This window comes from Medicago sativa, chromosome 3 (assembly GCF_051527215.1).
Source record: "Medicago sativa cultivar Bolivia chromosome 3, Bolivia_mono, whole genome shotgun sequence".
Lineage (NCBI taxonomy): Eukaryota > Viridiplantae > Streptophyta > Magnoliopsida > Fabales > Fabaceae > Medicago > Medicago sativa.
The window spans coordinates 63522458-63798216 of NC_140751.1; the positions used below are offsets into that span (position 1 = coordinate 63522458).

At 34.5% G+C, this 275759-nt stretch overlaps 11 protein-coding genes, 5 long non-coding RNA genes, 1 other non-coding gene and 2 pseudogenes across 37 annotated transcripts; 12 read left to right on the forward strand and 7 right to left on the reverse strand.

Annotated features, from left to right (window-relative positions):
• Positions 1 to 2187: 2187 nt before the first annotated feature.
• On the reverse strand, positions 2188 to 3456 carry LOC146939063 (uncharacterized). The gene is made up of 2 exons (XR_015033427.1): positions 3223 to 3456; positions 2188 to 3132 (listed from the first exon to the last, which is right to left on the reverse strand). It is a non-coding gene; the product is annotated as an uncharacterized LOC146939063 (long non-coding RNA).
• Positions 3457 to 3676: 220 nt separating this feature from the next.
• Positions 3677 to 6494, forward strand: LOC146939064 (uncharacterized). The gene is made up of 3 exons (XR_015033428.1): positions 3677 to 3846; positions 4131 to 4226; positions 6229 to 6494. It is a non-coding gene; the product is annotated as an uncharacterized LOC146939064 (long non-coding RNA).
• Positions 6495 to 7580: 1086 nt separating this feature from the next.
• LOC146939065 (uncharacterized) lies at positions 7581 to 8248 on the forward strand. Its single transcript, XR_015033429.1, has 2 exons — positions 7581 to 7690; positions 7909 to 8248. It is a non-coding gene; the product is annotated as an uncharacterized LOC146939065 (long non-coding RNA).
• A 16972-nt stretch (positions 8249 to 25220) lies between these two features.
• On the forward strand, positions 25221 to 27386 carry LOC146939066 (putative protein phosphatase 2C 25). The gene is made up of 4 exons (XM_085752865.1): positions 25221 to 25576; positions 25952 to 26290; positions 26535 to 26714; positions 26817 to 27386. The coding sequence occupies exons 1-4, from the start codon at positions 25301 to 25303 to the stop codon at positions 26976 to 26978; spliced, it is 957 nt and encodes a 318-aa protein (XP_085608991.1). The 5' UTR covers positions 25221 to 25300; the 3' UTR covers positions 26979 to 27386.
• Positions 27387 to 31805: 4419 nt separating this feature from the next.
• LOC146939067 (putative protein phosphatase 2C 25) lies at positions 31806 to 36421 on the forward strand. Of its 4 annotated transcripts, XR_015031538.1 has the most exons (6): positions 31808 to 32288; positions 32469 to 32807; positions 33037 to 33288; positions 33379 to 35262; positions 35547 to 35726; positions 35835 to 36421. XR_015031538.1 is itself a non-coding variant. In XM_085752864.1 (4 exons), the coding sequence occupies exons 1-4, from the start codon at positions 31935 to 31937 to the stop codon at positions 33538 to 33540; spliced, it is 1035 nt and encodes a 344-aa protein (XP_085608990.1). In that variant the 5' UTR covers positions 31806 to 31934; the 3' UTR covers positions 33541 to 34461. The 4 variants fall into 4 exon arrangements, 3 of the variants coding, with proteins under 3 accessions (XP_085608990.1, XP_085608989.1, XP_085608988.1); XM_085752864.1 differs by lacking the exons at positions 35547 to 35726; positions 35835 to 36421 and having other exon boundaries at positions 31806 to 32288; positions 33037 to 33216; positions 33379 to 34461; XM_085752863.1 differs by lacking the exons at positions 33379 to 35262; positions 35547 to 35726 and having other exon boundaries at positions 31807 to 32288; positions 33037 to 33216.
• Positions 36422 to 41672: 5251 nt separating this feature from the next.
• Positions 41673 to 43705, forward strand: LOC146939068 (putative protein phosphatase 2C 25). The gene is made up of 4 exons (XM_085752866.1): positions 41673 to 42076; positions 42225 to 42563; positions 42859 to 43038; positions 43122 to 43705. The coding sequence occupies exons 1-4, from the start codon at positions 41717 to 41719 to the stop codon at positions 43281 to 43283; spliced, it is 1041 nt and encodes a 346-aa protein (XP_085608992.1). The 5' UTR covers positions 41673 to 41716; the 3' UTR covers positions 43284 to 43705.
• A 3835-nt stretch (positions 43706 to 47540) lies between these two features.
• LOC146939069 (clathrin heavy chain 1) lies at positions 47541 to 58859 on the forward strand. The gene is made up of 30 exons (XM_085752867.1): positions 47541 to 47756; positions 47893 to 48097; positions 48762 to 48850; positions 48929 to 49007; positions 49153 to 49280; positions 50095 to 50193; positions 50281 to 50389; positions 50709 to 50788; positions 50869 to 51096; positions 51185 to 51250; positions 51681 to 51797; positions 51951 to 52148; positions 52366 to 52482; positions 52631 to 52690; positions 52980 to 53066; positions 53469 to 53552; positions 53647 to 53781; positions 53868 to 53930; positions 54005 to 54109; positions 54205 to 54317; positions 54432 to 54684; positions 54792 to 54928; positions 55005 to 55283; positions 55373 to 56375; positions 56614 to 57099; positions 57215 to 57385; positions 57506 to 57691; positions 57862 to 57984; positions 58077 to 58187; positions 58273 to 58859. The coding sequence occupies exons 1-30, from the start codon at positions 47715 to 47717 to the stop codon at positions 58432 to 58434; spliced, it is 5115 nt and encodes a 1704-aa protein (XP_085608993.1). The 5' UTR covers positions 47541 to 47714; the 3' UTR covers positions 58435 to 58859.
• Positions 58860 to 65140: 6281 nt separating this feature from the next.
• Positions 65141 to 72922, forward strand: LOC146939070 (GDSL esterase/lipase At2g42990-like). Its single transcript, XM_085752868.1, has 3 exons — positions 65141 to 65616; positions 66870 to 67362; positions 72465 to 72922. The coding sequence occupies exons 1-3, from the start codon at positions 65248 to 65250 to the stop codon at positions 72656 to 72658; spliced, it is 1056 nt and encodes a 351-aa protein (XP_085608994.1). The 5' UTR covers positions 65141 to 65247; the 3' UTR covers positions 72659 to 72922.
• On the forward strand, positions 69399 to 71631 carry LOC146939071 (uncharacterized). Of its 2 annotated transcripts, XR_015031539.1 has the most exons (4): positions 69399 to 70181; positions 70358 to 70410; positions 71249 to 71314; positions 71437 to 71631. It is a non-coding gene; the product is annotated as an uncharacterized LOC146939071 (long non-coding RNA). The 2 variants fall into 2 exon arrangements; XR_015031540.1 differs by lacking the exon at positions 71437 to 71631 and having other exon boundaries at positions 71229 to 71380.
• Positions 72923 to 76398: 3476 nt separating the features above from the next.
• LOC146939072 (uncharacterized) lies at positions 76399 to 78163 on the forward strand. Its single transcript, XM_085752869.1, has 2 exons — positions 76399 to 76500; positions 77791 to 78163. Exon 2 carries the CDS (start codon positions 77831 to 77833, stop codon positions 78161 to 78163), a length of 333 nt encoding a protein of 110 aa, XP_085608995.1. The 5' UTR covers positions 76399 to 76500; positions 77791 to 77830.
• A 5189-nt stretch (positions 78164 to 83352) lies between these two features.
• LOC146939073 (6-phosphofructo-2-kinase/fructose-2,6-bisphosphatase-like) lies at positions 83353 to 93555 on the forward strand. 5 transcript variants are annotated; one of them, XM_085752870.1, is made up of 23 exons: positions 83353 to 83595; positions 83681 to 83744; positions 84660 to 84955; positions 85507 to 85653; positions 85923 to 86132; positions 86475 to 86570; positions 86824 to 86922; positions 87036 to 87065; positions 88297 to 88350; positions 88711 to 88764; positions 88846 to 88923; positions 89013 to 89104; positions 89183 to 89240; positions 89323 to 89397; positions 90104 to 90151; positions 90671 to 90768; positions 91211 to 91286; positions 91973 to 92035; positions 92165 to 92271; positions 92408 to 92476; positions 92562 to 92625; positions 92722 to 92787; positions 93275 to 93555. In XM_085752870.1, the coding sequence occupies exons 1-23, from the start codon at positions 83401 to 83403 to the stop codon at positions 93350 to 93352; spliced, it is 2217 nt and encodes a 738-aa protein (XP_085608996.1). In that variant the 5' UTR covers positions 83353 to 83400; the 3' UTR covers positions 93353 to 93555. The 5 variants fall into 5 exon arrangements, 4 of the variants coding, with proteins under 4 accessions (XP_085608996.1, XP_085608997.1, XP_085608998.1 ...); XM_085752871.1 differs by having other exon boundaries at positions 92165 to 92256; XM_085752872.1 differs by lacking the exon at positions 91973 to 92035.
• Positions 93556 to 104910: 11355 nt separating this feature from the next.
• LOC146939074 (U6 spliceosomal RNA) lies at positions 104911 to 105013 on the forward strand. The gene has a single exon (XR_015033892.1). It is a non-coding gene; the product is annotated as a U6 spliceosomal RNA (small nuclear RNA).
• A 2402-nt stretch (positions 105014 to 107415) lies between these two features.
• Positions 107416 to 108435, forward strand: LOC146939075 (RING-H2 finger protein ATL2-like). Its single transcript, XM_085757901.1, has one exon. The coding sequence runs from the start codon at positions 107606 to 107608 to the stop codon at positions 108374 to 108376; it is 771 nt and encodes a 256-aa protein (XP_085614027.1). The 5' UTR covers positions 107416 to 107605; the 3' UTR covers positions 108377 to 108435.
• A 9508-nt stretch (positions 108436 to 117943) lies between these two features.
• LOC146939076 (CO(2)-response secreted protease-like) lies at positions 117944 to 123224 on the reverse strand. The gene is made up of 9 exons (XM_085752875.1): positions 123011 to 123224; positions 122653 to 122903; positions 122462 to 122573; positions 121378 to 121897; positions 120214 to 120314; positions 119869 to 120111; positions 119045 to 119159; positions 118784 to 118958; positions 117944 to 118592 (listed from the first exon to the last, which is right to left on the reverse strand). The coding sequence occupies exons 1-9, from the start codon at positions 123211 to 123213 to the stop codon at positions 118033 to 118035; spliced, it is 2280 nt and encodes a 759-aa protein (XP_085609001.1). The 5' UTR covers positions 123214 to 123224; the 3' UTR covers positions 117944 to 118032.
• Positions 123225 to 128131: 4907 nt separating this feature from the next.
• On the reverse strand, positions 128132 to 130135 carry LOC146939077 (uncharacterized; annotated as a pseudogene).
• A 5004-nt stretch (positions 130136 to 135139) lies between these two features.
• Positions 135140 to 183426, reverse strand: LOC146939078 (uncharacterized). Of its 12 annotated transcripts, XM_085752877.1 has the most exons (22): positions 183185 to 183426; positions 183031 to 183105; positions 179922 to 179970; positions 178790 to 178862; positions 175593 to 175667; positions 168261 to 171279; positions 167427 to 167777; positions 166227 to 167019; positions 165596 to 165684; positions 165217 to 165318; positions 164702 to 164779; positions 164479 to 164610; positions 162077 to 162178; positions 161877 to 161984; positions 161457 to 161523; positions 160844 to 160996; positions 158683 to 158801; positions 137115 to 137216; positions 136894 to 137022; positions 136415 to 136481; positions 136163 to 136315; positions 135140 to 136082 (listed from the first exon to the last, which is right to left on the reverse strand). In XM_085752877.1, exons 6-22 carry the CDS (start codon positions 170925 to 170927, stop codon positions 135532 to 135534), a joined length of 5763 nt encoding a protein of 1920 aa, XP_085609003.1. In that variant the 5' UTR covers positions 170928 to 171279; positions 175593 to 175667; positions 178790 to 178862; positions 179922 to 179970; positions 183031 to 183105; positions 183185 to 183426; the 3' UTR covers positions 135140 to 135531. The 12 variants fall into 12 exon arrangements, with proteins under 12 accessions (XP_085609003.1, XP_085609002.1, XP_085609007.1 ...); XM_085752876.1 differs by lacking the exon at positions 179922 to 179970; XM_085752881.1 differs by lacking the exon at positions 175593 to 175667.
• Positions 183427 to 185699: 2273 nt separating this feature from the next.
• LOC146939079 (uncharacterized) lies at positions 185700 to 193444 on the reverse strand (annotated as a pseudogene). Its single transcript, XR_015030005.1, has 9 exons — positions 192708 to 193444; positions 191983 to 192619; positions 190725 to 190807; positions 190410 to 190472; positions 189880 to 189984; positions 189655 to 189825; positions 189222 to 189288; positions 188973 to 189121; positions 185700 to 186388 (listed from the first exon to the last, which is right to left on the reverse strand). The product of XR_015030005.1 is annotated as an uncharacterized LOC146939079 (transcript).
• Positions 193125 to 216979, reverse strand: LOC146939080 (disease resistance protein At4g27190-like). The gene is made up of 8 exons (XM_085749725.1): positions 213929 to 216979; positions 211931 to 212320; positions 210855 to 211464; positions 210238 to 210320; positions 209311 to 209377; positions 209061 to 209210; positions 193227 to 193444; positions 193125 to 193133 (listed from the first exon to the last, which is right to left on the reverse strand). The coding sequence occupies exons 1-8, from the start codon at positions 216917 to 216919 to the stop codon at positions 193125 to 193127; spliced, it is 4518 nt and encodes a 1505-aa protein (XP_085605851.1). The 5' UTR covers positions 216920 to 216979.
• Positions 216980 to 237524: 20545 nt separating this feature from the next.
• LOC146939081 (uncharacterized) lies at positions 237525 to 245732 on the reverse strand. Its single transcript, XR_015031545.1, has 3 exons — positions 245529 to 245732; positions 245349 to 245458; positions 237525 to 243658 (listed from the first exon to the last, which is right to left on the reverse strand). It is a non-coding gene; the product is annotated as an uncharacterized LOC146939081 (long non-coding RNA).
• Between the last annotated feature and the right edge of the window lie 30027 nt (positions 245733 to 275759).

The following is a 275759-nucleotide window of genomic DNA, read 5'->3' on the forward strand; positions in this document are numbered from 1 at the left end:
GAATCACTCGCCACTGCGAGTTAGGCTGTCAGTTGCCCAAAATTGTCCCGATGCGATCCTTTCGCACGTATGGTCTTGAGCTCACCTTAGAAGTAAGAATGAGGAAGGTTTAGGATGTTTCCAGATGTTGCAGAAGTCTGTTTATATGACTGAAATGATTAGTAATGTTGCATGAATGATGTTATGATGTTTTATGATATTTATGTTGATGTAATCCATTCCTTAAATGATGTTGAGATATTCCAACACTGTTATAAGTTGTAAATCTGTTGTTGTTCATTGCTGCTGACCTTTAAAGTCTTGAAATTGCATGAGTCGGTCTATGTTGCAAGAGTTTAAGAAGTTGTCCATGATTATGAGTCGTATGAGTTGTTTATGTTGTTGTCTAAGTTGTTGGAAGTTGATGTTCATTGCATGCTCATTAAAGTTGGGGGCTTTAGGCCCGGCAGCCTTTGTGCTCATTAAAGTTGGGGGCTTTAGGCCCGGCAGCCTTTGTGCTCACACGTTGAGGAGCCTATTATGCTCATTTTGTTATTGATTGGTATCACATGCATTTGCATATCAAGAAGTTTCATGATGTTTAAGTTGTCAAGTTGTTGTTGAGTTGATAGAGTTGCATGGTCTAAGATGAGTTGTGTTGTCAAGTTGTTGTTGAGTTGATAGAGTTGCATGGTCAAAGATGAGTTGTGTCGTCAAGTTGAGTGTTAAATTGATTATGATTTGTGATGAAAATTAGTAATGATATTTGATGATTGTATTGTTATGAAATGAAAAATATGCTAATTGTTAATTGTTGATATGTTATTAATGTTTAAGTTGTTAAATGCATTTTATTGGATTATGTGCTTAATGTATTGATTATGAAATCTCACCCATTCTGCGTATATGTTGCCTCGACCGTGGGTAATGTGCATGTAATAAAGATTAGAGGCGTTCATGAGTGGACTCTCAGTTGGTGTCTAGGTGCTCTGATACGTAACGGGATGGGGGCTTGCTTTTACTTCTATTCCTTACGTGTCTCTTTTATGAACTAATTTATGAGATTTTTCAATAAGGCCTGCGTGCCAAGACTTTTAAATGTTGAACTATTTTCCGCTGCAACAGTTTAAGATTTTTCATGATGTTGAATTTGAAGGATAATTATTATTATCTGTTTGAGATGTTAAAGTAGTGTGTGGCATTCCGTTATGAATTAAATACTCTGATTTTAAATGAAATTTTTATGTTGGGAAAACGGGGTGTTACAGTTAGGACTACATTTTATGACTTTTTTTTGGATATATTTGTAATATTTTCTCGACTTTTTGGTTTTTACATTTAGGTCTAGCAGCTGGTTGTATGATATTTACATTTGCGCGGTTGCGCCTCTTTATGACATTTGCGTTAATTATCGTTAAAATTGCATTTCTAAATTATTGTTGAATGAATGCATGTTTTCTAAATTAAGAGTTTTGGTTGAATAAATGAATACATGTACTGTAAACAGGGAATGAAGGAACAAAACAGTAGCTAGTGCCACTGCCATTGCTGTTCTGGTGCCACTGCCAGTCTGTTCTGCTGCGAGCAGCAGCAGCAGCGCAAGTTAAGTCACGCTAGTTTTAGTACTAGCGTGAGTTAAGTTGCGTGACTAGGCATGGGCTTGCGTCAGTTGAGTTGCATGATTTGCAGTACACCAGCAGCAGTGTGAGTTAAGTCACATAACATATCCAAGGCATGGGCTTGCTCTGAACCATATGATTGCACTAGCGTGACTAAAGTCACGTAGCGTAACTTAACTCACGTGAAACTTTGTACTAGCGTAACTTAAGTTACGTTCGTTTTGTACTTGCGCATGTTAAGATGCGTAGGGTCATATAGGTAATTTACTTTGGGACTGAGCAATACTGTTTGGGTAAAGAGCAGGATTCTTGTGAAACTTGAGGTCAAAGCTACATTTAAGTGTCATAACAACTATTCCTTTTAAACATTGGTAATTGCTCCTTTTTTTCTTTTTAGAACATGTTTTAAAAAAAAAAAATTCCTTTTTTTTTCTTTATGTAAAATGTTTTCCGAATATTGTTGGTTTAAATGCATTATTTACCCCCTATTCAATAAATAGATACAGTTTTGATCCTTCTATTTTTCGACAAAAATTAAACGAATTTAATCATTCAAATTGATAGAGTGCATCAAATGCAAACACGTCCATTAAAAAAAATGCAAGCACATATTCTACATTGCTAAAAATATAAAGGATGAATCCGTGACCAATCTTCAACGTCCAAGTTAACAACATACAATGACAAAATGCATATGAATAATATGATAAAATCAAAGTGACTGGGAATATCCATGTCTTTGGATCTACGACATTGACACCCAAATTTTTGATTGCATTTGTAATTGACTATCACCAATCATTCATTAAGAACCAAAGGAACAACACAACAAGAAAGGAAATGAAATAATATAGCACAAGACGACCAACAATCCAACGCCACACACACATATATGAAGAAATCACGAAAAAAAAATCTAGATCTATGTGAAAATAACATATTTGAAAAGAAGTGATTTCAAGTAATTTTTTTACCCAAAATCACCCCTTCAATGAAGAAAATGAAAGAGCAAACCTAGAAAGAGAAAACTAGGTGGCTTGTTGGAATGGGAGAGCCTCGAGAGAGGACCTTTTTTGCATTGATTTGGTCCTTCTATTTTAAAAACCATTTTTTGGGTCCTTCATTTATTTTATTTTCTTGCACATCATTAGCAACAACATTTTCTTCTTCTAGTTCTTCAGGCTGAATATCAATTCAGTCTTTTGGTCTCCTGAAAACACCACATAGCCTCTTGAGTTATGACAAAACAATCCACACCTGGCACATTGAGTGTCATTGCAAGTCTTCTTCGTGTTACTCCCACAAACAGGATCCTCATTTCCATCCTTTCTCCGTTCTTCTTGCAGCTCTTCTCACCTTTGGTGGCACAGGTTTGTCGTAAGGAGTTGGTTCCCAATATATTTGGGAATTGATTGGATGAATGAAGTAGTTGTAAGTTACCATATATGATCCAAGTATCAACCAAACATGACAATGTTCTTTTGGCTTTAAGTCTCTCATTGAAGTGTTGCACAAGCATGCATACATGATATTCCTGTTCATTCAAATAAGTGTACATGTAATGTAAAAACATGTTCAAAGTATATCTAAACCAACAAAATAAGTCTAAAAAAACCACATTTACTTGTTAACTTCCACAATGTGCAGGTGCAAGTATGCTTAAACATATCAACACCCACGTTGATTCTGCAGTTGTTTTCATAGTGATACCTATGCATTGGAGTATCACCACTCCATAGTGGTGTCCTATTGTGACTGACAATCTTTTCTTTCTCTAACCTGCTTTGTTGCAAAGGACACAATGGTCCAATTAACCCATCAAATTTCATCTTGTTATGACTCATTTTTCTCATAGCATAACATCTAACTCTTTAAACATTGTTATGTTTGGGGACAAAAAAATATACTTTTAAAATGGAGACCGAAACTTTTTTTTAATAGAAAGGACACCAAAACTTTTTTTTAATTGAAAAGACAAAAATGCATTTAATATTATTTTTTTCAAAATATTAAAATCTTTCTTTTCTTTTTAAACATTTGTTAACCATGCACATTGTCAAGGTGTCACTGTGTAAAGTATTATCCAGAAAATTTCATTATAAATATAAATCTACAGTGAAGTACTGAAGTAGCAGTATCTCATATATCACATAAAAATTAGAGATGGCTTCAGCAAATATTTTATACATTTGTTTCTTGTTTGCCATTTTGACGACTTGCTTTGCTCGTGATGGTCCCATTCCCATAGGTAACATATATACATCCTCTTATCACTATTATAAGCAAAACTTTGCATTTTAGATTCATTCAATTAATGATATATATATTCAATTAATGATATATATGGTCTTTATTATATACCACATACATAATTTAATGAATGTATTTAAATTGTTGATTTTTGCTTATAATAGTGACCAGAAAGTGTATTGTCTTGTTGACATTTTTATTATTCATTTTTGTCTCTAGATTTATATGAATATACTATTGACATTTTTATTTATAAACGAAAATCTAATATTTAATTCTCAGATGTAAAACCATCGTTGGTCTCTGAAGATCCACTCAATTATCCATTTCCTCCAAATCATGATGATATTTCTCAATCAATTTCCTACCCAGCAACAGGTATAATACTTTTATTACTCGGTCAATAATTTGTGATTGTGAATTCCTTTTATTAGTTTTGTAAACACGCCTATTTTTTTATATTTTTTTTTGTCAAGTAATTTATTGGGTAGATTTACATGTATTATGTGTGGAGAAGTGAAGAATTCGAGGTTTAAATCCCGATCCCTACACATAATATCACTGATAATTACCAATTAAGCTATACTTCTTCAGTCCTCGATTCCTCTTCTTATCAGCCCTCTTGAAAAAAAAATATACGTGCAATGCATGAAGGATTCGATTTAGGTGCTAATACAATGCTTTAATAAATATGTCAAAATGGGTTATCCGATCCATTTAGGTGTTACTACAATATTACATTCCCTTTTGTAGTTTAGTACAAATTATATTTGCGGTCTTGTAAGTTTAACATTTACAATATATTGATCATTTACGTTTTTTTTTTAATACCACGTTAATTATTTATGTCGTACAACATTTACAAGGTTATTATTTTCCGTCTAATTATGTTTATTTTAAGAAGATTTTTTGTCTAATTATGTTATTGAGTACTTACATAATCGTTTACCATTGATGTGGCAATTCTAAATCATAAAATTCTATTTTTAAATTAATTTTTATAAAAATCTTAATGTTCAACTTCATCCATCTTTCATCATCCTCATCTTCATCAAATTAAAAACTAAAATCATGAGGATGAAAGTAGGGGCGAAGAAATAATAATTGAGTTCTCTAAAAAAATTTGAGTTTTGTGTTTCTTCCTTTCTCTTATTTATGTAAAAACTGAATACAAAAAAATCAGCTTGAGTGAATTGTGTCAAATCTTTTTCTGGGTTTTGAAAGAAGTGATTTTGATGAGAATTTTTTTGTTCAAAAATTGAGAATTTTTCTTTCAATTTTTGACCATGATAACGATGGTTGGAATGAGGAAGTTAGATTTTTTTTTGTGGGTTTTAAAAGATAATGAATTTCTTCAACAATTTATTTAAATATTTTTTATAAAATTTAATTAAAAATAAAATAATAATTGTTGACATGGGTTGCACAACTTAGCAATCACCGGCCGCATCAACACTATTTAACAATGTTGGTTGAGAAAGGCCAAAGCTGCAAACATTAAACTTAAAAACGCCTGATATAATTTAGCCAAAAGTTAAACAAACACTTTAAAAGTTGTAACTTTTTCTAGAATGATAATTTCATCCTTTAATTTAGAATTCTCTCAAATATAAACCCCATCTAATTCATCTTCTAGTGTTTAGGTCTTTCTCAACCATAGATATTTCTCTACAAACTCATGCTTGGTGGAATCATGTCCCTAATCAAATTGGAGCAGATTTTGCATGTCCAATTATAGATTTTGTTAGTGTTTTGTATGTTTTGAGGGTTTTGGTTCTTGTCCCCCTTTACTTTTTGATTTAATATATTTCTATGGGGCTTGCTTTTCTAGCAAGTTTCTTTTTCTTACAAAAAAAAAAAAAAAATCCATCTTTTACACTTTACGATTGTTAGTTGATTATAAGAAAAACTTTAAACATGGTTTTGACATCTAATTAAAACAAAGTGTAAACTAAGCTAGGACCTATACACATATGTATTATACACATTAATAAATTTATTTTAAAAAAGACAAATTAATTCAATCCGATTTTAATTTTTAAAGAAAATGATTAAGCGTGATTTTTTTGGTGAGAATATATTTTTTTAGAAAGAAAAAAAATACAGAAGAAAAAAATAGGAATAATTTACCTTAAAAAAGTAGGAATAATTATCGAAAAACTGTGGCTTTGATTGATTTTTTAAAATTAATGGAATTAGAAAATATAATATTAAACTCTTTTAATTTTGTTATCGTGAGCTTAACTCAATTAGTAGAAGAAATGCATAATATATGCAAGGTCCGGGGTTTACACCCCGGCCAAAACAAAAAAAAAACTCTTTTAATTTTATTAATTGAAGAAAAACACATTTTCATGTAATTAATTTACTTGTCTTGCAGAGGCTTCAGACGGGATACTGGCGGAAATAGACTATAGAGACCCACATACTCACCCTAGTCCCCCACCCCATTGGAAGGTGTAACAACTCTAAGATATATTTATATTTTATATTATGAGCTACCAATCAATTAGTATTGATACTCCCTTAAAAAAATAATAGTATTGATACAATAAGGGGCTGTAATATTTGTAGGATGCCATAGAGTTTATGATGGAACTTAAATTGTTGAAATGCAATCCATTATCAAGTTGGAATGATAAAATATATCTGACTTTCAGGTGGATTAAATTTTTAAATCACAAGATATCATCGTTTATAGCAAATATTAGTACTAATTAATTGGTATGTTAGTTTTTTTCTTCTTGGTGTAGGTTTTAATTCAGGATCTCCAACTTCTTTTTTCTTATCTTAAACCAATTGAGTTATCAACAAAAATTAAAATATCATTTTTTATTTATTTTTTCGACAGCATTTGGCATGTGATTTGCGGTTGGTTAAGGATTTCTTCGAAATTTTATCGAAATTTAATTGAGCATCTAAATCAGTTTTGCGGCTTGGGAGGTTTCTCTAAAAACATGTGCTTAGTGTTCAAGATGTTATGGTTAGTAGTTATTTTCATTATTTGCATAGAGAGAAATAGGCGAATTTCCAACATAAGGAGGAGCATATTATTTCCATGGGCATGTTTAAATCGAAATTTGTTTTATTCAATTTTGACTACAATTTTTGAAGGCAAAATCCCATGTTTTGCCTCACTTATGTAACTTAGCTCCTTTTTACTCCTTGTTTTGTTTCTCTTTTTCGGGTTTGTAATTTAGATCTTTTAAGTCTTCCTTAGCACTCTTTATGCTGGATGATTTTTTGTGGTGATAATATTATATCATTTTAGCCTCTTAAAAAAAACTTATATCAATTAACTAAATAAATAAATAATTATCAAAATAGAAATTTCTCATAATTAATTGATAAGTATCTGATATAATAAAAATTTCCAAGATTTAAAACAATAATAATTCCTTCAAAAAAAACAATAATAATTATTCCTTTTAATCTCTAGAACGTGTTGTCCAAATATTCATTTTTTCTCTTTCTTTTTCTTTTTTCTTTTTAATAAGGTTTAAGCATAGAAAAACACCAAGGGGGCTGAATCCCATTACACATATTCCTCTTTTTTCACATATTCATTTCTAAATATTCAATTTTTTCCTTTCTAAACATTTTTTTTGACCAACCCTTTCTAAACATCTTTTGACCGATTTATATCTAAACATTTTTTAATCATTCACATTGTCAAGGTGTCATTTGTGTGAAATTTTATCCAGAAAATTTCATTATAAATACAAATGAAGTAATTGTATATATTATCACTTAAAAATTAGAGATGGCGTCAAGAACTTTTTTATATATTTGTTTCTTGTTTGCCTTTGCAACGACTTGTTTTGCTCGTGATGTTCCCATAGGTAAGATATATATGGTCCTATTGACATTTTATTTTTAATTTTTGTCTCTCTAGATTTTTAAGAATATACTATTGCCATTTTACCTATAAAACCAAGATAATGCTTGAACATTCATGAAAAATACTGATAAAATTGAGGAGAAAAGATGTTAACTCTTTTTAATTTGGATTATTTGGAAAGAGAAATATTTTTTCATGTAATTTTTACTTGTTTTGCAGTGAATTCAAACATGATGCTTGAAGAAATGGACTATAAAGAACCTCGTCCTAACCCAGTCCTCCCACCACCCAGATTTTTTATAGACTATGAAGACCCACATACTCACCCAAGTCCACCACCCAATTCGAAGGTGTAACAATTCTAGACATTTTCGTATAAGCCACCAAATAGATATTGATATGATATGGGGCTGTAATAAAGTTGTCTAAATGATCCATTATATAGTTGGAATGAAAATTTAAATTTGAGTTTATCGCATGCTGTAATAAATTTGTCATTTGATCCATGTAACCGACCCCACTTAGTGGGATAAGACTTGATTGTTTTTGTTGTTGTTGTTGTTGTTGAGTTTATTGCATGCATCTCAGACTATTCAAAATACCTCTAACGACAATTAACTAATGTTCATGGTAGAACAGTAGTTATAAACTATTTGTAGGAATGGTGGTTAGATATGAGTTACATTGAAAACACTATACATGAGTGCAGAAACTCAAACTCAGATAGATGTGTTAATTTTTAACACTACATATAGAAACAGTTTTCCATACAATAAAATTAACATTCATTAATATATTCATTCCAACATTCATTCATAAAATTAACATTCATTCATTCATAAAATTAGACCCAAAAAATCATTCATGCATACATACCATAAAATTAACATTTCAAATTGGTCAAATTTCTAAGTCAGTCATTCATTCAAAAGTGAAAAACAATTGTCTAGGTATTACAATACCAACATTCATCATTTACATGAAACAAAAAAATCGAAATGCAAAAATAATCATTTAAAAGTTCTGAAGTCGCAATACTTTAAAATTGATGATGTACCGGTATCCGATAGTATCATGCACTGATACGTCTCAATATGTATCAGGAGAGTATCCGATGATTAAATTTATTTTAAAAAAAATAAATGTCTGATACGTTTTAGATACTTCCGCGATACGCGAGGGATGCGGCAGTGGAAAATGATACACGCGAGATAGATAAATTTTCTGTTATTTTGTTTTTAGTTATTTCTTTTTTAAAAAAAGGAAACATGATTTTTCTAATTTTTTTCTTTAAAAAAATAAGAAAAATGAAAAATATTATAATATATACATTAGGTAATGGTTTTGTTTTTAGGATATAGTTTAACAATAATGATGTTCTCTTTTTGGGATATAATATGTAATTGACTAAGTAATAATGTTCTCTTTTTCAGATATAAGTAATTGATTAATTGTCACTTTCTTTATCATCAAAATTACTTATATTTATATATTGTGCATTTAGATATTTAATTTTTTTATTAAAGAATCTCGACCGTATCGTGTAACACCCTAAACCCTTAAGGCGATAAAACACGCAAATGATACAATCATATAAAGAATTTAGATGTTACTTCTTATATAAGTCCAAAACATGCATGATTAAATTTTCAAAAACATCGCAACGAAATAATATCATAACATCTCATCAACAGATAAATAAAATCTCCAAAGTAGCCATGTCATATATCTCATAATACATCACCAAAATAAATCTCCAATATCAACATACTGAGTGATAAAATATCATAAAGTCATAAACATAAACAACAGACATATATCATGATCAGAGCCCGACACTACGACTTTAAGGTAAAGAAACGAGGTAGCTCCAAAGCTAGCATCTGGCATACTCACAAGCAACATCAAAGCAACTAATCCTGCACGCCATCTACCTATCCGTCCGAATAAGGTAGGTGGTCAACCAAACGACCACTAGGGGTTAGATAACATTCAACAATTAAACCATAATCAAATGAAAGTAAAACGACATAATTAGTTTCAAATGATTAAATAACACATTATTAAATTGATCACAACAACCCAACATCATTATTAATCATCAAGCATACAACTATAATAATACAACAAGTACCCTTTCACATCTTCACATATTCACCGAATTTCACCAAGTATATAAATAACAAAGTTTCACCAATGCACATAATCACCGAACACACCTTTGGTGTCTTTGTGCCTCTAATCTTAACCCTGGCATAATTGCTGTTGATGACCAACAAATTTCAATTCAAGTTGTGTTAGATGATAAGTCTTTTGGTGTCTCTGGAGTGTATGATTCTACTTGTTACATTAGAAGAAGAACACTTTGGTCTGCTCTTTTTAATATCCAAAATCAATACAAACTACCCTGGAGTTGTGTGGGTGATTTCAATGCAATTTTGGGATCACATGAACATAAAGGTAACCATGAACCTGCTAGATTACCAATGTTAGAATTCCAACAGTGGAGTGACCTTAATAACCTTGTCCATCTTCCCACTAAAGGTGCCTCTTTTACTTGGACTAATGGTAGAAGAGGCAGAAACAATACACAAAAAAGATTAGATAGAGTCTTTGTTAATCATGATTGGGTAGATGCTTGTGAATCCATCAGTGTGTGTACCTTAACTAAACTCAGATCAGACCATTACCCTCTCCTTTTTGATTTTCAAACCCAATGTAACCAGTTCTCATCCTCTTTCAAATTCATGAAAATGTGGATTTCCCATCCAGACTGTATCAATATTGTCAAGCAATGCTGGAATTCTCAAATTATAGGATGTCCATTGTATGTGCTATCTCAGAAGTTGAAGGCTTTGAAAGATGCCCTGAAACTGTGGAACAAAAATACATTTGGCAATGTGCATTCTCAAATGGCACTGCTTATAAATATCTAGATGATATTCAATTGAAGATAGATACTATTGGTAGCACTGATTTACTTCTGGACTAAGAAAAGAATGCTCAACTGAAGTTGGAAAATGCTTTAGATCTGGAAGAACAATTTTGGCATGAAAAATCAAAAGTAAAGTGGCATTGTGAAGGTGACAGAAATACAACCTATTTCCATAGAGTCTCCAAAATCAGAAATGTCTCTAGCCTTATTACAACTATGAGAAATGGTGACATCACTCTTAATGAACCAGATCTAGTTGCAGCACATGTTGTTAACCATTTCACTAATATTTTTACCAATAATACAGATACTGTACAAAGCAATTTGATAGAAGAAGTTGTGCCTGAGTTGATCACATATAGAGTTAACAAATGCAATTTTTGATTTAAATAAAAACAGTGCTCCAGGGCTTGATGGTTTTAGAGCAATCTTTTTTCAAACTTACTGGGAAATAATCAAACATGATGTGTTTAGAGCTGTTTTGCAGTTCTTTACTTCTGGTTGGTTATTACCTAATTTCAATGCTAATATTATTGCTCTTATTCCTAAAACTAACAATGCAGATTCAGTGGAGCAGTTTAGACCAATTGCAATTGCTAATTTCAAATTTAAAGTGATTTCCAAGATTTTGGCAGATAGGCTCTCATCAATCATGCCAGCAATCACATCAGTCCAACAAAGAGGTTTCATTAAATGAAGGAGCATTAAAGACTGCATCTGTCTTACTTCTGAAATTGTTAATGTTCTTCACAAGAGATCCTTTGGAGGTAATCTTGCAATGAAAGTAGACACGGCCAAAGCATTTGACACTCTCAACTGGAATTTTTTGTTAAAGGTTTTAAAGGCTTTTGGTTTTAGTGAAGTATTTTGCAATTGGATCAAATCAATTTTAGAATCAGCTAGAATGTCAATAGCAATCAATGGAAAGCTTCATGGTTATTTTTCATGCTCAAGGGGGGGTCAGGCAAGGGGATCCTCTATCCCCACTGCTATTTTGCATTGCAGAAGAAGTTTTAAGCAGAAGTTTAACAAAGCTTGTCAGAGATGGAAAACTAAAGCTCATTCATGGCTCAAGAAGTAATTCAACACCCTCCCACATCTTATATGCTGATGATATAATGTTATTCTGTAAAGGTACCTCATCCAACATTCAAAACCTGACTGATTTATTTACTAAATATGCTCAGATTTCAGGCCAGTTTGTAAATCCTCAAAAGTCTTCAATTTATTCTGGTTCCAGATCACCTCAAAGACTTTCTCAAATCTCCCTTTTGACTGGTTTTAGTATTGGAACCTTACCATTTACATATCTTGGAGTTCCAATTTTTAAAGGCAAAGCTAAAACTGCTTATTTTCAACCAATTGCTGATAAAGTCAAGCTCAAGCTTTCAGCATGGAAAGCATCTTTATTATCTCTTGCTGGTAGAGTGCAACTAGTGAAAAGTGTCATTCATAGCATGCTTATTCATTGCATTACAATCTATTCTTGGCCTGTTCAGTTAATTAAAGATTTGGAAAGATGGATGAGAAATTTTATTTGGAGTGGAGATGTAAACAAAAGGAAGCTAGTCACAGTAGCTTGGCATAAGGTTTGTTTCCCCATCAATGAAGGTGGCCATGGCATTAGATCTCTATCAAAAATCAATGACGGTGCCAATCTTAAACTCTGTTGGGAAATGATGCAATCTAATCTGCACTGGGCTCAATTTCTAAGAAATAGAGTTCTGTAGAATAGAATAGTGTTCCTATTGCTTATCATATCTCATCTTCAATTTGGACTAGTATTAAGCACAAGTACCGGGAAGTTATTTTTAACTCATCTTGGTTACTGGGCAATGGTCAAGATATTAATTTTTGGAAGGATCTCTGGTGTGGTAACTCAATTGTTTCATCTCTTGACATTCCAATTGCCTATCATCCTTTCTTAAAAGCCACTGTCAGTCAATTCATCATTAACCATTCCTGGAGCATACCTCAAAACCTTTTACAAATGTTTCCAAATCTTCATGGCTTGATTAAGGATGTTTCTATTCCTGTAATTGAGAAAGAAGATAAAATCATCTGGAAACACTCTCATGATGGGGAGCTTACTTTCAAAGAGGCTTATCAGTTTCACTGCAATGGTGGAAAAAATTTATCTTGGGCCAAGAATATTTTGAACAATGCAATCCCTCCCTCTAAGTCCACTATGATATGGAGAACCTTGCATAACAAGTTACCAACTGATGACAATCTTTCTTTAAGAGGCTGCAATATTCCATCAAAGTGTAGTTTATGTGACAAAGCACAAGAAACCACTACTCACTTATTTTTAGAATGCTCCTTTGCTACATCCATTTGGCAGTGGCTCAGTTCCATCATCAATTTACAGTGCACTTTTACTTCAATTCAGGAAGCTATTCAACTTAGTCAAAGAAATTGGTCCCCTCTCTGCAAAATTGTGATTTTAGCAGCAGTTACAAACATCATCAACATTATTTGGTTCTGCAGGAATCAATTGAGGTTCAATAACAAGAAAATCAATTTCAGATCAGCTATCAACCTCATCATAGTAGGCACAACAATGTCAGATAACAGCTCAAAATGTGTTGCAAACACTTCCATTTCTGACTTTGTTCTTCTCAGAGCCTTCTCAGTCAAATTGAACTATGGTAGGGCCCCTAGTGATAGATATTTTAGCAAGTGTACTAAAAATATATCGAAGTAATAAAATTTATAAGTTCGTATCCACAGGGACTGTTTCAATTTCTACTCGGCAAAAGCGTTAAAATAAAGGATGTATTAAATTCAATGGTGCCTTAGGCAGTTGATTTGATTGCAATAAAAGTAAATAACAGAAAATAAAGATAGTTTTGGAAAAGACAAAGAGAAATGAGATCAAGTCTTTCGAATCCTCTGAGTTCCCCTAATTGGTTTACAACACCTATTTCTTACGAATGATTCTCTAGTTTCACGATGGTTAACAAAATAGTCCTAATCAATCCTTGAGTTAGGACCCTCTTCTCAAACTACAGACCCTAATTCCTTAGGTGGTCTAATAATCTTTGAAGGTTTTAAATACTTTAACCTATTATCAATAAACGATTATCCATTCCTAGACTAACCCTGTTTATTAGAACAATTCAATTAGGTCTAAGTAGAAAGCTAGGGTCAGTGGTCATTCATTCTCACTAAATCATATTTATATTTGATCAGGATATAAAAAGCATTAAGAACAATTGAATTGAATAAAAACTAGATTGTCATTCATAATAGATAGAGTTTGACAACAACATGGTTCAATTAGGGTTACATCAAAGTCATCTCAGACCTAATCTCTGGAAATTAGCTAGACATGATAATAGAAATAAACAACATAGTAAAGAAAATAAACCGATAGAGTTCCGTCGTTGCCGGCTTGCTCTCAATTACTTCTCAATCACTATTGTTGATGTTCTTTTCCCATATCCACGTGCTTCCTTCCTCTCTCGTACGTGAATGGGCGGCTGCTTTCTTTTCCAAATCGTGAATTGTTTTCTGCCAAAACGTTATATCTTTTTATATGCTGTACAGCTAGCTTTTTATATCTCCATAATGAGAAACCTAAGTCTCATATGTCATGGGTCTCGGTTATAGCCCATCGATCCATTCTTTTTTTATTTGCCCATTCAAGTCAATTCATTCTTCTCCAATTCTTACTCACGTGGCTTGATGATCATTCTTTTTATCTGCTAGCATGTCATATGTTCCTTTGGCCCACTTCATTTTCCCTCTTTAAAATTCATACACTAATTGACCAATAAAAGTCTGATAATAATATAACAATATAGCACTTGACTCAATAAATAAAAAACGACAATTTATTTAAAATGACTCTAAATTAAGTACTAAACTAATAAGAATAGAATAAAAACTTAACTAAAAAGACTCTAAAAATAGTGAATGACTGACTGTCATCACCTAGAATTAAAGAGATTTTGTGGCAGCCACCAATGTTTGATTGGATAAAGTGCAACATAGATGGTGCTTCTGTGGGAAATCCTGGCCCTTCTTCTTGTGGAGGTATCTATAGAAATAGCAATGCTGAATTTATGGGTGCTTTTGCTTACAATTTGGGTAATGCAAACTCTTTAATAGCAGAACTAAATGGAGCAATGTTTGCGATAGAATTAGCTCACCAAAAGGGTTGGAGACAGGTTTGGCTTGAAACTGATTCCATGTTGGTTACATTGGCTTTTAAATCAAAATCAATTCTTCCGTGGCATTTAAGAAACAGATGGGAGAACTGTATTCACTTAACTTCTTCTATGTCTTTTTTTTGTAACTCATATGTATAGGGAGGGCAATCATTGTGCAGATCAACTGGCTAATATAGGTCTTAGTTTGAACACTTCTTTTTGGTGGGATCATTTGCCTCAACAGATTAGTGAAGTCTTCACTAGAAATAGATTAGGCTTGCCTTACTTTAGGTTTTGTTTATTTGTGGAGGGTTTTTGGTTATATGTCCCCCCTCTTTCTTGTATCTTTTTGATTATCTATAATATTTCTAGGGGCTTGCTTCTTTGGCAAGTCTCCTTTATTTAAAAAAAAAAGAACACATAAGCAAGTATACCACTTATCAAATGTATGCAGTGCGTTCTAGATGATAGAATTTTAGCAAGTGTACTAAAAACTATTGAAGTAATATAATAAAGTTTGTTTCCATTAGGACCGTGTTAATCTCAAGTAAACAACAGCGTTATGAAATAGGATGTGTAAAGTTTATTTTAGTTTGCCCTAGGCAGTAGATTTCATTTGATTGCATAAAATCTAATGACAGAAAATAAAGATTTGCTTAGAAAATATAGAGAGATATGAGACTTGGTTTTTCGAATCCTCTGAGTTGCCCTAATTGGTACACTGCACCCATTTCTTATGAATATTTCTCTAGTTTCACGATGGTTAACCAAAATAGCCCTAATCAATCCCTTGACTTAGGACCCTCTTCTTAGATTACAGTCTCTAATTCCTTAGGTGATCTAATATTCTTTTAAGGTTTTAAGAACGTTAACTTAATATCTCAAACAAACGATTATCTATTCCTAGACTAACCCTGTTTATTTGAACAATTCAATTAGGTCTAAGTTGAAAGCTATGGTCAGTAGTCATTCATTCTCACGAATTCATGTTTATATTTGACCAGGATATAAAAAGCATTAGGAACTATTGAATTGAATAAAACTACAGTGATATCCACAATAAATAGAGTTTCACAACAACATGTTTAAATTAGGGTTACATCATAATCATCTCAGACCTAATCTCTAAGAGATTTAGCTACTCATAATCGAATTTACAAATAGCATAATCCATGAAAGAATTAAAACATACATGAGCTGATTAAAGGATGATGAAATCGCCCTCCTAGCAGTCTTCAGGTCTCAAAATCGCACTTTTTTCTCTCCAAATCGTAATCCCTGTTTTCAGAACAAGCTTCAGCTTAAATAGGCACAAAATTCGCCTAATCGTGTCACGATTTAAGCAAATCGTGTGCCGATTTTCTCTTATAAAGCCCATGGATCACAAATGTATGGCCCAAATCGTGACACAAAATTGCTATCGTGTCCCGATTTGGCAATGTCGAATGTAGGTTTTTCTGAGCTCCAAATCGTGACACATTTTTCAACAACCGTGTCACGATTTCACTTTCTTCAGTTTTTCTTGCTTTTCTTGCTGTTTAAACTTGCTTGTGAACTCAAAATATCATGAATAAACACTAAAAATTACATGATGACAAGATGTCATCACTAGACACGACTTTATATGCATGTGGTACCAATCACCTTTACTTGATACAACTGTATCATAATCACCGTTGTTGAATACATGGTATTCTAATCACCGTCGTTGGATACAAAGTATCCTAATCAGCGTCGTTGGATATAAATATCCTACTTATGAATGCATGAACATATGACTCAATAAACGCATACGTACATACACCAAATTACCAACATAAACACCATCATTTTTCATACATGCAGTCACCATCAATTAACCGTCATTTTGGCATGTAAGAATTCACCATCATAAGTAAATCATCATCATTAGAATCATCATCATAATCATCATCAACAACAATCACCTCAAAGAATCAACAAAGTTTCAAAATCACATTTTGAATAAAAACGGACAACTATCCATATCATGACATTCATCATATTAAACACCCAATCATCAATGATTTATTCTTATTATATCATATCATCATAAGCATAAAGCCAATTGCAAGTTATTCGAACATAAAGCCTCACTTTAACAAAGTTCGTCTATTTTCATAACTTTCATCATTTTCTAAGTAATTAATCAAAGACAAGGCATACATGTTCAAACACATCAACAAAGTATATCCACATACCACATATAATCACAGTAGCATATACATGTCCACTTTACAAGACAATTCCGATTAATTCCAAAATTTACCTAAGTTCGTCTCATTTTACCATTTTCCAAAAGAATTCCATTTCCAAGGCAAAACCAAGTTTAAAGCTCACACACACCTTTCAAAATCATTTAATAGTCATTGTTACAGAAAACAAATCATACCCCTGCCATTTTCCTTAAGAAAAATGACTTTCGGAAAATTTCATGTTCTTGAACATTTTTCAAATAGTTTTCAATTCGATTCACAAAACCAAAATCAATTCAATTCATTTGATGATTCCAAAGATTTAGAAAGCATAACAACAGTTAAATACATCAAAAGATTTATTTCGGAATGTTTGGATCGACCCCCAAGTGTCCGGAACGTCCAAAATATGGGTGACTGCCCTGAGCAACTCGCCATGGCTAGGTCCAGCTCGCCAGGAGAGCTGCACCAGAGAGGTCAGGCCAATTTTTGGGTTTTCCTCTCTGGTCCCAAATTCGTCCCCCAAACTTGTTTATTAGTTATCATACATCCAAAGGCAATCAAAACAACAATAAACATGGAATCATAACCTCAATTCACATCAAAATCATCACCTAGTTCATTTTTCTCCAAAAGTTCATAGTTTTTCAATTTTCATTCAAACTTCACAAACAACCACACTAATTCAAACCCCATGAACATACAAACATAAATAATCATTCATGAAGTGAATTTAAACATGTTCCATCATTAATCACTCACCAATTCGTGGTTTTACACTTAATTAAGCAAAAATCACCAAAACAACTGATCACCGACTATGAGTTTAAGCAGATAAACATACCAGTTTCATGAAAGTTAACATGCCCATAATTATACATGAATTAAGAGCACGAAATTCATTATAAAAAATCACAAAAAGTCATAATTCACAATAATCACTTATGACCCATACTTGAAAAGATGGAATTAGAGCTTAATTGATGAAAAGAATCTATCCGCCTTACCTTTAGGTCTTGAAACCACTAGCCTAAGCTTCAATATCCCCTCTAGCTCTCAAACCCCAAGCTTTCTCTAGCTTTCTCTTCTTGTCTCTTCTCCAAGTCTTGTGGTCTACTTTCTCTCTCTACCTCTTTAAGTTTGTGAAATGAAATGAGTGAATAGTTTAACCTAGTTTTCTCATAAGAGTTATGAATATATAATCCTCTTAATTGGGCTCAATTACTACTCACCATAATGGACTTATAACTCTTATTAATAGTTTCTCAAAAGTTTCTACTCATTAATCTGCTAAAACATCGAATAATTACCACCTCTAAATAATTACCCCAACACACTAGTAACTTAGTAAAAATAACCATTCTTACCAAAATACCAAAATAACATTCTTAAATAAAATTACTAATTTACCCATAATCGCCAAAAGGCCAAAATACCCCTTAGTCTAAAAATGACTAAAATACCCTTCTAGGCTCAAAAATCCTCTAATCCCGAATTAAATACACACAAAGAAAATTAAGCACATACAAACACACAATAAATAATTAAAATAATTATAGTTAAAAACGGGTTGTTACATATCGTATCTTGAATTTTAAAAAAAATTGTATCGTTGTATCAGTGTCGTATTGTATATGTATCGTATCAAGTATCTGAGCTTCATAGTTGGAAAACGTTACTCATGTGTGGAACTTGATATTTAGTGGTTGACAATGCTTCATCCGCAATCCACTAAATACAAGCATATAGGTTATTGTGTGAGGTACAATTTTACATACCATCCACCACAACGGTCCTAACAGTCCTAATCAATTGCAATGTACCCAGAGTATCCTTAGTGTGCTCCTCCTCATTTTGAATCTCCGCATTTGTCGGTCTAGGTGGTTCTCCCTTGACTGGGGGCACTACCTTTGGATGAGATACCCGATAGAACCCAGAAATGTAACCCGATACGGATTTCCAGGGTGTCTCCACCAATAGACCCAATAGACCCCACTCTGCCTCAAGTATAATGTGCAGGAAAAAAATCCTATAAACTCTAGTCTACATGAAAGACATTAATATCCTCCATAGAGGAAGGATGTCTCATAATGGTTTGAACATGGCCATATTGCCTCATCATTTTCCCTAGAAAGTTGCAATAAATCTTCCCTCGACGACAATTTATTCATCCTAGCAACATTTTCCAAATTTATTGCTTTGGTGTGATGTTCCTCGAATATTTCTTTAGCTATCCAAATGAAATGTGAGCACCCTTCATTTTATTGCACTCAGGAGCAGCAAAAGCATGGCCCACACAAAGAAAATTAGACACAAGAGCAGCACCTTTCTCTTGGGAGATTTTAGCCAGATGGTCGACCAACTTACCATGAATAAGTATGTGAAAAAGATATGACACATCATCCAGCGTGATGGTAATCTCACCAACTGAAAAGTGAAAGTTATTGGTTTTCGGATGTCACTGCCCAGTCAAATTCATACACAGGCTTGAATTAACATTACTGAATAGTGTAGCAAGAAGAGGGCGAACACCAAAAATATCCACGACATTTCAAAACCAATCCAGATGATGTGATGGGCGTGGCAATTCAATTATGTTCTTGCCTCGGATGATGCATCAAAGGGATTACTCGCGTCCCTGAAAAACAAAAAACAGTTAAATAAATATAACTCATAAAAAAATTTACTTAAAAAAAAAAAAAAAAAAAAAGACCAAGATATTGAAAGTAATTGTATTTACTTCTCCCATCCTAATCCTAGCGGCAATATGTGAAGGGAAATCGTATAGTAAATCATAATATATGTAGTTGACAAAACAAAAATAATTTCATTTTTAATGGATTTTTATGAATGAACACGGTTAGGGAACAAAGTATTACCTCTTGTACTGGTTCCTTTGATGTCAAATTCAATGACGATCACAAGCACCACTCGATTCGCAGTACCTCTACTCAGTCCACACGAACACATTCCTTCTATCACAATGTTAGCTACTTAAGAATAAAGGCTTAGAGAGGGGGTGTTTTATTTTATGGAAAGAACAATTGTTGTATTATAATTGGGTGTAATCAAATATTTTTGGGGTGTGACTAGAAAAAGTCTTGTTCTTATTTTATGGTTGTTTTTTACCTCCTTTTTTTTTGTATTCAAACAATTAATTATAAATAAATATTTTATATAAAAATAAAATTAAGGGATAAATTTTATTAATACATGGTTATTAATGATCATTTTATAACATTGTCATTTGCTTCTTGCGATAATCCGGCTATACTCATACAAAGAGGGAAAAATAACGACCATATTACTTACGAATAAAAAAAGGTTAAAATGCACTTTTGACCTCCAAACCTTTAAAGTCTAGTGATTTTGGCCTCGTTATTTTAAAAACTTCACTTTTAACCCCATAACTTTAGTACTTTTTGCATAATTGTTCCCCCTCCCCCTTTTATGTTGACTCAGTCAGTCGACTCTGATGTAGACAAACATTCTTAAGTATCAAATGCCACCAATGTTTTTTAATATTATAGGGTGTCCTGTGAATACTACTATCACTCACAAATTGTATTCAAATAAAAATAGGTGAAAAACAAGAAAGAGAACAGGGACTAAGTTAAAACTTCCTCAAGAGTACGAGAACCAAAAATTAGGCATTCCTAATTTGTTCTTTACAAAACTCTCCAGAATAGACAATTGGAGCTCATACCAAACAACTAAATGATCTAGATTAAGCTGTATATTATCTACCATGTCTGCATATTGGTTTCCTTTCCTATGCACATGGGAGACAAAAAAAATCATATTAGCAGTTAGCATCCTACAGTTAATTCAATGGTTTCTAAGGTGTAAAGGAATTATAGTAGCATTCTTAAAAGCATGCACCACCAAAGTTGAATCATTTTTTATCCACAAATCATATCAATTATTGTTATATGCTATTTCAACTGCTCTTAAAGTCCCTTAGATCTCTTCATGAAAAACATTTCCCTTGTTAGTAATCTCATCAAAGCAGCAAATGAAGTCTGCATCTTGATTTCTAAAAATGCCTCCACATGAGAAGTTATTGGAAGTAGATGATTCATTTGTATTACATTTCAACCAGCCATTTCAACCAGCCAGTGATAGGAGGAAGCCAAGGAACCTCTTTGATTATTTAAGGATTAGGAGGGTGAATATTCACATTAAACTTTTTCAAAATGATATTGACAATGAAGGAGATGATATTGCATTATAATGATTACCTAAAAAAGATACATTTGCAAAATTGCAACAATGGAAGAAATTAGGGCTTTCCAATGAATTTTCTTGTCTTGCTCTAGTTTTCGGCAAACAAAACAACATTCAAAATATTTACCATTTCATCATTATTTTTTATTTCATCACTTTCCATATGTTTCTCTTCTCCTTTTTTCTACCATTTATTTCCATGGGTGTCAGTTGCTCTCTTCTTCCTGTTTCTCTGTTTATCTTTTTTCTACGCGGACGTTTGGGTTAAAGTGTGTTGTCTGACTCAAGAGATAGTATTGAGGAAACAATTAATATGAAGAACTTGAATGTACTCCCAAATACTTTGATCATGACATGTTGTATTATTTTTAATTCTTTTTACAAGATCAATATTTTTAATTAAATGCATTTGATATTGGAAGGGTTAATATTTTAAGAAAAATGCTAACTAGTGCCCCAGAGGCACTAGTTAAGAAAATAAATATAGTATGAATATCTTAGAACTTATGCAGTAAAAAAAAATTAAAATGTAAAACATGATATTTTCAATGTAAATATTTTTTTTTCAAGTAGTGTTACGGGGTACTAGTTAACATGCCACATATTTTAAATGAACAATGTAGTTGGAATTAAAGAACCCTACTAGATATAGGAAGCTTTCAAAGAATCTTAGCACAGTCGTCAAAGGAAAAAAAAAAATAGTAGTACTACTTATTAAGCTAAAGGCTGAACTCCAGGTTGTTTGATTTTCTCTTTTTGAAAATAAATGATTTGACCTTCTCTTAACTAAGCGCCTGCGTATGATTTATTCTTTAAACATACCTTTCAAGCAAGGTTTTTTGTTTTGTTTTGTTTTGATATAATATAAGCATATACCTTTCAAGGTTTAATAAAAGTACTATTTGTAAAAAAAAATGTTTAATGAAAGTACTAGTATATTTATTTATTTATTTGACAGAAGCACTAGTATATTTATATTTTTATAATAATAATAATAATAATAATAATAATAATAATAATAATAATAATAATAATAATAATAATAATAATAATAATAATAATAATAATAATAAATAAAATAATCCTCTAACCCCTAAAAAAAATCCTCTCACGAATATGTTCTGTGATTTAATTTATCACATTATGTTTTGTAATAATCTTCATTTAATTTATCATATTATGTTTTGTAATAATTTTTTAAGAAGCCAAATTAGTCTACCATCATTAGTATTAGAGTGAATCGAATATGATATTTTAAAAGGAGTACATTCAAAAAAATTTCCAACTATACGCTAATGGTTATTAATATTAACATCTGAATCTTTTGATTGACATGTTACAATTTTAAAGAAAAAATTACTCTTATCACATCATGTTTTACCAATATATTATCAAAATATCATTTCTCTAAATCATTGATTTATTCTGAAGTACTATATGATAAGTTTATAGCTGAGTCAAGGAGGATGTGGTAATGAATAAAATTGAAAGGTGGTTGATAGTAGATCGAAGTGATGATCGAGTTTGCTAGATGATTCTAAATTAAGAATATGTCATTGCAAAAAACCTGAATTAAGAATAATACTCCATCCGTTTCAAAATATAAGCAAAATTTACTTTTTATGGACCACATATATCATTAAATGAATGAACCTAAAAAGTGAATTTTGCTTATATTTTGAAACGGAGGGAGTATATAGTTAACGTAAGAAAATGTTTACATCAGTAGGCAGCAAATATATTTTGAGATGAAATTGAATTGACTTTGGCAACGGCCACCAACTTCAAATAACGGTTGCCAAAAAGGAGGGATAGTGGTTAAGTCAAATCTCCAATTGAAAAATTCTCCTTTGAGCATTCCGTCCAAATAAAAGAAAAAACTTCTTTGAGTACAAATTCAACATAATTTATTTTGATTTACATATTTTCATTCATATAATTTTTTTAATGAAATTATTTTATGAATAATTAATTAACACTTGTTTCAGTCAATGTTCATGTTCCCTGATTTAATGCCGGTTTAACACTCGTGCAAATCATCTTCTCGAAATTTTAGGTTAAGTATATGTAGGTCATGTTTAACAATTCAGAGAGAAAGGTTATTAATTTTCTCAAACTTTTTGACACATTCGTGCTTACTAGTAATTTTACCATTCCTCCTTGTAATAATCAAAGGTCTAATACTAACATTTATTACTCCCAAGAAAAATATTGATATTTTTATTTTTCATGTTTTGACTGTTGGTATCTGTATTTTAAAAATGACTACATGAAGTTTAATTCAAACAAAGCAAAAATAATTTTATATAATCTATGACTTTTAATTTTTACTCCCTCCGTTTCAAAATACAAGCAAAATTCATTTTTTAGGTTCATTCATTTAATGATGTATGTGGTCCATATTATGTACCACATACATCATTAAATGAATGAACCTAAAAAGTAAATTTTGTTTATATTTTGAAACGGAGGGAGTATGAACTTTATAAATTGAGTTAGTAATAAGAGGTGAAATAAAAATATTTCAGTCTTTGTATAAACAATATTTCCATCAATCTAATTTATAATGTAGTAAAAAATCTGACAATTTTAATTTTTATGAATTTCATAAAGTGAGTTACTAATAAGAGGTTAAAAAAAAAAGATTTCAGTTTATATATAGCAATATTTCCATCAACTAATTTCATAATGTTGTAAAGAAAATTGACCAAATAATTTATAATATACCAAATTTAAATATAGCTACATCCAAAACTTCAAAAAAAAAAGGTAGTTATATATCTATAAGTTATTTGATCAAAAAAATAACATCTACAAGTCATTATAAGTTGAACATTATTATAAGTACCATTAAACGTTCGATCAAAATGAAGAAAGTAGGCTCTCACAATATGAAAATCAACGTTCCAACTTAAAAATGTACTCATATTTGCTTCTAATTAATTGATGGAACCTAAGAAAAACTATCAAATTACCACCAAATTGAATTATAAGGGAAGCAATTATAAGTTATATGTTTAGGGTATGCAATTGTTGCAAGCTCTTAGTTTTTTTTTTTGAAGCATGCAAGCTCTTAGTAAGAAGTAAGAACCAACATTGGTGTTGGAGATTCTAGGGTTAGTGATTATATCTCACATCTTAATAATTATTCATCATCTTATTTTCAATTCCGTGAAATGAAAAAAAATAGCGTAAACGGTAAAAGTCCAACTTTTGAAAACGACACATTGAACCCTTTGACAAAAATAGCAAATCCTATGCAGCTAGTTTTTCACAAAACAAAGAATAAGTCCAGTCCAGCATGGCTGTGTTGTCCTATTTCCAAACCAAAAGTCTAGAAACCGGCCAAACAATTGTGAACCGACGTACACATATCATACGTGGTTAATTTATCGTAACTTAGATCCGAAATAACATCCCTAGACCCAAAAAAATAATCCGATCTAAGTGTCTGATAAACTTTTTTTCTTTCAAAAAGTTAAAATGAAATATATTACTAAATTAAAGAGTCTAACACAAGAAGTACCGCGGCAAAACTACAAAGTCAAAACAGTATTACAAGAAAGAACATGTACAAAAATAAAAACTAGAAAAGAAACAACTATTAACCTATGCACAGCATGGTGAAAAAACTAAACCACCAATCATAGTAATTAAAGGAAAGAGTAGTGAACTTCGCCTTTAACCACCTAAAAGCGAGAGACTTAACCTTATCAGCCTCTTGAAAGTGTCGGATAAACCGAAGAATGTTGAAGGAGATTTAAGAAAGAGATATTAAATTTGATCAACTAGAATATGTTATATATTCTCCTCTCTAACAATTTATCCACAACTGACATTTGTATTTATATAAAAAATAAAAAAAATAAAACTAAATCAAACTTATAAAAGATCAATTAAAATTTATAAAAGGATGGTCCCCACCTAATTTTGACCCACCGTCACAGAAGCACACATTCTCTCCTTTAAATACTTCTCTTTCTCTCTCCCTTTCTCATCATTTCCCATTCAAACCAAAACCAAAACCAAAAACAACAACATAGTTTCATATTCTAAACAACTAAAGAAGAAAAATAACCATGTCTTGCTCCGTTGCTGTGTCAAATTCAACTGTTTATTCTCTCTCCTCTTCTTGCCATTTCTCTCTCTCCAAGAGAAAGAGACCGGCTAAGCTTGATATACCTATTGCTTCTCTCAGTATTGAGCTCCAGCCAGCTGCACCGTCTCCGACGATGGCGAAGGATGTTGTTGAGGTGGAGGGAGCTGGATTTTCTGTGTACTGTAAGAAAGGAGGTAGAAAACATATGGAGGATCGTTATTCTGCTTCTGTTGATCTTCATGGTGAAATAAAACAGGTAACTTAAAAAATAATGAAATTCTGTATTGAATTTAGCAGAGACTAAAACTACATGCAGAAAAATATACATGGACCAACGTGCCATTATTTTTTAGGACGACGAAAAATAAAATTTAGTAATTGTTTAGGGACGAATAACTTATTTAACTTTTTGTTTTACCTTAAGTTCAATGTTTTTAAGTAATCATTATTTGAAGCTAAAATTTCAATGTGTGATTCTTACTTGGGTTGCACGGTATGGTTCATCACTTAGGATACTATATAGATTATATTGATTAAACAAATAAATTTGGAAAGGTCTTATTAATTGAATTTAAGGACCAATGAATGAGATAAAGTCTAACATGGTTTTTTGTGTGTGTAATTGGCACAGGCTTTTTTTGGTATATTTGATGGACATGGAGGTACAAAAGCTTCGGAATTCGCTGCGCGTAACTTGGAAAAGAATGTATTGGAAGAAGTGATAAGAAGAGATGAGAGTGATATTGAGGAAGCAGTGAAACATGGTTACCTCAAAACAGATTCAGATTTCTTAAAAGAGGATCTTAATGGTGGTTCTTGTTGTGTAACAGCATTGATTAGAAATGGTAACCTTGTTATGTCCAATGCTGGTGATTGTCGTGCTGTCATTAGCCGAGGAGGTGCTGCTGAGGCCTTAACATCTGATCACAAACCTTCGAGGAAAGACGAAAAAGAACGGATTGAGACTGAGGTAATTAATCTTGTGATGATGATAGCAATTTTCCCTTGTCTTTGATATGTAGGGCTGACTTATTTAACTTTTTTTTTCAGTTTTCTGTTGATTTCAGAATAGCTTATGAAAACCGCTCATAGCTTATATACAAACAATTTAACTTTATTTTATCTTTGATTATAAAAAAACTTATACATAAGTATTTATCATATAATTGTTTAATTAAGTTGTTTAACCAATTGATTTGAAATTTGTATTGCAGGGAGGCTATGTTGATATGTGCCGCGGTGTTTGGAGAATCCAAGGATCTCTTGCTGTTTCAAGGAGCATTGGTGATAGACACATGAAACAATATGTTATAGCAGAACCTGAGACCAAAGTTCTCAAAATTGAACCTCATCATGACTTTTTAATCTTAGCTTCAGATGGATTATGGGAAAAGGTATAGGACTGAATTCATTATTTGAAATGTTAATTAATTTTTTTCATGACATCACAGCTCAACAAAGTAACTAATTAAGTTTATCTTTTCAATCTTGTTCAGGTTAGTAATCAGGAAGCAGTAGATATTGCTGGTCCTTTTTGTGTAGGGAGCAATAGACAAGGATCCTTTCAAGCTTGTAAGAAACTTGTAGATTTATCAGTATCGCGAGGCTCTATCGATGATATAAGTGTTATGATCATCAAACTACAAAACTACGTTTGATGTTTCATTGATACAAGTACTGACAACTAACACGACACCAATAATAATTTGGTAACATTAAAATGTAGGAATGTAAATTACATGTTCAGTGCCCGACATCAATATATGTTGGACACCGAAGACGTCTTCAATCTGAGGTGTAGATGCTACGTAAATTAGGATGATAGAATGCCTTTATTTCATTCATAACATTCTGCAGTACAATTAGTCTATTGATAGGGAATGTGATAATAGTTAACAGAAAGAAAGACGGTGCCCTAAAATTAAGAGTACCTAGATATTAATTTGTATAAATATCAGAAATTTGGTGAAATTTTGTAACCTGTAGCTGAGGGGAGAATAGGATGTATAAAGTAATTCTTTTGTAAAATGATCTTGATTTAATGATAAGCATTTTTTTAGTACAAACTTATTTTGTATGTTCTTCTTTTGCGAACTGTTCAAGAAAGTGAAATGGTGGGAATATAAAATTTATATATTTGCATATAGTTTGCCAGCTTCTGAGTGTGAGTGATACTTTTTCGTCTATCACATTTTGACTCGGCAAAGCCCTTTGAATTATATATTGTTTCCATTTAGTCAACTTTGCCTACAAATGAAAAGATGGGAATATTATAGGAGTTAATGTTTGGTTTGGTAAATGAGACTGAAATAAGGTCTATCATGCAAAAGGTTGAGAATAGAACAGTTGAAAAAATTTATAAAACTATTTTTTAGGCAAAGAATTATAGAGAAAAATATCACAAGATTATTAAGACAAGGGTTAAATAAGTGTTTAGTTCATATAAATATATCGAATTTTATTTTTAATCATTATAAAAAAGTGACATGTTTTAGTTTCTATACAAAATTTCAATATGTTTAACCGTTCTAGTTAAATTTAACCTGTATTATTATCTTAATCTTTTAAATTTTTGAATGAGTTTTTGTAGATATGTTTATAACTTTATATAAAGTTCTTTGACAAAATAAACTAAGGGTTAAATATGTTTTTGGTCTCTATAAATTAAGAGTTTAACATGAAATAAATTAAATTTGAATTTTTTAAACTTCCAAAAGTTCAAGATAAAATTAAGGTTTAAATATGTTTTTGGTCTTTATAAATATACCAATTTTTTGTTTTAGTCCCCCTAAAAAATTTCCTTGACTTTTAGTCCCCCAAAAGTTTTCAATCACCACTTTTGATCTCTACTTTTAAATCAACTCATGTGTAGCCTTCATGTTTTTGAATGAAAATTTTCAGGAATGTTTAGTACTCTCTCCGTTTCAAAATACAAGTCCAATTTTTGCAATGTACACTATTCACTTGACTTACTTTGACCATACTTTTTAACTAATATATAAATACAAATATTAGCATGTAAGATGTTGTTTGATTTGTCTCGACAAATATTTTCAAAATATTAAATTTTTATAATTTTTTACTTTAGATAATTAAAGATATTAACGGTCAAAATTGTACATTGGCATATGTGAAGTGGTTGACTTGAACATGTATTTTGAAACGGAGGGAGTATATTATAATAATCTCTCCCACAAAAATTAGATTTTTTTACAAAACATGAAGTAAGTGAATTTTTAAGTGCCAAAAACATAAAACAATTTCGTCTCTAATTATGGTAAATTCATAATTTCGACCACAAAATTGTACCATATCAATCAAAAAGTTTATATATATGTTAAGTTCAACCGGTAGAGTCTAATATTAACATGTTAAATGAATATGTAAAATCGACGTAGACTCCACATAACAATTAGGTAAAAGTATAATTTGTTGGGTGAAAGATGAGGAGTTACTTTCCCGAAAAATTTAAGAAAAATCCAATATTAGAAAGCCAAATTATGTGGAGTCGTAACATTTTGAATCTTAGGTATTAGAGTGATGTGGAGTCTACGTCAAGTGTCACATCTTCATTTAACATATCACATCATGTTCTCAAAACGATTGATCTTATTAATGGAAAGATCTTTAGAGACAAAATTGATACTTGAAATCTAGGTAGTCAATCACGGATAACGACGCCACAAAGCGGTCGACCCCAAAAGTGGAATAGTGGATAACGGGATTGTTTGAATTGATTATTTTTTGAAAAAATTACATGAATAATACTCCCTCCGGTCTTATATATAAGAAAAGATTCTTTTTTTAGATACATTTAATAATTAATGTATCTAGTCTTCATTGTAAACAAGATACATTAATTATTCAATGTATCTAAAAAAAGAATCTTTTCTTATATATAGGACCGGAGGGAGTATAAAGTATTAACAGCCATATATATTTAATATAAAATTAAATAAATAACTCAAAACTCGTAAAACATTCATAAATCAAAATACAAGTTTTAATCAAAATACTCAAAATTCACAAGTCTTGGTAAAAACATTACATCCAATTTTAAATACCAACAAAAGTCAAGGATTGGCTGGAATTGCACATGGATCTTCACCGTCATGCTTTTCCTTTGGGCAGCTCTGCTCCTCTTATCATGTTGGGCGATATATTTGTTATATGAGCATAATTGAATCATTGATTAATTCTAAAATGAGAGGTGTTAATTATCAACACACTCTTTAACACGTATTAATTTTTCAACATATTTTTATTGGTTAAATTCACATGAGTTTTACCAAATTATGTGTTTCTTTTGTAAATTTGACATAACTATTGTAAATTTTAACTGATAAAAGAGAGTATGTTATCAATGTTATTCTTAAAATATATATAATAGCTTATAGTTGAGTCAAATAGGATACACCGAAAAGAATACAAATGAAAGGTGATAGTAGAAATGATGATGGAGTTATCTAACTATTATGACATCGGAAAATCAATAAATAAATGAAGAATATATTGTTCATATTGCAAAAGTCTTGATTATTTGAACAACTATTTTTGAGATAACTTATAATGCTACTAAAAATATATACAAAAGTATAGATATTGATGCGAAAACTAAAACAACACAATGAAAAATAAGAACACAATAAAAGAATGAAAAACAAAGACATGTTTTAAAAATTATCACAAAATTGTTATAAACTATCATTTTTCTTAAATAGGAATGTTAGTTAACGTTAGGAAAAATGTCTACATCAACATTCAACAACATGCAGAAGATGAGATGGATCTAAATTGACCTGGCAAACGGCCACCGGCTTCAAATAACGGCTGCTACGTACCGCCCAAAACCAAAACAGTTTCTTTATCAGTAGTATTTGCCAACAAGAAGGGATAGTGATCAAGTCAAAACTAAAAATTGAAAAATTCTCCTTGAATACACATTCATTCAACATGATTTTTTTAGATTTCTAGATTTAAATTAATTCATCTATACTTCATTTACAGTTAATTAATAACGACCACTTGTTTCAGTCAATGTTAAGCTCCATGTTTAAATGCCGGTTTAACACTTGCAGTGTAACTATATTATATTCATGCAAATCTGCTTCTCGAAATATTTGGTCGCAAAATAGAGGTTAATGAGTTGGTCATGTACTCATGTTTGGTACAATTCAGACTAGAATCTAGATAGAGAGAATGTTTTTGAAGAATAATTTTATATATTTGAGTATTTATTAAGATACAATCAATTAATTTTCTCAAACTTTTTGACACATTCTTGCTTGCTTAATTTTACCATTCCTTCTCCCTCAATATTTTTTTTACCATTCCTTCTTGTAATGATCAGTTGGTCTCACAGTATCTACTACATCATTCGCAAGAAAAATAATGATATTTTGATTTTTCTAATAAAGGGAACTTCTATGTTACATTGAGAAATTGACGTGTTTTGATATAATTTCTTTGCAAATCAATAAATTAATGATCATTTTTATGAATCAAAGAGTTATTTGTCGAATTTTGTATTTAAAAAAGATCATTTTATAAGAAAAAATATTATTTCATGTTTATATGCACTAAAAATATATTATTTCATGTTTATGTAAAAATATTCAATATTCACCATTTTATGTTTATATTTTCTAAGTAATAAAAATTTAAATTTTATTTCATTGACACTTTCAATAAATAATATGTACTATAATTTTTCAAATGATAGTGAATAATTTTTTTAAAGAATTAACTAATTTCTCTATTAATTTAAAGACCACATGTATCGGTACATGGCTAACTATGAAACTTAGATACGTAGGCTAGGGGGGATGCGGGTACGACAAGATACATATACGTGAAAATTTTAAAATTTAGAATACGATATGGCTATGATATGTTAATAAAATTTCGAAAATGCTATAAGTATTTGATAAGATATTTTCTTAAAAGCAATTTTGATATTCATGGATACATATCTAACTATTATGTGATTAAGATATACATCTCCATATGTGGATTTCCTTGTGTAACAACAGGACGCAATAACAATTTTTTGCCCGGCCGATCTTAAATGGATGGTCGAGATTGTTCATAGTTAATTTTTTAACCGTGTAATATAAATTGTCTGATATCACATTAACGGTCCAGATTGTCTACTACATGAACCATTTACAACAATCAATCTTAGTCCAACATATCCAATCCATATTTTAAGTATTCGAACTTCATAGATGCCAATTATCTAATGCCCTAAAAAAAATCTTCAATGATTATAATATTCTTTCTTGTCTTAAATATAAGAGAAGTTTTGTTCCACAAAACAAAGAATGAGTTCAGCATGGCTGTGGCCTGTGGGGTTATGCTAATTCCAATCCAAAATTCTAGAAAACCGGCCAAACCATCGTAATTACGTAGCAAATTTATCTTAACCTATCCGAAATAACAGCCCCACAAATATTCGGTCAAACTACTTAAACAACGTTTTAATAGTCAAACCCTGTCTTCTTTGAAAAATAAAAAAAGTCAAACCCTGTCTTCTCTGTAACACTACTTATACTAAATCAAAAAAAGAACATACAACATTCGAAACAACAAAAAAAAGAACAAACAAAACAAACATGTCTTGTTCCGTTGCACTTCCAAATTCTCCTATATTCTCTCTCTCTTCCTCTTCCCATTACTTCACCAAAAAATGCTCTATCATTTCTTCTTCCTCAGATTCTCTTCCAACCTCTTCTTGTTCTCCTTCACATTCCTCACCGGTTTTGAAGAAAAAGAGACCTGCTAAACTTGATATACCTGTTGCTTCTCTCATTGTTGATCTCCCTCCGGTAGTACCATCTCCGTCGGCGGCAAAGAAGGTGGTTGAGGTAGAGGGAGTTGGGTTTTCCGTGTATTGTAAGAGAGGAAGCAGGAAGCATATGGAGGATCGTTACTCTGCTTCTGTTCATCTTCATGGACAATCTAAACAGGTAACTTCAAAAATTTCAATGTTTGATTCTTAATTTGTTCATCATTTTTTATATACTATATAGATTTATCAAACAAATTTGGAAAGGTCTTATTGAATTTATGGTTAATGGGATTTACAAAATGGATGCAAGTGCAAGGACCAATATATAGTCTAAGATTTTTGTTTGTGATTGGTACAGGCTTTTTTTGGCATATTTGATGGACATGGAGGTACAAAAGCTTCGGAATTCGCGGCACATAACTTGGAAAAGAATGTATTGGAAGAAGTGATAAGAAGAGATGAGAGTGATATTGAGGAAGCAGTGAAACATGGCTACCTCAAAACAGATTCAGATTTCTTAAAAGAGGATCTTAATGGTGGTTCTTGCTGTGTAACAGCATTGATTAGAAATGGCAGTCTTGTTATGTCCAATGCCGGTGATTGTCGTGCTGTCATCAGCCGAGGAGGTGCTGCTGAGGCCTTAACATCTGATCACAAACCATCAAGGAAAGACGAAAAAGAACGCATCGAGACTGAGGTAATTAATCTTGTGATGATGATAGCAATTTTCCCTTGTCTTTGATAAGTAGGGCTTGGCTTATTTAAGTCTTTCTTCAGTTTTCTTTTGCTTTCAGAATAGCTTATGAAAACCGCTCTTAACTTTATTTTATCTTTGATTATAAAAATAGCTTATACAAGTTTTTATGCTATAACTATAAGTGTTCAATTAAGTTGTTTAACCAATTGATTTGAAATTTGTATTGTAGGGAGGCTATGTTGATATGTGCCGCGGTGTTTGGAGAATCCAAGGATCTCTTGCTGTTTCTAGGAGCATTGGTGATAGACACATGAAACAATATGTGATAGCAGAACCTGAGACCAAAGTTCTCAAAATTGAACCTCATCATGACTTTTTAATCTTAGCTTCTGATGGATTATGGGAAAAGGTATAGTACTGAATTAATGTTGAACCTCATCATGACTTTTTAATCTTAGCTTCTGATGGATTATGGGAAAAGGTATAGTACTGAATTAATGTAAATCACAATGTTAATTAAATTCTTTTTAATTATGTAACTGATTAAGTTTCTCTTTTCAATCTTGTTCAGGTTAGTAATCAGGAAGCAGTAGATATTGCTCGTCCTTTTTGTGTCGAGAGCAACAGACAAGGACCCTTTCAGGGTTGTAAGAAACTTGTAGATTTATCTGTATCGCGAGGCTCTATCGATGATATAAGTGTTATGATCATCAAACTACAAAACTACATTTGAAGTTTCATTAATACTAACATAGACAACTAACACGACACCCGTTATAATTTAGTAAAATGAAAGTGGTTGAATGTAACTACATGTTTAGTGCCCGATATCAATATATGTTGGACACCAGGGACGTCTTCAATCTGAAGTGTAGATGCTATGTAAATTAGGATGATAGGATGCATTAATTTCATTCTTAACATTCTGCAGTACAATTAGTCTGTAGATAGGGAATGTGACAATAGTTAATAGAATGAAAGACAGTGCCCTAAAATTAAGAGTACCTAGTCTGTAGTACAAAGTATTTTTTTTTATTTTTTATTTTAATTGATCTTGAGTTAATGAGAAGCATTTTTTTAGTACAAAGATATTACAGAAGTTTCAACCTAACATATTTTTATGTAAACCACCTTACCATTTTATGTTACTCTTTATGCTTCATAAGTACTATATATATGTGTATTATACTTTTTCGATTGATTCATATCCTCAATGAAGTTATAAAAAGTCTCAATAGTGTTTGTAGATAAAGTGTGATGAGTCGTTACTACACGTGCATATAAGTTATAATCTTCTAAAGATAAATAGTACCACCACTTTGGTAAAAAATGAACAAACTAGCTAGAAGAATGTCAAACATTTTTTTGGTCAAACATTTTTTTGGTTAAAAATATAACATCGTTTAAGAGGTCTTGTATGTTCTTGCCTGAATGTGTGCATAGGACTTCTTTTGTTTACGAACTGTTCATGAAAGTGAAATGGTGGGAATATAAAATTTATATATTTGCATATACTTTGCCAGCTTCTGAGTGTGAGTGATTACTTTTTCCTCTATCACATTTTGACTCGGTAAAGCCCCTTGAATGTTAGATTTTTTCCATTTAGTCAACTTATAATTAAGCTTCCAAATGAAACGATGGGAATATTATAGGAGTTCCTGTTTGGTTTGGTAAATGAGATTGAAATAAGATCCATCATGCAAAAGGTTGAGAATAGAACCGTTGAAATTTTTTATAAAACTATTTTTGTAGGCAAAGAATTAGAGAGAAAATTATCACATGATTGTCAAAATATGGGTTAAATAAGTTTTTAATCCATATACATATACCGAATTTTATTTTTAATCATCTTAAAAAAAGTGACATTTTTTGGTCACTATAAATTTTTTTAGCATGTTTTATAGTCCTTGATAATTTTTTTAATTATCCGTAATCTATTAAAATTTTAATGAGTTTTTTTTGGGTATGTTTATACCCTTGTTAAAAGTTTTCTAAACAAATTGAAATTTTAACATGAAATGAATTAAATTTGAATTTTTAAACTTCTGAAAGTTCAATATAAAATTAATAAAAATATAGACCAAGAAATCATATTTTGAGTTTATTTTCTATACAAGAACTTTTTATAATGTTCTAAATATGTCTAAAAAAATCATCCAAAAATTTAAATCTTTAAGGATAATTAAACAAAATTGTATTTAGCATGGACTAAAACTATATGTTGAAATTTGTTTTAGGGGCTAAAACAAGCCACTTTTTTTATGGGGATTAAAAACTAAATTTGATATATTTATGGAAATTAAAAACTTATGTAGCCCCTAAGACATTTCAGTTATGTTGACACCTCAAAATAGTGTAAAATAGTGTAAGATTTTAAGGGAGAGACATTTCAGTTATGTTGACATCTGATCACAAACCTTCTAGGAAAGACGAAAAAGAACGGATTGAGACTGAGGTAATTAATCTTGTGATGATGATAGCAATTTTCCCTTGTCTTTGATAAGTAGGGCTTGATTTATTTGAGTTTATCTACTTGGTAATCACTTTTGATGTCGTCCATAAGTTTTTTTCACATTTTTTTTCTTTTGTTTCCAGAATAGCTTATGAAAACCGCTCATAGCTTATATGCAAACAATTTGACTTTATATTTTGATTATAAAAATAGCTTATACATAAGTATTTATGGTAAAAGTGTTTAATTAAGTTGTTTAACCAATTGATTTGAAATTTGTATTGTAGGGAGGCTATGTCGATATGTGCCGCGGTGTTTGGAGAATCCAAGGATCTCTTGCTGTTTCAAGGAGCATTGGTGATAGACATATGAAACAATATGTGATAGCAGAACCTGAGACCAAAGTCCTCAAAATTGAACCTCATCATGACTTTTTAATTTTAGCTTCAGATGGACTATGGGAAAAGGTATAGGACTTAACCAATTAATTTCAATTCTTTCATGACATCATTGCTCAACTATAGTTTAGTTTTCACCGAGTAACTGATTAAGTTTCTCTTTTCAATCTTGTTAAGGTTAGTAATCAGGAAGCAGTAGATATAGCACATCCTTTTTGTGTAGGGAGCAACAGACAAGGATCCTTTCAGGCTTGTAAGAAACTTGTAGATTTATCTGTATCGCGAGGCTCTATCGATGATATAAGTGTTATGATCATCAAACTACAGAACTACGTTTGAAGTTTCATCAATACAAACACATACAACTAACATGACACAAGTTATAATTTGGTAAAACGAACGCGGTTGAATATAATTACATGTTCAGTACCCAATATCAATATATGTTGGACACCAAAGACGTCTTCAACCTGAAGTGTAGGTGCTGCGTAAATTCGGATGACAGAATGTCTTTATTTCGTTCATAACATTCTTGATTACAATTAGTCCGTAGATAGGGAATGTGATAATAGTTAACCGAAAGAAAGACGGTGCCCTAAAATTAAGAGTACCTAGATATTAATTTGTATAAATATCAGAAATTTGGTGAAATTTTGTAACTTGTAGCTGAGGGGAGAATAGGATGTATAAAGTAATTTTTTTGTAAAATGATGTTGATGTAATGATAAGCATTTTTTTAGTACAAAGATATTGTAGAGGTTTTGTATGTTCTTGCTTGATGTGTGCATAGGACTTCTTTTACTAATTACGAACTGTTCAAGAAAGTGAAATGGTGGGAATATAAAATTTATATATTTGCATATAGTTTGCCAGCTTCTTGAGTGAGTGATTATTTCCTCTATACCACATGTTGACTTGGTAAAGCCCTTGAATGTTAATTTTTTTTTCCATTTAGTCAACTAATAAGCCTACAAATGAAATGATGGGAATATTATAGGAGTTCATGTTTGGTTTGGTAAATGAAACTGAAATAAGGTCCATTTGCAAAAGGTTGAGAATAGAACAATTGAAATATTTTATAAAACTATTTGTAGGCAAAGAATTAGAGAGAAAAATATCACATGATTATTAAGATATGGGTTAAATAAGTTTTTAATCCATATAAATATACCAAATTTTATTTTTAATCATCTTAAAAAAAGTGACATCTTTTGGTTCCTATAGAAAAAATTTAGCATGTATTATAGTACTTGATAATTTTCTTTAATTATCCTTAATCTTTTAAAATTTTTAATGAGCTTTTTTAGATATGTTTATAACCTTGTTAAAAGTACTCTAATAAAATTGAATTTTTAAATTTGAATTTTTTAAACTTCTTAAAGTTCAAGATAAAATTAATAAAAATCTAGACCAATATATGTGACCATGAAACTTAAAGTTTTTCCAAGGAGAAGCTTCTTGATTTTGGAAAGGAATAATTCCAACGTTCAAGTGTCGAGCACATTCGCTTTGATTACTTTCGTCATATTGATCACGCTCCTCGCGGAGAATATTACCATCAAGTCATTTTTGTCATAGCAGCCTCATGGAGTGTGAATTATTATGGCGAGGTTTTGCTCATCCGTCATATAATGAATGCGAATTCTTATCCCTATCTCGATGAGAAGATCGATGATACATGATGGTTGGCTTCCTCTTGCCACATGTCAGGGCTACTTTTAGCACTTTATGGTTTAAATTTTGGGTGTAGTGTTAGTTTTCGAGGAGGATTAGTGACTACTCTCTCCGTCCCTTAATGTAACTATCCATTTGATTTTATTTTTGTCCCTAAATATAACCTCCTTTTCAAATTACTAGATGCATTTATTACTTTTTTTCTAAACATACCCCTAATTAATACTACTAATTTGTCTTGAAATATGAATAGTCAAATTTAATACACATACAAACAAAGGACAATTTGGTAATATTAATACACAAAACAGACACATTAATTACACTGACAACTTTTCTTAAGAAATGTGAAAAATGCAAAGGGGGGTTACATTAAGGGACGGAGGGAGTATTAGATTGATCATAATGCTTCTAGTTGAGTGAAAGAGGATATATCGAAAGGAATACAAATGAAAGGTGATATGGTAGAAATGATGTTGGAGTTAGCTAGATATTATGACATTGGAAAATTAATAAATAAATAAAGAACATAATATCTCAATTTAAAAGCCTTAATTAATTAAGATATATTTTATTTGAACGGACAATTTTAGGATAACTTATAGAAAAATCAAATATATATAAGTAGATATTGACACAAAAATCAAATAAACAATAAGAATAAAAATGTCTTGTCAACAAAAAAAATGATGAAAAACGTAAGAATAATTTGAGAAATATATATATATATATATATATATATATATATATATATATATATATATATATATATATATATATATATATATATATATATATATATATATATATATATATAGGGTTATGTTACAAGACACCCTTTGGTGGTGTCTTTTATCAAGCAACACCTTAAGGTGTGATTTTCACTTTTTAGTTATAACTTTGCTAAAAGACACCTTCATAAAAGTAAGTTGGTGTCTTTTCGCAAAAGCTCATAGAGTAACTTGATAAAAGACACCTTCACAAAAGGTGTCTTCTATCATAACCCATATATATATATATATATATATATATATATATATATATATATATATATATATATATATATATATATATATATAGGGTTATGTTACAAGACACCCTTTGGTGGTGTCTTTTATCAAGCAACACCTTAATGTGTGATTTTCACTTTTTAGTTATAACTTTGCTAAAAGAAACCTTCATAAAAGTAAGTTGGTGTCTTTTCGCAAAAGCTCATAGAGTAACTTGATAAAAGACACCTTCACAAAAGGTAATATATATATATATATATATATATATATATATATATATATATATATATATATATAGAGTCAGGATCCGTTGACACCTGGTGTCAACGAATTCGTTGACACCAAATCTCAACCGTTGATTCTTTTTAATCAAAGGGTGTGCATTTACTTGGTAAATTAATAGCGTGATCTTTTTTCTCTTGATTCACAGGATTGCATACTCGTTTTTTCCCATCTGCCGTTGCCTACAACAGGGTTCGAATGACCAACGATTCATGTTTCTTCTTGCTCTAACTGATCTCAAATTCTCAATTATTGTGCTCATCTGCTTATTTATACCCAAAGGTGTGATCTTTTCTCAATTTAATTTAAAGGGATTCCAAAGTGATCCATTCAAACCATTTTCTCACAAATTCACTGTAGTTGAAATCATGTTTATTCTAACCAATCTCAATTAAAAGAAAAACTCAATTTAGATATATGGTTTGCATCGGTTTCTATCCATAAGTGAAATGGTGGAGAACAAGTTTTCAAGAAGAGCAATGAATGAATATCATTACGGTGGCGGTGCAATCAAATTGAGTTTTTTTTTTTTTTTTGTTATGAAACAAATTGAGTTTTCTTTTTTCTCATAACACCGAATCAAAAGTAAGGATACTGCAAGTCCATTTAAAAATTTATTATTAGCCTTTGATTAAAAAGAATCAACGGTTGAGATTTGGTGTCAACGAATCCGTTGACACCTGGTGTCAACGGATCCTGACATATATATATATATATATATATATATATATATATATATATAGGGTTATGTTACAAGCCACCCTTTGGTGGTGTCTTTTATCAAGTCACACCTTAAGGTGTGATTTTCACTTTTTAGTTATAAATTTGATAAAAGACACCTTCCTAAAAGTAAGTTGGTGTCTTTTCGCAAATGCTCATAGAGTAACTTGATAAAAGACACCTTCATAAAAGGTGTCTTCTATCATAACTCATATATATATATATATATATATATATATATATATATATATATATATATATATATATATATATAAGAAATTGTCATAAAATGGTGTAAACTTTCTTAATTAGGAATGTTAGTTAACGTTAGGAAAAATGTCTACATCAACATTCAACAACAGGCAGCATATGAGATAGATCTAGGGGTGGCAAAAAAATCCATGCCCGCGGGTACCCGTGGATAAAATCCGTCATGGGCACGGGGCGGGTAGCTAAATGGGTACCCGCGGGTATAATAAACGGGTATTTAACTACCCGTTACTTTATGGACACGGACATGGATTCGATGATACCCGTACCCGCGGGTATCCGTACCCGTTAATAAATCAATTAAATTACTAAATTATCCATGTGTATATATAAAATAGCTTGGAATGCATATGAATTTTTGGATGTTTATTTTGATTTTAGTCTTTTCTGTCTTTTATTTGGAGGTTTTTATGCTTTTTGGAAGTTGGATGTTTTTATCCTTTTATTTTACTTCAATAATTTGTATGGATTATATAAGAATCATATGCATTATGGTATAATGAATTTGCTTAGGATTATGTAATAATCATGATTTTTGTTGAATTATGATATGAATCATGAAATTTGAATTGAATATGTTAGGTATGGATCTTTAAAAGTTAAAGTTTGTAGGTAATTAAAAAAGTATTTTTTTTTGTACAAAAAAATTAATCAAATATCCATGGGTACCCGCGAATATCCGTGGGTATCTAAATACCCGTGGATTACCCGTATAGAGATACCTGCACGGGTATGGGGACGGGCACGGGTACCATAATTATCTAACGGGGCGGGGACGGATATCATACTACCCGTACCCATGGATACCCATTGACATCCCTAGATAGATCTGAATTGACCTGGCAAACGGCCACCAGCTTCAAATAACGGCTGCTACTTTCCGCCCAAAACCAAACAGTTTCTTAATCAGTAGTATTTGCCAACAAGAAGGGATAGTGATCAAGTCAAAACTAAAAATTGAAAAATTCTCCTTGAATACACATTCAACATGATTTATTTAGATTTCTAGATATAAATTAATTCCTCTATACTTTTTATTTTATAATTAATTAACGGACACTTGTTTCAGTCAATGCATGTTAAGCTCCATGTTTAAATGCCGGTTTAACACTTGCAGTGTAACTAGTATAACATATTCATTCAAATCATCTTCTGGAAAAAATTGGTCGCAAAAAAGAGGTTAACGATGAGTTGGTCATGTACTCATGTTTAGTACAATTCAGACTAGATAGAGAGAATGTTTTTGAAGAACAATTTTCTATATTTGAATATTTTATTAAGATACTATTAATTAATTTTCTCAAACTTTTTGACACATTCTTGCTTGCTTAATTTTACCATTCCTTCTCCCTCATTTTTTTTTTTACCATTCCTTCTTGTAATGATCAGTTGGTCTTATAGTATCTAGTACGTCATTCGCAAGAAAAATAATGATATTTTGATTTTTCTAATAAAAGGGAACTTCACCGTTTCATTGAGAAAGACATGTTTTGACTATATTTTTTTTGTAAATCAATAAATTAACGATCGTTTTTATGAATTAAAAAGTTATTTGTTGAATTTTGTATTAAAAAAGATCCTTTCATAAGAAAAAAAATTATTTCATGTTTATATGCATTAAGATGGTTTTTTAAATTTTATTTCATTGACACTTTCAATAAATAATAGTTATTATAAATTTTTAAATGATAGTAAACATTTTTTAAAAAAAAATTAACTAATTTCTCTATTTGGAAATGTCCCATGCAACTTGTTTTCCAAAAAAACAAAGAATGAGTCCAGCATGGCTGTGACGTTATGCTAATTCCAATCCAAAATTCTAGAAAACCGGCCAAACCAAACCATTGTGAACCAACGTAGGTACGTAGGTAATTTTCCTTTATCTTAACCTATCCGAAATAACAGCCCCACAAATATTCGGTCAAAGTACTTAAACAACGTTTTAATAGTCAAACCCCGTCTTAAAAAAAAAGTCAAACCCTGTCTTCTTTCAACAAAAAAAAAAAAAAAAAGTCAAAGCCTGTCTTCTCTACTTATACTAAATCAAAAAAAGAACATACAACATTCGAAACAACAAAGAATAACAAACAAAACAAAACAAACATGTCTTGTTCCGTTGCACTTCCAAATTCTCCTATATTCTCTCTCTCTTCCTCTTCCCATTACTTCACCAAAAAATGCTCTATCATTTCTTCTTCCTTAGAACCTCTCCCAACCTCTTCTTCTTCTTCTTCTTCACACTCCTCGCCTGTTTTGAAGAAAAAGAGACCTGCCAAACTTGATATACCTGTTGCTTCTCTCATTGTTGAGCTCCTTCCGGCAGTACCGTCTCCGTCGGCAGCGAAGGATGTTGTTGAGGTAGAGGGAGATGGGTTTTCTGTGTACTGTAAGAGAGGATCATGTAGGAAACATATGGAGGATCGTTATTCTGCTTCTCTTGATCTTCATGGACAATCAAAACAGGTAACTTCAAAAATTTCATTGTTTCATTCTTAATTGGGTTGCACGAATTTGTTCATCTTTTTTTTTATACTATATAGATTTATTAAACAAATATGGAAAGTGCAAGGACCAATATATAGTCTAAGATTTTTGTTTGTGATTGGTACAGGCTTTTTTTGGCATATTTGATGGACATGGAGGTACAAAAGCTTCAGAATTTGCAGCACATAACTTGGAAAAGAATGTGTTAGAAGAAGTAAACAGAAGAGATGAGAGTGATATTGAGGAAGCAGTGAAACATGGTTACCTCAAAACAGATTCAGAATTCTTAAAAGAGGATCTTAATGGTGGTTCTTGCTGTGTAACAGCATTGATTAGGAATGGTGACGTTATTGTGTCCAATGCTGGCGATTGTCGCGCTGTCATCAGTAGAGGAGGTGTTGCTGAGGCCTTAACATCGGATCACAAACCTTCAAGGAAAGACGAAAAAGAACGGATTGAGACTGAGGTAATTAATCTTGTGATGATAATAGCAATTTTCCCTTGTCTTTGATAAGTATGGCTTGACTTTTATTTGCGTTTATCTACTTGGTAATCAGTTATGATGTCGTCCATAAGTTTTTTTTCATTTTTCTTCTCTTTTGTTTACAGAATAGCTTATGAAAACCGCTCATAGCTTATATCTATGCGAACAGTTTGACTTTATATTTGATTATAAAAATAGCTTATACAATACATAAGTATTTATGCTAAAAGTGTTTAATTAAGTTGTTTAACCAATTGATTTGAAATTTGTATTGTAGGGAGGCTATGTGGATATGTGCCGCGGTGTTTGGAGAATCCAAGGATCTCTTGCTGTTTCAAGGAGCATTGGTGATAGACACATGAAACAATATGTGATAGCAGAACCTGAGACCAAAGTTCTCAAAATTGAACCTCATCATGACTTTTTAATCTTAGCTTCAGATGGATTATGGGAAAAGGTATAAGACTTAACCAATTAATTGATTAAGTTAAGGTTTTAACCTGAGTAACTGATTAAGTTTCTCTTTTCAATCTTGTTCAGGTTAGTAATCAGGAAGCAGTAGATATTGCTCATCCTTTTTGTGCAGGGAGCAATAGACAAGGATCCTTTCAGGCTTGTAAGAAACTTGTAGATTTATCTGTATCGCGAGGCTCTATCGACGATATAAGTGTTATGATCATCAAATTACAAAACTACATTTGAAGTCTCACCGATACAAACACGTCCATCTGTCACGACACCGACACATGCAGACACCAGCTATATAACTTAGAAAAATGAAAGTGGTTGATTGTAATTACATGTGCCGGCCAGTGTTAGATATCAATATATGTCGGACACCAGAGACGACTTTCATCAAAAGTGTAGATTCTACATAAATTGGGATGATAGCATTTCATTATTAACCTTCTGCATTACAGTTAGTTAGTGAGAAGTTAGTGAATGTGATTTTTGTTAAAGGAAAGAAAGCTGGTGCCCTAAAATTAAGAGAGTAACTAGATTCTAATCTGTATATACCCAATGGTGAAATTTTGGTTACCTTTAAAGTACAGTTTGGTAGAATGGTCTTGATGTAATAACAAGCATTTTTTTAGAAAAAAGATATTGCAGAAGTTTCAACCTAATACCTTATGTACACTACCTTACCATTTTAGTAGCAAATCAAATTCCTAGTGGCTCATTTTGTCAATAAAAAAGAACCTATTGGCTCATCACTGTTATCAACTTATGTGGTCATAACCTTTAGGATTTAGAGCAAATGTTTTTTTTTTTTTTTTTGTGGTGACCGGGGTTTGAACCTCAAACTTTGCATATATTATGCATTGTCCCTACCAGCTGAGCTAAGTCCACGAGGACAGAGCAAATGGTTTGTTGCAATGTGTGAGTGTTGTAAATTTCAGAATGCCGAGTTTGATTCCTTCTCACAAAAAAAAAAGGAAAATGCTAATATATGTCTTTAGAGCATTGTTTAAGCATTCAAAAGTGATCATTTTTACATTGAAAATTGTGTAGTTATGACTTTTACACTTGTTTAACTTGTATTTTCAAGATAGAATTTCTTTTTGTGGATTCCTTAAACAATACTCTTATGGCACTTGCTTGAATGTGTGCATTATAGCATTCCTCTTATAGTAATTCCTTTGTTTGCTAACTTTTCATGAGAGGGAAATTGTGGATATATAAAATTTAGAATGAAGATCTGTTTTGGTCTCTTGCAATTTTCTTATGGGTTCAATTTAGTTTTTGAAAATAAAATACTCAAACTAAACCTTGAAATTTTCATACCAAGAACATATTAGTCTCTCTATTAAAATGAATCAGAGACTAATTATTACTCTATCTAAAATGGCAAAGATTAATTTGATATTATTTTTTTCAGAGAATAAATTGGATTATAGAAAATTGTGAGGCATGAAAATAAGATTTTACTCTAAAATTTATAGTAGTACTATAGCATTGCATAATGCATATACATTGACATTGCCAACTTCTGAGTATGATTGTGAGTGATTTACTTGTTCCTCTATCACATATTGACTCGGCAAAACCTTGATTGCTTGTATTTTTCCATTTAGTCAACTTAAAGCCTCCAGATGCTTCAAAAAAAAAAACTTAAAGCCTCCAGATGAAACGATGTAAATATTAAATGCAGTTCCTTGTTTGGGTAATTGAGACTGGGATAGATAAGGTCCATATGTATTATGCATAAGTTTTTTTTTTTTTTTTTTTTGAAGCAATATCATGCATAAGGTTGAGAATAAACAAATGAATATTTTTACAAAATTTTATTAAAACTAATGAGGACGCAATTATTAAATTAGAACCATCATCACCGATTTGTAAAGAATTGACCAAGTTTTCGTGGCCAAAAGGAACATGCACATTTGTTAGAAATTGATAGTGTGGATGTTTTTTTTAGAGATAATAGTCATTTTGGTCCCTGAATGTGTAAGGAGTAGTCACAATAATCCTCAATATATCAAAATTTTTAAATAGACCATGTTTGTATACTTTGTTAGTCAAAATAGTCTCTAACACTAAAATAATCTTTCAATATTCACAATAACTTTTTTTATATAGAGACTGAAATGACAATAAGTAAGTATATTGAAGAATTAATATGACAATTTTCCTCTAAATAGGACCGGAGGGAGTATTTTAATATCAGAGACTATTTTGACTAATGAAGTGCACAATCAGGGACTATTTTAAAATTTTGATATATTAAAGGACTATTATGACTACTCCTTACACATTCAAAGATCAAAATGACTATTAATTTTTTTTTTTTTGTTTGATGGCGTAAATGATAAAGTCTCCTATTTGGTTAAAGATCAAGTACTTAATAAGGTGATAGGAATAAGTTAAATAAGGATTACATAAATGATCACATAGTCCACAACTTATAGATCAATTAACAAAAATGCCAAAATTATTTGACCGAACGTTATGATGGGGTTCGAAGGCTGAAGCCATAACCATAGTTCAAACCTCAACACATCCATTTATATGTATGAGTTTATAATGATGATGATGATGTTTTCTATTTACTAAAAAAACCAAAAAAAACATTTCATAGTTAAATCGTGGTTAAAATGACAATGACTAATTTTCAGATTTTCAAAGGGTGTGCGCGCGATAAGTATGGAGTGTGAGATACGAAAATCTCATACTTCAGTGCGACTTAACAAAAACGATCCAACCCCATTCTATAATTGGGCTTTAGGCCCAAGATCCAGCCTCATTTTATAGTGTGAAATTGTCTACTGTAGTTTTCAACCACCAGAACGTTTTTGACATTTTCTAATCATCCACATAATTCATGATCCAAGAATGGATGATCATGTTGCGACAATTGCAGGCATGATGTGAAGAATTGATATAATCCCTAGGCATCCGAATAATTCCTTCAAGAAAATTAAACTTCGTCTTAGCATCAAGAACTATTTCCTTGGAATGTACCCATGAATGATAATTAGAGCCTATGAGGACCATAGTAATGGAGACGAGCGAAAGAAGGACTTGTTTGATCCAAAAGTTGATCAATTGGAGGGCAATGCGAAAATTCGAAGCGAAGTTTTGATCATATTAGCGAATGATACCATGTTGAGGTGGAAATCATTCATAAGAGAGAAATAAATTTGAATGAAGAAGATAAGATTCTCATTGATTAATCACAAGTTTACAACTTAATTTATGCGAAAGAGGTAATCGAGATCATGAAACTCACACCTGATGATAAAAAGTGGGAAAGTAAAACCAGAAAAATAACTACGTCAAAACCTCAATCCTATTTGTCAATCCATACGATTTCATCTCTCCATCAATTGTGACCATTAATTAGATTGAAACCCTTATCAACAGCCTTAGTTTAATTGTTTAACAATTATTCAAATGGTGATGATATTTGTACAACCTTGTGGCAACTTTTGAGACAATCTTCTTTTTGTTTCTTTTTATTGGTAAAAAACAATAGAGAGAAACAACCATTTGGTGACAACTTTTGTGACAACCTTCTCTTTTTCTCTTTTTATTGGTCAAAAACAATATATATATATATATATATATATATATATATATATATATATATATATAGAGAGAGAGAGAGAGAGAGAGAGAGAGAGAGAGAGAGAGAGAGAGAGAGAGAGAGAGAATATAGTGTGAGTATGAGAGAACAAGTTTTACAAAAGTTGTCAAAAAATGGTAATACAAATATCATTTCTCATATGAGAATAAAAGAGAAAGTTATCCAAAAGTTGTTACAAAATGACTCTACAAATATAATTCCTCTTGTTCAAATTCCAAGGACTACAATACAATCTTCTCAATCGTTGGACAAATACTTCAAGAAAATTACTCTATATACCCCTCATGTATGTTCAAAAGCCCCTTAATTATCAGAACATATCTCTAGATGAAAAAAGTCTATTGAAAGATACATTTTGATCGACTTTTTTTTTTCTATCGAAAGCTATCGATGAAACAAACTTATTAGAAGATACATTTCGATCGACATTTTTCATCAAAAACTATCTCTCAGTCAGTTTTTTTTCCGAGGATTAAGCAACTTGAAGGACCTATATAGCAACCTTAATATTTCAATAAGAGCAATGATATATCTCTAGAAAAATAACATCAAGAATTCTTCAAGAATAAAGAGTAGCCAATCACAATGCACTATTTGCCACAATTCAAGGAGGTGTGGCTGAAAAATAGGAAGTGGACAAATAAATCATCCAATTAAAATTTGCCAACTGTGTCTTGAAAAATTCTTGAAGCTATTTTTCTTGAGAAGTAGCATTTTCCTTTCAATAATTTTGGTTTTAGGCCCAAGATCCAAATCTTACGTGGCAAATCTCATCTTGGTCCGAATGTTATGATGAGTAAGCAAGTAGCAATAAACAAATAATAAAACCGAAAAAAGGGAAAGAAGAAAAAAAAAAAACATTTTTAGAAAGCACACTTCATTCATTTCATTCACTTTCACCACCTTCTTCTCCATTTTCTCTGTTCTTCTTCCACGCACACTCCTTCTTCTTCTCCCTCTCATTCTCTCTCTCATGTTCTTCGCTGCTTCAGATCTCGCACTGTAACATCACACTCTCTCCCACATTCTCCTCTCATCAATCAATCATGGCTGCTAACGCCCCCATCACCATGAAAGAAGCCTTAACGGTTCGATTCATCATTTCCGATTCTCAATTTTCTTCTTCAGATCTCAATTTCAATCAGCATTGTCAAATTTCAATCTGATTCATACTTTTTCATGATTTTCAAATTAATTTGTTTAATTTGCTTCTGAATTATGCAGTTGGGAAGCGTTGGGATCAATCCACAATTCATCACATTCACACATGTGACGATGGAATCTGAGAAATTCATTTGCGTTCGAGAAACCGGTCCTTCGAATAGTGTTGTTATGATTGATATGAATATGCCAATGCAACCTTTGAGACGACCTATCACTGCTGATTCTGCTCTTATGAACCCCAATACCAGAATTCTCGCTCTTAAAGGTAATGTAATGTCATTAAGGATTCAATTGAGCTTTCGTAATTTATGGATCATGTAATGCAATGTAATGTGATGTGATTAGTTGATATTTTTTTTGACAACATGTGATTAGTGATTTAAATCGTTTAATTGTTGTGATTTGTTAATTAGATTTGTAGATCGTTAAATTTTTTATTTTTCATAGGAAATGATTTGGATAGATGTAGAAGGAAGTAGATTTAATATGAGTTTGATGGACATTGCATCGACAGTGTAAAATAGTTTTACAGTGTCTTCCAATAAAAACCTTCAATTTGTGATATCATACAACTAATTTTAAAATATATTTGTGATTTGGCGGAATACAAGATGCTCATTGGATGTTACTGTAGAATAATTATTTTACACATATATGGATTAATTTATATTCACTGATAGTGTAAAACCTTTTTACACGTGCATCCAATCAAATCATGCCACGTGGATATTTGTAGATGTATTTTAGGAACTAACCTATAAAAGTGACACTATGGTGTGATTTGATTGGATGCATGTGCTAAAAAGTTTTACACTGTCGGTGTATACAAATTAATCTCTTTGATGTATACATGCGGATATTTTTTATTTTGTCTGTAACAATACTGATTTATTGTTTTCCTTATTATGAATGTGTTGTTATTAATGCAGCTCAAGTTCCTGGAACTACTCAGGATCATTTGCAAGTGTTTAACATTGAAACAAAAACAAAGATGAAATCATATCAAATGAACCAACAGGTGTGGATTTGTTAACATCGAATTACTCTGGAACTACTCATGATTATTACTAATTATTATGTGTTTCAATTTCTTTAGGTTGTGTTTTGGAAGTGGGTAACCCCAAAGACGTTAGGCATAGTCACTCAGACATCTGTGTATCATTGGTCAATTGAAGGTGAAAACATATTGTTCGATTTCTCCTTTGCGGTTGTAATTCTATCTGAATCTGAATATGGCAGTGAATTATCGTATATTCTATGTTTGTACTGTTGAATTTTTTGAACTGTGAATTTATTATTTTTTACTATTCTCGTTTACAGGTGATGGTGAGCCAGTGAAGGTGTTTGATCGAACAGCTAATCTCGCGAATAATCAGATCATCAATTATCGTTGTGATCCTAGTGAAAAGTGGTTGGTTTTGATTGGAATTGCTCCTGGTTCTCCTGAGGTATGTGTTTTCTTTCCTATAGCAACTTTCCTCGCCTTGTACTTCGACTTATCTGTAATTCCCCTTATATCCATATGTTTGTGTATTCAGTTGACTTATTGCCCGTCCTTCATTCTCACCACAATATGTTATACTCTAAAATGATATTTCAATATTTGTGATGGGTGCATGTATTTGTAATGTAAGTAGGTAGTTTGTAACCGATATGCGCCAACATATGTTTTAGAATAGAGCTCATTAGCCTGTTTATTAATTACACACTGAAGTTGAAGCACCCAAGAAATATTAATACTTCCAGCCAGTTGTAAATAATTGGATTTGATGATTTTGTATTTTATTTACCTTTATTGTCATGGTTCATGGTTATGTATAGTTTATACAAAATAGAAAAATATCAATATTGTCCATATGAAATAAATTTACTCGAGCTTATTTTCCTACTTATTCAATTGATGGTTCAAATCTATCATATGATTTTTTCCATTTTAATTTTTTGATGTTTTTCATTACTATGTGAACCAAATACAAAGGTTCAAGACTTGGGGTATTCTTGCTTTTCAAGCTACTTTTCAGTTTTCACATGTTATTATCCAACTTTTTCATACCTTGAAATTATTTTCTTTTATAAATTAACTGGTTGTGTACTTATATTTTGAGATTTGAAATCATGCACTTCTTTTTCTGTTTACTTTTTCCCCCTGTTTAAAAGCTTTTGAATGCATCATCTTTTGCCGTCATTCAGATTGTAGAGCACCAAAGTTTCTGAAATCATTATTTGTTGGATTAATGTTGTTATTTTTTTTTCCGGTTATAGAGACCACAACTTGTAAAAGGAAACATGCAACTCTTCGCAGTTGATCAACAACGAAGTCAGGCTCTTGAAGCACATGCTGCCTCATTTGCCTCGTTTAGAGTACGTCTGTCTACTTTGTGATCCATTTATATTGATTGCAACTGTGTAGCCGGTAGGTTGAATTTTGTTTTGTATTGTAACGTGCAGGTTCCTGGAAATGATAAGGATTCAATTCTTATTTGTTTTGCATCCAAGACCATTAATGCTGGACAGGTTACATCAAAGATGCATGTCATTGAACTTGGTGCCCAGCCAGGTATAAACATGGCTAGGTTATCAGTTACCAACAAAATAGCTAGCATATTTCTACATTACATGGTATAAAAATAAATTCAGATATTTTTTTAATATCAATTTACCTAAATAATAAAATACGATAGGATTGATATGAAGTGGCTTAAATTTAGAATCGTTAATACACCCTTTCCAAATGGGGTAAAATATTTTTCAAATAGAATAACAGAAGATATTGTTATAAAATTTCGATAGAGTGTCTATTATTAGTAGCATACATTCTTACCTCCTTCTTATGCTTCTTTTGCCACCTTCTGGTATATTGTGGCGTTTGTAATCAGGCAAGCCATCGTTTTCTAAAAAACAAGCAGATCTGTTCTTTCCTCCAGACTTTGCTGATGACTTTCCTGTATCAATGCAGGTATAAGTGTAAACTTCATTTAGGATTCTCTATTCCCAATAGATATTGTGTTAAATATTTAAGTTGTTTTTATTGTGCAGATTTCAAATAAATACGGCTTGATATATGTTATCACAAAACTTGGGCTTTTATTTGTCTATGATATGGAGACTGCCACTGCAGTTTACAGAAATCGAATCAGTCCCGATCCTATATTTTTGACCTCAGAAGCATCCTCGGTAGGGGGATTTTATGCCATAAATAGACGTGGCCAAGTATTGCTTGCTACTGTGAATGAAGCAACCATTGTACCTTTTGTTAGTGGCCAGGTATTTTATGTGTTACACCGTGTTTTTGATCAAATGGGAATGCTTTTTCTTTCTGTATCTACTTAATACTTTTTTGGGCATTTTGCAGTTAAACAATTTGGAACTTGCTGTTAATCTTGCTAAAAGAGGAAACCTTCCTGGTGCAGAAGAATTGGTAACCTGACTTATATTTTTCGTTCCATGTCTACTGTCTCATAGATTGTACTTGTCCTCAAAGCGTTTCAGTAGTGTTGTTCAGAATAGAGAACTAGCAGCAAGGAGATTAACATAAAAGTACAAGATAATGCTTGAACAATATCTTATTTATCATGTGGCATCTGCTTGCATAGATATTTTTTTTATAGACTATCTGAAATGGACACTTAACAATTTGAATCTCACTATTACTTTAGTGAAATTTGATCAAAAGCATGTGTAAAAAAGTTCTATGTTGGTAAAATGTAATATATGTACAGTAAATATATATTTTTTGCACTTTCTTTTCCTCCTAGTTAATTTGAAGTTTGAACGATGAGAAACATTGATATTCTTTTCATTTTTCCCTTAGTGATTGTAAAATTTCTCTTTCTTTTTTTCTTCTTCAGGTTGTTCAGCGTTTTCAAGAATTATTTGCTCAGACAAAATATAAGGAAGCTGCAGAGCTTGCTGCAGAGTCACCACGAGGAATACTTCGTACTCCTGACACAGTAGCTAAATTTCAGGTATACGTTATTATTGATACATTTATATTTGTTGTTTTTGTCAAGTTAATGCATTCAGTTTGGAGTCTGCCTTGTGAAATTGTGCTACATTAATATGGAAGCTTAGTATGCTCTTCGTATCATTTTTTGATTTACCTCTGTAATTTGCTTCAGAGTGTACCTGTACAAGCTGGACAAACACCACCGCTGTTGCAATACTTTGGAACTCTGTTAACCAGGGGCAAACTCAATGCTTTTGAGTCGTTGGAACTGTCACGACTTGTCGTAAATCAGAACAAGAAGAATCTTTTGGAAAATTGGCTAGCAGAGGACAAACTGGAATGCAGTGAGGAGCTTGGTGACCTTGTGAAGGTCCTGACAGAAATTTAAATTGATTTTCTCTTTTTCATTTGGACTTATTAATTTACCTTTTTGAAGGTCTGCAGAAGGAATATCTGACCTGTCACTTCTTTTTTCAGAAAACTCATCCTATGTTTACTGATTTATTTTTTTGTACTTTTTTTCTTTTCCTTTAAAAAAAATATATATTTTTCCTTCCTAATTTGTATAATGCGTGCATATAATGCAGACAGTTGATAATGACCTTGCACTGAAAATCTATATTAAAGCTAGAGCTACACCAAAAGTTGTTGCAGCTTTTGCGGAAAGGAGAGAATTCGACAAGATTCTGATTTATTCCAAGCAGGTAATTTTTTATTAGGCCAAGTAGAATTGTAAAATTAGAGGTATTGTAATTTTATTCTTGTATCATTGTCTCATTTACCACACAGTTTAATTGTTTGTCTTGTTTTCTAGTATCTTTCTGATACAATCTTTCTTTTTCTTTGCCGAAGGTTGGATATACGCCGGATTACATGTTCCTTCTGCAAACAATTTTACGGACAGACCCGCAGGTGAGCAGGTTTTTTCTGAACAAAATGCCTTACCTTCTGAGTTGCTTCACTTTTGTGATCTGGTGATTTTTGTTCTAAGGTTTGAGCATAGTAGAACTTGCTTAAAATAGTAGCTCCTCATGAATGACATTTAAATCAGTCCAAAGTGGAAGGGTTTCTTCATGCATATGATGTTTTCCTTTCAACAACATTTATATCCCACTAATCTACTTAGTTGTTTATTTTTTTAGCATCATTGTTTTTTTTTTTGTTGATGGTGTAGCATATTTTGAAACTTGCTTGATTGCAGGGTGCTGTAAATTTTGCTCTCATGATGTCTCAAATGGAGGGAGGTTGCCCCGTTGACTACAACACGATAACAGACCTCTTTCTCCAGGTTTATTTGAAATTTACCGTTATTGTTTGAACTTTGAAAGATGCCTGGTTTGCTGTGCTTGTATATTTTATAAGTCAGATGTAATTTTAAAACTGCAGAATCAATTCCATTTTGTGAAAAGAAATAAAATAGATCCAAAAGGGCTGAATGATGTATATTTTATACAACCTTTATTCTTTTATTTCCATTTTGTTCTTTTTGGATAAGATAAAATGAAAAATGCTAATAATGATATGAAACCATTCCTTTCTATTTTGAAGCTGCCTTTGGTAACCTCTTGGTTTAGCCAACATACTTTCCTCTAATTTCAAGAACTGTGAATTATTTGTTAAATCACCAATTTTATATTTTATTTATGTTTGCTGGAACTTTTGTTTATATGCTTCTTATGTTACTTTTTAGAGGAACTTGATCCGCGAGGCAACAGCATTTTTGTTGGATGTGCTAAAGCCAAACCTACCTGAACATGGATATCTTCAATCAAAGGTTCTTATATTTTATGTGATGTTGTCTTTGTCTCTGAACTTAATGGTGTTGTATATACCTTTTTAAGTGACAATTTTCTGTGTATTATTTTTAGGTTCTGGAAATTAATCTGGTGACATTTCCAAATGTTGCTGATGCTATATTGGCCAATGGCATGTTCACTCATTATGATCGCCCACGTATTGCTCAACTCTGTGAAAAGGCTGGCCTTTTCATACGTGCTCTTCAGGTTCTTAGCTTCTAACAGTCTGATAATTAAGTAATGTTCTCTTGTCCAAATGATTTCTTGAATTTTTTTGTCTGTGTCATTTGCAGCATTATAGTGAGTTGCCTGATATCAAACGTGTCATCGTGAATACACATGCCATTGAGCCACAGGTTTGGATTGTAACTGCTCCAATGTCTTAATCTATCAGAGTTGTTTTGGATACTTACTATATGACTTTTTTCAGGCTTTAGTTGAGTTCTTTGGAACCCTTTCTCGTGAATGGGCACTTGAGTGTATGAAAGATCTTTTACTGGTCAATCTTAGGGGCAATCTTCAGATAATTGTTCAGGTACTATTTTTGGTTGATGTTGCCTTGAGATTTTCCTTTCTCCCCAGGATTTCATAAGTGATAAGTCGTTGATATTGCTTGTGCGTAATATGTAGACTGCTAAGGAATATTCTGAGCAGCTGGGAGTTGATGCATGCATTAAACTCTTTGAGCAATTTAAATCCTATGAAGGACTATACTTTTTCTTGGGTTCATACTTGAGCTCCAGGTATTTCTTTCTTATTGGATAATGGAAATGTCCTTAGTTCCCTGGACTGTTTACTTTGCTTTTCTAGCTTTGTACCAATTATTGTATTTTTGGTTTTTGTTATGTCTTTCATAGTGAGGATCCTGATATTCACTTCAAGTACATTGAAGCCGCTGCTAAAACTGGACAAATTAAGGAGGTAGAGCGTGTGACTAGGGAATCAAACTTTTATGATGCTGAGAAGACAAAGAACTTTTTAATGGAGGCCAAACTTCCAGATGCACGCCCATTGATTAATGTGTGTGATCGTTTTGGTTTTGTTCCAGATCTCACACATTATCTTTATACCAACAATATGCTGCGCTATATTGAGGGTTATGTTCAAAAGGTAACTTTGTTTTCCGAGTTTTATTTAATTTTTGCGATTCTTAGCGTGTTTTAAATCTTTCTTAACAATTTTTAAAACTTAGACTTAATTGTACTTCTTGCTTTTAGGTCAATCCTGGAAATGCTCCTCTAGTTGTAGGACAGCTGTTAGACGATGAATGCCCCGAAGATTTCATTAAAGGTCTCATACTTTCAGTTCGTTCACTTCTGCCAGTTGAGCCTTTAGTTGAAGAGTGTGAGAAGAGGTATGCTAGTTTTCTATACCTTTCATCTCCAGTAGCATTGCAAATGTTCTTTCCTGATTTTACCTTTGATGTATAGGAATCGTCTCCGCTTGTTGACTCAGTTCTTGGAGCATCTTGTGAGTGAAGGAAGCCAGGATGTACATGTGCACAATGCCTTGGGTAAAATCATCATTGACAGCAACAACAATCCTGAGCATTTTCTCACAACCAACCCATATTATGATTCTCGTGTTGTTGGTAAATATTGTGAGAAACGAGATCCTACTCTTGCTGTTGTTGCTTACCGAAGAGGGCAGTGCGATGATGAGCTTGTTAATGTCACCAATAAAAATTCCTTGTTCAAACTCCAAGCGAGGTACATAGACTTCCCTTCATAAGGAAGATATTGTATATTTTATAATGCTAGTACGAGGCGCTCACTTTATTTCCGTATGTTTGTATCAGATATGTTGTGGAAAGGATGGATGCTGACCTCTGGGACAAAGTTCTTAATCCTGAGAATGAGTTTAGAAGACAGTTGATCGATCAAGTGGTTTCCACCGCTTTGCCTGAAAGCAAGAGTCCTGATCAAGTTTCAGCTGCAGTGAAAGCTTTTATGACCGCTGATCTTCCCCATGAGTTAATTGAGCTTCTTGAAAAGATTGTGCTACAAAATTCTGCTTTCAGCGGAAACTTCAATCTGCAAAATCTGTTGATCCTCACTGCAATAAAGGCAGATCCTTCAAGAGTTATGGATTACATAAATAGGTTGGATAACTTTGATGGACCCTCAGTGGGGGAGGTGGCAGTGGAAGCACAACTATATGAAGAAGCATTTGCTATTTTCAAGAAATTTAATTTGAATGTTCCGGCTGTTAATGTTCTGCTAGATAACCTTAAGACTATTGATCGTGCGGTGGAGTTTGCTTTCCGGGTTGAAGAAGATGCTGTTTGGAGCCAGGTGGCAAAGGCTCAACTGAGAGAAGGATTAGTAAGTGATGCAATTGAGTCGTTCATCCGAGCAGACGATTCAACTCATTTCTTAGAGGTTATAAAGGCTGCTGAAGATGGAGATGTATACCATGACCTGGTAAGGTACCTTCTCATGGTTAGGCAGAAGACCAGAGAGCCCAAGGTGGACAGTGAACTCATTTATGCTTATGCTAAGATTGATCGGCTTGGCGAAATTGAAGAGTTTATATTGATGCCAAATGTTGCCAATTTACCAGTTGTTGGAGACCGCTTGTATGATGACACTCTATATGAGGCTGCAAAAATTATATTTGCTTTTATCTCTAACTGGGCTAAGTTAGCAGTCACTTTGGTTAAGCTTCAACAGTTCCAGGGTGCTGTTGATGCTGCCAGGAAAGCAAACAGTTCAAAAACTTGGAAGGAAGTTTGTTTCGCCTGTGTTGATGCTGAGGAATTCCGCTTAGCTCAAATTTGTGGTCTCAATGTCATCATTCAGGTGACACTCTTTTCTTGTATAAAATCGAAAATGTGAAATTTATTCTCATGATGATTGGTTGTTCGCTCTTCACTATGAAAAAGTTATACAAATTTAATTTTATACTATATTGGAAAAAGGTTAAGTGCAAGTTGAATGATGTAAGTAATAGAAAATACTAAAAAATATAAGCAAAGGGCAGATTACTATAATTGCTTTATCTAACTTTCTATTGTCTGATTAATTACTATATTGCTAGGTGGATGATTTGGAGGAGGTTAGTGAGTTCTATCAGAACAGGGGATGCTTCAATGAACTCATATCTCTTATGGAGAGTGGTCTAGGATTGGAGCGCGCACATATGGGTATCTTTACTGAATTGGGAGTTCTTTATGCAAGATATCGTCCCGAGAAACTAATGGAACACATTAAGTTGTTCTCAAGCCGGCTTAATATTCCAAAGGTTATTCGGGCATGTGATGAACAGCAGCACTGGAAAGAACTTACATACTTGTACATCCAATATGACGAGTTTGATAATGCTGCAACCACTGTAATGAATCACTCTCCTGAAGCATGGGAGCACATGCAATTCAAAGATATTATAGTTAAAGTCGCAAGTGTGGAACTCTACTATAAAGCTGTCCACTTCTACTTGCAAGAACATCCCGAAGTAATAAATGATCTTCTAAATGTGATTGCTCTTCGTGTGGACCATACTCGTGTAGTAGATATAATGCGAAAGGTTTGAATGTCTCATTCCCGATGGTCAAATTAATACAGTTTTAATCTATTTAATATAATTAATTGGCTTTAAATGTTGTTCTGTAGTAACATTTTTGTTTATTTTTGGTTTTTAGGCTGGCCATCTCAAATTGATCAAGCCATACATGGTCGCAGTCCAAAGTAATAATGTCTCTGCTGTCAATGAAGCTCTAAATGAAATTTATGTTGAGGAAGAGGACTATGACAGACTTCGAGAATCAACAGATCTGCATGACAACTTTGATCAGATAGGTCTTGCAATGAAGGTAAATCCCACCTATCTTTTGTCATGTTTTGGGAATTAACAAAATTTGAGATCCAAATGTTACTGGGAAATATAATTTTTTTAATTATTATTTATTGGCTTCAACAATACAAATGAGCAGATTGAGAAGCATGAACTTCTTGAAATGAGGCGTGTTGCTGCATACATCTATAAGAAAGCAGGAAGATGGAAGCAATCCATTGCTTTGTCAAAAAAGGACCATCTTTACAAGGACTGTATGGAAACTTGCTCTCAATCTGGTGACCGTGAACTATCAGAAGATTTGCTTGTCTACTTTATTGAGAAGGTGTTTATTCTTTTGTCTTTACCTTGAAATCATCAAGTCATGGTATATAAAGATTACACAGATACTAAATAGAATAAGCCCTTTTGGCGAAGTAGACTTTGATTCATGCTTCGCGTTGAAATATCTTTGCTTATTTAACTAAGGAACAACTTTGATATATTTATTTGCAGGGGAAGAAAGAGTGTTTTGCATCATGTCTCTTTGTCTGCTATGATATTATACGGCCAGATGTTGCTCTTGAGTTGGCTTGGATGAATAACATGATTGATTTTGCTTTCCCATATATCTTACAAGTATGTTTTGTTTTTGTTTGGGAATCTTTTAATTAAATGCATTAAGAGATGCTTATTTTGTTTTAACTGTCTGCTTTTAAAAATGTGTTAAGTTTATCCGAGAGTATTCAAGCAAGGTAGATGAGCTTATCAAGGAAAAAATTGAAGCACAAAATGAGGAGAAAGCTAAGGAGAAGGAGGAGAAGGAAGTAATTGCTCAGCAGGTACCATTTTCAAATTTCCTTTTGTATGGTAATCGGTTTTATCTTGTTTGATTATCAGATTAACAATGTTTTCAATGATCTTCAGAATATGTATGCCCAGTTGCTACCACTTGCTTTGCCAGCACCACCAATGCCAGGAATGGGAGGAGGGTATGCTCCTCCCCCACCGCAACCTCCTGTGGGTGGAATGGGAATGCCGGGAATGCCACCAATGCCTCCTTTTGGCATGCCTCCAATGGGCTACTGATCTTCCAATAAACAACAGAGGAGAGAATTTTGGCATACATATCACCGGTGAAGCTGGATGATTTAGATTCTTTCATTTTTTTTACTCAAGGAGACTTCTTTAGGGTTAAAGAATTTGGCATCGCGGCAACCATCGATTGCAGGTTTCTTCATTGAAAGTTTTGAGTTATGATTGTTTTTGGTTTCTTTTTCTTTGATCATTCTTGTGAGAGCCTGGGTGGTTAATAATCCTGGTTGCATCTTTTTGAGGCTTTGGCTTGGTTGCGGCGTGTATAGATTTTCTCTAATTATTATTATTTGGTTTCATTGTTGTGTAGTCATAAATGTATTCTTCTGATTAGGACTTGGAAATTTTATTCATTCTTGGTATATATATTTTTCAATCTAACATTGAAAATGGTTACTCTGGCAGTAACCTTTCCATAAGTCTGGGTTCAGTATTTTCTATTTAGTTTCAGCACTTTACATCTACACTTCCATTAATCCATGATAAAACCATACCATGAAGAAGCTGAGTTTTAGCATTCATTGTACGTAATTTATGTTTTAACTTAGTTGCTTCAATTAAATCCTTTTTTATTAGTTTACTTTTCTATGAATTTATCATATCATCATTTTTTTTTACTCAATTACTTGGTTATATAAGATTGGGTTAATTAAGTTTTTAGTCCCTATAAATATTCACAGTTTTGTTTTTAGTCCCTACAAAATAAAATCACACTTTTTAGTCCCTATGAAATTTTCCATCAGCATTTTTAGTCCCTGTAAATTTTTCTATCAGCACTTTTAGTCCCTGTCAAAATTTCCATCAACAGTTTTGGTCCCTAAAATGCTTAAGAAAAATGTCACAGGGACTAAAAAGTGTGATTTTATTTTGTAGGGACTAAAAACAAAACTGTGAATATTTATAGGGACTAAAAACTTAATTAATCCTATAAGATTCAAGATATGAAATAGTTCTAAAGGTTCGGAAGCTGAAAATTATGTGAAAATTAAGTAAATCTTACAAAATGTGAGCTTTGAACAAATTAGATATATAAAATAATTTGATCGACTCAATTTATGGAGATTTTAAGTACTAAAAGATGAGGATTTTCTGATTAAAAAAATAAATAAATAAGGATATGACGTTTAAATGGGTGATTAAAAGATCACTTGAGTTCATTTATGATAAAACTGTGAGCAACATAAAGTCGACATTAACAAAACCGGGGGGGGGGGGGGGGGGGGGGGAGCCATGCATAAGGTCGTTTTAATTAGGTTTTAAGTTATAAGGCTATTTGTCATTTTCGTACCTCACTCAAAATTGAAATCAAAGAGGTAAGGAAAATGAAGTTTGATTCTTTGAAGGACATGCTTACAACTACAAAATCGTAGAGAAAACAAATCAAATAAGCAGATTTGGATCAAGAACAGTCCTTGAAACATATAATTGGAAACAGAGGTACAAAGTGTTTTTATCGTTTTTATAGGGTTTTGGACGATTAAATGTTTATGAACATCCAATGGCAAAATATGCTGAAAATAAAAGCACACATGTAACTACTGCTGGGCACTGCTTTAGGGATTAAACATATTTCCTTGGTCTAAAACTAATTTATCCAGTTGATCATTTCATAAGAAAAATATATAAATAAAATAGAGAAGATAATATTTTTACTAGAGTATCGTTATCATGTATTGGTGTATTTAATAGTATTTGTAAAATAAACATAGTGATGCAAACAATATTAATTAAAGGATACAATTGAAAAAATAATAGTTAATGTTGTGTTGAAAATCAAAAAAATGAATTATTTTGAGACGAAAAGAGTATAACTTAATTGATGAAGCAGCACATACTTGTAACTTAATCGATTTAGTTTGAAGAAAACACTCCAACTTAAATCAAAACACCTAAACTACTACTAAAACATAAAAATACTCGAGCACAACAATCACAAACACAAACAGGGCCTACTAATTAGTTAATCTAGGAAAATGGTGTTACAATTCTCCCCCACAATAAGAATTATATCCTCCAAAATTTCTACTGCGTACTAACCTAAGAGAAAAGAGTTAATATAAGGGTGCGTTTGTTTCAGCTTTAAAAAAAATAGATTTTGTGTCAAAAGAATCTAGAGATTTTTTTTTAGAGATTTTAAAAAAAAATCTAAAGTTATTTGTGTTTGCCTACTATCCATAAAAATCCATTTTGTTAAAAAAATGAGTTCTAACATGCACATGTATTATCTCCTTGTTGTTGAAAAAAATAGATTTTGAGAAAAGCTAATCCTAATAGCTTTTCATTTTAGGGTCAAAATAGATTTTTTTTGATAAAATGATTTTTCTAAAAATCCTAAACAAACACTTAAAAATGAAAAAAGTGATTTTTTAAGAGAAAAAATAGATTTTTTTTGAAAAAAATCTGAAACAAACGGACCCTAAAACTCTTCATCTTACTCTTTAGCTCCCAAGTAGCACTCTCTTCACAACTTCATTCCAGAAAAAAAATTCACCAAGTGAGTATCAATTTTCTCTAAGCTGCTTAATCGTTTGATCCTCAATCATCTACAACATCGTCTAAAATGTGAAATATTTTATACTTTACCCTAAAAAACTTACATGACGTGAATACTACTTATAGAAGATTATATTTTTGCAGAATAATAAATGTGATTTTATAGAACATTTTCAACAAACATATAGAAAGTATGACATTGTCAAGTATACATAAATCAGATATCTTTAACAATGAACTAGATCGACTATTTTGAAACGGAGGGATAAACACAAGAAAAGTACGTATAAAACTATTTTTGGACAAAAGAGAATGTTGGAACTAAGGAGTATCTTATTCCAAAAAATTATAAGCATTGATGTTTTAAAATTTCTCTTCTCTTACATTACTGGAGTTTGGTTTACTCCTACTGCATATGGTCCCTACAAGACAAACAAATATTTAATTCTGTGTGAATAAGAGGTTGCATGGCTTCCCTGCATTTCCTCCATAACTGCATATGGTTCCCACAAGACAATTTTATTTTACATTGTCAAAACAAAGTTCTTTTCCTCCATAACTTCCTCCGTCTCTAAATTATAGTCGTTTAAAGTTTGTGCACGATTATTAAAAGAACGATTAATTGTGTTGATTTTAATGGTAAAATTGATATCATTTACTAAAATACTCTTATTAATGGTAGTTAGTGTAGTAGTTAACTTGGATGAAATTCAATAAATAAGGGTATAATAATGGAAAAAAATAATAAATGCTGCATTGATTTTTTAAAGTGAATATTATTTTGAGAAAATGAGAAAATGCTAAAAATACAATTACTGTGAGACGGAGGTAGTAAAGATAAAATTGTCTAAATTTGTTTGTGCTCAAAGTTTTAAACCATAAACAAGTTAAAAAGAAATAGAGGAAGTTTTTCAAACCTTAAAGGTCCTAACAAGAATTTAATGCTTGCTACAGGTCCTAATAAATATATTGAAAATTTTAAGATGTATTACATAGCCATATAATTGAACAACATCGATTGATAGGGTGGCCCATAATTTCTGTACCTATTATTGCATTTCACACCTTATTCAGTCCCTACAAAATTTAATCAAAACCACCATTTCCGATTATCTTATCTAATTCGTATCTGTATCGGGTATGTATAGTAGGTATCAATCCTTATTGGATAGTTTGCTAAAATGTACCTACAAATTATCGCAATTAATTTTTAAATTTTGAAAGATACTATACCAGATCTTTATAGGATATTTAATGGATACATACATATACTTTAAAAATACTTCACCGATATATATCATAGAAAAGATGAAAAAAAAAATATGAAACAATGTTGTGAGAATTTAGTGAAAATATATGATTTAATTTAAGATGTGATTTAATCAAATTGTCCATCGATAAGCCATACTTAAAAGTTATGTTTTTGGTGATAAGATCATGAGAGGGATAAGATTCAAATATTTTACATTAGACAAAATTTATTTTCAGTTCTTTTAATAATATTTTTGTTTTTTTTATAGAATATAATAATATTTTTGTTGATATACCATAACCTATGAGTAAAAATATATTATGATTTATACGGAAACTATGTTTTCTGTTTTGATCAAAAATATCCTTTTTCGTAAATGGTAATCTTTATAATTAGTACTCCATCTGGTCTACATATAAGAAATTGTTCGGTCAACCAAAATTGATATACTTGGATCAAATTTTAAATACTTTACTCCCTCCGTTGTTTTATAATAAGTGAGCCATTTGTAAAAAAAATATTGTCTCAAATTTTTTTAGACTCATTTCGCTTTTAAATACAATATTAATTACTTTTTTCAAATTATAGCTCTAATTAATACTACTTTCACCACTTTCAATTCAATGTATATTCTACTTTACATTTATGATAAAGAAGAATGCATCAATACCTGACAAAGACACTCAAAATTATTTTTCTATCTCTTTCACTTATATACTTTTTCTTAATATCTGCGAAATGAGCAAAAGGCTCAGTTATAATGGGACGGAGGGAGTAATTTTTGTTGACTGAACTTGATATACTTTGATCAAATTCTAAAGAATAATGACCCTAAAATACAAGTTGTAAATGTAAGTTAATTATTTTTAGGAGAATGCTAACGAGTGTCCTCGGGACACTTTTTAAGGACTTTAAATGGTAAATTATTATTGAAAATTATGCATTCAATGCATCCGAAATTGAAATGTTAAACTTTTTTAAAGAAATTATTATTTAGGAAACTTTAAAGAGTGCCCTAAGTACACTCGTTAACAAAACTCTTTTTTTTTATACATAATTGGAAGTTTTTTTTTTTCTTTCCAATTTGCATTTCCGATATCTCTGAATCAAATACATTGAAACATGTTTTGCACATATATCTCAGAACCTTGTATTAATGGTATTTGCACATACTACTAGTCACGTTATCTGGTTGCAAGGTTTCCATGCATCACCAGTCATAACTTTTCAAGGCTTTAACAATTCTACCACCTCCATCTCTGGTTATAAAACCCATTTTCTATAATGCCTTTAATTTTTCAGGTTCAATTGCAACTTGCAAGTCCCTCTTTTTTATTGTTTTCATGTCTGTTGTTAATAGATACTCCATCCGTCTCAAATTATGACTTTTTGATCATTTTATATAAATTAAGAAGTGTAATTAATGTTGTATGGAAAAGAGAAATTATAAGTCATTTTACAAATTATCCTTCATTAATCATTAATGGTATAAATAAAAAATGAGAAATGTTAACTTGTGCCCTTATGACACATGTTAAGGAACCTAAAGTGGAAATTTTGCTTAGAAAATTGTGCAAATTTATTCTTCTAGAGATTAAAAATTAATATTTTGTAATAAATATTTATCATTTATGGAATCATTAACATGTGTTAGAGCATCCACAATGGAGACCTCAATCTTGAGGTCTTAAAGGGGTCTCACATGGACACATCATTTTTTTATAATTTTTTAATAATAGTACCTAAGACCATCCCCAATGGTGATGTCTTCACCATTTAGACCCGGTACCTAATAGGTACCCCTACTGGGGAATTTTTTTTTTTTTTGGGTCTCTTAAGACTCAGAGACTCACTTAAGACCTCATTCTTAAGTGGACTTCACACCACCTTTTAATAAAATAATCATTGTTGAGTTACTTTTGTTGAAATTCAAATGATAAAGAGTTATTGATAGAACTCATTTAGACCTTTTGTTAGAGTCTCTATTGGAGTAGTTGAGTACCTATTAGGTACTATTATTAAAAAAAAAATTAAAAAAAAGGTTATGTGTTCATGTGGGACCCGTTTAAGACCTCAAGATTGATGGTCTCCATTGTGGATGTTCTTAGGTACTCAACCACTCCAATAAAGATCTTCTAACAAAAGGTCTAAATGGATCCCACCAATAACTCTTTATCATTTACATTTCAATAAAAACAACTCAACAATGATTATTTTATTAAAAAGTGGTGTGGGGTCCACTTAAGAATGAGGGTCTTAAATGAGACCCTGGGTCTTAAGTGACCCCCTAAAAAAAATTCAATGGGGGTTCCTACTAGATATCGGGTCTTAAATGGTGAAGACTTCACCATTGAGATGGTCTAAGGATACAAGTTAGCATGACCCATAAAAAATTGAAAGAGGATGGAGTAATAAATAGTTGAGGGTATATAAGAAAACATAGCATTTAATGTTTCATTGATATTTTAAAGCTATTTATAGTTTGAGACAATTTTTTCTCTCTACAATGATATATAATTTGAGACAGAGTAGATAAGATATTCACAAAAAAGAAAGAAAAGATTGAATCCTAATTCTGTCACCCAATAATATATTAAGGCATAAGAATTCATGTCCTGTCCTCGTGAGCTTAGCTTAGTTGGTATAGACAATGCATAATATATGCAAGGTTCGGGGACAAAAAAAAATGAATTCATGTCCTTGTGAGTTTAGCTCAGTTGGTATGGACAATGCATAAAATATGCAAGGTCCGGGGTTCGAACCTGACCACCAAAAAAAGACATAAGAATTTATTTAATTTGCCAACTCATAATGTTACTAATCTTGTGCTTGATAGGGCCAAAACGAGTGTTTGCTCTATTTAACCACCCAAGATTGGTTTTATTGTAGTAATTAGAATGGTGGTCAAAATGTTAGCTAGACTTATATATATGCAAACAAACAGGTATTAAAATTGTCCCATAAATAAGAGTCCTAGTATCATAGTACTCATACAAACAACCAATCTCTTTATCATTCTCTGGCATCACTTGTATAATCAATTTAGTGAGACCAGGTGAAAAATGATGAAAATGTACATTTTATGGCTCTTCTTTATTCAAATTTTGTTGCATGTTTCAATATCAAACAGTGGAAAAGTTCCAGCTATAATTGTTTTTGGAGACTCTTCTGTTGATTCAGGTAACAATAATTTCATTCCAACATTAGCTAGGAGCAATTTTCCACCATATGGTAAAGATTTTCCAAATGGGGATGCTACTGGTAGATTCTCAAATGGTAGAATTGCTACTGATTTCATCTCTGAGGCATTTGGAATTAAGCCAATTGTTCCTGCTTATTTGGATCCTACTTATGATATATCAGATTTTGCTACTGGTGTTTGTTTTGCTTCTGCTGGTACTGGATTTGATAATGCTACTGCAAATGTTGCTGTAAGTCTTTAGTTACATTTTTTTTTCTTTGGTATTTAATCAAAATTTCTCATGAGTTATTGTTTTAATTAGTTATTCAAATTGTAAAGATTATTAGACCATTTGGTTGCTAAAATTGACAAAATTGAAAAAGGATTCATGAAATTGAAAATTCTTGATCACACATAGTTTATTTGAAACGGTCAATTAGTTTCTGAAATTGTTTGGGATGGATTAATGTTATTTAGAATTTTTTTTAATTTTAATTTTAAATATGATTGCAAAAATGTCATTAACTTTATAGAGTAAATCTACTTCAAGAACTCAATCTGTGCCTTTCAAGAAAAGAAAAGAAAAGGAACTCAATCGGTGATTTATATTTTATATACTCATGTGTTGTCCAACTTACATTCAATTATTTGAGGGTAAAATGTGTGCATTAATGACCATTTCCAATCATTTTAATACTTTAGCTAAATTATTGTATTAAAATTATTAAAGATCTCATATTATAGTTTTGTAGATTAAAAGTAGGTGTCAGTAGATATTTTTTTAATACATGGTGTTAATAGATGATTAAAGATGAAATTTTATGTTTTTTTTTTTGAGAGAATGAAATTTTATGTTTTTGGAGTTTATAAAATCATATTTGATTCATGTTTTATTAAAAAGAAATTAATACTTTTGTGACAGAATTTCTTATAATATTTAAAATATGCATGCAAAAATTCTTTCAAAAATCTGAATGGTGTACATAAGATGACTTAAAAGTTAAAAGCATGGACAAAATATGACAAAAAATATTTAAAGGTCATTGCTTGAAGAAATATTTTAGAGTGACTAAAACGAAATTCGATATATTTATAGCAATAAAAAAGGTATTTAATCTTTCATTATAGAAAAATGCTTCTTAACGCGACAAGTTTTATCCCGACGTTATCCCGACCGCTTTTCTATTGGCTACCCACCTATGTATTGTGGCCATGGCCCACTGATAATAAATGGAGACTGTTTTTTATTTTTTTTGTTATAACTAAATTTTCCTCGTGAAAGCTCGGGACAATTTTTTTTTTCGGGAGATATAGCACTTCTGTTCATTATATTTGTTCACTTGGTTAAGGTCAAATTAATTGTAATTCAATCCATATGAAATTAGACTCAATCATATTTTCATGCAAGAAATTAAGTTTTTCTACTGCCAAATGATATTAGTACCTCCTAAAAAAAATGATATTAGTACCTATTTGAGTTCAATTTTTATTGTGTTTTTCCAGGATGTGATACCTTTATGGAAAGAAGTTGAATTCTACAAGGACTACCAAAAGAAATTGAAAGCATCTTTTGGTGATGAGAAGGCTAAAGAAATAATAAGGGAGTCTTTATATTTGGTTAGCATAGGAACAAATGATTTTCTTGAGAACTATTACACACAGCTTGAAAGAAGGATGGAATATAAAACTGTTCAAGAATATGAGGATTTTTTAATTGTTCTTGCTGAAAATTTCCTTAGAGAAATTTATGACCTAGGAGCAAGGAAAATTTCTCTGACAGGATTGCCTCCCATGGGGTGTCTGCCACTTGAAAGGGCCATAAATATTATGGGTCTACATAGTTGTGTGGAGTATTACAATGATGTAGCTTTGGAGTTCAATGCAAAATTGGGATGCTTAGTATCAAAGTTGAATAAGGACCTCCATGGATTTCAATTGGTAGATGCAAATGCCTATGATTTGATACTACAAATTGTTGCACAACCTTCTCAATTTGGTAAGTTTGTTTTTGTTTTTCTATCTTACTCCATGATGTTTGATGCTTATAATATTTTATATGTATGATGGGAATGATTTCTCTAATTTTTCTTTTAATTTCTTTCATTATTACTCTATAATTTTAAAACAAACATAAAGTGTAACATTTAAGTGACTATAATGGTGCGTTTAATTCACAAAATAGTAAGAACAAAACATAACAGTACATGACATTACAAGACAAGATAAGCCAAAACTATACTTGAAGATAAATCAATAATATTTTTTATGTTGAAAAATAAAAGGATATTCTAGTATTTTTGTTAGTATATACTCTGGACAAGAAATTGTTTCATGATTTATTGAGGGTGAAAAAAAAATCATGTTTTTATCAATGCCTTGTTATTTGTTTTGTCTAATCTCATAATCATTGTCTAGTCTCATGATCAGTTTCTAAATCAATCAAAATAAATAAAGTTATCCAGTAGAATCTCTTATTTTTCAGCAAATAAAACAGATCTTAAGTATATTGTATCCATCTCATATCACTTTAAAGCTTTACATAACGAAGAGGAGAAAAGAGAGAACATAAACAAATCTGTTTAAAAAAATAAGAAATAATTGCTTCTTAAAAAGATTTTTGTGATATTGCTATTTTTATTAGTCTACTTATTACAAGTGCTAGCTAACTAACACGTTTTTCATCGTAGTTCATCTGATCTTATTTATAAGAGATATTTGGATCAACAAAATTTGATATATCTTATATAAATTTGGCTAAAATATGGTTTTAGTCCCTGCAAATATGCCTCGTTTTGGTTGTAGTCCCTGTCAATTTTTTTTTTGTAGTTTTTGGTCCTTGCAAAATATTTTGTTTTTGAAAATAGTCCTTGACCCCACTTTTGTGATGATTTGCATACGTGGCACATTATAACTGGACCAATTTTGTAGTTTTTGGTCCCTGCAAAATATTTTGTTTTTAAAAAAGGTCCCCAAATTTTTTTGTTTTTGAAAATAGTCCCTTCAGTGACTATTTTCAAAAACAAAAAATTTTGCAGGGACCAAAAACAATAATTTTTTTTACAGAGACTAAAACCAAAACGAGACATATTTGCAGGGGCTAAAACCATATTTTAGCCTATAAATTTTAAATCAAATATACAATCTGATCATTATTATAAACCGAAAAATATTTTTAGATTCATTAAACAACTAATTTATCTATTCTATAATATAAACTAAATACATCATTTATTAAATAAATCTAAAAATAGTTTTTTTTTATAATAGTGACCCAAATGTGTTCATCAACTTTTATTGACTCAAATATTTTTTTACAAATAAAACCCAAGGAAAAAATTCAGTATATTGAAATACATATATTTTTTTTATTAAATATATGTGGACCTATACTCTCAAAAAAAATTAACAGCACACTATATTCATTGAGCCACCTGGCTAATAGAACCTGCATGGCAGAGAAAGTGGGGTGGTACATTTATACAAGTATATTTACTCCCAATATTTAAATGGCCACAACATGTACCAAAAAAAAGAGGTCCACAATTTCTTTTTTGACAGAGGAGGTCCACCACAACTTGTACCATAGCTGCATAGCACAACAAATACAATTCTCATTATTTCCTTACTAATAATTCATCTCATTTCATATTTATCTACTTGCTTTAAAAAACAAAATCTTTTTGGATTAATTATGGGTCATGGTGATCAAGACACAGTGACCACTAGTGACCTATTAATTGCAAACCTAACTATCAATTCTAAACCATTAAGTCCACTTTAAGTCATACAACTAACACTCCAACTCCTTTCCAACCATGTGCATAAACTCTCCCAAATTCACTTGTGTACCACTAATTCAATGTTTCCTTAATCTTACTTAATATAAATCTAAGGTAGTCTGATAGGAGGAAATCCCTAACCCTAATGACAACCCTAATACCTTATTTCCCTCCTAAATCATGACATAAATGCAGCTAACTACTCTGACCCACCAACTAATTTCACACGTTTTTCTGAGCCTTGAGCCACTCAATACGCGCTGCTCAATGCATAGAAGAAAATAATTTGAAGACTTTTGAGGATATGGCTTGCCACACTCAAGATCATCTAAAACATCTTTTTTTTTTTCCTGATCGCTCCATTTCTTCTTTCTTGACAGAACTCCTCCATTCTTCTTCTTCTTATTTTCTAAAAGGATATTTTTGCATATTTCCAACCGTCCACTCTGATTTCTCTCCATAACTCCAACCCCGTACTCACATCAGACGAAGACAGAGAAGATCTTTACAGTGGTGGCTTTTCATAATCAACTCAAATAAAAAAATTATCCGTCAACAGGTATCTTACTTCTTACTTAATATAAATCTAAGGTAGTCTGATAGGAGGAAATCCCTAACCCTAATGACAACCCTAATACCTTATTTCCCTCCTAAATCATGACATAAATGCAGCTAACTACTCTGACCCACCAACTAATTTCACACGTTTTTCTGAGCCTTGAGCCACTCAATACGCGCTGCTCAATGCATAGAAGAAAATAATTTGAAGACTTTTGAGGATATGGCTTGCCACACTCAAGATCATCTAAAACATCTTTTTTTTTTTCCTGATCGCTCCATTTCTTCTTTCTTGACAGAACTCCTCCATTCTTCTTCTTCTTATTTTCTAAAAGGATATTTTTGCATATTTCCAACCGTCCACTCTGATTTCTCTCCATAACTCCAACCCCGTACTCACATCAGACGAAGACAGAGAAGATCTTTACAGTGGTGGCTTTTCATAATCAACTCAAATAAAAAAATTATCCGTCAACAGGTATTAAATTTGTTCTTTCTCAATTTCATATTCGATTTGTTCTTTCTAATTTCGATTTCGATTAAAAATTTCACTCACTATTCCATTGTTGGTTATACTATCTCCATTCGATTTTGACTGATGATTTCTCTGACGATTTCGATTTTTGTTTCGTTTATACTTTATGGTTTGGACAGCATCTCACATGGTGTTGAAAACGGTTGGAAGATCAACGCTTGAAGTTACAATTGTGAGTTTTTGGTTCATTTTGTAGAATTATATTATTATTATTATTGTTGTTGTTGTTGTCGTTGTTCCATTGTTTGTTGATTGCAAAGGCTTCAAGCCATTTTTTTACGATTTAGCTGCAGACCAAATGTTATGAGGTTATGAAACAGTGGAGAATTTAGTTATTAAAATGATTAATAAAGAATAGTCAGTTGATACGTAAGAATCTTGATATTTACTTTTCAAATGAAGTAATTTCCATTTGTATCTCCAAAGACAATCAGTGTATTGAGCGAATGATGTTTGAAGCTCATACGCCACTACTCATTGTTCTTATTTATATGTCACATTCAAGATGAATTATAAATCATTATTAATTGATGATATCTTGATGTTGAAATAACCATAACCTGAAAATTGAACTTTGGTTGCAAAGGTTTTTTTTTATGGAATAAGGAAGTAAAATAAATATTATGTTACAATACCTTTGATATTTAGTATGATTGCTATCATTTGTTTCTGAATTCAGTTGGTTTAGTTTGTAGTAGCACCTGCATAGAAGATCTTACTATAAGATTTTGGACATAATTACCAAACAGGAAGTTAAACTAATAACACTGTTATACATAAATTTTAGCCTTTTGTATGGATTTCTTTTTTAAGTATTTTCTTTCTCATTTGAATGAAGTTTAGTTACCCTCCCAAAGTTCTATTTATATTCATTGCTGCATTCTTTCCAGTTTCCTCCTCTTTGATCTATTGGGATTTCTATTTCACAAACAAAAGACATTGAAACATATTAGTGCTAGATAGTGATTATAAGGCTGCTGAAAATTGCAGAATTTTTCTGCCTAATGCAGAATTTTTGGTGCATGTGGGCTTGGTGTAGGGAGTGGACAAATGTTGGTGCAGGAGGAGACATATTTGTATGTTGATATTAATTTCTATCCCAAAGGCTATTTAGCCTTGGAAGCATTTGGTGATTTATTTTCTGCATAATTTTCCCTGCATAATATATGTCCATTATTGTGGATATTGGTTGTTCCAGAGAATGGTTATTGCTGCTTTCAGCTTATGATCATGTAGAAGTGGTTGGTGTTATATTCTTCACATAATTCTCTGCATAATTGACGACGTCATGCAGATATTTCTAAAGATTGCTACCTTCATGGAATTGACTTATTTGTTTCTTTGTTTTTGGTCTCTCATCTTTAAGTGATGCATGGAATGATTTGAGATCAAATTGGTAGTGTTGCTGATTTGTTTGTAGTTATGAGATTTGTAAGTGGTGCCCTATGTACATCTATTACATTGGTGATTTTATCATGATTTTGGTGTAATTTGATTTGATGTTGTTAATCCATCTTATATTTCTAAACTCTATTTTTCATCTTTCATATATACAATGAGGTTAAGTAATTTAATTTTCATCTTAACTTTCATATCACTTTGATATATGTTTGTTTGAGTGAATTTATGTAGTGATGTACTATTTCAATTTACGAAGTTTGGTCTATAAATTATAATTATACTTTTAATATGATAATAATGAATTCAATATTGGTTGTAAAATAAAATGATATTATGGTATAACAAACCCGCGCGATAGCGCGGGTCGAGAGTCTAGTATTATTAAGTAATGGGATTTGTCTGTTCTAGTATTATGGTACCACTTGTGCCGTAAAATGGCATCGCTTGTTATCAAAATTCACATATTTTTAAAAAAAAATCAAACTAGACTATTGAAATTACTATTAAAGATAATGGAATCTAAAACATTGATGGGAGCATATTTTAAGGCGCAAGTCAATACCACCACATCAACTTAAATAGGTTCAAAATTCGTACACATTAAATGCTGAGAAGCGGAAAATTGTGGATTTGAATCTGCTCAACTTATTGATTGTTATTAAATGTCTCCCATATTGTTGGTTATTAGCTCATTTTTTAAGCTTCTATTTTTATTTTTAAAAATTAAAGAAGAGAAATGTAAGTTTCTTAATTTTTGCAAATATAAGTATGAGCATTCTTTTTTGACTAAATTGGTATTAACTTTCTATCATTAAAATCTATCAGGTTTTGAAGATGCAAGAGTGGGGTGCTGTGGAACAGGTAGATTTGAGATGGGTTTCTTTTGTGATCCAAAAAGTCCATTTACATGCAAAGATGCAAATAAATATGTATTTTGGGATGCTTTTCACCCCTCAGAAAGAACAAGTCAGCTAGTAGCAAATTATTTGATACAAAAACATATTGGGAAGTTTCTATGATTCAATATATACAGGAGCAACAGGTCCTTTCAATTCTATAAAACACTTTTTCAAATGTAATTATGTAATCACGCATGCATAAATATTTTTGGAGAGAATAATTATCTCTGTACATTTAATTTTAATTAAATATGTAATATTATTTTTAAATTTAGTTTGTATTAGAGACAGAGTCAAGAACTTATGAAATAGGTGGCCAAAAAATGTAATAGTAAATATGAAATAAAAAATTATAATACTTAAAAACATTCAATGAAAATAAAATTATAATACTTATGCGATTTTTTATGGCAACAGAGACTTAACATTGTAATGTGCTGAGTGGTTCTCTTTTGCACACCTTATGCGGGATGAACCACTTTAGATGATTTAATATATTTCATTTTGGCCTGTTAAAAAAATGTTAAAAAAATGGTTGAATATGTGATATTGTTTGTCTAAGTTGTGCACATTGTTCCTTCATAGTATCATAAAATCCGTCAATAATTTAAAATGTATCAATCTTTTCAAACCTCTCAATATAAGTAAGTACACAAAAAATTTCGTAGAAAATTATCTTCGGTCTTGTTTGTCTACTGTTTTTCACAATCATCATATATAGGAGAAAATGATCTTTAACTTGTAGCATTTTTTTTTATCAAGTAGTTTAGTGACTAGAGCTTACACATTTTAAATGTGGAGAAATGTGATGTCTAGGTTCGAACCTCAACGCTTGCATATAATATGCAATGTTTCTAGCAACTGAGCTATTGAATAGCAAGAGACGATATCAACAAATTAAACGATAAATCAAAGTATAAATGAAATATATTTCTTTGTTTTCACCAATCCTTGACACTTTCAGTTTTTTTATGAATTTGTTATTTTAATTTGGATCGGTTTAAATATGGAAACCATACTCAAACCCACATGATTTCACATGTTAAAATGACTCGGATGTTCAGAAAACCCCGCCCAAATGGAAAAAAATAAAAAGTAACTTAACGAATTTGTTGGATTGATCGATCCGTCATCAGGCAAATCATGTCCAGTCCATCAAGAGCTTTTATTCCTTTATTTTTTGTTAGAAACATGGTCATTTTGCATGTTTCAAAATGTTCTTTCTCTTGCTTTTTGTATTTGTATAATTTTAGATTAATATTGCTATCTCAAAAGGTATTAAAATCAATTAAAAGTTTGTTTAAATTGACTTATTTGACTTTATTTACTAACATAAACACTTGTGAGCCTTGTTTTTTTTTTTTGAAAGGGGCTACTATATTAGTGGACATATCTTCTGTCTAAACTCTATTAGCCACATAATTCTGCTCTTCTCCCAACACATTTTGCTCACGCTCAACTGAAATACCGAAAATACCTCTGTGTTAGTTAAGCAACATAAATGTTAATATCTGTGCAACTTAAGTCACGCTGCGTGAGTTAAGTCATGCAGAGTTCTTTTATTTGCTTTATTTATTTATTCACTTTATTCGAATTTATTTATTTACTTTATTCGAATTTATTTATTCAATACGCAATCATAAAATAAATGCAAAAATTAACAAAAATAATAGAAATAAAATATCATTTTATTAATATAATTCTTATTACATTTACAATGGGGTAAAACTAAATCTGCGAAAGAAAAAAAAAACCACCAGAAAACCTACCTACCTGGGGTAAAACTAAAAAAAAAACCACCAGAAAACCTAGCTTCATGTGGTAAAACTAAAAAAAAAAAAAAAAACCACCAGAAAACCTAGCTTCTTGTGGTAAAACTAAAAGAAATCCACAAGAAAACCAGCCTTCCTGGGGTAAAACTAAATCCGCTTCTTTTTACCCCAAGAAGGCTGCTCACCAATCATCTTTTTACCCCAAGATTGACCTCTTTTTACACCAAACCCCAAAAATAATAGATATAAAAGAAGGAAAAGAATGAGATTCATAGGGAGAAGAAGGAGATACATATGGGGAGAGAGTGAGGAGGAGAGTGAGAATGTGAGATGGTGTGAGGGAATGGGGAAGTTTGGAGGGGTATTTATAGATGTGAATGGTAACATAGATTATAATTATCATAAATGTAGTCAAAAAAACGTGTAAAAGTTGTAAAACAAACGTGTAGATTGAAGACTGAAAAGCTGACCAAAGTCCAAAAAACGTGTGTTCTTGAGCTCTGACCAACCGGCCAACCTGCGTGAGTTAACTCGCGCACAGGCCAGTGGTGCGTGACTTAAGTCACACAGAGCTATAAGTTGTATGAGTTAAGTCACGCTGCGTGACTTAACTCACGCAGGGGTATATCAGGAAATTCAGTTGGGCATGAGTGTTTTGTGTTGAGAGAAGAGCAGAATTCTCAGCCTCAACTAAAACGTGGTGGATCAATTCATGGGCTAGTCTATTACCAAGTCTACTCGTAAAATTGAAAGATAGATCCTTAAAACTACTTAGTTTGCTTCTAATTCCAGACACTATATTCTTTATGTATGTCGTAGGAAGATCTATAGTGCCCTTCATGATTTTGATTAGATTCTCACTATCGCTTTCAATCTCCACTCACTGAAGAGGTCAAGGAGTAAACGATAAACTGAATGCTTCATATTCAAAAAAGGGTTTTAGACCGTTGCATGTTTAAAGAGAAGTTAGGTCTAAAGAAGTTTGGGAACATGAGTGAATTGCCATCCAATGGCCTTGATTACTCCTCGAAACTGCAATTGTACTCAAGTTGATCTATGTGTGTCGTCTTCCCCCTAAACGCGTGGTACACATGTCGCCAGTCAATGCAAAAAGTGTCCCCTCAACTGAACACACATTTAATGCGCCAACTAATCCCACAAAAAACGCTATATCTTCAGGCATGTACAGATGCACTGCCTTCAATAGCCTCCTAGACATACTTTTGGATCGACCTCAAATACTTCTTAGCCTAAAAACTTCTTACAACGTAAAGATAGTAAGGACTTCCGGACTGAGTCACAACTTATTTGGATGGCCCAACTCAACAAGGCCCATTAACCAAACAATGCATGGAAATTGCTCTTCTCCCTTTTGTTTTTGCTCATTCACATACCTACGTGAGTTAACTCACGTTGGGCATAATTAAGAAAATGAGCAATTTTGAAAGGGAGAAGAGCAATTTTCAAAATGCATGTTGTGCATTAAAGCACAAAAGCTCTCCTGTGCGCATCGCCACATAAGAGCGCACCTTACCTGTTTTTAGTTGTTGGATTAATCTCTAGCAACCTCCCTCTTTTTTCATATTTTAGAGATGTATGGTTGCACGATGTTTCTTGATAAAGATGTATCTTAAATTGTGAGTTTTAAAATAGGTTTACCAAATTATCTTTATTAACCATTGATTTGTTTTTCAAGAGTAATGTATATATTATTAATTAGAGGGTACAATTAAAAAAAGAAAAAGTTAACATTGTACTAAAAACTGAACCCTGGATTACTAAGACCCCCTTCCTTTGCGAATTGTAAGGTTAACGCAAAAAAATGACACTTATTTTGAAATAGATGGAGTATTTTTTTTTTTTTGTGGTGGCCGAGGTTTGAATCCCGGACCTTACGTATATTATGCATTGTTCCTAGCAACTGAGCTAAGTTCACGAGGACAAAAATAGATAGAGTATAAAGTTATGGATAATTTAATGAATTGAAAAGTTTTTAAAACTTAAGAGGGGGGTGTAACATGGAATTATAGTGGTGAAAGTAGCAATCATCAGAAACAAACTCAGCATCTCTCTCCCTGAAATATAATAAAACAAACCGCATCGTTCTCCCTGAACACTGAACTCAACTCCATTGAGAACGCCGCCGGAGTTTCTCGTCAGCCACCAAGAACAGCGTAAAACTTCGTCCAGGTTTTCCTCTTTTCCTTCCCTTCTCCTGTAGCGCTAATTGCGCCGCGATAGTCGGATGATAGTAGATCCCCACTCCGCACCTTGATTCCGTTATTGCGCGCTTAGTTTTTGGGGCTTAAAATTGATTTTGGTATGCTTAAGAATTCTTGATTATAATAGATTTTACATCTAAAATTGATTCTAAACATACACTAATGCATTTTGTGTTTGGTATTCCGGTAGTTTGTCAGAATCACGGTGAGTCATTGTGATCACAATGAACTTGAAGATATGATTTGTAGCTGTTGCCTAAAAAAATGTGATTTTTACGCTTCAAATTTATTGTTTAGCTTGCTTTTATGCTATGAAGCACGGACATGACACGACACTGACACGCCGACACAGCCAATAATTTGAAAAAATCACATAATTCAGTGTAATTACAAGTGTCGGTGTCGTGTTGGTGTTGGACAAGACACGTGTCCGACACCGGGACACGCCTAATCCGAGGAGTGTTCGTGCTTCATAGCTTTTACGTGAACGTATCCAAACATAGATTATGATAACTTAAACTCACTTTTAAGGTGTGTTTAATTAGTTGGGATGTAAATATGAGGAGTAAAGACGATGATTGAAAACATTTGTGTGCTGCCACGGGCAAAAGAATAAACATAACGAAATGCTAATGGAAATGTTGTGAATGAATTTTAATTTTTGTAAAAAGAAAAGAAAGAAATGAAATCAACATCATAATGGACCCAATGGATTACATTCTAGTTTATAGATATGTTTGAGTTGAAGTAATCCGTTTTTGTATGACTGCTGAAAATTTTGATTTTTGTGAATAGCTACACTGAAAATAATGAATTTTGCTGTTTTCTTCTTGTTCTATTGATAAAGAGAAGAGTGAAGGGGAATAATTTTAAAGCCTTATGAGATCACTAGGTAAAAGTCTATCGTTGGTTAATAATAAGGATATAGTTGAAACGATTTTCGTTGGTTGATTGTGAAATATATGCTTTATTTTGTTTTTCAGATGACAGACCATGTAATTAGCATAATAAAATTTGACTGAGGAACAAACAATTGTCTAGCTCTTTCTTAATCCATATAGTATCTAAATAATGTTCCTTGAACAACTTATTACAAACAATTCCTTGAAAAATTCTAATGTAGTGTAGTTACCACAGATAAAGATATAATCGACCTTCCTCTTTTTGGTTGGAACTGTTTTTCTAGAACAATCTATGCACCGATCTTTGCTTCTGTTGTAGAGAATTGAGTTTATTGTGTTGTTTTAATTGTTCTCAGAAAAGGAACAGAAGCTGTAATCGTCTCCATTTCACAAGATATGAACTCAGTTGTAAGACGTTTATCTAGCTTATTCAGACAGTCGGGTTGCGCAACTCAACCTTTTAATGCTCAGCATCATCAACTGCAGCAGCTTCAGCCATGCAGAGGCATACGAGTGCAAGTCTATAATGGAAACCTGGAAGGAGCATTGACATTGATGCAGCGTAAGATGACATCAAGTGGGATTGAGAGGATGATTAAGAAGGAACAGAGATTCCATATCAAAAACTCTGAGAAGCGTGTTTTAGCCCGAAAGAGCTTGGAGCGTAGGCTTCGATCAGAGGATCTTGCTAGGAAACTCAAATCCATTATGATCAAGAAAATCAGGTAATTAATTCCTATTTCAAAGACTGAATTATATTTTTTAGAGCATAGAATAGTAGGCACCTTGATAAGAAACATTTAAGCTATTATCATCAACGAATCAGGTAATCAGAGCCTATACAAAATACCAATTTTTATCCCTCATTGTAGCAAACTATGCAACCAGTGATTCTTTAAAATATATTATGTTACTCAAATTCCCAAGAATACCCTGCAGTTGTGGGAATTTTTTCAATGACAATATTACTTTATTTCATACGGCACACAAAATTCCCTCACAATTAACTCAGGACAATAGATAGAATTCCATGTGAATCCAGTGTCTTTTTCCCAATACATCAGTTATTTGGCATATAATATCTTGGTGTTTTAGGAATTTCTGAGAAACAATATAGGATTAACAGCAAAAACAATCAATTACGAAAAAAACATCAAGCCTTGTCACCTTGACCATATTGGGTTGACCTATAGTTTTTATAGGTATCCCTTTACATCTAACTATTGAACTATCTTCTATCTTGTCAATTTTTAGCAGTACCCCTATGGCAATGGGTGTTGTCCGAACATATACCATCTAATATGAGGTTATATTGTTTTCTTACAATTGGAGCTACGGTGAATTTCTCTTGAATAATAATATTTCCAGTCTTGTTGGATCATTCATCTTAACAAAAGTTTGGATCAAGATAACAAAAATGCAATCTGTGAGCGTAGTGATATGTGAGTTTTCAGCTGAAGTGAAACAATTTTGTCTAAGATGTTAACTTAGCTGCACTATCGGATAATAGTGAAACTAGAACTTTTAGTTGAAGTAAAAAACTTTTGCTTCAAACATTTGTTTACCTGAAGACTCTGACTCAGAAGATATACATTTTTTGTATATGTTGATATGTTCGTTAATTAATTTTTAGTTTTGAAGTAACCATACACTATGTGAAACCTTGTTAGTTATGCATGGAGTCGAATCTTCTTGCAAACTATTGAAATATCTATGTTTTTAATTGAAATGAGTACATGGCATTTAGTTATTTCAAAAGAATTGAAGGGAAAATCATTCAATTTCTAGCTATCTGGACAAATTATTTTCCAACCACATTTTTTCTTGTTTCCATTTTTGTGGAGGCTTGGCAGATTTCCATTAATTACGATAAACTTCATATTGGATTGAATGGGTATTTTGTCATGACTGCCTTTGTAATATTTTTACCTTCATTTCCTTTTGCCCTAACTATTTTTTTGTTTCTCTTTTAATCCGTACTGACATAGTCTCTATTTTATTCTATTGAAATATGACAGGGGTCTTTGAGAATACTGCACTGCTATTGAGAAAAAAAGGGTTGGTGTAAGTTGCAGGCTATGCAGTAATTTTGTAGGTGACAACCGCAGTTGAAGCATACTCTTTCAAATTGTTTACAGGGTAATATGTACTTTGGTAGATATGATTTTATGTGTAAGATGCATCTTTGCAATCTATTCAACTAGTAAGACAAATAAAGTAGGTGTTTCATGTTGAATTCCCCAAGTTATGATGTTACTCACCTTTATAACTATGCTATGGTTTGAATATGAAATATATGTGATACCACATATCCATGATATAGCATATCGTTGATACCGTGCATCCTCGATATTGCATGTCTTTGATACCATGTATCCATGATATCACGTATATGACTCGGGAGATGTGATAATTTTTCTACCCTGTCCTTATTATCAATAACACTTGATTACAAATTATTTAAGAATAATGTTGTATTATTCAATATGATCTGATGATCAAGTCATACTTATGTTCTATAGAACAAACAAACTATTGTGAAGACTTTATTATGCTATATAATGAATAACATGACAAACAGTGTCTTATAAAAGTATAAATCAATGTCACAATACAAAAGCAAATCCAACCAACTTAGATTGACTATCAAGGGGCTTACTCCAATGGAACTTTCATAAAAGCTCGCCCCTTACCTGTGTCTATTTAGGTGTTTATCAATTTAATTACTTTTTTATGCTATTTAGTTTAACCTGACGGACCTGTGATTCCTGGGTTGATGGCGTTCAATGGCCGTTGAGTAGGAAACTTTTCTTCTCCGTCATTCTAACCTTCTTCTCCAGGAGAATGAGGGTGGTGTAGCTTCACCTTCTCTAATACTTGAGTCAGTGAGTGCGAGACAATAGGAGTATTTTGTGAATAGTGAACATACTTGACCCTAGGTTTAAAGAGCCAATATTTAGATTCGAAGATTAGGGTTTAGGCCCTAGTACCTTTGCATGGACAACTGTGAAGGCTTACACTTTGGTAGATTTGTGCCATGGACCATGTTGGTTGTTCACCTTTAGTCTGTGTGCTCATGTGCCATGGATAATGTTGGTTGTTCACCTTTGGTCTGCATTCTTTGGTGGCAAGGACAATGTTGGTTGGTGTATCGAAACCAATCTTGATTAGATGAGGCGACAAACACTCCTAAGTCGAAGTAGGTGTGATCTCATTCAAATATGTTGGGTGCAAATACTAGGAGCTCTTTTTGGAAATCAAGGCTATATGTCTTGAGGTGTGAACCCAATGGGATGTCTAGGATTAGTAATATGAAGTTGTATGTTTATATAATTTGGGGCTGGGGGGAGGAGTAGCTCATGAACAAATTCTGTCATCACTGTGGAAACAGTCTATATAGGTAAGACTATAACTTTGTGTATGTATGAAATATGCCTCATGATTTCTCAAGTTTATGAGAAACTGTTTTTTGCAGAAGCTGCACGTGAGTGCTAGATGGGAGTGATGTATTTCACGTTAGGAAATTGAGTTGAAGATGATTGTGTCCTTGATTTTCTTTAGAAGCATGTTTATGAGGTCATTTTGCATATACTTTGATGTATTGATATCATACACTTGATAAATCTTGAAGGGAAATATATGCTCTATTGTTTGTGGGAGCCATAGGTTCAGGAGTGATGTGTGTGCAGCCAATTGTTGTATGGGTGTTTGCATGACATGGATATGGATACAAAATAGTCTGGTTAAAATGTGGTGATATTTCTTGGGTTGTAAAATAAAATTTGCAGAATGCTCTGCTATTTTTTTATGTTTAATTTCTGGTAAGAGTGCAGGACAGGGTACCTAATTATTTTTTTGACTAAGAGAGTGTACCTATTTTTTCTTTTTGACCAAGAGAATATACCTAATTGAACAAGCAAAAATTAAGTAACGTGGTGGAAATGTGCTTATTGATTGGAGTTAATTTTGCATCAAATTTCTGGGATCCAGAGCAGGTGTGTTTTAAGTAAACATTGGGTAGCATTCGATTAGTTTGTATTTGTTTGTCTCATTGTCTTGTATACGAATAATCTGTGTATTGTGGGTGGTGTATGGCTCATCTTGTGCTTGGATCTATCTTTTTTTGACAGTATTTAAATAAAATCTTTTGTATTATGATGAATGTATGAGATACTCGAAGCCAACCAACACATATTGAGGCTGAAGACAACTTCTAAAATGAGATATTTTTCAAGTTAACAGTACTTATTTTAGTAAAATTATTATATTCTTTTTAATAATTCAGCATTGAGTTTTAAGAATAAGCCAAGTCTATTTAACAAAAGTCATGTGAGGCCTATCATGTTTCCATCCATATTCATCAGTGATTAATATGTTATTATTTTGGTTAGCAATCATTAAGACATCAGATATTCATTAACCTTGTTGAGCTCTATGATACAATTCATCTAAACTAAAGAGAGCAGAGATTCATTCTAGTCTAGTTTCAGAGAAAAAACAAATAAAACAAAACCCAGTTCAGTCCCAAAAAAAATTTCTCAAGTAATTTTTTAGAATAACGTGTTCCTTGGGGGTTATTTTTTTTTTTTCTTTGATGGAGAGAAAAGTTTAGATAAGTTAAATTTTAGGGATCACTTGGTTTAGGACAAACCTCAAGATTCAACAAGTGTATTGCATATTGTTCATTAAAAAGGTTCTCCGTAGTAAGTGTTGAATCTACACTCTTGTGGGTGTTTAAATTCTTGCTAGAGACTAATGTGTCCCTTGATAATTTTAAGGGGTTATTCTAGATTTTTTTAAGTACTAAATTGGATTTGTTATTCTGTCAAAATAAATTGGGTTAGACATTTTTTGAAGACTGATATTTACTCAAAACATATCTGTGTGGTATATATGTATGCGTGTGCTTAGTGCTTTCTCCTTTACGGTGAGTGGACACTCTCGTGGTTGAAGAGTTCAATTTAATCTTGGCCATAGAAAAATTATGAATGGGGAAAGATTTAAAAAAAATATAAAAATGAGAGAAATAAACGTTTAAGGGTGAGAATATAACATGAGAGGAAATGGGTGGAGTTAAAAGAGGGGCAAGTTTGTACATTTAGTTTTTTTTGACAAGAGTGTGTAAGTTTAGTTGATTTTCCAAATTGTGAGCATCAATCAAAATTATTTGAAAATTCTTCATCAAGAGTTTACTTATTTCCCTGACTTTAAATTACTAGAGGCCACTCCCCCTAAAAACCGAAGAGTTAACACAAAATAAATAAATCCTAATGTATCATTCAAAAAGATTTGAATATTAATTTATACCATTGTGGCTATAACATGACATTGACATGTATTCGATAAAACATGATATCACAATAGTTTATCGTCAATAGCCAATGGATGACTCAATTTTGTTAAGCATCGTTAAACTTATGGCGAAGGAAAACCAATATTCAATCCCGACAAAACATATTCTTGGGAGGAGTAAAGAACTTTAAGTTGCAACCTAAACAACAACACATAGATGAATTCTACGATCGATTAAAAAAAAAATTCAAAGTTTGCGACAATACTTTGTGCAACCAACAAGAGTCAAAACCCTAATTTCGACTATTTCCTACCAAAAAAGTGTTTTCCTGCCAAAAATAACTCATAGTAGTTAATCAACTATTTTGATTGATTGACTTTTTTCATTTATTTTTTGGTGAGAATAATGTGAGAGATTAGTTTATTAATTAACTTATTTTACAAGTATACACACTATGTGGTATGGTCTGACTCGAGTGGATCAAAATCCGCAGCATGATTTGCCATAATTTCCATCGACAATAAAATCCAAACATACTCACACCAACAAAAACACACCTACACACACATCCTCATCCACTATCCATATATCTATACTTATATCTATACATATAACATACACACGTAATTCTGAGTCATCACAGAAACACACACACAAGCACAAAGACAAGAACATGGGAACTGGTTCATCAAAGGAAAAAAATGGTAATTCAGAAGGAACCAAAGACAGAACTGATGATGAAGATGATCAAGCTGGTGGACAACTATATGTTTCTCTCAAGATGGAGAATCATAAACTCACTACTCATCTTGTTCCTCATGTTTATGGTTCTGTTCCTCTTGTTGGTTCTTGGGATTCTTCCAAAGCTGTAATTCTCATCACTCTTATGTTTTTTTTTTTCTTTCATTTCTGGGCCTTTTTGTTTTTTTTGCTAATTTTCTTGTTTTTTTTAGCTTTCTATGGAAAGAGAATCAGTTTCAATGTGGGAGCTTAGTTTTGTTGTTCCACCTAATCACGGTAAGACTTTCATTGGTTGCTTTGGATTTTTCCTTAGCATTGGCACAAACATCAGACACGACACTACTAGGCACTTGTAATATTATAAGAAAGTAGAAGTAATTGAATGTAATTACACGTATTTGACAAGTGTCAGAGACACCGGATACATCTTTGATTAGAAGTGTGTCAGTTGCTTTTACTCCACTTTTATGTTTGTTTCTGTGTTTCCAAGTTGTTCTTTAAAAGTCAAAAGGTGTACTTTTTAACAACTTGTCAGTTTGATAGATAGATAAGTTACTCAATAAACACATGTGGAAAAGAAATATTAAAATAATTCTTATTATAATTTTAAATTTATTAATAACTTCTGGTATAAGTTAGAATCAGCATATGCAGTTCATTCTTTTTAGTCAATGAAGAATAAGCTTAACTTAATTTAGAACCTAGAAATTTTTTTTGGTCTTAAACCTTCGGTTCCCGGGGGGGAAAGGGGTTCTGGTAACGTGGAGTTCAACTATGAGGTAGATAAGTAAAGTTTGACCAAAGATTGGTCTAGTCAGGGTTTGAGAACCTAGAAGTTAATCTTATCTCAGTTATCAATGTGAACCACTTACAAGCTACAAGTTACTCATAAGTTAGAAGTTAATTAAAACCGGGTCTTTTCACTTGCTTTAAGTCTTTTAATGTTTTTCCATTTCTCAATGACTTCAAAATAGTATGGTTAATGAAACAGTGGATAATGTCTCGAGGTTAGAGAGGGCGGGGGGAGATAATGGAAAGTATTTGTTTCCTTCATTGTAAGTTCAGAATCCGGTATTAGGTTGATTTAGCCTCTTTGTGAAATAAATGAAGTTTGGATGTAATAATTGTGGTAATCATTGAAGCGGTGTTTCATTTCTGAAGCTGATTGATTTCTTGATGTGGTATATTCAGAAACTTTGGATTTCAAATTCCTATTGAAACCTAAGGACAGTGATGCACCTTGTTTTGTTGAAGAGGGTCCTAGCCGCCTACTTATCGGGGGAGCGCTAGGGGAGGATGCCAGAGTTGCATTATTTAAGCTTGATAGCGGCGAGGTTCTTGAGTATCAAGTGTTTGTTAAAGCAGACAGGGTTTCTCCGTTTGACCTTGCGGCAAGTTGGAGGGCTTATCAGGATAATTTCCGTCCTTCAGCCGTACGTTGGATGCCCGATGTTAGCATAAACTCAGCACCTCAGACAGGTGGCGAGGTAAGGCCAAACTATCAGTTTTCAATCTGTTCATTTTGGTGTTGTCAATCGTGGAAAATAGTGGTTTGTTTGACTTCTGCTACGCTACCGTGCTATAACACCAATATAGGTTCTATTTGACATCACGAACAATAACAATTTGTTCAAATTTCGCTGCGCTATAGCGTTACTATAGGTGTTATTTGATAAAAACTGATTCTTTTATCTCTTGAAAGATATCGCAAATGAAAATTTAAAATTTCTTTCCTCATTTAATGAAGGTGTTTCTTCTGTTTCAAAATTCATATCATGCAACTGGTTTGAAATTCAACCCTTCTTCTTGTTGGCTACCTTCATTTTGCGCTGTAGACAAATCTTCTCTCTGATTGCTCTTAAAACCAAATTTTTATTTTGTCATTGGTCATTTATATACTTAAGTTGGTTTCTCTTTTGGTTGTTCTATAAGTTAGTTCATTTATTTTGCTGTATATTTCTAATCTGAGATAATGTTATATAAAACAGATATTGTCAAGATTCAAGTGATTTAAGATTACATTATTTTTTTTGTTCAGAATGGTTCTTCTGCAGGTTTGGAACTTGATCTTGAGCATTATGTTGTCCCAGCCCCCGCAAATTCAGGCCAAGTATATGCAGCTAACATGACAGAGAATCCACGGTCACTAATTAGTGGGTCTGGTGGAAGTTCATATTCCAACAAGGTTCAACATTCAAACTCACATTTTAAAATTACGATCATGATTATCCTTTGGACTATTCGTTCATTACAGATTAATGTAGGAACTTAATACGATAATTGATTAATAATTGTATTTCGATAAGATTTTAATCGGTTCAAGATTGGCCAGATTTTCTTCACTCCTTAATTTTGACTAGCAAACAGATGTTTAAAATGAAAATGCCACATCCAGATGCTAAGCAGAAACATGTAAGAAAGTACGCTGATCGCTTATGTTGATGTTCCGACCAGGGGATGGAGGTTGTTGTGCCGGATCCATCTAAGGTGTTTCAAAGTTCTGGAATGGCTGAATCCAAGTCAGTGGGAACATTTTCACCTCTGCATAGGCAGGATAGTCAGAGGGGACTTTTTGTTGATAGAGGTGTTGGATCTCCTAGACTAGTAAAATCTTCTAGTTCAAATATTTTCTCCAGTGATGTTAATTTGGGAACTGGTGCCAAGGTTTGTACAAACGATTTCCATTTCCTGTTAAATATTTAGGGCCTGTTTGGATTAACTTATTTTAGAGCTTATGCAAAAGAGCTTATGCAAATAAATATGTCTTTATGTATTATTTATTAGCTTGTTAATGTAGTTTATGAAAAAACAGTTTATGAATGTACAATTTTCGTTAATGAGAACTTATGAATTAAGATAAAAACTTATTTATTTGCATAAGCTCTTTTTCATAAGCTCAAAATAAGCTCAATCCAAACGGGGTTCATTGCATGTAAACTAGCTTATATTATATTAAGTGAGGTTGTTCACAATTAATTGCTTGTCTCCTTGCTTTTTTATTTGTAGAATTCAATCCCAGCTGCTGCTGGAGCTGTTGCAGCTGCAGCTGTTGCTGATCAGATGCTAGGTCTAAAGGAGGATAGACATTTGGCGATTGTTCTGGTATTTTTCTAGAATTACGAGTAATTACTGAATAATTTTCAGAGTTTTGGAGCATTTAATTTTTTCTTCAAGTTGGAACTCTAGTTGAAATTAGATGTGATTCGAAATGCAAAAACATATATATATATATCAAAGTGTAACTTGGTAATACGTGGCGAAAATGTCATATTTCTATTTGTAGTTTTACTAGTTTCGTATATTTATTTTTATGAAAATAAATTATTATAATTTCTAAGTAGTTTCTTTTATGTAGGTCGGTCTGCCAGCTCGAGGTAAAACTTTTACTGCAGCTAAACTTACAAGATACCTTCGTTGGTTAGGTCATGATACCAAACACTTCAATGTTGGGAAGGTTGCTTGCATTCTTAAAATATTTTTTCTTTATAATTGATATGGTTGCACCTAGTGGAAAACTGGAAATATGTCGAGTTTGAAGATTAACACACTTACTTTTGGATGTCGCAGTATCGTCGCCTCAAGCATGGAGCTAATCAGGTATACATTAATTTAATGAATCTGTTGAATGGTTTATGCCTTCTTATTTAGCGGATATCTGCATGACTACATTATATACTGTTTAATAGCACAGAAGTTTTCACGATTGCAGAAAACTGTTGTCTGTGATAGATGTGTACTGCAATTTGTTAGTTACATCCCTTGTTACATGTTGTATAATATGAAATTTTTCATAACATAAGAGTCGATTTGGTAGATTTCAGAATGGAGGATATGGCAGGTGATAATAACTCCAAATCAATGTCCATAGAATTCTTAATCTAAAACTTTAATGTGACTATTTACTTTTTTATATTCAAAAGTTCAATGACCAACATCAACGGAGGACTCTCAATAATAGAACGACACAATAGACTTAATTTAAAAATAAAAAAAAAAAGTTAGGTAAATGATTTTCTAAAAGTTCGGTGGCCAGTGGTTGTATCTTTAACAAAAGTAAGACCAGACACATGCATACATTCACTCTTAGCCATAGATAACTTAACATAGGGGTTCGGTTTTGCACACTGCACCATCCAACAAAATATTGTGCAGCGGTGTGGCTTTTTGCATCTAAAGTGGATATGTTTGCAACTCTTTTGACAAAGTTAGTATTTCAACTTTGATGCTACGGAATTTGTAGCGCAAAGAAGACCAGCAGTTGTTGATGCTCTGTGGACTTCATCTTGATTTAAGATGGGGTACTTGGTATATTCTCTTTTATGCCCTAGGTTATGACCATGATGGCAAAGACATATGCTACAATTCTGTTAAGCTATAAGCTGTTCAAGTTCTTCGTCTATACTAGTATTCACGAGGACACACTTGTCATTGAGTCACTTGACTTGGAAGCTTAAATTATTAAGCCGAGACAAAGTATAGGTTTTTAGAATTAAAACTCCATCACACCCTTCAAATTACACCGGACTGCTAATATTGACTCTGTAGTACATAGTTTCCTCGTGCTTAACTTTAAATTTATAAACAAGACCGGACCTGGGAAAAATTTAAGTCTAAACAGTTAAGAAAACTTTGATATTAGGGAAAGACCCTAAGAATGTATTTCAGAGTTTGGAGGGTAATAAAAGTTTCAATATTTCCGCATGATAGTGAAACGGTGGAAACTTGATTCTGTTCTGAAATGTTAGTTGTATGATTGAAATCACAATGTTGCACTAGCCTGTCATATTTGCTTAGGTAATCTTTATTCATTTCATATTCTTCTTTGCAGGCTGCTGATTTCTTTCGAGCTGACAATCCAGAAGGCATGGAGGCACGTAATGAGGTAGTTTAGTCATTATCTTTTTTGTTGTTATTATTAGTATTATTTAATTTGATTAGATTAACTGAGTCTTTCAGACTCTAAATTTGTTTTAGCTTGCATATTTTGACCCCACCATGTATTCTATTTCTACCATTTTGTACATTTTGAATGAGTATGGTAGTGAGTAGTGACACCACCAAGCAAATGTAGAATAGTAGGTGAAAAAAAGGTCACATTGGCTAATGTAACCTGTTAAGACTATTTTAACCTTTAATAGAATCCTGCTTTTAACTTTTCATTTATAATGGAAGATTCTGATAATGTTGACACCGTGTTTACCTTTCTCTGTGTACATAGTTTTAATATATCACGTGCCACTAGGTAGCAGCACTGGCATTTGAAGATATGCTATCTTGGATGCATGAAGGTGGCCAGGTAAGTTCAATTTTGTCAGTAGTTTTGTTACTTTTATACCTTCTTTCCTGTTATTTTGCATAAGGTTTAATTTCGGTTTAGGTTGGGATATTTGATGCCACAAACAGTAACAAGAGACGAAGAAACATGCTGATGAAATTGGCTGAGGGAAAATGCAAGGTATTCCCAGAGCATGGTTAATTGTATGATATGAAAATGATATATTTGACTTTTAACTCATCGGATCCATCTTTGTGTTTTCGTTGTAGATTATCTTCCTGGAAACAATATGCAATGATAGAAACATAATTGAGAGGAATATTCGTCTTAAAATTCAGCAAAGTCCCGACTATGCAGAAGAGTAATGTTTCATTTAAAATCAGTGACATCATATCTTGGTTTCTATGCGGATACATATGCAATTAACTTCCATTTGCAGGCCAGATTTTGAGGCTGGATTGGAAGACTTTAAAAATCGTCTAGCCAATTATGAGAAGGCTAGTTCTACAATGTACTTTTCATTTTCATGTTTTTTCTAGATGATCTTTTGCCGTAATAACATTGATTTCGTATTACCAGGTTTATGAACCAGTAGGAGAAGGATCTTACATAAAAATGATTGATAAGGTCAGCGGACATGGTGGACAAATACAAGTAAGTACAGCCTGAATCGACATTATTAACCCTTTACGTAGCTCATTACATGGTAACTGTAATTTGATAGTTGAAAGGTGATAGAATGAAATAATATCAAACAAGAAATCCTTGATGTGATTAGCATAACTGTATAAGATGTGACGACTATTGTTGGCGGTAATAATAACATTAAAATTTAGTAGTTGAATGTATTGAATGTGTTTTACCTCTTCCCGATGGGTTTCTCATGTGATATGTCTGTTCTGTAAAGACTTAGAAAGTATTATTGCTGTGATATGAAAGTATTAGGGTCCCAAGCTGGCAGCTCGGTTGGAGAGCTGAGGGACACTGAGGGAGTACTAATCAAGAGGTCCATCTGTCCAGGGTTCAAAAACCCTGGAAACTAACATAATCCACACTGACATAAAAACTGATAAGTTACCAGTTTCAGATCTACCACAGTAGAAAACAGATGAGCTTGGAAGAGACATTAGTTAGTGTTCAAAAATTATGTTGATTGGTGGAAAATTTACGGTGGTTGACAGTGTTGTTAAGTGCCAACTATAGAACTTTTTTTTGTCTTAAATTCATCAACTCGTCTTATTTTTATGCAAACATTAGCTTTATATTGAATATAGGGTACATGTGTGTGTACGCGCGCTCTACCTTTACAGTTTCAAGTGTGATTTTGATTTGTTAATCATTCCCAACTTCTGTGGTTTAGGTGAACAATATCAGTGGCTACCTTCCTGGACGAATTGTCTTTTTCTTGGTAAGCTTTTCTGAACAAATATTACTAAGTTATTGGAAATGAGTATCAGATGTTTGAATTAGCGGTGAGTTTCGCGGAATCACGAAGGACCGCTGTGATTTTGACACAGGCTTCACTTTAGAGCTTCAACAAAATCATGGTGTCGCCGTGATTTCACCAAACCCGCTGTGAATCCAAACACGCACTAAATCTTATCTTTTATCCTGTGAAGATACAAACTTCCTTGCTACTTACTCGCTTGTTGCATCATTTAAGAATTGTGATGGCTTTGTACAATTAAATACATAAGCATGCTATTGTAATGGCCTTTTGGAAAGAAAAATTCACAACTTCACCACTTCACCAGCCTGTTTGGTTTTTAAAATGTTTTTCTTTTTTCATTTCTTACATTTACCTTTAATTACAAAAGTACAACTTTGTTTCTTGTTTTTTGAATTATTTGTATAGGAAATCTTGAAAACAATAAAGTAATAGTTTTTTCTGTCATGTCCATACATTTCTTTGTAAATGCGTTTTCAGGTAAATACACATCTTACACCTCGCCCAATATTACTTACTCGCCATGGAGAAAGTCAGGATAATGTTAGAGGCAGAATTGGAGGAGATACTGCAATAAGGTATTTTCCTATGTTTTTGTCTATTCAGTAGCTATATCCTATGTAATATGTAAAGCTCAAATTCTGGAGAATGTGGGATATAGAAACAGAAGGGATGTGAAAGTAAACAAAAAATCTGGTTGCTATTTTGATCAATATATATATTTGGGACCTTTAAGCTTCGCCCTCTTCTTTTTCTAACTACTCTTGCTTTGTATAGAAATCAGGCTTGTAGTCATCTACTTGTATTGTAGCACGATTGGTTCCTTAAGGATTATTAGTTACTCCATTGGAAACTTAAATTCAAGGCTCTCTTAGTCTCACCAAGTTGAAATATTTCTAGCTCTTGTATCTTTGAATCGTGCTTCTTTACTCTCATTTTTGAATGTGATATCTGGTATTTCATTAATTGCTTTCAATATTTAGCTGACTAGCCATAACACTTTGCAACATGTGATGACAGTGAGAAAGGAGAACTTTATTCAAAGAAGCTTGCCAACTTTGTAGGAAAGCGTCTCAAATCAGAACGGGCTGCTTCTGTAAGATTTTTTGCTGCTTCTGTAAGATTTTTTAATTGTTTAGATTCAATTGCTGGATTTTTCCTTGGGACATGTCGAGATCCCACATCGATTAGAGATATGGTTCAAGCAGTTCTTATAATGCTTGACTATTCTCCCCCTAAGCAAACTTTTGGACTGTATTATGTCAGGCATATCCAAAATTCTGAGAGCTCAACGATTTTATGCAACTGATGCGTAAAAACCATTACTCTTATAGGTTTGTGGCTAGGCCTCATTATGCTAAAGTAGAATGTATATTCATTTTGAACTGTGACTGAATCGCATGGTGAATCTGCTAAACAGAATTTAGAGTAATAGAATGTTTTTTTGGCCACATTTAAGGCATACCTATGTAAAAGGGTGTACTGGTCCTCTGTCACTTATTTACCATTAGATTTAATTTGTTTAACCGATGGGTCAGATTTAAAAGGGTATATTTGGTAACATTTCTTGTCCCTTTTCCCTCCCCTCTGGTAAGCTGCATTGAAAATTTGTGAAGATTTGAAAATGATTTTTCATATCTCCCACTATAACAGCATTCTCTTGTACATGTTAGCAAAACTCAATGCCGAATCAGTTCTGATATCAGCTTAGTTCATTTATAAACGTTGTTAAGAAATATTGAAATGGTGAGTGATTTTTTATATTTGTAACTGGTGATCTAGATATGGACTAGCACACTGCAGCGAACTATTCTTACCGCAAGTCCAATTGTAGGATTTCCCAAGGTTAGTGTCACTCATTGTTTAACTAACGGTTGAATTGCGTGCAGACATGTGATTCATGTCAGGAAAAATGAGTTGACACACTTACGCATTATCGTGTTCCTGCATTTATAATCTTTATATGGTTGTTAGATTCAATGGCGTGCACTTGATGAGATAAATGCTGGTGTTTGTGATGGTATGACATACGAAGAAATCAAGAAAAACATGCCAGAAGAGTATGAGTATGTCGCGAACTCGTAATTTTTCTCTCACTTGAAAGTCGAGCATAACTAAAATATCAGATAATAAACAACTTAGTGTGGAAGTTTTTTTTTGCGGCATAAGGGGTTTATGATTAAATGCCATATTTAATTTTCACCCCTCTCATTGTAGATCCCGTAAGAAGGACAAGCTTAGGTATCGATATCCCCGTGGGGAGTCATATTTGGATGTTATTCAAAGGTTAATACATTTTATCTTAAAAACATCATTTAACTCCTTAATTCAACCTGTTCAATATAGCTAACTTTTAGTGCTAAAAATACAGGTTAGAACCTGTAATTATCGAGCTTGAACGGCAACGAGCTCCTGTTGTAGTGATATCTCACCAGGTTTGTACACAAGACATTAAGCTAAATCTGCTTATTAAGGCTCTATGGTTGAGGGGTTCTAATCCTTGACATTCTTCCATAATTTTCTCATTTCAGGCAGTTTTGAGGGCATTATATGCTTATTTTGCGGATCGGCCTTTGAAAGAAGTTCCACATATAGAGGTAATTTGTGGTTTCATATTTTACCTTAGCTTTGTCACCTTATGGTTCAATTTAGATTAGGTTCTTGCTTGTCCTCGTGAGCTTAGCTCAGTTGGCATGGACAATGCATAATATATGCAAGGTCCGGGGTTCAAATCTCGGCCACCACCAAAAAAGATTAGGTTCTTGCTTATTGGAACTTAATTGATTGAAACACGAACTAATAAAATGCGACCTTAACGTCTTTCACAGGTTCAATAACCAGTCTAATTTTTAATATAACTTAATTGATTGAAACACGAACTAATAAAATGCGACCTTAACGTCTTTCACAGGTTCAATAACCAGTCTAATTTTTAATATAACTTAGTGGTTGGACTCGTTAATGAATGAGTTAAGGCCGAATCAATCAGGAGCATCCGAGTTCGATTATTTCCAGATTGATTCGGCCTTAACCACTTTTGGTGAATGATGAATGTTTATCTAACTTGAGATTTATCATTTCCAGATGCCTCTTCATACCATAATAGAGATACAAATGGGAGTTACAGGTGTTGTAGAAAAAAGGTACAAACTAATGGACTGAAATTAATTGATGAAAAGTTATGTTACTAATATTGTGGCTATAATAAACCAATTATCCATTCTTCCAATTTCAAATTATTAACAAAATGTAATATATTCCCATAAATGGACTACATTGTAAAAAGTTACCATAGCGAAGGGAAGATATAATCTTCAAATTCAATGTTATTTCATTTCAAGTGTAAATGAAGTCTCTTACAGAAATATTACATATTGCACATATTCCACAATATCATAAGCTAGCTCTTGATTGGAATTGAAAAAATAATACATACATAATGTGATGTGTATTTTTGGTAAGTATTATGATAGAGATAAGTGAAAAATGTTTGGTTAATAGCAATATGTGGTTCTTAGTCCGAGGATCGAAATGACTGATCCGGTCTGATTTTGATTACTTTGGATATAATTGAAGTTCAAAATTGTAAACACTAAACAGAGTTCAGCCAAGTGAGAGTTAGGGTTCAAATGAGATGCAACAAAATGATGGGAGTGGAAATATGTCATGTGGTAAAAACTAATTTCAAACCCTGTTTAGTGTTTGCATGACTTTTGTAATTGTCGATCTCACTTTCATAATCGTTCTCTTAACTAATTTGTTAATAATATCCCCCTCAATCAAATTCTACCGCGAACTTCATTCACGCCTCTGTTTTTCGACTTGATGATATGGGTGTTAGAAGGGTGATTAGTGTGGTTGCTATGTGAAAGTGAAGTTAGTTCGACAAGGGAAAAAATAAGGCTAACACGATTGTGTTGGGGAGTTCAAAGCACCAGAATTGGTTAATTCTTGTCTTCATGGTGTTTTCAATTGATCTATCCATGCCTTTTTTTTTTTTCCTTTCTATTCTTATTTCTATATTTTGATTCATTAACAAATGTTGAACACATATTAGCAAGACCCCATAAATGATTTTATACATTAATGATTCATCTGTTGAAATTAAATTCCAAATTATATGAAAGTTATTCAATCCCTTATTGCTACCTTTTTTTTAACAAAAGGGAAAAAAGTAAGAGGAAAAACGAAAAATAGACTCAAACTTGGGTCGAACAAACTCAACGTCCAGGACATCTACCAAGAGAAAAGACCATATTTGAAGGGCTTCATACAAAGTAACAAGATTAATATCACTTAGAGCACCTTTTTTAACTATAAAATCAATTGCAGCGTTACCTTCACGCATAATAAGTTGTAAACTAACCCACCAAATCTTTACAAAGGTGTTTAATAGCCATGACTTTTTTTTTTTTTTTGAAGGAATGATCAAATTTTCATACTTGTGATGCTCATTCAAATTCTTTTGGATGAGGTCAACAACGATAGTTGAATCATAGAGACACAACACCTCCTTAAAGTCAATATCCCAACACAACTTTAAATTATCGTATAAAGCCAAAATCTCAGCATAAAAAAATGCAAAGTCCACTAATTTTCCAGAAGAAACCATGCAAAAAAGAACATGTACTATAATCACATGACGAATAAGACCACCAATAGGTTTCAAGTTGGAATCGAGGAACACTGGCATCAACATTGAGAGTTGTTAATTGAATCCATACTAGGTCGTAGTCAAGTGACAATACGTCCCAATAATTCTATTTGCACTTTAATGTTCAAATAATTAAAACAACAGTGTAAAAAATAACAAGGACCAATAATTTTTTAGACCTTCTTGCATTATGTCCCTCTTTGATCAGTTGATGAATACCAATAAACAGTTGATACATAGTAGAAATTTGGAATGAGTCAGATTGCACGAGCCTATACCATACAACATTCGTGCTATGTCTTCTCCAAAATGGGAACAACACATCGCTGGAAGCATGCAGCAAAATATGGTGGAATCTATACTAAAATATACTGTTGTTAGATATTGGTATTTAGCCTATGGTATAGTGTAGGATGGTCAATGTGAGGTGAGGGAGAAGAAAAAGTGAGAAAAGAAAAGAAAAAGTTGATCTTGTATGGTTCCATTCCATTCACATGGGTCCCCATGAACATCCATTTCTCTTTTTATAAAATAGTTGTAGTAGGGTCTCAATCTCCAACCTCACATTTAGACAAAAAATAAATAAATAAAAATACTAGCCCTATATAATTAACAATGTTTATAATGATTATGACAACAACAAATCCAACCAAAAATAAAGAAAATTTAAATATATTCTTGATCTCATATACCTCTCATTTAAGTTTAATCTATATAAATCTTGTTCATTCACCCACATTTAAAATGTATAATGATATAGTATACTCACACTTAAGATGAAGATTGATGAAGTGTGAGCAATTTACGGTTTTAATCTTTAACCTGTGATTGCTCCAGGTTCTCTGAACTCCACGATATAATCTTTATAAAAAAAAAAGACTAAATTAAACTAGGGGTCCTTTAAGTTTGAAGTTTGTAATAGATATGTCATTTAAGTTATTTTGGTCACACCAAAGTCTTTTAGGTTTGTAAACGTTTTCAATTTATTCCTTCTATTAACCAATCGTGACAAAAACAATGATGTGACGGTTAATTGTATGATGTGCCAGTTAAGTTTGTACACAATGGACATTAGGATGGAAATTCTCATCAAAGCAAGAGTTTAGGGAAGTCGTTATCAATTATTTTATGTATAATGACAACATTTACAAATTGATGGAACTTATGTGTAACCAAAATAACTTAAATGACATATTTAAGTTTGAAGTTTGTAATAGATATGTCATTTAAGTTATTTTGGTCACACCAAAGTCTTTTAGGTTTGTAAACGTTTTCAATTTATTCCTTCTGTTAACCAAACATGACAAAAACAATGATGTGACAGTTAATTGTATGATGTGCCAGTTAAGTTTGTACACAATGGACATTAGGATGGAAATTCTCATCAAAGCAAGAGTTTAGGGAAGTCGTTATCAATTATTTTATGTATAATGACAACATTTACAAATTGATGGAACTTATGTGTAACCAAAATAACTTAAATGACATATTTATTACAAACCTCAAACTAAAAGGATCTTTACTCCTCGTTCTTACTTCTTCGTTATCTATTAGGAAAATGTTTTTTTTTTTGAAGGAATCTACTAGGAACATGTTAAATTTGAGAAATTCCACGACTATATACTTTGTCCATAGTAAGCCTTACCTAGCCATTGGTGCCTTTGTGTCTATCTCTCTTTTAACAACTCATTCTCTCTCATATAAATAATTTATTTTAATCATTCATTCATCATTCTCTCTCATCTAAAATGAACCTATATCACCAATGGCGCCAAAAAACTATTGTAACGCCCTCCTTTTTATTTAATTATTTTAATTAGTTTTAAAATATATTTATATGATTGGTATGATTTACATGATTTATGTGATATTTTCTTATGTTATATGTTGGTATTTACTAGCATAATATAATTGTTATTTGGTGTAGAAATATATTTGTTATTTGTTATAGATATATTTGTTATTTGGTGTAGAAATATATTTGTTATTTGTTATAGATATATTTGTTATTTGGTGTAGAAATATATTTGTTATTTGTTAGAGATATATTTGTTATTGGTGTATTATTATTATTATTAAGTGGGGGAGAGATATATTTAATTTAGAAATAAATAAGATTATGAGGAATAGAGTAGTTTTGAGGTGTAAGAGAAATAAGAAGGGGGTTAGAATAGAAAGAAGAATAAGTTGTTGGGCCAAAATAGATTTAGGAAGAGCGTTTAGTATTATAAATAGAGAAGCTTAGGTTAGAAAGAGTTTACCGGAAACCGCTTTTTGGAAAAGAGGAGAACAAGAAAGAAGAGAAGAGGAGAGAAAAGTCAAGAAAAGAGGAGAAGACCTTAGGAAAGAAGAACGCTGCCGCTGATTCAAGAATTAATCTAAGGTGAGGGTGAGACTATCTTGCATTAATATTAAGTTGTTAAATCATTAGATTGCATCTAACAAGTTGGGGAAAGTTTGTGAGGATTTGAGAATTAGGGTTTTGAGAGAGATTTGATGATTAGATGATGAAAACTTGTTGAATTGATGTAGAAATTGTATACAGTCCTTAGATAACCCATAGGATGATTATTGGAAGTAGTTTTGAGGTTAAAACCATGAAATTGGATGAGATGTTGGTGAGTTTAAGAATTAGGGTTTAATAATTGTAATAGGTTGTTAATAGATTTGAGAACCCTTTGAATTTACATACAGTAAGTTGATGAATAATTAGTGTTCTAATGATAGGGCAATCATAGAGTAATGATTAGGATCAAGTTTGGAGAGTATTGGATCGAATAAGAAGTGGAAAAGATTTTCCCAAAGCGAAATCGCAGCTGAACTGCGATTTTGCTGTCAGTGTGCAAAACGCGTTTTTATTGTCTCAGTTTGACAAGTTTAAGTTCCGAACTGGGTTTAGCTGTAAACACGAAAGTTGTAGGTATGGATGTTAGCTTTCTAATGCCGTTGGTCTCACGTCAATAGGATTTATAGAGCTTGAGTTATGGTCAAATTACTGCATGTAGGTCACAGTGAATTTTTATGGACTTTCAGCACAACTTTTCCGAATTTAAAATAAAAACTGGTATTGATCGGTACAGAATTGGTCTTAGGCGTAAACATGAAAGTTTTAGATAATTTTGTTAGCTTTCTAGTGGCTTTGGTTTTATGTGAAAATAATGTTTGGTCTTTGAGTTATGATTAAAATACTACAGGGAGGTCTTAGCGAAATTGTACGGTGACAGCATTCTCTGTTTCATGTTTTTGCGTTTTGTTCATATGTTTCTATTTTGAATTGATCTTTGTTCTAAACATGAAAGTTGTTGATATTTGTGATATCTTTCCAGTAGCTTTGGTTTGACATGAAAATATGTTGTGGATAATTTATTATGTTTTTACAAAGATACATAGTGAATTATTGTCGATGTTTAAATACGATGTTATATGAAGTTGTTTATGATTGATGAATATGATGTTTTAAGATGTTGTTTATTATCATTTGATATTGTTATATTATGATATGACATGAATTATTTATGTGATCCATATGTTGTCAAGATGTTAAGATGTTAAGACGTTAAGATGATAAGAGTTGTTAAGTCGTCGAGTCGTTATGAAGTCATCAAGTTGTTAAGATGTTATGTTGTCAAGATATCAAGATGTTAGGATGTCATAGATGTTCATAAAGTTTCTAAGACGTAAGATGTTGAGTCCATGCATACTCATTTAAAGATGAGGGCTCATGCCCTGGAGCTTTTGCTCAACCACGACGATGGAGCTTTTGCTCAACCACGACGATGGAGCTTTTGCTCAACCACGACGATGGAGCTTTTTGCTCAACCACGACGATGGAGCTTTTGCTCAACCACGACGATGAGGGCTTATGCCCTAGGAGTATATTTATGCTCAACCACGATGATGAGGGCTTATGCCCTAAAATGGTACCACATGCATTTGCATTTTCATGATGATCAAAGATGGTTTAAGACGTTAAGAGTTGCATAGTCGAGTCTAGATGCATTGTCAGGTCAAGTTGTTAAGATGTCAAGTTATCGAGATGTTAAGATGTTAAGATGTCAAGTTGATGAGCTATTAATGAAGTGCTTTATGAATGATTATGATGCTTAAGATGATGAATGATTATGATGTGTATGATGATTAATTACGAAGTTGCTTATGATGATTGATTATGAAGTTGTTTATGATAAGATGCTATGTGATTTATGATAAGATGCTATGTGATTTATGGTATGATGCTATGTGATTTATGATATGATGCTACATGTTTACTAATGATGATATGTGATGATGTATGTGATATTATTGATAATATAAGATGAAGTATATGACTAATATAGGAAGAATAGTGACACTAGTTAAGAAAGTTTAAGTTGTTAGATATGATTAATGAATTATAAGATGTTTAAGTTGTTGAATGTACTTTATATGATTTATATGTTTTATATTATTGTTTGAGAAATCTCACCCCTCTGCTTGGAAATGTTGCTCTTCGTATGGGTAACTTGCAGGTAACCAGGATTAGTTGCGGTCGTGAGTGGACTCCTCACAAGTGTGTCTTAGGTGCTCTGATACGTAACGGGATGGGATTATGTCTTTACTTTCTGTTCCTTACGTATTACTTTATGAATCTTTCAAGAATTGATGTTGAACTAAGTTTTATGAAATTTTATATTGATGCCCTTGTGCCAAAGATTATTTAAGTTGTCAAACTATTCCGCTGCGAAGTTTTAAAGATTATGTTGTTATATTTTTTAAGGATAAATTATTATTCCATTTACGTTTTTTTTAAGAAATGTGACATTCCGTTTTATGATGAAAAACTATGATTTTATTTAAGAAATTTTTACGTTGGGAAAACGGGGTGTTACAATTGGTATCAGAGCAGGTCGGTCCGTTCGGCCAAGTATAAGAGTCGTTGTGTCGTGTCGTCATGTTTTCTAGTTAGTAGTTATGTTTTATTATGCGATCATGTTTAACTGACTAACATTGATGTGGTTTTGTGATTTGTTTGAAGAAACAATAATTAAATTTATTTTCTCTTGTGCTTGAATTTCGAGGACGAAATTCTTTTAAGTTGGGGAGAGTTGTAACGCCCTCCTTTTTATTTAATTATTTTAATTAGTTTTAAAATATATTTATATGATTGGTATGATTTACATGATTTATGTGATATTTTCTTATGTTATATGTTGGTATTTACTAGCATAATATAATTGTTATTTGGTGTAGAAATATATTTGTTATTTGTTATAGATATATTTGTTATTTGGTGTAGAAATATATTTGTTATTTGTTATAGATATATTTGTTATTTGGTGTAGAAATATATTTGTTATTTGTTAGAGATATATTTGTTATTGGTGTATTATTATTATTATTAAGTGGGGGAGAGATATATTTAATTTAGAAATAAATAAGATTATGAGGAATAGAGTAGTTTTGAGGTGTAAGAGAAATAAGAAGGGGGTTAGAATAGAAAGAAGAATAAGTTGTTGGGCCAAAATAGATTTAGGAAGAGCGTTTAATATTATAAATAGAGAAGCTTAGGTTAGAAAGAGTTTACCGGAAACCGCTTTTTGGAAAAGAGGAGAACAAGAAAGAAGAGAAGAGGAGAGAAAAGTCAAGAGAAGAGGAGAAGACCTTAGGAAAGAAGAACGCTGCCGCTGATTCAAGAATTAATCTAAGGTGAGGGTGAGACTATCTTGCATTAATATTAAGTTGTTAAATCATTAGATTGCATCTAACAAGTTGGGGAAAGTTTGTGAGAATTTGAGAATTAGGGTTTTGAGAGAGATTTGATGATTAGATGATGAAAACTTGTTGAATTGATGTAGAAATTGTATACAGTCCTTAGATAACCCATAGGATGATTATTGGATGTAGTTTTGAGGTTAAAACCATGAAATTGGATGAGATGTTGGTGAGTTTAAGAATTAGGGTTTAATAATTGTAATAGGTTGTTAATAGATTTGAGAACCCTTTGAATTTACATACAGTAAGTTGATGAATAATTAGTGTTCTAATGATAGGGCAATCATAGAGTAATGATTAGGATCAAGTTTGGAGAGTATTGGATCGAATAAGAAGTGGAAAAGATTTTCCCAAAGCGAAATCGCAGCTGAACTGCGATTTTGCTGTCAGTGTGCAAAACGCGTTTTTATTGTCTCAGTTTGACAAGTTTAAGTTCCGAACTGGGTTTAGCTGTAAACACGAAAGTTGTAGGTATGGATGTTAGCTTTCTAATGCCGTTGGTCTCACGTCAATAGGATTTATAGAGCTTGAGTTATGGTCAAATTACTGCATGTAGGTCACAGTGAATTTTTATGGACTTTCAGCACAACTTTTCCGAATTTAAAATAAAAACTGGTATTGATCGGTACAGAATTGGTCTTAGGCGTAAACATGAAAGTTTTAGATAATTTTGTTAGCTTTCTAGTGGCTTTGGTTTTATGTGAAAATAATGTTTGGTCTTTGAGTTATGATTAAAATACTACAGGGAGGTCTTAGCGAAATTGTACGGTGACAGCATTCTCTGTTTCATGTTTTTGCGTTTTGTTCATATGTTTCTATTTTGAATTGATCTTTGTTCTAAACATGAAAGTTGTTGATATTTGTGATATCTTTCCAGTAGCTTTGGTTTGACATGAAAATATGTTGTGGATAATTTATTATGTTTTTACAAAGATACATAGTGAATTATTGTCGATGTTTAAATACGATGTTATATGAAGTTGTTTATGATTGATGAATATGATGTTTTAAGATGTTGTTTATTATCATTTGATATTGTTATATTATGATATGACATGAATTATTTATGTGATCCATATGTTGTCAAGATGTTAAGATGTTAAGACGTTAAGATGATAAGAGTTGTTAAGTCGTCGAGTCGTTATGAAGTCATCAAGTTGTTAAGATGTTATGTTGTCAAGATATCAAGATGTTAGGATGTCATAGATGTTCATAAAGTTTCTAAGACGTAAGATGTTGAGTCCATGCATACTCATTTAAAGATGAGGGCTCATGCCCTGGAGCTTTTGCTCAACCACGACGATGGAGCTTTTGCTCAACCACGACGATGGAGCTTTTTGCTCAACCACAACGATGGAGCTTTTGCTCAACCACGACGATGAGGGCTTATGCCCTAGGAGTATATTTATGCTCAACCACGATGATGAGGGCTTATGCCCTAAAATGGTACCACATGCATTTGCATTTTCATGATGATCAAAGATGGTTTAAGACGTTAAGAGTTGCATAGTCGAGTCTAGATGCATTGTCAGGTCAAGTTGTTAAGATGTCAAGTTATCGAGATGTTAAGATGTTAAGATGTCAAGTTGATGAGCTATTAATGAAGTGCTTTATGAATGATTATGATGCTTAAGATGATGAATGATTATGATGTGTATGATGATTAATTACGAAGTTGCTTATGATGATTGATTATGAAGTTGTTTATGATAAGATGCTATGTGATTTATGATAAGATGCTATGTGATTTATGGTATGATGCTATGTGATTTATGATATGATGCTACATGTTTACTAATGATGATATGTGATGATGTATGTGATATTATTGATAATATAAGATGAAGTATATGACTAATATAGGAAGAATAGTGACACTAGTTAAGAAAGTTTAAGTTGTTAGATATGATTAATGAATTATAAGATGTTTAAGTTGTTGAATGTACTTTATATGATTTATATGTTTTATATTATTGTTTGAGAAATCTCACCCCTCTGCTTGGAAATGTTGCTCTTCGTATGGGTAACTTGCAGGTAACCAGGATTAGTTGCGGTCGTGAGTGGACTCCTCACAAGTGTGTCTTAGGTGCTCTGATACGTAACGGGATGGGATTATGTCTTTACTTTCTGTTCCTTACGTATTACTTTATGAATCTTTCAAGAATTGATGTTGAACTAAGTTTTATGAAATTTTATATTGATGCCCTTGTGCCAAAGATTATTTAAGTTGTCAAACTATTCCGCTGCGAAGTTTTAAAGATTATGTTGTTATATTTTTTAAGGATAAATTATTATTCCATTTACGTTTTTTTAAGAAATGTGACATTCCGTTTTATGATGAAAAATTATGATTTTATTTAAGAAATTTTTACGTTGGGAAAACGGGGTGTTACAACTATGGCACCCAAGTATTTCCTATGTAATACAACTCATTCTAACCTATGTCACCAATGACACCAAAAAACTATGGCATCCAAGTATTTCCCCTGTAATACAATCTGGAATGTAGTTCAAATCATGGCAATTAGACATTCTTTCGTGAACTTCCAATAATAGGCATATTCCTAACATAATTGCATTAAAAGGATTCCAAATGTCGAAGAAGAAAAAACGAGTGGCAAAGGAATCTGAAAATTATTTAACTTATTTAAGAATTATTTTTTTTGTCAATTAACCGAGCGGCTAGAGAAATTCACCTTAAAGATGAATAAGTGGGGTGTTCGAGGTTCGAACTTCGAACTCTGGCCCCTGCATATATATGCATTATCCTTTACCAAGTGAGCTAAGCTCACGAGACGCTTATTTAAGTATTATTTAACTATGGGTCATGTTAACCAGTGCCCTCGGGGCACTGGTTAAGGAAGCTAAAAGAAGAGATTGCAAGTTAAAAAAGACACTTTTTAAGCTTTTTATGCATTGATTACACAACTTTCAATGCAAAAATTACTATATTTTCTCCCTTAACCAGTGCCACGGGGTCATTGGTTAACATTTCCCTTTAACTATTATTTAATTGTTTGGCGGCCACCACAAAAAAAATGTCATGTATAAATTGAGGTATAATATTAAGGTGTTTTTGTTTCAAGTTTACTAAATTTATTTTTAGAAATAACATTCATTGAAATATAAAGATACAAATTTTATTCTAAGATATTTTTAAAAAAAAAAGATGTTTGATAATATTATAATATTATCAGAAACCTTTAAAATAGGGAGATTAATAGGTAGTTACACATGAATTTATTTTCATCTTCATGAGAACTTTATTCTCACTCTTTTCTTCGGGATTTTTTTTTATTCTCAAAAATATTTTATATCCGAGAATAAAATTTAGTAAACTTATAACAAACATAGTCATACATATTTCTATCACTTTATTCCCAAGAATCTACCGATATAACAAAGACACCTTTACTCTTATGAATATTAGTATACACTTTATTCATTTATTTATTAATTTTCTTAATTTATGTGATTAAATGAAGTGAGAATATTTTATAGAGACAAAAATATATTTAAACAATCCTCTCAAAAAAAATATTTAAATAAAAACAACAAGGCAGAAAATGGGGAAGCAAGCTTCCCTTTCCGCGGTTTACTTGGCTTTAGTGAAACTTTCTGCAAAAATCTCAAGAATCATATTGACTCAGAATGATAGGCCATGCCTTGGGATCCCCTTTTTAAAATATATTCAAGTTACATTAACGGTTATGTTGATAATAATGTTCCTACAATTTATTGTAAAGAGGAATATGTACAATAAAATACTCCATAAATAGTTAATAGTACCACATAAAATGGGCTAGCACTTTGGTGATACGGGAGTGCCAATGTCATGTGATATCGACCAACTAAAATGTCACAAGTGTGCAAAAAGATAAAATATGTTTGTTAGTGAGAGAAAAGAAAGTCATGATTTTTTGTCATTTTGCACACTTGTGACATTGTGGTTGTTCAATGTCACATGACAGTAGCACCCCAATGTCACCAAAGTGCTCCCCCATAAAATGTTCTTTTTTTCTTTTCTTTTTAAGAACCTGATAAAATGTTCTAATCTATGTATAGAGACATACCCACATGTTTGATATATAACTCAGTTGGTAGCTACCAAAAAAAATATTTATATGGATCGAAGTTTGAATGTTGAATTCCTCACTTTCCAACATTTAAAGTGTGTAAATCTAATTACTACTATTAGATTACCTAATAAAAAAAGAGACAAGTATACATTTAACATCCGTTTGTATAAAGTTTATATACAAATGATTCAAAATTCAGCAATAATTACATGACTTAACAATTCATTTTCTTTTGGGTCCATTCGAGGACATCAGATAAAATTAGAACAATACAAAGAAGATTAACATGGCCCCAACGCAAAAAATTCATTCTTTTGGGTGAAAATACAAGTCATATATTAACAATACATGATTTGCTAAAAAAAAAAAATACATGATATGATAAATTAATTAACCGATACAAACTAGAAGATAGAAGCTATATACTCTACAAAATATTACTATCAAAATTAGGAAAATTCTAACTAGTGTTTTAGGGAAGAAAACCAAATATAATATGAATATTTAAAGCTTGTGTAGTTAAAATTTTAAAAGTGTAAAAAATGATACTTTCGATGTAATATTGTTTTTGTTCTTTAACTAGTGTTTTGAGAAGACTATTTTTTTTTTATCAAGTAGTCTAGTGACTAGAATTCACCTTTTTCTTCAAGATAAATAAGTGGAATGTTTAAGGTTCGAACTCCGAACCCTACGTATAACAATGCATATTCCTGCCCACGAAACTATGCTCAAGGGGACTGAGAACACTATTTTACAAGACCCTTAAAATTATAATAAAACAGCCCACTATTCCACATGAAACTAATCTAATAAACAAAAAACTCAACTACTCTCTTATTCTGCTGCCGTCGCCTTCACGAGTCCTTTATTTCTGCTCCTTTTTCTCTTCACTCTCCCCATTTCCATGCATTATTCCCCATTTACCTCCTTGGACACAGGGTTTTCCTTTGACTTTAACCCCACTCTTTCTACTAATAAATTACATATGCATCAGAAAACACAAATTGCTAACCATTACACGCAAATGTATCGTATGCAAGAGGCAACAAATCCAATTCAAATATTTTATTTCATATTTTTGAAATACTCAAAGTAGAGCCTAAAAAGTGTATAAGTGACATTATTGGTCTTGCAAGTCGATTTTTGTACGATTGTGTTAGACCAACTTAAATTTTAAGATGGCTTAAGAGTTTATTCAATATCTATGAATCTAAAAAGAGTGGTGGCAACCTTGGGTCGGTGATCGAGTAGTCAATTTCAAAAATTAAAACTTGTCATTAAAACTCAATGCCAGTGGCAGAGTCAGGATCTTAATCTAAGAGCATCTACAATGGAGACACCTATTTTTAGATACTTAAATGGGTCACATGTAGATCTGTCAAAACGGGCTACCCGGCCCGCGACGGGCGGCCCATGACGGGCTCGGGCTTTTTCGGGCCGGGCCAAAAAGGCCCGGAAGATAAACGGGCTCATAAATATTTGTCCAAGCCCGGCCCTTTGCGGGCTACGGGCTTTCGGGCCAGCCCGATTACTTGAAGCTAAACGCACAAAAACACATGGAAATAGATAAAGGAAATATGGAAGAGGGCGCTGTTGAACATATATCATTTGCTATATTTCTGTATCATTATAAAATGAAATCATTTGGTAATGGTGATTGACATATGGTATGCTCGTATGCTAGTTGTTTCATGCCAATTTTGTTCCAAATTAGTTTCTGTTAAGAACATGCCAAGTCTAAATCATGCCAAGTCTAACAAGAGTATATGAAATCATTAAATTAGTTTCAGTTAACAAGTCCTATGTTTTGTTTTGATTAAGAAAAAGATTGACATACGGTCTCTGATCAGCTAGATCTGAGGCAATGTACTCGAGCAATTTAATGTCATTATACCTTAAATGTACTCAATTGAATCATGATTACATCTTCATGGTAGGCTATAGAAAATTATAATGTCAAAAAATAATTATAAATTCAACGGGCTACCCGCGGCTCGGTCGGGCTAGCCCGCGACGGGCTCGGGCCTCAACGGGCTCGGGCTAAAAAGGCCCGGTTTTAAACGGGCCTAAATTTTTGTGTCCAAGCCCTACATTTTTTCGGGCTTTTGCGGGCCGGCCCGATAGGCCCGGCCCGTTTTGACAGCTCTACACGTGTACACATTGTTTATTTATAATTTTTTTTTTATAATGATACCTAACAAGCACTCAATCTCTTCAACCCATCATCTCACACAAATTTCTTAAATAAAACTCACTAGTCAACTATCAATAACTTTATATCATTACATCTTAATATTTAAAAAGTGTATGTAGGTCTCTCTTAAGATTGATGATCTTAATTGAGACATTGAGTCTTATAAATTCCCGAAAAAGTTTCTCCACAATAAAGATATCTACGAGACACCTTGTCATAAAAGTTTAAGACCCTTCCATCGAAGATGGGTTGAAAGTTTTAAACTCTTACAAACTTGGGTCGGTGAGTGGATAGTAATTTTTCCTTTTTTTTTCTCTTTCAAATATGTGAATATGCTCAAATGTTATGCAAATAATTATGACTACATTTTTTTTTAATATGTGAATGCACTTTGGTCATAAAAAAAAAAATGTGAATGCACTCCAATATTATGTCAAATAGTTTTGATCACCCAAAACTACCTTTTATTAGAATTACTTGAACACTATAAAGAGAGAACTGCCAATCTTTTTATGAAATTATCATTAGAAGAATTTTTTACTTCAAATAGTCACAACTAGTGCAAAGATTGATTGTTTTCAACCTCATTAATTGAAGTCTCATATATTTTATTCCATCGTCAAACTAACTTCACTTTCACGTCAACACTTTCCACATAATACAAAAATAACAACCACACAAACCACCTATCAAAAACCCTTTCATCAAGTCCAAATCTTTCTTCAAAAATCTTCACAATGCAAAATAACTCACCTATTCAACCAATGAACTCACTCAAAGAAATATTCCAAAACATTTTCTCAGATAATAGTAACATCATGCTTGCTGCTATCATTTCTTTACTACTAGTCATTCTCTTTGTTCTTCTTCTTCATCTTTATGCTAAATGGTTCTTAGCTCAAGCACATGCTCAAGCACAAGCTCGACGCCGACGACGTCGTCGGAGAACAACTGTGACTGTCTCTGATGTCCTTGGACCAGCAAGGTTTCATCATTTCCACACCTTCAACATTGAAGACTCACCACTCTCTAGCTCACACACCAAAGGGCTTGATTCTGCCATCATTGCTTCAATTCCTATGTTCATTTATGCTGAGAAGAATGATTGTAAAGATGAACTTGAATGTGTGATTTGTTTGAGTGGTTTTGAAGATGGTGAAATGGGAAGGTGTTTACCAAAATGTGGTCATGGTTTTCATCTTGAGTGTATTGATATGTGGTTGAGTTCACATTCTAATTGTCCTATTTGTAGAGCTTCAATTGTTGTGTTTGAGAATGATTCTTCAAGTGTTGTTGAGAATAATGATGATGATTCTAGTTTTGTTGAGATTGTGGTTGATGAAAGTTCAAGTTCTGATATTAGAGAAGGTGAACAAGGGAATGATAATGAAAGAGTGAGTGATTCTGTTTCAGAAACTTCTTCTTCTTTGTTTGGTTGCTCTTTGAAGACAGTTTTCAGCAAAGTTTTTCCATCTTCCAATGTAAATGTTATTGAATCACAATCTTGAGATATCACATTCATGATCTTGTCACTATCTATATTTTGTGTATATTACTTTGAATTTTAATATTGCAATTTTATCTATATTATTTTGTGTAAATTTTGTGTATATTACTACTAAGTCTAGATTCAACTATGAAGTATACACTATTACAAGTTACTTCTATTATGCATCTTTATCTTTTTCTTTACCCTCTTTTTCCATAAATTACTAGTAAATTATATATTTGAGCATGTTTTGCAATTTTAATACATTTAGGATTTTACAACAAATTAAAGAAGAAAACAAAAATTATTTAATTAATTGTCAGGGCTTAGTAATTTTTTTTTTTTTTTTTTTTTTTTAATTTTTGTTGAGAGAAAGAGAAGTTGGTGATGATTGAAGAATTTGGTGGAGTGGTGTTACCTGCTCACACATGATGCACAAGCTGATTTTCAACTGTTGAGAAAATCTTTGTGCATAAAACAGAACCTATAATACAAATTTATGAGCAACATAAAAATGGGGCTAGAAAGTATAGGAACTGTTGTAGTTGAATGTGAAGTAGGTATTGTAGGGAAAGTACTAGGAGTCTATAGAAAAGACAAAAGAGAGAAGCGTACTTATTTGTATTATTATTACCACTTAAGAGTTTGTGTTTGTAGCAGTGATGTGTATTGGTCACTCGAATGACATGATACGCTTTTAACGGCAATTGATTGTTGTGAGATCTGAAAGACCATAGTTGTGTTGTTTTCTGCCAGTCAGTCATCATCGACATGACCATAAACATGTGTTGTCAATCGGTTCCAGAAATCCAAGGGGTGAATGAGATGTCATTCATCACAATTATTAGAACCCTGATAATAAATCGGATAAACTATCGAATTAGTCTCTGTCTTTATAAGTCATTTTTAAATTAGTCTAGAACTCTAATAATGTTTCAAAATAATCATTGTCGTTGTAAAAAGTTTCTCAATTAAGTCTAGTGTCTTGTGACAAAAACAAAGAGAAATGAATCTAATTTAGAGATTTTAACAATATTGCAAAATAGCTCATGTTTTTGTCAAAAGTTTCTCATCATGTCACAAAAAGATAGAAACAATGATCTAATATAGAAACTTTTCGCAAAGACAATGACTAGTTTGAATATTAATAGAGTCAAAGATTAATTTGAGATATCCATTTTTTCTTCCTCCAAGAAAATCCTTAAGATGTTGAGATCCTTGTAAGTAAAAGACTCTCCATTTGAGGGAGATGTTTTTATTTCCATAGATTTTAAATTAAAGATTTTGCTAATAAATGTCCTTAGGGCGCACTTGTTAAGGATTATAAAAGAAAACAATTGATATTGATCCAGTTTTTATAAATCACTCTCAAATTAATTTATAACTATATTAATAATCCAAAATAGTAGTCCACTTGGGTTGGCCTAGTGCTATTGACTTGAGATATAGGAGTGTGCTTCTTCTCGAGGTCTCAAGTTCGATTCTCTCCGGTGTCAATTTGAGTGGGCTAATTTAGCTTAAAAAAAATCCAAAATAGTTATTGTCGTTGTTAAAGGTTTTTCAATTAAGCCCTTCGTCATGTCACAAAAACAAAGAAAAATGGATCTAATTCAGAAATTTTAACAATATTGCAAAATAGTTCACGATTTTAACAATATTGCAAAATAGTTCACGATTAAGTCTCTCGTTATGCCACAAAAACATAGAAACAAGAGGGTGTGGTTATGGTGCATACGGAAATCCTTATGCACCGTGCATAAGTCCAGCCCATTATGCACCTAGCCCAACATAATTACTTCTTACACCCCAAAGAAAAATTGGTGAAGAAAGCAAACAAAACAAAACAAAACATCACGATCATTTTCATCATTTTCATCCATTTCCAACTTCCACCACCGGTAACAAACTTCTACCACCGGAAACAATTTCCAACTAAAATCCAGAAATTCAATAAAAAAAACTTAATGTTTTTTTTTTTATTGAATTTCTGAATTTCTAGATTAGTGTTAAGTTTCTTGTTAATGTTTGTATCAAGTTTATGAATTTCTGGATTTGTATTAAGTTTATGGTGAAACAAACTTAGGGGTATGGAATACTGAAACCATAAGTATGGTTTAATGGTTTTGATAGTTAGGTGTGTCTTTTTATAGTTTCTATCATATTATACTGTTCATCTTATTTAATTTTTGGCCCAATAATGTTCAATTTAATTTAATTTTACTAAAATTAGGGGTATGGAATACTGAAACCATAAGTACGGTTAAATGGTTTTGATAGTGTTCTATGTGAAACCAAAATAATTGCCTAATGGTTTTAAATGAAATTATTAATTTGTTTTAAACAATTTATCTTCTAGAAAAAGAAAACATACTTTTGCTTTATTTTATGTTTGTTTTTCGTGTTAAACCTCTCGAGTTTCTACGAAAAGTGACATAATCAGTTGGTTGTGTCTTTTTATAGTATCTATCATAGTATACCGTTCATTTTATTAATTTTTTGCCCAAGAATGTTCAATTTTATTAAAATTAGTTTTCAAAGTAACCACTTAATAGTACACATTTTGATAGTTTTCAATGTGAAACCAAAATAATTGTCTAATGGTTTTGTAATAAAAAAAATGCGATAAACATTAAAATCATTATTAAGTAACCACTTAATAGTACACACTTATAACCTATTAAATAATTGTCAAATGGTAAATAAAATAAAAGAATAGTGAAAATTATTATTGATAAATGATTTTAAATAAAAACTATTACTGAAACCATAAGTATGGTTCAATGGTTTTGATAGTGTTCTATGCGAAACCAAACTAACTGTCTAATGGTTTTGTAACAACCTATAATCATGAATACGTAACAACAAAGAAAGTGAATGTTATAATTTCCAATAACAAGTGGTCAACAACAAGTGCTCCTAAAAGAATAGTGAAAATCATTATTGATAAATGGTTTTAAATAAAAACTATTGTTGAAACCATACATATGGTTTAATGGTTTTCATAGTGTTCTTTGTGAAACCAAACTAATTGTCTAATGGTTTTGTAACAACCTATAAGCATCAATATCAAAATAAAGAATGTTATAAAGAATGTGAAATGTATAATTTTCATTACATCATATCAAAATATTCCCAATAAAATCTAGTACAAACTTATAATAGTACAAACTAATCATAATCCAAAATATGTCTGTTGTTAAAAATTGAACATTATAGGTTCAGAACTATACAACGCATAAAAGAAAATTCAATTCATAAAACCCTAAATCCTTCCAAAATACTAATCCGCCATAACCCTAAAAGCACCTTCACCACCCTAAGCACGTTCACCGCAAATGCGACGAGCAAGCTGAATGTCCTTTGGCATAATTGTCACTCTCTTAGCATGAATTGCACACAGATTGGTTAAGCATGTCCTCAAGGTTAAGTGTATTTTCTCCCCCCATTAAAATCAACCTTGTCCTCAAGGTTGGAGCTAAGACAATGGTGTAGAATAATAGTAACAACTTCATGTCAAGTGACAATACTATCTTCCCAAGTGACCTTTAAGTGGATACTCCCAATGGAATAAGAATACAATCTCCTGGATCCCATTGCTTGAATTGTAAGGACCATTGTTTCAGGAAAATGTAAACATTGTTTCAGCACCCATTGATCCTAACGAAAAGCCAAACATTACAGTCATGACATTCGTTGTAACAATGATGCTTGAAGAGTTTGTGTATAGTAAGAACCTTATTGCAGCAAAATTTGTAGACAAACATGGCTGATTATAAGCCGGAATCAATGATGTAGCAGTGCACCATGTCCTTGTAAAATCAACAAGAGATACAATCATTACACCACCAAAGGATGTGGTGAATTTAAGACCAATTCCCTTGTGAGTGATCGTTCCCAAGTCCGGCTCATAACACAACACATTTTCCTCTTTGCCAGTAAGCATACTAACCATAGAAAACAAAATGCACCTAATATTTGTTAAGTAAATGTGAAAGGGGCATGGTGAATTCCATTGCAATAATGCAATTGAAACTGACTCTCTTTAACAGCCCATAGCTGTATCATTTTCACTCATTTTCATGTTGCTGAACCATGGAATAGTGTAAGTAGAGCTACTAGCATTTACAAGGATCACCACATGGTGATATGTAGAATCAAATTGTTTCAAAATATGAGCTGCACCTTGATGAAGAATTTCACATTGAGCAATGGCAGCAGAAATTTCATGTAGATAATAATTGTGGAGATCTTCTATATTTCCAACCAAAGCACCAACAACAGCTGACTCATTATTCACTAGCGAAACTCCACCAATGTTTGTATTGAGTGTCACATTTCCTTGAACCAAACAGCTAGCACTTCTCAAAATGATATTGCTCATTTTACCTAACATGTCCTTATATCCATAAGTCATCTTTATGGTACCACTTTGAAATGAAACTAGTAGAGTGTGCAGATTGTCAGCAGTACCCAAGGAACTAGTGTATTGGTATCCTTCCACTGGTTGAAAAATGGCATGAGCATTCCTCAAGATACCAAACCAAATCACATCAACAAAATCATTTTTGTGAATAACACAAGCACTAACAGTAACCACAACAACAACTGGTTGAACATTAAAGAATATAATTTTAACAATTGTTCTACCAAAAAGTTTTGCCAAAACTGGTGCAAGTGACATTGATCTCATCAAATGATCATAAACCTCAAATATAAATTGCATCCCCACAACAACAAAATATATGGAAACAAACTCATAAGAAAGCAAGTTTTTATCCTCCAAGATACCAGTTATTATAAACTCACGGAGTAAGGTGTTAAACAGCATATAATTGTGTGGAGCATTTCATCGAACAGCTGTTGTGCAATTTCTTTTGAAAAATATATCAAAGCTATAAGAGCAATAGGACTAGGATAAAACATTAACATGGGAACTTCACCAAACTCAACAAATCTCCAACAGTGACAAAAAACTTTCAGATTCCAAGAACATAACCAAAATCCTCTAGCAATTCGAAGCAAAAACATAACCCCTGTTTTGCTATGTACTGGAGAGTTACTTACCACTGCTATGCGACCGGCGTCGGGAGGCTCTGGAGGTGGTGGAGGCTCTGTGAGATCCCACATCACTTGGATTTCCACAGTCGTAAGCTAAAAGCGTTGGTCTGGGGATTTCGGAGGTGGAGGCCACAAATGGTGGTTTAGTCGAGCATGACAAAATCAGTTACGGCGGTGAACGGTGGTTACCTTGGTGGCGAGCTGCTTCCTTGGAGTCGGCGCAATCCCGTCGTGAATCAACCGGAAAACGACGTCGGAGTTACGGTGGTGCGCGAGCAAGGTTGAGTCGTATGAGGTAGGAGATGATTGTGGGGACTGATTGTGGGGTCTGAGGTGAGAACCATAGGATCATTACAAGTGTCCAATTATCCGATGGTTGTGATTAACTTATGCATGGTGCATAAGTTATGGCTTATGCACCATAACTTTTGCCGAAACAAGAATCTAATTAAGAATCTTTTGACAAAGACAGTGACTGTTTTGAAATATTAATAGAGTCAAAGACTAATTTGAGATACCCATTTTTCTTCCTCCAAGGAAGTCCTTAACATGTTGAGATCCTTATTAAGTAAAAGACTCTCCATTGGAGATGTTCTTATATCAGTAGCTTTTAAATTAAAGATTTTGCTAATAAGTGTCCTTAGGACGCACTTGTTAAGAGAAAATAATTGATAAATTCTACGTTGGAAAAGTTATTTTTTTTAATATTTTAATGTATTTTAAGATATAATTCTCAGGATAAAATATTCATTTTAAACTTCTTATCAAATGTCTTAAGGACATTTGTTAGCATTTTCTTTAAATTAAAGAATTGAACACCAATTTGTGGTGTAGACTCTAAACCAATTGACAAGTTGTGTTGGTACCCGGTACGAATTTACGTTACGCAACATGTGAAGAATTCGATACACATGGGGTATAGAGCTTTTGTACGTGTCGATTTATAGTACCAATATTATCTAATTAAGTATAGTAAACTATCAATAATTTTTTAGGAGTTTTTTTCTACTTGATGCGAGTCTCTTCAAATGCGCTCCGATATCGGTAGTTAAATCAAGAACTGGTGACAACGCATCAAGTAGAAAAAATTATTTACAAATTTTTTGACCAATAATTTGTAAACTAATTTTAGGAGCTTTTAGGAGTTTTTTTAACTAATTTTTTGACCAATAATTAGTTTACAAATTTTTTAGAAGTATATTAGAAGGTTTGGCTAATTTTTTGACCAACAATTAGCTTTTGTGACAACGTTCTCTCTCATACTCTCGCTATGTCTTATTTTTCCTTGCTTGTACTTCAACCATTCACTGCTAATGAATAGTTGAATTCTAATTGGTAGTGCGATGCATAATTATTTTCCATGGAGCACATCAATGATACTTGGCTATATAGTGAAGAATGCACTGTGATATTTAACAAAGTTCAAGCGATGTTAAGAACAAATGAGTTAACAAGTTAAAGGAGTGGCACTTTGATGATAGTGATTAATGCTTGAATGTCTCAAGAGGAAGAGGAGGGAGTAGAGGAAATTGGTAAAACTCAAAGGGTGGTGATAAGTCGAAGTACAACTGCTTCAAGTGGCACAAGACTAGTCACTTCAATGGAGAATGTCTCGAGTTATACGACAATAATGACTCTGCATAATTTGTAGTTTCCTAATAGGACTATATGAGGATGGAGTTGCTCTATTAGCATCATGTTGGGAGCAAGAAGAAGGTAGACTAACTCACCTTGGAAACAATTTTGACCAGTCTAGAGAGGAAAAATCAAGAATACTTAATATCAAAATGAAGTGGCGAAGGTAAGAATATTCATAATCAGCTGAGATGCATAGGTTACAAGGTATACATAACTAATAATTACTTAGGGGGCGTTTGTTTCATGGAATCAAAATATATTCCCAGGATTAACTTTCACAGGATTATAACATTGGAAACTTCATTCCTAGGAAAGTTTGAAAAAAGTGTTTGGTTGTTGATTTGGAACCCCAGGAATTCATTTTTAAGAAAATGATGTAATTATTAAAATACCCTTACTGTGTAAAATAGACTAGACTAGACATGTGCTCATTTTTCTAAATTTTTGTTGGTCATTGTAGCAACAATATAAACTAATTTGTTAGACAATTTTAGTTAATCATACATTAATTTATCCATGTCCACTTTTATCAATGCTATCAAAATAACATGAGTGTTTTATTGTTCTAACACCTTCGGTTAAATTCAATCAATAAAAGCAAGTGATAAAAATTGATTAAGCTTATGAAGAAGAAAAAGTGTTCAACCGCATAAATGGAAAATGTGGCACATAAATTGTGTGCAGAGACGTGCATGTAGTGGGTCTGCATTGCCGTTATTTAAAGGGTAAAAATGAACTTTTAAAAAATAACTTGTGTCAACCGTCAGGAATGCATCATTCCCATCCATTTACACCGGGAATAAAAAGAGAGTAACATAGTTGAAAGAAAATTACTGGGCATGTTTTATTCCTTGGAACATTTTTGTGTGCATGTATACCAAACATGGGAATAAATGATTCCCATCTTAAATTCCTGGGAATCTAATTTATAGAGGTGAAACAAACACCCCCTTATCATTAGAATGACTTAATTCAATACCTATTTGGTTTCATTTTATAATCTAGTTTTCCTTTGGTGATTTTATTTTTCTATCCAACGAGCTGGCTAGAAATATGGTATTTAACTCAATATTTGATGTTGTTTGGTGCATATAGTCGATCCCATTTAAAGGGATAAGATACAATTGATTGTTGTTGTATTTTGTTTTTCATTGACTCAAAGTATGTTGAGTTCTCATTATTAAATGCATTATGCATGAGTATTATGGATTTTGAGATTTTTTTTCGCTTGTCATTTTCATACCAAAAGCTGTTTAAAATTATGACCAGGGCCGGCCCTAGACATACGCCGGGAGGTGCGGCGGCCTAGGGCCAAAAAATAAATTAAGGGGGGCGTATATAGAAATACTTGGTCAAAATGGGGTATATATAGCAGTAAGCACAAAGAGGGTCCAAACAGTTACAAGACTTCAGCCCATCAACCGTTTCACCTTCTTTTTACAGCCCAACAGTATTTCATTTTCACACCCCCAACCCAACGCTTTCATTTTCACCCCCAACATTTCATTTTCCAAAACACAAACTTAGAAGTAAAATGTAAATCACATAAGTAACATGTAAAACATAAAATATCTAGTCATTCCCAGAGACAAAATTTGTTTTTTATTTTGATGATGCTTTTTGGTGTTTCTGATTGAAGTTAACCTGAATTCATATTTAGATTTCTTAATATAATATGACTTTCTTCATGAAAGTTTCATGTTTTAGACGTCAAATTTGATCTTATGTGATTTTTGATAAGTAACATATCATATTATATTAACAAATGATAAGTGTATTTTATACTTTTATGGATTTATGGTGACGAATGATAATGAATCTCATTGAGAAATTTAAGAGGTAGTAAATGAATTGAACTATCAAATCAGATAAGGAAACATACATAAAGTTTGCTATGTCTACTATCATTTTACTTAGTTTTCTTGGGTTTGGTTCGGTCCATCCAATTATTATTTTTTGTTTTGTTACTCTTTTTTATTAATAAGGACAAGATACATTTGACACACGATGCTTTGCAATGCTAGCATAGTTGCGATTTCAAAACATCGTACAGTTAAAACTCTATAAATTAATAATGTCAGGACCGGAGAAATTTATTAATTTAGAGAGTTATTAATTTATCGATAAATTAATAATTATTAATTTAAAGAGTTTTTACGTAATTATATTGTACATACCAAACAAAAAGGCAAATTAGTCTATGCCTCTTAGAATTACGTTGCAGCGAACCTTGAGACTCAACGTAAATTAGTAACTACTGTGTTCATATGCATTGGAAATCAATAATGACTTTTGAAGTATAGTAAATGTAAACAAGAGGAACAAATGTGTTCAATGTATTCTTAATATATTTTTTTTCTTCAGTTTATATGAATTATTAATTTATGATTTTCTGGGGACTGAAAATTATAAAGGGATCTCCCGAAAAATTATTATCTTATTATTTTATCGAGTTTTTCAATTTTTTACATTGACCCAAGTCGGGACCAGACAAATTTATTATTTTAGAGAGTTTATTAATTTACCGAGTATTAAATTAAAGAGTTTCTACTGTATTACAGTGACTGCCATGATTAATGCATATCTCATTAACTGTTTATAAAAAAAAGTATGATTTATTATATATAAGGGGACCATTTTCTCAAACTTGGCCTAAGGCCCATAAAATGCTAGGAACGAGTTTGATTACGACTTAACCTTTGATTGGATAGGCGTTCATATGGCTGGGTTTGCGTCCCAAAGCCATGTTATGTGAGATGCAAGTATTTCTTCATTTTGTTTACGCTTGCACATACATACATTTTTGCTGGGAAACAAACGTAGGCATATTCTAACTAGATATGAAAATCATGTGACCTTAACTCATTATGTAGTGTAGGTAGAAAGTAAATTTTGAGAAATGAAAATTATAATAAACTTTAAAAGGCATCTACAAGAACCCATGCAGCTTGTATTTATTTATTGATTCTTTTCATTTAGCTACACAGTTAGTACAAAAGGACTTCGAACACTATACTTACCACTTCTCCAAGTAATGAATCCAAATAGATCCTCCTTGAGTGAGGTTAAATTAGAGGAGAAAATAACTTGATAGCTTTGTTTTTTGCTGCTTTTTGTAAATTGGAGTGTCTCCGGAATCAACTGGACTTTCACCCCACTCGGAGCATTGACGACGGCTGAGTAGACTATTTCCTCCTCTTCCCCGACATTTGTAACAACTCTACTCACATTCACCGTTCCTTTCCTACCGAAGTTAGAGATTGCGATGGAAGGGTAATTGATATTGGAAATATGATCACGAGTCGAATCCTTAGGGCATTGGAAACTATCAGGGACAGTTTTTGAAATAACCTTAATAGTGGTTGTGTTATATCCTATGTAACACAAGTAGTTCAAGTAGTCAATGGTGCTGGTTTCATAAACAAGTCCTGGTTGAAGTGGTTCAGTTGTTGTTATTTCCCCTGCTCCATAGTCATAAGGTGTGGCAATTAACCCTAAATCTGTTGTAATGGGACCCTTCATATTGTTAATTTGAGTTGCTGCATTTAGAAGGAAAAAAAAGGAATTTATTAGTTGATAAATATATTTTCAATATAAAACTTATTTTTACTTCCATTTTAAACTCATTAGCTTGTGCCCTTAGGGAACAAGTTAACATGACCCTAAAATTAAACGATCCTCGAGACTAAGTTTATGAATGATTAATATAATGAAAAATGAAAATCCTTACCGGAGGTCATGATGGCCGATCTGATTGCAGAGGCACTCCAAGTAGGATTCCTAGATTTGATGCTGCCTGCAAGGCCTGAAACATGTGGGCATGACATGGAAGTCCCAGTTTTCATGCTATATGGTGAGGAAGTCCCTGCTGCAACAATGTTAACACCTGGTGCTGCAATATCAGGCTACAAAGGGAGAATTTTTGGTCTTATGTAGTGATGTCCATTGATGATAATTATTTATAATCCTATCTATATTGTTATATATTTACCTTGAGAATATTCTTTGAAAGCGATGAAGGCCCTCTACTTGAAAAGATTGCCACCATAGGTGCAGGTTTATATTTGATTACTGTAACCGTTGGTAGAATTGTTCCCATTGGATTGCTTCAGATTAGTTACATGCAAAAATACAACAAAATTAACTAGTGACTAGTTTCCATCGTTGATTTCAATCTCAAACAAGATTGAAAATCAAATTCTTATACTATGTTTTTTTGTAATTAGAGATGATTTATAATAAAGATATAATAAAAAATTGACCAAAAAAAAAAAGATATAATAAAATTAGACATAACAAATAATTACATATCTAATTTTATTTAAAATTTTTGATGTGATAAATTGAAGAAATGCGATTGGATGTTAGTGTAAAATTAGCGTAAATCCAACTATGCATATCCATTAATCTTGATATCTATACTATATATATATATAGAAAATAGAAGATTTTGCACTGCTTTTTTCATTATCTCAATTATACCTTTAAATAACTTTTTCTATAATAATGATGGTTGACATTGTCATTAAAAAAAAATCAGAATTTAGATTATATTTTTTATTATATTATTGGTGTCATTGAAATAAGATAAAAATGGTTAGTTTAGTTTGTTATAATTTGAAAGCAACAAAACATATATATTTATACTTTCAATCAAAATCAAAATTTTATAAAAAAAAAAACATCGTTCATAATTTTCAAACGTTAGTGCAATATAAAGAACGGAAAGACGGATACATGAGTGTCCGTGTTTTCGCTAGTATATTATAATAATTTTTACCTAATATAATAAAATACAAACTTTAAAATTCTTACCTTGTTGAGTTGACATATTGGATGAGTGTAGAATCATCTTTTGGTCTTACCACAGTTGCTGGAAAATTTGCATAATTATTTACAACAGCTCCATCTTGATCACTAATATGAACAAGCCCTAATCCACCTGCCTTTTGCACTGTCTCAATCTTGCTAACAGTTGGATAAATGTCATTTATAGCATCACATATGACAATCTTTCCTTTGACTTTTTTCTTGTCTAATGAACTTGGAGAACATTGCCTACATTTGACAAATTTTTTTTTTGTTTAACTATAAAACTTTGTAATTGTGGGATTATGATTATGCACAATAAACAAGTTTAATATTTATTCGTTTTCATACCTTGCTTCAGCTAGGTCAGCGGTCTTTTTTTTGGCAGACTCTCCAGTTATCAATGGATAATTAGGTGATTTTGAAAGAGGAGAGAAGTTTATAGCTTGACCCTAAAGTAAAACAATTACCGAACATGAGACACAACATAGAGAGCATAATTCATGTACAACATAAAGCCCAAAAGAAAAGAAAAAACTACAAAACTACACCAACACTCTTATGCAAGCAAGCTCCAAATAAGTCATTAAAGAGGAGATTTTGAGGCTCCGTAGATGGAATCTCAAGAATTCTTAAATCATTTGAACTCTAGTTGAGACTAAAGAAAACAATGTTATTTAAACAATAAAAAATGATTGTCTAACACGGAGTTAATTTTTTTTAGTTACTTTGTTTTTCTCTATTCAGATTAAAAGTTATATAGTAAATCTTTTATGATGTTGATGTTGACTTTTTGATGTTCAAATAACATTTTTTTTTATTAAAAGAATAACATGCATTTTAATAACCATCCATCCACACATAGTATTTAATACATCTATTTCTATAAAACATTATAAGGTGAATGCATTTTAATAACCATCCATCCACACATAGTATTTAATACATCTATTTCTATAAAACATTATAAGGTGAATTAGTAAAGAGTCGTAGAAATTGGAAACTGTGCAAAAAAAAAATGGAATGAAACAATAATTTTTTTGACCTACAAGATTAATGATATCATGCTTTTTTTTTTGTGGTGGTCGGGTTCGAACCCTTTGTGGTGGCTGGGTTCGAACCCCAGACCTTGCATATTTAATGTATTGTCCCTACCAACTAAGCTAAACTCTCGAGGACAATGATATCATGCTTTCTCCATGCATAAAACAATTGATAAGACGCTTTCTCCAAAAATATGGCGAAAACCCACCTTATTTTACCCCTCTGTTTTTTTTGAGGTAAAAAAAAAACTCGAAATTCAAATTGGAAAAACTATAAATTAAATATATATGAATCAAATATATCATATAAAAAGTGTTTTTTTTTTTACAAAATAAACAAAATGTAAATCAAATTAACTACAAATACATATTTATTTCTTTGTTTTGAAAAATAAAACTCCCAAAAATGTTATTACCCAAGACAAAGAGGTAAAAAAAGGAAACATTGCATAGTGAGCGCTATAAAGTGTACCTTGACAACTTTGTTATTACCCAAGACAACATTGGACTGAAAGTTACGATCAATGGTGGTGGCAGCAACCGTTAGTATCCAAGGAGCATCATTAACTACCGTACTTTTCTCCGGTCCAGAATTCCCAGCAGAGCAAACCACCACGATGCCGCGCTCTACAGCATGGAAAGCTCCAATTGCTATTACGTCCGTTTTCAAGTCAGGTTGGGGGTCTGGAGACCCGCCAAGGGAGACTGAAAGTATATCAACTCCGTCAGAAATTGCATCGTCGAAAGCCGCAAGGATGGCAGAGCCAGAGCATCCAAAGTTGCACACTTTGTAAATTGACAACCTTGATCCAGGGGATCCACCTTTTGCCATTCCTGCTGCAAGACCAAAGTATGATGCACCACTCACGACGTTCCCTGCCGCGGTCGATGCCGTGTGGGTTCCATGCCCATGCATATCCCTTGGTGTGCCCACCACATCGTTATCATCACCTCCATCAAGGTTAGGGTAATACCTTGCTCCTATTATCTTCCTAATTAAAAGTGAATAGAAGAAAAGCAAAGAAAAAAATTGCGACGGTTGTTACTCTTATAGACCCAACAAAAACATAGATAAGATTCATTTGATTTTGGAGTAAAAATTCTAAACAACTAAAACTGTCGGGTTGTTTTTGGTTTGTATTTTGCAATATTTTGGAAAGAAATTTACAGTAATTGTTTCCTAACATTGTATATTTTTTTATGCTATTAATGTCTAATTACTAAAAAAACATATAAATTACCCACCATTCTTGAAAGGTAATCTAGAAAAAACCTAATGCTACTAATATAGAATCTTCAACCATGTCCTTAATGATTGATTTTCAACAACGTGAAATCGATACTTAAACTAATTCACATCATGTTTGGTTTAGATCAATTTAGAACTTAATATAAAAAGTAAATCAAATCAATAAATTGGTTTGAACTGACTTTGCAGATTTATTGGAACTTTTTTTCTTAATCACCTCGTACTATGAAAGAAGGTTTCGGTTTATAGTGATCAATTACTTGGTTGTTATATCATTTATTTGCTAAAATGGCATTTTTCTACTTACTTGTTACAGTTGGATGAGTTGAAATCTTTTGATGTCATGCAGGTGCCATTCCAACCGGTTGGAATAGGACCCATTCCCTTGTCTGAAAAACTTGGTGCTTCTGGCCATATCCCTGGATAAAATTCATTGTTCATATGTTATGTACATTACATACATACTCCTTTTATATCAAAAATTTAAAAATAACGAACCTGAGTCTAACATGCCGATTATGATGTCTGATGATGACGGAGTGGAACTAGAGAGCGTGCTGTCAATTTCGACATAAGTTTGCGACTTGAGAAAATCCCATGAACGTGTTGTGTGGAGCTTTAGGATGGGATCCGGAAACACAGACACAACTCCGGACTGTTGAGCAATTGAATTTGCTTCATTTTTTGATAAACGAGCTGCAAAGCCTGAGAATCCGTATTTGTAGTTGTGTACTAGAGCTTTTTCATTCCTAAAACATTCACATCATCAATAATTAATTAATCACATTTCACAATACCAGCTAATTTAATATATATGTGTTTGTGTTTGTGTAATTAGTGTTAATTAATTAATTACCTTCTTAACACCATGTTTAAAACATGAGCATGATCTTTACGAAGAGAACCATTAGTTGAATCTGCACCTCCCATATACACAATATAAACTTGATTGTCATTCTCTTGTTGAGTAGCTAAAGATGATTTTAACTCTCCAAGAAAAAGGATGAGAGAATAAAATGTTAGTATCAATAAAATTGGATTTCTTTTCATCTTTAGCATTCTTTTGATGAGTATGCTTGTTAGCTCCCAAGCCCACACATTTATATAAGAAACCATTGGACTAATTAAAGTAAATAAATCACGATAAGAGTATTTTAGAAGAAGTAAACACAACCGTATGAATATCAATGAAAACTCCTTCAAAAAAAAAAAAAAAATCAATGAAAATTATTTTAAAAGAAGAAACAAAAATTAAAAACTCTAGCTGCATGTTGTCTTGCAATAAATCTAACTCACTAGTTTTAGGAGTCTTTTAGAAACTAAAGCAACATCATTTATGCAAATTAGTTTCCATATGCTTGCAATTAGTCGGAATATTTCATTATCAATTTAAAAAATGTGGGTAATGTTATTTCTAATTAAAATTTTTAACAAGCTAGTCACACCCCCCTAAAAAAACAAGCTACATAATTGACATACATTCACGATAGCACGACAAGTAATGGGTTTGCGTGGGAATAATAATTGTGTGTAATTTTGTTGTTTTAGGGGAATTATGTGTTTATCATTGGCTTCTGAGAAGGGAAGGTTGATCAAAATTGAAATTAATCATGTGCCATTGTAATTTTCCTTTGGTAAACCATATAAGCATGTTAAAATATGATATCTTAGAAGGAGCATATTCTATGGTTTAAAACCAACATCATTAGACCAACTTAAGCGGGTTCGATCTGAATGAGTTGTTAAAACTATTTATTAAGAGAAAAGTTTCCATTGATTAATTGGTTCGGTCTAGTCCTAGCTCAACTGGACAAGCACTTTGGTAAACCATATCCACATGTTAAAACAAGAGACCTAAGAAGGAGCACACTCCGTGGGCTAAAACCAACACCACCAGACCAACTCAAGCGAGTTCGGTCTGAATGAGTTGTTAAAACTACTTATTAAGAGCAAAAGTTTTCATTGATTAAATGGTTCGGTCTAGTCTCATAAGTCCTAGTTCAACTAATAAAAATGTCGAAATTGTTATGACTGAGGTTCGAACTCCGACACCTCTACTTTATGTGTGAGTTTATGATAACCTTGCCATTTCTTCTATCTAAAAAAAACGGGTTGGTCTATATTAAACTAACTAGTACTAGGAAAAATTTCAAATGAAATCATGTTTTTCTCTTGGCATAGTTAATCTCATCATTCCTTAATTAATTTCAGATAATAGTTTCGTTCTTTATTTTTTTTCCATGTCATTTTCGTCCTTTTGATCAATTTGCACATGGATTTCAAGATTATAACTATGTTAGAATTCATTTCTAATGGGTAAGGTGGTTTATGAATGATTATGAACCAAATACAACAATTTATACAAGTTTCATTGCATTGACGACCATAGAAAATGTCAATGTGTTCTAGACCACATAAATTGTTGATGCATTCTCCATACCAAATATCTGAAATTACAGTATTTTACATGTTTAGATTCTAAAATCCATTGTAATCCTAATGTCTAAATTTTAAAATCTAGATTTAAAAAATAGTCTTTCATTCTGTACGACTCTATTATATTTTATGATTTTATACACGTCCAAATTCTAGGATCCAAACGTATAAAATACACAGCCTCCAACCTCATCTACCACAGCCTCTACAATGGCATCAACTTCAGTTGGGCCATGACAACTCTCCTTCAGGTGTGGGCAGTAGGTAAGGATGTGATATCTAGAATTATCGCCTCATATATCCAAACTCAACATCCCATGGATGATTCATCATTATCCTAAATCACTGATACCAAGGAAGTGTTGAAATATTCATGCATGCATCAATATACGTTAATCATTAAAGAACATCATAGTTGATAAAATGAAGATTTATATTTTGATCAATTAATTAAATAATTAAATAAATATGTTACGAGCAGTGTCATGTTATTGGTCAACTACTTCGTTTTGAATTTGCAGGCATCATTTAGATGGCTATACAAGTATGGAACGGGAGCAATGCCCCATTCAAAGTCTTCAACCAAAATCGTAAGTAAAAGTTGGAGGTAACTGTGATTGTTTAAGTTATGATGTTGTGACTTGACATATGTATGATCAATTTTGTGTGTTATACTTTGGTAGTAGATTCATGGAATCCAATTATTTAATGTCATGTTATTTTTTATATTTAATTGTTTTAATATAAATTTAAATTTGAATAACTTTACATACAAGGTACGAATACCTTACAAAACTCCAAACTATCAAATTACTTTTCTATTTTTTTTATTGAAGTGTATGTCGTGTTTATTTTTCTATTTATTATTTTTCCTTAACTTAATTTTAGATAATCATTTTGTCTTTTATATTTTTTCACGTTATTTTTGTCCTTTTAATCCGTTTACATATGAAATTTCAAGTATCAAATCTAAAATTTATATGAAAACATGAATGAAGGAGAATCGATTTGAACATTAAATTTAGTTACTATGTGATAATAGTGGAAAACCAAATTTAGTTACTATGTGATATGAATAGACAACTGAATTGAATGGTTTTCTCAACTACAGTGATACAAAAATGTTGATATTTGTTTAGTATCGTCATCCATGGATCAACTTAAATGGACATATTCGATTCCGCAAATCAAAACAATGATGATGTGATAATAATGTTCTCTATATACACTCAATATGGTTCGAAGACACTAATTGAGTTCGATGCTATCTTGGTAAGATTGGTTCATGCTATTCAATCAAGTTTGATTAGTCTCGTGACATTGAAAGAAATCAAGGTCTGAATGGTTGAACCTGATATGGTGCTACTAGTTTGACGCATCGATCTTGTTTGTATTTAATTTATATTTTTAATTTATGTATTAAACTTAAGTGTTTCAATAGTATTATCCGGTATGAATTATGTTGTTGTACTTGAATTGATGAATGTTAGTTTTTTTTTTCTTCCTATTTATTGAATGTTTTTGCGCTACCATGGCGTCTGAATTCTGAATATCAAATTTTGGATTTGTATTTCACTATTATGTAAAAAAATAATAATTATGTGTTCAGATTCAATCTTTACCTTTTTTTTTTTTTTTTAATTTGGTATGGTGTTCTATTACTCAACAACATTGTGTCTAGGGTATGTTCTATATCTCCACATGACCATAAACTCTATATATAGATGGTCCCCAATATACAGAACACACCGCATGCATATTGTCTTTTCTCTTCATTTGAAGAGTGTCTAGGGCATATGGAGTATAGATTAAGAGAGAACCACAAGCTAATGGTTGTTCGTCATCCACCTCCCTCTCCCTCCCTCCCTCCCTCAATCCCCCTCTCTCGTCATTCGAAGTTCATCCAACCAATCCAAGTATTCCTAAATATCCTTGACATATCAACATATCATTTTATCTTTTTTGAGTTAACTATGTTTTTTTTTATCCCTATAAATATGTCAACTATTTGTTTTAGTCCCTCTAAAAAATTTCTTCAACTTTTAGTCCCCAGAAGTTTTTCATATTCACTTTTGACCCCTCTTTTAAAGTAAATTCATGTAGAATTCATATTTTTGAATAATATTCTGCAGAAAAATTTATGATATTATAAGATCTCTAAAAAAAAATACTAGAATTTTTTAACAAAACAAGAATTAAATATTAATTTTTTTATATTTTTGGCGGTTGAAAATTCATATTTCATTTATATTTTGTTAAAAACTTCTAATTTTTTTTGGGAAAGATATTTACAATATTCTACATATTTCTGCACAATTTCATTAAAAAAAATACAAAAATTGATGTAACATCCCAGACTGCTTACAGGATTGCCGACTAACCCCACAAACCAACACGAGTCTTTTCAGCATGCTTTGTCCTCACTCACATGCTTACCGGGAAACTTCCCGGTAGGTCACTCATCCTATTACTACTCCAAGCCAAGCACGCTTAACTGTGGAGTTCCTATGGATTGAGCTCCCGAAAAGAAGATGCATCTTGTTGATATGGGTAGTACCTAACAATTCTTATAAGCCTTCCTTCAACCATGTAGTCCCATACCTACACGGCCTCCGGATCCCTCTCATTCCGATGTGTTTCGGTTCCTACTATTGTCGTGGGGGTCCCTTGCGGCTTAAACCGTTCCCCTTAGGTCGGAAACCTTTCGTATCCACCTAGCGGGATATCGAAAGCCACGACGTGGGTGTTACATGCCCACCAGCTTCCGCCTGGTTCGTCCCCGAACCACACCGTACTGGGAGAGGTCTGCTCTGATACCAAGTGTAACATCCCAGACTGCTTACAGGATTGCCGACTAACCCCACAAACCAACATGAGTCTTTTCAGCATGCTTTGTCCTCACTCACATGCTTACCGGGAAACTTCCCGGTAGGTCACCCATCCTATTACTACTCCAAGCCAAGCACGCTTAACTGTGGAGTTCCTATGGATTGAGCTCCCGAAAAGAAGATGCATCTTGTTGATATGGGTAGTACCTAACAATTCTTATAAGCCTTCCTTCAACCATGTAGTCCCATACCTACACGGCCTCCGGATCCCTCTCATTCCGATGTGTTTCGGTTCCTACTATTGTCGTGGGGGTCCCTTGCGGCTTAAACCGTTCCCCTTAGGTCGGGAACCTTTCGTATCCACCTAGCGGGATATCGAAAGCCACGACGTGGGTGTTACAATTGACTTAAAAATGGGGACTAAAAGTAGTGATTGAAAATTTTACAAGGACTAAAAATTGAAGTTAAATTTTAAAGGGACTCAAATGAAAAATTGATATATTTATAGGGACCAAAAATATATTTGACCTTTTTCTATACATACTCATGTGTTTATTCCGCACTAAAGTATAATTATAGTATTAGTCCGTTAAAGAATTCCTCAATATATCAATTCTGATAAAAAAAAGGTTAAATATATTATAGGGACCAAAAATATATTTAACCTTTTTTTATACATAGTCACGTATCATTTTGGTCCCTTAAAGAATTCCTCAATATATCAATTTCGACGAGGCTCCCAATTTGGCCATGACGTCCGCACATTGATTTCCTTCTCGGAGATAATGATGAACGAAGAAATTGTGAGCAAATAGGAGATCCTTTATATCTTGAATTAAGACAGCGTAAGCATGGTAACTTGAAGCTTGACCCATAATAAGATTTATGGAGAGAAGGGAGTCCGAGTAGCAATCCAAATCCTCTATTCCCATGGCTGCTGCCATGAGACAGCCGTGGTGAACGGCAGTGACTTCTGCTAGCAGGATGTCTGTCGAGTCCGGAATGAAGCCAGAAAATCCATAAAGGTAGTAACCAGCGTTGTTTCAAATGATACCCCCAAAACCAGCACAGGTTGGAGATCCAAGGCAACTCTCGTCCACGTTAAGGATGTAACAAACATGATTATTTTGGTTCCATTTCACCATACGATCGGGAGGGGTAACACGAATCTTCTGAAGACTAGCTTCAATAATGTCTGCTGAATCCTGTATATGGAAACTAAGTCGAGATAATGACAATGTTTCGTTGCTAATGCACATCATATTGCGCGTGCCTCCAAGACCACCAGAGACCAGCTAGGAAAGGGACAGAGCGAGGGCCATTTGAGAAGGTCTTGATCCAGACTTGTGCACAACTCTCAGAGAAAAAGTCAGGGTTAGCGAAACCAATTTTATGTCAAATGGCTGTAGAGAATCTGCAGTCACGGACACAGTGCATGAAAGTTTCATCATTTTCCCCACATTGCGAACAAGGTCCATAAGTGGCAATATTTCTATGATGAACTAGGGATAAAGTTGGGGTAGCATTATGACAGGCAAGCCAAATTAGAACTTGTATTTTTTAGGAATTTTCAACCGCCAAATCCAAGACCAAGAATTATCATTACTTGTTGTTTCTGAGAGAGAGAGAGAAGCCAGGAATACCGATTTTTAGTAGTGTAAACGCCATTCTTTTTATGGTTTTGAATGAAAGCATCTTCAACATTTGCATTGAATCTGACGTGAGAATTGTCGATGGTGTCGGCTATGTGTTGAGGAAGATTGGTGTAGAGGACATAAGTATATTGGCCAACGGAGGTGAGGACATCTTTAACGGTGAGATGGAGGTCATGGATGTCGATGATAGGGACCAGGGAACCTAGGAAACCATGTGAGCTCCAATTGATGAACCAAAAAGAGGAGGTACCCGCGCCTGCACGCCACATATACCCGGATTTGAGAGCGGTTTTGGCTCGAACTATAGAAGACCACGAAGGCGAGCTGCTGCTGTTCACGCTGGCATCAAGGATGTTAGGACTGGATGAATATTTAGTAGAAAGGAGATTCACCCATAATTTATTTGTGGATTGGACCATGTCCTAAACAAGTTTCCCAAGCAAACAAGTATTAGCATCTCTTGCTGAGCGAATACCCAAGCCACCAAGATATTTTGGCCTAGTAACTGTTTTCCAATTGACTAACTGGACCCCTTTGTTATTAGAACCTTTCGAGATGAAGTTATAGGTTGTTTGATCAATACTATCAAAAATAATTCGAGGAAGCCAATTAAACTGCATATAGTATTGCAAGAGTCAATACCTGTTCTATTTAGGAGTCTGTTCTTCCTAGATGCAAGTCTGGTTTTCATTTTTTCAACAGTGAAATTAAAATCACTTCTTTTAGGACGACCTTGAAGCATGGGAAACCCAGGTACTTGCCAAGAGAAGTTGTGCTTTGAATACCAGTAATAGCAGTGAGGTTATTGATTTTGCCATTCAGAGTGCCAGAAGAATAGTAAGCTCTAGACTTGGAAATATTAGTTTTCAAACCTGATGCTCGGCTGAACCTATCAAATAAACTGGTGATGAAGTGAAGTTGGGAGCTTTTAGCCTTAGTAAAAAGAAGAACATCACCAACAAAGAGAAGGTGGGATATCTGAGGTCCGTCATTAGTGATATGGATCAGTTCCCAATTCCATTGAAGAACAACATTATTAATAGCAACTGAAAGATTTTCCATATACAGGATGAAGAGATCAAGAGAAAACGGATCACCTTGTCTAGGGGTGTTCAAAACCGAACCAACCCAATAGAAAAACCGCAAACCAAACCAATCCAAACCGAAACCGCAAAAAACCGCACTTGGTTCGGATGAATTCGGATGACTTTTGCACTGAACCGCACGGTTCGGTTCGGTTTGCGGTTTACATCTCAGCAACCGAACCAAACCAAACCAAACCGCAAGAATAATGAATATTACTTAAATATGTAATAGCCCAATTACATAGCTCAAGAATAATCTCTTTTGATTCGATTTTTTCATTGTTGCACCATCAGGTTCGATTCTAATTCCTTTCCATATCTTTCAATTCATTTCCAGTCATTAATTTGTTTCCTTTACTTCCCAATAATTTGTTTCATGCTTATGTTTCTTCTTAATTTTACCTATTTTGATATAAGTTTTACATAATATTTTATCATATAACCATCAAAATAAAATGTCCTATGTTTATTTTGTAACAAGTTGGCAATATTAGAGTTAATGTAATATTTTTTTATCTCGCAATAAACCGCACAAACCGAACCAATCCAAACCGCATTGGTTTGGTTTGGATGACTTTTTAAAAATCAACCAAACCAAACCAAACCGCATCCTTTTTTATCTTGCGGTTTGGATGCATTTTTTGCTCAAAACCGAACCGAACCGCACCGCGAACACCCCTAACCTTGTCTGAGGCCATGAGTGGGCTTAAAAGGAGGCATCTTGTTTCCGTTCCATAAGATAGAGTAGGTGGTGATAAGTGCTCAAAAGTAACATATTTTATGTGTTAATCTAGGCATTTTAGTGACTTGTTCTGCAAGTTATCTAAGGAAAAGCTAATAATTGATTGTATTTGTATCATTTATGCTTTACATGCCTGATTCTACCCAATTTATGCAGGAAATGACAAGCAAGGATCAAGAAAGAAGCTCCTGAACAAAGGTCAGCACGCTTAAGCGACCACTACTCACTTAAGCGAGAAAGTTCTAGTGAACAACACTCCTGCACGCTTACAAGACGCTTTTGGGAAATCAGTTGCACGCTTAAGCGACCTCAGCTCGCTTAATCGTACACAATGTTGAGAGTAAAGAGTTGCACGCTTAATGGACGCTTACCGCATGCTTCTGAAGAAAATGATAGCTTGCTTAAGAGTGCCTTACATCGCTTAAGCGACCAAGTTCCAGATTTGTACTCTTACTGCTCGCTTCCCTCACACTCAAGCGAAGTTCATCAGCTGCAAGTAGATAAGGCACACGTGGCAGCTCCTAATTGGCGAACGGAAGATATCCTGCTAGCACGCTTAAGCGTGCAGGCACGAATTCTGCCCATATAAATAGATTTCTTCTCTCTTTCCACATTATTCACTTACTGTTTTATTCATTTTCTGCATACTTAGAGAGAGAACTAGGGCTTTTCTAGAGAGATAAACACAAAGCAAGGTAGTTAAGAGTAGATTCAAGCCAAGATTTATTGAGACATCATGGATCTAGGCATGGAATCTTCATCTTTTCTTCATCCTTTGCTAAGCTATCATAGACATGTGTAGCTACATCTACCCTTGTGGGTTTTGAGGTATTCAAACAAGCTATTATGTAAACTCTTGATCTTTTAATATATGATTCTAGCTTATTTATTCAATATTGTTGTTATTCTTGTATTTAAAGCTTTATTGAGATTTGAAATGATATTGACAAATACTTTTGGATCTAGGAATAGAATAACAATCTATCTAAGTTTTCACTCTAGACATAGATGTTAATCTTTGATAATCACTTTTAATCTAGAACTTAATGCTTTTGGATCGATTAATAGATTGGGAAATCATTGATTAAACAATCCAATCGACTTTGAGATCGTTTGTTTGGGAAATCGACATTTAAACGAACCCTTAGGAATAACGATATCATTTGGACACGAATGATATTGTCGAGTGATTGTGATGATATTGTTTAAAAAGATAGAATATGTTATTTGATCGAGAGATTGCAGCTGTTACGCTTGGTTGAGGGTCTCTGACCCCAAGCGAAATAGCCCTATCTCTTCTCTAATTTATTTTATGTCAAATAGTTTATAGGTTTACACAAACAAACATTTTAAAGCCAAACACTTAATATGATAAATGACGTTGAAATGCTTAAGATATACGCAACTCCCTGTGGAAACGATCCTATTATACTTAATAGTGTAGCTTTTTCAAAACCACGACAGTAAACCGTGATTTTACTGTCAATCTAAAACATCATTAAACACAAATTCATTTGAGATTAATTAGCGTATGGTTTGTTCTACTCCTATTTATGAGCAACACTCTTTTTGAATGTGTTTGATCTTCTAAAAGGTAAGTGGATAGAATAACAAAAGACAGGACATCACAAATGAGCACAACACAAACTTGAAGACATTGAACCATTTCGTGTTGTACGATGTTTGGTGGACAAAAAGTTATTTTGCTATTTTAGAAAACTTATACTTCGAACAAAAGATTGTGTTGTGGTTTAGTGAGGAACAAAAATTTCACTTTTTGTCCAATCCCCTTAATTTGTCCAACTAAATTGAAACACAGTACAACTGAAATTGTTTTGCCTAATTTCTTATTGTTTTTAACATATCAAACACACCCTTAATTAAAACTCCAAATAAAGTTAATTTAAACACAACCAAACTGAAAAATTAAAATAATAATGAATATAATACTATATATTTTTAAAATAATTAAATGATATATATATTTTTATGTTTAGACTCATCTGAGTTTAAAGAAAAAAGGGTAAATGGTCACTTTATTCTCTGACGCACCTCGTTGTCATAAAGGTCCCTAACTCAGGAATAAATATAAAATAGTCTTTGAATGTGGACTTCCATTATCAATTTATTCCGTTGAAAACTTCTGTTAACTGTTGAGATGACAAATGTTTTGTGCTAAGAAGATATATGATGTGTTAGGACTAAACTAAAAGTATAAAATCGAAAATCAAATCCCCAACTTGAATCTCAAATCCCTAGATCCTGATTTAATCCCTAAATCTAATCTAATTCTCTCTTTTATTCAAAATTGAATTTCCCACTGCAAACAAGTTTGAATACCAAATTTTGGGATTTAATTATTATTTTTTAATATAGAAGATTCCTAGGAAATTTTCGTTGGAAACAATTTTTAAAATATTATGTAAGTTTCGTCGGTAATTCGTCAGAAAACGTGTGTTAGATGAGACAGTCTGCAAAAAGCTTTCCTGCCAAAATTTCCTCGGAAAATATCTGACACAAAATTTCCTCGAAAATTCGCACGAAGATATCCAAAATTTCCTATGTCCCGTTTCCTCGGTAATTTCCTCGGAAATCATAGTTTCCGACGAATTTGGTGTGTTTCCCGAGGAATATTTTCCTTGGAAATCAAGTGTTTTCTTGTAGTGTCCAGTAAACACAAAAATCGGATCACATAATGATGTGTGTTGGTGCAAATTTATCCCAACAAAGTGTTGCTCATTCGTCAAGAACCATGTCATCTTCCTCAATGTGAGTGCGTGAGACTTGCTAATAGGGGAAGGCCATTTTTTGCATGTTCACTGATGATGGTAGGTTTGGGGGTCGTGCAATTTTCTGCTTAACACTAGTGAGTTGTAATTTTTTGCCGCTACAATGGGGTTGTACTTTTTTGCTCCTAATAGTGAGTTGTAATTTTTTGTGTAGGTATTGTGGAAACGGGATGTTAAATAATATTTTGCATGCTTATGAGTTTTGTTCCAATTGAATCAATTTTGACTTAATTATAGGATAATCCTGGATGTTGTGGATACTTTGTATGAGTTGATAAATTGATTGAATGACTTACAAGTAAAAAGGATGAAGCAAATGCACCGTTTGGAAGGGAAGAATGACGTTATTACATAAACCGTTTGTCATAACAGACTAATCTCTTATTAAATACTTAAAATGAGACGATACATGCTTGGTTTTACATTTCTAGTTTGGTTTTCAACCACTTGATGTTATTGCATACACAAATTCATTTACTAGTACTACTATTTGCTATAATGACTATATGCTCAACAGTCAAATAGTACAATCCATTGAGATAGATATATATAACACCTGAAACTAAAAACTGATTAGGAGAATACTACGTAGCAACACAAATAGCAAGTGATGCAGCGTGTACACAACTTAATTTCAGGACCATTAACTAACAGAAAAACATCGGTGTAAGCAGAATGAATATTTTTTAATGCAGTATGCAAGCAGTGGAGCAAAAAGGAAAACTTGTAGCTAGAATAACACATTTAGTCTTGATGGAAGACGAGAAGCAATAAAAACTGAGGTTACAACAGAAGCATTTACGAATATACAACTGGTTAACGCAGGACTCTACAAAAGATTTTGAATAGTGATGCAGGAAAAGGTAGTGTATGAGAAGTGATACAGTTACTGCCCAAAACGTATAAATCAGTTATAAAAAATGAGATATTGAGAGAGCGTAGTGAAGGAGAATTAGAAAGCCTGAAACAAGAGGACTTGTATCGATTAACAAGAAAAAAAATTCGTCAAGAGATGATGAAAGTCAGTTACTACACTGTACACATGTACCATTGATGGTTTTTTCTTATTAATAAATGCTTATGAATGGTAATTTCTGATACATTTTCTACCACCTAAAACAGATCCCAAAACAGTTCCTCTAATTAACAAAACTGAAGCAGTTATGCTTTAAACTGCTATGACAGATCCTGAAGTTCATATCAGCAAACTAAAACTAAAACAAATCAGTATTCATATCATCAAATAGTGATTTCCAGAGTTCAAGAAAGTATATAGCATGTGCAAGTCACAACTGGACTACTTAAACAAAGAAGAATGAAGTAAGTATTTCTAACTAATATTTTCTTTTCCTAACCTAACTGCTTCTTGTGCGCCATCGGAATTTCTCATTAGTCTAATCTGAACTATTTATTTAATATTTTGGATTTTATTATCCAAACAGCCTGAAAATCCAGAACCCAAAAAGAATCCTTGGTTCATGTAATTATTTTATTAAACAGTTAAAAAAAACATAATCCCAAAAAGAAATGAAAGATACATAAACACTTGGGGAAACTAGAACACAACCCAAGTCAAAATGTCCAAGGGAACTCAACATCTGCCTCATTAAAAACCTTATCTCAGGAAAACCCAGTGGGATAAAACCTAAGCAAGGGAAAAAGAGTGCAGAGAAATCCACCAAATCACATGGAAAAGGGAACCCTAGAGTGATCAACATCAACAAAATCTAAATTCAACAATCCTAAGTTATTCCTATTTAAAGAATCTGGAATACAAGGTGCGTAAAAGCTCCGACAGTGAAAAACATTATTAATGAATGAATAGAAGTGCAAAAATATAGTCTAATAGCCAATAGGGACCCTTAAAACCACCTCTTGTTGAATGATAATCTCCAAAACTGCTTCGGAGGATGTCAATTGTTGCTTAAGATCTTCCACATGTTGACTTAAAATGCCTATCTTCAAACGCAAGACTTCAACATCCTTGGTAACCTGTTGCTTGGAATCCAATAATTTCTGCAAGGCATCTTGCGATACTTGTATATCAGGAAACAAAGCCCGCCTTTCGACACCATCCAACCAATCCTTATCAAAACCAAAGCTTCGTGCATCTTGTAATAACTCCACAAATTCAGAGTGGAATGAGCCCAATACTTCCAATATACTATGGGTTTTGAGGAATTTCAATAGTTTAGCTAGTACGTTGTAGGCACAACCCTTGTATCCATTACTAAGTGAAGTGTCTTTTAAACAGATAGAAGGATGCGTAACAAAGAAGTCAGTCAACAAAGACAAATTCCCACAATCCAAATGATTCTTGGAGTCTAGTTGCTCAAGATCATTCTTTACAAGCAAAGAAGAACTTAAATCTTCTACATTTTGAGAAGGGTCCTCTGAAATTATAGGAAAGAATAATTAAGCTTATTTGAATATAACAAAGTTAATTAAAAATAAAATCCAAACAATTAAATACCTTTACAAGGCATCGAAGGAAATTGATATGCAACAACAGATGTGATACTAGGAGAGGGTTTAGATGTGGAAACTGATTTATCCTCATCCTTAGGAAACTGTTCCTCAATATTTGAGCTTACTTTCTTGAAAGAATCATGATTTATTAGAGAACCTGAACAACATGTGGAATAGAAAAGAGTTAAAAAATCAAAAGGGTGATGAACTATAAGGTAAAATAAGAATAGAAAATATATATTCAAAGCATTTTCACCTTGGTTATTGGCCAAAGAAGTGGAAATGGAAAAAGACGCCATGGCTATTCGGCTATCACCATCTACCTACACAGATTCAAATCAACATTCCTATATTTAGTTATGTATATTTAAGTTAGGAAGAGTCTCTTGTTTTTTAAAATTAAAATGGGAAAGGAGGAGATTATTATTATTAAATAAAGTGATCCTAATGACACATTTTCAACCGCCCATGAGGGGATTTGAACCTTGGTCAAACTCTTGCCGCTGAGCTCACAACTTACAAAAAAAAGAGCTTAATTCGACTACAAAATAATTTCAGAGCTACAATTTGCCTTAACTTTAGATACAAGATTGAAAAGCAGTAGACTAAACACAAAAATTGCACAAAAACTAGTTTAAAACTTGATTCATAGGAATCCAATCACATGGAATACAATGAATAAAAAACATGACAACACTACTTGTTTGAAAAGTTGGTTACATACTATAAACTCACCTGTGAAGATGTTTTACACTCAGAAGTAACTAACTGGCCTGATGATGAACCTGCTACATCTGAATGAGTTGACGATGTTATTGTCTTGGCATTAGCTGATGTATTTCCTTCAACATTTGTCTGGATATCCTGCTTAAATGTAAAATGATGTTTAAGATTGTAGTATAATTCAATTTAAGTGTCAAAAAGAATGCAATCAGAATAGGGGGAAATGGAAATGCCTTTAGTTTAGGAACAACTTCTTGTGTAGCTGGCTTATTCTCTGTTTCTGTAATGGTGGACACAGTTGTTGCTTCTGTTATTTCTGATGTAGAACCCTCCAGCTAAATGCATTGAATAAAAATGTAAATTAGTTGTAAGTAGTTGTTATACCCTAATTTTGGACCTAAAAATACTAATCAATTTCCCCTTTTCTTGCATTTCAAGTCATTTGATATGTCTCTGATCAATTGCATCTTTCCCTGCATTTTATTTCAACATTATTTGCAAAATTCACATACAAGGGTATTTTAGTCATTTCCTGTGTCAAATTTCTCTCCGTCTTTCAAAATTTTGTTTGAGTCCTTTCAAATAGTTTGAATAAGTCTTCATTTCAATTCTATGTCAAAATCCATTTCAAAAACTACATTTGAAGTCATCTTGAGTCAGTTTTGCCCCTAGGGGCATTTTGGTCATTTCAAGTGTCAAGTCACTGTTTAAATCTCAAAAATTGTCTCTGAGTCTTTTAATTTTGCTTGTATAAGTCTTTGTTTCATTTCTCTGTTAAAAACCCATTTTAAATTTGCATCTGAGTCATTTTTAGTCGTTTTCAGCCCCAGGGGCATTTTGGTCATTTCACACGAAATTTCGGCAGAGAGGTTACTTTAAAGTACCTCATTTAAGCCATTGGTTCGTTTTAGTCCGTTTTGTGTTTTTTATTGGTCTCACTTTACGTTTATTTCAAATTACATTTTTTACTCAATTTTATTAATTTTTCTTACTTTAGTCCTAAGGTTCCAAAAATTACATGTTAGTCCTTTGAGTCATTTTATTTTAAGTCCTTTGCTTCTTTTTGGTTCGTTTTTAGTCAAAAATTTTTTAAGTCTTTTTTGGCCAAAGTACATTTCAGTCCACTTAGAGTCCAAAATTGCATATTTGTCCAATTCTCTTATATTGCAGGAAGGTCCCCAAGGTTTTAAAATTTGCAAGAAGGCCCTCAGGCCCAAACTGGCCCAAGGCCGAGCCTTTTTTCAGTCCAGCACAGGTGTCAATCGCTCATTGGATCAGAGGTCACAAGCTGGCCTATAAAGCATTGCCAACTCAGAAATGCTCAGAAGAAGAATCAATCACTCAGTGACACATCACCAAAAAGGTCTAACAGAATCTTTTCTCTCTCCCAAGTCACCACCGTAACCAATTCGGCCACCACCACAACAAACTCAGAAACCACCACAACAAACTCAGAAACCACCGCAACAAACTCAAATTCGTACCAGTTTTCGCAAATTTACCATCAAACATTCAAAATCAACAGGAATTTCGAGAGAATCAGAACTGAAAACATCCAATTCAATAAAATCTTTTTGGATTAGAATTGTTCTCAGAGATTTTCCACGAAAATCTTCATCATCGAACTATTTCCCTTTGTGTTCTTGCAATTCAAGTCTAAGGACGATCACAAGAAAGTTCGAGAGAGAGAAGAAGAGAAATCGAAGCCAGTTCAAGCCAGTTCGAAGAAGAAGAAGATTGAATACCGATTTATTTTCGGTTTTGAAGCTTACCAGAAAGGTCCAAGGCTCGCAAGGATCCATTTGTTCGAATCTCCAGGTACATTCAGGTAAACATACGAAAAATCTTCTCATAAGTCATCATTGAAGCTTCGTATTAAAAATAAATGGTGAATCCGATTGAAAAACTTGAAAATTCGAACGAATTGAAAAAACGAAACCCTAGAACACAAAAATCATGAAGATTCACCGTTTACTTTTTAATTCAGAGTGTAAACTCATCATTAGCATAAGAAACGAATCAGATTAGGGTTCACATTCAAGAAAACCTCAAAATCCAAAACGTTTTGAACTTGTGAAGGATTAGGCTGGAATCCGTTCGTTTTGGTGTGGCTTGAAACATTTCAATTCGATCTTCCTCAAAAAAATATCAAGTTTAAAGGGATTCAAACTACTTTTCTTCGAAAATCTGGATTAAAACGTTTTTAAACGGTGTTCTTCAAAAAACATCAAGTTTGAAACACTTCGAATAAATTTTCTTCAAAAAGTATCCAAATCGAAGCGTTTCAAACAAAAAGCATCCAGATCGAATCATTTCAAACAACTTTCGTCAAAAAGTAGTTAAAATTGAAACGTTTCGACTGATTCCATGGAGAAATGTTCAGATCGAATCACCTCAAACGGTTTCCTTCAAAAAGCCACAATAACAAAACATTTCGAACAGATTCTTTGCGAAAAGTACCAAGATCCAAAACGTTTTGCCCAAACTGTATTGATATGTGGTTTATTTGTGATGTGTGGTTTGAATCCATGAGTGTGGTAGGAGGAAAACGAATGGAGGATGCGAGGACGAGGGAGGAGAACGGCGGAGAGATTAGAAAGCTAGGGTTAGAAATGAGTGTCTGTGTGTTAGTTTGTTTATATACCCCTCCCCAATCCAATGCGTGCGCGTCTCTGAAGCTCATCGTACGCCCTCCTTGTGAGCCGTTAGATCTTTGATCTAACGGCTACTGCTAATCCTCACTTCGCTGGGAGCGTTTGTGCCGTTTGATCCAAGGGTTTGGGTCTCTGGATCCATCGTGTGGCTCACATGGCTTCCTGAGACCCAAATCCGTTTGGTGTTTGGGCCTGGACCTTAGGTCTGGTAATCTCCTTTGGTTCCTTAGGGTTTCTTGCTATTTTACCACTTTGCTTTAATTTTTACACCCCTGGCTCATTTGAAAACTTTATTAAGCTTCCTAAAAAATTTCATGGGTATTTCTCGATAATTTTGTGACTTTTTAGTGTTAATTTTACATGATAAAAATTGGTAAAAAATGGTGTGGTGTTTCCCTTACTATTTTGAGGTATTTTGTGTTAGAAATGATTGAAAAGTTGCTTGATTTTAGTCCAAATTGCTTGATAAATGTTGGTGTTTTAGCTACTTGAGTTCATAGGATTTTTAGCTACTGTTTGTGTTTAATTTTGTTACATAATTGTGAATTTTGGTAGGTTGCTTAGCTTACAAGTCATTAAGTAGTTAAATAATGCAAATATGCTTCAAACTTGTTTTAAAATGTCAAGTAAACCATGTAGCCTTAATTCCCATTCCAATACTTGTTTCTAAACCTTTAAAATGTGATTGGAATGTGAGAATTATAGGTCACTTGGTTCTTGCATCTTATGAACAAATTTTAAGCCATGTTTGCACTTATTTTCTACCTTTTACATTCTAATATTTCCCTTACTTCACTTCTTTGATATTGCCTTATGCTACTAACCTTTTCCTTTCATATTTCATATCCACCATAAGCATCATCATTGCATCCCATTTTCATCTCTATTTTCTTTCTTGCAACTTAATTTGTACCAAAAGTTAGAATGTAAACACTTAGGAAATTTTGTAATATTCTTTCATGCTTTTAATTTCTTGGCAAAGAGGCCATAGAATGTATCTAGGGTATGATGTAAAGGACAATGGACTCTAAAAATGTACACCGACACAAGCACCGACACATGCACACACATCACTAAGTAGCTAGAATATGCATGTTTAGATGTATGTTTAGGATTGTATGTTTAGATGAATGCCTAGGACTTATACTTAGAAAAAACCAATTTTCCAAACAAATGTGAACAACTCCACTCAAATCTTTTCCAAATAAACCTTGGGATCCAACATCCCATTGAATTTTCCTTTTATTTTCTTAATCAAAAATCCAATGAAAATAATCATACTTTGACTTGTTTTTGCAAATGACTAATCCAACCTCACAATTTTCCAATCTCATGCCCTTGAGGCCTCTTTCTATTCTTCAAAATCCATTTTCAAACTTAAAATCAACCAACAAAAACAAAAACATTTTTTGAGAGAGAACTACGGTGGATTTGATCCCTTAATCGGGTACGTAGGCAAGGAACAAAATTCCTTCAATTCAACTAAGATAAAACTCCAAAAACATTCTTCTCCCTCCAATTCTTCATTTAGTAACTCTTAGGCTTAATAAGCATTTCAAAATAGCATTTAAAAATAAAGCGCGCGCGTAGAAATTAAAGACGGTTCCTATAGGTTACTATAGTCGTTATGGGTGCCTAACACCTTCCCGTAGCGAAAACAACTCCCGGACCTCGATTCTCAAGGGTTTTGCTTACTTTTTCGCTTCCCAAGAAAAAATAAGATATCACCGGTTTAAAAGGTTCAAACGTAATCAATGTTTGACACCCGAAAACCAAGATAAAACAGCTGGCGACTTCACTGGGGAGATTCGAGAGTTACGCCTAGTCTTTATTTCCACGCTTGCGCTTGTATTTTTTACTTGCTTCTTTCACTTGCTTTCCTATGTGAATAAATGTTTAATTTCTTGCAAACGTGTGGGGTGAGAATATCAAAAGTCCTGCACCCGGGCTGAGTGAACTTAGGATTTAGGAGGGATATAATCGACAATTCATTCCGGGGGTTGCCTCGTGTTTTGGATTATGCGATCAATCCCACATAGCTGAGGCATTTTGGAGGTGATGTTGTCGGCGCGGGTTGTCGCGTTTAGGCACTTTACTTCTAATTGTTCTATGACGCTATGAACCGTAGATAACCAAACCCATCCATGGCCATTTTCTAGGACGTAGTGCGGAGACTAAACCGAGTGTCGTCTCGAGTTTTAGTCGTCACGCGATACTACACTCAAGTTAGACCTTCTTATGTATAATCATGGCGCGAGTGTTGTCTCGTGGCACCATGAGATACGTCGGAGAGGTTGCAACTTGGGAACCTTTTTAGAACCCGGTTACTATTATCCTAAAACCCTAGTTTCACCGGACACCGTGTCCACCCATGACTCCTCGACTTTGAACTTCAAACCCACCATGTTTTCTCCGAACTTGAACATGATCATGCATTCATGCATACATGCATACATACATAAACTTTTGTCATGCATTGTTATCGAAGGGCTTAGACAAGTTGAATTTGTAAACATTGTAGGCATGAAGATGACTAAGTCCTACAAGTTCAAGGAAGTGGATTTGGCTAGTTTGAGGGATTTGGCACTCAAGATTGAGGATCCGACTGGTTTCCGACACCGTTACGGGGCTTTACTTCCTATTCTCCATACTAATGTGGATGAGAAGCTTGTGCACACTCTAGTGCAATTCTATGATCCGGGGTGTCGGTGCTTCACCTTTCCAGACTTTCAGTTGGTGCCTACTCTAGAGGCTTATTCTTCCTTGACAGGTTTATCTATTGCTAAGGGGATACCTTTCTCAGGACCTGAAAATCCTCTTCCTCCATTGGTTATTGCTAAGGATCTCTATCTCAAGACCACCGATGTCTCCAAGAATCTTGTTACTAAGGCACATATCCGAGGGTTCACTTCAGAGTATCTTCTTGGGAAAGCCAACCTCAACACCACTCGTCAGGACACTCTTGAGGCTATTCTTGCACTTCTCATCTATGGGCTTATTCTCTTTCCGAATCTTGATGGCTTCGTGGACATGAATGCTATTATGATCTTCCACTCCAAGAATCCGGTTCCTACTTTGCTAGCTGACACATACCATGCTATTCACGATCGTTCCAGCAAAGGTCGTGGATACATTCTTTGTTGTGTGCCTCTCCTCTATAGGTGGTTTATTTCGCACCTTCCGCAGTCTTTCCATGACAATCCGAGGAATTGGTCTATTTCACAGAGGATTATGGCTCTCACTCCTAATGAAGTGGTTTGGCTCACTCCCGCTTCTAGGGTCAAGGAAATCATCTTCGGTGGTGGAAAGTGTCTTAATGTACCTCTTCTTGGTACCCGGGGTGGAATCAACTATAACCCGGAGCTTGCTTTGCGACAATTTGGTTTCCCGATGAAAGATAAACCCATCAATCTTGCTACAGCTCCTTACTTCTTTCACTACTCCAATGCTCCCACCGGAATTAGAGAAGATTTCATGCATGCTTGGTCTAAGCTCCGAAAGAAAGAGGTAAAGCATATGGGTGTGAGGTCCGGTATTGCTCATGAGGCCCATACACAGTGGGTGATAAGCCGAGCTGAGGAGATTGGTATGCCTTACCCTTCTATGAGATATGTGTCTGCAACTGTTCCTACCATGCCTTTGCCTCTACTCCCACCTACCCAGGAGATGTATCGGGAGCATCTAGCTATGGAGAGTCGGGAGAAGCATCAGTGGAGAGCTAGATACTATGAGGCTGAGAACTTGATCATGACTTTAGATGGAAAGGGTGAGCAGCAGACTCATGAGGTCTTGACACTGAAGAAAGAGTTAGCTAAGGCTAAGAGAGAGATTGAGGAGAAAGATAGACTGCTTATGAGGGACTCCAAGAGAGCTAGGGGTGCCCGTGACTTCTATGCACGATACTGCAGCTATGAGTCCGACTCTGAGGACGACGCTTCCACTTCCTATGCTTGAGGATCTCCATTTCCTGTTGTTATTTCCATTTGTTTATGTTGGATTTGTCTTGTAAGACTATATGTTAGTTGTTTGATTCCCGTTTACGTTAATTGTTGTTTAGTAATGTTTACGAGTTCATAATTTGTCTAAAACCCTTCGATAACGTAAAAAGAGTCTTTTTTGCATGCATTCACACATTTCATGCATCATATGCATTCATTGACCACAAAAAACTTCTCTCGTGCTCATTGCCTCCTGGTTTTGTCCGCCGCAGTCTGAAAAGTGGCTCGTGTTCGCAAAGTCTACCAACCAGATAGAATTCATCAGACAAGATTTCACAAGAGAAGGATAATGGCTAACTTTGAAGAAGAAAATGCTCTGCTCCGGGCCGAATTGGCTGCTATGAAAGAAGATCTGGCTAAGGCTCATGACGCTATGTCCACCATGATGGCTGCACAGGAACAACCAGCCACTTCTATTCCAGTTACTGCTGAGGTGATTCCCTCTATCCCACTGTCTACTGTGGCTACTGATGCTCGGTTTGTTATGCCCAACGGCCGTCCTTATGGACTCCCGCCTTTCTATTCTCCTAATACTGCTGCTGGTATCTCTGGTTTTGCTGGTCAAGGACAGATTCCTGTGTCTACTGCTATGCCTCAAGTAACCACTGTTGTTACCGACCCTATTGTACACACTGTGCAACAGGTGATTGATGTTGATACTCCGCGTGGACAAGATCCCGCGATGGAAGCTATGAAAAGACAGTTGAAGGAGTTGGCTGGAGAACTCCGTGAAGTCAAGGCTAGCCGGGGAAGCAATGGTGCTCCTACTAAGGCTCGTGATCTATGCTTGGTATCCCGATTCGAGGTTCCTAAGAAATTCAAAGAGCCAGAATTTGACAAGTACAATGGGACTTCTTGCCCACACAACCATGTTATCCGGTATGTACGAAAGATGGCTAACTACGCCGACAATGATGCACTGATGATCCACTGCTTTCAGAGTAGCTTGACAGATGATGCAGCAGATTGGTACACTAGTCTGAGCAAAGATAACATCCATACTTTTGAGGAACTCGCTGCTGCTTTTGAAGGTCAATATGAGTTCAACACTCGTCTAAGGCCAAACAGGGACTCTCTCAAAGCCCTATCTCAGAAATCAGATGAAACATTCCGTGAATACGCTCAAAGGTGGAGAGGGGCAGCTGCCCGTGTTTCTCCTCGACTCGATGAGGAAGAGTTAACACAAACATTCCTGAAGACTCTGAAGAAGGAATATAAGGAGAGAATGATAGTCTCTGCCCCAAACAACTTCTCTGATATGGTTACAATGGGCACTCGACTAGAGGAGGCTGTCCGAGATGGCATTATTGTCCTTGAGAAGGGTGAATCTTCAAACAGTGCACCAAAGAAGTACGGTAACGGTCATCACAAAAGGAAAGAATCTGACGTAGGGATGGTGTCTGGTAACCCATCTGCGGCCATGCAACTACCTCTGCCTTATCACTACATGCAATACTCTCAGCACCCATTCTTCCCACCATTCTACCAACAATATCCTCTGCCGCCGGGTCAACCACCAATGCCCGTCAATGCCATTCCTCAGCTAGCACAACAACAGCCTCCTGCCCAACAACAACGGCAGCAACAACAGGGTCCCCGATCCAAGCCTTCTTTTCCACCAATACCAATGTCGTATGGTGAGCTGCTCCCAACTCTGCTGGCCAAGGGGCACTGTGTCACCAGACCAGGCAAGCCTCCGCCTAATCCATTGCCTCCCAGGTTCCGACAGGACCTAACATGTGAATTTCATCAGGGTGCTCAAGGCCATGATATTGAAAATTGCTTTGCTCTGAAGTATATTGTGAAAGATCTGATAGAAAAGGGACGGTTGACTTTTGAGAACAGTGTTCCTCATGTCCTTGACAATCCGCTTCCAAACCATGCTGCTGTCAATATGATTGAGGCCTTTGAAAGGGTTCCTGTCCCTCAAGAGGATCCCATGTTGGATGTCCGCAATGTCGTTACTCCCTTGGTGCCATTACATGTCAAACTTTGCCAGGCTTCTCTGTTCAATCATGACCATGGTTCTTGTTCAGAATGTCTGCAGAATCCTATGGGCTGCCGTGTTGTGCAAAATGATATTCAGAGTCTGATGGATGACAAGTGCTTGATTGCTAGTGATGTATGTGTGATTGTGCCAGTGTTCCATGATTCTCCTGTTGAAAGTGCAAAGAATGTTGAGCCTCTGGTGATCAGGCTACCTGGTCCTGTACCTTATACCTCTACCAAAGCAATTCCCTACAAATACAATGCAACCATGATTGAAAATGGGGTGGAAGTACCTCTGATATCCCCAGCTACAGTTGATAATGTTGCCGGTGAAATTACAACTCTGAGAAGTGGAAAAGTCCGTCCACCCTTGTTCCAAAGGCAGGTGGTAACACCTATTGCCACGGTAACTCCACCAGTTGCTCCTCCTGTTGACAAGAACACCGGCCCAGCAGGCCAATCTATTGAAGAGTCCAATCTGGACGAAATCCTGAGGCTTATCAAGAAAAGTGACTATAAGATTGTTGACCAGCTGCTACAAACCCCATCGAAGATATCCATCTTGTCTCTGCTCATGAGCTCAGAAGCTCACAGGAAGGTGTTAATGAAGATACTGGAGCAAGCTTATGTCGACCACGAAGTCTCTGTGGATCAGTTTGATGGGATAGTGAGCAATATTACTGCCTGCAACAACTTGGGGTTTGGTGATGATGAGCTCCCCGAAGTAGGGAAACGCCACAACTTGGCTCTGCATATCTCAGTACATTGTGGATCTGACCTGATATCCAACGTATTGGTAGACACTGGATCGTCTCTGAATGTAATGCCCGAATCCACGCTGAGGCAATTGAGCCATCATGGAATTTCTCTGAGGGGTAGCAGTTATCTGGTTAAAGCTTTTGATGGATCCCGCAAAGATGTTCTCGGGGAGGTGGACTTGCCCATTACCATTGGTCCTGAGACCTTTCAAATTACTTTCCAAGTCATGGATATCAACGCCTCTTACAGCTGTCTCCTCGGAAGACCATGGATCCATGACGCTGGAGCAGTAACTTCCACTTTGCATCAGAAGCTCAAGTTCATGAAGAATGGTAAGGTTGTCACTGTATATGGTGAGGAGGCATTTCTGGTTAGTCAAATATCATCATTCTCTTGTGTTGAAGCAGGGTCCGCGGAAGGAACGTCGTTTCAAGGCTTGACTGTCGAGGGTGCAGAACCCCGGAGGGCTGGTGCTAGCATGGCCTCACTGAAAGATGCCCAGAAGGCTGTCCAAGCAGGGCAAGCTGCTGGCTGGGGCAAGGTGATTCAGATCTTGGAAAACAAGCGTAAAGAAGGCCTTGGATTCTCCCCGACATCTGCTGTTTCAAAGGGAACTTTCTACAGTGCTGGGTTCATCAATGCTATTACTGAAAATGCCACTGAAGGAAGCCACGTGCCTGCATTTGTTATACCAGGAGGCACTGTGAGAAATTGGGAAGCCATTGATGTTCCTTTAGTCATGCATGCTTCCATGTAATGTGTTTTGTTGCTCATGTCTTTTGTTTTCAAAATAACAATCCTTTCGCTCTGCCCAAGGCGAAAGTGATATCTTTGTAAGGGCGTGTTTGTTTCGGCATTGCCGTTAATCAATAAAAAGTGGTCGTCTTTCTCACGACTCTTTGTTTTTTACTCTTTTAGTGCCTTTTTCTTGGAAATAATGGTAATGCCAGAAAAAACCAAAACATCTGTATTTTTCTTATTAATTTCAAAAATCTGCATAAAAAACATTTTTCTAAAATCATCCCAATCATATTATACAGATTGAACCATAATAAACCCGTTGAACACAGTGACCCTATGGTTCCTCCAAATTTTGAATTCCCTGTATATGAAGCTGAAGATGAGGATGATGATTATGAAGAGATACCGTATGAGATCACTCGACTGCTTGAGCAAGAAAGAAGAGCCATTCAGCCTCACCAGGAAGAGATTGAGCTTATCAACCTGGGTACTGAAGAAAACAAGCGAGAGATCAAGATTGGTGCTGCACTTGAGCCAGAGGTGAAAAAGAAGATTATTCAGCTTCTCCATGATTATCCAGATGTCTTTGCATGGTCCTATGAAGATATGCCGGGTCTAGATCCCCAGATTGTGGAACATCGGATACCGACAAGGCCTGAATGTCCTCCTGTCAAACAGAAATTGAGAAGGTCTCGTCCAGACATGGCTCTTAAGATCAAGGCTGAGGTGCAGAAGCAAATTGATGCGGGTTTCCTTATGACAGCTGAATATCCTGAGTGGATTGCCAACATCGTGCCAGTACCAAAGAAAGATGGGAAAGTTCGAATGTGTGTTGATTACAGAGATCTGAATAAAGCCAGTCCAAAAGATAACTTTCCATTGCCTCATATTGATGTACTTGTTGACAGTACTGCTCAATCCAAAGTGTTCTCCTTCATGGATGGTTTCTCTGGTTATAATCAGATACGAATGTCTCCTGAAGATAGAGAAAAGACGTCCTTCATCACTCCGTGGGGAACGTTCTGTTACAAAGCGATGCCGTTTGGCTTGATAAATGCTGGTGCTACCTATCAAAGAGGTATGACAACTCTGTTTCATGATATGATTCACAAGGAGATTGAAGTATATGTTGATGATATGATTGTGAAATCAAGTGATGAAGAGCAGCATGTTGTATATTTGAAGAAGATGTTCGAAAGACTGAGAAAGTACAAACTGCGGTTGAATCCTAACAAGTGTACATTTGGTGTAAGATCCGGAAAGTTGCTAGGCTTCATTGTCAGTCAAAAAGGCATTGAAGTTGATCCTGACAAAGTCCGAGCCATCAGAGAGATGCCGGCCCCTCAAACTGAGAAGCAAGTCAGAGGTTTCCTCGGACGTTTGAATTACATTTCAAGATTCATATCTCACATGACTACTACTTGTGGTCCAATTTTCAAATTGCTCAGAAAGAATCAGCCTGTTGTATGGAATGATGAATGTCAGGAAGCTTTTGATAGCATTAAAGAATACCTGTTGGAGCCACCTATCCTTGTCCCACCGGTGGAAGGAAGGCCCTTGATTATGTATCTGTCAGTGTTAGATGATTCAGTTGGTTGTGTTCTCGGTCAACAAGATGAGACTGGTAAGAAAGAGCATGCTATCTACTATCTGAGCAAGAAGTTCACCGACTGTGAGACTCGATACACAATGCTTGAAAAGACTTGTTGTGCTTTAGCTTGGGCTGCCAAACGCCTGCGTCATTATATGGTGAATCATACAACTTGGTTGATATCCCGAATGGATCCAATCAAGTACATCTTTGAGAAGCCTGCTGTTACTGGAAAGATCGCACGTTGGCAAATGTTATTGTCCGAATATGATATTGTGTACAAAGCTCAGAAAGCAATCAAAGGAAGTGTCCTTGCCGAGCATCTTGCTTGTCAACCTCTTGATGATTACCAGCCAATTAAATTTGATTTCCCTGATGAAGAAGTTATGTATCTGAAGGCAAAAGACTGTGAAGAGCCACTGATCAATGAAGGGCCAGATCCCAATAGCAAATGGGGATTGGTATTTGATGGTGCTGTTAATGTTTATGGTAAAGGAATTGGGGCCATCATTGTAACTCCGCAGGGGCACCACATTCCTTTCACCGCTCGAATAACCTTTGACTGCACAAACAACATAGCTGAATATGAAGCATGCATCTTGGGCATTGAAGAAGCCCTTGACCTGAGAATTAAGCACCTTGACATCTATGGAGATTCTGCACTCGTCATTAATCAGATAAAGGGTGAATGGGAGACTCATCATGAGAAGCTGATCCCTTACCGTGACTATGCAAGACGTCTGTTGACATACTTTACAAAGGTGGAGCTGCACCACATCCCTCGGGATGAAAATCAGATGGCTGACGCTCTTGCTACTTTGTCTTCCATGTTTCGTGTCAATCACTGGAATGATGTGCCTGTAATCAAAGTGCAGCGTCTTGATAGACCCGCTCATGTGTTTACTATTGAAAATATGCCAGATCAAGCTGACAAAGATGTGAATGACAAAAAGCCTTGGTACTACAACATCAAACAATTCTTGCAGAATCGTGAATATCCACCTGGTGCTTCCAACAGAGATAAAAAGACCTTGAGACGATGGGCTAGCAGATTCCTTCTGGACGGAGAAATCCTATACAAGAGGAACTATGACATGGTCTTGCTGAGATGTGTTGACAAACAAGAAGCTGAGAAGTTGATGCATGATGTACATGATGGTACCTTTGGGACCCATGCTTCGGGCCACACTATGTCGAGGAAACTGTTAAGAGCCGGCTATTACTGGATAACCATGGAGCGTGACTGCCACAGACATGCCAAAAGATGCCACAAATGTCAAGTTTATGCTGATAAGATTCATGTGCCTCCACATGCTCTCAATGTTATCTCTTCCCCATGGCCTTTCTCTATGTGGGGCATTGACATGATCGGAAGAATCGAACCAAAGGCTTCCAATGGACACCGTTTCATTCTAGTGGCAATTGATTATTTCACCAAGTGGGTTGAAGCTGCTTCCTATGCAAGTGTGACCAAGCAAGTGGTTGTCAAGTTTGTCAAGAATAACATCATCTGTCGATATGGTGTTCCCAACAAAATTATCACTGACAATGGTTCCAATCTGAACAATAGCATGATGCAAGCTTTGTGTGAAGAATTCAAAATTGAACATCACAACTCTTCTCCTTATAGACCTCAGATGAATGGTGCAGTTGAGGCCGCTAACAAGAACATCAAGAAGATTGTTCAGAAGATGGTCACTACTTACAAAGATTGGCATGAAATGCTACCTTTTGCCTTGCATGGTTACCGTACTACGGTGCGTAGTTCAACCGGGGCAACTCCTTTCTCTCTTGTATATGGTATGGAAGCAGTTCTCCCTCTGGAAGTGGAGATTCCATCTCTTCGAGTAATCATGGAAGCAAAGTTAACTGAGGCTGAATGGTGTCAAAGTCGGTACGACCAATTGAATCTGATTGAAGAGAAACGTATGGATGCTATGGCTCATGGACAGTTGTACCAAGTGCGAATGAAGAATGCTTTTGACAAGAAAGTCCGACCTCGAGAATTCAAGGAAGGCGAACTTGTATTGAAAAGAAGAATAAGTCAGCAACCCGACCCAAGGGGCAAGTGGACACCTAACTATGAAGGTCCTTATGTCGTCAAGAAGGCTTTCTCTGGTGGTGCTTTGATTCTCACACACATGGATGGTGTTGAACTCCCAAATCCTGTTAATGCCGATATAGTCAAGAAATACTTTGTCTAGAAAGAAAAGAACAGCGTGGTAGGTCGAAAACCCGAAAGGGCGGCCTAGGCAAAAATGCGCTTCCCGGTGGATCGAAAACCCGAAAGGGCGATCCAGGCAAAAGTTAGGGACAAAAAATGAATATGAAAGAGCTCGCTGAGATTGTACGCAACTCAGGCAAGAATGAGCGCCTCGATGAGCCGAAAACCCGAAAGGGCGGTTCATGCAAAAATGAGGTTGATAAAAGACAAGTAACTATATCTAGCAAATCACCATCACCCCTTGGGGCATCTGCAACTGTCGATGATCATCTTCATCAGAGGCTTCTGTACTTGTGAATTCAAAGTTTCTATGAAATGTAGCGGTCATCGTGTTCAATGTACCACCAACCAATAAAATTACCATTTTCCAAGCTTTGTAAATCCGTGAAGTCATGCCTTTGGCTGACTCTCACTCTTCTACATCAATTTGAGCCTTTCTATTGTTTGAAACTCTATTTTTCTTCCTACTTTCAATGCTATATACAAATATTTTCTTTCTATTTTGATAATGTCGATGTCTGAAACAAACATCTTTTGAAAATTGAAAAATCTTTTTCTGTCCATTTTGAAAGCAAACCTGAGCAACAGGGTACATTTCAATGAAACATGCATGAATAAATGAATGTCAATGTCTATTCCAATACATGCAGGTTACTCCCCGGGATGATCTGTGGTCAATGGCAAGAATAAAAAACAGAATGAAAATGAAAAAATGGAAAAAATGAAAATAAAAAGCTCGCTAAGTTGAAAACCCGGAAGGGCGACTTAGGCAAAAATGAGCACCCCGCTGATTGACAACCTATGAAGGCAATTCAGGCAAAAATGGGGCAATGAAAAGAATATTACTCCCCGGTGAATCGAAAACCCGAAAGGGCGGTTCAGGCAAAAATGGGGATTGAAAATGAAAGAATGAAACATTGAAAAGCATTGACCACAGATGCGAACATCCAATGTTTACCCAATACTGACACGCCTAACAATGGCGACCTGTATCCAAGGATCTTCCAAAGGTTCCCTCCTCTACAAGTTTATTGCCCTCAGCCATGGTTTTGATACGTCTCCCAACGACGGTCTCTCCAAAAGAGGTTTTTCCCCTGTGAATATGTTGCAGCACGAGCCACTACGTGCCCAATCTTCCAATGTTTCATCTGCCTTTGTGAAACTTCTCTGTCAAACTGCCAATCAATCATGCATTTCAAGCATCCATACATGCATAATCATGCATTTTATGTGCTCATGCATCCAATGATCTTGCTATACCATACATACATGTTGCACATCCAACTTTCAACTGCCAAATTCAATGCAAGTTTCAACTCTCCAACTTCAATTCCAATCATGTCAACTGTCAAATTCGAAGCAATTTCCAATCTCCAATGTCAATTCCAATCTCAATTTCAATGTCAAACTGTCAAATTCAACTCAATTTCAATTGTCAAATTCAATGCAATCTCAACTTTCCAATCCCAATTTCAATTTCAAATGTCAAAGTCCGAAGCAATCTCAACGTCCATGACAATTCTAATATTGACATCCAATGACAATGTCAATGTCAATCTTTCAATTCCAATGTTGACATCCAATGACAATGTCAATGTCAATCTTTCAATTCCAATGTTGACATCCAATGACAATGTCAATGTCAATCTCATATTCCAGTATTGACATCCAATGACAATGTCAATGTCAATCTTTCAATTCCAATGTTGACATCCAATGACAATGTCAATGTCAATCTCATATTCCAGTATTGACATCCAATGACAATGTCAATGTCAATCTCCAATTCCAATGTTGACATCCAATGACAATGTCAATGTCAATCTCCAATTCCAATGTTGACATCCAATGACAATGTCAATGTCAATCTCCAATTCCAATGTTGACATCCAATGACAATGTCAATGTCAATCTCCAATTCCAATTCCTATGCCAATTTCCAACTCCAATGTCAATTTCAATGTCAAATTCCAATTTCAATCCAATTCCAATGTCAATTTCCAATTTCAATTCCAATTTCAATGTCAATGTCAATTTTCAATTCAATTTCAATCCAATTTCAATGTCAATTGCAACTCTCCAATCCAATGTCTATGTCTATGTCTCTGCCAATGTCAATTTTCAATTCAAATCAATGTCAATTTACTCTTGGGCCAACAAAAATGGTCATGTCAATTTTCAATTCAAATCAATGTCAATTTACTCTTGGGCCAACAAAAATGGTCATGTCAATTTTTCAACTCAAATCAATGTCAATTTACTCTCAATTTACTCTTGGGCCAACAAAAATGGTCATGTCTATTTTCAAATCAAGTCAATAACAATTTACCCTCAATTGGTATCTTGTTAAGCCAGACTTTCAATTGGTATCTCATTGCTGGTCAAGTGCCAGGTTCAATCCAAAAAAGAACCACTTGTACCTGCTTATATACCTATGCTTCCGGACAAACGGCAAGTTCGATAGAACAGTTTGTACCCAGCTTATGCTTTGTTATCGGTCAAACGGCAAGTTCGATAAGAACAGTTTGTACCCAGCTTATGCTTTGTTACCAGTCAGACGGCAAGTTCAATCTGAAGAACAGTTTGTACCCAGCTTATGCTTTGTTATCGGTCAAACGACAAGTTCGATCTAAGAGAACAGTCTGCACTCTCCCACATGATGTGTTGATAATCCAACAAGCAAGTTCGATCCGAAGAAACAGCTTGTATCAACCCTTTTGTCTATGTCTCCAGCCAAACAGCCAGTTCAATCCAAAAGAACAGTTTGTGTCTGCCTATCTGTTTGTATCTCCAATCAAGTGTCAAGTTCGATCCAAAGAACCACTTGCATCTGCCTATATGTCTATGTTTCCGGTCAAGTGCCAAGTTCAATCCCAAGAACAGCTTGCACCTATCTCTTGTATTGTATCCCCTGGTCAAGTGACTAGTTCGACCCAAAGAACAACTTGCACCTTACCTTCTACTCCCTGGTTTGTCTACCCTGTCAATGTCTATCTGAATCCCCAGTGACATGACAGGCTCCATAAACTCCAGTTGTTTGTCTTGCATTCATAATCAAATATTGCATAGCATTCATAATTTTGAAAATCTGAAAGCGTATTTTTACGTCCAAAAACAGTGCAAATGTTAATATTTAAGTATCTTCGTCCCGTCAACTCTAAGACTTCGTCTCTTGACTCTCCGGACAAAGAAACTTAAATAGGGGCAGCTGTTATACCCTAATTTTGGACCTAAAAATACTAATCAATTTCCCCTTTTCTTGCATTTCAAGTCATTTGATATGTCTCTGATCAATTGCATCTTTCCCTGCATTTTATTTCAACATTATTTGCAAAATTCACATACAAGGGTATTTTAGTCATTTCCTGTGTCAAATTTCTCTCCGTCTTTCAAAATTTTGTTTGAGTCCTTTCAAATAGTTTGAATAAGTCTTCATTTCAATTCTATGTCAAAATCCATTTCAAAAACTACATTTGAAGTCATCTTGAGTCAGTTTTGCCCCTAGGGGCATTTTGGTCATTTCAAGTGTCAAGTCACTGTTTAAATCTCAAAAATTGTCTCTGAGTCTTTTAATTTTGCTTGTATAAGTCTTTGTTTCATTTCTCTGTTAAAAACCCATTTTAAATTTGCATCTGAGTCATTTTTAGTCGTTTTCAGCCCCAGGGGCATTTTGGTCATTTCACACGAAATTTCGGCAGAGAGGTTACTTTAAAGTACCTCATTTAAGCCATTGGTTCGTTTTAGTCCGTTTTGTGTTTTTTATTGGTCTCACTTTACGTTTATTTCAAATTACATTTTTTACTCAATTTTATTAATTTTTCTTACTTTAGTCCTAAGGTTCCAAAAATTACATGTTAGTCCTTTGAGTCATTTTATTTTAAGTCCTTTGCTTCTTTTTGGTTCGTTTTTAGTCAAAAATTTTTTAAGTCTTTTTTGGCCAAAGTACATTTCAGTCCACTTAGAGTCCAAAATTGCATATTTGTCCAATTCTCTTATATTGCAGGAAGGTCCCCAAGGTTTTAAAATTTGCAAGAAGGCCCTCAGGCCCAAACTGGCCCAAGGCCGAGCCTTTTTTCAGTCCAGCACAGGTGTCAATCGCTCATTGGATCAGAGGTCACAAGCTGGCCTATAAAGCATTGCCAACTCAGAAATGCTCAGAAGAAGAATCAATCACTCAGTGACACATCACCAAAAAGGTCTAACAGAATCTTTTCTCTCTCCCAAGTCACCACCGTAACCAATTCGGCCACCACCACAACAAACTCAGAAACCACCACAACAAACTCAGAAACCACCGCAACAAACTCAAATTCGTACCAGTTTTCGCAAATTTACCATCAAACATTCAAAATCAACAGGAATTTCGAGAGAATCAGAACTGAAAACATCCAATTCAATAAAATCTTTTTGGATTAGAATTGTTCTCAGAGATTTTCCACGAAAATCTTCATCATCGAACTATTTCCCTTTGTGTTCTTGCAATTCAAGTCTAAGGACGATCACAAGAAAGTTCGAGAGAGAGAAGAAGAGAAATCGAAGCCAGTTCAAGCCAGTTCGAAGAAGAAGAAGATTGAATACCGATTTATTTTCGGTTTTGAAGCTTACCAGAAAGGTCCAAGGCTCGCAAGGATCCATTTGTTCGAATCTCCAGGTACATTCAGGTAAACATACGAAAAATCTTCTCATAAGTCATCATTGAAGCTTCGTATTAAAAATAAATGGTGAATCCGATTGAAAAACTTGAAAATTCGAACGAATTGAAAAAACGAAACCCTAGAACACAAAAATCATGAAGATTCACCGTTTACTTTTTAATTCAGAGTGTAAACTCATCATTAGCATAAGAAACGAATCAGATTAGGGTTCACATTCAAGAAAACCTCAAAATCCAAAACGTTTTGAACTTGTGAAGGATTAGGCTAGAATCCGTTCGTTTTGGTGTGGCTTGAAACATTTCAATTCGATCTTCCTCAAAAAATATCAAGTTTAAAGGGATTCAAACTACTTTTCTTCGAAAATCTGGATTAAAACGTTTTTAAACGGTGTTCTTCAAAAAACATCAAGTTTGAAACACTTCGAATAAATTTTCTTCAAAAAGTATCCAAATCGAAGCGTTTCAAACAAAAAGTATCCAGATCGAATCATTTCAAACAACTTTCGTCAAAAAGTAGTTAAAATTGAAACGTTTCGACTGATTCCATGGAGAAATGTTCAGATCGAATCACCTCAAACGGTTTCCTTCAAAAAGCCACAATAACAAAACATTTCGAACAGATTCTTTGCGAAAAGTACCAAGATCCAAAACGTTTTGCCCAAACTGTATTGATATGTGGTTTATTTGTGATGTGTGGTTTGAATCCATGAGTGTGGTAGGAGGAAAACGAATGGAGGATGCGAGGACGAGGGAGGAGAACGGCGGAGAGATTAGAAAGCTAGGGTTAGAAATGAGTGTCTGTGTGTTAGTTTGTTTATATACCCCTCCCCAATCCAATGCGTGCGCGTCTCTGAAGCTCATCGTACGCCCTCCTTGTGAGCCGTTAGATCTTTGATCTAACGGCTACTGCTAATCCTCACTTCGCTGGGAGCGTTTGTGCCGTTTGATCCAAGGGTTTGGGTCTCTGGATCCATCGTGTGGCTCACATGGCTTCCTGAGACCCAAATCCGTTTGGTGTTTGGGCCTGGACCTTAGGTCTGGTAATCTCCTTTGGTTCCTTAGGGTTTCTTGCTATTTTACCACTTTGCTTTAATTTTTACACCCCTGGCTCATTTGAAAACTTTATTAAGCTTCCTAAAAAATTTCATGGGTATTTCTCGATAATTTTGTGACTTTTTAGTGTTAATTTTACATGATAAAAATTGGTAAAAAATGGTGTGGTGTTTCCCTTACTATTTTGAGGTATTTTGTGTTAGAAATGATTGAAAAGTTGCTTGATTTTAGTCCAAATTGCTTGATAAATGTTGGTGTTTTAGCTACTTGAGTTCATAGGATTTTTAGCTACTGTTTGTGTTTAATTTTGTTACATAATTGTGAATTTTGGTAGGTTGCTTAGCTTACAAGTCATTAAGTAGTTAAATAATGCAAATATGCTTCAAACTTGTTTTAAAATGTCAAGTAAACCATGTAGCCTTAATTCCCATTCCAATACTTGTTTCTAAACCTTTAAAATGTGATTGGAATGTGAGAATTATAGGTCACTTGGTTCTTGCATCTTATGAACAAATTTTAAGCCATGTTTGCACTTATTTTCTACCTTTTACATTCTAATATTTCCCTTACTTCACTTCTTTGATATTGCCTTATGCTACTAACCTTTTCCTTTCATATTTCATATCCACCATAAGCATCATCATTGCATCCCATTTTCATCTCTATTTTCTTTCTTGCAACTTAATTTGTACCAAAAGTTAGAATGTAAACACTTAGGAAATTTTGTAATATTCTTTCATGCTTTTAATTTCTTGGCAAAGAGGCCATAGAATGTATCTAGGGTATGATGTAAAGGACAATGGACTCTAAAAATGTACACCGACACAAGCACCGACACATGCACACACATCACTAAGTAGCTAGAATATGCATGTTTAGATGTATGTTTAGGATTGTATGTTTAGATGAATGCCTAGGACTTATACTTAGAAAAAACCAATTTTCCAAACAAATGTGAACAACTCCACTCAAATCTTTTCCAAATAAACCTTGGGATCCAACATCCCATTGAATTTTCCTTTTATTTTCTTAATCAAAAATCCAATGAAAATAATCATACTTTGACTTGTTTTTGCAAATGACTAATCCAACCTCACAATTTTCCAATCTCATGCCCTTGAGGCCTCTTTCTATTCTTCAAAATCCATTTTCAAACTTAAAATCAACCAACAAAAACAAAAACATTTTTTGAGAGAGAACTACGGTGGATTTGATCCCTTAATCGGGTACGTAGGCAAGGAACAAAATTCCTTCAATTCAACTAAGATAAAACTCCAAAAACATTCTTCTCCCTCCAATTCTTCATTTAGTAACTCTTAGGCTTAATAAGCATTTCAAAATAGCATTTAAAAATAAAGCGCGCGCGTAGAAATTAAAGACGGTTCCTATAGGTTACTATAGTCGTTATGGGTGCCTAACACCTTCCCGTAGCGAAAACAACTCCCGGACCTCGATTCTCAAGGGTTTTGCTTACTTTTTCCCTTCCCAAGAAAAAATAAGATATCACCGGTTTAAAAGGTTCAAACGTAATCAATGTTTGACACCCGAAAACCAAGATAAAACAGTAGTAGGTTAAGCAAAGTTTATTTTCTTTAACATTTTCTTGGTGTCTATCACACATTTCGGGGTTGTGGCTGTGCCAGGCGCCCCCTGTACTCATGTGGATTGCGCTAGGCACATGATATGGCGCACAGGGCCTTGCCTGAGGCGTATGGGTCAGCTGGCAGGAATGGGATAGATGATTAGAAGCAGTTTTTCATTATCTTTCGAAATCACAGCACTTTATAATTGAATTCACAACACTTTTATATGCACAATGAGATGGGACTATATTACATCATCTTCCCGAGAAGGTTTGATAGTAGTATCAGTTTCCGCAAGTGGCTGTTGTTGGTTCATCAAGCATTGTTGATCCATTAATTGTTCATTCATTAACTCATGTAATTGATCCATTAATTGCACCCATTACTAACTAAGGCCTTAGACCATTGAATAAGTAAGTATTTGGAGAGGAATATCTCTACATTAGTAACATTTTCAACAAATCCATGCTCTAATTTTGGTGTTTCTTTGGTTGTTATCTGCATAAAAAGTAGCATATTTGATTCAAAGACATTTTTAAATAGATTGTTATTCACCTGTGGAGAAGTCAAGTTGTGTTCTGATGCTTCTTGAATTTCAATCCCAGCAGCAAAATCTATAGTGGTTTCTGCACTTGGATTTTCATCACCAGCATTGTGGCCATTGAATAATTCTTCTGGTAATTGTCGATATAGAAAAATATTATAGAGTTACGTCATCAGAAATAAGTATTTAGGTAACTCCACGAGCTCTCACATATTAGAAATAATTTTTTAAGAACCATTATAGTTTATATGCTTCGATTGTTTATATTCATTAACCAACTACTTATTTTTTAAATATTAAAGACATAAAAATGTACTAGAGATAAAATAAATAACTTCAAAACATCATCGAGGGGCATTATAATAAAAACACTAAGATGTAAATTAGCAAGCTACATCCACTTATATTTTACTAAAACACCATTTTGTTCCTATTCCACTTAAATTTAAATATAAGGGCAGTTTGGTAACTATCTTAAGGAAGTTCCTTAAAAAAAAGAAACAAAAAAGACAACGACGTGCATAAGGTACAAAACATGTCAAAGAGATAAACTTTTAAGAAAACAATATTTGGAATGATGAAAGTAGATGTAAATTAGTGAGGTGGGTGTAAATTTTTTTATAAAAATGAGTAAAAATGAGTGTATATAATCAAGTGAGTGTAGGTTGTTAACTTACACCTTAGTGTTTTTAGGTGATTGTAACTTACTAATTTACACCTTAATGTTTTTAAGTGGGTGTGCAGCCCCATGTGTGTGTGTGTGTGTGTGTGTGTGTATATATATATATATATATATATATATATATATATATATATATATATATATATATATGAGTAGGGATCCATTGACTCCAAGAGTAAGTCTAAATACTTACTCCAAATAATGACCCTTGAATCTAATGTTAATTAATGGTTGTGATTAATTTCTACTAATCCTCACCGTAATTTTTCTATTCCTTCTTCCCAAATAACCTAACACCTTCTTTCTAAATAACCAGGAACCAACACAAAAATCTCAATCCTCAACTAATCGGTATACTCTTTTTTTTTTGAGAGACTAATCGGTATACTATTGATAGCATGTCGTTTGCCTTTATCTCAATATACTTAATGAGAAAGACATTGAATAAATCACATTAACTTGTGGCCATCGATCCACACCTATGAACTTGGATATGCCTTCAACCTTCTAGAATTGGCTTTGAAAATCTGCATAGTAAAATTTGGTGATCCATGAATTTCAAAGCATGATCGATCCACACATGGTAATTAGGTGATAGCTTTATGATTTTGTCAATAACTTTATTGGATATCAAAATTCTAGACAATCTCCATGTTGATCTTCTATCGAATAAATAAAATTCTATTGATTCAAAAAAATCATTATATCCTTCTTGCACAATGTGGCTGACATACTGCATTTAAATCGATTGTGTTTTACGATGTAATTTGTGAGTTGTTTGGGAAGAAGGAACAAAACAATCTTATGGTAGGGATTATTAATGATTAATCACAGCCATTCATTAATATTAGATTCAAGGGTCATGATTTGGAGTAAGTCTTTAGACTTACTCTTGGAGTCAATGGATCCCTCCTCTATATATATATATATATATATATATATATATATATATATATATATATATATATATGGGGCTGTTAACTTGCACCCACCTAAAAACACTAAGGTGCAAGTTAACAAGCTGCACCTACTAGTTATTTACCAAAACACCCATGTTTTTCTATTATAAACAAATATTATTTATGCTATTTACAAAAATGTCCTTTTAATTAAAATAAAGTTTAATAGAGACAAAATGGTGTTTTAGTAAAGTACAAGTAGGTGCAGCTTGTTAACTTGCACCTTAGTGTTTTTAGGTGGGTGCAAGTTAACAGCCCCATGTATATATATATATATATATATATATATATATATATATTATTCTAACAAAAATGTGTATACTTCAAAAGCAATTAAAATCACATACATTTTTAGAAATCTTTGTGAAATGATATATATTCATATAGAAAGTGACAGTGACATGCATGCCAGTGTATTTCTAATCAAAATCTCAAAATCTAAGATTTTGTGACTTAACTCACCATCAACCATTTAAATCCATAGCAGAATCCCAAAGTTAATTAAAAATTAAAAACCAAACAATAAAATACCTTTACAAGGCACGGGAGGAAATTGATATACAACAGTAGATGTGATGCTAGGAGAGGGTTTCGATTTGGAAACTGTTATATCATCATCCTTAGGAAACTGTTCTTCAATATTTGGGCTTACTTTCTTAAAAGAATCATGATTTTTTAGAGAACCTGAACGACATGTGGAAAATACTAGAGTTTAAAATTGTTAAAATGTGATGCATATTTCTAGAATTTTCTAGAATGTTTATAGAATGATGTACAATATGCCTAGATGTCTCTAGAATAGTTTAGTATGTTTTAGAATTAATTAATACTATACATGTAGTAGGAAATGTCATGAAGAATCTAGAAAGAACTATCTAGAACATGACATCCACACTATAAATAGGCAAGCATGTACTCATTTGTAATCAATCCAAATCAATCCAATTTGAAGAGCAATACAATATATTCTTGCTCCAACTCCTCACACTACTTACTGCTATATTTCAACTATCAACTAGCCCTCTTCACTATCCAACTACACTTTAAACTATCACTACTACCTAAACTACTAACAAAAATCAAAAGGGTGATGAATTTTGAAGTAACATAAGCATAGAAAAAAATACATTCAAAGCATTTTCACCTTGGTCATTGGTCTCTATAGTGGAAACGGAAAAAGAAGTCATGGCTATTTGGCTATCACCATCTTCCTACACAGATTCAAATCAACAAATGATATTATCATATCTTAAGTCTTAATATGTATAGGATCAACATTACTATATTTAGCTGTGTATGCTTAAGTCAGGAAGAGTCTTGTTTTTTAAAAATAAAATTGGGAAAGGAGGAGATTATTATTATTAAATATAGTAATGTAACCCTAATGACACATTTTCCCTTGTCCCTTAAGTGAAACTGAAACCATCTTTAAACCTTCCTAATGGAATAGTGGAATTCTTGCTTCAAAACTTGTTGTAGGCAGAAGTTGACACTAATAAAGTGAATAAAACACATGACAACAACACTAGTTGTTTGAAAAGTTGGTTACAAACAATAAACTCACCTGTGAAGATGTTTTACACTCAGAACCTATTAAATCTGAATGAGTTGACGATGTTATTGTCTTGGCATAAGATGATGCAGTTCCTTCTTCAACGTTTATCCGGATACCCTGCTTAAATGTAAAATGATGTTTAAGATTATAGTATAATTCAATTAAAGTGTAAAAAAGAATACAATTAAAATAGGTGGAAATGGAAATGCCTTTTGTTTAGGAACAACTTCTTGTGTCGGTGGCTTATCATTCGTTTCTGTAATTGTGGACACGGTTGCTGCTGCTGTTATTTCTGATGTAGAACCCTCCAACTAATTGTATAGCATGAAAATGCAAATTATTTGCAGTACAATTTGAAGTAGTAGGTTAAGCAAAATTTATTTTCTTTAATGATTTCTTGGTGTTTTCACACATTTCAGGGCCGTGGATTGCGCCAGGCGCCCCCTGTACTGATGTGGCTTGCGCTAGGCACATGATATGGCGCACGGGGCATTGCCTGAGCAGGGGTGGCCCTGAGGGCGGGCAAGAGGGGCGAGAGCCCAGGACACCACTTTTTTAGGGGCATGAAAATTATTATTTTTACTTAGTACTTAGTATTATATAGATATATTTCTTTTTAATTCGTTTTGATTAATTCTATTGAAAATATATTTTTGGATAACTTTGATTATAAATGAATATTTTCCAACAAAAAAAGCAAGAAAAAAATTATTGAAATAATTAAAAAGATACAATTTATTATTTCGTCCAGGGCACCAAAAATCCTAAGACCGGCCCTGTGCCTGAGGCGTATGGGTCAGCTGGCAGGTATGCGATAGGTGCATGGAAGCAGTTTTTCATCATCGATCTTTCGAAATCACAACGCTTCCAGGGCACCAAAAATCCTAAGACCGGCCCTGTGCCTGAGGCGTATGGGTCAGCTGGCAGGTATGCGATAGGTGCATGGAAGCAGTTTTTCATCATCGATCTTTCGAAATCACAACGCTTTATAATTGAATTCACAACACTTTTTCGAAATCACAACGCTTTATAATTGAATTCACAACACTTTTATATGCACAAATCTTTCGAAATCACAACGCTTTATAATTGAATTCACAACACTTTTTCGAAATCACAACGCTTTATAATTGAATTCACAACACTTTTATATGCACAATGAGATGGGACTATATTACATCATCTTCCCGAGAAGGTTTTATTTTTCATCATCGATCTTTCGAAATCACAACGCTTCCAGGGCACCAAAAATCCTAAGACCGGCCCTGTGCCTGAGGCGTATGGGTCAGCTGGCAGGTATGCGATAGGTGCATGGAAGCAGTTTTTCATCATCGATCTTTCGAAATCACAACGCTTTATAATTGAATTCACAACACTTTTTCGAAATCACAACGCTTTATAATTGAATTCACAACACTTTTATATGCACAAATCTTTCGAAATCACAACGCTTTATAATTGAATTCACAACACTTTTTCGAAATCACAACGCTTTATAATTGAATTCACAACACTTTTATATGCACAATGAGATGGGACTATATTACATCATCTTCCCGAGAAGGTTTTATGGTAGTATCAGTTTCCGCAAGTGGTTGTTGTTGGTTCATCAATGTTGAAATTTGGGGCCTAACTCATCCTTACAAAACCAGCTTGTGAGGTGAGTCTTCTCTTCTCAAGAGTCTTATCTATCCGATGTGGGCTCAAGAGTCTTATCTATCCGATGTGGGACTTGGGTTTTTCCCAATACACCCCCCTCACGCCCAACACTCTTTGGGCTTGGTGCGTGAATAGGTTTAGGCGGCCCTTGATCTTTGGGCTTGGTGCGTGAATAGGTTTAGGCGGCCCTTGAATTCGACAAGCTCTGATACCATGTTGAAATTTGGGGCCTAACTCATCCTTACAAAACCGGCTTGTGAGGTGAGGATTGCCTCCTCTTTATAAATTCTTCTCAAGAGTCTTATCTATCCGATGTGGGACTTGGGTTTTTCCCAATAATCAAGCACTGTTGATCCATTAATTGTTCATTCATTAACTCATGTAATTGTTCCATTACTAACTAAGGCCTTAGTCCATTGAATAAATAAGTATTTGGATTATAAAATCAAAAAATTCTTGTTTTTTCAGATTATAAAATCTGATCAACCCTATACACTCTCTCTTGTGGAAAAAATTATAAAGGTTCATATTATACACCCTCTTATTTTTTGTGATAAATTAAAGTTTATAATTAATATATTTTTAGTTCGCCAAATTATAAAGGTTTTATTATGAAAAAAAAATTAACCCTCCAAAACCCTCCCCTCTCAAACTCCTTTATTTTTTTCATTTGTTCATTCATTTTTTCCAAAGGCCTCAAAAACAAAAGAGCTTAATTTGATCACAGATTGAATAAAAAATAGAAAACCAAATAATTTCAGTGCAACAATTATAGAGCAACAATTTGCCTTAACTTTATATACCAGATTTAAAAACAGTAGACTAAACACACAAAAATTATACCAAAATTAGTTTAAAACTTGATTCTTAGGAATCCAATTAATCGTATGGAAAATAACGAATATAAAATATGACATACACTACTTGTTTGAAAAGTTGGTTACAAACTCACCTGTGAAGATGTTTTACACTCAGAAGTAACTAACTGGCCTGATGATGAACCTGCTACATCTAACTGAGTTGACGATGTTATTGTCTTCGCATTAGCTGAGGCACTTCCTTCTTTAACATTTATCTGGACACCCTGCTTAAATGTAAAATGATGTTTAAGATTGTAGTATAATTTAATTTAAGTGTCAAAAAGAATGCAATCAAAATAGGGGAAATGGAAATACCTTTTGTTTAGGAAAAACTTCTTGTGTAATGGTGGAGACAGTTGCTGCTGCTGTTATTTCTGATGTAGGGCTCTCCAGCTAAATGCATTGCATGCAAAATGTAAATTAGTTGCAGCATATTTTGAAGTAGTAGGTTAAGTGAAGTTTATTTTCTTTAATCTTTCTTTTTAGCTTTATGTTGTGTTTATGCCTTAAAATCTCATGTACGAATGCTGGAAAAGTGGTTTCTTATTGTCCAAGGTAACAGGCATGTAAAAGGGGATCAAAAAGGTTTTGGGTGTTTTTCACACATTCGGGGATGTGGCTTGTGCTGGGCACCCCCTGAACTGATGTAGCCTTGTGCTGATCTGGGGCAAAAGGCGGCCAGTACTACTGATATCTGTTGCGCTAGGATCACGAGGCCTTGCGCGAGGCGCATGGCCTAGCTAGCAGTTTTTCAACATCTTTCGAAATCACAGCACTTTATAATCGAATTCACACACTTTTATATGCACAATGAGATGGTACTATATTACATTAGATTCCTGAGAAGGTTTGATGGTAGTATCAATTTCTCCAAGTGGATGTGGTTGGTTCATCAAACACTGTTGATCCATTAATTGTTCATTCATTAACTCCTGTAACAAGAATAAATGCATTAGTGATCTTGAGCTATAAATTGCATCCATTACTAACTATGGAGAGGAATAAGTAATTATTTGGAGAGGAATTTCCATGAGAATTTGACATGGTCTACAAATAACTTCTGAATTTGTTGGTAATAATGCTGCTGATGGCCTTTTCTGTTTGTTTCGTTTTCATATGCACAAAAAGTAGCATATTTGATTCAAAGACATTTTTATATGGTTATTCTATTCAGGTGTGGGTAGCTTGAATCAATAGATTGGTATTCACCTCTGGAGAAGTCAACTTATCTTTTGATGCTGCTTCGTGGCACTCACGTTGTATTTCTCCAAATAAATAACACAATTCATAATCGCAATCTATATGAAATATTAAAGAATAGCATAATTAGATAGTAACTAATAAGCTTCTATTCGTATATGTATTGTTAAGCTTCCATGAGTTCTTACATATTACAAATACTCATTCAAGAACCATTCTTGTTTAAATTCTTCAATTATTTATATTCTTTAAACCAACTAGTTAATTTTTAAATATTAAGAAAGACATAGAAATGTGTATATTAAAGATAAAACAAATAACTATACGACATCATTGACTGCATCATAATATATATGTTTTAGATTATTCAACAGAAATGTGTATATCTCAAAAGCAATTAAAAACATATATATTTTTTGAAATCTTTGAGAAAGGATATATATTCATATAGAAAGTGACTATATATTCATGTCATTATATTCTAACGGACTTTGTAGCAGTGTGCATTTGTAAAACACACAAATTCATGAATTATGATAAGCATCACAAGAAATAAGAAGAAATTTGTTATTGCTGGATGGTATGTAATATTCACAACCAACATGTAATGGTTATGAAAAATATTTGGTCAAGTGTGTACCTTCCAAGAAATCCCAACTATCAACGTCACCTTCATTGCATGAAGTTAGAGAGAGTTTTTGACAACTATGTACAAAACGTTGTTTTACTGCCTGAAAATGAACTTCCTGGGCATGGCAGAGGCTTGGTAGGTTGGAAAATCCTACAACTTTCAGATTTGGAATCTCAACTTCACTTTTGAATATTTCCTCTAGCTCATTTGCTTCTCTTATCAACATAAACTTTAGCTCAGGAAACTCTTTACAAATGGAGACTGGAAAGACATACTTCAACTTGTCACATTTTGTTAGAAGCACTGTTTCTAGATTTGGGAAGCATGTGTTTGAAGACTGAAAATTTTTATCCTCCAAATCTTCTTCAGTGATATGCATCAACTCTTTGCATTCTTCTACGCTTAGACTAACCAATTGTGGAAAGACATATTTACAAATGGAGACTGGAAAGATATATTTCAACTTGTCACATTTTGTTACAGTCAATATTTCTAGCTTTGGGAAGAATGAGTTTGAAGACTGAAATTTTTTATCCTCCAAATCATATTCAATGATATGCTTCAACTCTTTGCATTCTTCTACTTGTAGAGTAACCAATTGTGGTAGGCATCTTAAAATAGATGTGGAGAAAACAATTTCCAATTTTTCACATCGAACGATTTCCATCCTTGTAAGGTTATTGAGGACAAATGAATATTTGAGACCCACAAAAAGACACCTCATCATGGGCAGATCAACCAACTCAATGTCTTCCAGACTTAAGTTCATTTGCTGTCCGTTTTCTTCATTGCCAATTAATTCCTATTTGTACATCCAAAATATAATTAATAACATTTCTAAAATGAAATAAGATCTCATTTTATATTATATTCTTAAATTACTGGAAATGAAGCACAATACACTTTCATTTTATGAAATGTATGTATCGCAATTAAGTACAACACTTTAAGTTGTAATTGATAAATACTTTATTGGTTAAGATTGCACAACATACCCAAAATATAAATATAAAATGCATAACGTCAATCAAAATATTACCAAAATAGAAAATGTTATTTTCCCTCTACTTTCTCAATGTTATTTTTTTTTTTTAGAAGCATATCATTTGACATTTTTTAGTATTTTTTAGGCTTTTTCTTTTCTTACGTACTAAAATTGAAATTGTTAATCAATGTCACAAACAAAAAGATATGTGGAAAGAGGGATACCTTGATGATTGTACCGTCCATAGATCCTGTTTCTATGAAATCACCACTAGCTAACTCCGGGCATTCATTGAGTCCAATTATGTATTCCAATTGCACACAATTTTGAATGAAGAGCGTTTTCAATTTTGGGAAGAGATTGCCAAAATTATTGCCACCCGTTCTGTTATGATCTCCGGTGTCTATTATTATTTGCTTCAATTCATCACAGTTCTCAATTCTTAAAGTTTCCAACATTCTTAGAGCAACAGATAGGATAAATACAGATTTTATCTTTGGAACATTATAGATATGAATCTCTTTAATATTGCATGGAATATGTGATTGTCTTAAAAGGCAATATGAATTTGATTCCTGCAATGTAATAGAAACTTAAAATCAAACCAAACAAAAGTTAAAGAAAGTGCAAACACATATGAGTTTTTTCTTATGTCACTCGTAATTATTGATGGAATTATCTATAATTAATTTCGTGCATCTAAGTTTTTTAGACACTTCAAAACGTATTCAACTTATAGTGGTATTGATACACAGACATTATCCATCAACAAAAGTGGGTAGAATTATGCATGTTAAGTTGTCACCAATCAAAATCATTCATTTGTTTTCCAGTTATTTATATTGATTTTGATTGATGTCAACTCAGCATGATTTATCATATTACAATTTCATAATTACTTGGTTGCAATTGGTGCATGATATATGCTATTGTATAAATCCTAATAGTAAGTAATCTTCAGGTTTATGATCATGTTTTATATGCACAAATGCTATAATAAATATATAAGATACAAGCTATCCATCAAAAGAGAAAGTGAAAATAGAAGAGAGTGTTACCAATGAGATTGAGCAGTCTTGTGGTTGATCCTCAGAAACCAATGGAATTTTCGTACCCCTCAATTTGTAACCATAACAACACATAGAGAATGTATTTCTTTTGATAGGGTCCAGTTGTGTTTGTGGCTTAGAACCATCTTTGGAAATGGATGAAGCATTGGGTGGAAATATGTCGATGAAATTTGGCAATTCATAAATCACCACATTTTTTAGTGATGTGAGTTTGACATCTTGGTGTTGCCCAAATATGTATTTCAGCTTGTGACAACATTTTATTGTGATATCTTCTAAGAACAGAAGGTCTTGAGCAGAGAGAATTGGAAGTATAAATTGTAGTTGGTGACATTCCTCAATACAAAGAACTTTCAGCTTTGGAAACAATGAGTAGCAACTCTTGTTATCATTATAACCATTGGCTGATTCTTCAATTGTGTCATCGATTACTCTCCTTTCAAATGTGATTATGTTTTCCAATTTCTCACAATCAATTATTTTCAATTTCTCCAACAGCGGCAAGCTTTGAGAAGTTGACAGTTCAAAAACAGAAACCAATCGTGAGCATCTTTCTAGTTTTACAGTCTTTAAATTGCTGAGATTTAGGCTGCATTTAAACAAGCTTCGCAAATTTTCACACTCCTTGATAGATAGCTTCTCTAAATTGTTCATAGAGTCAAAGGAGATGGGACCATTGCATAATTCTTCCAAAGCTTCCATTCTCTCAAGCTTTAGTACAACCAACTTAGAGAAAACAATTGGTACTTGAGAATTATTATGTTTTGTGTCTACAAGGAACTGTAGTTGTGAACTATCCTTCAAATGAAGCTCTATTAGATCATTCATACCTTGATCTATAGGAACAATCTCTGGCATAAGATTTATCCATCTCTGAATTCTTATCAGATGAAGATAATATGATGTTTTCATCACATACTTATATGTTGCTTCTGATAAACGGTCTCCTTCTAAAGCCACACCTTTTGATTGTGAACCATTCCAATCAATAAACTTATCAATGAGAAGATACCTTTCCAATGTAGGTAAGGTTATTTCCTGACATAAATCATTGAAACTATGACAGAAGTACAATTCTTCAAGTGATGGGCATCTCTGGATAACTTCAAATGGATTATTTCTTATAATTTGACAACCATTCAAGCTCAACAATCTAAGTTTCTTCAACATTGCAATTTCAGGGGAAAATTCATCAATTTTACAGGAATGCAATTCAAGAGTTTCAAGACTTTGCAGGCTTCCCAAAACAGAGATGTCACCCAAAATGACAAATTCAACTGATAGAAAACGAATGTTCTTCAATAACTGAATTGATTTTGGTAAATATAGAGAGTTTCGGGTATAAAATGAAATTGATAAATTCAAAACTCGAAGCCCTGCCATATTTTCAAAGAGTGAAGTGTTAGAATCATCCATGGACGTTTTTGCAATTAGAATCTCAAGCTTAGAGCTATCAAACGTAGATGAAAATAAATCCATTAGTTTTCCTTGGAAGAACAAATATTTGATATTCTTACTCCTTTCAACCAATGACTTTTGATTTTTTTCAAATAAATTTACTGCTAGAATCTCTTCGTTCGCTATCCATTGGGCTACTTCCCGAACCAAGTCATGCATCTTCACATCTCCTTCCTCTGTCTCCAACAATAAACATGAATTTAGGAGTTTATTTTTTGCAACAATTGATTGACTTCGAGCATCATTGTATTTGTCATAATCTTCCCCAAAAAGGTTGACTCCTATACCAAGCCTAGTTAGAAGTTCAACAGAAATCTCTTCATCTTTAGGGAATGCAGAACATAAGAGGAACAATCCCTTAGCTTTTTCATCCTTCAGATAATCATAGCTAAACTTCAAACATTTAAAAATGTCAACCAATTCAGGGTCAACATTGCCCATGGACACAGGTTTTTTTAAGCTATTCAAGGAAACATCCCACTCTTCACGACTATTCAGTCCCTTCAAACTGCTGGCGATAGTAGCAATTGCAATTGGTAATCCTTTGCACTCAATTGCAATTTTGCGTCCCTTATCAAGAATACTCTTGGATGAGATGTCACTTAGATCAGCATGCTTTTTGAACATGATCCATGCGTCTACTTCAGTTAAGAGCTCTAGTTGAATTGTCTTTCCACATGCCATGTTTTTTAATACCCCCAGATTGCGTGTGGTTACAAGAACTTTGCATCCATTGTGATTATCGCTATTTGGAAGCCCTATGTCATCAAAATTGAGATTTTCCCAGACATCATCCAATATCACAAGAATTTTATCACCATTGGTTAATCTGCTCCACAACCTTTTAGGTCGATCTAATTCATTTATGTCTCCCCATTCCAATCCTAAGGATCCGGCAATATCATTTTGAATCTTTTTTATCTCAAGATTAAATGACACTGTCGTATCGATAACATATTTGAAATGCTCCAATGTCCTAAGTTGTTTACCTACTTCTTTTGCCAACGTAGTTTTTCCAGCACCCCCCATCCCATGCAATCCAACCATATAGTTGCTGTCATCTTTTAGTGCATCCAAAAGCTCTTTGTATTTCAACTCTCTACTTTTAAATGGAATGTAATACTGAGAAGAATGTCGCTCAACACCGGGAAGACAACGAGTGACTTCAACTTTTTCAAATTTTTCTCCCTTTTCCATAAGCTTTTTAATCTCCTCTATCTTGGTTGACAACTCCTCTCCCCTTTTATATCTCCAAATTCAATTAGGGCAAAATCCAAAAAAACAACTTTGTTTTTTCTCTGTGTCCTCTTGAATGAGCTTATCAACCTGTGTTTGCCAAAATTGAGCATTAAACTGGACATCTTTATCTTTTTGGCAACCTGTGGACTACCTGTGTCATAGTTGTCCTTTCTGCTTCCAACTTAACCTTTTCTTCATTGAATTCCTTGACAATGCACGTGAAGCAAAATAAATAGCGTGATTTTTCTGTTGTCTTGTCTAACAATTTATCCACAAGTGTCTTCCTAATATCCGTCAGGCATCCCTCCATCTAAATCAAGTTCAAAATATTAAAGTTAGAAATACATAACATATATTTAAATAGACATTCTTAATTATAAGACTTTTTTATCTTTCAAATTTTAAAATGTATTAATAATTTCCCTGCTAATATACTCTATGTTATATATTTTTCTACAATATGTAATAAATATTCTATGAAAACATTAAGCGCGCAATTCTCTCTCCTAACAGATAAATTTGTAAAACAATAACAATTGTAAAAAAAATAAAAAATCAATACTACAATCAATTTTCTTAATTTTGGTGTTTTTATCATAAAAGTCGTGTATTTAAAAAGGGATGTAGTATTTAATTCTCGTGTTTAATTTTAAAAAAAATGGACATTTTTAGTTCTCAAAAGTGTCCTTATAAAATGCAAATAGGGATTAAAAATGAATAAACTTTTTTAGGGGAAAAAATTAAAAACTCGAGATTTTATAAAAACTAAAATTATATTTAACCCATGTTATCTTCCTTCACCCATACCATATATATCCTTAGGTTTGCACCATATCTTTTTTTTTTTTTTGAAGGAAGGTTTGCACCATATCTATTTTCTTATTTGGTTTCATGTTTAGAACAGGTCTAATATGATATGAATCTTTTAACTTTTAAAATTTTAAAAATTGTTAAAAAGTGGACTATTACTACCTTTTAGTAAAATAATACTTTATTAAAATTTATCAGGACAGGGAGTAAAATTTATCGGTTGAACCAGATCCATATTAGACGGTCCTTCATGTTTTTGTCTTTATTTGCTTTGTTTACATTCTCATGTCTTTGCATCCTTCTCTCTCAATCACAAAGATGATATTCTCAGACACGACATCGTCTCTGTCTTTCAGTTCTCATATCATCCACAAGATTGTTTCCCTATCAGAATATGTTTCGTTCGTTATTTTAATTAGGGAAATGTTAATGAGTGCTCCGCAGACACTCTAAATATTTATAAAAATATTTATAAAAAAACGAGTAATTAATGCAATGGAAATCGAAACATTTGAATTTTTTGAAAAATAATTGCCTATTTTGGAATGATTAAAAAGTGTCCGGGGCACTCGTTAACAAGACCCTTTTAATTATGAGGAGTGTTATTTGAACAACCAATTTGGTGACAGCTTATTTGACAACCATAATTTACAAAGAAAAAAGTAGTATTGGCACGGAAACCACAACAATAGAGAGATAAAGTTAAAAATAATGTGAGTATGAGAGAGAAAGTTGTCACAAAAGTTGTACCAAATAGATGTTCAAATATCATTTCTCTTTAATTATATATGTTATATATGGAAGAGACTAATTTATTCCAATGTGAGTAACATTTTGAACCAATTTGAGAATTTTAAATCATAAGGACCAACGTGAAACTTTTTAAAACATAAGGGATCAAACATACAATTAAGTCTTAGACAAATCTTCCTATTTTAGTGTTCCTCATATTGTAGTGGGCCGTTCCTATTTTAATGTGATTTAGCTAAATTTTAATTGATAATTCAAATAAAAATGATCTTGTAAAAAAAAAAATTCAAATAAAAATGATAAAATGGTTTAAATAAAAGGGTAAAAATAATTTGAAAGTTTTAAATAAAAATGATAAGATCATTTAAATGAAGGGGTAAAATTGGAAAGGAAAAATCCATCCTCAAAAGGGTGTATTTACCTTTATATATAGGTGTCATACCCCAATATAGAAGAATAGATAATATTGTGGCAATTATAGTGGAAAATTCCAATTTTAATGGGATTTAATTTTCTTTATTAATAATTTAAATATGGTTAAATATGTTTTTGGTCCCTATAAATATACCAACTTTTAGTTTTAATCCCCAAAAATTTTCCTTCCCCTTTTAGTTCCTATAAAATTTTCAATCACTACTTTTAACTCAACTCATGTTTAGCCTTTTTATTTTTTAAGGAAATTGTGCAGAAATGTATAAAATATTATAAAAATCTCTAAATACAATTGAATTTAAACTTCAATTTTTGTGTGATATTGTATGATATAACCAGTAAAGTCCTTATTTAGGCCTCAAACCAGTAAATTCCTTATTTAGGCCTCAATTTGTGTTTGGGGAAAGTTTACAAATACTTTTTTTTTTTGGAAGAAAGGTTTACGAATAGGGGTGTAAGTGGATCGGACAAAACCGATGAAACCGAAAATTCAAACGGAACCAAACTGAAAAGATATCCGACCTTGTTTGGTTCAGTTCAAAATCGAACCGAATGAACCTAAACCAATTTAGTTTTCTTTGGTTCTTTGCTTTTAATTTCGACATCCAAAGAACCGATGAACCGAACCGATGTTAACCTCACTCCCCTTTTTAGTAATATTATCCCTCCTCACACACACTTATGATTAGGCTCAAAATTAAAGTCTAACGTAAAATACTCCTTAATTCATTCACTTTCTTCCATCATCATATCATCCGACTCTATTTCATTTATACTAAAAAAGAACACTAGCCGTCAGTCACACCTAACCCTTCGTTACTCACCGCGGTTGGGGTTGTCTGTTTCTTGTTAGTTTTTTTCATGTTAGTTATACAAAGTAGTTTGAAAAATAGAGAACATGGAAAACAAAGCTCTATAAAATAATTTAGTCTGTTGTATGCATGAAATTAAATACAAATTTGAGAAAATATGGATTTATTTTAATTGTACTTTCAAACAAACCGATCAACTGAACCGATCCAAACCGAACTAAGCCGACTAGTTTGGTTCGGTTTCTTCTTTGAAAAATAGTAAAAATCGAACCAAACTAAACCGATGAAGATTTCATAGGTTAATGCATTTTTTTGACCAAAAACTGATCCAAACCGAACCATTACACCCCTATATTTACAAGTACTTCTCGAGTACTCCTCTATTACTATTATAAATAAAATTCAAGTTTTAGATTCATTAAAAAATCAATTTATTTAATTTTTAAAAATATATATTTGCTTATAATACTGGTTGAAATGAGTATCCTTTAAGAATTTTAAAGGATTATTAAGAAAATGACCATATCAAATTACATTTTTTTGTAGTTTTATACGATTATTAAGAAAATGACCTGTAATGTTGATTTTAATAGCAAATATGGATTCTGATTCAACTACTAAATTCATGTCTAATTATAAGACTCTATTGCGTTTTTTCTATGGAGGCAGTGAAGGGTGAGGCGGTGATGTCGGACAATCTCAGCATCAGGTTGGACTAGAAGAAGACAACCAATTGTGGCTTCTAAAAATCTAATAACAGTTATTGGAGGCAAGCGAATCTTTTTGAGGACAGAATTGATCACTATGGGGGCTGAAGATGTTATGGGAAAACTTGTTCAACCACATAAAAATCCTAGTGTTGTTAGATGCAAGGAGACGAGTTAGATTGGAAGCTTGTGGGACTATTGTTGGTTGTTGGATGCCGGTGGAGATCGCTTTATAGATCAAGGTTTAGGCAGGGCTTTGGAGTTTATTGGTTTATCTTGAAGGGGTTTTCAAGAGAAGGTTAAGGACCAAGGAAGTTGATTGTTAAATTTAAATTACTACCAATTGGGGATGACTCACGTGAAAACAGTTTATTATTGTGAGAGAAAAAACAATCAATAATAATAGTTAAATACAAATCTACGGCTGAGATAAAAAAAAACACAATTGTAGTTTCAAATTCACAATACTTGAAAGAGCAACAATGGAGGCATGCAGAGGGGTTGGTGAAAGATAGATCTGGAGGCGGTTGTGCTTGTGACGGCAGATCAACCGACGAAGGCAATCCGCATTATTTTGAATGAAGAAAAAGGCGAAAATAATCTGAACAAACCCGTATGTTCTTGGAGTTACAAACCTAGTCATGAGTCCGTCAACCTAGTCGGCAACCATTTGACACCGAGGATTAATTCGGCTAATAACCATTTTTATAAAGACTAAAGTTGCTATTAAAATTATGTACTTCATCCGTCTTATAATTATTGTCCCTTTAGCATTTTTTTTCTCATAATAATTGTCACTTTACAATACCAATGCAACATTTATTATTATTTTCCACTATTATACCCTTATTTATGGAATTTCATCCAACTTAACTACTTCACTAACTACAATTAATAAGGGTGTTTTAGTAAATGTTACTAACTTTACCATTGAAATCAACACAATTAATTATTTTTTTAATAATCGTGCGCAAACTTTAAACGACTAATATTGTCAGACGGAGGGAGTATGAATTAAATAAAAAAGTTCGCAAGTTTACAAGGGATTAAAAACATGTTTAATTTCTTTTTATGAAAATAATTCTTATAAAATACTATGATTGAATGATTACCTCGCTACTGGTACACAGAGAATCTTCCCCTTTCTCAATTCAGCAATCAGTAGTAGTTGAATCAGAATCCATGTTCTACGAGAACACAAAAGTTGAATGAGTGATCGAAATGAAAGATTCATTTGTATACTGGTTTAGGCATTTATCATTAGTTTAGAAATTAATTTTTTTCGATCCTGATGTGCTTATTCAATTGACGTACAATTTTCTTTTAATTCTGGGCAAATCTCTCTTCCATGATCAAATTAAGCTGCAGTTTAATGGATAAAAAAGAATTGCAGGCCAACAAATAAATGTCAAGGAGACAAAGGTGGTTACTATCGTGTGGCTTGACTACAATGATATAGATTTGTATTTAACGGATATTATTGATTGTCAACGTTTCTCACAGTAACAAAGTGTTCTCATGTCTAATGCGGAAGGCTTTAGTGGGTTAATGTCTAATGCGGTAAACCGGAATTTGTTCAAAGGATTTGAAATTAAGCAAGGAGGAGCGGTGATATCCCACTTGCAATACGCCGACGATACTCTTTGTATAGGGGTACCCACAATTGATAATCTTTGGACTCTAAAGGCAATGTTAAGTGGATTTGAGATGGTGTCCGGCTTAAAGGTTAATTATCATAAGAGCTCTCTTATTGGAGTGAATGTCCCGAGAGATTTTATGGAGGCGGCTTGTAGATTCTTGGATTGTAAAGAAGGTTGTGTGCCATTTAACTATTTGGGGTTACCGGTGGGAGCAATCTCCAAGAAGCTATCCACTTGGGAACCAATGTTGGAACAACTTCGAAATAGACTCAACTCTTGGGGTAACAAATATTTAAGCCTTGGAGGTAGAATTACTCTCCTCAACTCCATTTTGAATGCAATCCCTATATTCTTCTTGTCCTTTTTGAAAATTCCGGCAAAAGTGGTGAAGTTGGTTACCCGGATCCAAAGAGAGTTTCTTTGGGGAGGGGTGGGTGGAGGGAGAAAAATTTGTTGGGTAAAATGGAAGCGGATTTGCCAACCAAAGAGTAAGGGAGGTTTAGGGGTGAGAGATGTTAAGATGGTAAATGCAAGTCTTTTGGCCAAGTGGAAGTGGCGTTTACTCCAAGATGACCTTCCTCTTTGGAAGGTGGTGTTGATAGAGAAATATGGGGAGAGTGTTTGTAAGCTTAATTTGGAGGAAGGGGCTAGATGGCCGCGTTTTGCTTCGGGGTGGTGGAAGGATTTGAAGTCGTTGGAAGTTGGTTCGGGGGAGAATTGGTTCTCTACAAATGTGGTTCGCAAGGTGTCAAATGGGAGGAATACTAGTTTTTGGAAGGATAGGTGGATGGGTGAGCAACCTTTAGCTCTTCTCTTTCCTAGAATTTTTTCGATCTCGACTCACAAAGAGGCTACCGTAAGGGACTTGTGGAGTAACGTTGATGGGGGGGTGGTTTGGAACCTTACTTGGAGGAGACAACCATTCCTATGGGAAAGAAATCTTATTGGTAATTTAATAGCTCTTATAGAAGGTGTTAATTTGGGTATGGAAGAGGATAGGTGGTGTTGGTTGCCGGAAGAGGGGGGTATGTTCACGGTGCGGTCGTCTTATAGATTGTTGGAGGAATTTGATACTCTTCAAGAGGGGTTAAGTGGGTTAGAGGAGGAAGTGTTTGCCAATCTTTGGAAGAGTCCGGCTCCGTCTAAGGTTGTGGCTTTTTCTTGGATGGCAATTATGAACCGTATTCCATCAAAGGTAAATCTTCAACGTCGAAATATCTTGGCTCCCGGGGAACCTAGTGCTTGTGTGCTATGTGGTGATTTGGAGGAATCAACTTCCCATCTTTTTTTGCATTGTGAGGTGGCGTTGTTAGTTTGGCGTAAGGTGCTGAATTGGTTAGATATTGACTTTATCACTCCTCCGAATTTGCTTGTACATTTTGCGTGTTGGAGTGGAGCGGGGAATTCGAGACACATCCGGAAAGCGTTTTGGTTGATTTGGCATGCATCTATTTGGATGATTTGGAAGGAAAGGAATGCGAGGATTTTTAGAAACCAATCCAAACACTTGAACGAGATAGTGGAAGAAATCAAAGCGGTATCTTGGGTTTGGTCTCTGAGTAGATTGAGGATAGCTTCTTGCCTCTTTTATGAGTGGTGTTGGAACCCAAGAGAATGTATTAATAGGAAGTGATGTCTAGGTCTTGGTGTGGGAGTTTTTGGGTCTCGGCTTTTCTGACTTTCATTTCGGTCATTAGGTTGTTATGGTATATTAGGCATGGCTTTTTGGCTTCCTGTCATATTCTGTTTTCTGTTTTTCTGTGTGGTGCTAGCGCCTTTGATTATTAGGTGGGTTGTGCTCACTGCTCCTGTAAGGATGTTTAGCCACTGTTGTATTTTTCTGCCATTTGCACAGCTTGTGCTTGGCTTTCAATTGAATATGCTATTTCAAAAAAAAAAAAAAAACAAAGTGTTCTCATGTGAGTCCCGTGCCAATTTACACTAAAGGTAGAAAGTTGCTGTGAAGTGGCTCGAAATTGATGTTGTTGAATCGGGCAAAATCGTAGCAAGATTGGTGAAGGTAGAAGATGAATTTTATTTGTCTGAAATCGTGTCACGATTAGGAGAAATCATGACACGATTTGGATAGCTGGCAGCAACGATACACTGTACGTGGGGGTGAAGGGTCTGGACTCTATAAAAGCAGTATTGATGTGGTTGCTAGATTAAATTTGGACCTGTTGTTCTTGTTTGTGAATGTTTGGTTGTTAATTTGCATAATTTTGAGTTTCAAATTCACAAGAATACTTGAAAGAGCAACAATTGTGACATGGAGAGCACTACCAAAAAAAGAAATAACACTACCAAAAAAATTGTGACATGCAGAGGGGTTGGTGAAAGATAGATCTGGAGGCGGTTATGCTTGTGACGGCAGATCAACAGACGAAGGCAATCCACATTATTTTGAATGAAGAAAAAGACGAAAATAATCTTAACAAACCCATATGTTCTTGCAGTTACAGATCTAGTCATGAGTTTGTCAACCTAGTCAGCTACCATTTGACGCCGGGGACTAATTTTGCTAATAACCATTTTTATAAGGACTAAAGTTGCTATTAAAATTATGTAGAGATTAAATAAAAAAGTTTGCAATTTTATAGGGATTAAAAACATGTTTAATTTCTTTTTTATGAAAATATAATTCTTATAAAATATGATTGAATGATTACCTCACTTCTGGTACACAGAATCTTCTCCTCTCTCAAATCAGCGCTCAGCAGTAGTTGAATCAGAATCCATGTTCTACACAAACACAATGGAGCTATTATCAATGAATCTTGATTACCTCTCGTTTTGGGAAGGTTTAGCCAACGCACACACAACAATGAATCTTTCTTTCTCAAATTGCAAACAGAAGACTGATCGAGCAGCAGGAGACACTAATATATCATTTCTAAGATCAATCTATATGCTTTAGAGAAAGCCAACTGTGAATTTAACAAACAGTGCTTTCTTTTGTACACTCCACCGAATCTTTTTGACTCATACACCACTCAACTGAATTTCTTTTGACAATGTACAGTCTGCACCTTTTTTGTGTTTAATTACTCCCATTACGAACTTCACACTTTCACATCTAGCAATTCATTTGAATATGCCCCGCTTTTTCTTTTTCTTTTTCACTTTTGCAAACCATAAACTTTATGGCCTACCATCACTTTAATAAAGGAAACAATAATGTTACATGTAGCGACAAAAATATTCAGCCTACCATCACTTTAATAAAGGAAACAATAATGCTACATATAGCGACAAAAATATTCACTATGCTTCGCGAACGGTGTATTTCACTCGCATAACACCCCCACCATTATCATTGCCGTGAAATCCGAGATTAAATTATAGATTCATTGAAAAAAAAATTATTTAATTTTAAAAAAATATTTTTGTTTATAATAGTTGTTGAAATGATACTCTTAAGAATTTTAAATGATTCGCCTTCTAAACTAAAAAAAAAAACTCAAAATACCTACATCATTAATAAATGACTATTTGAGACCGAGCAAATAAGTTTTTTTTCTTTAAAAAAATAAAAATAAACTGTGTATTCGTTATATTCAAAATTGTAGTATTTGATTTTATTAAAAAATATTTTTTTAATTTGAAATTTTTATAGAGTGCCCGGCAAGCATTTGTTAGCATGACCCTTTGTATTTTTAGAGTACAAGTTAACAATCCTCGCATTTCTTTCCTTTCATATGATGTACAACACAGAAGTCCAAATAATATTGAAAGCTAGGCAAGAATTTTCGGAGAAGTCCCCTAGCGCACCAAACTGAAGAAGATGATCTAGAAAATTACCATGATTAACTGTCGACAAGCCTAACCAGCCAGAAATATGACCCAAAGCCTACCGTAAAAGTCGCATTAAAAAAAAGTAGTCTCAGTCTTCCAAACAACCATAGTCAGATGAACAATGAATATCAATATCAGTCAAAATAGGTCGCCTAAACAAATTATCCTTTGTGGGAATCCGATTCAAAAACAAGCGCCAAACAAAAATGCTAACTACAGCTGAATCAACTGCAGATAAATGTCACTAGCTCAACGATAGTTAACTATCGCCGAAAAAGTTGAACGGTAATTAACTAACGTTGAGGGTGATTTCGTCATTTAAATATGTTTTTAAGAAAACTTGAATATGAGAAAAGCAATTTTCAAATATGATAAGAATTGTAAAATATTATGAAATTGTAGAATGAACCCAACTTCAAATATTATGAAAAACATTATGATAAGAATTGTAAAATATTATGATAACGATAAATCTTCTAGGGTTCGTTTGGTTCGTGGGTTTTGAAGGGGAGGGGAGGGAATATTTTAAATTTGTTGTATTTGGTTCAATTTTTAGAAGGGGAGGGGAGGGAGAGGAAGGGGGGTAAAATCCCTCATAAGCTCATTTATTGCTCCCCTCCAAATTGGAGTTTTTTCATGGGGAGGGAAAGTGAGGTGTTTATATATTTATTATATTTCCAAAATTATCCTTATTAAAATTTTGAACATTAGGTTTTTTATACTTGTCTCCTGTGCACCTATTCATTGCTGCTTCTGCTTCTTTCTTTTGGATACATGTATTATGGTGACTTGCTGGGTAGATATCCTTATTATATAGTTTTGTACTGCATTGTTACAATTTTTTTTTTTATAGTGGTGATTTTTTTTTGAAGGATTATAGTCGTGACTTGTCATATTTTTTTTTGAAGGAAAAAGGAAATCGTGACTTGTCATGTACTTTTGTAGATAGCCTTGATGTATATTGTGTGTCTATATATAATAAATTATTTTATGACTCTATGTAGATTTTAATTTTATAAATATATTATTTTATGAATCTATGTAGACATTAAATTTATAAATATATTTTGTACTTGAGAATTTGAGATTGTCGTGTATTTTTACATGTTCAAACTTTTTCTTCTGAATTATATTAAATTAAGATTAGGGGTAAAAGAGTAAATTAATTTTAAAATACCTCCCCTTCCTTTGTGAACCAAACACATTTTTAATTAAAATTCCTCCATTCCCCTCCCCTCCCCTCTTTTGAACCAAACATGTTTTTAATTAAAATATCTCCCCTTCCCTCCCCTTCCTTTCCCTTCCTTCCATTAAAATCTCTTCCCTCTCCTCCCCTCCCCTCCCCTCCCCTCCTTTGAACCAAACGGACCCCTAAACTTCAACTATTATAGTCCTACTTGGATCTCTACCGCTACCACCTCCACTTCTTCTATGCCGTGCAAACTAACTTTCTTACATGTCTACTTTCAGGACTATGCAAATGTTCCACTACACACTCCTTATTCTTATCACATCATATAATTTTGTAATCTGGTTGTTACTTCCTCACATTTGATACAACATCTTGCATGCATTTATATTTTTTAACGTCCCCGAAAGTTTACTCTCTATTCTGTTGCTGAAACCACAAACACAATTTATACCATTTGTATCTATCACATGTCTGATGACATGTCATCTTATGTTATTCTTAACATGTTTTTCAGTCATTTTCAGTAGGTTTTACATCCAGAAGAGATGAGTATTAGAGCAATTGCTTATGATTTTGAGACATTTGTAAAGTTTTCTATATTTGAGTCTGTAATTCTATTCTTCACGAAACATAGCAATTTTAGGGTGTTTTGATGTAATTAATGAAAAAATCATACAAATCGGCAAAGCAAGACATCTTAAGATTTGTGAAGACTTTGGGAAGAGCAAAGGATTAAGATTCAAGAGGCCTCGAAAGACATTACAGAGGGAGGAATTTTGTTCCCAAGTTCCAAGACATCTTATATAAAAGCAAACACCCAAAAAGACGAAGAAACAGGCGTTTCAACACCCAGAGTACACTCACATGCGCCTGACGCATGGTTCTAGGCACCTAGCGCCTAAAGCTATCTCACATGCGCCTCGTGCATAGTCCTGGACAATACTGAATTTTGTTACTTTTTTGTGGCAAAAACCCAGTTTTTTTAGCCCAACTTCAGGTGGAAACTCTCCATATAAACATCAATCCTCTCATTCATATATTCTCATTTAGAACGAAGCGGTTCAGGAGGAAGGAAAACACTAAGATCTTCAAGGGAGGAGTTTCTCTCCTCACTCCAAATTTTTCTAGGGTATATTTTATTTCTTTTGTAATTATTATTTTCTCATAATAATTACGTACTCCATCCGTCTTATAATTATTGTCTCTTTAGCATTTTTTTTCTCATAATAATTGTCACTTTACAATACCAATGCAACATTTATTATTATTTTTCATTATTATACCCTTATTTATTGAATTTCATCCAACTTAACTACTCCACTAACTACAATATAGTAATGGTGTTTTAGTAAATGCTACTAATTTTACCATTGAAATCAACACAATTAATCATTTTCTTAATAATCGTGCGCAAACTTTAAACGACTAATATTGTCAGACGGAGGGAGTAACAATTAAATAAAAAAGTTCACAAGTTTACAAGGGATTAAAAACATGTTTAATTTCTTTTTATGAAAATATAATTATTATAAAATATGATTGAATGATTACCTTGCTACTGATACACAGGTTTAATTTCTTTTTTTGAAAATATAATTCTTATAAAATACTCTCTCCGTCCCTCAATACTTGACCTACTTAACAATTTCACACAGATTAAGAAAAATGTAAAGATGAAAGAAAGAGAATGGTATTTTTACTGAATTGCCCTTGTTATTATTTTTAAACTTTCACTTTTAAGTAATTATTACTTTCTTTGTTCCACTACAAACTTTTACATGAGACCACAAAAAGTATTTATAAGGGGTAAATTTGTCAAATCCTATTTAAAAATCTGAGAAGGTCAAGTATTGTGGGACAAATATTTTTCTCCAAACAGGTCAAGTATTGAGGGACGAGGGAGTACTATGATTGAATGATTACCTCGCTACTGGTACACAGAGAATCTTCCCCTTTCTCAATTCAGCAATTAGTAGTAGTTGAATCAGAATCCATGTTCTACAAGAACACAAAAGTTGAAAAAGTGATCGAAATGAAATGCAACTACTTCATGAGTTAATGATTGCTTGATTATTACCTCTGGTTTTGGAAACGTTTAGCCAATTGCTTGAAATACAACAATGAATCTTTCTTTCTCCAATTGCAAACAGAAGACTGATCGATAGAAACAATCTATGCTTTAGAGAAGCCAGCTGTGAATTTAACAAACGGTGCTTTCTTTTCTACACTCCACTGATTTTTTAACTCATACACCACTCAACTGAATTTCTTTTGTATACGCAGACAAATTTCTTTTGACAAATTTCTTGACTTTCTTTTCACAATATTGTACACAACAAATTTCTTTTGTAAACAGTCTGCACCTTTTTCTTTTTAACTTTTTAATCATATCATGTGCCACACAAACCATAATCTTTAATTATGGCCGACCATCACTTTAATAAAGGAAATAATAATGCTACATATAGCGACGAAAATATTCACGATACTTAACGACCAGTGTATTTCACTCACATAACACCACCATCATCATGATTGCCGTGAATTCGGGATTAAATTTTTAGATTCATTGAACAAATAATTTATTTGATTTAAAAAAAATATATTTTTGTTTATAATAGTGGTCGAAATGATACTTTTAAGATTTTTTTTGAGAGATCTTGAGAATTTTAAATGATTCTCCTTCTAAACTAAAAAACTCAAAATATTTACATGCTTAACAAATGACTATTTGAGACGGATGAAATAAGTTTTTTTTTTTTTTAAAAAAATAAAAATAAAAACTGTGTATTCGTTATATTCAAAATTGTAGTATTTGATTTTATTAACAAATAATTTTTTAATTAGAAATTTTTTATATTGAAAATTGTAGTATTTTCATGGTTATGTCGTTTAGAAGAAATCTAATGTGCCAAATGCATGTTTCATCCAAAACAATCAAGTCTGTCTCTGTGCTGATACAGTTTGGATTATATAATCCGGAAATCTCCTTTTTCACTCTAAATGTTAACTTTTTATGGGGTGTTTGATACATTTCAGATTATATAATCCTAAACTGTCTAAAACCTTTCCGAATTTTAGAATCCGAACTCATCCAATGAACTTTAGCATCAAGATCCTTCAAGGTGCTCCAAGCTACAAAAAGCTCGAAAATTTTCGGATTATATAATCCAAAAGAAGTTAGGATTGTATAATCCGGACCAAAGGTATTTTTGGAAGGTAAAAAATAGGATGCGCGAGAAATAAGCAGGGTGGGAAAAGTTATAGTCTAGGAAAAAAGTTATAGATTACATTAGTTCCAAACAATAAGTCTCTTTGTCAATTTTACCCTATTTAAGCAATGTAGTTAATTATGTAGGGGAAGACGAAATTATGTGTTACTTTATAAACTATCATTAATGTACGGGAAAACACAAGAAAAATGAGTTTAAATTGTGTTTACCATCTATTTTTATTTTTAAGTCCTTTATCAAAGAGTTTTTTTTCTTTTATTTAATTAAAACATTTTATTAAAAGATAATTAATTGAAGAAAATACATAAGAACTAACAATAAGTAAAAACAGAAGGAAATGGATAAGGACACATATGTTTTAATACTAGTTGATAACACATGTTGTTATCTATAGTCCTTTCTTTACAAAGAGAGTTTGCTTTCTTTTTTTGAAGGGCATAAACCAAGTATTCTTCAATTTGCCTCTTAGAACATCATGAGTGTTTTTTCCTCTACCTCTCTAGGCTACACACTAGAATTCATTTAGTCATCTCCATAACATTTGAAATATGCCTTGAGGAACCAATTTTTTTTTTTTTATCTCTTCGGATTACATTTTAACAATAATGTTTGTGGTCACTAGTAGGCTAGATTAGATGCGTGTTTGTATCTGAACATGATACAAAGTCAAGTTACGAGTTTAACTCAAATAGAGATGATCTTAGAACTCAAATCATATATCAATTCAAATATATGAAAACTCTTTCGAGAGAGAGGATTTTCAATTGAGCTTTATCATTGAACATTCTCTTTTCAATTGAATTTATTGGTATAGTCTTATAGAGATGTTCTTTGAGAATATAGACTTTGGCATCGTTGTAGTTGTACAAGTAGCAGTTTGAAATAATTGTACATTTGTAGTTCTATTACAGGTTGTGTTGTACTTTCACATGATTGAGAGAATTCATTTTTCTTGTCTTGTTGATTCTCTTAGATTGATCTTGAAGCTTGTACAGGTGATCTAAGGTGCTGAACATGAGAAATATGCAATCAGAAGATGTGAGATTTTGAGTAAGACTACGAGATCTTATTATTGTCTTTTAAGCACAAGTAATTCCATAGCCACTGCTTGATTTGCTTGGACATATGTGATCAGAGACTTTGTTCCAGAGGACACATTAATTGTTTGACTTGATTATTTCTGGTAGAGAAACTTGTACTTTATTTCATTTGTTTGACTTGATTGTTTCTGGTAGAGAAACACCTGGGGGACTAGACCAAAGCCCAAGCAGAATACTCAAGATTACTCAACATTTGCCTCATTAAAAACCTTATCTTAGGAAAACACAGTGGGATAAAACCTAAGCAAGGGAAAAAGAGTGCAGAGAAATCCACCAAATCACATGGAAAAGGGAACCCTAGAGTGATCAACATCAACAAAATCTAAATTCAACAAACCTAAATTATTCCTATTTAAAGAATTATTAATGAATGAATAAAAGTGCAAAAATATATAGTCTAATAGTCAATAGGGACACTTAAAACCACCTCTTGTTGAATGATACTCTCCAAAGCAGCTTCAGATGATGTCAACTGTTGCTTAAGATCTTCCACATGTTCACTTAAAATGCCTATCTTCAAACGCAACACTTCAACATCCTTGGTAACCTGTTGTTTGGAATCCAATAATTTCTGCAAGGCATCTTGTGATATTTGTATATCCGGAAACAAAGCCCGCCTTTCAACACCATCCAACCAATCCTTATCAAAACCAAAGCTGCGCGCATCTTGTAATAACTCCACAAATTCAGAGTGGAATGACCCCAATACTTCCAATATACTATGGGTTTTGAGGAATTTCAATAGTTTAGCTAGTACGTTGTAGGCACAACCCTTGTATGTATTACTAAGTGAAGTGTCTTTTAAATAGACAGAAGGATGATTAACAAAGAAATCTGTCAACAAAGACAAATTTCCAGAATCCAAATGATTCTTGGAGACCAGTTGCTCAAGCTCACTCATCACAAGCAAAGTAGAACTTAAATCTTCTACTTTTTGAGAAGGGTCCTCTGAAATTATAGGAAAGAAGAATTAAGCCTATTTGAATACAACAAACTTAATTAAAAATAAAAACCAAACAATAAAATACCTTTACTAGATACAACAGAGCCTGCTCCTTTACGTTGTGCCCTGATAACCCTACCCATCTCGCCGGAAACCTAAACCTACGACTCTAACCACCGCGCGGCGAAGATATGGAAATGAGTTCAGAGAAGTTAGGGTTTGCGGTTTTGGTGATGATATATAGTAACATGGTTTTTGTTGATGGATAGATCTTAAGTTGGATAGGCCCATGGAGTATTTGAATTTGTAACCTTCTGTTCTCACCCCCCCACAATTCTTAAAAACTAATTTCGTCAATTTATCTATCTGGACAACATGGTGTCATAATCTGAGGTAGGGAAGACATTCGGATTTAAAAAACATTTGTAAAAGTATTTATATTTATCTTCCTCATAAATTGCATTAAAATGAAAAGATAATTCAAAAACATCAAAATGGAATCAATCATTAATATACATGAAAGGTTATGAGATCTACGGGTGAGATGTAGGGAGTGGTTGACTGAGTTGATTAACATTAACTACGTACTAGATTGTTGACCCGAGCGCCGTACGGGTCGAATAAACTGTAATATATAAAAGTAAAGTATAAGAGATGAAATAATTGGTATCTCGTGGTATAAATTTTACTTTTGTTTCTTTAAATTTGTTCCAATCAAAATAATCTTTCTTTACCATAGCCTATCTTTATGCCTGCGAGGACTAAAAAGAACAGCAAAAATAACAAATGTAATAATATTCAATTTCTTCTATAGATTCTATCTGAATGATATAAGATTTGTTCATGAATGTAAAAAAAGTATTGAATATGAAGTCAGAATAGAGATTTATGGTTTATGTAAAAAAAAAATAGAGATTTATGCTACTTGGAGAAATTGAATTGTTTTTATAGGCAAGCAAACTTATCATTTCATTAAGAATAACATCATGAATCCAACTTGTACAAAAAAAAAACCATGAATACAACTTGGTATAGTCTCGTAAACTTGCCTCCTAGTAAGCTCTACCATTATTATTATTATTATTATTATTATTATTATTATTATTATTATTATTATTATTATTATTATTATTATTATTATTATTATTATTATTATTATTATTATTATTATTATTATTATTATTATTATTATTATTATTATTATTACCCCAAATTTTTCCTCGCAAGAAGTTGTTGTTCGAGAAAAATCATGGATAGGTAAGGGAAAAAAAGAGGAAAATATTAGGGTTTTTGTTGAGGTAGCATAGATAATCACAAACTAATGATGCAAATTTGGAGGCAAAATTTTAGGGTTGAGGATTAGCATTTAATGATGCAAATTTAGAGCCAAAATTTTAGGTTGCAAACCTAATAAGGGATTAGTGGAGGGAAAAAATTAGGTTAAATTGCTGCAGACTTAACAAAATTAATAAATAAGGATTAGGGAGGGAAACTGAGGATGGATTAGGGCTAACATGCCAGCTTAGCAAGTGTAGCTTTTATAATAAAGGATTTAAATGACATAATCCGAACTAGTTATTCAATATTTTAGATTATATGATCCAAACAGCCTAAAAAAATTCTAATTACACCTAAAAATTACCCTAGTTCTTGCAATTCTTTTAGAAAACAGTTCAGACAATATAATCCAAAAACGAAATGAAAAATACATAAACACCTGGGGGGGACTAGACCAAAGCCCAAGTCAAAATACTCAAGATTACTTAACATCTGCCTCATTAAAAACCTTATCTCAGGAAAACCCAGTGGAATAAAACCTAAGCAAGGGAAAAAGAGTGCAGAGCAATCCATCAAATCACAGAAAAGAGAACCCTGGAGTGATCAAAATCAACAAAATCTAAATTCAACATATCCTAATTTCATCCTATTTAAAGAATCTAGAATACAAGGTCGATAAAAGCTCCCAAAGTGAAAAGCTTTAAAGTGCAAACAGATGCAGTCTAATAGCCAACAGGGGCACTTAAAGCCACCTCTTGTTGACTGATACTCTCCAAAACAGCTTCAGAGGATGTCAGTTGATGTTTAAGAACTTCCACATGTTCACTAAGAACTTCCATTTGTTCACTCAAAATGCCTATCTTCAAGCGCAACACTTCAACTTCCTTGGTAACATGTTCCTTGGAATCCAATAGTTTCTTTAATACATCTCGAGAGACTTGCCTATCAGGACACAAAGTGCGCCTTTCGACACCATCCAACCAATCCTTATCAAAACCAAACCTTTGTGCATCTTGTAATAACTCTTCGAATTCAGCTAGTTAATTGTAGGCACAACCCTTGTATCTATTACTAAGTGAAGTGTCTTTTAAACGGACAAAAGGATGCTTAACAAAGAAATCATTCAACAAATAAAAATTCCCCCAATCCAAATGATTCTTGGAGGCCAGTTGCTCAAGCTCACTTTTGACAAGCAAAGAATTTAAATCTTCTACTTTTTGACAAGGTTCCTCTGAAATTATAGTAAAGAATAATTAAGCCTATTTGAATACAACAAAGTTAATTAAAAATAAAAACGAAACTATAAAATACCTTTACAAGGCACCGGAGGACATTGATATACAACAGGAAATGTGATGCTAGGAGAGGGTTTAGATTTGGAAACTATTATATCATCATCCTTAAGAAATTGTTCCTCAATATTTGAGCTTACTTTCTTGAAAGATCATCATTTAGAGAACCTGAACAACATGTGGAAAAGAATAGAGTTCAAAATCAAAAGGGTGATGAATTTTGAACTAACATAAGAATAGAAAAAAAAAATATTCAAAGCATTTTCACCTTGGTCATTGGTCTCTGTAGTGGAAATGGAACAAGAAGTCGGGGCTATTTGGTTATCACCGTCTTCCTACACAGATTCAAATCAATAAATGACATTATCATATATTAAGTCTTAATATGTATAGGATTAACATTACTATTTCTAGCTGTTTATATTTAAGTCAGAAAGAGTCCTGTTTTTTAAAAATAAAATTGGGAAATGAGGAGATTATTATTATTAAATTAAGTGACACTAGTAATGACACATTTTCAGATGCCCCTGAGAGCTTAATTTGACAACAGATATAATAAAAAGTAGAAAACAAAATGATACAAGATTGAAAAGCAGTAGACTAAACACAAAAATTACACAAAAACTAGTTTAAAACTTGATTCTTAGGAATGCAACTGCGTGGAAAATAATGAATAAAAAACATGACAACTCTAAACTCACATGTGAAGATGTTTTGCACTCATAAGTAACTAACTGGCCTGATGATGAACCTACTACATCTGAATGAGTTGACGACTTTATTGTCTTCACATTAGCTGAGGCACTTCCTTCTTCAATATTTATCTGGATACCCTGCTTTAAATGTAAAATGATGTTTAAGATTCTAGGATAATTCAATTAAAGTGTCAAAAAGAGTACAATCAAAATAGCGGGAAATGGAAATGCCTTTTGTTTAGGAACAACTTCTTGTGCAGGTTTCTTTTTCTTTGTTTCGGTAATGGTGGACACAGTTGCTGCTGCTGCTGTTATTTCTGATGTAGAACCCTCCAACTAATTGCATAGCATGAAAATGTAAATTAGTTGCAGCATATTTTTAAGTAACATAGGTTAAGTAAAGTTTATTTTCTTTAATATTTCTTTTTAGCTTTATGTTGTGTTTATGCCTTAAAATCTCATGTATGAATGATGGAAAAGTGTTTTTTTATGATCGAAAATCTTGTTTCTGGGTGTTTTCAGACATTTTTCGGTTGTGGCTTGTGCCGGCTGCATGGGACGTTGCACCAGGCGTCCCCTATACTGATGTGGCTTGCGCTAGGCACATGATCTGGGGCACTAGGTGCCCAGTATTACAGATCTGTTCCGCTAGGCACATGGGGCGTTGCAGTTTTTCAGCATCTTTCGAAATCACAGCACTTTGTAATTGAATTGACAACACTTTTATATGCACAATGAGTCATGAGATGGTACTATATTACATTATATCCCTGAGAAGGTTTGATGGTATCAGTTTCTCCAAGTGGATGTTGATCCATTAATTCCTGTAAGAAGAATAGATGCATTATTGATCTTGAGCGATTAATTGCATCCATAACTAACTATGGCCTTAGACCATTGAATAAGTAATTATTTTGGGAGGAATATCCAAGGGAATTTGACATGGTCTGCAAATTACTTCAGAATTTGTTGGTTTTAATGCTGCTGATGGCCTTTTCTGTTTGTTTCGTTTTCATGTGGACAAAAAGTAGCATATTTGATTCAAAGACATTTTCATATGGTTATTGTATATTCACCTGCGGAGAAGTCAATATGTGTTCTGATGCTGCTTTGTAGCACTCTCTTTGTATTTCTTTAAATCGACAACGCAAATCATAATCTATATAAAATATTATAGAATTTGTTAGATTGTTGAGCTTCAATGAGTTCTTACATATTAGAAATACTTATTCTTGAACCATTCTAGTTTAAATGCTTCAATTGTTTATATTCTTTAAAACAACTAGTTAATTTTTAAATATTAAAAAAGACATAGAAATGTTTATATTAAAGATAAAACAAATAACTATACGACGTCATTGACAGCATCGTAATATATTCTCACTCTGTTTCACAATACATGTCGCTTTTGAGGAGTTCACACATTATAAGAATTCAAATAAATTTTGTTATTTTTGATGAAATTATGTGTGTATTTTTCTATAAAACTTGTAACCATTTATTATTTAATTATATTATTTCTCTCTATACAATAAATACGTAAGATCATCCACAATAGAGCACCCAATATTGGATGCTTAAGTGGGTCCCCTATGTCCACATCACCAATTTTATGGTAATACTTAATAAGCACCAATTTTCTCTAATCTAGCACCTCAAAAGAAATTATTAAACAGGCCCCACCAATAACTTTATATCATTATATTTTTAACAAAATTTATTCATTTTATTAAGATTTTTTAAATGAGACTCATGAAATATGAAGAGAGAGAGGGTGCTTCCATATCCACACCCTCCTCCATAAGCACCCATATGTTATACTCCACAATGAAGGTGTTTATTTAATGTGGTGCTAAATAGGTGAAAGATCCACCATTGTGGATGATCTAAGTGTATTATTGTGAAGCTAATAATTAATGTTGCATTGAAACTTGAAAGTGACAAGTAATGTGAAACAAAATTATTCTTCAAAAGCGGCAAGTATTATAAAACGGAGAGAGTAGGTGTGATAGTTGAAGAAATAGGTTGTTTGGATATGTTTTAGATTATTTCAATAGAAATGTGCATATTTCAAAAGCAATTAAAATCACATATACATTTTGAAATCTTTGAGAAAGGATATGTATTCATCATATAGAAAGTGACTGTATATTCATGTCATTATTATATTCTAATGGACTTTGTAAAACACACACATTCATGAATTATGATAAGCATCACAAGAAATAAGAAGAAATTTGTTATTGCTGCATGATATTTAATACTCACAACGAAATTTGTTATTGCTGCATGAAATTTGTAATGGTTATGAAAAATATTTGGCAAAGTGTGTACCTAAGTTGTAGCTGAAAATGTCATCGTCAAATGTGTAGGATGTTGCTGAAGTTAGAGAGAGTTTTTGACAACCAAGTACATAACGATGTTTAACTGTCTGAAAATGAACTCCCTGGGCATGGCAGAGGCTTGGTAGGTTGGCAAATGCTACAATTTCCAGATTTGGAATATCAACTTCACTGATGGATATTTCTTCAACCTCATCTTTTTTATCACTTTTGAATATTTCCTCTAATTCATTTGCTTCTCTTATGAACATAGCCTTTAGCTCAGGAAACTCTTTATAAATGGAAACCTTAAATATATATTTTAACTTGTTGCATTTTTCTACATTTGGGAAGCATGTGTTTGAAGACTGAACAATTTTATTTTCCAAATCGTCTTCAATGAGATACTTCAACTCTTTGCATTCTTCTATTCTTAGACTAACCAATTGTGGTAGGCATCTTATAACAGATGCAGAGAAAACAATTTCCAATTTTTCACATCGATATATTTCCATCGTTTTAAGATTTTTAAGGACAAATGAATATTTGAGACCCACAAAAAGACACTTCATCATAGGCAGATCAAGCAACTCAATGGTTTCCAAACTCAAGTTCATTTGTTGTCCGTTTTCTTCATTGCCACTCAATTCCTATTTGGACATGCACAAAATATTACCAAAATAGTAAACTGTGTTAATTAATCTCACAAACAACAAAGATATGTGGAAAGAGGGATACCTTGATGAAATCACCACTAGCTAACTGCGAGCATTCCTTGAGTCCAAATATGCATTCCAATTGCACACACTTTTCAACGTAGAGCCTTTTCAATTTTGGGAAGACATTACCAAAATTATTGCCACCAGTACTGTTATGATCTCCAGTACTGTCTATTATTATTTGCTTCAATTCATCACATTTCTCAATTGTCAAGGTTTCCAACATTCTTAAAGCAATAGATACGATAAATACAGATTTCATCTTCGGTACATTAGAGATTATAATCTCTTCAAGATATTGAGCACTGTTCAATATGTCAAGGCAATATGAATTTGATTCCTGCAATGTAATTATATAATGTAATCCCGATGAAAAGAAACTCAAAATTAAACCAAATAAGTATTCCTCTTATGTCACTCCTAATTAATGATGAGCTTAAATTATCTATAATTAATGAAAACCTGTATTGATTACAAAAACCTTTTTTGAACTCTCAAAACAGAACTCTCTTGTCAATCTCAATCAAACAATACTCACCTTCCTGTAATTCGAAGAGGCTTGACTCCAGCAGGAGACACTTTTTCCTGCATCACAACCTAGTAACAAATATGTAGTTCTGAAAGGTGTAGGCATACCTCTGTAGTTTGGGATAAAAAGCATCGAGGATATTGAAGTGTCCAGTATCCTGCCAATTGACAATGGGTTCAGGAAACTCCTCGACAAGATCACACAGTTCAATAGCGTCATCACTAACCCTGTTGACATCAAATTCCACTGACCTTAAGACTATTTCAATATCTTGAAGGACTACTATCATTTTCGCCAACTAGGTCCTGTTATGTGTTGAGTATGGTATCTTTATATCATTTTCGCCAACTAGTTTTTCTTAATTACAATGAATGGATAACTTAGTAACTTTTGATGCACTTCTACTACCATGTTGAAATTTTATAACCATAACTTCACAAGCTTTCAACTACTAATTACAAATCTCATGGATAACTCAATTAAAGTATAAAGTATATATTGTTTTGGAATAAAGACATATTATGACTTGAATTCCTATAAAACCTCTTTCAACTCATTCATTGTGTTAGAAACAACACTCTAATGCTTCAAGCCCCTACGAAATTCTCAAACTATATTAACCAAAAAACAGAAGGATCTTATTTTGATGCCCCAAAAAAATCTGAAGCTAATGAATCTATTTTAAACATGATCATTTAAATATATTAGAGCAGCTTCCATTTAAATCTGAATCAACAATGAATCGTGAATTAGAATATTTTTATTTTTTAAAGACTTGAATCATTAATCTCAAACTAAAAAAACGCGAGTCGCTAAAATATTGTGTATCCCGGTTAAAATATTTGTAGCAAATGCTACATTTTCTTGTAGTGGTGTTACGATTCAAAACCAAAACAAATAAGAAACTAAAAATTCTAAATTGGACAACACTCAACTCTATTGAGTTCAAGAAAGTATATAGCATGTGCAAGTCACAACTGAACTACTAAAACAAAGAAGAATGAAGTAAGTATTTCTAACTAAGATTTTCTTTTCCTAACCTAACAGCTTCTTGCTCGCTATCCAAATTTCTCATTTTGTTCCTGTTTAAATTATATAATTCGAACTATTACTTCAATTTTTTGGATTATATTATCCAAACAACCTAAAAATTCAGGTTACACCTAAAAATTGCATTGGTTCATGTAATTCATTTATTAAACAGCTCAGAAAACATAATCCGAAGAAGAAGTGAAAGATACATAAACACTTGGGGAAACTAGACGAAAATCCAAGTCAAAATGCTCAAGGGTACTCAACTTCTGCCTCATTAAAAACCTTATCTCAGAAAAACCCATTGGGATAATGTTATACCCTAATTTTGGACCTAAAAATACTAACTCAATTCTTCCTTTCTTGTATTTCAAGTCATTTGATGTGTCTCTGATCAATTACATCTTTCTTTGCATTTTATTTCAATATTACTTGCAAATTTCATATAAAAGGGTATTTTAGTCTTTTCCTGTATTCAAGCTCATTTTAGTCCTTTAAAAATTGTTTGAGTCTTTTCAATTGGTTTGAATAAGTCTTTATTTCAATTCTATGTCAAAATCCATTTTTAAAATTGCGTTTGAAGTCATTTTGAGTCAGTGTAGCCCCTAAGGGCATTTTAGTCTTTTCATGTGTAAAAACCCTGTTTAATTTCTAAAAATTGTCTCTGAGTCTTTTAATTTGCTTGTATAAACTCTTGCTTCAATTCCATGTCAAAAAACCATTTTAAAATTGCATCTGAGTCATTTTGAGTCGTTTTAGTCCCTGAGGGCATTTTGGTCGTTTCACATAAAATTTCTGATTCATTTTTGTTGCTTTTAATCGTCTCGCTTACGTTAATTTTCAATTTACTTTTTCAATTCAATTTTAGTTTTAATTTTCATTTTGGTCCTTGTACTTTTGTTATTTGCATTTTAATCCCTTTTTAAGTTTGTTAAAGTCAAAGTCAAGGTTTGTTACAAGTCAAGTGCCACATGGCATTGTTTCATTGGTCCAAGCATTCCCACATCACCTATAAATAAGTCAAGGTCATGGTCAAATACAATTAACTAATCATTTTTTTTCTTTCACCAATTTTATTTTCAATCATTTTCCACAAAATACAAAAAATCACAAAATCAAGTTTTCTTTTTCCCTCTTTTTTTCGTCCACCCTAACTAACTTTCTCCACCACTTCCTCCAACCTAACTAACTTTCTCCACCACTTCCTCCACCCTAACAACCTTCAACCACCATCAAATTTCACTCCAACCTCCATAACCACCACATTCAACCTCCATAACCACCACATTCAACCTCCATAATTTCCCAAAACCAACACAAACCTCACAAATTCCAAATCGGTGCAGAGGAACAACGTCCACTGTTCACGCGTCACTGTTCACGCGTCACTGTTCACGCAAATTCACTGTTCACGCGAATTCACTGTTCACGCAGAAGAAGAAAAATCACGGAAAAATACCGGAACCGCGTGAGGGAAGGACATCACGGCTAGAAACGCGGCGGTTGAAGCAAATCGGACCGGAATCACAAGGTAACCATCTTCTCTTTTCCTCTTTTCAAATTGTGTTCAAAATTTTTCAAACTTCAAACTTAGATCTACGGTTCACCGTTGATTTTCTTGAAAAACTAAGCCCGGATTCGTGATTAGAACAAAAAAGGATTGTTAAAAAGCTAAAAAAAAATTGAATCGGGCAAAAAAAAAATTTCCGGTGCGGTGGTGCCGCCACCTCGTGGTGGTCGGCCACCGCGCCGGACCGGTGGAGGTTGATCGGAGAAGAAGGCTGCATTTGCAGACCTTCTCTCACTAAGGGTGTGTTTGGTTATGAGAAGAAAGTGAAAAGAGAGAAATAGGTGAGAGAGAGTATCTGAAGAGAGAAATAGATGAGAAATAGAGTAGATTTGATGGGTTGTTTGGTGTAAGAGAAAGAAGAGAGAAATAGAAGAGAGAGAAGTGCGACTGATTTGTTAAAAGACAAAAATATCATTGTTTTAAAAGTTGAATTGTTTATCTATTTGATTGTAATTTAGATATATTATTTTATTTATTAATCACTAAATTAATTTAATTATTATTTTAATAATGAAGCAATTATATTATAGGAGTACCAATTTGAGTTTTTTTATCTCTCGTAAGATAGACTAGGTAGAGTACCAATTTGAGTTTTTTTATAGAGTATGTTATTCTTCTTGTTACCTTATAATTTATATCATACATATCCACTTCGGCTTATTTGTGTTATTAGTTACATTTTTCTATTACTTTTCAAAACGTTATTAGTTATAATACAGGGCAAGTAGGCATTTATCTAATACAGGGCAAAAGGGAAAGGATAAAATTGGAAAAGTCTTGATATCCAACATATCTCTCCAGTTTCTTCGCTGTTTTGGGGAGATGAAAAAACTCATGGACCCCACCATGATTTAATCTCTCGTCTCACTTTCTTCCATCCTCCAAACTAAAGAAACAACAACTTTCTCTCCTATCTCTCTCGCTCCTATCTCTCTCCTTCCAAACACAGCATAAAAGTTTGTAGAGAGAGGAAGAAGAAGGAATTATGAAGGAAATAAACCGAAAATGACTTTTATAGGTGTAAGCGAACCGGTTCGGTTCGCTTGAACCGGACCGGTTCACTTGGTTTTCTTCTTCTTGTTCCTCAACCGTTAGATCTAGCTGGATCAATCCAACGCTCCTAATGCGTTTGGATGATCCAGGATCCATTTCACCTTGGGCTTGGGCTTCTTTTCTACACATACTTTATTTTCTTATGTTTTTCTTGCTGTTTAAAACGCTACTTCCTGCTGAATACACCTTTGCATGCCTAAAATCTCTTTGAAAAATTCCAAGAAAATTCCTATAATTTTTCTAGTATATTTTGATCAATTTTGATATATTGCATGTCAAGATTGATCAAGAAATACTAGAAAATTATTTTGCCTTGGTTTAATGCTTTTCTTGTACTTTTTGTTGAAAAATCTTGATGAAAAGCTTGTAAAGTTTGGTGAATTCTTGTTGCAATTTTTGTTGAACGATTTAGGATTGTTTCTTGTTAATTTTGTATGTTGAAAATTGTTAGAGAAAATACATGGAGAAATTGTTTGAATTTTGTGTTGTTTTGTCCAATTTTGTGAAGTTTTTTTTGCATGTTTTAATTCCAATTGTTTGGTTCATAATAATTGTGGTTTGTTGAATAATTTTGGAGTATTGTTTGGTGATTGATTTGGTGTTTTGGTGCTGGTTTGTGATATGTGATAATTGACTCCTTATATGGCAAGTTACTTGATTCTTTAACATGTGAATTAGTGCAAAATAGGCTTAATAAAATACCATAGTTTCTTGACTTGTCATTTTCTCATAACTCTCACATTGGGGCTGAACCTAGACCCTTTGAAAAATGCCAAAATGGAGAGTTATGAGTCTCTTGCATTTGCCTTGGAATTTTGGTGTTTTATTAAGTGCATTTTTGCTACTTTTTCTTGCATTTTTACCATGTTTTATGCTTTATTTCCTTGCCAATTTTTCTACTACCCTATGCCTATTATTACTAACCATTTGTTCATTGTTTCATACATCATGAGCATTCCATACTTCATCTCCTCCTTCACTTTAATTTCTTGCACTTTAATTTTTACCAAGAGTTAGAATGTAAAAAACTTAGGATTTTTTGTACTTTACTTTTTATGCAATTTCAAATTCTTGCAAGACCATAGCATGTATCTAGGCCAATGATGTAAAGGACAATGGACTCTAATGATGTACACCGACACAAGCACCGACACATGCACACACATCACATAGATATTTTTTTTTTTTAGATGTATGTTTAGGATTGCATGTTTAGATGAATGTTTAGGATTTACATTTAGAAAAATCAATTTTCCAAAAAACTTGAACAACATCACTTGAAAACCTTTTTCCAAAAAATATAGGAGTCAAAAATCCTTTGCATTTTCTCTTTTATTTTCTTAAATAAAATCTCAATGAATTTTAAATCATACTTAGAGTTCTTTTGCAAAATAACTAATTCAACCTCACAATTTCACAATCTCATGCCTTTAAGGCCTCTCAATCTCCATTTCTTCAAAATTCCAATTTTCAAACTTAGAATCAACCAACAAAAACAAAAACATTTTTGGAAGAGAACTACGGTGGATTTGATCCCTTAAACGGGTACGTAGGCAAGGAACAAAATTCCTTCAATTCAACTAAAATAAAAATTCAAACGCATTCTTCTCCCTCCAATTCTTCACTTAGAAAACTTTTAGGTGTAAATATCATTTTCAAGTAGCATTTAAAAATAAAGCGCGCGCGTAGAAAATAAAGACGGTTCCTATAGGATACTATAGTCGTTATGGGTGCCTAACACCTTCCCGTATCGAAAACAACTCCCGGACCTCGATTCTCAAGGGTTTTGCTTACTTTTTCCCTTCCCAAGAAAAAATAAGATATCACCGGTTAAAAAGGTTCAAACGTAATCAATGTTTGACACCCAAAAACCAAGATAAAACAGCTGGCGACTTCACTGGGGAGGTTCGAGAGTTACGCCTAGTCTTTATTTCCACGCTTGCGCTCTTTTTACTTGTTTCCTTTACTTGTTTTCCTATGTGAATAAATGTTTAATTTCTTGCAAACGTGTGGGGTGAGAATATCAAAAGTCCTGCACCCGGGCTGAGTGAACTTAGGATTTAGGAGGGATATAATCGACAATTCATTCCGGGGGTTGCCTCATGCTTTGGATTATGCGATCAATCCCACATAGCTAAGGCATTTTGGGGGTGATGTTGTCGCCGCGTGTTGTCGCGTTTAGGCACTTTACTTCTAATTGTTCTATGACGCTATGAACCGTAGATAACCAAACCCATCCATGGCCATTTTCTAGGATGTAGTGCGGAGGCTAAACCGAGTGTTGTCTCGAGTTTTAGTCGTCATGCGATACTACACTCAAGTTAGACCTTCCACGGATAATCATGGAGCGAGTGTTGTCTCGTGACACCATGATATACGTCGGAGAGGTTGCAACTTGGGAACCTTTTTTAGAACCCGGTTACTATTATCCTAAAGCCCTAGTTTCACCGGACACCGTGTCCACCCATGACTCATTGACTTTGAATTCCAACCCACCATGTTTTCTCCGAACTTGAACATAATCATGCATTCATGCATACATGCATACATGCATAAACTTTTTCCATGCATTGTTATCGAAGGGCTTAGACAAATTGAATTTGTAAACATTGTAGGAATGGGGAAGACTAAGTCCTACAAGTTCAAGGAAGTGGATTTGGCTAGTTTGAGAGATTTGGCATTCAAGGTCGAGGATCCGACTGGTTTCCGACATCGTTACGGGGCTTTACTTACTATTCTCCAAACTAATGTGGATGATAAGCTTGTGCACACTCTAGTGCAATTCTATGATCGGGAGTATCGGTGCTTTACTTTTCCTGACTTTCAGTTGATGCCTACTCTAGAGGCTTATTCTTTCTTGATGGGTCTATCTATTGCTAAGGGGGCACCCTTCGCGGGACTTGAGCAACCTCCTACTTCTTTGGTTATTGCTAAGGATCTCCATCTTACAACCTCCGATGTTTCCAAGAATCTTGTCACTAAGGCTCGCATCCGAGGGTTCACTTTGAAATATCTACTTGAGAAAGCCAACCTCAAGACCACTTGTCAAGACACTCTCGAGGCTATTCTTGCACTCCTCATCTATGAGCTTATTCTCTTTCCGAATCTTGATGACTTCGTGGACATGAATGCTATTATGATCTTCCACTCCAAGAATCCGGTTCCTACCTTGCTAGCTGACACATACCATGCTATTCACGATCGATCCGGCAAGGGTCGTGGATACATTCTTTGTTGTGGGCCTCTCCTCTATAGGTGGTTTATTTCGCACCTTCTGGAGTCTTTCCACGACAATCCAGAGAATTGGTCTATTTCACAGAGGATTATGGCTCTCACTCCTAATGAAGTGGTTTGGCTCACTCCAGCTTCTAGAGTCAAGGAAATCATCTTCGGTGGTGGGAAGTTTCTTAATGTACCTCTTCTTGGTACCCGGGGTGGAATCAACTATAACCCGGAGCTCGCCTTGCTACAATTTGGTTTCCCGATGAAAGAAAAGCCCATCAATCTTGCTACAGCTCCTTACTTCTTTCACTACTCAAATGCTCCCACCGGAATAAGAGAGGATTTCATGGAAGCTTGGTCTAAACTTCGGAAGAAAGAGGTGAAGCATATGGGTGTAAGGTCCGGTGTTGCTCATGAGGCCTATACACAGTGGGTGATAAACCAAGCTGAGGAGATTGGTATGCCTTACCCCTCTATGAGATATGTGTCTGCATCTATTCCTACCATGCCTTTGCCTCTACTACCACCTACTCAGGAGATGTATCAGGAGCATCTAGCTATGGAGAGTCGGGAGAAGCATCAGTGGAAGACTAGATACTATGAGGCTGAGAACTTGATCATGACTTTGGATGGAAAGGATGAGCAGCAGACTCATGAGGTCTTGACACTGAAGAAAGAGTTAGCTAAGGCTAGGAGAGAGATTGAAGAGAAAGATAGGTTGCTTATGAGAGACTCTAAGAGGGCTAGGGGGCCCGTGACTTCTATGCACGATACTGCAGCTATGAGTCTGAGTCTGAGGATGACGCTTCCACTTCCTATGCTTGAGGATCTCCATTTCCTGTTGTTATTTCCATTTGTTTGTGTTGTTTTACATTTCAAAGTCTATCCCTTGGCTTAGCATTTCAAAGGGAATCGTCTTGTAAAACTATATGTTGGTTGTTTGTTTCCCGTTCATTGTTGTTTAGTAATGTTTGCAAATTTCTAATTTGTCTAAAACCCTTCGATAACACAAAAAGAGTCTTTTGCATATGCATTAACACATTTCATGCATCATATGCATTCATTGGTCACAAAAAAACTTCTCTCGTGCTCATTGCCTCCTGGTTTTGTCCGCCGCAGTCTGAAAAGTGGCTCATGCTCGCAAAGTTTACCAACCAGATAGAGTTCATCAAACAAGAATTTACAAGAGAAGAATCATGGCTAACTTTGAAGAAGAAAATGCTCAGCTCCGTGCCGAACTGGCTGCTATGAAAGAAGACTTGGCTAAGGCTCATGACGCTATGTCCACCATGATGGCTGCACAAGAACAACCAGCCACATCTGTTCCAGTTTCTACTGAAGGGATTCCCTCTATCCCACGTGTCTACCGTGGCTTCTGATGCTCGGTTTGTTATGCCCAATGGGCGTCCTTATGGGCTCTCAGCCTACTATTCTCCTAATACTGCTGCTGGTGTCTCTGGTTTTGCTGGTCAAGGACAGATTCCTGTATCCACCTCTATGCCTCAAGTGACTACTGTTATTACCGACCCTATTGTACACACTGTGCAACAGGTGATTGATGTTGATACTCCGTGTGGACAAGACCCTATAATGGAAGCTATGAGAAGACAGTTAAGAGAGTTAGCTGGAGAACTCCGCGAGGTCAAAGCTAACCGCGGGAATGGTGCTCCTGCTAAAGCTCGTGATCTATGCTTGGTATCCCGATTTGAGGTTCCTAAGAAATTCAAAGAGCCAAAATTTGACAAATACAATGGAACTTCTTGTCCACACAACCATGTCATCCGGTACGTCCGAAAGATGGCTAACTACGCAGATAATGACGCACTGATGATCCACTGCTTCCAGGATAGCTTGGCAGATGATGCAGCAGATTGGTACACTGGTTTGAGCAAAGACAACATCTATACTTTTGAGGAACTCGCTGTTGCTTTTGAAAGTCATTACGAGTTCAACACTCGCTTGAAGCCGAATAGGGACTCTCTTAAGTCCTTGTCTCAGAAGTCAGATGAAACCTTCCGTGAGTATGCCCAGAGATGGAGAGGGGCAGCTGCCCGTGTTTCTCCTCGGCTTGATGAGGAAGAATTAACACAGACGTTCCTGAAGACTTTGAAGAAGGAATATGTTGAAAGGATGATAGTCTCTGCTCCAAATAATTTCTCCGACATGGTTACTATGGGAACTCGTCTAGAGGAGGCTGTCAGAGAGGGTATTATTGTTCTTGAGAAGGGTGAATCCTCAACTAGCGCACCTAAGAAGTATGGTAATGGCCACCATAAGAAGAAAGAATCCGAAGTAGGGCTGGTATCTGGTAATCAGTCTACACCTGCTAATGCTACTCAGTTACCTTTACCCTACCAATACATGCAGTACTCTCAACATCCCTTCTTCGCACCATTCTACCAGCAATATCCTTTGCCACTGGGTCAACCACCAGTGCCCGTTAATGCCATTGCTCAACAAGTACAACAACAGCCTCCAGCTCAACAGCAACAGCAACAACAACAGGGTCCCCGACCCAGAACTTCTTTTCCACCAATACCTATGCGGTATGCAGAGCTGCTCCCAACTTTACTTGCTAAGGGACACTGTGTCACTAGACCAGGCAAGCCTCTGCCTAATCCATTGCCTCCCAGGTTCCGACAGGATCTCACATGTGAATTCCATCAGGGCTCTCAAGGCCACGATGTTGAAGGTTGCTATGCTCTGAAATATATTGTGAAGGACCTGATAGAAAAAGGACGGTTGACTTTTGAAAACAGTGTTCCTCATGTTCTCGACAATCCACTTCCAAACCATGCTGCTGTTAATATGATCAAGGCTTTCGAAAGAATCCCCGTTCCTCAAGAGGATCCCATGTTGGATGTCCGCAATGTCGTTACTCCCTTGGTACCGCTACATGTCAAACTTTGTCAGGCTTCTTTGTTCAATCATGATCATGCTTCTTGTTCAGAATGTCTTCAAAATCCTATGGGCTGTTGTGTGGTGCAAGATGATATACATAGCCTGATGGATGACAAACACTTGATTGCCAGTGATGTTTGTGTGATTGTGCCAGTATTTCATGATTCTCCTGTTGAAACTGCATCTCAGACAAGGAATGTTGAGCCCTTAGTGATCAGGTTACCTGGTCCAGTATCTTATGCCTCTACAAAAGCAATTCCCTACAAGTACAATGCAACCATGATTGAGAACGGAGTGGAGGTGCCTCTGGTATCCCCAGCTACAGTTGATAATGTTGCAGGAGAAATTACAACCCTGAGAAGCGGAAAAGTCCGTCCACCCTTGTTCCAAAAGAAGGTGGTTACACCTATTGCCACAATAACTCCACCAGTTGCTCCTCCTGTTGACAAGAGCCCCGACCCATCAGGCCAATCCATTGAAGAGTCTAATCTGGACGAAATTCTGAGGCTTATTAAAAGGAGTGACTATAAGATTGTTGACCAGCTGCTGCAAACTCCGTCAAAAATATCCATCTTGTCTCTGCTCTTGAGCTCAGAAGCTCACAGGAAAGTATTGATGAAAGTATTGGAACAGGCATATGTTGATCATGAAGTCTCTGTGGATCAGTTCGATGGAATAGTGGGTAACATTACTGCTTGCAATAACTTGGGGTTTGGTGACGATGAACTCCCCGAAGCAGGGAAACACCACAACTTGGCTCTGCATATCTCAGTACACTGCAAGTCTGACATGATATCCAATGTGTTGGTAGACACTGGATCATCCTTAAATGTAATGCCTGAATCTACACTAAGACAGTTGAATCATCATGGAATCTCTCTGAGGGGAAGCAGCTATTTGGTTAAGGCTTTCGACGGTTCTCGTAAGGATGTTCTTGGGGAAGTAGACTTACCAATTACCATTGGTCCTGAGACATTTTAGATTACTTTCCAGGTCATGGACATCAATGCTTCTTACAGTTGTCTCCTCGGAAGACCGTGGATTCACGACGCTGGAGTAGTAACTTCTACTTTGCATCAGAAGCTCAAGTTTGTGAGGAATGGTAAGATTGTCACTGTGCATGGTGAAGAAGCATATCTGGTTAGCCAAGTGTCATCTTTCTCTTGTGTTGAAGCAGGGTCCGCTGAAGGGACGTCATTTCAAGGCTTGACTGTTGAGGGTGCAGAACCCCGGAGGGCTGGTACTAGCATGGCTTCATTGAAGGATGCCCAGAAGGCTGTTCAAGAAGGGCAAGCTGCTGGCTGGGGCAAAGTGATTCAGATTTTGGAAAACAAGCGTAAAGAGGGCCTTGGATTCTCCCCAACCTCTGGTGTTTCAACAGGAACTTTCTACAGTGCTGGGTTTATTAATGCTATTGCTGAAGATGCTGCTGAAAGTAGTTACGTACCTACATTTGTTGTACCAGGAGGCACTGTGAGAAATTGGGAGACCATTGATGTTCCTTTAGTCATGCATGCTTCCATGTAATGTGTCTTGTTGCTCATATTTTTCTTTGTTTTCAAAATAACAATCCTTTCGCTCTGCCCAAGGCGAAAGTGATATCATTGTAAGGGCATGTTTGTTTCGGCATTGCCGTTATCAATAAAAGTTGTCGTCTTTCTCACGACTCTTTGTTTTTTACTTTTTAGTGCCTTTTTCTTGGAAATAATGGTAATGCCAGAAAAAACCAAAACATTTGTTATTTTCTTATTAATTTCAAAAATCTGCATGAAAAACATTTTTCTAAAATCATCCCAATCATATTATGCAGATTGAACCATAATAAACCCGTTGAACACAGTCACCCTATGGTTCCTCCAAATTTTGAATTCCCTGTATATGAAGCTGAAGATGAGGAAGATGATGAAGAGATACCGTATGAGATCACTCGATTGCTTGAGCAAGAAAGAAGAGCCATTCAGCCTCACCAGGAAGAGATTGAGCTCATCAACCTGGGTACTGAAGAGAACAAGCGAGAGATCAAGATTGGTGCCGCACTTGAGCCAGAGGTGAAAAAGAAGATCACTCAGCTTCTCCATGATTATCCAGATGTCTTTGCATGGTCCTATGAAGATATGCCGGGTCTAGATCCCAAGATTGTGGAGCATCGGATACCGACAAGACCTGAATGTCTTCCTGTCAAACAGAAATTGAGAAGGTCTCGTCCAGACATGGCTCTTAAGATCAAGGCTGAGGTGCAGAAGCAAATTGACGCGGGTTTCCTCATGACAGCTGAATATCCTGAGTGGATTGCCAACATCGTACCAGTACCAAAGAAAGATGGGAAAGTTCGAATGTGTGTTGATTACAGAGATCTGAACAAAGCCAGTCCAAAAGATAACTTCCCATTGCCTCATATTGATGTGCTTGTTGACAGTACTGCTCAATCCAAAGTGTTCTCCTTCATGGATGGTTTCTCTGGCTATAACCAGATACGGATGTCACCTGAAGATAGAGAAAAGACGTCCTTCATCACTCCGTGGGGAACGTTCTGTTATAAAGTGATGCCGTTTGGCTTGATAAATGCTGGTGCTACCTGTCAAAGAGGTATGACAACTCTATTTCATGATATGATTCACAAAGAGATTGAAGTATATGTTGATGACATGATTGTAAAGTCAAGTGATGAAGAGCAGCATGTTGTGTATTTGAAAAAGATGTTTGAAAGATTAAGAAAGTACAAGCTGCGGTTGAATCCCAACAAATGCACATTTGGTGTAAGATCTGGAAAGTTGTTAGGCTTCATTGTCAGTCAAAGAGGCATTGAAGTTGATCCTGACAAAGTCTGAGCCATCAGAGAGATGCCGGCCCCTCAAACTGAAAAGCAAGTCAGAGGTTTCCTTGGACGTCTGAATTATATTTCAAGATTCATATCTCACATGACTACTACCTGTGGACCAATTTTCAAATTGCTTAGAAAGAATCAGCCTGTTGTTTGGAATGATGAATGCCAGGAAGCTTTTGATAGCATTAAAGAATACCTGTTGGAACCACCTATCCTTGTCCCGCCAGTGGAAGGAAGGCCTTTGATTATGTATCTGTCAGTGTTAGATGATTCAGTGGGTTGTGTTCTCGGTCAACAAGATGAGACTGGTAAGAAAGAGCATGCTATCTACTATCTGAGCAAGAAGTTCACCGATTGTGAGACTCGGTATACAATGCTTGAAAAGACTTGTTGTGCTTTAGCTTGGTCTGCCAAACGCCTGCGTCATTATATGGTGAATCATACAACTTGGTTGATATCCCGAATGGATCCAATCAAGTACATCTTTGAAAAGCCTGCTGTTACTGGAAAGATTGCACGTTGGCAGATGTTGTTGTCTGAATATGATATTGTGTACAAAGCTCAGAAAGCAATCAAAGGAAGCATCCTTGCTGAGCATCTTGCTTGTCAACCCCTTGATGATTACCAGCCGATTAAGCTTGATTTCCCTGATGAAGAAATTATGTATCTGAAAGCAAAAGACTGTGAAGAACCACTGATCAATGAAGGGCCGGATCCCAATGGCAAATGGGGATTGGTGTTTGATGGTGCTGTTAATGCTTATGGTAAAGGAATTGGAGCCATCATTGTAACTCCACAGGGGCACCACATTCCTTTCACCGCTCGAATAACCTTTGAATGCACAAACAACATAGCTGAGTATGAAGCATGCATCTTGGGCATTGAAGAAGCCCTTGATCTGAGAATTAAGCACCTTGACATCTATGGAGATTCTGCACTTGTTATTAATCAGATAAAGGGTGAATGGGAGACTCATCATGAGAAGCCGATCCCTTACCGTGACTATGCAAGACGTCTGTTGACATACTTTACCAAGGTTGAGCTGCACCAGATCCCTCGGGATGAAAATCAGATGGCTGATGCTCTCGCTACTTTGTCTTCCATGTTTCGTGTGAACCATTGGAATGACGTGTCCGTAATCAAAGTGCAGCGTCTTGATAGACCCGCTCATGTGTTTACTATTGAAAATATGCCAGATCAGACTGATGAAGATGTGAACGATAAAAAGCCTTGGTATTACAACATCAAACAATTCTTGCAAAATCATGAATATCCACCTGGTGCTTCCAACAGGGATAAAAAGACTTTGAGACGATGGGCTAGTAAATTCCTTCTGGACGGAGAAATCCTATACAAGAGGAACTATGACATGGTCTTGTTGAGATGTGTTGACAAACAAGAAGCTGAGAAATTGATGCATGGTGTACATGATGGTACTTTTGGGACCCATGCTTCGGGTCATACCATGTCAAGGAAACTGTTAACAGCCGGCTATTACTGGATAACTATGGAGCGTGACTGCCACAAACATGCTAAAAGATGCCACAAATGTCAAATCTATGCTGACAAGATTCATGTGCCTCCGCATGCCCTCAATGTTATATCTTCTCCATGGCCTTTCTCTATGTGGGGCATTGACATGATCGGAAGAATTGAACCAAAAGCTTCCAACGGACATCGTTTCATTCTAGTGGCAATTGACTACTTCACCAAGTGGGTTGAGGCTGCCTCCTATGCAAATGTGACCAAGCAAGTGGTAGTGAAGTTTATCAAGAATAACATCATCTGTCGATATGGTGCTCCCAACAAAATCATCACTGACAATGGTTCCAATCTGAACAATAGCATGGTGCAAGCTTTATGTGATTCAATTGTTTTATATTAATTAACCAACTACTTAATTTTAAATTCCAAAATTAAGATTTTGTGATTCAACTTACCATCAACGATTTAAATTCTTAGCAGAATCTCAAAATAGACAAAATCTTAGTAAAATCGTATCAAAAACGCACAAAATTGTGAAATTCATACAAAATCGCAGGATTTTGAAGGATTCTATCCATTTTTATGATACATGTCAATTTTAACCTGGTTCGTCACTTGACCAGGATTATACTTATGACCTGGTTCTACAAAAACATAAAAGACCAAGTTTTTTTATTCTTTCAAACCACACGGTCTCTTCACCGTAGGCATAACAATGGGGAGAGGTGGAGACGGGTTTTACCTTCCCCGTCCCCATACCCTAATCTCATATACTTACTTGTTACGCTATCCATACCCAGCGGTTTGGGTTTCAATTTATATAAAAGGGTAATTAATAAATTGATTATCGACATTCAAGACGGGTTTAAGTATGGGTTGGGGGTAGATACCAATATCCTCGTTACCTATCTCATACCCGTGTTTTGAAATCGGGAAAATCCAATCTTATACCCAAATCCAGTCAAAGCAGGGAAAACCCATTAAATTGGGTTTGGTTTTGGCGGGTACCCGCGGATATGGGTTTTGTTGCTATGCCTACCTCACCATAAGAGGTTGATGGACGTGTTGATATGATTGGGGATAACCCATATAATTGACGATTTCTTCGTGATTTATGATTGCATCTAGGCTTTGCTTTTAATATTTTGTTAGACATCTAGTCTTTTGCCTTAAGTATTTTGTCTAATTTGTTTAGCATTATTATGACTACTAAGACATATTTGACATCTAGACTTTAAGTCATTTATGTATAAGTATTTTGTGAACTTTAAACTTTGAGTCATTTATGACTATATGCAATTTATAACATATACTCCCTCTGTCCCAAAATGTAAACAAAAAAAACTCATTTTCTTTGTCCCATAATGTAAGGAAAAAAAACTTTTATCCTATTTAATCTTATTTTTTTTTTAAAAACCATCTTTTTCAAGAAAAACTTTTGCTTATTCTCATGATCGAATTTAAATGTCAATTACATTCAATTTTCTCTTTCTTCAATTTTCTCCTCAATCAATAGCCAATGAAAATTGTTTTTACATCTTTCCATGAAAATTATTCCAAAGAAAACACAAAAAACTATACTCCAAATTCTTATGTTTTAGTTTTCTTAATAAGTGTGATTTGAGGTTTTTTTGCTTACAATTTGGGATGGAGGGAGTATTTTAACATTATTTTTGTTTTGATAGAATCCATCAATTTTCATTGCGATTTTACAATTTTTTACTTTGCTATTCAAGTCGATTTTACAATAAAATACCTTTACAAGGCACCGGACGAAATTGATATACAACAGGAGATGTGATGCTAGGAGAGGCTTTAGATTTTGAAACTGTTATATCATCATCCTTAGGAAACTGTACCTCAATATTTGAGCTTACTTTCTTGAAAGAATCATGATTTAGAGAACCTGAACAACATGTGGAAAAGAATAGAGTTATAAAAATCAAAAGGGGGATGAATTTTGAAGTAACATAAGAATAGAAAAAATATATTCAAAGCATTTTCACCTTGGTAATTGATCTCTGTAGTGGAAATGGAAAAAGAAGTCATTGCTATTTGGCTATCACCATCTTCCTACATATATTCAAATCAACAATTGATATTATCATATCTTAAATCTTAATATGTATATTTAAGTCAAGAAGAGTCATGTTTTTTAAAAATAAAATTGGAAAAGTTACACTAGAAATGACACATTTTCAGATGCCCCTGAGATCTAAATGAGTTGACGATGTTATTATCTTGGCATTAGCTAATGCAGTTCCTTCTTCAACATTTATCTGGATACCCTGCTTTATTGTAGTATAATTAAATTAAAGTGTCAAAGAATACAATCAAAATAGTGGGAAATGGAAATGCCTTTTGTTTAGGAACAATCACTTATTCTTTGTTTCTGTAACGGAACGGTGGACACAATTGCTGCTTCTGTTAGAACCCTCCAGTTAAATGCATTGCAAGAAAATGTAAATTAGTTGCAACATATTTTTAAATAGCAGGTTAAGTAAATTTTATTTTCAAGGTTGTTTCGGGGTGTTTTGCACACATTTCGAGGTTGTGGCTTGCACTAGGCACATGATCCGGGGCACTAGGTGCCCAGTATCACAACACTATAATTGAATTGACAACACTTTTATATGCACAATGAGATGGTACTATATTACATTATATCCCTGAGAAGGTTTGATGGTATCAGTTTCTCCAAGTGGATGTTGATCCAATAATTGTTCATTCATTACTAACTATGGCTTTAGACCATTCAATAAGGGAATTTTGACATGGTCTGCAAATTACTTTTGAATCTGTTAATAATAATGCTACTGATGATATATATTAGGAAGATTTCCAACAAAAAGAAGCATGTTTGATTGAAAGACAATTTTATATGGTTATTGTATTCAGGTGTGGGTAATTTGATGCAATAGATTGGTATTCACCTGCGGAGAAGTCAACTTGTGTTCTGATACTGCTTCCTTGCACTCTCTTTGTATTTTTTTAAATTCAAAGTACACATCATTATCTATATTAAATATTATAGAATAGCATCATTAGATAGTAACTCATAAGCATAATAATAAAAAAATGAAACTAGATGTACAGTTGTTTATCTGTCTATGTCTAATAATTAAAATTTTACCACTATTGTTAAGCTTCCATGAGTTCTTACATATTACAAATACTTATTCAAGAACCATTCTAGTTTAAATTCTTCACTTGTTTATATTCTTTAAACCAACTAGTTAATTTTTAAATGTTAAAAAAGACATAGATATGTGTATATTAAAGATAAAACAAAGAACTATACGACATCATTGACAACATCATTATACTATATTTTTTAGATTATTCCAACAGAAAGGATATGTATTCATATAGAAAGTGACTATATATACATGTCATTATATTCTAACTGTCTTTGTAGCAGTGTGCATTTGTAAAACACACAAAGTCATGAATTATGATAAGCATCACAAGAAATAAGAAGAAATTTGTTAATGCTGCATGATATGTAATATTCACAAGTACAACGAACATGTAATGGTCAAGTGTGTACCTTCCAAGAAATCTGAAAGATCATCGTCACCTTCATTGCATGAAGTTAGAGAGAGTTTTTGACAACTTTGTACATACCGATGTTTCACTGCCTGAAAATGAACTCCCTGAGCACGGCAGAGGCTTGGTAGGTTGGCAAATACTACTAATTCCAGATTTGGAATCTGAACATCACTTTTGGATATTTCCTCTAGCTCATTTGCTTCACTTATCATCATAAACTTTAGCTTAGGAAACTCTTTACAAATGGAGACTGGAAACACATATTTCAACTTGTCACATTTTCTTACAATCAGTGTTTCTAGCTTTGGGAAGCATGTGTTTGAAGACTGAAAACTTTTATTTTCCAAATCGTCTTCAATGATATGCTTCAACTCTTTGCATTCAGTTATTCTTAGAGTAACCAATTGTGGTAGGCATCTTAAAACAGATGTGGAGAAAACAATTTCCAATTTTTCACATCGAATGATAGTCATCTCAGTGAGGTTTTTGAGGACAAATGAATATTTAAGACCCACAAAAAGACACCTCATCATAGGCAGATTAACCAACTTAATGTCTTCCAAACTTAAGTTCATTTGTTGTCCGTTTTCTTCATTGCCACTCAATTCCTATTTTTACATCCAAAATATAATTAATAACATTTCTAAAATGAAATAAGATCTCATTTTATATTCCTTCAAAAATTATCTCATTTTTTATTATATTCTTAAATTACTGGAAATTAAGCACAATACACTTTCATTTTATGAAATGTATGTATACAGTTATTATTCTTGGACCATTAATTATTTATTGGCAATTAAGAACAACACTTTCAGTTGTAATTGATAAATACTTTATTGGTTACATAATTAATATGTACTGGAGTATAATATAAGATTGCACAACGAACCCAAAATATCAATATAAAATGCATAATGTCAAATCAAAATCAAAAAATGTTATTTTTCCTCTACATTCTCAATGTCACTTTTTTTTTTTTGAAAAATAATTTGCCATTTTTTACTATTTTTTAGACTTTCTCTTTTTTGACATATTCAAATTGAAATTGTTAATTAATGTCACAAGGGATACCTTGGCTATTGTACCACTAGCTAACTGCGAGCATTCATTGAGTTCAAGTTTTGCCATTTCAATCTGGTTTTGATGATCATGATTGTAGTGTCCAAATATGTATTCCAATAGCATGCATTCTTCAACGTAGAGCCTTTTCAATTTTGGGAAGACATTGCCAAAATTATTGCCACCATTATGATCTCCAGTGTCTATTATTATTTGCTTCAATTCAGCACACTTCTCAATTATCAAATATTCCAACATTCTTGGAGCGGTAGACAGGTTAAATACAGATATTATCGTCGAAAAATTTGAGATCCAAATATCTTGAATATTGCACAGAACATGTAATTGTCTTAAAAGACATTGAGCACGTTCCCATATATCAAGGGAATGTGAATTTGATTCCTGCAATGTAATTATATAATCCCAATGAAAAGAAACTTAAAATTAATCCAAACATTCCTCTAGTGTGCACAAAAGTTAAAGAAATGCGAACGACTTTTTTCTTATGTCCTTCCTAATTAATGATGGGCTTAAATTATCTATAATTAATTTACGTTTGTTAGACACTTCAAAATAGGAGTTGAAATCTCTCCATTTACGATTCTCTCAATTTCCTCCATTTTAAAAGATAAAAACACAAAAACTTGAAAAGAGTAAGTATACAATAATTAATGATAGTGGGACCCAAGGTTTTAAATACGGGAACGTTACCGCGATATCGGCCGTTACAAAACGGTATAGGCCATCACCGTTACCGTTATTTGCCGTTTTAACGCTGAGATGAAAAATCACATTGAAACGCCGTTACGTAACGCCGTTACAGCCTCGAAACACCGTTACGACCTCAAAACTCGCCGTTACAGCCGCGAAACCCACCGTTACAACCGCGAAACATAGTTACGGATGCAAAAACTTCATCTGTTTCTTTTCTTTAGCTTCATTATTCAATTTTCATTGCCTCCTCTTCAATCTTCATGGCCTCCTCTAACTAATTTCACTCTCACTCTTAATTTGGGCGTTGTTCTGTAAATTTGTATCAGATATGAGATGATATTTTAGAGGGGAAAAAATGGGACTTTAAGTTGAGTTGATTGTGTCTTTGTGTGGAATCTGTGTATGAGAGTTTGGACCTTACAGATAAAATATTCATTTTTATCAATATGTGGCTGCTTGCTTCTGTTTTGTGAGAAAGAAGTGAGAAAGAAGAAGAACCTAGAAAGAAGAAGGTGAGGTGAGAGGAATTGGGCGTAGTTGGGTTAGGTGAGGGAATCCCAAACTAATGAATGTCACTAACTTATTGACTTTTAACAAGATTTGTGGTTTTGTGCAACAATGTGATTAATTCACACCGCGACGACCGCAATATGTACGCAACGTCCGTGACAGTCCGAAACCGTGATCACCTTAACGCGACCGTGACCGCAACCGTTACCGTTATTTAAAACCTTGGTGGGACCCATTTTATTGAAAGCATTCGTTATATTTTTTGTGTCTATCTTTCTCCAAATTATACACTGCATTTACTTTGACAAATGAAGAGGATCTTTACTCTTAATTAAGGGCCTCCAAGGTCCTTAATAAAACTATAATATAATTACTACATTTGCATTTGGTTGTGGAAGATGGTCAACACATCATTAATGCTCATTAGACCAATGACCCACTGATGCATGATTTGCTATTCATGGGTACCCTAATTGTCACCTTAAGGTTTTTTATAAATTACCTTTGAAGAATGGAGGGTAATTTACCCACCGATCAATGAAAATGAGAAATTTATTGGTAGGGTAAAGATAGTTCATGGATATGTGCTTACGTGGCTAATGTGTATTGGTTGGGGTAAATTACCCATCATTCTTTCATAGGTACCCTAATTGTCACCTTGTATTAATAGTAAGTAATCTTCAGGTTTATGATCATGTTTATATGCACAAATGCTATAATAAATATATAAGATACAACCTATCAATCAAAAGAGAAAGTGAAAAAAATTAAAGAGTCGATGGTTACCAATGAGATCGAGCATTGTTGCGGTTGATCCTCATTAACCAAAGGGATTTTCGTACTTCTCAATTTGTATCCATAACAACACATAGAGAATGTATTGCTTTTGATAGGGTCCAGTTGTGTTTGTGGCTTAGAACCATGCTTGGAAATGGATGAAACATTGGGTGGAAATATGTCGATGAAATTTGGCAAATCATCAATCTTCATTGTTGTTAGTGATGTGAGTTTGACATCTTGGTGTTGGCCAAATATGTATCTCAGCTTGTGACAACAACATATTGTGATATCTTCTAATGACAGAAGGTCTCGAGCAGAGAGAATTGGAAGTATAAATTGTAGTTGCTGACAATTCCTAATATAAAGAACTTTCAGCTTTGGAAACAATGGGTAGCAACTTTTGTTATCATCCATTACTCTCCTTTCAAATGTGATTATGTTTTCCAATGCCTCACAATCAATTATTTCCAATTCCTCCAACAGCGGCAAGCTTTGAGAAGTGGACAGTTCAAAAACAGAAACCAATCTTGAGCATTTTTCTAGTTTCACAATCTTTAGATTGCTGAGATTTACTCTGCATTTAAACAAGCTTCGCATATTTTCACACTCCTTGATATACAGCTTCTCTAAATTGTTCATAGAGTCAAAGGAGATGGCACCATTGCACAATTCTTCCAAAGCTTCCATTCTCTCAAGCTTTAGTACAACCAACTTTGAAAAAACAATTGGTTCTTGAAATTTTTTAGTGTATACAAGGCACTGTAGTTGTGAAATTTCTCCCAAATGAAGCTCAATTAGATCATTCATACCTTGATCTATAGGAACAATCTCTGGCATGAGATTTATCCATCCCTGAATTCTTATCAGATAAAGATAATATGATGTTTTCATCACATACTTATATGTTGCTTCTGATAAACAATCTCCTTTTAAAGCCACACCTTTTGATTGTGAACAATTCCAATCACTAAAATAATCAGTGAGATGATACCTTTCCAATGTAGGTAAGGTTATTTCCTGACATAAATCATTGAAACCATGACAGAAGTACAATTCTTCAAGTGATTGGCATCTCTGGATAACTTCAAATGGATTATTGCTTCTAATTTCACAATCTCCCAAGCCCAACAGTCTAAGTTTCTTCAACATTGCAATTTCAGGGGAAAATTCATCAAATTGACAATAAAGCAATTCAAGAGTTTCAAGACTTTGCAGTGTTCCCAAAACAGAGATGTCACCTAAATTGACTTTTTCAATTAAAAGAGAACGAATATTCATCAATAACTGAATTGATTTTGGTAATGATAGAGATTTCCGGTCAAAGCCTGTAGTAAATAAAATTAAAACTCGAAGCCCTGCCATGTTTTCAAAGAGTGAAGTGGGGACATCCTCAGTCTCACACATGGACGTTTTTGCAATTAGAATCTCAAGTTTAGAGCCATCAAACCTAGAGGAAAATAAATCCATTAGTTTTCCTTGGAAGAACAAATATTTGATATTCTTACTCCTTTCAACCAATGACTTTTGATTTTTTTCAAATAAGTTTACTACTAGAATCTCTTCGTTCGATATCCATTGTGCTACTTCCCGAACCAAGTCATGCATCCTCACATCTCCTTTCTCTGTCTCCAACAGTAAACATGAATGTAGGAGTTTATTTTTTGCTACAATTGCTTGACTTCGAGCATCATTGTATTTTTCATAATCTTCCCCAAAAAGGTTGACTCCTATACCAAGCCTAGTTAGAAGTTCAACAGAAATCACTTCATCTTCAGGGAATGCAGAACATAAGAGGAACAATCCCTTTGCTTTTTCATCCTTCAGATGATCATAGCTAAACTTCAAACATTTAAAAATGTCAACCAAATCTTCTTTAACATTGCCCATGGACACAGGCTTCTGTAAGCAATTCAAGGCAACATCCCACTCTTCACGACTTTTTTTTCCCTTCAAACTTCTGGCGATAGTAGCAATTGCAACTGGTAATCTTTTGCATAAAGTTGTGATTTCACGTACCTTACCAGAAATACTTTTGGAGGAAATATTGCTTAGATCAGCATACATTTTGAACATGATCAATGCATCTTCTTCTGTTAAAAGCTCTAGTTGAATTGTCTTTCCACATCCCATTTGTTCGCATACCCCCAATTCGCGTGTGGTTACAAGAACTTTGCATCCTTTATGATTATCGCTATTTGGAAGCCCTATGTCATCAAAATTGATATTTTTCCAGACATCATCCAATATCACAAGAATTTTATCATCATGGGTTAATCTGCTCCACAACCTTTTAGGTCGATCTGATTCATTTGTGTCTCCCCATTCCAATCCTAAGGATCCGGCAATATCATCTTGAATCTTTTTTATATCAACATCAAATGACACTGTCGTATCGATAACATATTTGAAAAGCTCCAATGTCTTAAGTTGTTTACCTACTTCTTTTGCCAATGTAGTTTTGCCGGCACCCGCCATCCCATGCAATCCAACCATATAGTTGTTGTCATCTTTTAGTGCATCCAAAAGCTCTTTGTATTTCAACTCTCTGCTTTTAAATGAAATGTAATACTGAGAAGAATATCGCTCAACACCGGGAAGACAACGAGGGAGTTCAATGTTTTCAAATTTTTCTCCCTTTTCCATCAGATTTTTAATCTCCTCTATCTTGGTTGACAACTCCTCTCCCCTTTTATATCTCCAAATACAATCAGGGCAAAATCCAAAAAAACAACTCTGTTTTTTCTCTGTGTCCTCTTGAATGAGCTTATCAACCTGTTCTTGCCAAAGTTGAGCATTAAATTGAACATCTTTATCTTTTCGGGTTGCCATGTCAAAACGTTGCGTCATAGTTGCGCTTTCTGCTTCCAACTTAACCTTTTCTTCATCGAACTCCTTAACAATGCACGTGAAGCAAAATAAATAGCGTGATTTTTCAATTGCCTTGTTTAACAATTTCTCCACAAGAGTCTTCCTAACATCAGTCATGCAACCCTCCATCTAAACCAAGTTCAACATAATAAAGTTAGAAATACAAAACTTATATTTAAATAGACGTTACTACATCCATCCCTAAATATAAGACATTTTTCTTTCAAATTTTAAAATGCATTAATAATTTCTTCAGTTATAAGTCATTTCTTCAAAATGCATTAATAATTTTAAAATGCATTAATAATGTACTCCCTCCGTCCCTTAATGTAACCCCCCTTTGCATTTTTCACATTTCTTAAGAAAAGTTGTCAGTGTAATTAATGTGTCTGTTTTGTGTATTAATATTACCAAATTGTCCTTTGTTTGTATGTGTATTAAATTTGACTATTCATATTTCAAGATAAGTTAGTAGTATTAATTAGGGGTATGTTTAGGAAAAAAGTAATAAATGCATCTAGTAATTTGAAAAGGGGGTTACATTTAGGGACAAAATTAAAATCAAATGGGTGGTTACATTAAGGGACGGAGGGAGTATTATAATTTCTTCAAATTATAAGACATTTTGCCATGTGGATTGTTTATTTGAACTATGCTCAAATGTATGTATAGGAGATAGGAAATAGGAGATATCGTGAGTTTGTAACCGACTCCATACATTTTTCTTCAGTTATTACAAATCATTAATTGAGTCTATTACACATTTTCCCACTGTTACTGACCCTTAAATATTATTTCATTCCATTTGATTCTACCACATATCAACTTAGTATGGTCGGCAAATTTCATTGCAATTGTCTGTGCTTGTATGATCATGAAAAATGAAATCTCACACCCATTTCTCTTCCACAAAACAAATACCTTTTGGTCAATATAAAGAATCACGCGTTTTTTAAACAATTGTGGTTGAATGACCAATCGGTTGGCTTTGAAAGTTAGAGAACCCATCACTTGATAATAGTAAAAACAATACCATCCAGGTAATGGGCTTCGACAATTGAGGCAATGTTGTGGTTTCCTCGCATCCCAATGGAAGAGCAAAAACAATACCATCCAGGTTACATTTTGGTTAGGCTTTATGTATTCCACAATTTCCAGAGAATTTTTTTATTGAGAATTCAACATTTTCATCTTGATTTCTGCAATAGCACATATACTCCCTAATAATATACGTGACTTGTTGATAAAGACGGTACAATTTCCTAATAATATGTGTGTGTAAATTATGACTACACATTTTGCAGGTTATGTCTTAGGCCTTTCTCTTTATTTTTCAATTTTCATCACATAGATTCCTATAATATATAGAAGATCGATTAGTTGTGTAAGTTATGGAGTATCAAGTATTACTTATTACTTCAACATGAAATTTTAAGTTTCTCTAAAGTATATTTTGGTGATTGATCTATATTTCCCTCAGATTTTTCAACCTCTAAAATAAGTTTATCAGAAATTACACTTCGATCTAAAAAACAACAATGAGTCGTAAATTCTGATAGATTTTGTGCTTTCGAGAGTTACAATTCGATAAATTTGATTGACTTTTGAGCAATATGAAAGACCTATAAAGCAATTACTTTATGTATTTTTTGCACTATTGATTTTAGGCCCAGTGATAAATAACTTTGGTCTACACATTTTGATTGGCCCCACTTAGTGGGATAAGGCTTGGTTGTTGTTGTTGTTGTTGTTGTTGTTGTACACATTTTGATTGAACAATTTTTTTTTCTTCTCGGTCAAGTATCCTAACGGCTGGAGAAATTCACCATAAAAGTGAAATAGTGGGGTGTTCGGGGTTCGAACCCCGGCCCCTACATACATAATGCATTATCCCTTACCAAGTGAACAATTTATTCTAAACATAGATGATATAAAGTATATTAGTTACAAGGGGTGCGGTTATGGTGCATAAGGAAATCCTTATGCACCCTGCATAAATCCAGAAATGGTTTTGGAGTACAACTCACAGAAACCATTCCTCCAGTAAAATGGTTTTGGAGTACAACATACTATAATTTTATGCAGGGTGCTGGAAACCATTAAGTACATCTAATGGTTTTGGAGTACAACTCACAAAAACCATTTCTGGATTTATGCAGGGTGCGTAAGGATTTTCCTTATGCACCATAACCACAGCCAATTACAAGATCTTTAAAATCTACCTAAATTTTCAAAAAAAAAAAAAAAATTGTCGATAAAACTTAGCATTTGTTGAATCTCATCCCCTTTCATGTTCTTTCTTATTTTATCCCATCACTTTTTTACTTCCATTTTTATTTCGGTTTTCAGATATTTTAGTTTTTTCATGTCGCTATCATGTGTTAGTTAGTGGTTAGATGGATGAACATTTTTTTTTTTGGCTTTCGCACCGGTTCCGACCCACCAAAGGTGGGCGACTAATCCGGCTCGTGCGTAGAGGCATGCGCACTAGATGGATGAACATTTGGATTGAATCTGATTCATCTTTAGTGGTTAGGGCATTAACAACAACTCTATGATTCCTTGCGGTCTAAGAAACATATGGAAGAATTGCAAGAACATGCTCCATCAGATGAATTTTGTTGGCTCTCATATATATAGGGAGGGTAACAGATGTGCAGACAAATTTGCTTCAATGGGGGATTGACAATTGTAACAATTTGGCTTGACATGTCTGACTTCCTTAAGAGTTTCTATGTTCATGATAGACTAAGGATGCCTAACTTTAGGTTTTCTAATATATATATATATATATATATATATATATATATATATATGAGATTTTGGCTTATCTACCCCTCCTTTTGTATTTTCCTTTCTTTATCTATAATTTTTTTAGGTAGCAGCATTTTGCTGCTCCTCTTTCTCTAGTTAAAAAAAAATCATGTGTATCAATTTATGGATCAAAAATATCATGTGTATCAAAGTAAGATTAACCACTTGAAAATTCACACACATAAGTGAAGGATTTGGGATATTCGAATTCAGATCACGTCATCCAGCCTAACAATTTTTTGTGTCAAGCAGCCTAGTGGCTAGAAATTCACCTTTAAGGTGAATAAGTGGAGTGTTTGGGGTTCGCACCCCGACCATTGCATATATTATGCAATACCCGTACCAATTGAGTTAAGCTTATGAGGAGTGTCTAACGATTATTAATTGGATATATTTATTTTATAATATATAGTATGGGCGTTTATGACTTAATCAAACTTCATTATCATTTCTCCCTTTTGTTCCAAAGTGCATATAGGTGGTTTTTTTTAAGTGGTGAGGGGTCAAGGCCCGCATACTAGTCTATGTGGGGCCGTCGCTGATTCTTGGTGGAAAGGGATGTATCCAATGTGGGAGTGGGCGTCGTACTAATACATGATAGCCACATGCCGCATTCTTTTAGCTAGAAGTTGGATAACCTTTTAAAATAGAGTAATGCTATATGTCGCGAGAATATTCCTCGCGAATGACAGTACTATATAGCTTGAGTTAAAGTGTTAAACCGATTCCACTACTTTTTTGCGTGATAACCGCTTGCACCTCTCCACTATTAATTTTGTTCCTCCCGATCCTTCTGCAAGAAGACCATTCCAAATCTTCTCTCCATGATCCCACATACCAAAACCTTTTCTTCACCTACTCAATTTGTTTTTTGTAACAAATGTACCTACTCTATCTTGGACAAACAAATTTGCTTCTTCTAAAACTATTTTTATTGTTAACCCAAACAAAAGAGCTTAGTACATATTCAAGATAAAAAAAAATGTCAAAATTGAATAACATATTTAATGTTACAAGTTTTGAATATGACCTTCGAAGCAGTACACTTGAGTAAGAAGGAAAATACATGGCATCCTTGTATTCTTGTTTTCATTCATAATTTATGCCTATAAGCCATGAGTAATTTTTATGTTTTGTTATCCTTTCAATCAACAGCTTAGTCATCCTCAGCACAGTTTTGTATTGGAGCTAATTGTTACCTAGTGATTAGCATGACTTTTCGCTGGTGGCCAACAGAGTCAAACTCGAAGACTCACAAACAAACGTGAAATCTATAAACCGGTGTCTTTGGTGGTGATGGATCGGATTTTTGCTATGGAACAGTTTATGAACCAGTGAGATTTTGCGATGAGAGAGATTGGGAAGTCAATCTTCCTTCCCCTTTCACATTTAAGAGCGCAGAAAGTAGAAGAAAAAGATAGATGACGTTGTTACTTAAGATGCAACACGCTCGGGATGATTTTGTGAAGCCATGTTTCGCGAGATTTAGCATTTTCCTTTAAAATATTTGTTATGCCCTAATTTTGGACCTAAAAATACTAATCAATTTCTCCTTTTCTTGCATTATAAGTCATTTGAATTGTCTCTGATCAATTGCATCCTTCTCTGCATTTTATTTCAATGTTATTTGCAAAATTCACATGCAAGGGTATTTTAGTCATTTCCTGTGTCAAATGTCTCTCAATCTTTCAAAAAATTTGTTTAAATCCTTTCAAATAGGTTGAATAAGTCTCTGTTTCAATCCATGCCAAAATTTGCATTTTTGAAGTCATTTTGAGTCAGTTTTGCCCCTAGGGGCATTTCGGTCATTTCAAGTGTCCAGTCACTGTTTAAATCCTAAAAATTGTCTCTGAGTCTTTTAATTTTGCTTGTATAAGTCTGTGTTTCATTTCTCTGTTAAAAATCCTTTTTAAAAGTGCATTTGAGTCGTTTAGGACAGTTCCAGCCCCAGGGGCATTTTGGTCATTTCACACGAAATTTCGGCAGAGAGGTACTTTAAAGTACCTCATTTAGGCCATTGGTTCGTTTTAGTCCGTTTGGTCAAATTTTAGACGTTTCACTTTACGTTTAGTCAAATTACCTTTTTTATTCCAATTTTATTTTAGTTTTTTTTCTAAGTCCTAAAGTTCCTAAATTTGCACTTTGGCCCTTCATGTTATTTTCTCTTATTTTAAGACTTTTGTTATTATGTTAGGTCAAATTTCGTTTAAGTCCTTTTGGTCAAAATTGCACTTTAGTCCCAAAGTCCCAAATATTGCAAGATAGTCTTTTTTTTTTGTGTCCAGGTCATTTCTTTTAAGTTTTATTTTTTGCAGGTCAGTCCTTTTATTTCTCAAAATTGCAAACAGGTCCCCAAGTCCAAAAAACAGTCCAAGGCCGAATTATTTCAAGTCCAGGTCCAGGTGTCACAAGGCTATTGGTCCAGAACATTACACTTGGCCTATAAATTGAGGCCACATCACCAATTACAGAGGATTTTTCCCAATTACTCAGTGACACATCACCATCAGAAAACTCTAACAGAATTTCTCTCTCCAATCACCACCGTAACAGAATTCAATCACCACCGTAACAAACTAAAACCACCGCAAGCAAAGTCAATCACCGCCACAAAAATTCTCAAACTCATCAATTCACAACAAAAAATCCACAGATTCATCACAGAAAGTTCAAATTCAACAATTGCATAATCAAAACAGTTCAAAATCGAAGTGATTTCGTTTTGCAATTCTCAGAGATTCGAAGGAATCATCATCATCGAATTGAAGACTGCAATTCCAGCACAATTTCAGGGGAATTGTACGATCACAGTTCGAAGAAGAGAGAAGAAAGGGGAAATTGAAGCAAGATCACAATTCGAAGAAGAAGAAAGCCAAAACACCAATTTATTTTCGGTCTCGAAGTTCACCAGAAGAAGCTGAAGCTTGCTCAAGGATCTTACGTTCGAACCCCCAAACAAATCCAGGTATATTCATGAAAAACCTTCTCGTTTTTGCTCCGAAATCATCATCGAAGGTTTGAAATCAAGAATAAACGGTGAATTGAAGAAAGATTTTGAAAAAGATTCGAAGAAGTTCGAACGAAACCCTAGAAACATGAATCGTCCAAAATTCACCGTTTATTTCATCAATTGAGGTTCAAATCCATGATTAATGAAGAAAGTAGTTCGAATTAGGGTTTTGATTCAGAAAAATTTGAAAAGAAAGTTGAAACCCTAAAAAACATAAGGATCCAAAATCAAACCTGTTGAAACATGTAGATCGAAACGTTTTGAACGCTCGTCTTCAAAGAATTTGTAGATCGAAACGTTTCGAACTCTTGTTCTCCAAAAAAGTCAAAATCGAACGGTTCGAACAACTTTCTTCAGAAAAATAGCAAGATCGAAGTGTTTCGCGTCCATTCTATGTTTGATTTGAGTGTTAATTCATAGTTCATAGTCCAAAATCATGTTTGATGTGTGAATGCCATGAACGGCGCAGCTAGGGTTAGGGTGAGAAGAAAAGAGAACGAGAGAACTCTGAGAGAAGAGAGAGAAACGAATGGGAAAATGAGGTGAACCGGTCTTCAAGACTTTTTATAAGCAGACTGAACCGGTTTGGTTCAGTCTTGGACCACTGGCTTTGCGTCCTGGCCGTTAGATCTAGGGGTTGATCCAGTTGGATCAATCCAACGGCCTTCTGTGTTTTCTGAAGGATCCAGGATCCATTCCTCCCTTGGGCTTGGGTTTGGGCTTAGATTCCTGCGTGTTTCCCTGTTTTTTTGCTATTCTTGTCACTGTTTCTTGCTATTTGCACACCTTTATGCTCAAAAATTTGTTAAAAATTCCAAGTATTTTTTCATGTGTTTTTGACTAGTTTCTTGATCTTCTTGTGATGATATTATGTGTTGACTTTGGATAAAAAATATGTAGTATTTTTCCAATAGTTTGCTACATTTGATAAATCTTGTGAAAATCTTACATGTTCTTGTGATCAAAACTCTTTAAAAAATTCCAAAGAAATTCATGAGTGTTTTTTGACAATTATGTGACCTTTTAGTGTTAATTTTACATAAAGAAATTGGTGAGCATGATGTGGTTAATTTTCCTAATGTTTTGTGACATTTTGTGCTAAAAATAAATGAAAATTCATTTGATTTTAATTCCAATTGCTTGATGAATGTTGGTGACCTATACCTTTTGATTCCATAGGGTTTAGCTACTGTTTGTGTTTGATATTAGTGCATGAGTATGAATTTTGATTAGTTACTTAGCTTGCAAGTTAGTTGAATAGTTAAATAATGCAAGTATGTTCAAAGTTTGTTTTAAAATGCCAAGAAAATCATGTAGCCTTAATTTCCATTCCAAGACTTTATTATAGACCTTTTAAATTGTAATTGGAATGTGAGAATTATAGGTCACTTGGTTCTTGCATTTTATGAATAAATTTTAGCTATATTTGCACTCTTTTGCCTTTACTTTCTATCCTTTACGTCTTAGTACTTCTCTTGCTTTATTTCCTTTGATATTGCCTTATGCTACTAACCTTTTCATTTCATATTTCATATTCACCATAAGCATCATCATTTCATCCCATTTTCATCTCTATTCTTCTTGCAATATGATTTGTACCAAAGTTAGAATGTAAACACTTAGGAATTCTTGTAATATTTTACTTCCATGCTTTTAATTTTCTTGGCAAAGAGGCCATAGAATGTAACTAGGTCAATGATGTAAAGGACAATGGACTCTAATGATGTACACCGACACAAGCACCGACACATGCACACACATCACTAAGTAGCTAGAATATGCATGTTTAGATGTATGTTTAGGATTGTATGTTTAGGTGAATGCCTAGGACTTATACTTAGAGAAAACCAACTTTCCAAACAAATGTGAACAACTTCACTCAAACCTTTTCCAAATAAACCTTGGGATCCAATATCCCATTGTATTTTCTTTTCCATTTTCTTAATCAAATTTTAATGAAAATAATCAAACTTTGACTTCTTTTGCAATTCACTAATTCAACCTCACTATTTTCCAATCTCATGCCCTTGAGGCCTCTTTCTATTCTTCAAAATCCAATTTTCAAACTTAAAATCAACCAACAAAAACAAAAACATTTTTGAGAGAGAACTACGGTGGATTTGATCCCTTAATCGGGTACGTAGGCAAGGAACAAAATTCCTTCAATTCAAATAAAATAAATATTCAAACACATTCTTCTCCCTCCAAATTCTTCATTTAGCAACTCTTAGGTGTAAATAACATTTCCAAATAGCATTTAAAAATAAAGCGCGCGCGTAGAAGTTAAAGACGGTTCCTATAGGTTACTATAGTCGTTATGGGTGCCTAACACCTTCCCGTAGCGAAAACAACTCCCGGACCTCGATTCTCAAGGGTTTTGCTTACTTTTTCCCTTCCCAAGAAAAAATAAGATATCACCGGTTTAAAAGGTTCAAACGTAATCAATGTTTGACACCCGAAAACCAAGATAAAACAGCTGGCGACTTCACTGGGGACTTCGAGAGTTACGCCTAGTCTTTATTTCCACGCTTGCGCTTGTATTTTTACTTGCTTCTTTTAATTGCTTTCCTATGTGAATAAATGTTTAATTTCTTGCAAACGTGTGGGGTGAGAATATCAAAAGTCCTGCACCCGGGCTGAGTGAACTTAGGATTTAGGAGGGATATAATCGACAATTCATTCCGGGGGTTGCCTCGTGTTTTGGATTATGCGATCAATCCCACATAGCTGAGGCATTTTGGGGGTGATGTTGTCGGCGCGTGTTTGTCGCGTTTAGGCACTTTACTTCTAATTGTTCTATGACGCTATGAACCGTAGATAACCAAACCCATCCATGGCCATTTTCTAGGACGTAGTGCGGAGGCTAAACCGAGTGTCGTCTCGAGTTTTAGTCGTCACGCGATACTACACTCAAGTTAGACCTTCCACGTATAATCATGGAGCGAGAGTTGTCTCGTGACACCATGAGATACGTCGGAGAGGTTGCAACTTGGGAACCTTTTTAGAACCCGGTTACTATTATCCTAAAACCCTAGTTTCACCGGACACCGTGTCCACCCATGACTCCTCGACTTTGAACTTCAAACCCACCATGTTTTCTCCGAACTTGAACATAATCATGCATTCATGCATACATGCATACATGCATAAACTTTTTGTCATGCATTGTTAACGAAGGGCTTAGACAAGTTGAAATTGTAAACATTGTAGGGATGAAGATGACTAAGTCCTACAAGTTCAAGGAAGTGGATTTGGCTAGTTTGAGGGATTTGGCACTCAAGATTGAGGATCCGACTGGTTTCCGACGCCGTTACGGGGCTTTACTTCCTATTCTCCATACTAATGTGGATGAGAAGCTTGTGCACACTCTAGTGCAATTCTATGATCCGGGGTATCGGTGCTTCACTTTCCCAGACTTTCAGTTGGTGCCTACTTTAGAGGCTTATTCTTCCTTGATGGGTTTATCTATTGCTAAGGGGATACCTTTCTCGGGACCTGAAGATCCTCTTCCTCCATTGGTTATTGCTAAAGATCTCTATCTCAAGACCACCGATGTCTCCAAGAATCTTGTCACTAAGGCACGTATCCGAGGGTTCACTTCAGAGTATCTTCTTGGGAAAGCCAACCTCAATACCACTTGTCAGGACACTCTTGAGGCTATTCTTGCACTTCTCATCTATGGGCTTATTCTCTTTCCGAATCTTGATGGCTTCGTGGACATGAATGCTATTATGATCTTCCACTCCAAGAATCCGGTTCCTACTTTGCTAGCTGACACATACCATGCTATTCACGATCGTTCTAGCAAAGGTCGTGGATACATTCTTTGTTGTGTGCCTCTCCTCTATAGGTGGTTTATTTCGCACCTTCCGCAGTCTTTCCACGACAATCCGAGGAGTTGGTCTATTTCACAGAGGATTATGGCTCTCACTCCTAATGAAGTGGTTTGGCTCACTCCCGCTTCTAAGGTCAAGGAAATCATCTTTGGTGGTGGAAAGTTTCTTAATGTACCTCTTCTTGGTACCCGGGGTGGAATCAACTATAACCCGGAGCTTGCTTTGCGACAATTTGGTTTCCCGATGAAAGATAAACCCATCAATCTTGCTACAGCTCCTTACTTCTTTCACTATTCCAATGCTCCCACCGGAATTAGAGAAGATTTCATGCAAGCTTGGACCAAGCTTCGGAAAAAAGAGGTAAAGCATATGGGTGTGAGGTCCGGTATCGCTCATGAGGCCTATACACAGTGGGTGATAAACCGAGCTGAGGAGGCTGGTACGCCTTACCCCTCTATGAGATATGTGTCTGCAACTGTTCCTACCATGCCTTTGCCTCTACTCCCACCTACCCAGGAGATGTATCAGGAGCATCTAGCTATGGAGAGTCGGGAGAAACATCAGTGGAGAGCTAAATACTATGAGGCTGAGAACTTGATCATGACTTTGGATGAAAAGGGTGAGCAGCAGACTCATGAAGTCTTGACACTGAAGAAAGAGTTAGCTAAGGCTAAGAGAGAGATTGAGGAGAAAGATAGGCTGCTTATGAGGGACTCCAAGAGAGTTAGGGGTGCCCGTGACTTCTACGCACGATACTGCAGCTATGAGTCTGAGTCTGAGGACGACGCTTCCACTTCCTATGCTTGAGGATTGCCATTTTCTGTTGTTATTTCCATTTGTTTATGTTGAAATTGTCTTGTAAAACTATATGTTGGTTGTTTCCCGTTTATGTTAACCATTGTTTAGTAATGTTTACGAGTTTATAATTTGTCTAAAACCCTTCGATAACACAAAAAAGAGTCTTTTTGCATATGCATTTACACATTTCATGCATCATATGCATCCATTGGTCACAAAGAACTTCTCTCGTGCTCATTGCCTCCTGGTTTTGTCCGCCGCAGTCTGAAAAGTGGCTCGTGTTCGCAAGGTCTACCAACCAGATAGAATTCATCAAACAAGATTTCACAAAAGAAGGATGATGGCTAATTTTGAAGAAGAGAATGCTCAGCTCCGTGCCGAATTGGTTGCTATGAAAGAAGACTTGGCTAAGGCTCACGACGCTATGTCCGCTATGATGGCTTCACAGGAACAGCCAGCCACTTCTGTTCCAGTTACTGCTGAGGTGATTCCCTCTATCCCACTGTCTGCTGTGGCTACTGATGCTCGGTTTGTTATGCCCAACGGCCGTCCTTATGGACTCCCACCTTTCTATTCTCCTAATACTGCTGCTGGTGTCTCTGGTTTTGCTGGTCAAGGACAGATTCCTGTGTCTACTGCTATGCCTCAAGTAACCACTGTTGTTACCGACCCTATTGTGCACACTGTGCAACAGGTGATTGATGTTGACACTCCTCGTGGACAAGATCCCGCAATGGAAGCTATGAAAAGACAGTTAAGGGAGTTGGCTGGAGAGCTCCGTGAGGTCAAGGCTAGCCGAGGAAACAATGGTGCTCCTGCTAAAGCTCGTGATCTGTGCTTGGTATCCCGATTTGAGGTTCCTAAGAAATTCAAAGAGCCAGAATTTGACAAGTACAATGGGACTTCTTGCCCACACAACCATGTCATCCGGTATGTCCGAAAGATGGCTAACTATGCCGACAATGATGCACTGATGATCCACTGCTTTCAGAGTAGCTTGACAGATGATGCAGCAGATTGGTACACTAGTCTGAGCAAAGATAACATCCATACTTTTGAGGAACTCGCTGCTGCTTTTGAAGGTCAATATGAGTTCAACACCCGTCTAAGGCCAAACAGGGACTCTCTCAAAGCCCTATCTCAGAAATCAGATGAAACATTCCGTGAATACGCTCAAAGGTGGAGAGGGGCAGCTGCTCGTGTTTCTCCTCGACTTGATGAGGAAGAATTAACACAGACATTCCTGAAGACTCTGAAGAAGGAATATAAGGAGAGAATGATAGTCTCTGCTCCTAACAACTTCTCTGATATGGTTACAATGGGGACTCGCCTAGAGGAGGCCGTCCGAGATGGTATTATTGTCCTCGAGAAAGGTGAATCATCAACCAGTGCACCAAAGAAGTACGGTAACGGTCATCACAAGAGGAAAGAATCTGATGTAGGGATGGTGTCTGGTAATCCATCTGCAGCTGCTACACAGATACCTCTGCCCTATCACTACATGCAATACTCTCAGCATCCTTTCTTCCCACCGTTCTACCAACAATATCCTCTGCCACCGGGTCAACCACCAATGCCCGTCAATGCCATCCCTCAGCAAGCACAACAACAGCCCCCTGCTCAACAGCAACGGCAGCAACAACAGGGTCCCCGACCCAAGCCTTCTTTTCCAACAATACCGATGCGGTATGGTGAATTGCTCCCAACTCTATTGGCTAAAGGACACTGCGTCACCAGACCAGGCAAGCCTCCGCCTAATCCATTACCTCCCAGGTTCCGTCAAGACCTAACATGTGAATTCCATCAGGGTGCTCAAGGCCATGATATTGAAGGTTGCTTTGCTCTGAAATATATTGTGAAAGACCTGATAGAAAAGGGACGTTTGACTTTTGAGAATAGTGTTCCTCATGTCCTTGACAATCCGCTTCCAAACCATGCTGCTGTTAACATGATTGAGGCCTTTGAAAGGGTTCCTGTCCATCAAGAGGATCCCAGGTTGGATGTCCGCAATGTCGTTACTCCCTTGGTGCCATTACATGTCAAACTTTGCCAGGCTTCTCTGTTCAATCATGATCATGATTCTTGTTCAGAATGTCTGCAGAATTCTATGGGCTGTTGTGTTGTGCAAAATGATATCCAGAGTCTGATGGATGACAAACACTTGATCGTCAGTGATGTATGTGTGATTGTGCCAGTGTTCCATGATTCTCCTGTTGAAAGTGCAAAGAATGTTGAGCCTCTGGTGATCAGGCTACCTGGTCCTGTATCTTATACCTCTACCAAAGCAATTCCCTACAAATACAATGCAACCATGGTTGAAAATGGGGTGGAAGTACCTCTGGTATCCCCAGCTACAGTTGATAATGTTGCTAGTGAAGTTACAGCTCTGAGAAGTGGAAAAGTCCGTCCACCCTTGTTTCAAAGACAGGTGGTCACACCCATTGCTACGGTAACTCCACCAGTCGCTCCTCCTGTTGACAAGAACACCGGCCCAGCAGGCCAATCTATTGAAGAGTCCAATCTGGACGAAATCCTGAGGCTTATCAAGAAAAGTGACTATAAGATTGTTGATCAGCTGCTACAAACCCCATCAAGGATATCCATCTTATCTCTGCTCATGAGCTCAGAAGCTCACAGGAAGGTGTTAATGAAGATACTGGAGCAAGCTTATGTCGACCACGAAGTCTCTGTGGATCAATTTGATGGGATAGTGAGCAATATTACTGCCTGCAACAACTTGGGGTTTGGTGATGATGAGCTCCCCGAAGCAGGGAAACGCCACAACTTGGCTCTACATATTTCGGTGCACTGTGGGTCCGATATGATATCCAACGTATTGGTGGACACTGGATCATCTCTGAATGTAATGCCTGAATCCACACTAAGGCAATTGAGCCATCATGGAATTTCTCTGAGGGGTAGCAGTTATCTGGTAAAAGCTTTTGATGGATCCCGCAAGGATATTCTCGGGGAAGTGGACTTGCCAATCACCGTCGGTCCCGAGACGTTTCAAATAACTTTCCAAGTCATGGATATCAACGCCTCTTACAGCTGTCTCCTCGGAAGACCATGGATCCATGACGCTGGAGCAGTCACCTCTACTTTGCATCAGAGGCTTAAGTTCATGAGGAACGGTAAGATTGTCACTGTACATGGTGAAGAAGCATTTCTGGTTAGCCAAGTATCATCTTTCTCTTGTGTTGAAGCAGGGTCCGCTGAAGGGACGTCGTTTCAAGGCTTGACCGTTGAGGGTGCAGAACCCCGGAGGGCTGGTACTAGTATGGCTTCACTGAAAGATGCCCAGAAGGCTGTTCAAGCAGGGCAAGCTGCTGGCTGGGGCAAGGTGATTCAGATCTTGGAAAACAAGCGTAAAGAGGGCCTTGGATTCTCCCCGACATCTGCTGTTTCAACAGGAACCTTCTACAGTGCTGGGTTCATCAATGCTATTACTGAAGATACTGCTGAAAGTAGTTACGTGCCTACATTTGTTATACCAGGAGGCACTGTGAGAAATTGGGAAGCCATTGATGTTCCTTTAGTCATGCATGCCTCCATGTAATGTGTTTTGTTGCTCATGTTTTTCTGTTTTCAAAATAACAATCCTTTCGCTCTGCCCAAGGCGAAAGTGATATCATTGTAAGGGCGTGTTTGTTTCGGCATTGCCGTTTTCAATAAAAGTTGTCGTTTTTCTCACGACTCTTTGTTTTTTTACTTTTTAGTGCCTTTTTCTTGGAAATAATGGTAATGCCAGAAAAAACCAAAACATTTGTTATTTTCTTATTAATTTCAAAAATCTGCATAAAAAACATTTTTCTAAAATCATCCCAATCATATTATGCAGATTGAACCACAATAAACCCGTTGAACACAGTGACCCTATGGTTCCTCCAAATTTTGAATTCCCTGTATATGAAGCTGAAGATGAGGATGATGATGATGAAGAGATACCGTATGAGATCACTCGACAGCTTGAACAAGAACGAAGAGCCATTCAGCCTCACCAGGAAGAAATTGAGCTTATCAACCTGGGTACTGAAGAAAACAAGCGAGAGATTAAGATTGGTGTTGCACTTGAGCCGGAAGTGAAAAAGAAGATCATTCAGCTCCTTCATGATTATCCAGATGTCTTTGCATGGTCCTATGAAGATATGCCGGGTCTAGATCCCAAGATTGTGGAACATCGGATACCAACAAGGCCTGAATGTCCTCCTGTCAAACAGAAATTGAGAAGGTCTCGTCCAGACATGGCTCTTAAGATCAAGGCTGAGGTGCAGAAGCAAATTGATGCGGGTTTCCTCATGACAGCTGAATACCCTGAGTGGATTGCCAACATTGTACCAGTACCAAAGAAAGATGGGAAAGTTCGAATGTGTGTTGATTACAGAGATTTGAATAAAGCCAGTCCAAAAGACAACTTCCCATTGCCTCATATTGACGTGCTTGTTGACAGTACTGCTCAATCCAAAGTGTTCTCTTTCATGGATGGTTTCTCTGGTTATAATCAGATATGAATGTCACCTGAAGATAGAGAAAAAACGTCCTTCATCACTCCGTGGGGAACGTTCTGTTATAAAGTGATGCCGTTCGGCTTGATAAATGCTGGTGCTACCTATCAAAGGGGTATGACAACTCTGTTTCATGATATGATTCACAAAGAGATTGAAGTATATGTTGATGACATGATTGTGAAGTCAAGTGATGAAGAGCAGCATGTTGTGTATTTGAAAAAGATGTTCGAAAGACTGAGAAAGTACAAGCTGCGGTTGAATCCTAACAAATGCACATTCGGTGTACGATCCGGAAAATTGCTAGGCTTCATTGTCAGCCAGAGAGGCATTGAAGTTGATCCTGACAAAGTCCGAGCCATCAGAGAGATGCCGGCCCCTCAAACTGAGAAGCAAGTCAGAGGTTTCCTCGGACGTCTGAATTATATTTCAAGATTCATATCTCACATGACTACCACTTGCGGTCCAATTTTCAAATTGCTCAGAAAGAATCAGCCTGTTGTATGGAATGATGAGTGCCAGGAAGCTTTTGATAGCATCAAAGAATACCTGTTGGAACCACCTATCCTTGTCCCGCCAGTGGAAGGAAGGCCTTTGATCATGTATCTGTCAGTGTTAGATGATTCAGTGGGTTGTGTTCTTGGTCAGCAAGATGAGACTGGTAAGAAAGAGCATGCTATCTACTATCTGAGCAAGAAGTTCACCGACTGCGAGACTCGGTATACAATGCTTGAAAAGACTTGTTGTGCTTTAGCTTGGGCTGCCAAACGACTGCGTCATTATATGGTGAATCATACAACTTGGTTGATATCCCGAATGGATCCAATCAAGTACATCTTTGAAAAACCTGCTGTTACTGGAAAGATTGCACGTTGGCAAATGTTGTTGTCTGAATATGATATTGTGTATAAGGCTCAGAAAGCAATCAAAGGAAGTGTCCTTGCTGAACATCTTGCTTGTCAACCTCTTGATGATTACCAGCCAATTAAATTTGATTTCCCTGATGAAGAGATTATGTATCTGAAAGCAAAAGACTGTGAAGAGCCACTGATCAATGAAGGGCCAGATCCCAATAGCAAGTGGGGATTGGTGTTTGATGGTGCTGTTAATGCTTATGGTAAAGGAATTGGAGCCATCATTGTAACTCCACAGGGGCACCACATTCCTTTCACCGCTCGAATAACCTTTGAATGCACAAACAACATAGCTGAGTATGAAGCATGCATCTTGGGCATTGAAGAAGCCCTTGATCTGAGAATTAAACACCTTGACATCTATGGAGATTCTGCACTTGTTATCAATCAGATAAAGGGTGAATGGGAGACTCATCATGAGAAGCTGATCCCTTACCGTGACTATGCAAGACGTCTGTTGACATATTTTACCAAGGTTGAGCTGCACCATATCCCTCGGGATGAAAATCAAATGGCTGATGCTCTTGCTACTTTGTCTTCCATGTTTCGTGTCAATCACTGGAATGATGTGCCTGTAATCAAAGTACAACGTCTTGATAGACCCGCTCATGTGTTTACCATTGAAAATATGCCAGATCAGGCTGGTGAGGTTGTGAATGATAAAAAGCCCTGGTATTACAACATCAAGCAATTCTTGCAGAATCGTGAATATCCACCTGGTGCTTCCAACAGGGATAAAAAGACCTTGAGAAGATGGGCTAGCAAATTCCTTCTGGACGGAGAGATCCTATACAAGAGGAACTATGACATGGTCTTGTTGAGATGTGTTGACAAACAAGAAGCTGAGAAATTGATGCATGATGTACATGACGGTACCTTTGGGACCCATGCTTCGGGTCACACCATGTCAAGGAAACTGTTAAGAGCCGGCTATTACTGGATAACCATGGAGCGTGATTGCCACAAACATGCTAAAAGATGCCACAAATGTCAAATTTATGCTGATAAGGTTCATGTGCCTCCACATGCTCTCAATGTTATATCTTCCCCATGGCCCTTCTCTATGTGGGGCATTGACATGATCGGAAGAATTGAACCAAAGGCTTCCAATGGACATCGTTTCATTCTAGTGGCAACTGACTATTTCACCAAGTGGGTTGAAGCTGCCTCCTATGCAAATGTGACCAAGCAAGTGGTTGTCAAGTTTATCAAGAATAACATCATCTGTCGATATGGTGTTCCCAACAAGATCATCACTGACAATGGTTCCAATCTGAACAATAGTATGATGCAAGCTTTATGTGAAGAATTCAAAATCGAACATCACAACTCTTCTCCTTATAGACCTCAGATGAATGGTGCAGTTGAGGCCGCTAATAAGAACATCAAGAAGATTGTTCAGAAGATGGTCACTACTTACAAAGACTGGCATGAAATGCTACCTTTCGCCTTGCATGGTTACCGTACTACAGTGCGCAGTTCAACCGGGGCAACTCCTTTCTCTCTGGTATATGGTATGGAAGCAGTTCTCCCTCTGGAAGTGGAGATTCCATCTCTTCGAGTAATCATGGAAGCAAAGTTAACCGAGGCTGAATGGTGTCAAAGTCGGTACGATCAATTGAATCTGATTGAAGAGAAACGTATGGATGCTATGGCTCATGGACAGTTGTATCAAGTGCGAATGAAGAATGCTTTTGACAAGAAAGTCCGACCTCGAGAATTCAAGGAAGGCGAACTTGTATTGAAAAGAAGAATAAGTCAGCAACCCGACCCAAGGGGCAAGTGGACACCTAACTATGAAGGTCCTTATGTTGTCAAGAAGGCTTTCTCTGGTGGTGCTTTGATTCTTACACATATGGATGGTGTTGAACTCCCAAATCCTGTTAATGCCGATGTAGTCAAGAAATACTTTGTCTAGAAAGAAAAGAACAGCGTGGTAGGTCGAAAACCCGAAAGGGCGGCCTAGGCAAAAATGCGCTTCCCGGTGGATCGAAAACCCGAAAGGGCGATCCAGGCAAAAGTTAGGGACAAAAAAAATGATGAATATGAAAAAGCTCGCTGAGATTGTACGCAACTCAGGCAAGAATGAGCGCCTCGATGAGCCGAAAACCCGAAAGGGCGGTTCATGCAAAAATGAGGTTGACAATAAAAGACAAGTAACTATATCTGGCAAATCACCATCACCCCTTGGGGCATCTGCAACTGTCAATGATCGTCTTCATCAGAGGCTTCTGTACTTGTGAATTCAAAGTTTCTACGAAATATAGCGGTCATCGTGTTCAATGTATCACCAACCAATAAAATTACCATTTTCCAAGCTTTGTAAATCCGTGAAGTCGTGCCCTTGGCTGACTATTCACTCTTCTACATCAATTTGAGCCTTTCTATTGTTTGAAATTCTGTTTTCTTTCTACTTTCAATGCTTTATACAAATATTTTCTGTCTATTTGATAATGTCAATATCTGAAACAAACATTTTTGAAAATTAAAACATTTTTTCTGTCTATTTTGAAAGCAAACCTGAGCAACAGGGTACATTTCAAGGAAACATGCATGAATGAATGAATATCAATGTCTCTTTCAATACATGTTACAAGCAGGTTACTCCCCAGGATGATCTGTGGTCAATGGCAAGAATGGAAAACAGAATGAAAATGAAAAAATGAAAGATACAAATGGAAAGCTCGCTAAGTTGAAAACCCGAAAGGGCGGCTTAGGCAAAAATGAGCACCCCGCTGATTGACAACCTATGAAGGCAATTCAGGCAAAAATGGGGCAATGAAAAGAATAGTTATTCCCCGGTGAATCGAAAACCCGAAAGGGCGGTTCAGGCAAAAATGGGGTTTGAAAATGAAAAATGAAAAGAATATTGAAAAGCATTGACCACAGATGCGAACATCCAATGTTTACCCAGCACTGACACGCCTAGCAAAGGCGACCTGTATCCAAGGACTTTCCAAGGGTCCCTCTTCTACAAGTTTTATTGCCCTCAGCCATGGTTTCGATACGTCTCCCAACGACGGTATCTCCAAAGAGGTTTTTCCCCTGTGAATATGTTGCAGCACAAGCCACTACGTGCCCAATCTTCCGATGTCTCATCTGCCTTTGTGAAACTTCCCTGTCAAACTGCCGATCAATCATGCATTCCAAGCATTCATACATGCATAATCATGCATTTTATGTGCTCATACATCTAATAATCTTGCTATACCATACATACATATTGCATATCCAACTTTCAACTGCCAAATTCAATGCAAGTTTCAACTCTCCAACTTCAATTCCAATCATGTCAACTGTCAAATTCGAAGCAATTTCCAATCTCCAATGTCAATTCCAATCTCAATTTCAATGTCAAACTGTCAAAATCAACTCAATTTCAATTGTCAAATTCGGTGCAATCTCAACTTCCCAATCTCAATTCCAAACCATGTCAAATGTCAAATTCGAAGCAATCTCAACTTCCATAACAATGTCAATGTCAACATTCAATGACAATGTCAATGTTGACATCCAATGACAATGTCAATTTCAATCTCCAATTCCAATGTTGACATCCAATGACAATGTCAATGTCAATCTCCAATTCCAATTCCAATGCTAATCTCTAATTCCAATTCCAATGCCAATTTTCAATTCCAATTCCAATGTCAATGTCAATTTCCAATTTCAAATCCAATTTCAATGTCAATATCAATATCCAATGTCAATGCCAACTTTCAATCCAATTTCAATCCAATTTCAATGTCAATTGCAATTCTCCAATCCAATGTCAATGTCTATGTCTCAATCCAATTCCAATTTCCAATCTCAACTTTCAATCTCAACTTTCAATGTCAATTTTCAACTCAAATCAATGTCAATTTACTCTCAATTTACTCTTGGGCCAACAAAAATGGTCATGTCTATTTCCAAATCAAGTCAATGACAATTTACCCTCAATTGGTATCTTGTTAAACCAGACTCTCAATTTGTATCTTGTTACTGGTCAAGTGCCAGGTTCAATCCAAAAAAGAACCACTTGTACCTGCTTATATACCTATGCTTCCGGACAAACGACAAGTTCGATAGAACAGTTTGTACCCAGCTTATGTTCTGTTATCGGTCAAACGGCAAGTTCGATAGAACAGTTTGTACCCAGCTCATGCTTTGTTATCAGTCAGACGGCAAGTTCAATCTGAAGAACAGTTTGTACCCAGCTTATGCTTTGATTCGGACAAACGACAAGTTCGATCTAAGAGAACAGTCTGCACTCTCCCACATGATGTGGTGATAATCCAACAAGCAAGTTCGATCCAAAGAAACAGCTTGTATCAACCCTCTTGTCTATGTCTCCAGCCAAACAGCCAGTTCAATCCAAAGAACAGTTTGTGTCTGCCTATCTGTTTGTGTTTTCAACCAAGTGTCAAGTTCGATCCAAAGAACCGCTTGTATCTGCCTATATGTCTATGTTTCCGGTCAAGTGCCAAGTTCAATCCCAAGAACAGCTTGCCCCTATCTCTTGTTTCGTATTCCTCGGTCAAGTGACTAGTTCGACCCAAAGAACAACTTGTACCTTATTCTCTATCCCTGGTTTGTCTACCCTGTCAGTGGCCACCTGAATCCCCAGTGACATGATAGGTTCCATAGACTCCAGTTGTTTGTCTTGCATTCATAATCAAATATTGCATAGCATTCATAATTTTGAAAATCTGAAAGCGTATTTTTACGTCCAAAAACAGTGCAAATGTTAATATTTAAGTATCTTCGTCCCGTCAACTCTAAGACTTCGTCTCTTGACTCTCCGGACAAAGAAACTTAAATAGGGGCAGCTGTTATGCCCTAATTTTGGACCTAAAAATACTAATCAATTTCTCCTTTTCTTGCATTATAAGTCATTTGAATTGTCTCTGATCAATTGCATCCTTCTCTGCATTTTATTTCAATGTTATTTGCAAAATTCACATGCAAGGGTATTTTAGTCATTTCCTGTGTCAAATGTCTCTCAATCTTTCAAAAAATTTGTTTGAATCCTTTCAAATAGGTTGAATAAGTCTCTGTTTCAATCCATGCCAAAATTTGCATTTTTGAAGTCATTTTGAGTCAGTTTTGCCCCTAGGGGCATTTCGGTCATTTCAAGTGTCCAGTCACTGTTTAAATCCTAAAAATTGTCTCTGAGTCTTTTAATTTTGCTTGTATAAGTCTGTGTTTCATTTCTCTGTTAAAAATCCTTTTTAAAAGTGCATTTGAGTCGTTTAGGACAGTTCCAGCCCCAGGGGCATTTTGGTCATTTCACACAAAATTTCGGCAGAGAGGTACTTTAAAGTACCTCATTTAGGCCATTGGTTCGTTTTAGTCCGTTTGGTCAAATTTTAGACGTTTCACTTTACGTTTAGTCAAATTACCTTTTTTATTCCAATTTTATTTTAGTTTTTTTTCTAAGTCCTAAAGTTCCTAAATTTGCACTTTGGCCCTTCATGTTATTTTCTCTTATTTTAAGACTTTTGTTATTATGTTAGGTCAAATTTCGTTTAAGTCCTTTTGGTCAAAATTGCACTTTAGTCCCAAAGTCCCAAATATTGCAAGATAGTCTTTTTTTTTTGTCCAGGTCATTTCTTTTAAGTTTTATTTTTTGCAGGTCAGTCCTTTTATTTCTCAAAATTGCAAACAGGTCCCCAAGTCCAAAAAACAGTCCAAGGCCGAATTATTTCAAGTCCAGGTCCAGGTGTCACAAGGCTATTGGTCCAGAACATTACACTTGGCCTATAAATTGAGGCCACATCACCAATTACAGAGGATTTTTCCCAATTACTCAGTGACACATCACCATCAGAAAACTCTAACAGAATTTCTCTCTCCAATCACCACCGTAACAGAATTCAATCACCACCGTAACAAACTAAAACCACCGCAAGCAAAGTCAATCACCGCCACAAAAATTCTCAAACTCATCAATTCACAACAAAAAATCCACAGATTCATCACAGAAAGTTCAAATTCAACAATTGCATAATCAAAACAGTTCAAAATCGAAGTGATTTCGTTTTGCAATTCTCAGAGATTCGAAGGAATCATCATCATCGAATTGAAGACTGCAATTCCAGCACAATTTCAGGGGAATTGTACGATCACAGTTCGAAGAAGAGAGAAGAAAGGGGAAATTGAAGCAAGATCACAATTCGAAGAAGAAGAAAGCCAAAACACCGATTTATTTTCGGTCTCGAAGTTCACCAGAAGAAGCTGAAGCTTGCTCAAGGATCTTACGTTCGAACCCCCAAACAAATCCAGGTATATTCATGAAAAACCTTCTCGTTTTTGCTCCGAAATCATCATCGAAGGTTTGAAATCAAGAATAAACGGTGAATTGAAGAAAGATTTTGAAAAAGATTCGAAGAAGTTCGAACGAAACCCTAGAAACATGAATCGTCCAAAATTCACCGTTTATTTCATCAATTGAGGTTCAAATCCATGATTAATGAAGAAAGTAGTTCGAATTAGGGTTTTGATTCAGAAAAATTTGAAAAGAAAGTTGAAACCCTAAAAAACATAAGGATCCAAAATCAAACCTGTTGAAACATGTAGATCGAAACGTTTTGAACGCTCGTCTTCAAAGAATTTGTAGATCGAAACGTTTCGAACTCTTGTTCTCCAAAAAAGTCAAAATCGAACGGTTCGAACAACTTTCTTCAGAAAAATAGCAAGATCGAAGTGTTTCGCGTCCATTCTATGTTTGATTTGAGTGTTAATTCATAGTTCATAGTCCAAAATCATGTTTGATGTGTGAATGCCATGAACGGCGCAGCTAGGGTTAGGGTGAGAAGAAAAGAGAACGAGAGAACTCTGAGAGAAGAGAGAGAAACGAATGGGAAAATGAGGTGAACCGGTCTTCAAGACTTTTTATAAGCAGACTGAACCGGTTTGGTTCAGTCTTGGACCACTGGCTTTGCGTCCTGGCCGTTAGATCTAGGGGTTGATCCAGTTGGATCAATCCAACGGCCTTCTGTGTTTTCTGAAGGATCCAGGATCCATTCCTCCCTTGGGCTTGGGTTTGGGCTTAGATTCCTGCGTGTTTCCCTGTTTTTTTGCTATTCTTGTCACTGTTTCTTGCTATTTGCACACCTTTATGCTCAAAAATTTGTTAAAAATTCCAAGTATTTTTTCATGTGTTTTTGACTAGTTTCTTGATCTTCTTGTGATGATATTATGTGTTGAATTTGGATAAAAAATATGTAGTATTTTTCCAATAGTTTGCTACATTTGATAAATCTTGTGAAAATCTTACATGTTCTTGTGATCAAAACTCTTTAAAAAATTCCAAAGAAATTCATGAGTGTTTTTTGACAATTATGTGACCTTTTAGTGTTAATTTTACATAAAGAAATTGGTGAGCATGATGTGGTTAATTTTCCTAATGTTTTGTGACATTTTGTGCTAAAAATAAATGAAAATTCATTTGATTTTAATTCCAATTGCTTGATGAATGTTGGTGACCTATACCTTTTGATTCCATAGGGTTTAGCTACTGTTTGTGTTTGATATTAGTGCATGAGTATGAATTTTGATTAGTTACTTAGCTTGCAAGTTAGTTGAATAGTTAAATAATGCAAGTATGTTCAAAGTTTGTTTTAAAATGCCAAGAAAATCATGTAGCCTTAATTTCCATTCCAAGACTTTATTATAGACCTTTTAAATTGTAATTGGAATGTGAGAATTATAGGTCACTTGGTTCTTGCATTTTATGAATAAATTTTAGCTATATTTGCACTCTTTTGCCTTTACTTTCTATCCTTTACGTCTTAGTACTTCTCTTGCTTTATTTCCTTTGATATTGCCTTATGCTACTAACCTTTTCATTTCATATTTCATATTCACCATAAGCATCATCATTTCATCCCATTTTCATCTCTATTCTTCTTGCAATATGATTTGTACCAAAGTTAGAATGTAAACACTTAGGAATTCTTGTAATATTTTACTTCCATGCTTTTAATTTTCTTGGCAAAGAGGCCATAGAATGTAACTAGGTCAATGATGTAAAGGACAATGGACTCTAATGATGTACACCGACACAAGCACCGACACATGCACACACATCACTAAGTAGCTAGAATATGCATGTTTAGATGTATGTTTAGGATTGTATGTTTAGGTGAATGCCTAGGACTTATACTTAGAGAAAACCAATTTTCCAAACAAATGTGAACAACTTCACTCAAACCTTTTCCAAATAAACCTTGGGATCCAATATCCCATTGTATTTTCTTTTCCATTTTCTTAATCAAATTTCAATGAAAATAATCAAACTTTGACTTCTTTTGCAATTCACTAATTCAACCTCACTATTTTCCAATCTCATGCCCTTGAGGCCTCTTTCTATTCTTCAAAATCCAATTTTCAAACTTAAAATCAACCAACAAAAACAAAAACATTTTTGAGAGAGAACTACGGTGGATTTGATCCCTTAATCGGGTACGTAGGCAAGGAACAAAATTCCTTCAATTCAAATAAAATAAAAATTCAAACACATTCTTCTCCCTCCAAATTCTTCATTTAGCAACTCTTAGGTGTAAATAACATTTCCAAATAGCATTTAAAAATAAAGCGCGCGCGTAGAAGTTAAAGACGGTTCCTATAGGTTACTATAGTCGTTATGGGTGCCTAACACCTTCCCGTAGCGAAAACAACTCCCGGACCTCGATTCTCAAGGGTTTTGCTTACTTTTTCCCTTCCCAAGAAAAAATAAGATATCACCGGTTTAAAAGGTTCAAACGTAATCAATGTTTGACACCCGAAAACCAAGATAAAACAATATTAAAACTTACATAAACTTTATTTACAACTTGCCACAAAATAACTTCGAACAAATTTGTGAATATTCTCTCAAAATCTCCCCCCTCCCCAAGAAAAAATTACCATGGCCAAAATTACTATATGCTCCCGAAACCAGCATCTCTACCATTCATCCTAAATTCACTATTTCCAAAATTACAAACTTCATCAAAATCACCATTGATATTGATAAAATCCAATACAACACATGGTCTGAATTGTTCAAATTCTTTACCCGAGCCTATGAAGTTCTCGACTACATCATCCCAACATCACCAACTGATGCCACATCTTCTTCACCCTCCCTTAAAGAAACCGATCATCCCTAGGGAAACACATAGATGCCATTGTTTTGCAATGAATTTATGGCACTATATCCACTTATCTTGTTCATACCATTATTGAACGTGACTCAACCGCTACACTTGTCTGGGATCACCTTTTTAATATATTTTTTTATAACAAAAATTCAAGAGCTCTATGCCTAGAGGAAGAATTTTCTAGAGTTAGCATGGAACGATTTTCGAATGCTTCATCATACTGAAAACACATCAAGTCTCTTTCCGACCAACTCTCTAATGTTCGTGCACATGTTTCCGACGAAAGTAGAGTGCTTCAACTTGTCTTTGGTCTTTCTGATTCTTATGCTACTATCGACTCTCATATCTTCCATTCTGATCCTCCTCCTCCTTTTTACAAGGCTCATTCTATAGTTATCTTAGAAGAAATAACACGTGCAAAATGAACGGGTATTACCGTTGACAACTCCACTTTTCTAGTTGCTCAACAAGACAACTATAACGATTCATCTTCTCATCGTCCCAATCGCAACAATAAAAACAACAACAGAGGTCGTGGCGGTTTGGGCCATAACCATGATGGTTGAGGCAGCAGACTAGGTGGAGGTCGACGCGGACGATCTCATCACCTTTAACAAGGATCATGGCATCAGCCACATGAACGACAACACTGGTCGACCTATCCTCCTTGGAATGCAATGTGGGAGTCGTGGGCCACTCCTCCTTGCTCTTATCCTACAACTGACAATTGGTAAAAATCAATACTTTTAATTCGTAAGCATGTTGTTCTTGGAGAAAAACCACAACAGGCGCATGTTGTTGCAGCTTAATCATCATATACACCAACATATATTGCTCCTCCTGACAAACAAAAGTACATGGACATCGGAGATACATCTCACATGACAATGAACAGAGGCAATCTTGCATCTTATTCCAATATGATTAATGATATTATTGTTGACAGTGGTCATAATATCAGTTATTGGTTGGGTTAGTAAATTAGTAGAAAATCTTAATATCCCTTAATCGAAAACAATGTCTTACATGCACCCCAAATTTACCAAATATCTTGTTTTTGTGAGAAAATTTTCCATTGACATTGAAGTTTCTATTAAATTTGACCATTATGGGTTTTATGTGAAGGATTTTCAAACAAGGATGTATTTAATGAGATGTAATATCTCGGGGTGAGCTTTATCCTCTATCCAGAAGACATACCTTCCAAGCTCAACACATCCACCTTTACTTCTTTATCCAATGAAATATGTCATAATCGTTTAGGACATCTAGGAGTGTCTTTTTTGAATTCTCTTCGCCAAAAATATTATATCTTGTAAAATAAGTTTCAGAACAATTTATTTTGTCAGTCGCGTCAACTTGGAAAACAAATAATATTTCCCTTTCACGAGTCTTTGTCGTCTACTTTATTAACTTTTGATATTGTGCACATAGATATATCCATATCAGTGCCACGTAAAAGATTCTGCTGAGTCATAGGGGCCAAAGGGCAATCCTGAAGAATATTTATTTTACAAGGACAGATCTAAAAAAATATTTTACAGGGGCAAAATCAAAAGTGTCATATATTAATAGGAAAAATTATATTTACCTCCCTCGATGTCTCTTTAAATAACACAAACACCCCCTCTCGTTTTAAAATAAGCATTGACCTCCCCTAAGTTTTCATTAAATAAATATAAACCACCCTTCTCTATTATCAGTGTTTGTTTCTCCCTTTCTCCATTACATTAAAAGCAAAAAGACATCCAGAATTTTAAACACAAGGATGAGGAATGCACAGACCGAATTTCAAAACCAAAACAACTCCAGTATTACCTTTGATGCAAATCCAGATCCCCCACTTGTCTTCAACAATGAACGCTGCAGAAGAATTATTAAGCAATCCTTCAATTACTTGGAAGCAACTCTAACGAAACATAGCAACACCGTGTTTAAAATCTATTACACCATTTGAAGTCAAACTTAAATAAGATCAGCGAAGGATCTAAGACAATTTAAATTCTGACCATGAACATCAAACCTAATAACAAAATTTAAGGTTCCACGTAACAGTGACATGTCTAGGATTCATATATTTCTCACAATATAGCCAAAATTAAAGCTTCTATTATTGTTCAATTACATTGAATCCTTCATTTCGAGACCTTTTTTTTTTCTACATCCGCCATTTCCATTTGTGACCACTTCACTTAAATTGGAATACAAAAAATTACAAGGGATATTGAATAAAACGAGTTCAGATTTGCCAACATATATAAAGAGTGTGTATGCTTCTAAGGGAGAACAAAGTTTCTAAGTGAAGAAGCTGGTTGGAGGAAAGGAAAAAGCAAAGTATCAAGTTTTACAACGTGGAAGATGAATTTGTTTTTTCCACGGAATAAACTTAACAGACATTTGAAAATTAAACAGTGGTGGAGGTTTGTGATGAATTAGAAAATAGAAGGGGTGTATGTTACAATTTGATAAACCTCAGGGGAGGTTTATTTAATTTCCCCTTAACAATATACAAATTTAAATATGTATAAATTTATTACTTTTTGAAAAAAGTTAAATAATAAATGGATCATGCACTCCTTTAAATTTGTTGTTTGTGCCAAATTAATCCCCTATGTTTTCTAAATACTCCCTCCGTTTCAAAATGAGTGCCGTTTTAGCCAAAAAAATTTGTATCAAAATGAATGTCACTTTCAGTTTCCAATGCAATAATAACTTTTTCTTTTCAATTATACCCTTCAATTAATACTATGTTACACTACTTCCAAAGTATTATTTTTTCTTTAATAAAAAGCAAACCAATAGTTGATTAGGATAATTTGGTAAAATTGCTACGACATTTGACTACTTTATTCCATTCCTTAATATGTGTGTAATTGGCTAAAACGACACTCATTTTGAAACGGAGGGATAACCAAATTGACCTTTAAGTCATACAACATTTATATCGTTGTCTTTTTCCGTCCAACTCTGTCAAAGAGTGCTAACGTGGTCGATAAACACTAGTGTGGCACAACCAAATCAACAAAAAATGTTATTTTCAACTATTTTTTATTAAAAATACAAAACCAAAAAAAGTAAAAAAAAGTCATCTTTATCTGTATCCTCATCTTCAAACCCAAAATATATTCATCATTTTAACACATTCAAACCCAAACCCAAAAATTAAGAAATAAAGACATTCATGAGTTTTTTTTCCATTGAAACCTAATATTGATTTAAGGCAACAAATAGTAAATAAGTAAAAAAAATTGATGAAAAATTTATTACCACGATAAAAGTTTGTTGTTTTTAAAAAGAAACTTGAGGAGAGTTTACTTTTCATTTTTAAATTACGGACATTAGGAAATATTTTTTAAAAAGTTAACATATTAACATGATAAACGATCATATAATACTTCAATCAACTTAATTTATTTTAGAAAAAACATGTTATATATTCTCTAATTTAAAAAAGAAAAGTAAATCCTCCCTTCCCCTCCCCTTCTAAACCTTCACTCCAAACACATTTTATACGAAAAAGAATAATTCAAATAAAATATGTTTGCTTTATTACCTCGCTTCTTGTACACAAGAAAGAATCTTCCCCGTTCTCAAATCAGCAGCGGCCAGCTGAAGCCATGTTCTACTTTATAAATCTTTCTATCTCCAATTGCAAGCAGAAGCCTGAAAAAAAAAATCAGCGGGGAGACACTAGCTAGTTTAACATTTTGAATATGCTTTAGAGAAAACAAACCCGTTAAAATTCAATTTGTGTACACTCTGGTGAAACCTTTTCTTGAATCATACACTCCCGTGAATTTGTGTAAATATGGTTCGTTCTTTCTCTCTTATCCTTAAAAGAAAAAGGTTATTTCTGTAAAGAACTTTTTTTCCTAACAAGGTTCATTTTGGTTGTTGAAGTGCCACTGAATATTAGTGATAAGGTAATGTTGTGTGTGAAGGTTAGCATACAAAGGCAATCTACTTTGTATGGTGTACAAAAAAAAGAAATACATGTTATGGTCAATTTGCCCGTTTATGTCATATTATGACATTCACCCAATTGTTTTATTTAATCTTATTATAGACCCACCATAGTAGTTTCGATTATTACACATTTACGCCATACAAAAGTAGTATTTTCTACTGTTCAACTTGTAACTTTAAATATATTTTTTTTGAATAATGTAACTTTAAATAAATTAACAACTCGAAAAAAAAATTGTACTAAAAAAATTGTACTCCCTTCATCTTTTTCATGGTGCTTCTCCCAAAATACCCAGAGGTTTTAACTCAAACTCAAATGAAAAAGAGCTTAGCAACGAGACTCATGGTGAGACTTAGAAATTGTTGGGGTTCTTTCTCTTGTTTATCAGCTTCTTCGCAATCTTAATCAATCCAAAAATTAAAATTAAAAAAAATCTGAATAAAACTCAAATTAATTTTTTTTATCATCACTAGAGAATTTAACAACTTAATTGCTCAAACTCAAATTAATTGTTTTTTTATCATCACTAGAGAATTTAACAATTTAATTGCTCAACTTAGTTCATTGTTTCACTGTTACAAATTTCATACAAGGAATTAGAGAAAAAAAACTTTCTATGGTTATTCTTTCTCAATGAAGTCTTGTTTCACATCATCTGTCGTATCGACAAAGCGTCAATAAATAGGTAAATCACAATTTGAGGATTAGGAGTTTCGAATTGATAGTTTCCACAAGAAGGGGAACTAGTAATCGCTAACCGGTGAGATTGTTCACCTTGTCCAATAGTTCAATTTCTATTTCTAGTGTTTGAGTGCATTATCGACTTTGGCTTTCTCTCCTTCATTGATTCCTTCAGCTTTGGCTATCTTTTTTCTTATGGGTGACAAGAGTCCTTAGCAACGACGGTGGATGGTGGCTCCGTCGAAGGTGTCCAGAGCGCAAAAAGAAAAATGGAGTAGACAAAGAGAGAGATCTTGTGAAAAAGAACAAAGATCTGATAATCATTTTCCTTGAACAAGTTCGTCTTGGTCGAAAACTTTTTATTTTATTAAAAATTAAAGGCAGGAAAGGTTTTTTGATTAACTTGCAAGTTGCAACAAATTCACACAACCATTGTATCGAGCATGTGGCACCGAAAAGAAATACACCCAAATGCAAGCTAATCAATAGGTTATTTACAATATTCTTGATGAAGATGGTGAAAAAAATTCAGAGCAATATACGTAATATAATTTCTTGATGCACAAATAAAACAATCAATTATACTGAATTATAATTACAACAGCGTGAATGACTATTTCTGCAATTTCCAAGAGTATAAACAAATCTTTACTATTCAAATAGCGCATCATCAATCTTGTCCTTTCAATTGCTTAATTTAAATCTATTGTAAATTCACTCTTTTTACACCATACACAAAAGGATTACATTTTGTATGCTAAACGTCGCCAACTTCCATGATTTCATTTATATATATGGTACAAATTATGGTTTTTCGATAGTCATTACAATTGGAAGGTCTAAAAGGATACAAAAGTTACTCAAAGAGAAGTAAAATCCTACTACACCCAATTCAAGTTACTGTGATTTTTATGATATTATGACTACTTCCACACTGAAGCTAATCATGTCCACCAGTAACATACATTTCAAAACCGCCATCTCGAACTTGCAAGAAAAAAAAAGGAGACAAACAAGCTTAACAAAAAACTGAAACAAACATTTTGTCAAAAAAATTGAAACAAACATGTCAATCATTAGTACACTTTTATATCGATTCCCAGATAACATAAGCCTACATGAACTGTTTTTCACATGATTATTCATACATAAGTTCCAAAACAGCAGCATTACTAACTAGCTAGCACCTCATAAATTCTCATTAAAAAACTCTAATTCTAAGGTGAGGAAAAAGTCTTCTTGAGTACTAGGCTCCTTGCAACATAACCATACCTGCAAAGAGCATAAAAGAATCAATATAGCCGAAAACAAGAAAAAGTTAAGCATATGATAACACATATTTTTATGCAAAGGATATAAAAATAAAAAATGTCATAGCAGATTTTGTAACAAATTAAGAAAGTGATTTTTGTTCCGAGTCAGGAAGATAAGTACTAACAGTAAACATAACTCAGGATATATAATCAAAAGCAATAGTTACCTTAGCATGAACTGATGTCATTCCTGCCACTATGATCACTTTCATATAAAGCCATAATCACATTCTTCATAATCATCATAATCAGAACCATAATCATAATCACTGTTGCAATAATCATACTCATAACCATAATCATAATCATAATCACCATAATAATCTGCATCATCATAATCATCACCATAATCATTACCATCATTGTTGTTATACTCATACACATAACCAACACCACCATTACCACTGTCGTAGACATCATAATCACTCACATAATCATCATTGTCCTCATCATCATCTTCCTCGACATCATAATCATCATTGTCATCATCATCGGTGTCATACTCATACACGTAATCAACCACTTCATCACCACCATCATCGACATCATAATCATACTCATAATCTTCACCATCATTGTCATTATCAGAATCATTATCATACTCAAAATCAAAACCACTATCACTGCCGCAGCAATCACCAACCTCAGGATCATCCGAAGCATTGTTGCAGAAACTGTAATCCTCATATTCAAAACCATTGTCATTGTCACGGCATACACTCTTCCAGCTTCCGTACCCATTTTCATAGCCATCCTCATACCCCTCTTCATATGAATCATATCCATCGTAGTCATCCCACCAAGAGCATGCCATTGTTGCAATTGACTTAGTTTTATGCAATAGCAATGAAAAGGAGTGAGTGATACTTATAATGAGAAAAGTGATCAAAAAATGTTTTAGACATTCAATAATTTAAAGATTATTCTTAAGAAAGCATAAGATATAGTATTTGTCAGCCTTAAAATGAAAATACCAATTTTTTTTTCAAAACAATTATTAATAAAAAGGATTTTTATGAGAAGCTATACTAAAAACAGCTTTCCATTTGAAGCAATATCAACGAACACAGCATGTAGCATACAATGACTATGTCAAGTACGTGTTTATCCACAAAAATGTAGCAATAGAACTGATCAAGTGGATTATATGACTAAGTACAGGTCCTTAAAATTAAAGAGCAGATATTCTAATTCCTAAACTTTATTTAGTATTTTTTTTTGTGGTGGCCGGAGTTTGAATCTCAGACCTTGCATGTATTATGATTTGTCCTTACCAACTGAGCTAAGTGGACTTAGTAAAGTAACTTAACGATACATACTACATTTCCACATCAAAGAAGTAAAGTTTTATAAATCAAAGTATTCCATAGAGTTTATTGAAATCCAGGAAGAAAAAAAAAAAAAAAAAAGAGTATACCTGCCAAATGACGAATAAAGCACAACACTAGAATTGAAACCACAGATATATAGGCTTTTCTAGTGATAGTTAAACAGGCAAGGGAAACCTCGATACTTTCTCAACTTATTATTCTTCAATATATAGGCTTTAGTTTGACCATGTTTTTTAAAAGAAAAAACAATTGGAAAATTTATTTTAAAACTTATTTTTATTTTTATATTTGAAAACATTAATAATTTACTGAAGAAGATTAAAAGAGAACATATTGGTAAAGTTTTTTTTTTCATTTATTTGTTTTTTTAATTGATGGAATTTGTATCCATAATGAGCACCATAATTGACCCACTTCCTTCCAGCATAGGAAATGATGCATTAATCGATGGAAAATTGTATCGGTAATGAACACAATAAATGGTATTTAATTGTAAACGCTAACGAAAATTGTTGTTCACACATTAGAGAAGGCTGGGACACACATGTAAAATACGTTTTTGCCCCCTCGGCAGTTAACTGCCGAGGAATTTGAAATCCGGCTGCAGTTAACTGCCGAGGAATTCCTCGGTAGTTAACTGCCGAGGAAAGCATTTATGCAGACAGCAGGTCCTGCATTAATGCTAACCCTTACCAAGCCGTTTTTAGGCCAGTTTTGACCTGTAATTTCACTAGAGCATTTCCATAGGCAATTCAAATTATACAACAATGAAACTCGGTCATAAACAAGAAAAATACAATATCTTTTACATTTGTCCATAATTAAATCAAACCGACATTTGGTTCAAACCACACAAAAGTTTGAAATTCATCAAAACGGAACATAGTGTCCATAATCAAACAACACATTACAACTCATTACACATCATTAAATTAAATCCCTACTAACATTCATTACAATTGCATATGGAACGAACATATATATATAATACATTATTTTCCACCATATTCCTAAACATAAATCCGACGTCGCTATCGTCTTTAATAATCCAAGGCATATAGCTTGCCGTTTTCCATGCGAATTCATCTCTATCTTCTCCTAGGTCTATCATTGGCATTAGAGCAGACAAGTGACGTGTATATTGATTTTCACCAAGATGCTCAAAATAAGTGTTAAGTTGTGTCTTCAAATCATCAATAGAGTCCGTCGGTGTTATCATAACCTTAACCGTCTTTTTAAACGAGCAATACCTAACACGACCTTCAATTCTTGCAACCTCTGACATGTTTCACTTGACAAAAGCTTTAACAAAATAATCATAGATTAGAACAAAATTAAATGGAATGTAATAACGAATAAATCAAATGCGTAAACATTAATAAGCTATAAATAAGTATTGCACTAGTTTCAAGTCAATAAAAGTCATATTATCATATATATCAATATCAATTACATAATGTTACTTATATATTGGCCACAAAAAATTGGCATTACAATTTTGACCCCAAAATATACGTCGGTGTAATTTCTACCAAAAAAAAGGACTAACACCGACAAAAAAAATCCCTTGTTAAAGGCCAAGTGATTGGAGAAGATCAAGTGACATAAAATCTTCCTCATCTTCTGCAATAACTTCAAATTGTTGCTTTGGTTTTTCGGGAGTGTCCAACAAAATAGGCGCCGCTTTGTTTGATTCCTTTTGTGGTTTTGGCGGTTTGTTTCCACTTTCAATAGCCATGAGCTTTCAGAATAACTCATGTTGATCCAAATACTCATCTTCCCAAGTCACTGCATCTTGTTTCTTGTGATTGTGTCATTCCGTAGATGATGGAGGTAGTGGACAACCATTCCTCAAGTAAATAAGCACAAAGTGATTAGGAATTACCCCAAGGCACATGATGGGAGTTTTTTGCTTACCCGGCGGTGGTTGCTCTCTTAGTGGAAAAAAAGATTCCGAGTTACCAACTTCAAGATTTGTCAACACAACCACACACCTTTTGTAATAATTGGCAACAATGTGCCCCATGTCCGGAAAAGTCAACCACTTATCAACAAGATGTGCACAACTTTTTGTATTTGCGGGAGGATGTAAGCCATTTAAAAGGTAGTTATAACGATCCTCACCCGCAAATACTTCAACATAATCATCTCTATGATCTTTCAATTCTTGAATAAGATGTGTACGAATCATGAGATGATTTTGTTCGGTTAAGCCCATGAACTCGGCTATAGCCCGGAATCCACAATGTCCATCGCCAATAACATCCACCACTTTTTCAATAAATGGAAGCATGAAGCGTGGCATATAATCAATAGGACTCATAACCGGGATAGCCTTAGGCTTTGGATACCGAGAAGGTGGTGGAAGTGGGGAAATTGGTGCTTTACCAAGACGAGCACCTTTTTTCCTTTTATATGATGATGTTGTTAGTGATGGTGACGGTTGACTATCCGGATTTTGGGAATCAACAACCTCCCAAGACGAAGGGATCCGGCTAGTGGATGTAATTCTTCCTTTAGACCTCGCAATGTCCACTTTTTTCTTGGCTCCCTTGGTTGTTGCTTTTTGTGGTGGTGGAGACATCATGGTGGTTTCAGGAAATGCCAATTGCCGCAAAGCCTCCTTGACTTCAAGCTTCATTTGGAAAGGGAGTTTCTTGAGACGTTCTACAATACCCTTCAACTCATCATCCACCGAAAAACCAAGTTCATTACTTTCTTCTCCCATGTGTAACCTTTGCCAATGGTGGTGTATCTCATCCAATAAAATTGGCTTTTCTTCAAGGAGTTTAGTTGCAATTTCGCATGCACATGGTAAGCCGTAAGATGTCCTTTGAACACAACCACAAATTTCCTTGTTCATGCACAACGTTTCCCTACAACGTGACTCTTCCATAGCAATGTTGTCCAAAGCATATCTAGACACATGACTACCTAAGCCGGAGTACAAAGTGACATCTTTGAATCTATGTTCCAACACGGTAACGCTCTGATCAAAGGCTGTTTGTATCGCAGTGTGTTGAAGCAACAACATGTTATGTATTTTCTCCCAACAAGTACCCAAATCACCCACACTATTGTCCAAATATTTCTTCACCAAAGCATGAGCCGATTCTACCCTATTGGTGGATCTACAACCAAGATGCAACACACGGTCTGTCCATACCCTCACTATTTTCTCCTTCACTTCATTCAAGGTGGTCATGGCATAGGCTAGGAAAGGTGGGAAATCACTACAAGCATCTTGGAACTCCACTAATGCATTTGCATATAACTCTTGAGTGGACGATTCAACCATATCTTTCCATGCCCTCATGATCTTCTTGACAACATCGCGATTACTCACCTCTTTCCTGTTATACCCTAATTTTGGACCTAAAAATACTAGCTTCATTCTTTTCTTGCATTTCAAGTCACTTGAATATATCTCTGATCAATTACATCTTTCTCTGCATTTTATTTCAATATCACTTGCAAAATTCACATAAAAGGGCATTTTAGTCATTTCCTATGTTAAAATTTCTTTCAATCTTTGAAAATTTGTTTGAGTCCTTTCAATTGGTTTGTATAAGTCCTTGTTTCAATCTCATGTCAAAATCCATTTCAAAAATTGCATTTGAAGTCATTGTGAGTCAGTTTAGCCCCTAGGAGCATTTTAGTCTTTTCATGTTTTAAAACCCTGTCTAATTTCTAAAAATTGTCTCTGTGTCTTTTAATTTGCCTGTCTAAATTCTTGCTTTAATTTCCTTTTAAAAATCCATTTTAAAATTGCATCTGAGTCATTTTTAGTCGTTTTAGTCCCTGGGGGCATTTTGGTCATTTCACATAAAATTTCTGATTCATTTTAATCTGCTTTGTTGCTTTTAATCGTCTCGCTTTACGTTAATTTTCAATTTACTTTTTCAATTCAATTTTAGTTTTAATTTTCATTTTGGTCCTTGTACTTTTGTTATTTGCATTTTAATCCATTTTTAAGTTTGTTAAAGTCAAAGTCAAGGTTTGTTACAAGTCAAGTGCCACATGGCATTGTTTCATTGGTCCAAGCATTCCCACATTACCTATAAATAAGTCAAGGTCATGGTCAAATAGAATTAACTAATCATTTTTTTCTTTCACCAATTTTATTTTCCACAAAATACAAAAACCACAAAATCATTTTTCTCTTTTTCCCTCTTCTCTCTAACCGCCCCCTTTTCTTCTTCTCCCACCATAACAAACTTTCTCCTCCACCTTCAACCACCATAACAAACTTTCTCCTCCACCTTCAACCACCACAACAACCTTCAACCACCATCAAACTTCATCTTCAACTACCACAACAACCTTCAATCACCATCAAACTTCATCTTCAACCTCCATAAACTAACCTTCACCTTCAACAATCATCATCACCAATCTTCAATCAATCCTCAACCGATCCACACACCAATTCTCACGCTGATCCTCACGCTAATCACTACCGCAAACAGTTCACGAATCCGTCAAACAATACCACCGGAACGGAAGCAAAGGAAGAGGAAGAACGGTGCATATTCGTGCTCAAAAAAATCGCAAACGTTGCTGCTCCAAAAGCAAGGTCCAGATCGAATCAAAGGGAAAAGACGAAGAGGACGTTGAACGAGACCGGAACGGCAATAGCTTCTTTCGGATTGTATCGGCGCCGTCGAAGGAGAGGTAATAGCGCTCCCTTTGTGATTGTGTTATAGTTGTGTTTATTTGAAATCAAAATTTGAGAGTGAACTCATAGATCCACAACGCTGCTCTCTCCCTCTTTGATTCTCGTTTTTTGATTTGGAACAAAGGGAAGAAAAGGACATTAAAGATTGTAAAAAACGAAATCGGAACATAAGGTTTCTCCGGCGCCGGAAACCGTCACCGGTGACCGCGCCGGAGTTGTGTAAACTCACCGATGAAGGTGAATCTTCATCCCCTACCTCCCCTTTGTTCTGGATTTGTTCATGTAGAGAGAGAGAGGGAGCAAAGGCGTTGAACTTAGAGAAGAGAAAGGAATAAGCATATGAGCTTTCTTTCACGTGTTTGTTGTTTTAAGTTGTTGTTGTTCCACTCCGATTTCCTATGCGCATGACCACACTTATTCCGTGCTCCTTAGGCCTTTGTGGTGCTTAGATCTCGGGTTGATCCATATGGATCAATCCGACGGTCCCTGAGCACCCTGTTTGATCTTGGATCTTGCATGTTTGGGTTGGGCCTTGTGTTGCTACTTTTCATTGATTTTCTTGCTGTTTACACATTGTCAATTTCTGGTTGCACCATTACTATGCTAAAAACTTTGCAAAAAATCCGAACAAATTTCTTTTGTTTTTCTTGATGCTTTTTGATTGTTTCTTGATAATTTTTGAGTGTTAATCTTGGTTAAAAAAATGCATGAAAAATATTTTGTGTCGATTACGTCTATGTGTTGATTTTGCTAAAGAATTTGTAAAAGAAAACCTTTGAAGATTTTTGTGAATTTTCTTGCAATTAATTTTGGCATTTGAAATTTGTTTCTATGATATTTTGTGTGCTGAAAATTGTTAGAGAAAACACTTGTAGATTTTCTTGAATTTTGTGTTGTTTTGTCCATTTTTGTGAAGTTTTTTTTTGCATGTTTTAATGCCAATCTTTTGTCTCATAATAATTGTGGTTTGTTGAATAATTTTGGGGTATTGTTTGGTGATTGATTTGGTGTTTCGGTGCTGTTTTAGATATGTGATAATTGGTTGCTTAGTTAGCAAGTTACTTGTTATTTTTAACATGTGAATTAGTGCAAAATTGGCTTAGTGGTATACTACGATTCCTTGGCTCATAATTTCCTTGTAACACTCACATTGGGGCTGAACCTAAAAATACTTGAAAAGTGTCAAAATGTGAGAGTTATAGGTCTTGCTTGCTTTGGAATTTTGATATCCTATTAAGTGCATTTTTGCTACTTTTTCTTACCATTTTACTATGTTATCATGCCTTATTTCTTTGCCAATTCTTTCTACCATACCATGCCTTTTATCACTAACCACTTTACTTCATGTTTCATGCATCCCATAAGGCATCCCATCCTCCATCTTGTATTCTTAGTCTTTACCTTTCTCACACTTTAAAATCCATGCAAAAATTAGAATGTAAATACTTAGGAATTTTGTAATATTTTTTCTTATGCTTTTAAATTCTTGCAAGACCATAGAATGTATCTAGGCCAATGATGTAAAGGACAATGGACTCTAATAATGTACACCGACACAAGCACCGACACATGCACACACATCACTTTAGATGTATGGCTAGGATATGCATGTTTAGATGTATGTTTAGGATTGGATGTTTAGATGAATGCCAAGGATTTACACTTAGAAAAAATCTTCTTTCCAAAAAATATGAACAACATCACTCAAATATTTTTCTCAATAAACCTTGGGATCAAAATCCCATTGAATTTTCCTTTTCTTTTCTTAAATAAAAACTTAATGAATTCTAATCACACTTTGACTTTCTTTCGCAAAATAACTAATTCCACCTCACTTTTTTCCAATCTTATGCCCTTGAGGCCTCTTTTTCCCATTCTTCAAAATCTCATTTTCAAACTTAAAATCAACCAACAAAAACAAAAATATTTTTTGAGAGAGAACTACGGTGGATTTGATCCCTTAAACGGGTACGTAGGCAAGGAACAAAATTCCTTCAATTCAAATAAAATAAAAATTCAAACGCATTCTTCTCCCTCCAATTCTTCATTTAGGAAACCTTTAGGCTTAATATCATCTTTCAAAATAGCATTTAAAATAAAGCGCGCGCGTAGAAAGTGAAGACGGTTACTATAGGATACTATAGTCGTTATGGGTGCCTAACACCTTCCCGTAGCGAAAACAACTCCCGGACCTCGATTCTCAAGGGTTTTGCTTACTTTTTCCCTTCCCAAGAAAAAATGAGATATCACCGGTTTAAAAGGTTCAAACGTAATCAATGTTTGACACCCGAAAACCAAGATAAAACAGCTGGCGACTTCACTGGGGAGATTCGAGAGTTACGCCTAGTCTTTATTTCCACGCTTGCGCTCTTTTTACTTGTTTCTTTTACTTACTTTCCTATGTGAATAAATGTTTAATTTCTTGCAAACGTGTGGGGTGAGAATATCAAAAGTCCTGCACCCGGGCTGAGTGAACTTAGGATTTAGGGGGGATATAATCGACAATTCATTCCGGGGGTTGCCTCATGTTTTGGATTATGTGATCAATCCCACATAGCTAAGGCATTTTAGGGGTGATGTTGTCGGCGCGTGTTGTCGCGTTTAGGCACTTTACTTCTAATTGTTCTATGACGCTATGAACCGTAGATAACCAAACCCATCCATGGCCTTTTTCTAGGATGTAGTGCGGAGGCTAAACCGAGTGTTGTCTCGAGTTTTAGTCGTCACGCGATACTACACTCAAGTTAGACCTTCTTACGGATAATCATGGAGCGAGTGTTGTCTCGTGACACCGTGATATACGTCAGAGAGGTTGCAACTTGGGAACTTTTTAGAACCCGGTTACTATTATCCAAAGCCCTAGTTTCACCGGACACCGTGTCCACCCATGACTCCTTGACTTTGAACCTCAACCCACCATGTTTTCTCCGTACTTGAATGTGATCATGCATTCATGCATACATGCATACATGCATAAACCTTTTTTTTCATGCATTTATCGGAGGACTTAGACAAGTCATCTTTTGAACATCACGGATGTGAACACCAAGTGATACCATCTCAACTTCTAGTTTTGCTCAAGATCTTCAAATAAAACCGTGTTTCTCCGTGATGTTCACAACCACTTTGACAAAGTCTTCTGACAAATAAAGAGTCTTTTTTGCATTTGCATATCATGCATCATATGCATCATTCATCGGTCACAAATGGCTTCTCGTGCTCATTGTCTCCTGGTTCTTCTGCCGCAGTCTGAAAAGTGGCTCGTGCTCGATCCGATGCGGTATGCTGATCTGCTCCCAACTCTACTTGCTAAAGGGCCATTGTGTCACCAGACCAGGCAAGCCTCCGCCTACGCCATTGCCTCCCAGGTTCCGACAGGATCTCACATGGGAATTCCATCAGGGTGCTCAAGGCCACGATGTTGAGGGTTGCTATGCTCTGAAGTATATTGTAAAAGACCTGATCGAAAAAGGACGGTTGACTTTTGAAAACAGTGTTCCTCATGTTCTTGACAATCCACTTCCAAACCATGCTGCTGTTAACATGATCGAGGCTTTCGAAAGAATCCCCGTTCCTCAAGAGGATCCCATGTTGGATGTCCGCAATGTCGTTACTCCCTTGGTACCGCTACATGTCAAACTTTGTCAGGCTTCTTTGTTCAATCACGATCATGCTTCTTGTTCAGAATGTCTTCAAAATCTTATGGGTTGTGGTGTGGTGCAAGATGATATCCAGAGCCTGATGGATGACAAGCACTTGATTTCCAGTGATGTATGTGTGATTGTGCCAGTGTTTCATGATTCTCCTGCTAAAAGTGCATCTTAGACAAAGAATGTTGAACCTTTGGTGATCAAGTTGCCTGGTCCGGTATCTTACGCCTCTACAAAAACAATCCCTTACAAGTACAATGCAACCATGATTGAGAATGGAGTGGAAGTGCCTCTGATATCCCCAGCTACGGTTGATAATGTTGCCGGAGAAATTACAGCTCTGAGAAGCGGAAAAGTCTGTCCACCCTTGTTTCAAAAGAAGGTGGTTACACCTATTGCTACACTAACTCCACCAGTTGTTCCTCCTGTTGACAAGAACATCGGCCCAACATGTCAATCTATTGACGAGTCTAATCTGGACGAAATCCTGAGGCTCATTAAAAAGAGTGATTATAAAATTGTAGACCAGCTGCTGCAAACTCCGTCAAAGATATCCATTTTGTCTCTGCTCCTGAGCTCAGAGGCTCACAGGAAAGTATTGATGAAAGTACTGGAACAGGCCTATGTCGATCATGAAGTCTCTGTGGATCAGTTCGATGGAATAGTGGGTAACATTACCGCTTGCAACAACTTGGGGTTTGGTGATGATGAGCTCCCCGAAGCAGGGAAACACCACAACTTGGCTCTGCATATCTCAGTGCACTGCAAGTCTGACATGATATCCAATGTGTTGGTGGACACTGGATCATCCTTAAATGTAATGCCTGAATCTACACTGAGACAGTTGAGTCATCATGGAATTTCTCTGAGGGGAAGTAGTTATCTGGTTAAAGCTTTCGACGGATCTCGCAAAGATGTTCTTGGGGAAGTAGACTTGCCAATTACCATTGGTCCTGAGACATTCCAGATCACTTTCCAGGTCATGGACATCAATGCTTCTTACAGTTGTCTCCTCGGAAGACCGTGGATTCACGATGCTGGGGCAGTAACTTCTACTCTACATCAAAAGCTCAAGTTTGTGAGGAATGGTAAGATCGTCACTGTACATGGTGAAGAAGCATATCTGGTTAGCCAAGTGTCATCTTTCTCTTGTGTTGAAGCAGGGTCCGCTGAAGGGACGTCATTTCAAGGCTTGACTGTTGAGGGTGCAGAAACCCGAAGAGCTAGTGCTAGTATGGCTTCATTGAAGGATGCCCAGAAGGCTGTTCAAGAAGGGCAAGCTGCCGGCTGGGGCAAAGTGATTCAGATTTTGGAAAACAAGCGCAAAGAGGGTCTTGGATTCTCCCCAACATCAGGCATTTCAACAGGAACTTTCTATAGTGCTGGGTTTATTAATGCCATTGCTGAAGATGCTGCTGAAAGAAGTTATGTGTCTACATTTGTTGTACCAGGAGGCACCGTGAGAAATTGGAAGGCCATTGATGTTCCTTTAGTCATGCATGCTTCCATGTAATGTGTCTTGTTGCTCATGTTTTTCTTTGTTTTCAAAATAACAATCCTTTCGCTCTGCCCAAGGAGAAAGTGATATCATTGTAAGGGCATGTTTGTTTCGGCATTGCCGTTATCAATAAAAGTTGTCGTCTTTCTCACGACTCTTTATTTTTTACTTTTTAGTGCCTTTTTCTTGGAAATAATGGTAATGCCAGAAAAAACCAAAACATCTGTATTTTCTTATTAATTTCAAAAATCTGCATGAAAAACATTTTTCTAAAATCATCCCAATCATATTATGCAGATTGAACCATAATAAACCCGTTGAACACAATGACCCTATGGTTACTCCAAATTTTGAATTCCCTGTATATGAAGCTGAAGATGAGGAAGATGATGAAGAGATACCATATGAGATCACTCGACTGCTTGAGCAAGAAAGAAGAGCCATTCAGCCTCACTAGGAAGAAATTGAGCTTATCAACCTGGGTACTGAAGAGAACAAGCGAGAGATCAAGATTGGTGCTGCACTTGAGCCAGAAGTGAAAAAGAAGATTACTCAGCTTCTCCATGATTATCCAGATGTCTTTGCATGGTCCTATGAAGATATGCCGGGTCTAGACCCCAAGATTGTGGAACACCGGATTCCGACAAGACCTGAATGTCCTCCTGTCAAACAGAAATTAAGAAGGTCTCGTCCAGACATGGCTCTTAAGATCAAGGCTGAAGTGCAAAAGCAAACTGATGCGGGTTTCCTCATGACAGCTGAATATCCTGAGTGGATTGCCAACATCGTACCAGTACCAAAGAAGGATGGAAAAGTTCGAATGTGTGTTGATTACAGAGATTTGAACAAAGCCAGTCCAAAAGATAACTTCCCATTGCCTCATATTGATGTACTTGTTGACAGTACTGCTCAATCCAAAGTGTTCTCTTTCATGGATGGTTTCTCTGGCTATAACCAGATACGGATGTCACCTGAAGATAGAGAAAAGACGTCCTTCATCACTCCGTGGGGAACGTTCTATTATAAAGTGATGCCGTTTGGCTTGATAAATGATGGTGCTACCTATCAAAGAGGTATGACAACTCTGTTTCATGATATGATTCACAAAGAGATTGAAGTATACGTTGATGATATGATTGTGAAATCAAGTGATGAAGAGCAGCATGTGGTGTATTTGAAAAAGATGTTTGAAAGATTAAGAAAGTACAAGCTGCGGTTGAATCCTAACAAGTGCACATTTGGTGTAAGATCTGGAAAGTTGCTAGGCTTCATTGTCAGCCAAAGAGGCATTGAAGTTGATCCTGACAAAGTCCGAGCCATCAGAGAGATGCCGGTTCCTCAAACTGAAAAACAAGTCAGAGGTTTCCTCGGACGTTTGAATTATATTTCAAGATTCGTATCTCATATGACCACTACTTGTGGTCATATTTTCAAATTGCTCAGAAAGAATCAGCCTGTTGTATGGAATGATGAATGTCAGGAAGCTTTATATGGTGAATCATACAACTTGGTTGATATCCCGAATGGATCCAATCAAGTATATCTTTGAAAAGTCTGCTGTTACTGGAAAAATTGCACGTTGGCAAATGTTGTTGTCTGAATATGATATTGTGTACAAAGCTCAGAAAGCAATCAAAGGAAGTATCCTTGCTTGTCAACCTCTTGATGATTACCAGCCGATTAAGTTTGATTTCCCTGATGAAGAGATCATGTATCTGAAAGCAAAAGACTGTGAGGAACCTCTGATCAATGAAGGACCGGATCCCAATAGCAAATGGGGATTGGTGTTTGATGGTGCTGTTAATGCTTATGGTAAAGGAATTGGAGCCATCATTGTAACTCCGCAGGGGCACCACGTTCCTTTCACTGCTCGAATAACTTTTGAATGCACGAAACAACATAGTTGAATATGAAGCATGCATCTTGGGCATTGAAGAAGCCATTGATCTGAGAATTAAGCACCTTGACATCTATGGAGATTCTGCACTTGTTATTAATCAGATAAAGGGTGAATGGGAGACTCATCATGAGAAGTTGATCCCTTACCGTGACTATGCAAGACGTCTGTTGACATACTTTACCAAGGTTGAACTGCACCACATCCCTCGGGATGAAAATCAGATGGCTGATGCTCTTGCTACTTTGTCTTCTATGTTTCGTGTCAATCACTGGAACGACATGCCCGTGATCAAAATACAGCGTCTTGATAGACCCGCTCATGTGTTTACTATTGAAAATACGCCGGATCAGGCTGATGAAGATATGAATGATAAAAAGCCTTGGTATTATAACATCAAACAATTCTTGCAGAATCGTGAATATCCACCTGGTGCTTCCAACAGGGATAAAAAGACCTTGAAACGATGGGCCAGTAAGTTCCTTCTGGACGGAGAAATCCTATACAAGAGGAACTACGACATGGTCTTGTTGAGATGTGTTGATAAACAAGAAGCTGAGAAATTGATGCATGACGTACATGACGGTACCTTTGGGACCCATGCTACGGGTCACACCATGTCAAGAAAACTGTTAAGAGCCGGCTATTACTGGATAACTATGGAACGTGAAGGTGAGAAAAACACAAGAAGGGGGGTTGAATTGTGTTTTAGAAAAATTCTTCGTTTCTCCTAAAAACTGAACACACTGATCAGAAGCTAAGCGAGACAGCTTCTGAAGTGATAATCAGAATCTAAATGCAGCGGAATAAAACAGAGAGAGAAGAAGAACGACACAAAGCAATTATACTGGTTCCTTCCACAATCCGGAAGTAGTCCAGTCCCCCTTGCACTTCCAAGGAGATTTCACTATGAGTAATATCTGATTACAAATGCTCAAGCACACAAGCAAGAGACTTCCAATGCTCAAGCACACAAGCAAGAGACTTCCTTTGCTCAAGAACACAATCAAGAGACTTCCTGCTCAAGCACAACTGCAAGAGACTTCCTAACTAAACAAAATTACACAGAAAATTGTTTAAGGTTGAACACTTGATATACAATCAGAGGTGCTCACAATACAAATCAGATACAGACTCAATGGACTTAAGAATTTCTAAGATATGACTTTGAGACACAGAAATTCTAAGTGAATGCAGAACAATTTCAGCAGAGGTTTGGTACTTGTGAAAATCTTGTGAGTCTTTTGTTCAGTGTTCTTGCATTACCAATTCTCTAGGTCTTCACTCCTTTATATAGAGGTGTGAAAGAGACGTTGTGAAATTGCCAGCACACCAAAGAGTCGTTGTTGAAGCTTGATCTTTCACCAATGATCTTTTGCCTGATTTGGTTGTTGTCCTATGAAGAACAAATTTGAAATCCATTCCTTATCCAAAGGAACATCTATGCAGGCGAAACCGTATTCTGGAGCTGTTTTCTTGTCCTGTAGCGCGGACACAAAACAGAGTAGTGGAGAACGTGGTTGTACAATTCGTACAAAGTACAATGTCAACGCTTTCGTCCAAATTGCAAACACACGCCTTCAAACACCTTTGAAATGACCGTTGCAAACTCCACTAATCCTTTGTTTGTGTTTTCGAATCCAATAGACAGCTTTTGCATTGATAATTCTTCAATTCTTGATTCTTTGCAAATCCAGTTGATATTCAGCTTCTGGTGAAATGGCTTCTGATGAGGCAGCTTCTGATGATGCAGCTTCTGATGATGCAGCTTCTGATGATGCAGCTTCTGATGAGATGACTTCTTCAGCTTCTGATGATACAGCTTCTGATGATGTGGCTTCTGGACCTCTTGTCTTCAGAAGCACTATTCTTCAGGAGCAGCTTACTTCAGGAGCGCTATTTCTTCAGGAGCAGCTTGACTTCAGGAGCGCTTTTTCTCTTCAGTAGCAAGTTGCCTTCAGGAGCGTCCAAGCTTCAAATTTTTGTTGTTTCCATAGCTCTTTATTTGCTCATTCAGAACCAATGATGATGTAACTTTATAATTATGGTCCTGTACACTTGAACAAATATTAGCTAGTCCAATTTACAATTTTTAATACCTTGTTATCATCAAAACCCTTTAAGGTTCATTGTTAAACACATTTTGTTCCAACAGAACGTGACTGCCACAAACATGCTAAGAGATGCCACAAATGTCAAATTTATGCTGATAAGATTCATGTGCCTCCACACCCTCTCAATGTTATATCTTCCCCATGGCCTTTCTCTATGTGGGGCATTGACATGATCGGAAGAATTGAGCCGAAAGCTTCCAACGGACATCGTTTCATTCTAGTGGCAATTGACTATTTCACCAAGTGGGTTGAAACTGCTTCCTATGCAAACATGACCAAGCAAGTAGTTGTCAAGTTTATCAAGAATAACATCATCTGTCGATATGGTGTTCCTAACAAGATCATCACTGACAATGGTTCCAATCTGAACAATAGCATGATGCAAACTTTATGTGAAGAATTCAAGATTGAACATCACAACTCTTCTCCTTATAGACCTCAGATGAATGGTGCAGTTGAGGCCGCTAACAAGAATATCAAAAAGATTGTTCAGAAGATGGTCACTACTTACAAAGACTGGCATGAGATGCTACAGTTTGCCTTGCATGGTTACCGTACTACAGTGCGCAGTTCAACCGGGGCAACTCCTTTCTCTCTTGTGTATGGTATGGAAGCAGTTCTCCCTCTAGAAGTGGAGATTCCATCTCTTTGAGTGATCATGGAAGCAAAGTTAACTGAGGCTGAATGGTGTCAAAGTCGGTATGACCAATTGAATCTGATTAAAGAAAAACGTATGGATGCTATGGCTCATGGACAGTTGTATCAAGTGCGTATGAAGAATGCTTTTGACAAGAAAGTTTGACCTCGAGAATTCAAGGAATGCGAACTTGTATTGAAAAGAAGGATAAGCCAGCAACCCGACCCAAGGGGCAAGTGGACACCTAACTATGAAGGTCTTTATGCTGTCAAGAAGGCTTTCTCTGGTGGTGCTTTGATTCTTACACACATGGATGGTGTTGAACTTCCAAATCCTGTTAATGCCGATATAGTCAAGAAATACTTTGTCTAAAAAGAAAAGAACAGCGTGGTAGGTCAAAAACCCGAAAGGGCGGCCTAGGCAAAAATGCGCTTCCCGGTGGATCGAAAACCCGAAAGGGCGATCCAGGCAAAAGTTAGGGACAAAAAAATGAATATGAAAAAGCTCGCTGAGATTGTACGCAACTCAGGCAAGAATGAGCGCCTCGATGAGCCGAAAACCCGAAAGGGCGGTTCATGCAAAAATGAGGTTGAACAATAAAAGACAAGTAACTATATCTGGCAAATCACCATCACCCTTGGGGCATCTACAACTGTCAATGATCATCTTCATCAGAAGCTTCCGTACTTGTGAATTCAAGGTTTCTATGAAATGTAGCGGTCATCGTGTTCAATGTATCACCAACCAATAAAATTACCATTTTCCAAGCTTTGTAAATCCGTGAAGTCATGCCTTTGGCTAATTTTCACTCTTCTACATCAATTTGAGTCTGTGCTATCGTTTGAAACTCTATTTTTTCTTTCTACTTTCAATGCTATATACAAAATATTTCCTTTCTATTTGATAATGTCAATATCTGAAACAAACATTCTTGAAAATTGAAAAATCTTTTTTCTGTCTATTTTGAAAGCAAACCTGAGCAACAGGGTACATTTCAATGAAACATGCATGAATAAATGAGTGTCAATGTCTATTTCAATACATGTTACAAGCAAGTCACTCCCCAGGATGATCTGTGGTCAATGGCAAAAATGAAAAAACAGAATGAAAAAATCAAAAATGAAAATGAAAAGCTCGCTAAGTTGAAAACCCGAAAGGGCGGCTTAGGCAAAAATGAGCACCCCGCTGATTGACAACCTATGAAGGCAATTCAGGCAAAAATGGGGCAATGAAGAGAATTTTATTCCCCGGTGAATCGAAAACCCGAAAGGGCGGTTCAGGCAAAAATGGGATTGAAAAATTGAAAAGCATTGACCACGGATGCGAACATCCAATGTTTACCCAGCACTGACACGCCTAGCAACGGCGACCTGTATCCGAGAATCTCCCAAGGGTCTCTCCTCTACAAGTTTTATTGCCCTCAGCCATGGTTTCGATACGTCTCTCAACGAAGGTCTCTCCAAAGAGCATTTCCATGTACATGTTTCAGCACGAGCCACTATGTGCCCAATCTTCCAATGTTTTGTCTATCTCCGCGAAACTTCTCTGCCAAATTATAAACCAATCATGCATTTCAGGCATTCATACATGCATAATCATGCATTTTATGTGCTCATACATTCAATAATCTTGTTATACCATACATACATGTTGCATTTCCAATTTCAACTTTCAATCTAAATCAGTTTCCACTTTCAATTCAGTTCAATTTCCACTTTCAATTCAATTTCAATTTCCAACTCAATTTCAATCTCAATATTCAATTCAATCCAAATTTCAACTGTCAAACTGAATTTCAATCTACAATTTCAATCCAATCTCAATTTCAATTTGAACTGTCAATATTCAATTCAATTTCAACCGTCAAATTCAATTCAATTTCAACTGTCAAATTCGATGCAATCTCAACTCTCCAATCTCAATTTCAAATCATTTCAAATCTCAAATTCGATGCAATCTCAACTTTCAAACCTCAATTTCAATTCAATCCAATCTCAATTTCAGTTTCAACTCAATCTCAATTTCAATTTCAAATCAATTTCCAATTTCAATCCAATCTCAATTTCAATTCAATTCCAATTTCCAATTCAATTCAAATCAATTTCAACTCTCAATTCAATGTCTATGTCTATGTCTCTGATTATTCTCATCTTTCGATGCCTCTTTCAATGTCAACTTTCAATTCAATTCAATTCAAATCAATGTCGATTCACTCTCAATTTGCTTTTGGGCCAACAAAAATGGTCATGTCTATTTTCAAATCAAGCCAATATTAACTTACTCTCAATTTGTATCTTTCCAAATCAAACTTCCAATTCATATCTTGTTATCGGTCAAGTGACTAGTTCGATCCAAAGAACAACTTGTACCTGCTTATATACCTATACTTCCGGCCAAACGACAAGTTCGATCCAAAGAACAGTTTGTACCCAGCTTATGCTCTGTTATCAGTCAAACGAAAAGTTCGATCCAAAGAACAGTTTGCACCTACCTACATGATGTGGTGATGATCCAGCGGCAAGTTCGATCCAAAGAACAGTTTGTATCTACCCTTTTGTCTATATCTCCAGCCAAACAGCCAGTTCGATCCAAAGAACAGTTTGTACCTGTCTATATGTTTGTATTTTCAACCAAGTATCAAGTTCGATCCAAAGAACAGCTTGTGTCTGCCTATATGACTATGTTTCCGGTCAAGTGTCAAGTTCGATCCCAAGAACAGCTTGTACCCATCTCTTGTTTTGTATTCCTTGGTCAAGTGGCTAGCTCGATCCAAAGAACAGCTTGTACCTTATTTTCTATCCCCTGGTTTGTCTACCCTGTCAATATCCACCTGGATCCCCAGTGACATGACATGCTCCATAGACTCCAGTCGTTTGTCTTGCATTCATAATCAAAGTATTGCATGGCATTCATATTTTTGAAAATCTGAAAACGTATTTTTATGTCCAAAAGCAGTGCAAATGTTAATATTTAAGTATCTTCGTCCCGTCAAATCAAAGACTTCGTCTCTTGAGTCTCCGGACAAAGAAACTTAAATAGGGGCAGCTGTTATACCCTAATTTTGGACCTAAAAATACTAGCTTCATTCTTTTCTTGCATTTCAAGTCACTTGAATATATCTCTGATCAATTACATCTTTCTCTGCATTTTATTTCAATATCACTTGTAAAATTCACATAAAAGGGCATTTTAGTCATTTCCTATGTTAAAATTTCTTTCAATCTTTGAAAATTTGTTTGAGTCCTTTCAATTGGTTTGTATAAGTCCTTGTTTCAATCTCATGTCAAAATCCATTTCAAAAATTGCATTTGAAGTCATTGTGAGTCAGTTTAGCCCCTAGGGGCATTTTAGTCTTTTCATGTGTTAAAACCCTGTCTAATTTCTAAAAATTGTCTCTGAGTCTTTTAATTTGCCTGTATAAATTCTTGCTTTAATTTCCTTTGAAAAATCCATTTTAAAATTGCATCTGAGTCATTTTTAGTCGTTTTAGTCCCTGGGGGCATTTTGGTCATTTCAGATAAAATTTCTGACTCATTTTAATCTGCTTTGTTGCTTTTAATCGTCTCGCTTTACGTTAATTTTCAATTTACTTTTTCAATTCAATTTTAGTTTTAATTTTCATTTTGGTCCTTGTACTTTTGTTATTTGCATTTTAATCCATTTTTAAGTTTGTTAAAGTCAAAGTCAGGGTTTGTTACAAGTCAAGTGCCACATGGCATTGTTTCATTGGTCCAAGCATTCCCACATCACCTAGAAATAAGTCAAGGTCATGGTCAAATAGAATTAACTAATCATTTTTTTCTTTCACCAATTTTATTTTCCACAAAATACAAAAACCACAAAATCATTTTTCTCTTTTTCCCTCTTCTCTCTAACCGCCCCCTTTTCTTCTTCTCCCACCATAACAAAATTTCTCCTCCACCTTCAACCACCACAACAACCTTCAACCACCATCAAACTTCATCTTCAACTACCACAACAACCTTCAATCACCATCAAACTTCATCTTCAACCTCCATAAACTAACCTTCACCTTCAACAATCATCATCACCAATCTTCAATCAATCCTCAACCGATCCACACACCAATTCTCACGCTGATCCTCACGCTAATCACTACCGCGAACAGTTCACGAATCTGTCAAACAATACCACCAGAACGGAAGCAAAGGAAGAGGAAGAACGGTGCATATTCGTGCTCAAAAAAATCGCAAACGTTGCTGCTCCAAAAGCAAGGTCCAGATCGAATCAAAGGGAAAAGACGAAGAGGACGTTGAACGAGACCGGAACGGCAATAGCTTCTTTCGGATTGTATCGGCGCCGTCGAAGGAGAGGTAATAGCGCTCCCTTTGTGATTGTGTTATAGTTGTGTTTATTTGAAATCAAAATTTGAGAGTGAACTCATAGATCCACAACGCTGCTCTCTCCCTCTTTGATTCTCGTTTTTTGATTTGGAACAAAGGGAAGAAAAGGACATTAAAGATTGTAAAAAACGAAATCAGAACATAAGGTTTCTCCGGCGCGGGAAACCGTCACCGGTGACCGCGCCGGAGTTGTTTAAACTCACCGATGAAGATGAATCTTCATCCCCTACCTCCCCTTTGTTCTGGATTTGTTCATGTAGAGAGAGAGAGGGAGCAAAGGCGTTGAACTTAGAGAAGAGAAAGGAATAAGCATATGAGCTTTCTTTCACGTGTTTGTTGTTTTAAGTTGTTGTTGTTCCACTCCGATTTCCTATGCGCATGACCACACTTATTCCGTGCTCCTTAGGCCTTTGTGGTGCTTAGATCTCGGGTTGATCCATATGGATCAATCCGACGGTCCCTGAGCACCCTGTTTGATCTTGGATCTTGCATGTTTGGGTTGGGCCTTGTGTTGCTACTTTTCATTGATTTTCTTGCTGTTTACACATTGTCAATTTCTGGTTGCACCATTACTATGCTAAAAACTTTGCAAAAAATCCGAACAAATTTCTTTTGTTTTTCTTGATGCTTTTTGATTGTTTCTTGATAATTTTTGAGTGTTAATCTTGGTTAAAAAAATGCATGAAAAATATTTTGTGTCGATTACGTCTATGTGTTGATTTTGCTAAAGAATTTGTAAAAGAAAACCTTTGAAGATTTTTGTGAATTTTCTTGCAATTAATTTTGGCATTTGAAATTTGTTTCTATGATATTTTGTGTGCTGAAAATTGTTAGAGAAAACACTTGTAGATTTTCTTGAATTTTGTGTTGTTTTGTCCATTTTTGTGAAGTTTTTTTTTGCATGTTTTAATGCCAATCTTTTGTCTCATAATAATTGTGGTTTGTTGAATAATTTTGGGGTATTGTTTGGTGATTGATTTGGTGTTTCGGTGCTGTTTTAGATATGTGATAATTGGTTGCTTAGTTAGCAAGTTACTTGTTATTTTTAACATGTGAATTAGTGCAAAATTGGCTTAGTGGTATACTACGATTCCTTGGCTCATAATTTCCTTGTAACACTCACATTGGGGCTGAACCTAAAAATACTTGAAAAGTGTCAAAATGTGAGAGTTATAGGTCTTGCTTGCTTTGGAATTTTGATATCCTATTAAGTGCATTTTTGCTACTTTTTCTTACCATTTTACTATGTTATCATGCCTTATTTCTTTGCCAATTCTTTCTACCATACCATGCCTTTTATCACTAACCACTTTACTTCATGTTTCATGCATCCCATAAGGCATCCCATCCTCCATCTTGTATTCTTAGTCTTTACCTTTCTCACACTTTAAAATCCATGCAAAAATTAGAATGTAAATACTTAGGAATTTTGTAATATTTTTTCTTATGCTTTTAAATTCTTGCAAGACCATAGAATGTATCTAGGCCAATGATGTAAAGGACAATGGACTCTAATAATGTACACCGACACAAGCACCGACACATGCACACACATCACTTTAGATGTATGGCTAGGATATGCATGTTTAGATGTATGTTTAGGATTGGATGTTTAGATGAATGCCAAGGATTTACACTTAGAAAAAATCTTCTTTCCAAAAAATATGAACAACATCACTCAAATATTTTTCTCAATAAACCTTGGGATCAAAATCCCATTGAATTTTCCTTTTCTTTTCTTAAATAAAAACTTAATGAATTCTAATCACACTTTGACTTTCTTTCGCAAAATAACTAATTCCACCTCACTTTTTTCCAATCTTATGCCCTTGAGGCCTCTTTTTCCCATTCTTCAAAATCTCATTTTCAAACTTAAAATCAACCAACAAAAACAAAAATATTTTTTGAGAGAGAACTACGGTGGATTTGATCCCTTAAACGGGTACGTAGGCAAGGAACAAAATTCCTTCAATTCAAATAAAATAAAAATTCAAACGCATTCTTCTCCCTCCAATTCTTCATTTAGGAAACCTTTAGGCTTAATATCATCTTTCAAAATAGCATTTAAAATAAAGCGCGCGCGTAGAAAGTGAAGACGGTTCCTATAGGATACTATAGTCGTTATGGGTGCCTAACACCTTCCCGTAGCGAAAACAACTCCCGGACCTCGATTCTCAAGGGTTTTGCTTACTTTTTCCCTTCTCAAGAAAAAATGAGATATCACCGGTTTAAAAGGTTCAAACGTAATCAATGTTTGACACCCGAAAACCAAGATAAAACATTTCCCATCCTTTTTTCCCATAGGATATTTACAATCTAAGACGCACCTTTGTTTAACATTTGCTTGCACATGAAAGTAACAATTCATACCATAACTTTCCGGGAAAACAATTCCAACCGCTTTCATCAAAGACCCATCTCTGTTGGTAACAATCACCTTAGGCATATTCATCTTTGAAGTAAGAAGTTTACGCAACATTTTTAAAACCCAAACAAAGTTTTCCTCTTTCTCATGCCTCAAGAATCCAAACCCAACCGAATATGTCAAATCGGTCAAAGTTACCCCAACTACCTCAAACATTGGCATCTTATACAAGTTGGTTTTGTAGATGGAGTCCATAACCAAAACCGTTGGAAAATTGTTAAACAACTTAACGGATGTTGGATGAGCCCAAAAGATATCTTCGATTGTATTACTTTCACCATGTGTTCTTGAGTAATAAGTATAGTTGTGCTCCTCCAACTTCGAGATTAGATATTGCAACGGCTTCTTGTCACCTCTATTTGCCTCCCATATTTTTTGACGTTCATTGTACACTTGCTTCACATTTGTCATGCAATGTGGTCTTTTGTTCTTCAAGTGTATCAAAATATTTCTTGGAAGCATCTTGCTCTTGGTCAAGTCATGTACAATCTTCTTGTCATCCTCCTTTAATCTACCGGCAAGAATGTGTCCTTCTAAAGCCGGCTCCATCGCATGGTTGTGAACTCCATTAAGAATGTTCAATCCCCATTCCTTTGTTTGCGTACTTTGATATCCACTAATCATGAACAAGCACCCGCATTTTCTTGAGCCCGTTGTCGCATGCTTTGGTTTTTTTTTAGGCACTTTGTGAGCTCCACCCCTTTCACACACTAGGCGCAATATTGGATGGATCAAGCTTGATCTTTGTGTAACAATTGTAAATCCCGCCTTATTTGCTTGACAACGTACCCACCCAAGCAATTCTTCTCTATCTTGAAACTTAATGTCGTCAGAAAAAAACCTAGCCGTGTCCACTTCGTGGGCTTGAAGTGGGACGACACCGGGGCTAACATATTTAGAAGCTTGTTCAATGTTTGGTTTGACTTCAACCTTAGGCGGCTTGACATCTCCGGAAATTTGGACAAAATTACGTTTTGTCTCTCCCGAAACATCTTCCGCATTCTCGGTCATTACTATAATTAAACAACACATAAATATGAATTAACAACTAACTAATGCATAAACATCAATGCCATAATGAACTAAAACAAAAAAAAACAAAGAAATTTTTTTTTTTGAAAAAATGGCAGTAGCTGCCATTTTTTCGTCCTTCAAAATTTTCCTAAGTGTTCCTCGGTACTTAACTACCGAGGTTTCCCTCGGCAGTAAGCTACCGAGGTTTTCCTCGGCAGTAAGCTACTGAGATTCCCCATGACAGTCTTACGTGACTGACGTTGTAAACCAACATGACAGTGTAACATATACAAAAAATAAACCAAATAAAATGCACAATACCTATTTTTTTACGTCAAAAGTGTGTTGAATCATCCTAGGCTTGATGTTTGAATCATTTGGGGGAAGATTTGATAGAAAAAAATTATTGGATTTGGGGGGAATGGATGAGTTTGATATGGAAGTTGATGAAAATAGTGTGTAGGAGAGCAGGTTTCCTGTTTCATCTGACGAAACATAATACTCGGCAGTTAACTACCGAGGAAATCCTCGGCAGTTAACTGCAGCCGGATTTCAAATTCCTCGGCAGTTAACTGCCGAGGGGGTAAAAGGGTATTTTACATGTGTGTCCCAGCCATATGGAATGTGTGAACAACAATTTTCAACGCTAACCCTTATATTAAATCTTATATTAGGCAAAACTAGTGTTATGTGAATTAAAAAAGTGGAAGTCTCATGTTGGATAGAATATACAGGCTAACAATTACCACCCAAAAATTACAGGCTAACAAATTGCCCTCCCAAAAATGTCATTTTCGACTAGAAAAAATATGAAGAAGAAAATTGACATTTTTGAAAAGGGTTTGTCTAACATGTGCAATATTGCACATGTTAAAGAAACTAAAAGTAGCAATCTTTAATTGAAAAACAACAATCATTTATTGAAAAGTTACATATTTAATATAAAATGCACAATTTACAATACAAATTTACTATTTTGAACTTCTTATCATGTGCAAATTTGCACATGATAAAAAAAAACCCTTTTGAAAATACTCCATGTATTCTTAGGAGAATGACGTAATGCTAATCATTACTTTCAAAAAAGGTCTTTTCAATTTCCACTTTACTCTACAACTTTCAAGATTTAGTGGGCCACCACTTTGCAATTGAAAAGTTGGGTCTTTCCTTTGCCCTAGGGCACCAAGTGTTACTTGTTAACCCTTCATCTTCCTCTCCTTCGTGCTTCCCCATTCCTCATCATTATAGCGCATCCGTTTTGAAGATTTTGTGGATTTATTTCCCTCAAAATTTTCAACTTCCCACTAACTCAAGAAACTATCATCTCTTTTAAAACACGTGGCGGTTACTGAATATGGAAAATGAAGGGTTTGTTTCATCAACCACCTTCATCATTTATAAAAACCCATTTCTCTGTTCCTTTCGTGAACCAGTCTTCCATCTCTCAAAACTCTCGCTCTTCTTCCTCCTACAAAAGAGAGAAAAAATTCAGAAAAATTGACGGACTTCCAGACGAACTCCTCACCACCATTGTTGAAAAAGTTGCTGCCTCTGGAGTCCAACACCTCTTTAGGTTTAAAGCAACATAAGTTTGTCACCGAAAGCTCCCAAAATTATTAGGCAATTTGGAATCCTCCAATATTTAATTGGGTTAAGTGCAACACAAATGGTTTTCTAAACACCAATACTTCCGCTTGTGGAGGTATATTCAGGAACAACCAAGCCAATTTTCTTCTATGTTTTGCTGAAAACACACGCTTTTGGAGTGCCTATCATGCTGAGTCATCTGGAGTAATGAGAGCAATTTAATTAGCTTCACAACATATGGAACAATCTTTGATTGGAATGTGATTCAGCTCTAGTGGTGAAAGCTTTCGGAAATCATTATCTCATTCCTTGGAAGCTACGGAACAGGTGGGAGAACTGTCTACACATCATCTCAAGTATGAACTTCTTGGTTACTCATGTCAATCGAGAGGGCAATTGTTGTGCTGACTCTCTTGCTAATATTGGTCTTAATCTGAATCATCTCACTTTGTGGTCTGAGATTCTCAATTGTTTTAGTGCCAACTTTGTTAGCGATGGGTTAGGGATGCCTAGATTTATCAATCAATGAGGAGGTTTTGGTTTGGCCCCCTCCTCTTTTGTGTTCCACCTTTTTCTTTTGTTAAGATATTTTGGGGAGTCTTTGCCTCTTGCTAGACTTCCTTCTTGCTTCAAAAAAAATATATTCTCTTTTTTTTTTTCTTAGGTTAAATATGTTTTTAGTCCCTATAAATATAGACTTAATTAATGATATGGTCTCTTAAGTTATTTGTTGGTTACATTTTAGTCTCATAAGTTATTAACGTTACAATTTGGTCCCTTTAAGTCATCTTCCATCAAACAAATAAATCCCCACCGTCAAAACCGTTAAGTGAATGTCTAAGGTGGATACACATTGCAAGTTGTCACGTCACCATTCACATGCGCCTATTTAAGGTTTTGGCAAAAGACTGACGGTGAGGATTTATTTGGCTAATAGATACTAACTTAAGGGACCAAAGTGTAATGTTAATAACTTATGAGACCAAGATGTAACCAACAAATAACTTAAGGGACCAAATCATTAATTAAGCCATAAATATATCAACTTTTCGTTTTAGTCCTTATAAAATTTTCTTTCAACTTTTAGTCCTTATAAAATTTTCAATCACTACTTTTGGTCCCTATTTTTAAGTTAAATTTTGTATTATTTAATAAAATTGTGCAAAAATGTGTAAAATATTGTAAAATTAAATAGAATTTTTTAACAAAACACAAATTAAATATGAATTTTTAACCTTAAAAAATATAGAAATTCACATTAAATTCATGTTTTGATAAAAAAATTCTAATTTTTTTTTTTAGGAGAGATTCTTATAATCTTATGGTTTTTTCTAAAAAAAATTATTCAATAATATGAATTTTACATATGAGTTTACTTGAAAGGAGGGACCAAAAGTGAAGATGTAAAATTGTTTAAGGACTAAAAGTTGAAGAAATTTTTTAGAGGGACTAAAACTAAAAGCTGACATATTTATATGGACTAAACATATTTAACCCTTTTTTCTTTTATATCTTCTTTTTTCACTTTTCCATGGGGATTTCTATCATATGATTTTTTTTGTATACTGGACTTCAATGCCCACTATATTAGAATTTTCGCCAAATTCTTAAGTTAAAATGAATTTATTGATATAGTCATATAGATATGTTCTTTGAGAATATAGACGTTGGCATCGTTGTAGTTGTACTTTTGTAGTTCTATTACAGGTTGTATTATACTTTCACATGATTGAGAGAATTCATTTTGCTTGTCTTGCTGATTGTTTTGGATTTATCTCCAAACTATCAGGTATACCAAATATTGTGACCAGAGGTTCCCAATGCTATTACATGATGTCATTCATTAATATAGTAAAGGATATGATAGAAGAAAACAAATATTAGTGTTCCATTGATACCCTAAAACAACCCAAGATACTTTTTTTCTTCTCCCTGTAGAACAACCTGTTACCTATCAATTTAAAAAACTAAAACAGCCTATTATATTAATTTAATAAATAATTTTTTATTTAAAACGTTTGAAAAAGGTTCAACAAACATTAAGTAATCTACTATACTATACTATATAGGAAAATTAATGTCCCTTGAAATTACCATTTTGCCCCTATTAGGGGCATTTTGGTAATTTAATTATTAGTGTGAGTTTTTTTAAAACCAATGGCCTATGAAATTCCATTTTTGCCCCTAACCAATTTTTTTTTTAATTATTTTCCAATTTTTATATTTTTAACTATTTTTCAATTTTTTCTCCCAAATTCAGTTGCTTCTACATTGCCGTTGTGGGAGATTAAGGTATCGTTTGACCCGACTTTTTTCAAATTTCTCTACATTTTTAAGGAGAAGTTAGGCCGAATACAATATCAATTAAGTACTTACTAAAAAAGTACTTTTTTTGAACGCATAAAATTGAATGGAATGAACTTTGACCAGAAGTTGTTGAATGTTACTTTAAAAAACTACTTCTCGACAATTTATTTCACAAGCACCTCTTTTCAACCCACGCTGGGAACCTTTTCTTTATTTTTTAATATTATATTTCAATATGTTTTTTTTCTTCCATTTAACTTTATTTTTTTTAACCGTTCCATTAATTTTTTAAGGAGATTCCATTTAATTTTATTAGCTTTTTTTCAAAGGAATTTTATTATCTTTTTATCACTTATATATTTAATTTCAATATCGTTTAATCATCACAATCCCACAAATATTTTTATTCACTCTGTCATTTAATGATCCCAAATATTTTTATCTCCTTTCTTCATCCTCGCGATTATATACACTTATTAACGTTTAGTGTAATATTTTATG

Excerpts from the sequence above, each read along its gene's own strand:
- LOC146939078 (XM_085752880.1), bottom strand. The coding sequence starts at position 170,927 with ATGGAAAAGGGAGAAAAATTTGAAAAAGTTGAAGTCACTCGTTGTCTT. Across the intron at positions 161,524-161,876 it reads AGTGTAAAACATCTTCACAG|GAAGATGGTGATAGCCAAAT; the intron begins GTGAGTTTATTG and ends GAATCTGTGTAG. Across the intron at positions 160,997-161,456 it reads TATAGAGACCAATGACCAAG|GTTCTCTAAAAAATCATGAT; the intron begins GTGAAAATGCTT and ends CATGTCGTTCAG.
- LOC146939076 (XM_085752875.1), bottom strand. The coding sequence starts at position 123,213 with ATGCTAAAGATGAAAAGAAATCCAATTTTATTGATACTAACATTTTAT. Across the intron at positions 122,574-122,652 it reads AATCGGCATGTTAGACTCAG|GGATATGGCCAGAAGCACCA; the intron begins GTTCGTTATTTT and ends AATTTTATCCAG. Across the intron at positions 120,315-121,377 it reads GTAATAACAAAGTTGTCAAG|GGTCAAGCTATAAACTTCTC; the intron begins GTACACTTTATA and ends GTTTTACTTTAG.
- LOC146939073 (XM_085752870.1), top strand. The coding sequence starts at position 83,401 with ATGGGAACTGGTTCATCAAAGGAAAAAAATGGTAATTCAGAAGGAACC. Across the intron at positions 87,066-88,296 it reads TCAAGCATGGAGCTAATCAG|GCTGCTGATTTCTTTCGAGC; the intron begins GTATACATTAAT and ends TCTTCTTTGCAG. Across the intron at positions 91,287-91,972 it reads AATCAGAACGGGCTGCTTCT|ATATGGACTAGCACACTGCA; the intron begins GTAAGATTTTTT and ends CTGGTGATCTAG.
- LOC146939070 (XM_085752868.1), top strand. The coding sequence starts at position 65,248 with ATGATGAAAATGTACATTTTATGGCTCTTCTTTATTCAAATTTTGTTG. Across the intron at positions 65,617-66,869 it reads ATGCTACTGCAAATGTTGCT|GATGTGATACCTTTATGGAA; the intron begins GTAAGTCTTTAG and ends GTGTTTTTCCAG. Across the intron at positions 67,363-72,464 it reads TGCACAACCTTCTCAATTTG|GTTTTGAAGATGCAAGAGTG; the intron begins GTAAGTTTGTTT and ends AAAATCTATCAG.
- LOC146939066 (XM_085752865.1), top strand. The coding sequence starts at position 25,301 with ATGTCTTGCTCCGTTGCTGTGTCAAATTCAACTGTTTATTCTCTCTCC. Across the intron at positions 25,577-25,951 it reads TTCATGGTGAAATAAAACAG|GCTTTTTTTGGTATATTTGA; the intron begins GTAACTTAAAAA and ends TAATTGGCACAG. Across the intron at positions 26,715-26,816 it reads CAGATGGATTATGGGAAAAG|GTTAGTAATCAGGAAGCAGT; the intron begins GTATAGGACTGA and ends AATCTTGTTCAG.
- LOC146939080 (XM_085749725.1), bottom strand. The coding sequence starts at position 216,919 with ATGGAGGGTTGCATGACTGATGTTAGGAAGACTCTTGTGGAGAAATTG. Across the intron at positions 211,465-211,930 it reads CTAGTGGTACAATAGCCAAG|GAATTGAGTGGCAATGAAGA; the intron begins GTATCCCTTGTG and ends ATGTAAAAATAG. Across the intron at positions 210,321-210,854 it reads TCTTTCAGATTTCTTGGAAG|ATAATGATGTGTACTTTGAA; the intron begins GTACACACTTGA and ends TATTTAATATAG.
- LOC146939075 (XM_085757901.1), top strand. The coding sequence starts at position 107,606 with ATGCAAAATAACTCACCTATTCAACCAATGAACTCACTCAAAGAAATA.
- LOC146939067 (XM_085752864.1), top strand. The coding sequence starts at position 31,935 with ATGTCTTGTTCCGTTGCACTTCCAAATTCTCCTATATTCTCTCTCTCT. Across the intron at positions 32,289-32,468 it reads TTCATGGACAATCTAAACAG|GCTTTTTTTGGCATATTTGA; the intron begins GTAACTTCAAAA and ends TGATTGGTACAG. Across the intron at positions 32,808-33,036 it reads AAGAACGCATCGAGACTGAG|GGAGGCTATGTTGATATGTG; the intron begins GTAATTAATCTT and ends TTTGTATTGTAG.
- LOC146939068 (XM_085752866.1), top strand. The coding sequence starts at position 41,717 with ATGTCTTGTTCCGTTGCACTTCCAAATTCTCCTATATTCTCTCTCTCT. Across the intron at positions 42,077-42,224 it reads TTCATGGACAATCAAAACAG|GCTTTTTTTGGCATATTTGA; the intron begins GTAACTTCAAAA and ends TGATTGGTACAG. Across the intron at positions 43,039-43,121 it reads CAGATGGATTATGGGAAAAG|GTTAGTAATCAGGAAGCAGT; the intron begins GTATAAGACTTA and ends AATCTTGTTCAG.
- LOC146939069 (XM_085752867.1), top strand. The coding sequence starts at position 47,715 with ATGGCTGCTAACGCCCCCATCACCATGAAAGAAGCCTTAACG. Across the intron at positions 50,194-50,280 it reads CCTCATTTGCCTCGTTTAGA|GTTCCTGGAAATGATAAGGA; the intron begins GTACGTCTGTCT and ends TGTAACGTGCAG. Across the intron at positions 57,985-58,076 it reads CTTTCCCATATATCTTACAA|TTTATCCGAGAGTATTCAAG; the intron begins GTATGTTTTGTT and ends AAATGTGTTAAG.
- LOC146939072 (XM_085752869.1), top strand. The coding sequence starts at position 77,831 with ATGAACTCAGTTGTAAGACGTTTATCTAGCTTATTCAGACAGTCGGGT.